This window comes from Astatotilapia calliptera, chromosome 5 (genome assembly GCF_964374335.1).
Source record: "Astatotilapia calliptera chromosome 5, fAstCal68.1, whole genome shotgun sequence".
NCBI classification, from domain to species: Eukaryota; Metazoa; Chordata; class Actinopteri; order Cichliformes; family Cichlidae; genus Astatotilapia; species Astatotilapia calliptera.
In genome coordinates, this window is record NC_137426.1 from 11,419,286 (window position 1) to 11,707,643 (window position 288,358).

At 41.9% G+C, this 288,358-nt stretch overlaps 4 protein-coding genes and 4 long non-coding RNA genes across 14 annotated transcripts; 3 read left to right on the forward strand and 5 right to left on the reverse strand.

Annotated features, from left to right (window-relative positions):
- Positions 1–9,390: 9,390 nt before the first annotated feature.
- LOC113022144 (uncharacterized) lies at positions 9,391–11,155 on the reverse strand. Its single transcript, XM_026167235.2, has one exon. It carries the CDS (start codon positions 10,688–10,690, stop codon positions 10,010–10,012), a length of 681 nt encoding a protein of 226 aa, XP_026023020.1. The 5' UTR covers positions 10,691–11,155; the 3' UTR covers positions 9,391–10,009.
- A 2,863-nt stretch (positions 11,156–14,018) lies between these two features.
- On the forward strand, positions 14,019–42,233 carry nisch (nischarin). Of its 4 annotated transcripts, XM_026167237.2 has the most exons (29): positions 14,019–14,599; positions 15,654–15,737; positions 16,239–16,421; positions 19,631–19,679; positions 20,260–20,423; positions 20,524–20,619; positions 22,340–22,435; positions 22,530–22,682; positions 23,489–23,557; positions 23,788–23,973; positions 24,739–24,867; positions 25,074–25,187; positions 27,379–27,571; positions 29,854–29,972; positions 30,317–30,411; positions 31,305–31,580; positions 31,863–32,158; positions 32,553–32,767; positions 32,967–33,379; positions 34,033–34,202; positions 34,306–34,369; positions 34,550–34,688; positions 34,910–35,060; positions 35,260–35,379; positions 36,224–36,418; positions 36,764–36,936; positions 37,366–37,556; positions 39,868–40,223; positions 41,198–42,233. In XM_026167237.2, the coding sequence occupies exons 1-28, from the start codon at positions 14,519–14,521 to the stop codon at positions 40,193–40,195; spliced, it is 4,542 nt and encodes a 1,513-aa protein (XP_026023022.2). In that variant the 5' UTR covers positions 14,019–14,518; the 3' UTR covers positions 40,196–40,223; positions 41,198–42,233. The 4 variants fall into 4 exon arrangements, with proteins under 4 accessions (XP_026023022.2, XP_026023021.2, XP_026023023.2 ...); XM_026167236.2 differs by having other exon boundaries at positions 39,868–42,233; XM_026167238.2 differs by having other exon boundaries at positions 36,224–36,385; positions 39,868–42,233.
- Positions 15,230–16,415, reverse strand: LOC145428667 (uncharacterized). The gene is made up of 2 exons (XR_013908984.1): positions 16,205–16,415; positions 15,230–15,412 (listed from the first exon to the last, which is right to left on the reverse strand). It is a non-coding gene; the product is annotated as an uncharacterized LOC145428667 (long non-coding RNA).
- LOC145428668 (uncharacterized) lies at positions 30,250–33,062 on the reverse strand. The gene is made up of 2 exons (XR_013908985.1): positions 32,923–33,062; positions 30,250–31,458 (listed from the first exon to the last, which is right to left on the reverse strand). It is a non-coding gene; the product is annotated as an uncharacterized LOC145428668 (long non-coding RNA).
- A 9,270-nt stretch (positions 42,234–51,503) lies between the features above and the next one.
- Positions 51,504–242,981, forward strand: stab1 (stabilin 1). Of its 4 annotated transcripts, XM_026167240.2 has the most exons (70): positions 51,504–52,077; positions 55,816–55,943; positions 56,344–56,459; positions 60,518–60,603; positions 62,127–62,196; positions 63,673–63,768; positions 64,591–64,704; positions 65,840–66,027; positions 66,134–66,270; positions 68,920–69,047; positions 69,367–69,443; positions 69,985–70,107; positions 76,610–76,741; positions 76,909–76,980; positions 80,013–80,126; positions 80,384–80,437; positions 82,911–82,991; positions 83,110–83,268; positions 84,383–84,445; positions 89,429–89,521; positions 89,864–89,950; positions 90,030–90,141; positions 91,513–91,699; positions 92,940–93,033; positions 93,797–93,955; positions 94,222–94,317; positions 95,800–95,895; positions 96,964–97,011; positions 97,648–97,781; positions 100,916–101,027; positions 101,457–101,534; positions 101,695–101,796; positions 101,921–102,022; positions 103,122–103,256; positions 105,127–105,255; positions 105,341–105,394; positions 105,677–105,790; positions 106,022–106,217; positions 108,819–108,914; positions 109,006–109,051; positions 116,432–116,511; positions 116,615–116,740; positions 129,277–129,350; positions 133,869–133,940; positions 135,290–135,409; positions 135,505–135,552; positions 136,376–136,456; positions 136,615–136,761; positions 139,231–139,365; positions 139,451–139,510; positions 146,940–147,116; positions 151,798–151,887; positions 154,884–155,030; positions 156,883–156,939; positions 157,014–157,173; positions 158,811–158,960; positions 161,579–161,683; positions 169,489–169,605; positions 171,912–172,044; positions 172,176–172,236; positions 189,677–189,821; positions 191,274–191,407; positions 192,965–193,130; positions 193,525–193,631; positions 203,584–203,703; positions 204,322–204,456; positions 205,950–206,054; positions 224,569–224,718; positions 225,116–225,220; positions 242,766–242,981. In XM_026167240.2, the coding sequence occupies exons 1-70, from the start codon at positions 52,021–52,023 to the stop codon at positions 242,823–242,825; spliced, it is 7,632 nt and encodes a 2,543-aa protein (XP_026023025.2). In that variant the 5' UTR covers positions 51,504–52,020; the 3' UTR covers positions 242,826–242,981. The 4 variants fall into 4 exon arrangements, with proteins under 4 accessions (XP_026023025.2, XP_080157306.1, XP_080157308.1 ...); XM_080301180.1 differs by lacking the exons at positions 203,584–203,703; positions 204,322–204,456; positions 205,950–206,054; ... (1 more) ...; positions 225,116–225,220; positions 242,766–242,981 and adding an exon at positions 193,815–193,992; XM_080301182.1 differs by lacking the exons at positions 51,504–52,077; positions 55,816–55,943; positions 56,344–56,459; ... (7 more) ...; positions 69,367–69,443; positions 69,985–70,107 and adding exons at positions 71,326–72,223; positions 72,446–72,492.
- Positions 59,085–59,490, reverse strand: LOC145428784 (uncharacterized). Its single transcript, XR_013909107.1, has 2 exons — positions 59,350–59,490; positions 59,085–59,259 (listed from the first exon to the last, which is right to left on the reverse strand). It is a non-coding gene; the product is annotated as an uncharacterized LOC145428784 (long non-coding RNA).
- On the reverse strand, positions 72,941–75,292 carry LOC113022147 (E3 ubiquitin-protein ligase TRIM35-like). Its single transcript, XM_026167244.2, has 2 exons — positions 75,171–75,292; positions 72,941–74,937 (listed from the first exon to the last, which is right to left on the reverse strand). Exons 1-2 carry the CDS (start codon positions 75,217–75,219, stop codon positions 73,499–73,501), a joined length of 1,488 nt encoding a protein of 495 aa, XP_026023029.1. The 5' UTR covers positions 75,220–75,292; the 3' UTR covers positions 72,941–73,498.
- Positions 242,982–254,418: 11,437 nt separating the features above from the next.
- Positions 254,419–254,819, forward strand: LOC145428672 (uncharacterized). Its single transcript, XR_013908986.1, has 2 exons — positions 254,419–254,545; positions 254,625–254,819. It is a non-coding gene; the product is annotated as an uncharacterized LOC145428672 (long non-coding RNA).
- The last annotated feature ends 33,539 nt before the right edge of the window (positions 254,820–288,358 follow it).

Sequence of the window (288,358 nt, forward strand, 5' to 3'; positions counted from 1 at the left end):
TAAACATTTCAAGTCACTGCAACCCTATTGACTACAGCTCGTCACTTTGATGAGCAACACAGTGAAAAATCACAATTTATAATTGCAATGATAGCAGTTTTACCTGACTTTTTAATATGGATTAATATCTTAACATTCACCAGGTCACTGGAAACTTGTTAGGATTAGTGTTGGATTGATTGTTGTTTGTTGCAGCCATCTGTGAAATAGACACGTTTTCAGAAACTAGGAGATGTGACCTTTCATAGGAAGTCTCATACACAAGTTTTTTCATTTGGGTGCTCCAAACATGGGTGGAGTCTAACCGTCTAAACTCTAACCCTACATGGGCTGCCGGTGATTTGACAATTACAGAGGTTAATGCTTAACAATAACTTTTCCCACCTCTCGGTGATTCTGCATAGACAAGTCATATCAATATGCATAATGTATTATTTCAGTTCATATCAAGTCAGTTTGATTTATATATCACCTCTAAAAAAAGGTGAGTGAAGAAGAAGTGTTATATAAGAAGCCCCCAGCAGCCTAAGCCTATTGCAGCATAACTAAGGGGGGGGGGGGTTCCGGGTCACCTGATCCAGCCCTAACTATATGCTTTATAAAAAAGGAAAGTCTTAAGCCTAATCTTAAAAGTAGAGATAGTGTCTGTCCCCCGAATCCAAACTGGAAGCTGGTTCCACAGAAGAGGGGCCTGAAAACTGAAGGCTCTCCCTCCCATTCTACTTTTAAATACTCCAGGAACAACAAGTAAGCCTGCTGTGTGAGAGCGAAGTGCTCTAATAGGGTGATATGGTACTACAAGGCCATTAAGATACGATGGGGCCTGATTATCTAAGACCTTATATGTGAGGAGCAGGATTTTAAATTCAATTACAACCATATTAATCAAAACTTTACTACTATGGTAAATGGCCTGTATTTGTATAGCGCTTTACTAGTCCCTAAGGACCCCAAAGCGCTTTACAGATCCAGTCACCCACCCATTCACACACACTGGTGATGGCAAGCTACATTGCAGCCACAGCCACCCTGGGGCGCACTGACAGAGGCGAGGCTGCCGGACACTGGCGCCACCAGGCCCTCTGACCACCACCAGTAGGCAACGGGTGAAGTGTCTTGCCCAAGGACACAACAACCGAGACTGTCCAAGCCGGGGCTCGAACCGGCAACCTTCCGATTACAAGGCGAACTCCCAACTCTTGAGCCACGATCGCCGATACTATTATTCAGACATTTACTTTTGCGCACGATGGTTATGCACATTCAGCAGGCCATGCACCAAAAATTTCCCTTTCTGCTGTCTGAGTTGTTGAAACTTGATTTGGCATTCACGTGAATGATCTTGTTTGGGAATTCCTTTTGTTCCAATTATTCCTGCCACCCAAGGAAAGCACCATTCCTTGAATCAACATCTTCATGACTGTTTCCATGAATATATAACTTTTTTCCCAGTATATACCATTTCACTTTGCAGTTCAAATTTGGAAACTAAAGCTTCTCTTTAAAAACACAAACTCACAACCTCGCTGGTAGTTTGGCATTGCTGTCAGGCAGTGTGTTTTTCTGTGTGCCGATTGGCTCTTGTGTGTGCACTCAGCAGGAAAGTCTCCACCTCCACAGCAGACAGCTGTACTTTTCCACTCCAAACTAAGGTTAACATCCAGCTCCATCCACTCCTCCTTCTTCTCCTCCCTCCTGAGATCCATCTATTCACAACACATACACCCCCTCCTCAACCACCCCCCACACAAACACATACACTGAGCTAATGGAGGTTTCTTCCAGGGCGTTTGGTATGAAAACCAACCGCAATGACTGAGGTTATTTTCTGATTGGTTAAAAGTTTTGGTAGAGGAAAAAAAAAGACAGCTCATTTTGTTTTTCTGGCAGAGGTTGTGAAACGTGACAGTGATTTCATCTTCAGCATTAGTATCAGTTTAAACCTCAGAGAAAAAACCTACAAAGATCACATTTTCCATCTGGATTTACCCTTTACCCTGTTTTTTTCAGAAAGTTTCAAAACAGCATTAGAGATCCTTGTTTTCTCTAATAGAGTGGTTTTAAATGTTGGCTATCAATCTTAGATTAGAAGGAGCTGAGAAAGCTGGACAAGAGTTAAACAACACAAAAGAAGTCCCAAAGAATAAACACGTCCTGTTGTATTACTGCAGGTTTTAGACTGTGTGTGAGTAAACCATGGTTGTGATAACATGGTGCCTTTTATAACAAGAGACTGATAATTATTATAAGTTCTGTTTTTTAAATTTGATAGTAGAGAGAGAGAAAAGAAACAAAAGGAAGCGAGAACGTGATGAATGCTTGTTTTTTTTTTTTTTAGTCTTTCTGTCCATGCAGTCAGAGGTGTCTCCAGGATTTTTTCAATAGGATGACATCAGGGAAACAATGACAAGGTGCTACCCCACATACAGCTTAGAAAGGAAGTGAGAAGACATTATTAACTAAGTGAAGTGCTTAGACCCTTCACTTACTGAAAGTCAGACGTTTTGGCATCAAAAGGTTCTGGATGCACATAAAGTAAGTAGGTAGTCATAATGCAGACAAGCATAAAGTACATTAGTATCATATTAGATCCTAATTATTGATTCATTAATATCAATTTCATATTACAACTGGAGATGATTTTAATTACTTTTACACTGCTGAGTAGCTTTATTGAAGTAACTAAAGCTTTAAAAATATGACGTAAGGAGTACAAAGTACAATATTTGGATCCAGAACATAGTGGAGAAGCAGGAGAAAGTAGAATAGCATACAAAGACCTAAATAAAGGACACTGAAGACTCTATTTTAACTTCTCTGGTTCTACTCATGGCGTTAAAAGAAAAATGATATTTTGGGGAAATCGTTAAGACTAAGACAGAGGAAAAAAAATACAACCTTGACACAGACAAAATGGTAAGAAAAGTTGCGGCGAAAAATGGTGTCCACTCTATTAATGTAATCAAGAGGACCAAAATGCAGTAAAGCCAGCCCAACGTTCTTTTAGGATAAGCTGTGTTTATTCTCAAGAATTGTTTTATATATTTTACATATGTGTACAAAATGTTGAGGAATGATATTCAGTGGCTTGCTGTTTTCTGGCTGTGACTTCTTACCATTTATGGTATGATACACTATTATAGTTATTATGAATTGTACTTTATACTTTATACACTTCATATATTTAGTATATATGTTTAGATGGGTGATTGTTCATTGTCACATGGACTGAAATATTGTGGTATGTTTACCTCTAAATCCTTATGGTTCAATTAAAAACTGCATCCACGTGACCCGACATGAACTGGCTCCAAACTTATTTTTGCACCAAACTTCACGTCTTAACTTTTACTTTAAAAAATTTCAGAAAACTGGACAATTTGAAGACAAAAGAAGTGTCAGGCCAAAAGAAACCAACGTATGTACAGAGGACGTCAGAGAGAGGTACAACACTGTCTACAGCCCTGTGAAACGCGGTTTGGAGCTGCATTTCAGCCACGGTTGTTGGGGATCATGTTGGAAAGCATGTTTTTGGCAACAGCTTCATTTTCCAGCATAAACTATTCCTGAAAATACTTAAAGAAATTCCAAAAAAGGCTGTTTTTCCTTTTCCATTTATGTTTGTAGATGTTTCAACAAATCTGTTTCAATAAATGAGGGGTAGCCCAAGACTTTTACCCAGTACTGCACATGTACTACCCATGTAGCTCTCACATTAATACACTCAACAAAAATATAAACGCAACACCTTTGTTACTGCTCCCATTCACCATGGGATGGACGTAGAGACCTAAAATTCACTCCAGATACACAATATAACCATCCCTCCCAAACAGTGGTCACAAATCAGTCCAAATGTGTGGTAGTGGGCACATCTGCCATATTGAGATAATCCATCCCACCTCACAGGTGTGCCACATCAGGATGCTGATCTGACATCATGAGTAGTGCACAGGTGTACCTCAGACTGCCCACAACAAAAGGCCACCCTGGAATGTGCAGTTTTTTGCACTAATGGGGGTCTGGGGACCCAGTACCGGTCAGTATCTGGTGTGACCACCATTTGCCTCATGCAGTGCAACACATCGTCGCATGGAGTCTATCAGATTGTCAATTGTGGCCTGTGGAATGTTGGTCCACTCCACTTCAATGGCTGTGCGAGGTTGTTGGATATTCGTGGGAACTGGTACACGCTGTCGTATACGCCGGTCAAGCACATCCCGAACATGCTCAATGGGTGACATGTCCGGTGAGTATGCTGGCCATGCAAGAACTGGGACATTCTCAGCTGCCATCTGCCCTGAACAATGTGAACCATGATTCATCCGTGAAGCGCACACCTCTCCAACGTGCCAGACGCCATCGAATGTGAGCATTTGCCCACACAAGTCTGTTACGGCGACGAGCTGGAGTCAGGTCAAGACCCCGATGAGGACGACGGGCATGCAGTTGAGCGTCCCTGAGACGGTTTCTGGCAGTTTGTGCAGAAATTGTTTGGTTGTGCAAACCAATTGTTCCAGCAGCTGTCTGGGTGGCTGGTCTCAGACGATCTTGGAGGTGAACCTGCTGGATGTGGAGGTCCTGGGCTGGTGTGGTTACACGAGGTCTGCGGTTGTGAGGCCGGTTGGATGTGCTGCCATATTCTCTGAAACGCCTGTGGAGACGGCTTATGGTTGAGAAATGAACATTCAATGCACGGGCGACAGATCTGGTTGACATTCCTGCTGTCAGCATGCCAATTGCACGCTCCCTCATTGCTTGTGGCATCTGTGGCATTTTGCTGTGAGACAAAACTGCACATTCCAGGGTGGCCTTTTGTTGTGGGCAGTCTGAGGTACACCTGTGCACTACTCATGATGTCAGATCAGCATCCTGATGTGGCACACCTGTGAGGTGGGATGGATTATCTCAATATAGCAGATGTGCCCACTACCACACATTTGGACTGATTTGTGACCACTGTTTGGGAGGGATGGTTATATTGTGTATCTGGAATGAATTTTAGGTCTCTACGTCCATCCCATGGGGAATGGGAGCAGTAACAAAGGTGTTGCATTTATATTTTTGTTGAGTGTACAACAGGGTGTAAAAGTAGAATTTATGGCAGAGCTGCTGCACTGTATTGCATTAGTCTGGAGTGCTGTTGTTAAATAACTATTTCATAAGGGACTGTTGTAATTGTCTGTGTAGATTCTCAGTCATCCAGATTGTGTTAGTCTTGACAGCTTGAAAAAAAGCAACTGGACTTCTAAGTATATGGCAGCATTAGGTACATTATAGAGTAGAAATATATCCCGAACTACAACTTTAACCTCTCATTTCCTTTTATTTCTACATTATACAGTAATTGCTTAGTACCAAAAGGCTCTAGATAATACTGAGTGAAAGAGTTTTAACATGTAGTCATTTAGGAAGCCGAAAATGTGGAAACAGCAGATTAATCCCAGTGGTTTTAAGGTGGATACTCTTACATGGTTTTGTATACCTCATCTAGTTCTGCTCTATTCAAATGCTTCATTTGCAGATTTGTTATATGATCATCACTGAGTCACTTGAACAATTGAGCACTATCCCCGACTCTTGTACAAATCTTCTTCATTCACACACAATGACATGATTCAGGACTATAAAAGAGAGAAGGGGATCATTCACAGTGTTAAACTTTATCCAGACACACAGCATGTAGCCTCTGCTATTTCAGGAATACCTGCAGGGCATGTGTGTTTATGTATGTAGGAGTGTCAGTGATCTTTCCAACCGTCGTTCATACTGTAACTCTGTCTGTACTTGTTGTTGGATGACTGCCCTTTCACCACAACAGTTCATGCTTCTCAATATCTGACAAGTGTTGTTGTCTGTTAAGTTCCACTATGAAACTTAAAACTGAGAACATTTTCAAACACGGTGTTTGCTTTTCTCAGCTAAAGAGCTGGTGCAGTTTGGCAGTAAAGCCCTGGCATTAGTGTCAAAGCAAGATAAGGTTTAATGAAAATTTGAGTTGAGAAATGAAGTGCGTCAGCAAGCGTTCTTACAAGTGTCGACAGATCCATGTGTTTGTACGTGTCAGCAGATTAGCATCGGTACAGCTAGCAGTAGAAGTGTTTGCAGCGTAATGATCTACTTTTTGTAATTTGCCACAGCACAACTTTCTGTGGCCTGTGTGTGTGTTTGTGTATGTGTGCGTTGGTGTGTAACTGTTCACATTTGCTTCCTGTTTGGCTATGTAAGCCAACCAATCAGAGTAAGCATTGCACAACAAGAAGTCATGTTAGGGTAAAAGTTGCTGCTGGCTGATAGCAACAGGAGCTGAAGGTACAATAGAGACATTACATTCAAAGCAGGCTGTGACCTTCCACTGTAACCCTGAGCAAGGCGCTGAACAACCTGTGTGCGATAAGATAAGCATGGTGCAAACACACATGCAAGTCGATTTGACTGCGTTTGTGCTCTTGGTTAACACAATCCCCAGTGTCAATTCTGTGCATGTCAGCTGATCTGCAGGTCAAAGGTCAGACTGAGATGGTTAAACTAAAAAAACTTCTAAATACTCGAAAACTTCCACTCTGTACATTTCAGGGAGCTTTTTAGTGACAGATGAGTCCTTCTGGAGCTGCAGAACAAAAATGGATTTCTCAGGGTAAATATGTCTTCATGTTAAATAATCTCGTCTTAAAACAAGTTCCTTTTTTTGTGTTTTGTTTATAGTTTTTAGAATCACGTGCGAACTGGAGCCTTTCCCAGCTGACACAGGGTGAGAGGTTGGATACACACTGGACACCCGCCAGTGTCTGTCTTTCATTAATCCATATTATGAAATCTGCAGCAAAACTCAAAAAGCTTTACGCAAAAGCCTCATTAAAATGGAACGATTCTACATTGGAAAAGTCAAGAAGATAAAATATACCATACAAAACATAACAGACTGAAAAAAATATCAACAAAAAAGGGCTTGGGGAGCCCTTTTTTTCAGGATGCAGAGGCTATTGCATATGTAAGCTTTAAGAACAATAATAAAAAGCCCTTGACCCCTCTCATAGCTCTGTTCTAGTCTGGCTGGGAATGGAAAGTTTGGTACTTTACAGTCTACAGCTTATAATGTTTTGTAATCTCTTGTGTTTCATCTTGAGGATCTGTCTCATAGGTCCTCAGATTGGAAATGTAGCAGCTTTACTATTAAATGCATTTATAATATAGCTTTATGTTGCTTATTCATTGCATATTTCTGAATCATCATCCTTTATGTATTTTTATGCACTCCTTTTCATCTTCAGTCAGAATGAATCCACGTTAGAGGAGGTTGAAAGTGGAGCTAATATAACTATTTGTCTTAAAAGACCCAAAGAAAAATAACTACATACTGAATAAGTTAAACAGGGGCCACAATTAGCCTTAAGTAGTCTTCACTATTCAGTTTAATAACTAATTAAATCCAGTTATGACACAGAAAAGGTAAGCACACAGCTAGGTTATCCCAGCTGGCACCTGATCTGCAGACATCACTGCATTCCCAAGTTCTCCAAACCATTGACGTAGGGAAGGTGACGAGTGACGAGACACCAGACCGGCTTCCCTGACATTTCAGAAGATAAGTATAGGTTCCAGAAAGCTGCATGCATAAACCAGGAGGTCATTTAATGTAGGAGAAAAGTCTTGTTCACGCAATCTGTGCCTCTATTCTTGAAATTAACAGCATAATAACATCTGTAATGTAATACATGTTAATGAGTGATTACTCATTAACATGTATTACATTACAGATGTTAATTTCAAGAATCACATTTTTAAGGATAAGACTCTTAAATGGAAATACTTGGTTGTAGATTCTGTCTCTTCCTGCTTCTCACTGAAAAACTTCAATATAATATCTGCCTACTCTCTATCTCATTTAAAATAAATAGACAAAAAAAAACAAGAAGTTGAAGCATTTGGACCTTTCTATTTTTATATGCTGTCTAGTGTATCGTGTTCACCTTTTCTGTAGTTGCTTCTCACTCTCTTTGAAGAGCAGAATATTGCTCTGTACAAATAAGAGTGAAGAATCTGCCTGCTCCTCGCAGTTTGACCTGTTACCATTATTAGTTTATGGCACAGAAAGAGGCTTATACTTTCCTGGCTGTGCTGTGTGGGTGTGACCAGCTCCCTTCACTTCAAATAATCCACTTTAACGGATCTATAAACAGGAACACGCCGATTCTCCCTCCTTCCCGCTTCATTCCTGGTCTGTAAAATTCAAAAGTGGCCTTTATATGGGAAATGTGAAAAGTAAATTTTGGTATGGACTTAAACAGCAATGTGCACACACGCTTTTAAAATCAGGATCTTTAATTTGGTTCCTATACACATCAGATCATTATGAAGACTAACTCTTGATAGAAAGAACCAGTTGAACTGACTCTACCAGCTGAGGTGGGGTCTGGTCAAAAAGGGACCTGATCTACAATTCTCTCAGGTCTGGGAGCAGCCTAACCCTAACCCCGAGGCAGGAGAGAGCAAAAAAGGTGAAGTAAAATTCAATAAATAAAGAATGCTGTGATCCAGGACCCGACACGTTCTGTGATGCCCCTCCCACTTCGATGTCCCCGGGGCCCCGTCTGTGTGTGCTTTCTTACTTTTAGTTGCGTCTCTCTCCAACAAACACAACACCCACCCAAACACACCCACCCAAATCAACATTCACCCTCACAGTGGAAGAAAACATGAATATAGTAATGTTGCTGTTTTCTTTTTCTCTTTTCCTGTGTCATCTACAAATTTCTGAGCATTATTGAAAAAATGTGCTGTCATTTAGTGACTTATTTTTCCTTTTGTATGGGGGTAAAAATAATCTGCAGAACTTAGATGTCCTGTTGCTCTGTGAACATTCAGAAAGTGCAATTGTTTGTTAGACAACATCTCTAAATGTGATTCTATCTACTGACTTCTGTCAACGTGGCAGATTTTATCTTCAACTCTTACATGCTGTCAAACTTTGGTTAGAAATTCATGTGTAATGCAATGAAAACGCATTTGAACTCTTGAAAACAAATGCTGGAGAGATGTGTGTGCATTTAGCACCTTGTTTTATGATGTGTTAATAAATTTGCCTGCAGCTGTATGTCACTGTTGCACTAAGAACTTGATTTTGGGGTATTTATACGGGATTTTATAATGTTTTCTTTAATTTGTGACAAATGTGTCTCATGTCCTGTTTAAATGGTTTGAATGCTTGTGATGCAGATTTCATGAATTTATTTCATTCACCAATCTCTCTTCCTCGCTCACACAGTCTCATGTGAACTCTTACAACAAATCTGACCATTTATTTTACAGGGTCTTATTCGAGCTGTCCTAATGACACAGTGACACACTGCCTCTACAGGCTCTTAGCATTCATAAAAACAATCAGCCCGCTTTATATTATTCAGATATTTATTGGGTTTTTGTTTTATTCTTTACAGCCAAATGCTTTTGTCACAGACAATGTTCATCAGCCAATCACCTCAAGCCTAATCCAGTCAGCTCGAAGCCGATTGGCTGTTTGGGTTCACTCCCACCATCCAGCCCATTTCCTTTTGTGTATAACAACAATAACAGAAAGGAAGCACTTTACAGCACCCAGACACACGGTACATAACCACACATTAACCAGTCAACAACAGGAAAAAAATAAACCGTCTTAACTCAATTTAAGACAGGAATCCGCAAAAGTTACGTTTTAAACCTGGAAGAATACCAGCGGAGTGAGACAATTTAACCTATTGTGAGTGCGGTTCTCAAAAATACAAAGAGGCAGTGCTTTGCAGGAATGATTGAAAAAAAAAATTACACTCAGTTTAAAAAAAAATAAGTTAATTTCTGCTGGAAACCAGTTGAATCATTCCATCCTGCAAGCAAATTCTCCAGATGTTAAGGCTGCCTGTCGTTAAAAAAGAAGAAGAAAGGAGACTTTTCTTTCTGTGAACATAAAGCAGGACAAACCTGAGCAGGTTCAGTCTTGGTGAAAACAAAATGTCCGCCTGAAAGTTTCCCTTCAGGGTGTCAGGATGTCATAGAACTCAACAAAGTCCTTCTGCATGAAATTCTGGCTCTGCATAAGGTCGTCTTCAGAGGGGAAATATTGCATGCTCTCCTCTTGGAGACGCAGACTGCTTTCATGCAGAAGCAAGCTGCCCTCGTGCATGCACAGAGGGTCCTCGTGCAGTACCACAAACGGTCCCGGAGGCGATGTTGAGCCGTATGGGTTGGGACTGTCCAAGAGGGCTCCTCTGGCATTCTCCAGGACGCCCAGGTATGAGTCCATGTCCGTCAGCTCCATGTCGCTGTCGGAGCTGCAGCCGCTATCGCTCCCCACTGAGTCACAGCGCATGTGCAGCATCTCGTACTTCTCATGCATCAAAAACTGGTTGGTGTTCTTGGGGGCCTGCATCCCCCTCACCCTCTTCCCCTTCACGTTGACGGGACGAAGGGACAGCGCCGGCTTCTGGTGGTGTCGGGGATGATGATGGTGGTGGTGATGTTGATGATGGTGATAGTGGTGGTGGTTGCGCCCTTTCGGCCACCCTCCTCTGCTCATCCTCCGCCCCTGCAGGCGCCCCCTGCAGCTCTTGGACCAGCCGTGCTTCTTGCGGCCGTCCCTCTGCAGAGCCTCGTTCCCGTCCTGCAGCAGCTTGGGGTGTTCGCAGATACTCCTGCACATCTTCTCTGAGAGCATTTCCTTGTTTCCTTTCCTTTCTTGATGTCGCCTCTCAGCTACACCTCCTTCACATCCTCCTCCTCACTCGGTTGCTCACTCAACAACAACAATGCGAGGATCGTTTCTCGATGTGTGGCTCAGATCACAAATGACCCTAGTCTACCTTTTGACTATTTTTTCACTTTTTTTCTTGACCTCTGGCTTCGGCTGGTGCATAGCCTCCTCTGCCTCCCCTTGCAGCAGCAGCTTGTCTGCTCGCTTGGCTCTCTGTAACGCCCTTCTCTGTCTCTCTAATGTCTCTTTTTTTCACCCCTTTCTGAAAGTGAAATCAGCTCCTTGCAGCTCTGATTAGTGAACTGAAGTGAGCGGGGTAATAGTTTTGAGAGTCGTCTCGCTGATTTTAAGGTGTTTTTTCTCTGAGTTAAGTCTGTAGCAACATCAAACTGAGCGCTTACCATCACTGACTGTGGAGCTGCCGTCTTCTCGGTGTTATTATAAGGAGCTGGAAGATTTCATTTGCGTAGAAGGAGGCGGGGGGAGATGTCATTTCACGCGTCTCCGTTTCCCATTTGAAACATTGTAATATGACATATGTTGTCGGTCATTTATTCTAAACCTCAATGTAAAGTACCTAAATACCGATATGAAGCTACTGTAGCTATGTTAAAAAGATGTGGTGTGACACACAGAAAGCATCCTCCCCGCCGAGTGATGGTTCAGTCCGCCTTAGTTTTGGCAGTTGAAATCTGATGCCCAGCTGCTGCTGCTGTTCCTTCTCCCCCGCCCCCTCCCCATGGAAAGACAGTGGTCACGTACAGCTACAACAATCGGAGCGGACTGGAGTAGTCACCGTAGCAGTCTGACAGCCGTTATTTACGGCCTTGTACATGGACCATGCCCACAACAGTTCAGAGTATCACAGCATTACCGAAAGATCCGTCCGAGGACAGCAGTTTTCTATATAAACCACTGTAATTAATGGTAGCGAATAACTTTGTACGTATTCATTTGTGCTCTAAAATGGCTTCCTCGAAGAGAGCACACCAGTCTCACCACTTCGGTTCAAACCAGAGGTGTCAAACTTGGGGCCGACTGGGCCAACTGGGTTTCATTAATTCCCACAATTTTTCAATAAAGTTAATTTATTATTTAATTCTAGATCTAGGGTAGAACTTGTCTGTCCTTTCTTTTCCTGGGATCTGAAAATGATTGTGGAAAAACTGAGGAACAGGCTTGTTTTTCTTAACATGCTCCAAGGTACTCATTATCAGTCTTGTAAATGGGTAACTTATTCAAAATAATTAAGGATAATCTATGCAAGCTAGTTAGACAGCCTGGTTTAGATTGACAGCTTTGAAGAGGTTAAATAACAACTTTTAAGGTGGTCATATACTCCAAGTGTTGCTTTGCTCTGCACTTTTAAAGTAGATAAAGTTATGCCATAAACCCCTGCTTAACTTTAAAGGCTTTGACTAGATTAAAATAAAATGCACTGAGTAGGAGATGCTCTGTATCTCTTTGTACATGTGTATAGTTACAATGAAAAGGCATTCGTCTTCTTTTTCTTCAAATTCTGCACAGACTTTTACTTGCTTTTTTCGATCAACTCACCTTTTTAAAATATTTAGCGTCAACATGAGGTTGAGGTTGAAATCTGTTATTTTATCGTAATATGTCAACAACTACTGCAGGATAGGGTTGAAGAGACATTTTAAAACACTTTTTAAACACAGGATATACTGTTCGAACTGCAAGAACCTTGGTAATAATTTGATATCCAGCGCCATCATCTGGTCCAACATGTTCAAACACAAGCAAAAGTAACGGGTGCAAATACACGTGCAAACGGAGCGTACAACGTGTACTCCCTCTACCAGTGTGTTTCTAGTACAGCAGTTTAGGCCTTTATTTAAATTTAGTGAAATGTCTAGTAAGAATAAAAAATATACATATCCTTATCTGAAGTCTTGCTCAAAAACAAAACAAAACTTCAAAACTGTATGTTTTTTGTTTTTAAATTAGTTTTCCTGGTTATTGTTACTTTTGGTGTCTTTGAGTGTGTGTATGTCCTTCTTCTGTTAATTGTCTTAAACAGATCATGTAACAGTGTAATTGCTAGCACTGCTGAATGAACACTTGTGTATTGTATATATTCCACATCTTGGGAATATTTGTGCAAATAATTAATAACAGATTGTGTTAAAATGCTGTTCCGGAAATGATGGCCTGTCTTCCTAGAAAATGAAGAAGGTAAGCAAGGTAAAGATTACTGTCATTGTGAGCATGCCAACCTGTGAAAGGGCTGCTAAGTGACGTTTTAGATTTGTCATCTAATCAGAAGAAGAAAGGATGGATTTCATCTTTAGTGTTGACTGAAAAAAATAAGGAGCCCTTTAGAGTTGAATTCCTTTTTCATTCATTTTTTCACCACAGGCTCTCCAGTTCAAAATATGTGTATTTAATTCAATTTTAGTCAACAAATCAAACACAATGGAGGACCACATCAAGCCTGCAAATATGCTACAGCACAGTGACCCCTTGTGACCGTTAAATGGAGTGGCTTAAAACCAACTAAGGAAATTAGGCTTATCTTTAATGTAAGCTGTAGCTTTAATGTAACCCATCCAAGAAAATAAATGGAGATGTGTAGCAGAGAGTGTAGCAGACTTTTTTTTAACAAGATTGTTTAACACACCCCAGAGCCGTAGAAACTACACAGGGATAAAGCTGCTGAGCCATACCATGAATACGTGGGGACGAGCTGTTTAAGCTAGGTTAGGTTAGAGTGACTAGAATGGACAGGATTAGAAATGAGTAGTGATGGGACGTTCTGTATCGAGGCTTCGGAGCGTGTGTCGAGTAATGGAGGGGGCGTTTCCGCGAAGCGCGTATCGAGGCTTGCTTCATTTATGGGAGGAGCTGAAAATGATGACGTCCGAAGCCTCGCTGCCCGGCTGTACCACGTGACTGGTTCATGAAGCGGTTCGAACTTTGCCGCAAATAATCATTTTCCATACTGCCAGCATAAATATACACAGTATACTGCCATCACTACAATATACATGTTTTACACACTCCTTTTGTTGTTGACATTTACAGGCTGTGTGCAAAATGCCACACTCTTCAAATTCATGCCAGCTATTATTTTTACGTCCAGTAGGTGTCCTGCTAGAGCAAATGAAGCTTCATGAAGCTTCGCGTTGGGGTGAACCAATTGGATGAAAAGCTCCAGTGCTTCATGGGGCTTCATCTGCCCATCACTAGAAATGAGTACCACAGAGGGACAGCTCAGGTTGAGCAGTTTGGAGATAAAGTTAGAGAGACGAGGCTGAGATTATGTGCAGAGGAGGGATAGTGAATATACTGGACAAAGGATGTTGAAGATGGAGCTGCAGGCATGTGGAAAACAGAAAGACTACAGAGGAGATTCATGTGAAGGAGCCCATGCCGACGGCTGGTGTGGCAGAGGAGGGTGATGGGGATAGGGTGTGTCAAATAATTCGCTGTGGGGAAACCTGAAGGGAGCAGCTGAAACACGAATCGGGGTGATCAGTTCACCAAACAAGGCGTGGCTATAGTAATGACACATGCTCATCTCCATATTTTAATATAACATCATTTATTTATTTATTTTCAAGAATCAAGAAAAGAAAAAAGCAAACTTTTTTTAAAGGTGACTGTAACTAAACAACTTTTAAATAAAGTTTTTTTTGTCAGCCAGTCACCTGCTTCGTTCAGCATCATAACAAACATGGCGGCAGGAGGCGGCTGACTGAAAAGGAACGCTATGCATCTTTAGCAACCGTTTTCCTCAGTAATAGATAATCTGCTCTCGTTGATCACAGCATGGAGCCTGTCCCGTTTACGGAGGAGGTTTCGGAGAGAAAAGTATCTGTTGTCGGCTCAGAGTTGGTGGAAAACTACACTGTAAGCTCCGCTCCGCTCTTTTTAGCTTAATACCAGTTAGCTTAGCTTGTAGCTCTCCCGGCTTCCAGGTCTATCGGAAAAACAGCGAGTAATATTTCTGAGTTCCCCAGACAGTGGGTGTGTTGTACTGGACTTAACATGGAGATGGATTCGGGCTTTATGTCTTTATTCTTCAGAGCATGGTAAAAGCAGCCGAAAGAGCAGCTCACAGGCTAACTGCTAACTGCTGCCTTAATTTTCACACACGGTTTCGGTTGGGTTACAGTGTTTCCTCTTGAATGTGTAAATCTGATAGTCTTTTACGGATTCAGTCATTTTCTGTTCCTTTCTTGTATGACAGTGTGCTGTGTGTTGTAACACTCTGTGCTATTTAATGTGGCTGATAACCCGATTTGCTCCTGTTGCCTCTTGTAAGTTAAATCCTTTCTCAAGACAGCAGGACAGAGAAAAAACATCAGATTTTGAATTGATTATTAATATAGGTCACTCAGCTTTAAAAACAAGTAATGTCACCACACGTTTTCATCTGAATGGAGCTTAATATGGGAGAGTGATTTGTTCACATAATATTTTTTTGCCATGTTTTTCTGAATTGAAGAGATGCTTTTAATCCACAAAGAGCCTGAATGCTTGAATTAAGTGTCAACTGTCCCCCTAGTTCAATACATTTTTATTTATTTTAGGTGTGATACATTTGACGATTTCTGGCATTTTTGTCTAGTGAGTCACCACATAGCCACCCTGACTGCATTTTAAATACAACAGCTGTACGTTGAAGTTCTTCCTTCAGGAAACATTTGGGTTCATCTGATCCTGGAAACAAGCAAACACGTATAAGTGTGCTGTGAATTTTCTGTTATTTGGTAAAATGTTTTAACGATTTCATGAATTTAAACCCACTTAAAATGTAATTGGTCAAGAATATTTTATTATAGTCTTGGTGATTTTCCTTTGGCAGAAATTCCAAACCTCTTTGGTGGAGATTAAAAATTTTTATATGCAGGAATCCTCTGCTGGGTCACAGATTTTAATATATGCTTCTCTGATGTTTCAGGTCTACATCATTGATGTGACGGATGGACAGCACAGGTGGACTGTGAAGCACCGCTATAGTGATTTCTACGACCTCCATGAGAAGGTAATAAAGTGGGCCAGTGAGCAGCCTTATGCCACCATCAACAGTTCAGTTTTTTAGTCTGAATTCTCTAGTAAACTACAGTCACAGGGCTAACACAGAGAGATGGACACATTCACACTTATGAGCAATTTAGAATCACCAGTTAACCTAACCCCTGATGGTGGATTAGATTCCAGGCTCTTCTTGCTGTGAGACAACAATGCTAACTACCTTTAGCACTTGTTGTAGTTTTTCTCTCTCCTTTTAATAGGACAATTTACTGTCTATAAATTGTGTTCATAAAAATATCTCTAACAATTTCCTCAAATTTTTTTATGCCAATTTCTCTCTTGTTTGAATGGCATTCTGATAAGTCTTATCAAATTACAATGATATAAAATGGAGAATAGCTACAACTTTTTATGCTCTCTGCACCTAGGAAACATTTGTTTCTTGGCTGCAGGATTGTTTTATTATGAAAATCAAACCTGGTTTTACTCCTGATGTTTGTTTCCGCTTAAGCTTACGGCAGAGAAAAAGGTTGATAGACGACTGCTTCCTCCTAAGAAGATCTTGGGAAAGAACTCAAAGAGTCTGGTGGAGCGGCGGCAAAAGGAGCTGGAGCTCTACCTGCAGACTCTTCTCCAGCAGTTTCCTCAAGCCACGCCCACACCGCTCACCAACTTCCTACATTTTCATCTCTATGTGAGTACAACCTATAAACAAGTGTGCAGTTCATGATTTAGAATAACCTCAGTTTGGAGTGGAGGTCTGTTAGGTCTTCACTACAGCAAAGAAAACGAGGTCAGAGAGTCATGCTGGTTGATAAGATCTAGATGTTCCCATTCATTTTAAATCTGTTAGACACTTTTGAGATAAAGACTTTGTGCAGACTAGTCAGGTTCTTCAGACAAAACCAGTCAAACACTTTTTTTCTTCCTATTTCAACATACGACTTCGTGTTGAAACAAAACGTTAACTGTTGACACAGCAAGACTGAACTATTGAACTATTTAGTTTTGTCCTGCTGTCTTGATTAATTGACCTTATTTTGTGTTAAATGTTTTGCACTTAAGTTTTCCAGCTTAGAGTTTTTTTCTTAAACAGAGAATCTACAAGCAGTAGCAGTAATATCTCATTTTTATTTTTAACCATAACATATTTACATCAGTTCATCTCTCAAATATGCTCCTGATTTTGAGAATTTCAAATTTATAGAGCCAAAGAATTACAGTATAATACCACAGTAAAACAGTTTTTTATCTCTCTTGAATGTAAAAGCATTCCCTTCGAACAATCAGCACAATTACAGCTATCGGTACGTATAAGCTTCAGTATAACATTATAGAAACAGGTTTCAAAACACTATCCTGAAGTGACATAAGCCCAAACACATGGCACCCACTCCTGAGAAAAAGTCTCTTCATTTAAGATTAACGTCAAAGCAGTTCATCACAGTAAACACAAGACACCATCCATCAGTTATAGGCCTGATTAAACAATCTACAACATCGTATTTAAAAAAGACTCATAATAACAGTATGTGAGGATGTAAATCATGTATAAAATATATATAAAGTTTAAAACATTATTAACAATTTAACCTCAATCGCAATAAATTACAGACAATGTTTCAAATAAAAAATACTGAGCCCTTTTGATGAACTTGAACTGAGTGTATTTTATTGGACTCTCCTAAATAATACAAAGAAATTATTTAGTAGCTTTTATGAAGGAAAGTCATGGTGAAGTGGACTATTCTTCCATTTAAGGGCTGCAAAACGTGCTGATAAAGTCTAAAAAATACATCATGTTTGTACGTGTCACAGTGTTTTGCACAATGAATGCTGTGTTTGTAAGAATTGATCACGTCATGAGTTTGGCTGCAACTTTCATCCCGAGCTCTGAGTCACTGTCAGTTTTACAGCCTTCTTACGGATGAAGACATTACCCTCGGTAATGTTCTAATCCCACAGCGTCATCCCAGCAAACAATACTGAATAACCATCTTTAACTGGTCTTTTCTCAACGTCTAGGCTTGGTTGAAAACTAATCCCAAAGTTCACTGTCACCTTGTTAGATTTGATAGCTAGCCTGTTTTATATTAGCCTTATACAGAGTTCAGCAAAACAAAGCCCTTAATTTAGCCAAGAGTGAAAACATCTAAAAAAAAACTGATCATGGATTTCTCACTCTGTGGCTCATTTCTCATCATACTGAGCTGACTGATTATACAGGTTAACATCAGGAGGCAGAGAGCTGATGGTTTTGTTAGGTTTGTCACAGTTTCACACGAGTTCATCATGCAACAAATTTAGATGTAGATAAAATCTCAATGCTACACGAATGGCCCAGTTGCCCATTGAAAGAAACCACTGGGGTCTCTGTAAGTGAGCTGGGCTGAACAGTTGATAAAACTGAATCCATGTATCAAGAATAACTATTATATTCTGTTTCTTTGTATTATATAATTTCTGTGACTTAATTTTCTTTGATAGATCAGTCTTGTATAACACACACAGTGGTTTGAGGCTTTGTGATGACAGAGACAGTGATCACATTATGGCGATAATGGATTAACAAAAAGAGGCCACTGTTTGAGAAGCCTGCACGGCAAAGCACACACAGGAAAACCTCTCATGTGACTTGAAGTGAACAGCATGTGACTGTAGCGGATAACTTTGTTTGGAATGATAGTGGGAATCTGTATCTTCTGTTTAATGTTCGGTTACATCAAAGTGTAATGTGTTTGAAAGGAAGACAGCTGACAGATCCAGGTGTCTGCAGGCAAACTTTTTTAAAACATGGTTGCAGGTTGATTTGTGTTAATGTTATTTGAAGTTTTTAAAAAAACTTTTGTGAAAGCATCAGTAAAGAAATGATGATCAGCCATAGTGATGGGAATCATAAACCGGTTGCATTTGCATGGCTCCAAGCTTTTTTTGTTTATAGATCATTGCTGGTGTATCTTTCTGTCATTTTGCATTGTTTAACAGTGACGTAAAACTCATATCAGTGGAGTTTTTGCATACCTCAGTCACATGCAAGCGTTTCACTTTGTGTTCAGACTCAGAAACTTCAAAGACCTTTTTTTCCCCACATAGAAAATAGATCAGGAATCAATATAGAGTGTGACCTATGATCTGCATCTGTGTCAACATTAGTATCAAGTCAATTTACAGTAGAAGAAACAGAATTAAAGAAATATTAGTAAAATACAAGGATGGTAGGGGAGAAGTTACAATAAAGACGGACTTTTAAGAAACTGAAAAACGTTGAAAGGTGATTAAAAGTGATTCAGTAATTCAGAATCTAAATGTAATATAATAAAAAGCTTGAATGTAAAATGGGCGTAGAAATATTTTCTATTTGCTGTTACTCACAGATGACGTCTAACAGATGTTAGAGAACCTGAGGAGTAGCAGCTCTACTCTGAGCCCTTCCCAAATGACTGGACTCCTCACCCTATGCTAAAAAAGAGCCGAGCCACCCTTCGGAGAAAGCCTGTTTCCACCGCTTGTATCCGTAATCTCATTCTTTCCCCTTAAAAAGAGCTAACAATGAAAGTGTTAACAAAAAGATCGGGCCTAGATTAACAGATTTAAGGTATTTGTCAACAAAAATGCTCCATCTGGTGGCAGATGGTGGCTAACATTTACAGTGCAACAATTTACCAGCACTGTGCATCAGTGACAGTGTTAACAATTAGAATAAACAACTACTATGTCTGGTAACAGACTAATGAAAATAGCGACGATTATATAAAATCTTATCTCAGGTGTTTCTTATTGTGTCATCGTCCAAACACGACCTAATGTTGTTAATTCAGTTAATTTGTAGGTGATGGCTCCATGTTCAAGTAATGACAACTGTTAGTTATTTTAAAGTTAATATAATTTGTTTTGCTCTTCCAGGAAATCAATGGCATCACTGCAGCACTGGCAGAGGAGTTGTTCCATAAAGGTAGGATAGCAGACACAGTGGACCTGCTTTAGAGGTCTTGTTAACATCTGATTTGTAAATAACCGTTTGAAGCTTCCTGCAAAGAAAATAACAAGTGTGTAGACCAAGGGTGTCTTACATGTGACATGTTAGGGTCCAAATAGGCAGACAGTGTATTTGCAGTGTGTGAAAATTGTATTGACCTCATTCATAATTCTATTTTTTTTTATTGAAAATGTTTGAATCATAAATATTGACTCCTGTGTGAGGATGCCACTGCAGGATTCCACTCAGCATTTATCGAAAGTTAAAACAATTTCTAGATTTCAATACGTAGTAAAGAGTAAAGTACAACTGTGTGTAGCTCCATAATACTCTAAAATTGTAATATACATGTAATAACTGTATACTCAAGCAAAATAAGATAATATATAAGATTTTTTTCTAAATGTTTAAAAAGATGGTTCATGTTGTTTATTATACATTTAAGTAATTGTGGAGCTCTTTTTTGTTATTGTTTGTTTTAAAATGAAAAGAATGAAAAGATGAATTTGACACACCTGGTTTGTACAGTGAGCAGTGTCACACTGTCTGTCTGTAGGTGAGCAGCTGCTGCAGGCCGGCGAGGTGTTTTCTCTCCGTCCTCTGCAGCTCTTCTCCGTCTCCCAGCAACTGCGGATGGCCAAACCAACCTGCTGCAATGGCGATGCCAAAACAGACCTGGGACACATCCTCGACTTCACCTGCAGGCTGCGATACCTCAAGGTTATACACCACTTATACACCAGAAATCCCTGTCATGTCGTTTCCCTCTGAGCATCAGAGGTGGTGAAGGCTCTCACTGGTTTTTGTCTTTGTTTCTCAGATTTCTGGTACCAGAGGTCCAGTAGGAACCAGTAATATTCAGGAGGCGAGTCTCCCCTTTGACCTGTCTGTTTTCAAATCCCTGCTGCAAATAGAGGTAACTGTCTCTCTGTCCATGAAATATGTTTTGTCTGTTTTTATGTACCGTATTTACCGCACTATAAGGCGCACGTAAAATCCTTAAATCTTCACAAAAATTGACAGTGCGCCTTATAATCTGGTACGCCTTATGTATGAATTTTGGTTTGTGCTTACTGACCTCGAACCGGTTTTATGTGGCACACTATGCTCAAAAATCTGTCAAAAAAAGATTTTTAGTGCCACTTTTTGGAGCATTACGGTTACCATTGCCAGGAGCCTCGCGGAGTAATACATACTGTGCTTCAACACAACATTACCGTGTTGTGTGTGTATAACGACTCCAAAATGGCACCCGCGAAGAGACACGCTTACGAAGCTGATTTTAAACTTCGAGCAATTAGTTATGCAGAAGAGAATGGAAATAGAGCAGCTGCCAGACAATTCGGCATTAATGAGTCCATGGTGCGCAAGTGGAGGAAGCAAAAAGATGACCTAAAACAAGTAAAGAAGACCAAAAGGAGTTTCCGAGGGAACAAGGCACGATGGCCGCAGTTAGAGGACAAAATTGAACAGTGGGTTATTGAACAGAGAACAGCAGGTAGAAGTGTCTCTACAGTCTCTATTCGACTCAAGGCAACAGCGGTAGCACGTGACATGCAGATCAACGACTTTCGAGGGGGACATTCTTGGTGCTTCCGTTTTATGAAAAGGCATAATCTCTCAATCCGCACAAGAACTACTGTCTCACAGCAACTGCCAAACGATTACAAAGAAAAGTTGGCCATTTTCCGCACGTACTGCCAGAATAAGATCACTGAAAAGAAGATCCGGCCAGAACACATCACTAACATGGACGAGGTCCCCCTCACCTTTGACATCCCCGTGAACCGTACTGTCGAGAAAACAGGGACCAGTACGGCATCTATACACACCACAGGGAACGAGAAGTCATCCTTCACTGTAGGTCTGGGCTGCCAAGCTAATGGCCAGAAACTACCACCCATGGTCATTTTCAAGAGGAAGACTTTGCCAAAAGAAAAGTTTCCGGCCGGCGTCATCGTCAAAGCTAACTCAGAGGGCTGGATGGACGAAGAGAAAATGAGCGAGTGGCTGAGGGAAGTTTATGTCAAGAGACCGGATGGCTTTTTCCACAAATCTCCGTCTCCGCCATTCACAGACACTGTAAGCAACAGATGAATAAAACTTGAATTTTATTCACTAAAATTGAAGCATACACTTCTTGGATAGACTCTATCTCACAACAAGCCATAGGGAATTTTGGGAATTTTGTTAAATTGATTCCAAAGGCACCAGCAGCAGAAACATTATTGTGAGGTCCAGTACGGGGACTCCAGTTAATGAAGACGAGGCTGGCAGAGCCTACGGCTGCCTATGAGTGGAGCTGATGCCTATAAATACCTGTTATTAGAGTCATTTGATGTCGAACTAAATTGTACTTTTTTACTTGGAAGATAAAAACTCATAAAAAGATAACAAACAAAATAATAACTTGTTTATTTGTTTCTTTGTGTCCACTGTGGAAAAAAAGCTCAGCTGTTGATCTGAATAATTTTATTTTAATCTGAATTTCACTTCAGAGTTCAAACAGAAAAAAGAATAGGAGATGCTGACGCAGTATCCCTTATCACTCTTTGAAGTTTATCCAAATGTAAATGATCAGTGGTAAGATAAGTCCTTCAGCTTTTAACAATGTTAAAAGCTGTGTCTGTCTTCAGATCACCGAGTGCAGCTCTCAGCAGATTCTTGGTTTGTCCTCTCTGAGGTCGAGCTTGGTGACGATGAGCATCCATCGCTCCACCGAATCTATGATGGTACATTTTAGATCAAATACAGTACATGAACAGTATTACTGTTGTGTGTTGCACTATACTGATACTGACGTGTTTCATTTATGTGACGCCTCAGTCTGTCCTCGTCCCAGAGGCGAGTGAGTTCTCGCAGTGGGAGCCTGAGGGGGTGGAGTCTGGGTGTCCGGTCACCGCTGTCATCCCCGTGTGGAGAAATCTCACCACGCTGGACATGAGTCACAACTGCATCAGTAGCATCGACAGCTCAGTGGTGAGACACACACCCGCCAAAACCTGCAACATCAGCAGCTTCACCCAGAGTTCAGTCAGTAATTATGTTTAAAAGCAGTTTTTGTTTGTTTTCCTCACAGTGAAATAATGGAAAAATACACCACATAACAGATAAAATGTTACATAATAACATTACCAGATGATACACATTGTAAGTTTTTGTCTGTTTAATTAAACAACATAATAATGTGAGATTTCTGCTGTAAGAAAAAATAGTTTTTTAAAAAACAAACAGAAAATTTCCACCCAGATATCGTAACACACTGATGGACAAAACCTAACACCAAACTACATAATGATGATTTTTTTTTTCACAGCTCTCCTCTGTTATTTTCAGTCACAGAAACAAGCTGTTGCAGTTACAGCTCCTGAGAATCAGCCTATTCATTTACGTCCCCCGTAATGGACATGACGTATTAAATAGAGAACATCTTGAGCTTTCCATTGATATCTGATGTGTTCGGGTGGCCTCTTTTAGCCCCAAAGAGACAGGAAATCACAAAAGGTTCAATGGGAAGATTGTATATTCCTCGGTTTTGCGTGTAAATTATTAAAGGGGACATATCATGCTTATTTCACCATCATATTTTTTCATTATTTAAAACAATCCTTGTTTATTTTGTAATGGGGAAGTTTTTCCCAGTTTTTTAATGCCGTTCCTTTCAAACCAACTTTCTGCTTATTAGCTGTCACTTGCAAACAGAAGGTTTAAGCAGCAGCTCTGTGATGCTTCTGTGCTCACAGCCAGAGCCCCGTATCCCCACACTGAGTTTATTTCTCTTGTAGAAACTGATGCCTAAGGTGGAGTTTCTGGATCTGAGCTACAACCAGCTGTCCTCAGTGGAAAACCTCCAGGTATGTGACAGAATGAAGAATGAGGACAGGTCATGCCTCATATGATCGTCTGCATAATTCTTGAAACATCCAAAAATATTTTTATAGTTGATAAAATGAACAACGTTGTTATTTTCAGGATGATTGGACAATTTCTATAGTCTTAAATGTCACTGCAGCAATGTAGTGGTGTTAAATGTGTGTTATTTTAAAAAAATGTGTAAACAAAAATGACCTCCTTGTGTTCACAGCACCTGTACAATCTGGTCCACGTGGATCTGTCCTATAACAACCTCCGGGTTCTGGAAGCAGCTCACACTCGTCTGGGGAACATCAAAACCTTGAACCTGGCTGGCAACCAGCTGGACCGACTGACCGGTCTCACCAAGCTCTATTCTCTGGTCAGCCTGGACTTAAGCCACAACCAACTGGCACAGGTAAGTACACCAAGGACACCCTGATGGCCATGTGGGAGAATACAAAAACATTTCTCTTTTCATGGTTTGTTGCAAGACGGCATATCTAACATTTCCTCCTCAGTTTTTTTTTTTTAACATTGCTGTGTAAAAATTGTATTAAAAAACTATAGAAAACAAAAAACATGTATATAAAAGATGTAAACGAGTATTGAAATGATTAAACCTGACATTTTATTCTACTTTACATAATATATAGGGCTTCTTCCTTCTCAGTTGGTATCCTTTTCTTGAAGAATTGCCTTAAGAAGTATAAACCTGCTGTACTTCCGAACAATAAGTCTGATCATAGCTTTAAAAAATAAATAAATAAAAAATCTTGATATTTACAAGAGTTCGTTAACACCTTGGTTTGTAAACGCCTCCAAAGATTTTATATGATTCCACTGTTTCACCCTTTTCTTAGCAACATTACTTATAAATTATAAAATACTATTTCATGCTTCAGTGTATAGAAATATTAATGGATAGATTTGCGGATAGATCATTTTACCAGAGCTGGATATGGGTTCAACTAAGAGGATTAAAAGTTCTGGAACTAGATCCAGGAATTAATGTAACGTAGAAATAATAAAAACTGAAAGACGTCCTCTTAATATTAAAAAACCCCCAAAAACATCATAAACGAAGTTCTGTCTGGACCAAAGATTTTGATTTAGGTGGGGTGTGCAGCCTTGGCTGAGGTTTGCAGCGTCATGTTTTCACCGTGTGTTTGTATTTTTCTAGTTGGAGGAAATCAGGAACATCGGCTCTCTGCCCTGTCTGGAGAAACTCAACCTGTCCAGTAACCCCATATGCATCATCCCAGACTACAGAACCAAAGTCCTGGCCCAGTTTGGGGATCGTGCAGCAGAGGTGTGCAACCAAAACCTACCACACAATATTATTCCTCCTATGCTATTACTGTTTTGGCAAACACAACTTTTTTTTCTCCAGTCCTTTCTGACTGCTCTTACAGTCAGAAAGGACACTTGCATCATCCACTTCACCACAGTGCTTGTCTTTCTGTTCTCCACGTTTTTATCTTTGTGTTAATCCTTTATTTCTTTCTATGTTTTTAGGTTTGCCTGGACTGTAATGCGACGACGGAAAAGGAGCTGGACACTGTGGAAGTGTTGAAAGCCATTCAGAAAGCCAAAGAAGCCAAAGATCGCATGAGCGGCAACGACAAGAAGGTAGACTCTGTCACCCTAAGGCCCACCGAAGGGCTTAGTGTCAGTTTGTGTAGTTAAACTAGCAGCATTCATGTAAGTTTGTGGTGAAACATGATAAAATTTTCACAGTACATATTATTATTGTCTAAAATTATTGAGTCTAAAACAATGAACAAATCTATGTTAGAAAGCTGAAAGCAGTTGCACACTGATCAGCCACAACATTAAAACTACCTGCTTATAATCATGTAGGTCCCTCCCACGCCCCCAAAACAATTCTGAGAAGTAATATCTGTATTTTTATTGATTTTGTGTTTATTAGTATTTTACATAACTGTATAAATCATGGGAAAAAGTAATATCATCACATGGGCATTACTGACATTTCCCTCATCATTACGAGGTTATTGTGACACTTGTTGTTCTGTCTGTATATGGGACCTCTGGGTTTGTCCTGTAGTGTCTGGCAGCAGATCCTTTGGGTCCGATGCATTGAGGGGTTGGGACCTGTGAGTCAGGCTTGCTCTTCCCCTTCCCTTTGACGGGGCGGTCACTTTACCTTAGGGGGTCGTGCCTGGACTGCAACAACATTTGAGTGTATCTCTGATTGTTATGAATGACTCAGAATTTCATTGTAACAAGGTAATTATCTTTACCTGTGGGTTTAATGTATGGCTGATTGGTGTACTTGAACACTGTGAGAGGAACCAAACTGATGTTGTGCACTGATGTCAGTCATATGTGACAGATTCTTGAAGTTATTATTGTAGGGTCTGCCTTACAATACAAAGCGCCTTGAGGCGACTGCTGTTGTGATTTGGTGCTGTATAAATAAAAAAAAATTGAAATTGAAGTCAGACTGTGCCTTTGTTAGTTGAACTGTGTCATCCTATCTTTTAGATAAATTAACCCCGAAACCTGCTGTAGTTGTTTCATAACTTTAACCTGATTGTAGCTCAATCAATAATCATGACGTGTACAAACCCACCAGTTAGATGTAACTAACATAGTTTTTCTGACATCGTATTATTTCCTAACGGCTGAAGCCTTGAAAGTTTAGCAGAGGTTTTATTAGGTATTAATGCTAATTATTCAGTGTAAGGCGCTGTGTAGTTTTCTTGGTAAATAAGGAATTGCAGTTGGACACCACCTTCATGCTAACATTTTCTGATTGAACACATATTGCACATCAGCAGCAGAATTATTCAAAATGCATCAAATATAAATAAATCGTTCAGTGTGGAGATAAAAACTAACACACTGCAACATAACTGATTTATGAGCTAAATCTGTGTTTAAGCAGCTTTTGCGTAGTGCATCAGGACATGTATGTATCACAGGAAGGAAGGTAACAAGTTTAACAAATTCAGGTCAGGTAAGGACTTTCTGAATGACTTAGGGTTGCTGTTTGGATATTTAGCCTCCAAAGTAGTCTTTACTCATAACGGCCTGCAAAGCTTCAAAGGTTTCTCACACAGGCTACAAACACTGACCAAACTTTAGCCAAATTACAGCTCGTTTATTATTCATGAAATACATGTAATAATAATAATAATGCATCTCGTCTCATTTAAACAAAGCCATAATAGAGTCCGGAGTATTTTACTAACACTAATTCTAAAACATGCAGTAGGCTTAGCAAAGGGTCATAACTGACTCTGTGTGCATGACTTGATATATGCCCTAAGTCCTCATACATGTATCTTGACACCACTTAAGAAATTTTTAAAATATTAAGCTGATTCCTGTTTAAATGACAATGTTTAAAAGTCATTGACTGGGAACCCAGATATTTTAATATCTCTTCACATTTACAAAGCCTGTCTATAGGAACAAAATAGCAAAAAAAAGAGAGGCACACAGAATATTCACTGTAGTTTGTTAACTGTTGAACCCTTGGAAGCCTAATAGGAATAACCCTTAAAACTCTTTATAGAAGAAAGAGTTAAAGCTACAAAACCTGTCAGTTGTTTAAACTATAGGCACACAGATTTAGCTCATTAACTTCACTGTTATACAGTGGCACCAGACTGCTACAGATAGTTTGGTTTTTTGTTTATATATCATCAGAGATTGTCTTTAGATCTTTAAAAAAAAAAAAAGGTCATTTGTTGCTCTGCAGCTGAAGGAGCTGCTGGTCGTAGAGTTGTGATGTGATATGTAGATGACTGCTGATCTCTGAAGGCTTCCCCCCTCTCTGTCCTCCCGTCAGATCAGTGAGGAGACCAGGCTTTCTGCTGCTGTACCTCCTCTCCTCTCCTCCTCCTCCCCCTCCCCTCTCCCGGCCTCCTCTCCTCTCCCATCCACCTGCTCTCCCTCTTCTGTCGCTCCTCCCGCTGCTGTCACATCCTCCTCCTCTTCCTCTTCTACCTCTTCGGCCCAGCAGGCTGCCTGCCCCAGCAAAGGTAATCATGTATGTATCAGGCTGTGCCATGCTGAGGGAGGGGATGTTTGTTTTTGTTTCTAATAAAGGACAACAGCCAGATGGTTCAATACTACTTCTAAATCATTTATAAATTGGGCGTTGATCAACAAACTAGTTAAGTTATTGTGAAATGAATACGTTTGAGTTGAGTTTTAGAAATTTCTTTTTACGGCATCCTTGAGTTTCCTACAAAGCAGATATGATGTTGAATCCATGCCTAAAAGCAATTGTTGCATTTTATTACAGTGTGTAAAATCTCACTGCTAGATCACTAGCAGATATCAGATTGCAGTCAACTGAATTCTGATTTAATGCCCCTCCTAATTAAAGTGCATAATCCTAGCTACGGTGGCTGTGATAGGACAAACATGCTTCAGTCAGTAAAGAGTTAAAAAATATAAAATGTAAAATGTACCTCATAATTGCCACGGCCGGTCAACCTTCTGCTGCTACCGTTTGTGTAAAAAAGAAATAAATAAATAAATAATTGAATATAAGTACAGTGGTCCCTCGCTATAACACGGTTCACCTTTCGCGGCCTCGCTGTTTCGCAGACTTTTTTGTGTGCAATTTTGCATGTTGTTTTTTTTTTTGTTTGTTTGTTTTTTTTTTTTTTACAGCGCATTGTGTTCTCCGTCCTGATTGGCTGTAGACCATTGTCAATCAATCTCGTGCCGTGTCTCCTGTCAATACAGGATGCGTCCAGCTTGTCAAATTTACACAAATCTTCGATCGCTAGCAGTGTGACTCTGAAGTGCTGTACTGTATGTTTGTAAGTTTTCTCCCCAACAAACACAACAATGTTGACGAAACGTCGTCACCTGCGGGTGCTTTTGGTTTCATTCTATAATACTGGACTTATTTTTCTACGAAGGTTTGAACTTTGAGAGTTTTTAAACAAGAGAGAATAGTGTGAAAATGTTGATGCCTGTCTGAGAAAAGTGTTTAAAGTGTGTAGTGAGGGGTTTTACAGCCTTAAAACATCTATAATAATTGAAAAAAATTAAACTTGGCTACTTTGCAGATTTCACCTATCGCGGGTTATTTTTAGAATGTAACTCCCGTGATAAACGAGGGACCACATACTAAATAAATCAGGAATAATAAAAAGACATGGGTGTGCAAAAATGTTTTCTGGTATTTTATGTTTTTACCCCTGAGTCACTTCAAAACTCAGGCTGCAGTTCACCTGTAGTGAGTGTAGGCTGTCCATCTGCTGTTTACCTCAGCTGACAATATGCCGGGTCTCCGCTACTTTTTACTCTTTAAGCTAAGTCAGATATAAGTGGATGAGTCAGTAAAGCTCATTTCTGTTGAGGATATCCTGAACTTTTCTGTCAGTCATGCGTCTCTAGCCACATACATAAAACGCGGCTAAGTGGAACAGTGATGAAACTGCACACAATGTAAAGCTCATAAACTGCTCTAACAGCTTTCTGTCCTCTGGTTTGGAGACGCTTTCTAAATAAAGACAAGTCTCTCTGAACCAAACTGTAAAGCCTTTCCTCCAGCTCAGACTTGGAAATTAACAGCTCTCATAACACTTAATTTTCACTCTTTTTAATTCTTAAATAAAATCTTGCTATATCTCACAACAAAAACCATTAAAAAAGCCTGATTCCAGACCTCTGAATTACTGCTGGTATCATCTGTTTCCATGTTACATCAGGAATGGAGGCATCATCTTCATTGAAGGGACAAATAAACAGCTGGTGGACATTATATGCATACATGCATACATATGTGTGTATATGTGTATATCTATCGATATCGATATAGATCAATAGATAGATAATATAGTGGTTATGAAGGAGGTGGAGTTCAATAGAATTTGACCATTATAACATGGGAGTCTATAAGGATTGACTCAGTTATGGAGCCAGCCTCATGTGGCTGTTAGAGAAACTGCAGTTTTTACAGTTTCTGGATTGGCTTCATTTTTCAGCCCCAGAGGTTATAGCTTGATAATACCACTGCTGACATTAATGTTTTGCTGTAGTTCCCGTGACACCTGTTCATTAACCACCTTTTTACAAGATGTGGACACTAATCTTTTAAAACTAAACATTTAAGCATGTTTGCTGATCCTTATTTATGGCTATTATTTTGTGGAATGTAATTCCATTTGTTACTAGAAGTTTATGTACTTAAATTTAAATGATTTATCTTTTAACCAAGATGTGATACCCTCAAACCAAGGGTATCACACCTGCCAATGATTTCACCCCCAGCATCGCTGATGTGTTTGCTGTCCTGTTTCAGATATGACGAACAGAGAAGAAGCCCCAGTTCCCCCCAGTGTTCCCCCTCCTGTGGATCCTACACCTCCCTCTGCAAGCTTTAGCACCAACACACACCTCCCGTCTGCTGACTCTGCACAGGTTAAACACACACAAGCATCGGAAATGGGAGGGGTCTGTTACCATCACACCAATAGGATATTAGTTAGAAGGGGAAGTGTTTGGTTAGATGGGAGGGGTAGTATTGGTTACTTAATTATAAATGATCTTAAATTACAAGTATTACTTTAAAATCTTCCTGATATGTTTGAGGGTTGCTGCTAATTTTAAAGAATGCAAACACATCAAAGGAACACAGTAAAATTCTTATGATATTATCACTTTGGACAGGTGAAAGCACAAGACTGCACGTGAGGTGTTCAGGTGGAGGTAGATCTTGTTTAGAGTCAGCTGATCTTTATTGTTGTGTGTCTTTGTGTTTTCAGATGCAACAGCCGGTTGTCAGTTTGTCTGAACACACTCACTCTGGGGCTTCTACAAGCATTACTACTGTTACTACTTCTACTTCTGCTACTGTATGGTCAGTATCAGATAATAGTGCTGTTACCATAACATTTAAAATTAAAATTGGCTTTTAACATCTAATATATACGGAGGTTATTGAGTTTCAGTGACAATAATTCAACAGCAGAAATGTGAGTGAATAAGTCTTTGTAAAAGTCTCACTATTCAACGACAGCAGTCTTGCCAATCTTGGTTTTCTGTTCATATTTGGATGTTCCTGTGTAAATGAGTTGGGATAGAAGCAAAGCTTTACATTAAAAAACAAACCAACAAAAATGTGCATCTATATATTCATTCACCAGTCAGGCCTGATTAAAATAATAAACTGAGAGGGGAAATAAGGCTATCCTCCAGTCTTACTTGTATAGTGCTTGAGATGACATTATTGGCTCAGTCCAGGGTGAGTGTCTCTGGCTCCTCCAATCAGAGCCGTGGACAAAATGCCACGCTGATTACACATACAATAAGAAAACGTAAAAAGCACACTTACCTACATTTTTACTATGATGATAATTACTTGAAATATGATTAGAGATATGTGGTTTTAAAGTGCTTTGAGTTCTCAAGGAGAGTAGAACCAGTCCATTCACCATTTAGATAGACCTGCCAACACACTCCTGAAGCCGTTGGGAATTGGGGATTGTAAATATGCTCCCTGAATTCATATTTCAGCAACAGCACAGTATTAAACAGGTTTGTGACCCGTGACTTGTGGGTAAGGGGTGTAACCATCATCCTCTTCTTGGTGATAAGAGTATTTTCAGTGAGCTTGTATTTATCTCACAGTTAACACATAAGCAGGATGAGCTAAACCAAGCTGTGGTAACAGTATTTATGAGCTGACATTTTTATCTTATATTAAACAAAAGCAATAAAAACACATCTGTTTCTCCTCTCTCCCCCCTCCAGTTGTGTCTGCTCCTCTTCCTCATCCAGACCCGTTGAGGCCAGTTGCTCCTCGTGCAGTGCTGCCTGGTGTCCTCTGCTTCCTTCTCACCTGCTTTCCCTTTCCTCCTCCAACAAGGACTTCATCACCCAGCTTACGCAGCATCTCAGCTCCACCCTAAGGCAGCAGAAGTTGAAGAAGGAGGGGGAAGAGAAGGAGCAGGAGAGGGAGGAAGAGAAGAGCTCTGAATCCAGAGAAGTTCAGTCTCATGTAGAGGGCACTGAAGTGGGCAGCCCCAGGTATTTAAACCAGATATATTCTGTTACTGAATTTGAGGATTCCAGAGATTCCCACTGAATCTGCAGAGTCAAGGGGTTTCTGAGATTCTAAAATTTCTTTACTGTGTGTGAAATCCTCTATAATTCATCAGATCAGTGTTATATTCCAGCTGTTTTTAAAAGTTATTAGAGAAATGATCCTTTGGATGCATATTTATAACAACAGACAGATCATTTTAGATAATCAACTTATAAACAAGACCTGAAGATGACTTTTAGCTCATTCTGTGTTTATCACTCCAGTCTAGGGTCCACTGATGGCTACTTTGAGATGAGTCTGGATGATTCTGTAGAGGAGCTGGTCGGCCCCTCCTTCATGTCGCTCCCTGCTCCTACTGCAAAGGAGCCTGGTGGCCATCAGGAGGAGCAGAGTGAGGAGAAACAGGAAGAGGTCCAAGTCCGCCGGGTTCTGTGGTGCTACTGTGTACAGGTGGAGGAGGAGGAGGTGAAGCAGAAGGTGGCATGCCTGGTGCTTGCGGACCAACTGTTGGGCCTGCTGTGCTCATCACATGATTTCACAAGGGCCAATCAGAACATGGGTAAGCACACAGTCTACATGCAGACTGGAGCAAACTTGGAAGCTGTTTTGTCATTTTTATCTCCATCTGAAGCACAAATTCGATTTAGAAGAAATCTAGTTAACTTCTACAACACTTCTGTTATAAATTAACTGAGACTAACTAGATTTTGATGTCACTGTTGGTTTCCAACCCGATCTGATGAGAAAGATATTAAAAAAAATCTCACAAGGTTTAATTTGCAAATTGTAAACACTGGATGGTTTGGCTTCTTAAATATAAGGATTTTTATTTTTTTATTATATGGCATATCTTTATGTGTTAAACCTTTGAGAGAACACTGCAAATGCATGATGTGTAGTGCTGTAATATTGAGTAAAATATTAAGATGTGTGTTTTGTTTTTCTGTCTGTAGACCAAGATCTGACTCTGCCTTTGGAGGAAGTGCTGTTCAGCCTCCAGGTGGACCTCCTGCTCCCGTACCCTCAGCTGTCACTCTCTTCCCAAGCTGAGCTCCCAGACTCCTGTCTTGCTTTTGGACTGCAAGAAAAACCAGCCCGTTGGTTCTACATCTTCTCTGAGGTTGAGGAGCTTCAGCATATTAGATCTGAGCTCACGGTGCTGCTTCAGGTCAGAGAGCGACACATAAGCCGCCTCAGTTTAATATTCAGATGCAGTCAGTGGTTTTGAATATTTGTATTTGTATTGCATTTTATCCATTTCAGATTCTTTGATTGCATTTTTAAAGATAAAAATAGAGCTGTGAGTTTATTTTATTAACTTACCATAAGTCATATTTAGAAACAGGAACATGCCTTCTTTCTTCCAGGTTGACCCAGAGCTCTCCAACACTTGTCAACTCCTTCCTCGCTCACTCATCAACTCCTGGGAGCTGGAGGAAAGTCAAGGGGCGCAGGGAGGCTATCCCGTCCTCTTCATGCCCTCCTCTTCGTCATCTGCCCTCAACACTAATCTCCTCCTTTCAGACATCTTATCTGAGGAGCCCAGCCTTCCCTCTCTGCTCTTCCTCACCCACCGACAACTGTGGGTGCTGAAGATGGACTTCAGAGAGCTGTCAGAAATAGAGAAGCCCAGTGCTGGCCTTCGTCATCTCTCCTCCTCCTTTTGTAGGCTAGTCCGTGTAGCCCTCGGCTCTGTGGTGCTTCACCCCAGAGAGAGAGATGCTCAGGTGGGGGACAAAGTCAGCAATACATCCTGCTCAGACCCACAACATCCCCAGAGGTAAAGATGGTGCGAGTGGATGGTGTAACTCTAGACTTGAACTCTGACATGTATGTTTATGTTCTAAATCGATAATTTCATTAGTTTATATAAAATTATTAGAACAAAGCAAAGAAATCTGAATATATTTCAGCACCTGAGGAAAAAAAGATGATGTGAAGTTCAGGGACAAGAAAAAGCTGTTATTATTAACCATTATGCGTGTTGGAACGTTTACATAAATGTATAAATGTATATAACTGGAATGTGTTGTTTTTAGTGTCATAAAACCACAACACAGCAATGATTTATTTAATAAAGAGTTTCTTTAAGCCAACTCTGACCTTATCTACAAAAAATATCTTTGTATTTGAAATGATGGCTACATTGATGGTTTTTATATTATGATTAATTGTGGTTATGCCGTGTCTAATCAGTAGATTGCTTTACAAATTAATCATATTCAACTTAGTGTGATTCCTCCAGATTTAAAATCATGAATCTCTACTATTTATTTATTCCATAACCTAATTTGAAACTCTTTAAGTTGAATCTTTTGTATAAATACTATAAATAAAAATAAACAGCAATAAACAAAACATTTTTTTCCTTGATTTTCTTTCTTTAAATCTGTGTGAATCTCTTTTTTTCCATCATCGTATTGTGTCCACTAGGAGGAGTCACACTGTGGAGCTGCTGCTGGGTGATCACAGGCTGCTGGTGTGCTTTCCTCTGGTCCAGAACAAGAGCTCCTTTCTGGGGTTGCTGAGCCAACGAAGGTCTGCTCTGGAGGGGCTGAAGGTGGTGGCCCTGCCCCGGCCCTCCAGGCTCTGTTCACAGCAAGGTGAGTTCTCACAAGGTGAAGACCAGACTCTATTTTTTTTCATTTTGTTTGACCTCTTCTGGTTTCTTTTCCAAGTATTACAGCTCTGTTGTTGTGTCCTCAGGTCGTTATAGATCCAGAGACCAGTGCTGTTGTACCAATACCAAGCAGTCACATGGCTCCAGCAGGTATAGCCTTTAAATATTAGCATCAAGCCTAGAGTAATAAAATTGTATTAAAGCGGAAAGTCTGCATTTCAACCACACCTTGATGTGGTTGACAGAGGAAAACCACAAAGAGCTGTGTCATTGTCCAGATATTTATGGACTGAAATGTTTTTCTTTTTGTTTTTTCCTTTTCTTTCACAGCTGGGACTCTTCCCGTCTTCACATGGAGGAGAACCAACCCTCTCCCCACCTCATTCCTGGTCTGTCACCGGGTCTGAAGCTCATGGCTGGACTGGGAGAGCAGCAGCTGCTCACCTACTTCCACAGATATATAGCACAGGTAAGAAACCCTTTTTTGAAGCATGTGCATTACAAGAAATCACTCTGAGTGATCACTTTGCTTGTAAACAGAGCTCAAATCAGAACACAGTAATTTTCTAATAACTCTAATAACTACTGTTTGCAGTGACTGTGTTAGATAAATAAACTTTAGGACAGGTCTTAAATCTTTATTCTATATTCTATGAATCATTTTTAAAATCTATATATCACTTATATCAGTCTGAGGCGGAGGAGGTGAGACAGGTGCTGTGGCTGTCTGTGATTCTCTACAAATCTCCTGAGACTGAACTCACCTGCTGTCTGCTACTCTCCACTGATTCAATCTACTTCCTGTTGGAGGATTCGGCCACTACATTGGGTCATCACTCAGGTAAAATTTACTCATGTGACTGGTCCCCGGTCAACGGGACGTTTATCCATCATTGTGTCGAGTCATTCCTGAAATTTCTTTTCTGAATTATTGTGCTTTTTGCAATTGTTTGAGTTATAAAATATGTCTCTGAGTGGTGTCCCTGAGATCATTTTTGTTAAATCTCGATTCCTTTTTTCTTTCTGTCTGTTTCTGTCAGTGTTGGACATATCAGACTCTGGAGATCCAGACACATGTCTGTGCTGCTGTATGTCCATCAGACTCTCTGATCTGCTTGCCGTCAACGTTGGGCTGTTTGATCAGTACTTCAGAGTCGTAGGTGGGTGCTTTTACCCCTGTTCTCTCATGACATTCCAACATTATATTTTTATTCTTGGACTCAACTAGATTAGCTTTGCTTTTTTACTCGTACTGTGAGCTGTGTGCCTGTCCTATTAGATTTATCTCCTCTTACTGAACGCGCAGCACTTTCTCATAAAATAGAAATTTATTTGTGGTGATAAGGCAAGAGGCGTGTGTGCACGTAAAGACAGGAAACTGCAATTTTTTTTAAAGGAAAATAATAAATAATACCATTTATTAAAACAAAAAGAACTGCCTAAAATACATTAACACCCACTTTGTTACAAGCAAACCTGAGTCACACATCCAGCAGCTGCACATCAGCTCCACCATCTGGGAGAGCGTCAGTAGTGCTTGTTCTGTTTTTGTATGTGTAGGGACACATTCCTATAGTCAACCTGCTGCAGAGTGATTAGGGCCAGCTGGTCAGTGGCGCCCAAACTTTGAAAATGATAGTGATGGGTTTTCCACCTATAAATAGGCGATTTATTACCGGTAGATTAAAATTAAATAATTGTGAAAAAAAAAAAAAAAGTGTTATGAGTTTCCAGGAATGAACTGCGATTTAACTTGGAAATTCTTGAGTATTTTCTTTTTTTTCAAAGAGTGATGAGGAAATAGTGGGGGGAAAAAGCAGTTTGAAGCCTGAACTTTTACATTTTGGGCCATATTTAATATGCACATCCATCTATGTATGTATATTTGTATGACAGAAAGTAAGGAAAGATGTGATGAGCCCCCTTTAAGAGTGAATTGCTTTTAAATAAATAAATAATGTCTGTATGATTTTCTTAGCTTTCCATCGATTCTCCCTCCTGTAGGTCACTCAGCAGATCATGTGGTGTGCTGTCTGAGCAGGGACAGCTATGGCACGAGCGTTTTCCTGCAGGAGCTGATGTCAGCTCTCAGTCTGCAGCAGCAGCTTCCTCCTCCAGAGCCATCCGATCAGGACTTCTACTCGCAGTTCACCAACACAAGCACGGGTAACTCGGGCAACGGTGCCATCTGTTGTCCTAGTAAGAGTGAATATATAATATTAAAGTATAAAACCCACATCTTCTTAACAGACAGCACTTCCTCTCTGTATGGATCTTGATTTTCTCTGACTTCTTAGACTTTTATATATCATGACACTGTGAAGGGACTTATTCTTGGTTGCTTCATAGATAACATCATAGTTCAATATATTCAGTAAAGATTACTCTTTATTGTACAAAATGAAGAACTCAAGAATGTTGAAAAACATCTATTTAAGTGTTTTTTTTTTTGTAATGTATTATTTTTGACCAAATATAAAATCTGTACAGACCACCAGTAAGCAATGATCATCGTAACAAATGTAAATATGTCTCCCCCTGCAGGTAAGATGCAGAACTACGAGCTGGTCCACAGCAGCAAGGTGAAGTTCATTTATCCCAGTGAGGAGGAGATGGGAGATTTGACCTTCATTGTAGCAGAGAGGAAGACTCCAGCAAGCGTGGCGTCCTCCTCCCCATGCTCCTTTAACGTCCTGCTGTACTTGCTGGTCTTCCAGGTAAGAACTTCTTCTTAGAGAAACGTTGCACACAGGAGCGGAAGCAGGATCTTCTCAGGCTAACTCAGTGTGCACATAATTGCAGCCACAATGAGCTTGTGAATATAAAAGGATCTATAAAAGAGAAGCAACGTTGGATGTTCATGTCGATAGAAACGTGACTTCCAGTTAATGTTCACACTCCTCTGTATCTGCTAAATGTGTGAATGGGCTACTGTGGTAATAATGACACTGTGAGCATTTTGGATGACAGTAATTTGGCCTCCAGTAACATTGTGATAAACTCTTAAAGCTGTTTGACTGTTGCTGAAAACTGATGTTCTAGATAAAGAATCAAATCCAGTCTTGTTTTTCTGGTTTTATAATTCCTGTTTTCAATTTCTGAGCTTCTTGGTTTTCTCTATTTTGATTATGATTATTTTCCACCAGGTCCAGATCCCCAGCAGTCCACCCAGCCAAGGCTCTGCACTCTCAGGCACCTCCTCTTCTGATTTAGGCTCTGCCCGGTCTCCAGTTCTCCAGCCCAGGACTCTGATCCTAACCAGCACCGATGTGTTCCTGCTGGATGAAGACTATGTCAGCTATCCACTGCCAGACTTCGCTAAAGAACCTCCATCCAGGTGAGAACAAAGAAATAAAACCTTTTCAAACAGCCTGTATACAGGGGTGTTATGATAGAGCAGAATTATGCATGACAACGACCTTAAAGTGGGGAGGAAAGTCCAACAGGTATTAGAAAATTAAAATCAATTCTGTGTTCTGTATCGCCCCTAAACTTGGTCTGAGTCACAAGTTTGCCGCAAGAAAAAAAAATCGTTGTTTGTCCTCGTCTGCAACAGAAAAAGAGGAAGAAGAGGAGACAGAGACCAGCTGAGATTGTACTGTGCAGACAGCTTAGTCTGAAATACTGAAGGAAAACACACAGCTCAAGTCTGTGCTCAATGAAGCCAAAGAGGAGAAGCATCAATTCAGAAACTGTCAAGAGGAACAGGAAACTGTAACATACTGGCTCTTTTTGATTGTTTAGGTTTCAGTCCGACAGTTCCTGCTGATCCCGATCCCACATTTTACTGGCCCTTTGTTGTTTTGGTTCTCTTTATTCTCACATATTCTTTTAAATATGTTTTACAGTCTGCACGCTCCATTTTAAGTTGTAAGTCCACCACCAGCATCACATTCCTGTTGTGTTCTGCACACCGTGGATAGAAGCCTCTTAGTTTCAGTAACCTCACATGTTTACTTTGATGTGAAAATAGACTATTCCCAGGCTCAGTACAGGGAGTGCAGAATTATTAGGCAAATGAGTATTTTGTCCACATCATCCTCTTCATGCATGTTGTCTTACTCCAAGCTGTATAGGCTCGAAAGCCTACTACCAATTAAGCATATTAGGTGATGTGCATCTCTGTAATGAGAAGGGGTGTGGTCTAATGACATCAACACCTTATATCAGGTGTGCATAATTATTAGGCAACTTCCTTTCCTTTGGCAAAATGGGTCAAAAGAAGGACTTGACAGGCTCAGAAAAGTCAAAAATAGTGAGATATCTTGCAGAGGGATGCAGCAGTCTCAAAATTGCAAAGCTTCTGAAGCGTGATCATCGAACAATCAAGCGTTTCATTCAAAATAGTCAACAGGGTCGCAAGAAGCGTGTGGAAAAACCAAGGCGCCAAATAACTGCCCATGAACTGAGAAAAGTCAAGCGTGCAGCTGCCAAGATGCCACTTGCCACCAGTTTGGCCATATTTCAGAGCTGCAACATCACTGGAGTGCCCAAAAGCACAAGGTGTGCAATACTCAGAGACATGGCCAAGGTAAGAAAGGCTGAAAGACGACCACCACTGAACAAGACACACAAGCTGAAACGTCAAGACTGGGCCAAGAAATATCTCAAGACTGATTTTTCTAAGGTTTTATGGACTGATGAAATGAGAGTGAGTCTTGATGGGCCAGATGGATGGGCCCGTGGCTGGATTGGTAAAGGGCAGAGAGCTCCAGTCCGACTCAGACGCCAGCAAGGTGGAGGTGGAGTACTGGTTTGGGCTGGTATCATCAAAGATGAGCTTGTGGGGCCTTTTCGAGTTGAGGATGGAGTCAAGCTCAACTCCCAGTCCTACTGCCAGTTTCTGGAAGACACCTTCTTCAAGCAGTGGTACAGGAAGAAGTCTGCATCCTTCAAGAAAAACATGATTTTCATGCAGGACAATGCTCCATCACACGCGTCCAAGTACTCCACAGCGTGGCTGGCAAGAAAGGGTATAAAAGAAGAAAAACTAATGACATGGCCTCCTTGTTCACCTGATCTGAACCCCATTGAGAACCTGTGGTCCATCATCAAATGTGAGATTTACAAGGAGGGAAAACAGTACACCTCTCTGAACAGTGTCTGGGAGGCTGTGGTTGCTGCTGCACGCAATGTTGATGGTGAACAGATCAAAACACTGACAGAAGCCATGGATGGCAGGCTTTTGAGTGTCCTTGCAAAGAAAGGTGGCTATATTGGTCGCTGATTTGTTTTTGTTTTGTTTTTGAATGTCAGAAATGTATATTTGTGAATGTGGAGATGTTATATTGGTTTCACTGGTAAAAATAAATAATTGAAATGGGTATATATTTGTTTTTTGTTAAGTTGCCTAATAATTATGCACAGTAATAGTCACCTGCACACACAGATATCCCCCTAAAATAGCTAAAACTAAAAACTACTTCCAGAAACATTCAGCTTTGATATTAATGAGTTTTTTGGGTTCATTGAGAACATGGTTGTTGTTCAATAATAAAATTATTCCTCAAAAATACAACTTGCCTAATAATTCTGCACTCCCTGTATACATTGGAAATGCATGTTTAAAGCACTAGTTAATGAGTTGTTTTTTTTCCTTAATAGAAATAAGTATAACTGGATGTTACTGACAGTTGCAATCTCTGCAGGGAGCGGTACCAGCTGCGTGAGGCCCGGAGGATCCGCGACCTGGACCGGGTGCTGCTGGGCTACCAGACGTACCCCCAGGCTCTGACTCTCGTGTTTGACGACCTGCCCGGCCCCGACCTCCTCTGCCACCTCACCATGGACCACTTTGCTGTCAGCTGCAATGAAGCTAATCCCAGAGGAGGTGTGGCCAGCAGGGGTGCAGAGGGCGAGGTGCAGTGGTGCATTTTTGTCCCGGGAGCCGACAGCAGAGAGAGGCTGATCTCGCTCCTCGCTCGACAGTGGGAGGTGCTGTGCAGCCGAGAGCTTCCTGTTGAGCTCACGGGCTGATTGGTTGACAGCGATGACAGACAAATAGGTGACTGCTCAGCTGCTGGTTGGTGGGTGGAGTCATCATGTGATTGGGTTCATTTACACATGGACTCAGGGTTTGATTGGTTTAATCTCAGTGTTGGGCCATGCGGAGGATGAACACAAAATGAAATTTCCTCCCTTTTTTGGTTAATAATTGACAGAAATTAATAATAACTGGGGTGGAGTCGTGGGTAAAAATATTGAGACTCACTGCACTAGATGACGAAAGCATTTCTGTGCTTTTTGGGGGGGGGGGGTTTCCTCAGCATTTCGGTTCTTTGAAGATGGAGGAACAGGCCACCAATCAAACACAGCTTAGTGAGACTTTATCCTGAGCTTAGACTTCTCACTATCAGTACAATTGCGGCCCAGTCAGATGACGGAGGGTGTCGACTCTGGTCAGAACACAAAAAGGGTACGTCATAATGGGCGAAAACCAGTGCTGTGACTTTGGTCCTTCCACTTCTTTGATGTTGACCAGTAGAAGCGCAGAATGCCACTAAGCTGTTTATAACTAAACATGATAGTGATGTTATCAGAGTTGTTTGGATTATTTTGGAGGACCCACGGCCTGAATCTGCTTTGCTCTCAACAGGTGTTTATACAGAAAGAGAGTAGAAGTAGTGACCAGAGACTGTGAAGCATCAGTGAAATTCAGCGACCTGTAGTGATGGGGTGCCAAATAGAAAAGGGTTATCAAGGCTAATGGAGAGCTATGTGAAGCAGAGCGGGGGGACAGAGTCACGCATAACACTTTGGTTGCTGTTGTCTGTTTACATTCTTTTCCAGGAAGTTTCTATATGGCGCCGCCTTCCTGTTGTTGTGAGAGATTAACATGATTGGTCATAGAGCAAAATGTCGACCGTTATGTCTCTCAGGCAAGAAAATGCAGGATTTTATGACCCTGCAATCGCCTAATCTGAGACGGTGACCACCGTAATTTGAAAAATCTGAGCCCAGCAATCATTCTTCTTACAGATTGGTGGGAATCTGGCTCCTTCCCCCTCAGTAGTGTCTGCACATCACTGGATTACAGTGACAGGAGACAGGAGAAGAGGCCCGTGACCTTGTACGAAGCCAAAATCCTGAGACTTTTTTTCTTTTTCTTTTTTTTTGGCACAACTTCTCCTTCTTGTAAAGTATCTAACCATGCATTGTATATTCTTTTTAAATTTTTTTAATTTTATATATATTTTTTTCTTTTTGGGGGGGTGGGACGGAGGGTTGTAGATGTTGCACACACAGACTGGATTTGCACAGCATTGGGCGCTGCAGAGGGTCCACGGGAGCTCCAATACTCCTAATTCAATATTATGTTCTGGTTCATCTTCTAAGACTCCGTCTTATCCAGACTCGGATCTGAAGGTGGATCACCTCCATTTGCTGGACATGTTTAGCCTAGCTTAGCACAAATACTGGAAGCAGAGGGAAAAGGCTAGCGTAGCTTTATCAAAACAGGAAAGAAAACATTTAAATAACTCCAAAGTTATTTGATTTACTTGCTTTTATTTACTGGCTTAAAAACCAAAAATAGCTTTTGTGTGTGTGTGTTCCTATTCCTTTGTGTGTTCAGCCTGACTGATGATAAGATCGGGGGGGTTTCATTTGAAATAGCACAAACACACAGCTGCTCGGCACAATCTTCTCTCTGAACATTTTATTTCTTGCACATTATAACTGATGAAGCAGTATTACTGAACTGTATAATGAAGCTTTTTAATAATATGATATTAATATAATTGTTGCTTTTGGACAGACGGATGTTTCCCATCCTGAAGCTTATTTTGTAAAAAGACACAAGGGTCCTGATATTATTATCATCATGAACTCTGAAATGTAGTATTATCATCGAGTGTTATTTTTAATATATTTTGCTTTGTGTTTTATGTAATTTGTTTTTCTTACAATACAAATGACACATAGGATGCTCTCCCACCCGTCACCACTGTTGTTTAACATTATTGGGCATTGTAAACGGGAAATACCACTGAATTAAAATGAAACTGAAAGCTTTCCCATGAAATATTAATTCCCATTTTGGCGGTTTGGTTCTTTGAAAAAATCAGCAGGATTTAACCACAGTCTGCAAACTTTTCAGCTGATGCAGCAATCTGACCGAAACCAAAGGAGGTCTGTTCACTCTGCGCTTCTGTGGAAAATGACTGACAAATGTCCGGCTCACCGGCAGCAAAAGAAATAAAAAGAACTGCGAGTGATGTGCTGATTACACTAGAAGTCAGTTACTCATTCTGTTAGCTCAGCAGAAGTAAAACTCATAAAGACTGAAAATTGCATGTTTTCCTTCACACCTCAGTCACCGTGAGGACTCCACTGTGCTTTTGTTCTTTACCTTTATATTGTGGTGACAGAAGATAAATAATTTGTTGTTGCAAAGTAGAAATATCCTTTTTTGTATTTGTGATATTCTAGTAGCCGATGAGCAGGTTGTCTGACAAGCCTTAAAACTCAGACTGCAAAATTTGATAAGCTGGCTTTAGTTAAATTAAAAATCTATTTGAGAAGGACAAGTTAGAGTTGATTAGGAGTTCTCTTTCATTTTAAGTTAAATGCCCTTTATCCATCCATCCATTCGCTTATCCTTTTCAGGGTCGCGGGGGGCGCTGGAGCCTATCCCAGCTGTCATAGGGCGAGAGGCAGGGTACACCCTGGACAGGTCGCCAGTCTGTCGCAGGGCTAACACATAGGGACTGACAACCATTCACACTCATATTCACACCTAGTGGCAATTTGGATTATCCAATTAACCTATCCCCACAAGCTGCATGTCTTTGGACGGTGGGAGGAAGCCGGAGTACCCGGAGAGAACCCACGCAAACACGGGGAGAACATGCAAACTCCACACAGAAAGACCCCGGCCTGATGGTGGGATTGAACTCAGGACCTTCTTGCTGTGCGGCAACAGTGCTAACCACCGTGCCACCGTGCTGCCCTAAATGCCCTTTATTTAAAAAAAAAAAAAGAAAAGAGGTAAAACACAATAAAATAATGTCTCCATAAATTGCTTTTTTGTCAGTATTTAAAATGTTAAAAGAAGCATTCCCCAACTCTGTGAATGGTATTCATGGCCGTTGATCAATTGTCAGTGATCAATGGTTGTTAATCAAGGGTCATAACAATTTGCATACCGGTATTAATGATCAAGAAACTGACCTCTCAGCCCACCAGTGGTGCTACTTTCAGTAATTATGCAAATTTATTGGTTGGGAAAACCTGCAGTCGGCTGAGACTGAAGAAGTCACTTGGATGTTTCTCCCACTGAAAACGCTGCGTCCAGATAGAACTCTGGTACCAGCCCTGAGCGATCAGTGCAGCGACTCATTGATCTCTACTGAAGCGCCGGTCATGGTGGCCAAATTGTAACCACATGCACACTCGAAACCTCATCACACATCCACAACAATTAAAATCTAAACACAGCAGAACTGAAGTAATAACCACAACATGATTACAGATTAGAAGCTAAATGTTTACAGTCCCGTGAGTCTTTGTGCTTAGTATCAATGTTTGTATTTTTGGCCATGTACTCCTCAATATGTGTGAAAAATCCAAATAGCTTAGTATCAGAAAGTTACATTTGAAAAGCAGAATATATATTGGGTTAAATGCACCAGTTTATGCTCAGTAAGAACATTGCTTGTATTTATAGTGTACAGGAAGTGAATACACCAGGGTGTGTCCAGGATGTTTTATAGTAAGTTTGCACAACAGTTCCATTAAACTGCTGCTTTAACGGATTGTCACATCCCTTTACGAAATCAGTATGCCATCGCCTGATGGAGCGACTTTTCTTCTGGTTCTAGTGAGAAATGGAAAGATATATTTTTTAGCGTTACTTATGTTCCCAGCTCACTTGTAACCCCTTTACCACCAACCTGGGACCAACCTGGCATCTTGACACTGATGACACCAAAGCTGAACTGAGTTTGCACTAGTGCTGGATCAATCTAACTATCGATAACAATGCTGGTATTGGTATCCGATCGATACTATTGCAACAGGATCGCTGCTTTATTTTTATCCTCTAAGTTCAGTATTTAGCTGAGCATAATGACCCTGAATTCTGTTAAATAACATGCACTATGAAAAATGTCTGAACCCTTTGCTCTTAGTCTTACGACTAAAATAAGACAAAAGTTGTAATTAAGCACCAGATTATTTCTTTTTTCTGGCTTAAATTAAAAAAGCAGTGTGGGGGTGGTGCTGCTGCATTTCCTCTACAGCTCAGTGGAAATGCACACCAGAACTCATCTGCATCATCAAGGGAATCCAAACATATTTGGGCCCCGTGGGATTATATATGATTTTCCTCTTGGCTCCAGACCGCTTATGCTCAGATCGAGCCTCCACAGCTCTGAGGCGATACGGATCATTTAGCGAGGGGGGGACTGCAGCCTTCGGGGCAGAGGAGGTCGCATAATCGGCCTAAAAACGTTTATTTTTTTGATTGATCTGAAGTTCATCCTCTTATGCCAAAAAGAAATTCTAAAATATTCAGAATTTCTATATCAGATAGTGTCCCTGGCTGTGTGACGGAGGCTTTCAAACAGGATTTATACCTTTATGTCTGGATATAACAGAGTGGTTTGGAATTTTACGGAAGCTAAACAAAAACCCCCTCAAAAACGTCTGCACGACTTCTGAGAATTTTCAAATGCAGGTTGTTGGTTGACTTTGATTCATGACCTCAGTATTTCTAATCTCCTGGTACCCGTCAGCAGTAAATCACTGTCACCACGTAGTGAGATTTTGATGACTTGGTGGTTTAGTGGCACGAAAAATACTGCCGACTTTCAACTCATTCAACTTCCTCTATTTCCTGTCTGTTGACGCTGCTCATCATGAAGATTGGCTGATTTCCTTTCTAGGGACACTTTAACAGGCCAAGGCCAGCGATACTGTACCAGGAAGTGCCTGATCAGCAAAGCTTGTTATCTGACCCATGCCTGTGCCTTCCAGCAGGTCAAAAGACCAATAGGAAAGAATTTAGACCCAATATTCTGCTTTCATGTAAAGAAATAAAACTAAAAAGAGCCATCATGACTTAATAAATGATTTTGGGGGAACAAAGGGTTAGTTGGGCAAGCACAGGAGAACTGTGCTATTACCTCTGCTGTTTGGAGCACCCTCTTTTAGTTATAATTTTAACGTTTTACATATCAGGACATAAAGAAATCATTTGTTCCTTTCCAAGTCTTAAAGTTAGATAAAATCAGATAATAACAACAGTGTTTCATCATTTATTTAACAGAAATTACCCAAAATAACCCGAATGAAGAAACAGTGTGTGAAAAACTAAGTAACCCTTAGTTTTGCTTAATAGAATTAAGTAGAAGTAGTTTTAACAGTTTGCTGGTCTGGAGCATTCAGGTGTGTCTTAACCCAACACCAAGGAGGGAAGACATCATTCATTCTTCAGTGAGAAACATTATTCACAAGAAAAAAGACATTCAAGACAGCCACCAGGAATAGATGTCCCAGAAAATTCATCTCAAGGTCAGACTGCGCAACACTCAGAGAAAGCAAAAAGCTCAGGAGCTACATATCAGGCTCTACAGGCCTCAGTTAGCATGCTAAACATTAAAGTTAATGACAGCACAGTTAGAAAGAGACTGGACAAGTGTGGCTTGTTTGGAAGGGTTGGCAGGAGAAAGCCTCTACTCTTTAAAAAACAGAACCATCACTCCCAAGCTTAGGTTTACAAAACTGCATCTGAATAAACCACAAAGACTTCTGGATCAGTGTCCTTTGTACACATGAGACCAAAGCAGAGATGTTTGGACGCCTGTCAGCATGGTGATGGAGGCGTGATGATTTCAGTTTATGAGTGTGGACCCTGAACTCTATTGTATACCAAAGTAGCATCAAAAGTTAGGTCATCTGTTAGTACAGAGAGTCCTGTGAAAGCTTTCTTTAAAGTTAGCTAACATTAATAGCTGAGCAACTAAAACCATGAACATTAAACATGAAATGTGGCAATTAAGACTTCTTGCTATGCGGCAGATGTACTGCTAACATTACCATTATCTGTTTACAGTTTGATTTGACTGAGTTCACAGTTTAGTTTGGTTTTGCATCCAAAACCAGCTGAGTCAACTCCTTTTTGTACATAATGGCACAGTGCCCCAATCTGACTTTGTGGCCAACATTTAACAGAATAAAGGCTGTTTTATGCTCCCACCAAAGGGAGGGAGCCTGTAACAATGTTGGTCTGTCTGTTAGCAAGCTAGCATCCAGTTTTCAAGATATCATGTTGAAAATTTTCCATGACGGTGGACACCAATAACAGCTCAAGCTGATTTAATTTTGGTGAAATTCAAAGTCAAGTTCACATCAAATCTGAAAATCAGTAAAAACTTTATATTACCCACCATTTTTATGGATCGTCTTCAAACTTCACAACAACATACTAGGCCTTGAGGGACATGAGTACCTTGGTTGGCTAAGCATTTGAACTTGAGCAACTAAGTTCAAATGCTAAAGTTCACCATGAGTACAATGATGCCATAATAGGCTGACGTCATCATACTGTAATAAAAATATCATGAAACGATGCTCTCTGCATCGATGCGTTCTTGTTTAAGAAAACAGGTGAATTTTCTCAGATCAGACAAAGATGATAATAACATGTGTAGAACGTCTCAAATCGTGAGCTCAGAAGCAAAGAATCAAACCTTCTCACATCAGCTGCACATTTTAAACTCGCATGAACTTGTGAACCACTTTTAACCTGGTACATGGAGCGCTGCGAGGTGTTCTGGATATTGCTGAATGCAGTTAAAGGCTTCTTTGACAAACAGCTGGAACAGAGAGGCATCAGGGAACACCAGAGGGATGTGACACTGATAGTAAATCCATTCTCGTTTCCTCTTATCTGTCATGCTTTTCTCATCTGCTTGGCTGTTTTCCGGCTGACTCAAGGCATTTTTCGTCTCAGGCCACTCTCCTTTTCTGTCTGATTCATGTTCGGATCACTGAAGAGTCCGCAGTGAATGGTGTTGTTAGCAGTAACTGTTCCCGATCTTTCTCATGTCTTTCATTGTTTTTTGTGTGCCTGTGTTTTTTTTTTTGCTCGTCTCTCATTTCCAGCTCACAGTGCTGATCGGAGGCATTTACTGAGGTTGAGGTCACTGGGACACAGGGACATCCGTGCCCCCCCCCCCCCCCCATAAATTGTGCCAAAGGTTTTGAAACAGTGAAAGTGCATTACTATTGCAGCTAGTGGGGCTATCAATCAAAAGGTGTCACAAGATCAACTTTTTTTTTTTTTTTACCTATTGTTGGCCCCTCATGAAATGCTTGTGCTCAGCTAATTTAGTTTAAACAATCTGTTTTGTAGCATCCCATTTTAATGTTATTAAGAACCTATTTAAATTTAAAAACATATTAAAAATAAACCAAATCTTGTAAAAGACTGTAAATTGATTCACTCCACTGACTCCCCCTGTTTCCTAACATGGACATTTTCAACCTTAATTCATTTTTTAATTAGTAAACATGAACATGGACCCAAGTCAGTACATATGAGACAGAACAGATGAAAGACTTCATTGTTACAAACACAAAGGTTGGACATTCATGCCCAAAAACATGAATCAGTCGATTAGAGGCTGAATATTTCTTGAACTCCCCAATAAAAGTGTTAATGTGATGCATTAAGACACATAAACAAATTTGGAGTAAATAATATATAAATCTATGCATGCAATGAAAACAGAATAACTCATAAAACCAGAAATCATATAACTATTGAACTCATTCAACTTCATTAGTGCCTAAATTTAAATTTCATTTAATATTTACTGTCCCTAATCATGGAGTTTTGAGTTTCCCGTTAATAAAATCTCTGACATTTAATTGTTAAAAGTTTACATTTTTTACACTAAGATGGAGTTTTCACCCTGCTTTCTTTCGAATGACCAACAGGCTGCAAACAAAGACTGTACGTGAAAAATGCTCATGGCCACCATGACATCACCCACAGTCTCAGCATTTTGTTTTCGTCTTAGCTTTTCAAATCCAGGTTTCAGGAGTGATCCGACCGTGACACTGTGGGTAAATCTTTAAGGCGACTCAGCCTTGCTTCCCTTCTTTATCCTTCTGATTGCTAATGGGAATCGCTGCACTGTACATGCTGCAAGCCGAGAACTCCGTGTCATATACAGTACGACGATGACCAAAATGCTCAGCTTGAAACTTTAATGGTAGACTAATGGGTACTGCCAAAGCGGCTGCGTTCATCTTTTATATACAGTCTATGGTTTTTACCAGGATACCAGATGAAACAGCAAAATAGTGCAACTTGTAAACATGAGGGAAACTTAAAAAGCTTCTGACTCGTGGTTAGATTCTTTTAGCCGTTTGGAACATCTGTCAGAATAAAGTCTGCCGCTGGAAAGTCAGTGAGCAAGGCAGTAAACTGTGGTAAAGCACTCGCTTCCTGCTATTGTTCTGTCTGACCCTTGACCCTGTCTCCAGTGACAGTCACCTTGCTGTGTCTGTTTATCGAGCCTGGCTGGATTAAAACAGGAAAGAAACACCGCTTTTGCATTTGTTCACGGTTGTCATTCGAAGCAGACGGGGAATTGTGTCAGCTCACGAGGAAATCCGTCCAAATCACACCGCTGCACTGGAACGAGCAGGAGGGGAAATCCGCTTGAAGCTCTGGGCTGGGAGAGGAGACGAATTCTCACAATCTCACTGCTGCTCTTCTGAGACACACCTCGTAGGATGAATATCATTAATCACCATCTATTACAAATATTTAGTAGCATTAGTTAGAGGTCATTCAAAACATTCTGCTTTAGAGAATTAAAAACAATATAACTGCATTTTAACACTGCAAGAGCACATATTTTAATGGAGAAAAGTCATTTTTGAGAGATCCCAGTGTGTCAGAGTAAATGAAGCACTGTCATATCCCATCTGAGATCTCAAACTATCAAAATATTTAGCCGATAACTTCAGGAGTACAGTAGTCAGTAGATACATCTGTGACTTTGCGCCCTAGTTCTGTTCTGTCCTTTGTACAACTTCAAATTACAACAGGAACAATTAGTCTACTCAGGGGCTTTTATTTTGAAATACAACTGCACTCTCTTTGCCGTTCCTCTGTCAGACTTCCTGACCGCAATGCAAATTTTGATTGGCCACCAGGGGGCGGTTGCTCTGGCTGCAAAAAGACTTCCGGTTGTATAGAAATCTATGGGAAAACGCCTCTTATCTCCCTCACTCTTTGACATCAGGAAACACGTTTGGGCTTGGTCACTTGGGTTCAGGTCATAGTAAATAAAACATCTCATTAATTTTTTTCTTTCCAGTTTAAGAGTCATAGAAGAGGATCTGCTCCAGGATATGCTTTCTTATTAATAATTTGTCTGTCACAGGTGGTCAGCCAATGAGCAGAGAGTTTACAGAGTCAGATCCACTCCTCGCTTGTCACATCTGATTGGTAAATAGAAAGATGGCAATGGTGAACACGCTCAGACTGAGGCATTATTAAGTGTCTGTGGAAGAGGTATTGATTCATGAAGCTTAAACACACCTGTCTTCACTCCAGTAAATAAACACACACTCACCACACAGAGAGTGCAGAGGAGAGAGAGCACAGGTCAGGTTGACCCAGAGTGTGAGTCACAGGCTGGCATGGCTGAAGATACAGAAAATAAGTAAAAATGCAGTTACTCTGCTGGTTAGTGCTGCATGGTCTGAGATGCAACATCAGGGTTTGTCCTGGGTCAAAACAGGCTTTTAGGGGCGACTACACAAGATGAGCCTGTGTTACCTGGAGTAACACAAGTCAGTGAATTTCCTTTTGCTGTGCTTGTCTGAAATCTGTTTTTTTAAATATAGTTTTATACATATTGCCACTAATATTGTTTTTATTTCATTGTTAATGATATGAATCTTAATTTCAGTTTAGTTTTAGTTATTTTACAGCGTGAATTAGATTTTTTTAATTTGTGGTTTGTTTTTTTTTATGTTTTTTAGGTTCTATTGATTTTTTTTTTTTAAGGTTCATTGAAAGTTTTAGTTTTTGTGTTTTTAACAGGTGTGTTTGTGGTATTTTTAGGGACAAGATTAAAGAAGTTTTGAGCAGACGTTACTACACTTCCTGTTACATATCCAAGTGAACAAATGAGCCAAAGTTTTATAAGCATTGCCGTGTTGACAAATCTGACCTCACTGACTGAAACTGAATACATTTCCTGCTTATTTTTTATTATTTCCTTAGTTATTTGTCTAAGCTGATAGTATCATTTCAGTTACTTTATAGAGTACTTTGTATGTTTATAAACAAGTTATTTTTAACACCTACTTTTAGTTTGTAGTTTCGTTTTAGTTAATGATAATAATAACCTTGGATAAGAGTATATTAGGATTTCACTATTTCAGTTTCAGTAACCGGAGATCAGACCACCAAGGCCTCACTGCAACCTACAACCCCTCCTGTGGGTGGAGGGTCCACAGACCTGGCTCCTAGGTGGGACCCCTGTCAGTGCAAAGTTATCTCTGCCATTAGGGTCTTATGAATCACACTTGGTCTCCCATATGGAAAAGAAATAGTAAAAACTTACAAAAGACTTGCATAAGATGTGGCCTACTTCATATAGTGAATCATGTAAGGCTTATATGAAAGTGGCCACTTTCTCATTACTTTCATATATTGTTTTAGTAAGTATCCAAAACATACAAGTTTCATTATATAATTTTTCAAGGGATCTTATATCTGTTTTCACTCTTGTATGCTTTTCATACAAGTTTCACACAAGACAGATACAAACTTTCTAAGATTTATATATATCTTTTCCACATGGTCTGGCTCGTCACTAAGAGCCATTTTGCCTTGGGAAAGGCAAATCCTCCGTAAAAACATACCCCCAGAGGATCTAGGGCACACAGTGGCAATTCACTTCCTCCAGCTCTTCCTGGGGAGAGGGGGTGACCAGGGAGAGGGATGTCTGGGTATGTCTGTGCAGACAGAAAATGGAAAAATGGAAAACTTCACTGCATACTGTCCAGCTTTTTGATATCTTTAACTAAAGTAAAGTTCTGTTTTGATGTTTATCTCATGGCTGTTTGTGAATCTGTGGTCTGAAGTCATCACAGTTGATTTCCATGGGTGTGTTTGTGTGCGACTATATTGCTCATTCTTTTGTGAATAAAACAAGTGTCTCTGCTGTTACTGGGGGAGTGGTAGGAGGTGATGACCTTCCTACTGGGAGGTTCCTATTCTACCACTTTGTGTGCTTTTTCCTCTTTCTTTCTCTTCCTAGATTAGGGAGGAAAGACGTGACACAAGTAGTTGCTGCAGCCTCTCTGCCTCGCTGCACGCTGAGCTCAGAGTTCATTCGTTTGCTGTTGTTTGTTGGTCATTTCCCACATAACAGCGTCCCAAGTGAGCCTGCTGTTAATTGTTGGTTGGATCAACCCTGTGTATTTTTTTGGATTTTTTTTTCACTACGTGCTTACATTTTTCCAGCGTTTCCACGTCTTTAAGCAGCAGGTTACTTCAGCTTTCCCAATCATTATCTGAGGAATACTTGGCTATTGTGTTCTAATCGTTTTGTTTTTCCTGCACAGAGGATGTTGCTATCTGTATTTTTTCCTGTAGTTAGTAGTTCAGGTTTTATTTGAAGTTCAGCGCTGACACGGGAGCGAGGAAACGAGTTTAGTTACAACTCTCTGGACATATTCTTATATTATTTTTAACTGATTTTTGTTTTGCTTACTGAGGAGGATTAGTAGGTTTGTTTTTGTATCTGGATGTGAGACTTTGAGCCATGCTGCTGCTGCTGCTGCTGCCACTGCTCTGCTTGCTACCTTCAGTGAAACAACAGGTAACACACCTCCAACTACACCACCACGCTGAGGTCATGTACCACCTACTGTCTTTGAATCATGGATGCAAATGTCAAAAATGTAACTGTATGGTTAACACCTCCCTCCATTACCCCTTTTTAAGATGTTTTTTAAAATTTATTTTAAAAACCTTTAATGAATCAGCACCACTGCACATATCTGAGCTTCTGACTCCATACACTCTCTCAAGGCCACTGAGGTCAGCTGAAAACCAGTGGAGATCGACTTTTTTTTTAGCTATTCGCCCCCAAACTGTGGGGTGATCTCCCTCCCCATGTTAGGATGGCCCCTCATTGCCTGTTTTAAAATCACATTTTAAAACTGATTTTTATTCCCTGGCTTTGAATTTAGAATGAGAGTGGTGTGTCCTTACCTTCTTGTTTATTTTTTTATTGATTTGTTGTGGCGTGTTTTGGCGCTTTGTACAGCACTCTTGTTTTTAAAGAGTGCTCTGTGAATAAAATTAGGTTGGATTGAATAAGTCTGAAGAAGCTTGAGCAAAATTTATGATGGAAACAATGAATAATTTTGAATCTGAAAATTGCAGAACACAGAAAAATGAACATTATGGATCACTGTAACATGCTTTTCTTTAAGTAGATGAGCTTAACAGTGAAATGTTTCCATGATGTAAATACTATGATTACATGCTTACTGCACTATTTGATCACAAATAAAACTCAATACAACTGTTTTGAAATTTAGTATCAGTTAGCATTCAATGCGTAATTGTTTTTTAATGACAATAAAGCAGTATATTAGTGTATTTCTATTACTTTATGCAGGCATGAGTAACTATACTTTCTCTAATTCAGTGTCACCACTGATGAACTTAACCTGCGACTGTCAGAGGTGTTAAAGCTTTGTTGTTGTGATATGAAAGTGAATTAAAAAAACAACCCAAACAGCTTAGCTGTAAACATAAACGACAAACATTAAACAGCTCAGTGTGACAAACTACGCATGGGACTGTGTATACAGTAAAGTCAATCATTTGCTACTGCAAACCTGGAACTTCCACATCATAGACATCTCTGCATGATACAAATGAGTAAAGCTGCAAATGAGACCCAGAGTTTTTTTTAAAACAGAGTTGCATCAGCTTAACAGGGCTAAACAATTTCAGAAACTCAAAATATTTAACCTTGAAGTTACAAAGTGAGGCCATTTGTCAGGTTGTGCTCTCCTACAACTTTTCTCAGATTTTTATAAGCACATGTTTTCTTAATATCACAGCCTTTGATTTTGTGGTAATTTTCCTTTAATAATCTCTACTTTGTAATGTTTTTGCTGAAAGATCTGGAGCAGCGAGTCGGGTTGATTCTTTATTGCGTAAAAGTGATTGCAAACAATAATTAATCACATTAAAAACAGTTTGGTATATCTGTCTGTACATAGAAACGGCTTTCCAACACAAACAAAGCTGTTAAAAAGGTATTATATATTTAGGTCCTAAACCAGCTTAGTAAGAAGTAATAGCGCTTTGGAAAGTTGGAAAGTTCATTATAATTAGATATTCCAAATATTAAAGGCATTGTATTTTCAAGTAGTTCATGAACTCAGACAAGATATCCTGAGTTTAAAGCTGCATGAGGCATAAATCTACAGACAAACAAACAAATAAAAACTGCAATTTGAACACGGAAAACTGCCCTCCAGCTCTCATCACTCTGTTTTAAGCCCTTAACAGCAGACAAGCATCTGCACCTGCTTCAGAAGCCAGGCTCTTTTCTGGCCTCATACAGGACTTAAACCCCATTCTGTTAAGTGTAGGCAGCTGCTTCATCCCTTGCAACGCCATTTTTTACTTCTGGTCTGGTCTGAAAAGCCTGTGATTGGTCAAAGTCTTCCATCACCAAACTAAATGTAAACAAAGAACAAAAAGCAGATACGAGGAAAACTGTGTTTTCTTACTACACACTGCAGAGTGTCTCTGCAGAAAGACCTGAGGAACATGCTGAAGGAGACGTATTTCTCTTGTTCTGGACATCTATGTTTTGTGCAAAATGTATCACTGCCACCGTGAAAAATACGTTTGATGTTAGTGGAACTTCATGCTTCTATTGCCACTGCTTCTTGCCACCACCAGACCACCTGAAAAGTGATAATGTAAATGATCACTGAATTCTATATAACTACCCCTATCTCATGTTGCCCAGCCAACATTATCAAATTTATTACTAAACCTCTAAAACCTCTAAACCTTTAAAATAAACATGTTGGGCAAGTGTAATTTAAACTGAGTCACTAGTTTTGCATTCATGCCAATAATGTTGTTGGATAAAACATCAGAGGGATTTTTACAGTTACTACAGTTCATTATGAGATTGTAAATAATACTGTGGCACTGTGTGCAGTTGTTGAAATATTTCATTTACACTTACACTTTTACATTTTTAAGATCCATTCCCAAACAGTCTCTCAGTTGTTTGTTTATAGAACGGATCCATTGAGCAATATCTGGCCGGTATTGAAGCAACAAAGGATGCATTGGTCTGACTTTTGGTTCCTCCTATGGGTTAAACACCCAAAAAAATGTCTCTGTGTTAAAGAGCCACATCCTGCAGACTCCATAACATTTAGTCCACTGTCTGTAAGTAAGAAAACTCTGCTGACGTTGCTGTATCATCACCAGGGCTGTTTTAATAACGTTCACAGTGCAGGCCATCAAACAGCAGACTGAATTTGTTGTGTGAAAATGATGAAGTGCTCCAGAACTTAACCAAACAGCAATTATGAGTTGGAGTCATACACAGTTTCAGTAATCGGAGGCAGAATGTACTTTCAAGTTTTTACTTCACTTAGATAAGTTAAAACATCCATTCACCACTACATGGTCTCCGCTTTTATCATGAATGTGCTGCAGAACAGGTCAGCTTCTGATCAGTAGGTTGGTGATTCAATTCCTGGTTGCTACAGTCTACTAAGGCATCCAAAATACTGAGATGCTTGTGCGTTCATTGCGTTGTTGGTCCCTCTGTGTTAGCCCTGTGTCAGATTGGTGACGGTAGCTGGGTTAGGTTCCAGCCCCCCCGCGACCCTGACATGGATAAGCAGAGATGGATGTATCAGTATAGAGAATAATCCCAGCTGTAGAGTTTGAGAGCCTTTGTCTAAATAAGTTTTAAAAAATTGGCAACCTTCTGCAACTTTAAAACATAGTTTTCTAAAAGAACTGCTGTTAATGTGAAAACTCTTATATATGTATGTAAGGGTTTGAGGTTATTGTAATTTGCTGGTATTTATTCCTTATTCTTTTTCTTTGCAGTCGTCATTGTCAGTTATTTCAGTAAAAACAAGATTAAATGATACCAGCACTCTATAATTTAATCAAACACACATCAAGTCTTAAAATGCATTTAAAGAATGCAGTTTGGTTTGCACTTCTTTTTTTTGCTGCTTTTTGTGTAAAAACGGGTTCTGTAATTACTACTGTTGTATTATTACTACTGTGATGATACAACTACTCTTACCATCGATCTTACCAACAGCTGTGGCACACCTGTTATTATCTTTATGCTACCTGTAGTAGTGATTGTTAGTTATAAATATCAGTTGTGGGAATATCAGAAGATGTCTTATCACAAATTGTTGCTCATTAAAAACAGAGATGTATTAGAATGCAATCTGCAGGGGTCTGTCCATATTAACAGTGATGTTGTGAAATGTGGACAGAGAGTGGTATAAGACTGTAAACAGCTCCTCTCCTTCCTCAGACTCCTCCTCCTGGTCGATGTGATATCCTGCAGAGGTTGGAGGTACAAACAGACTGCACTTCCTGTGCTGCTGCCATCACTGCGAGCTGCCCCCGCGGCTTCAGCAGCACTGGCATCACCAACTGCAGGTACAGGTCAAGCTTCATACCCACAGTTAACATGAAGTGAAGACTGGAACAGCTTACCTATAGCAATGCCTTTATGTGTGTTATGTTGTACACCTGTATGTCTTTTGCATATTGTATATTGTTTCATGTGACCCTCCTCTAGGATCACTGTTGTAAATGAACATTTCTGCCAAAATCTGACATGTTTACATCATTTTTATGCCAGTGTACCTTAACATGCACCTTCCCTGTTAAATAAATAACGACAGCAACATAATTCCACCTTTATTAATCATGCAAAGCTTAGATTCAAGGATAACTCATGAATGCTAACTGTGAGATTTGCAGTAGTAATTAGTAGCGCTGGCAGCAGTGGTATGATTAAGGCAGTTTGTTTACCTCGAGTCTCGCTGTGCTGCAGTTATGTGGTGAACATCGGCAGCAGGGAGCTGCAGCTGGAGGGATGTCAGCACATCTGTGTGAAGAACGTCATGCAGCCAAAGTGCTGCCAACAGCACTGGGGACCGCTGTGTCTCTGTAAGACACACACACACACACACACACGCACGCACGCACGCACGCACGCACACACACACACACACACACACACACACACACACAAAGTACATATGATGAACTATCATTTGTGCCATAATTTTGATCACATTTAAACCCAGACTTCCTGCTTTAGTCTGCAGCAGTGTTTAATGGATCGTACAACTTCTCCACAAAATGGATCAAATGAGCACCACCTACCTCAGTCAGAGACATTATCAGATGTGTAGGTGATCAAGATCTACAAATAATGTGCTGCAAATAAGAAAAAAGATGTTTTGAGTTTGTATGGCTGCTGCCTTGGCGAGGTTTCCTTGTAAAATAGATTTGATCTTTGTGGGACTTCCTGATTCAATAAAAGTAATAATAATAAAATTAAAGAGAGTAATGCAGAAAATTATTACTCTTATGAATTCATAACTTTGCACAAGTCTAAAAAGGAAACATCTAAACATTAAAGGTTATCCTGTGAACTGAACTCTGATACTGGTGAAGAACAGGTAGAAATAACTTTAATAACCAGCTTTAAATGATGCATTTAAACATAAATGATTTCAAAATACTGATTCATTTTCTAATCTGCGTTCTGGTTTATAGAGTCCAACAAAGACTGAGCAGCTGACTGATTGGTCGTTTGACTGATTGTTACTCTCCACCAATCACATAACGCTATGGTCCCAGTGTGTAATTTATCTGTTACAGGTAGAAAAAGATAAAGTCGTGAATGTGTTTTTCTGGAAAATTGAGTTGTATGTAAGCTGTACTGTGTTTGTACGAGAAGAACTAAGTGATAACGTCTGTTGTTTAGGACAATGTTTAACGGTCATCAACATAAAGGCACTTTTAGCTAGTTTTGAGATCTTCTGAGCAAAGCTAGCGTTAGTCCAGCTAATTAATGTGGGTTTGCCGTTTACTGCCCATATTTTACTGTGAAGCTGTTACCAGTGCACCATTAATGACAACGTATGTATCGCATTTCATTGTCTAGTAAGTAAACGTCATATATATTTATACTTGACAAAAATCTTAATCATCATAGAAGACAATGCCACAGATTATTTCGATTGTTATATTTGGCTCCCAAAAAATCAGCATGACTCTGTTGACACTGTTTCATATGCTTATATTTTGGTTTAAAGGATAAACTTATAGTTTTCCTCGTTATCTACCTCCTCTTTAATTTAGACTGCTCTTAACACTCCATTCCCGGAAATCTTTATTGATCGTTGGCTCTGTGTGATGTCAGGAAGAGCAGCTATAACTAATATAGTCAAGCCAGGTATGCACAGTGTTGCCAACTCCTCAGTATTGAAAAGTGATATTGGTTGTCCTAAAAGTCGCTAGAAGTCGCTAAATGACGTCATCTCCTAATTTGCATAATGTAATTGTAACCTACGTTGTTGAAGAGAGAAACAACATCGTGGAAGAGACATAAAGTGAGGAAAAAACGTCCTAAATGCATTTAGAGTTTATTTGGAACTACAAATTAAATTTCTTTTAGCAATTATTGGTTTTTTTTAATGTCACAATTCCAACCCTGCTCCTTTACCGGCAAAAGTGACCGGCAAATGTGTCGTCATAAATAAGTCTCCAATAACACCAGAAAAAGTTGCCAGATTTCTCGCTAGTCGCTTTTTAGAAAAAAAAGTCGCTAAGAGGGTCTGAAAACTCGCTAAATATAGTTGGCAACACTGGGTATGCACAGTTCTGTTTGTGAGCACAGAAGCTCCACCCACCTGTCAGTAAAAACATCTGTTTACGAAGAATTAAGTTTAATGGAGGAGGAGCTAAAACAGCTTGTGCATTAAGACCAATAGCTGTGAGTCATGCAAATGTGCTCCTGAGCCCGTAGGTGCACTTTATGGAAGGACTAGGGCTGCACATGCACCCAATTTTGTTAACACCATGGACGGATAACTGATGTTATCCCACCATAACCTGAGAGTGCTCCAAAGAGCTTCTTGTAATGTCAGCCGTGTTTGGCTTTCACAGTCTTTAAGTGCCCCCTTGAATGTTCATTGGGTTTGAGGTCAGGCGACTGTGGGGTGAAGGCCACGGCTGTCAGCAGTCCTTGGATTTCTTTGTCCTGGGAAAGCTTTGAGGTGGTTTTGTGCTCATTATCCTGCTCCAGTAAAAAACAAAAAAACAAAACCCAACAACAAACAAACCCCCAGAAAGTTTCAACCAGAGAGTGGACTGTGTCTCTGAAGGAACATGTCTCTGTTGCTTCTCTTTGGGTCAGTTGATTTGCTGGAGGTCATCTGCATATGTACAAGTAATCACTGTGAGTTAAACACCCAGGCTTCAGATACCTTATGGTCATCTCATGAACATATCAGTCCCACCCACTCACCTGCTGTGTTTATAAGGAAAACCCAATCCTAAGAAGGATTTTTGTAAATGGGGAGGAGCTAAGACATCATGTTTTAGACAGAGAATGAATCCATTAATAAAACGATAACATATGCTTTATTCACCCCAAGAGTTGGGAAATGATGCTGTCACAGCAGCCATATCATCATATCACTTACATAACTTAACTATCTGTCACGGTGCGGCATGGCACACCGTGGAAGGTGTGGGGAAAGGAGGACCCAGGCGCGGAGCTCAAAGTTCAAGCAGTGCGTTTATTTACAGAGTGGAACAAAAACAACAATAAATCCCCGTGTTCTCCCAGACTCCCGTGTCGTGTCTCTGCGTGAATAGTTCGTGTCTCTGTGCTCTCCGCTCCCGTGTCAGCACCCCCCGGTGCTCGCTGCTCTTCGTGCCTTCCACGCTCCTCCTGCGGGAAACAATAGACGCAGCCGTCAGGACACGAATAACCGCGGGCATACACTTACACACATTAACTCAATTCAATGGGACGACTAACGTGGAGTCTCAAGGAATGATCCCGCGTCGGTGGGAGCTCCAAGACTCTCTTAAGTAGCTCCCCCGACGAGGCCTGATCAGCAGCAGGTGTGTGGCTTCGGGTGTGGCCAGTCCCCTTGCAGGGCCACACCCTCCAGGCCTGACGCCGCCTATAAACAAGTGCTCAGCCACCCACACACACATATACACAAGCACAGGGAAGGGGGAGCAACACCAAAATACACAGCAATAATAATAATAATAATATAATACATGACTGCTCAGGGATCCTGGGTCGCCCAGTCCCAGGACCCTGACACTAACTTACATAAACACATCACCTGTTTGCTTGTTTATTGCAAATAATCAAAGTGCAGAAAGGTAAAAAACTTCAAAAAAATACAAAAATAAATAGCCTAATAAATAAACGTAAATTTGGATCTGGAAACAAGTGGATTTAGGATTACTCGGTGGAAGGGTAGAAGATGAAAATTCATACATTTATTATTTTTTATAGACATAATTAAAACATCCAGCAGAAATAAAAAAGGCCTTTCTCTTCTGCTCTATTAACTATCAGGTTTTTCTAAGCCTACTTCAACTGGTGATCAGATGATCAACAGAGATGAAGCATTTCCATCACGTCACCTGCTTGCTTGTTTAAATGTGGTTATGTCCTGTTGGCATTCCTAATTGAATAATAAGTTTGATTGTAGTAACACTTGGTGTGTAAGTTCACACAAGTAAGTACAACTCATCCACTTCTTGCACCGCCTTAATTCCCTCTTTGCTGAGGATAACAGTGTGTCTTCTGACATTTTCCATCTTTCACAGAGCTACTTAGTTATAAAGTTCTGCTGGAAACTTTTAAATATTCAGATACATTTTCAACTCATGAAAGCAGGACATTAGCTGGTGATGCATGGCTGTGTTATGTTTTTTTTTAAATCTCTGTGTAATTTGTGATTAAACACATTACTTTTCTCGCAGTCTGGCATGCCTGAAACCCACACTGCGCATAGTGCACAGCTTAGTCACAGATTACCTCTAAGATAGACATCATCAGGTTATCTTACACAGTTTGCCAAATGTTTATATGAATTCAAACTGGATAAATGTTCAATGCACAAATTGAATAAACAGCTCTGATTTTTTCTAATCACACATTCTCACTTGTTGTGTGTCTGCAGCCTGCCCCAGCTGGTCTGGGAAGACCTGCAACAATAATGGGGTCTGTCAGGATGGAGACCTGGGCAACGGAACCTGCATCTGTAATGTTGGTATCCCTTCTCTCTTTTTTATGTATTTATAGAGATGCTATTCATTATTAACTTTTATGTGAAAACCTGTCCTGGTTTCTTCTTTCTTTTCTTTTCTTTCCTGGTTTCAAGGAAGAAAAAAGTACTCATTATCTGTGTTTCCATCCCCAAAGTACCAAAAACTATTTCAGACCAAAGAACCATTGTCAGTGAGATAAACACTTGTTTCCACTGTAGTGAAACATCAGGCTACTGTTGTTTTTGCATGCATAACTTTATAAAAAATGTAGCAATCAAGTTACATCTGAGCATTGCATGTTGGCTGGTTCACATGCACTGTGACTGGGTGATTAATCCAGTTGGAATTTAAATTTAATTTCAGTTACAACTGATACATATTACCTTGACTGACTGAAGTCAAGGTAATATGTATCACTGGAAGCCAAAATTGCATCGAATCACAGGAACAATTTTGCAGCAAAATAATTTCAGGACTACTTTCAAAGGGGGAGAGGAGAGTTCTGTGAATTCTGTGAATTTAAACGGTAAGGCAGGCAGGTAGACAATCCGAATTTAAATCAAAGTCACAGGGAGAATGCAGCTGAGCCGCAGGAAAGACATCACATAGAGAGGTTCCTGGAAAAGGAGACAAGAGGAAGAGGGAGAGAGAGAAGAGGCTGTGCTAGAAGCATGGCATCATGCCAATGATTACTTTTTTGCATTCATTTTGGTATGAAGTTCTTGCTTTTTACTTTTTATGAATCTACTCCTCAGATTGTTTAAACTCGGAGAAGACAAGCATGTAGACTTCAGTTTTAAAACTCAACATGCTAGCAGAATCAAGATGAAGAGCAGAAGAACAAATTCAAAAGACATGAAGAAAAATGAAAGTCTGAAATACATCAAAGTTGCAGTGTATTCGGCCGGTTAAGTCCAGAGAAATTTCATATCAGAGAAAGAGAGACAGAGAGATACATATGAAGAGAGGGAGAGAAAACAACATGACTGATTAATCGGAGAAGTGTTGCCTTCTGATTATTGTACAGTTACTTTCTAATAAAGATCTTCGCACCTTTGTAAAGCATTTTCAGCTATAGAGCAGGCTGTGCTGTTTTGTTTGCACCATTTGTCACAAACACATGCAGCTCAGACGCACTGAAAGCTTAAAGTAAACTCGTTCTCTTAAATAGATTCCCACATGTAACTGTCTGTATAACTAATTTGAACCATCTTTGCAGTTGGTTATCATAGTGGAAATGCAAACAGTAACATGAAGGAACCTTTTAGCTCCATGACAATGGTTTCATCTTAATGTCCATTTACGTTTCTGATTCAGAGACAGTGGCTTTGGGTGGTTATTGTTTGGTCAGCAAAAGGAAATTTGACTGTATTTAGGTTTATTCTTACAAATATCGCATTTTTTGTGTTACATTGAGGAAGAAATGCTGGGGAAGTCCAGAGATTTCAAGTAATTGGTTGTTCTTGTTTTTTCTTGGTAATATTTCGAAATTTAAAAAAAAAAAAACTTCTTCCTTCTCAGGATGGTTTCACTGGCTTTGCCTGTCAGGAGTGTAAGAATCCAAATGCTTATGGAGAAAGGTGTGATAAAGGTTGGTACCCTCTTTACTTTCTGAGGCATAGTTTGCCCCAAATCATATTTACATAATTTTCCCCTGTACTGTTATACGTTTTATCTGCCTAGATCGTCTCAGTGTGACCTGTCTGGTGTTATGGTAAATGGCCTGTATTTGTATACCGCTTTACTTAGTCACTATGGACCCCAAAGCGCTTTACACTACATTCAGTCATCCACCCATTCACACACATTCACACACTGGTGATGGCAAGCTACATTGTAGCCACAGCTGCCTTGTCTTGCCCAAGGACACAACGACCGAGATTGTCCGAGCCGGGGCTTGACCGGCAACCGGCTTTTGATTACAAGAAGAACTCTTGAGCCACAATCAATGAGATTGTTGTTTTTTCTTCAATATAATGGAATTAAGTTGCACTCGCCTTGTGTTGGTCAAAATGCATAAAAACATTTAGAAAAACTTATCAGCAACTTTTCATCTGCATCCACCAACTGTGGACTCTGTATACTTCATCACCCATTGGTTCATATCACCCATTGGTTTGTCCTGTTCTAAAGCCTCAAGCTGAACATTTATATGTTTTGATGTAGATGTGGTAGAGAAGGGGTCACTCTGACACTAAAACAAAGGGATGCAGCATCCTCATGGCAGCAGCTTACCAGTCACAGTGTATGTCAAAAGTATCTCCTGCGTTTATCCTCCTTTATTACTGCAGTGAGGAGCATCCGTTAGAAAATGACAGCCATCTTGAGTTCAACAAGACTTGAAAGTAGGAGGTCCTTTCACATGCAAAGCGGCATGTGCTGCACTGACTGCTAGGCTAACTAAAATTAGCATTGCATCTGCTGCTGTCTGCATGCACTACACTTTTTGCAAATACTCGTGTATTTATGTGTACTTGTTACATCAAGTACGAGTAACAATTTTATAACTGGAAAAAGAAAAGGCCAAAAAAACATACTGAAAAGAGAAAAGGAGATGGTTAACAAAGTCAAAGAAAAACACTTCCGCTGTCAGTAGAACTAACTACTCCCTAGTAGCTCAAAAACAACACTAATCTCAGTCAGCACTCAATGCTGGTCACAACACCTGCTTCAGAGGAAAGCGGTGTCATTGTCATGTTGTATCTAACAGGCCCTAGAGAGCATAAAATCATCATTTTTCTTCACCTGGAAGCTAACATTGTGCCTCAACCAAAAGAAACGCATACTGACATCGAAGCCCAGCTGAGGGGGACATATATACATTGTCATCCAATCATGCTGTCTCAAGCATGTTTCTTGTGCATAGTGACACAGCTGGTGGAAGGAATGTGCATCCAACATGAAAGTGCTCATAATGAGTTTTTAATTTTATTAGATAAACAGGTCAGCTCAGTGAAATGTTTCTTCACATTAAAAGGAAATAAAGCAGAAAGTCAAACCTTCAAAGACTACTATGAAACTGTAAGAACATCTGAAATCTGCTTAAAAACTGCCTCTCTGTGTGCAGTGTGTGACTGTAAAAATGGAGTGTGTAATAAAGGTCCTGAAGGTGATGGAGAGTGTTTGTGTCAGCCACCATACACTGGGAAGAACTGTGACCAAGGTAAGATCATACCACAAAGAAATATACTGTATTAAATTAGCAGAAACATCACTCATTATTAATGTATATTACTGGGTTTCATTAGATGATACAGTTCATTTATTTTAGTTTCATCATCTCCATAGAATTAGACAAGCTGCGGAGCATGCTGTAGCTGTCTGCTGATAGATAGATATTTATCCCACAAGGGTAATTTTTTGTTACAGCAGCACAATAAAGAGCAACAATAGCACAGACAACAATAAACAACACATAACACAGATAAAATAAAAGTGCCACTGATGCCTGGTAAGGGCTTTATGAGATGGTGTAGGAATTTATATCTAAACAAAATTGATAAAAAAGAAAGCAAACTAAACATTAAAGTGGTATTTGTTAAAAACAGTAAAAGCAAGACTGGCATCGTGTAAGAGAGAAGTGTAAATTGCATTAATAAATAATTTGTACAGTATAAATCTAAGAAAAAAAAAGTTTCATTAGCAGATTGAAAATAACTTCTGTAACTGAAACAGATCTGCCTCAACCCAGACTGGTATTTAATATTTACTGCTAAGAGATAAAACAAAGAGATTGTTGCTGTGTTGTGAGCTCAAAGTAATAAACTGCATTAACTAACCCAACTTTATTTTGATCAAAGAATAAGAAAGATTTTAGAAACACAATAACGGATACATTTTCTGCAATTAAAAATACAAGTAGACTGAAAAGGACTTCTCAAATGTGGTTTGATACTCAGGTAATGATGTTTCCCTGCACTACCTGTTTGTTTTGTGTTAAACTGCTGCCTGCAGTGAGCTGCTGCCATGTTTGTGTTGTTGACAGAGAATCGGAGGTGCAACAATTGCAGCCCGTATTCATACTGTAAAGGAGAGGGAGACGCCGCCGTATGTGAATGTTTGCCTGGATACAGGAAGACGCCACAGAACAAATGCGCAAGTAAAAAATTATAATAATTTATTTTGTGAAAATTTTGAGTTTATGCTGCTGTTGTTACCAGAAGTGAGCGTGTGTATGGCCAAGTGAACATGTTAACTGTTTAAAGCCTTAACCATGAAATTATTGCCAGAAAATTCTCATTTCAACTGGAGTCTTCAATAAACCTTCTGGCAAATTAAAAGAAAAGAAAAAAAAATTAATTTGCATACAAGAGTTTTAATTGGTATATTGTCTTTGCTACGTCCAACCTTTTTATACAAAAAGAGAAAAAAACACACTGGGCTTTGCAAACTGGTGATGTCACACAGCCTATTTTAATCTTACATTGCAATGTACATATACAGTACATTGCTGATAACATGAGTTGTTCAATTAAACTAAAATAAAAATGGACTAAAAATCTCTCCTGTTCCCCTCAAAATCAGCAAATTATTAAATACAATAACTTCAGTGTTTTAAATGGAGCTGTTAAAATTTTCATGGCCCTGTTCCTAGTTGTAGACAATGAGGAGCATTTGAGGATTTTACAAATCCTCAAAGTAGGGCTTGAAGATGAGCCATGTATCAGCATGTAGGTACAAAAAAATTAGAATTTCATGTGTTTTAATTTGTTTTGACCGACCACCCATCTCACATGATAGGATCTTGTAAACTTAACCCAAAATGGACTTTCTGCTGTTTTAACCAAAAATCAGATCAAACATCTGGGTTGCCAGTGCTCGTTTCTGCTACTGCCGCAGTCTTACTGTTGAAACTATGATATTTCACATGACATTGATATTCAAAGTCATTTACAGAAATTAAAACTTCTGAAAATTGAAGTGTGTGCGACTTGAAGTGTGTGCAAAATTGACTGTCAACACGTGGCTATCGCCCATGTTTAAGATGTTAATAGGACTCAAAAAATGCTAAAAAATAGACTTAAGACTTAAAAAGCACAAAATGTTGACTCACACATTCACTCATACAAAATGTAATTTCTCATGGAATAATTACATATACTGAAGGTATTGCACAAAAGCCCCAGCTCATTCTGAGGGGGTCAGGTGGGGGGAGTGCATTGATTGTTTAAATGGAGTGACCCAGATAACATTATGAATTTAATCTGAAGGTTATTTATTCGTTTTCTGCTCAGGTGTTTGTTCACAGAGGGATTGTGACGTTAATGCCCAGTGCTCCTCTCGGGGGTTAAAGGTCAGCTGCGCATGTAAGCCCGGCTACCTGGGCGATGGCAAAATCTGTATACCTCAGAACCCTTGCTTAGATAACAACGGGGGCTGTCCCTTGAACTCCACAGTTTGTGTCTTCAAAGGAGCCAACAAGGTGAGGAGACCTGCCAAGAGTCAGGAAAAAGCTGTTTGCAACAAAATCCTGACATTTTGTTTAACTCCTCTCTCTCTCTCCATCTCTTTCTCTCTCTGGCTCTCAGTCCAGCTGTGCATGTATGTCCGGCATGTCGCCTATAGGTGGCAGCCCTGAGTCTGGCTGTCAGCTCGTCTCCGCCTGCTCGGTGGACACCTGTGACCCCACAGCTCGCTGTCAGACTGAACTGAATGGCGAACCCAGGTCAGACACACAAACTTTTCTCTACCATTATCTACAACTGGGAGGAGGACCAAAAATGTAGAGCCCAGTCTAAAATGTGACCACAGCCAGAAGAATTGGCTCCTTTTGACTTTGTTGTGACTAAAACCAGAACACCAACCAGAAAAAGATCCATTTCACTCCATGATGAAAGTAGAATAACAAAGTTATCCCAACGCATAAGTCCTGTAACACAATTTTAGGCAGAAAAAAAATAACACAGTCTAAATATTTATGTAATACATCTGGGAGATTTGTAGATCGTGCCAGATGTAATGACACCACAGTCGATACAAGCTGGTCTGTTACTGTCAGGATCCTAAAGTGGTGTGGCAGAATTTTGGATTTCGGTCCCCAACCTTTTTTTGCACCACAGACCGGTTTAATGTCAGACAATATTTTCACGGACCAGGCTTTAGGGTGTCAAGGATAAATATAACAAAAGAAAATCATACGACCAAGACAAAAACTGTGCTATTTGGTAAATATGATAATAAACGGAAATTCACTATGTATTTGTGTAACTTAATTAGCAGTGTCCTCCTGAAATGTGCCAATAACATTGAGAGTAACATCCTCCTCTCTGCCCTTTAATGCTCTCTGGTCGCTATGGTAAGCGTAAATATTTCTTTCAAAATAAGACACACAACTACAACATGGGAAAAGACTCAGGGAAACCGAGTTAACAATAAAAACCCTGAAAACCATAAATTTCACACCGAACCTCGACTCTTGCGGCCCGGTAACAAACGACTCACAGACCAGTCCTGGTCTGTGAGTCGTGGTCTTAGACTCTGGTCTAAGCCACGTTAAGCTTAGACCAGAGATTGAAGCCAGTCAAGACATGTTCAAATCCAACTTTTCCAGTTACCATATAACACTAGTACCTCGGCTTCAGATGTCTGCTACTACTGAGTTAAGATCCCGTAACAGTGTTAAATTAATAAACTGTAATCCTCACTGTGAGGATGAGGCATGGACCCATTGTTTTATGTTAGAGTTAAACTTTGCTTTCCTGACTTCTCTGCCTTCATGCCATCTTCTTTCTGGCTGGCTGCCCCTAAGAAACACAAAGTTTAAACTAGAGATGGACCGATCCGATATTACGTATCGGTATCGGTCTGACGTAAATTACTGGATCGGATATCGGAGAGAAATAAAAAATGTAATCCGATCCATTAAATATCAAAAAAGCACCTCACAAAACTTGCGACATGGCGTAACTCGGCCCATAACGAGTAGCACGTTGGAGCAGTGTGCTCACCTGATAGAGCGGCTGTGTGTATTTGTAGCCTCACTACCAAACCGGCATTTCATCTCCGAGGAAGTGATCCCAGAGAGAAGTAAAGCAAGTGTGTAAGTTCATCTTTGAACGTTTGTAAAGCATTCCCACGTTAAGCTTAACAACCGATATATGGAGCGACTGCCTCTTCTCTCTCCCTCCCTCTCCTGCTGGTACTTCAGTTGTGAAATTGCTTAGTGATCAGCTGATCGGCTTTTCTGTCGCGAGTCCGTCTCTCTTCTTTGTTTTTGGCCTACTTTGCGCCAGAAAGAGGAAATTAGCGGGTGAACAACAGCAGCAGGTTTAACCTTGATAAGCTGTTGTTAGAATTTATTTATTTATAGTCTGCAGTTCTGTTGAAGAAAGATGTTGAATCTATTTAATTATTCTTGAAAAATAATTTATTTCTGTGCAATTTTTTTCCAACCTGCATCAAATTAAAGTTGATTACGTCGATTAAGAATCATGAGGTGGGGGGTGGTTCCCTATTTTTTTTTTGCTGGGAATTTGCAACCCTATTAGTTAGGTTGCTTAATATTTCTGCTAAGTACACTTTAAAATACCAGAATAGGAAGAATGGAGTAGGTTTAAGTTTATTAGATTGATCAGTTTTGCTGAACTATGAAATATTTTGGGTGCAGTGTATTTTTTACATACAGGTATAACAGAATAGCTTTTGTGTTGTTGTTTATTTAAACTTGAGTATGAACTTATACAAAATGCAGCAAGATATAAAAAAACAGTTTTATTGATTAAAACACACTATATCGGATTCATATCGGTATCGGCAGATATCCAAATTTATGATATCAGTATCGGTATCGGACATAAAAAAGTGGTATCGTGCCATCTCTAGTTTAAACAACAAGTGCGCTGGGCTTCTGCGCTGAGCCGGAGGTGTGTGCCTGAGATGACCAAATAAATGACCAAAACCCTCTCAGAAAAAAAACAACCTGAAACTGAACATTTAGCTGATAAGGATTACTTGTCTACACACTGACCTCTTTATTTGAAATTGTGGTTATGTTTAATATGAATATTTAACATAAAGACAAAAGAAATACAAATTTAGTAGGTCTGTGTTTATATAAAGATAAAGATAAAGCTGTCCGAAACACTGCTTTGAGTCTTGAGTTAAAATCCGTCAAATGGGCAAACACAAAGCATCTCGATCATGTGTGCTGAACTTGATTAGATGTGATTTTAAACTGGAGCGTTACTTTCACTGAGAATGATTCGCTTCCTAAAAGTAACGATGGGAAAACCTGGAAAGATCAGATAGGTCAGGTCACAGTGTCAGTTGCGTCAGTTGGCTAAAGTGGCGCTCTCTTCCTGCCCCCTTCTCTCAGATGTGTTTGTGAAGTGGATCAGATCAGTGATGGTCGGCGTTGTTATGGTAACCTGATGGAGCGCGCCATGGAGCTGGACCGGAGCGGCAGCTGGAGAGGAAACTTTACTGGAGCCATTTCCATGTTTGGTAAAACTAACCAGCAAAAATACGCTCTGAGAAATACCCGCAGTACTTTATTGAACTATGGCGGGGTTTCCTGTTAAAACAAGAGATCATCACCTCAGAGTGTTTCAAGCTAACTGACAGGATATGACTTAAAGTGAGGCGTGGTGGTGATATCAGCTTTTTTTTAAAATAATAAAAACATGAGTCTGTGTCCCGATTATCCTGCAAGGTAATTTATATGAGACATGCTGTTTTTTGTACGTTCTTTGGTGTTGCTATTCTTTTACCGCACCTTTCCTTTGACCTTTGGGGTGTGTGTGTGTGTGTGTGTGTGTTTCAGAGGCAGGCTGTCCACGTCTGCTGAATCATAACGGACCCTTCACAGCTTTCATTCCCCTGCTGAAATCACCTCTGCCTGTAGGTCACCTGCTTGTCTGAATTTTATTTTAATGATCTCCTCCAGCACAGGAAGCTCCTGAGGGATGAAGCCATAGATTTGAAAAGCTTAATCCGCAACTTAAACAAATCTCTGGTGCTGCCTTCTTAGATCTGTGCAAAATTAGGAAAAAAAATAGTTCATGCATTTATTACTTCTAAGAAGAGATTAAATTTCTGCCATGTTAGCATCTCTTCATTGACTCAGTGATAAATGCAGTATAAATCCTTTTCCTCACACACAGTTACAAATTATCAGGCCCTTTCATATATTAAGGACCTCAGTACCATATTATCCCAGTAGAGCACTTTTCTCTGAGACTGCGGGCTTACTTGTTGTTGAGTTTCCAAAAGTAGAATGGGAGGTAGAGCCTTCATCTATCAGGCTCCCCTTCTGAGACTCACTCAGAGGCTGCTCACAGACTCACATGATCTCAAATGACATCTAGCATACCTAATAATTAGAAACTAACTGATCGATAAATACAAAAACCTGGTCTTCTAAACCAAAATATCTCTGCAGGACTTAAATCAGGAGACAGTATGTAAAAACCACCTGATCCTGGGTCAGTACCTCTACAGGGATCTGACTGGTCGAGACTTCAACCTGTACGGAGGATCCAAGCTGAGGACCAAAGAAAACAAGGTAACACTGCTTCTCCAGACTCCAGCTGCTGTTCAAGCTAGATAGTAAAGAAAAAATGAAAGGTGTAAGCCTGGTTCTTGCCTTTGGAAATTATTTTTGGTGGAGACATTTGTCAAAGCCAAGGAAGCAGCCACTGTTATTCACAAGCATAAGGTCAAAATTTCCTGGAGCTTTTAGTTCAGGTCCAGCGTGCTGTTGTCTGGAAACTCAACAGTCACGACAAGACTTTTTCCTAAAAATCAATCATTGCCTCCCACCTTACACAAACCCACACTGTATCAGAAAATTATTTTTGAAGGTTTGACATCACCTGGTGATGTGACCTTTGAAAGTTTACCCAAAATGCACCCAAATTAAGTTTTTCTGTTTTTTTCTGTTGCTCTCATAATCACATAGACATTAAAGTCCTGCAGATTTTCTGTTGAAACTATTTTATATCCATTAATGAGATTTTTTCTTTAAATTGGGACAAGTGGAGTGATGTTGCAGTGCTCAAATTTCTGTCCGTATAATATAACTAAGCAGGAGTACAGACTTTGACACACAATTCCAGTGATTTGAAGTAGGTGTGATTTTCACTTCAACTACAAAGTGAAACTATTAAGAATCTCTTTCATGGGTCAAGACAGGAGCCCAGCATATTCTTTATTTAACTGAAGTTTAATGCAGATTTCACACATAAGAGCCCCCGGCTCTCTTCTCTGGGACACAGCACAACCACCAGACTGCCAATGTCCAGTCTACATTAGTAAGTTAAAGTTGGTTACAAGGATACACCAGAAACAAAAAAGTTCTTTCAGCATGATTTTTATTCTTGCCACAATTAGAAAAAGCAATATGACAAAGAACTGGAACAAAGCAAAGTGCATGCTACAGAAAATCATTTCCCCTTGCATTAGTTTTGTTTGCATCCATGTGGTTAATATTACACAAACATTTAAGTGATGCAACTCTTCACTACCTCTATCAGCGGTTTTCATCACACAGACTCAAGATAGTGTGATAGTATCTACAAAACCATCACACACCATTGTGTTTAAAATCAGCACTTCTAACAGTGTTATCATCATCGTCTTCTGTCACCCGCCGCCTCAACAATTCTCTATCGTAACATGCTGGCATAACTCGCTGGTGATGGAGACTGGTTATTGAATGAAATTAGTTTTATTTACCAACTGAGTGTGTCCATTACGCTCAGTTATATACAATTCATATATCTTCAAATCACAACCCACACAGTTTATTAGATTTTTTTCATTATTAAACATCTTGTTAAATCAAACAAAACAGTCTGTTAAGTAACACATCATTAAATCACAGCAGAAATTATTTGACAGAAATTATGTTAGGTGAGATGTATAAGGATATTATCTTCAGAATTATGTGACACGTTCTTTTTTTCCAATAATTCTCTCATTTTGTGTCTCTTAATTATTCAACGTCTGAGTAATGGTGTTAAATAACTATATAAACAGATTATGTGGTTACAAGAACAGCAGACTGGTTACCATGACCCGTTTCCATGAGACTGTTGTGAAGACAACATTAATGGTTCCATAAATTAGATGAACATTTATAAGGCAGAAATAAATATTTGCTGTCCAGAGAGCACTACAGAACCAGAAGTTCTGTCTTCTGTGTTCTAGTACTTATGAAGCAGACAAACACACACTCCCACACACCTCAGACAAATTTAAAAGGTTAATCTCATGAGCATGTCTTTGGGCTGGCTGGGCACAAAGAGAAAACCCACACAGGGAAACGAGAACATGACAACTCCACATAGAAAGTTCTCAACCAACCAGCTGGTTCAAACCCAGAAACCTTGCTGTGAAGTGACAGCAAGGTTGTGGATTTAAACACAAACATTTAAAAACATTGTGAATTTAAAAATAAAAGCATTGTGTAACGCTGTAACTCAGGGTTTTCCCTTCACATTTTAAGTTTCTTTCCCAAGGCCAAAGTGAAGTCACGAGCATTGTGAAACATTATTTTGAGGACTGTATTTCATATACTCAAGCATCTTAGACATTCTTGTTCATGAAGTAGCCAGAAAAATACCCCACACATTTCTGTCACAGGCAGCGGGAGGTGACAGTGTGTAGAGCAGGGGTAGGCAACTCCAGGCCTCGAGTGCCGGTGTCCTGCAGGTTTTAGATCCCACCCTGGGTTAACACACCTGAATCAAATGATTAGTTCATTACCAGGCTTCTGGAGAACTTCAAGACATGCTGAGGAGTCATTTAGCCCTTTAAATCAGCTGTGATGGATCATGGACGCATCTAAAACCTCCAGGACACCGGCACTCGAGGCCTGGAGTTGCCTACCCCTGGTGTAGAGTGAATACTGGACCCAAATGCAGATCAAAAAATGGAGCGTAAAAAGGTAACTCGAATAATAAAAAAGCGAGCATGAGTAACATGTACATGAGTACAAAAAACACAGAAAAGCAGCGGTGTCCAAACCCAGGCCTTAAGGGCTGGTGTCCTACAGGTTTTAGATGTGTCCTTGATCCAAGACAGCTGATTTAAATGGCTAAATGACCTCCTCAACATGCTCTCCAGAGGCCTGGTTATGAACTAATCATTTGATTCAGGTGTGCAGACCCAGGATGACATCTAAAACCTGAGGGACACCGGCCCTCGAGGCCTGGAGTTGGCCAAGCCTGCGGTAAAGTGAACATGAACGAAAACTAAACTAAAACCTAAACTGGAAGAAACTAAACTACGACAACTGCAACGAAAGACATGAACACGATTCAGGGCAGGAGCATGCAAAAAGCGAGGAAAAAACAGGAACATGGAACGTGAGCATGACCTGAGCTGAATCATGAAATACCTTGGCGTGACATGACATCGTGAAAGTAACACAGACAACCCGACAAAGACTGAATGGAGGCTAATGAGGGAAGTGGGGAAACAGCTGACACAAAGGAACATAATGACACCACAGGGGAAGTAAAACAAAACACATTGAACATGGAGACAGCTGACTCTTCAAAATAAAACAGGAAACACTGAAAGACGTAAACATGAGACACAGGGTTGAAGACAAAAGGGGAATCTAATGAACAACGAACTATAACAGGGCAACTTAGGCGAAATAGAAATGAGACCATATTTCTACAAAACAACCATAAATCCTGACCTAAATGTTCCATTGTAGACTATCGAGTAGCTTTTGATTTTATGTATATTGAGGTACAAATAAAACCAATAAATATATGAGAGTACTTCATCACCATTGCAGCAGTCTTTTATATTCACCAGCTTGTACACTTGTCTAATATTTGCGCCGTTAATATTAAAGTTGCTCTACGTTCCTAAACAATTAACAAATTTTGTCTCACAGTTTTGTCATATTTCCCAACTTTATGATGATATGCATCACTCTAAGTGTTCTTTTCCACTGTCACAGTGACCTTCACTGGTAAAATCTTCACTGGCTGAGGATTCTCAGTGTAAATGTAAGGAAACAGGGTGTCAGAGAAGCTGTGTGTGAAGGTGTGCATGTGGGCATTAGTGTCGAGATCAGAGAACGACAACTTTCCTCTGTCAAAGTCCAGATGGACTCTGATCCTCCGCACTTCCTTCTTCACTGGTAGATCCTTCTCAGTGTCTGGTGATGAAAATGCTGAGAATTTACCATTAGAGAACAAAATTCTCCACAGTCCTGACTGAAGACGCCCACTGACCTGGGAGTACTCGCTCAACACGCCCAGTTCCCAGTCCTTGTTGTTTCCAACATCAACATCCCACTCATGTGTCCCTGAGTTGAAGCCTTTAGAGCCGAGAACAGAGCAGGAGAACTTGGTTCTCTCCGGGTTTTTGGGAAGTGGTTTCCGCTCTCCTGATTTCACGCTGCTCAGATTATCGAATACAACAAGTTCTGGGTCGGCAGTGTTTGGATCAAGAATCACAGGACTGTAGAAGACCTTCTCTTTCATTTTGTTCCAGACGTTGAAGGTCAGGTTGCCCAGGTGTTTGGCCACATCTATGAGCACTCCTGAAGCCAGCTCTGGATCTTGCAGCAGGGGGTGCTGCTGGGCTTTTTTAACTGCAGCCTTGTAGTTTTGCAGGAATGAGATGTCTTCAGCTTTGAGCTCCCTCTCTGTGGCTCTGATTGTGCTAGAAAGAGCTGCTATTTCTCTGCTCAGACTCTCAACCTTCTCCTTCATTATCTTAGACTTCTGCACCTCATCCTCCTTCAGGTTAGCAATCCTCACCTTCTCTTCATCGTGTAAAAACTGGTGAAGATTCTTAAACTGCTCCTTAATCTCCCCCTCTGTGCTTTGGGCTTGGACTTTGATGTGTTTCACTATTTGATCATAGCTTCCTTTAACATCTTCAAAGACCTGCAGTTTCTCCTTTAAGGGCTTCAGGGATTTCTGGAGCTCCTCTTTAAGATCCTGTGCAGCCTCATCGATGGGTCTGAATCTGTGGTTGCTATGCATTTTCGAGTCTCGACAGATCACACATATTGGCTGCTGGTGGTCCAGACAGAAGATTTTGAATTTCTCAGAGTGCAGACTGCAGAGTGACTCGGACCCTTCTGAAACTCTTCGGCCTCTCTCGCCTCTCTCGCCTCTCTCCGCTAAAAAGGCCTCGCACAGGTTCTTTAATGCCAAATTACGAGGGGGATCACTCTTTGAGGATCTTCTCTTGCAGCACGGACAATCGCATGTTTTCTTCCCACTCCACCATTTTTGGAGGCAGTCTTTGCAGAAGCTGTGGCTGCATGACAGAACAACAGGGTCTGTGAAGACTTCTTGGCAGACAGGACATAAGAAATCCTCTTCTGATCTGAGCGACATTTTGCCTGTGAATGAAGCTGAAAACACAGCAAAAAATAAAAGTGAAGTCAGTCAGTCCGGAAGATTCTCTGACAGTTGCTTTCACTTTCTGTCGCAGCTCTTTCAGATCATAAAGCAGAGCAAACTGCAGCAGTTGACAGGAATTGCAAGTATTCCTATTTTCCAGTTATCCCAGTGTTCACAGTGTTCCCTCACGGAGCTGTCTTCATTAGTTGGAAGTGATATTTTACGGTGTGATTAGAATCCTTACCGTCTGTCTCTGTTTCTCCTTTCAGGAAGACAAAAACAATAAGCTGCATTTCCTGCTTGACTGCATGGCTTCACACAGTGGGCGGAGCTTTCTCAAGACATGTCATGCGTGTCTATAACACTAGTTGTATGTTTGCTCAACAGTATTTCATGTATGGTATCAGAACAGATCGTTAACATGGTGAATTAAATGATAACTAGTCAGGAGTCACAAAATAGATTCAGAGACAGTTCTGTCACAGATCACCAGTTCTGCAGCATATAACATGAGCACTTATCTCTGGCAGTCAGATACAGAAGAGCTCAGGGCTCCTGCTTTATCTGCACGTCTGGGCTGTCTGTCCTTGGAAAGTGTGCCAAAGGTTGCAATGCTCTTAAAGGTGCACAAAGTATCCTAAGAGTCAAGTAAAGGTCTCATTCCTTCATTCATTCAATTTATAATGATGCAAGGTTAGAGTCGCTCATTTTTACATCTGTAACTCTGGGAAAAAACACTAAACCTTGAGAATCGATTTCCTCCAATTTACAAAGTGCTTTAACAGTACTCACGCCTGTTTTTTCCCCCATCACAGGCCCCCTAGATCCACAGGTCAAAGCTTTACTGGACTCTTGTTTATGAGTGGGCCGCTATCAGTCTGAAGCAACATACACAATAAATCTGTCAATTTAAAGATTGACAAACTAAGCTACCAGTTTATCTTGTCAATTTTTCTTTATTAAGCATCTTTGTAACTCCAGACAGAAGTGGATAGACGCAGGTGAACAGACTAATTTTCTCAGTGTTTAAGTCTGTTGAGCCAGTGATCTGATAATGGGATCTCATTGGCTTTTAACCTGCAAAGGGTTTCTTTCTGATTACAGCAGTAAAGAGTTGCAGCTGTCAAGTCTAGAACAGTGTTTCTTTCACTCCACCTGTGTTCAGGCTGTACAGCCTCATTTTCACTGCCGTTGCAGTATGAAGCTTTACACACAAAAGACACACCAGATAATTGGGCTAATTCTTACAATAGGTTTCTTTTTTGCACACATTCTCCCAGCTTTGTTTCACAGTGAGCACACATGTATTTTTAGCTGCAAAAACGGTCATGTTGTCCACCACTGTTGTCATGTCCCCCCCCCAACAATACTAGTAATTGTGTCATTGTTGCACCAATCTTAAAGGCTTCCTGTAATGTGTACAGGATGTGACTGGTGGAAACAGTTTACCAGAATGTATTTTTAATGCTTTATGCTGGCTACATTTAGCATCCTTTGTGCTACAATGACAGATGAAGCTGTGAAAAAAGTGTTAACTTTTTAAAAATATGGGATGTTGTATGTTTGTTGAGGGATAAATGTGTAGTCCATGTAAACCTGCTTGAACCTTGATTCTTGTTTCATAACATGCACAGGTTCTTTAAAGAAAGTCTTTTTTTTTTGGTTGTCTTACTCTTGTTTTAGAGGTTCATCTTGCTGGACAACCCCAGAAAACTGTACTCTGTCATCCAGCAAGACCTGCCAGCATCCAATGGGATCATTCACATCATAGACCAGCCCATCACACCCACCGACTCCTCCCCTCGTGATGAACAGGTAAGTAAATACACAAATGATGTAAAACTCCCTGAAAACACCAAAAAAAGAAACAGAAAAAAGCTTAAACAACAGCTGAGTGAAAAACATTAAAACACTGCAGTTATTTTTTTCCTTTACAGTACAGCACAATATGAAACTTAATGTCTTCTTCTTCTTGTGTTAAGTTTGCTGATTTGACAGTTGGAGAGATTCTGACTAAGGACGACAAGTACAACCGCTTCCTGTCTTTGGTTGATGTAAGTATTTGTGTGACTATGCACCCTCACGTTTGTCTCCTTCCTTTATTTGACCGCATGCTGAAATTGTTTTACTACAATAAAACAAATAACACTTACAATTTAAACATTTTAAACCACTTAAATGTATCATACAAACTGGATTTGCTGGGAGTTTATTCACAATTGTGCCACATTTAATGCCAAATCGTTTTATTTTATGCCTGTTGTGGGGATAAGTTCTAATTTCTTTGGATTTCTGGGTGGAAATATTAACAGAGTGAGCATGTATACACATGGTCTGCAAGTTTTTGATGTGTTTCTTTGAGCTGTTTATGTATTTAAAGTAAACATCTGCCATACTACCCTAAAGTAAATACTAGTGAGCTGCACTCTCAGAGTGCTTTTGTTTCTTTTTTCACTGTGTGAATTTTTTTCTTTTCCTTCCTCTCTGCCCTTAATTCCCTTTTAAGGGTTTTTAATGACATTCGTTTAACTCTGGACTCTGGCAGCCCTGCTGCACTCTTGTTGTTGGACAGCAGCCTTTGACACGGCTGATACCATGATATCCTGCTATCAAGGCTGAAATCACATGCTGGCCTAAAAGAGTCTGCCCTCCAGTGGTTTTGGTTTATCTTTCTGGAAGGACTTTTTATGACAACATAAATAGCCCCTCTTAATTATAGTGTACCTCAAGGCTCTCTTTTGGGTCCTGCCTTGTTTGCACTGTATATGTTGCCACTGGGGTCTATTTTCTCACGCTACAATCTTTCATTTCACTGTTTTGCTGATGACTTGCAGATCTATCTGCCTTTAAAAGCAGGGTCAGACTGACTTCAGCTATTATTACGCTGTCTTGATGACTCTAAATAGTGGATGTCTTTAAAAAATTTTAATTAAACGAAAACAAAACATACATTGTCATTTTTGGTAACTTCATTAATAATCACACTGAGCCTTCAGACCTGTGGCAGGTCACAGGCTTTGGAATAGTCTTCCTCTTAATATTAGATATGCACAAACATCTCCAAAAGTTGATTCTGTTCACCTGGACGTAGCGTTTTCAGTGGGAGATACGTTTTGTCACTCTTCCAAGTGACTTCTTCAGTCTCAGCTGACTGTAGAAAGACCATCTCTGAATCGAGGAGGGGGCCTAAGGGTACATCTTAAAATGCTGTGATTGCAGCCATTCCACAACTCTCTGTGAATTGTACTCATGGCCATTGATCAGTGGGCTTTGATCAATGGTTGTTGATCAATGGTCATTAGAATTTGCTTAATTATGATGAAGAAACTGACCTCCCAGCCCATTGTTCCTTCAGTGGGCTGGGAGGTCATTATGCAAATGTACTGTTTATAAGATTGGAGAAACCTGCAGTCAGCTGAGACTGAAGAAGTCACTCGGATGAGTGACGAAACGTTTCTCCCACAAAATGCTACGTCCAGATGAACAGAATCAACTTTTAGAGATTTACTTACCTGGATGAATGAGTCTGCATCAAGATCTGCACAAACACTTGAACATTTTAAACCGCTACTGAAGACACAATTTTATGGTCTGGCATTAAACACACTTTGACCTAAACATTTTGGTTTTAACACCCTTAGTTGTTATTGTTGTTTGAGTTGTTTTTATGATGTATTTCATCTGCTTATTTGTTTTTTCTATATTTTACTGCATCATTGTTTTTGCATTTTATTTATTTTAGTGGCATTTTACATTGTTAAGCACTTTGTGCAGCATGGACTGTTTGGAGATGTGCTTTATAAATAAAGCTGACCTTGACCTTGACTTTGATTGCTTCCACCTGTTGTAAACGGTATTTCTCATTAGTAGTCAGTTTTCTGTTTATATAGTCCTGTGTTTCATTTACTTGGAGAGGGTCCTTTTGCTTTTGTTTTAGATGATCTCTTTATGGTTTTTTTGTTCATTTCAGGTTGTTCTTTTTGTTTACATTAGGTCCTCCACACCACAGTTATGACACTTCTTTTCCTCATTCTTTAAAAAAAACACCAAGGTCACAGAAAGATTAGTAGTGGAAGTCCTTATGACACTGTTTATAAGAGGTTTAATTTCATTTAAACCCAATTTACAGTGCAGCCTAATACCACCAGCTTCATTCTTTTTTAACTTCTACTCCAGCAGCTCTGGCTTAACTCATAGCATCACATTTGATGTAAATGTCAACTTCCCTCAAGCTTTCCTCATTTTGTGGAAGATATTTTTTAATTTCATGAGGTGTCAGATATCATTGTGTAAGTGAGTGATAGGTCTTTTATTACAGAGCCATGCTGTAACTACCTGCAGAATCTGGTCTGGCATTCCTGCTGAAGAATGCATGACCTCGCTAAAAAGGATTCTGTGAAGTCCCCAGATTGTATTTTTTTTATTGCACTTTGGCGATTCCTTAATTTAAAGGCGCATTTAAGTAAAAAAAAAAAGATCATTTCATCATTTGACATGTTGTCCGTGCGCTCCTTAAATGTGTGGATTAAATTATTTTCAAATTTGTTATGTTTACACAGCTTCCCCACTTTAAGAAACGCAATTTTAAAATAACACATCAATTTTTTTATGTGTAGCATATCTAACACTGGCTATTGAGCAGTGCACTACAATTTATATTATGTAATGTATTCTACACAGACTATAAACTGATGAGAATTCAGATCATTTAGTTAGACATTTTCAGCTTCAGACTTTTGGGCTGTATGATGCACATACATATTCTATAACATAAGCATATTGAACCACTGTAATAAGGTTTTTGTTTCAAATCAGCCCACCTCTTAGTTTGAATCTCCAAGCATCTATTTTTGTATTTCCATAAAATGATGGTAAATGCCTGTAAAAACAACTTGTTTTGTTTGTGTGAAATCAAGGGTTTTCCCCCCAAAACATTTATATAACAATTTAAATGAAACTTCTCTGACTTGAACTCAGGGAGGCATGGCTTTGCAAGTGTTTAATTCTGTATTCTGTCTGGCACTGAGGCTTAAAGGAAATCTGTGCTAAATCCTCATTTGTTAATCAGATATGTGTTTTTCTGCAGAACTGTGGGGCGCCGCCACCGTTGCGGGGGCCAGGACCCCTCACTGTGTTCGTCCCCACCAACCAGGCTGTGGACCGAGCCCGAGATGGCAGCATCCTGTACATGCTGAATGATGTAAGACCTCAGGGAGTCACTTCTTATGACACTTTTCATCTCTTTATGATTAGTGCAGATAACACATGCTGAGTTTTTTTAATTATCAACAAATCAAATAAGAAGACCAAAGACTTTGTGACTCTGTCCCAAACTTAATGCTTACTGATAATATTCATCTTGAAGTAACCCAGATATGTTCAGTTTTGTTATTTTCTAAAGCACATTTGGTTCCTTCCATATTAGAGATTGTGCTTTTAATATATATTTTTTTCCAGGCCAAATATAAACTTCAGGAACTCCTCAGACACCACGTGTTTTCCCAGGCTGCGGTGAGCTCTTACCCTAACTCCCCAATCCTTCTGTCAGAGTCATTTATTTCACTTTCACTTGTTGCTTTTTCCTTTCTTTTTTCCTTTTACCCATTGGCGAACACAGATGAAAAAAGACTTAGCTCCACACTTTTATTCTTAGCTTTGCATTGCTCACGGTTCAAAATAGTCCTTATTTATCTTGTTCTGGGCCTTGGTGCCACCAAGAAACATGCATTTTTTTATTGGCCACCAGGCAGTGACACTTTCAGGTCACATCAGTAAAAACATGAAGCTAATTTTGCAAATTATATTTATTATTAGAGTCAGAAAGGAGGATTATCCAGGATAATCTCACTGATTGACAATGTGTCAGTCAAGCCAGTGTGGTGTAATTGACCAGTATTTCTGGAGCAGTAACACTTAAATGTCTGTTAAATTAGTTGCACACATCGTTAATGACTACGTCCCTCCATTCATACTGTCTGTTTGTAACAAAGACTCATTTCCTTAAATATATGGAAGCATAGGCCCTGTTAGCTCTCCCCCAGCAGATTGTCCGAGCAGCTGAGAAAACAGGCAGCAATTTTTCACACCAGCTTGTTAATCAACCAAAGACTTAGTTTTAATTAATTTGAAAGCCTGATTCTCAGCCTTGTACAACCTAACTGGAAAACTCAAAAACCTGTTTTATTTGATATCATCTATCATCCTGGGCCTTATTAGAGTTTCTGTCTGATTTCTGAGAGTGTTTATCTGACTCAGTTCTCAGCTCAGATAAAATAATTATTGGGGGTGATTTTATCATCCATGTAGATACTAAAAATGACAGCCTCAACATGGCATTTAATCTATTATTAGACTCAAATGGGTTCTTCCAAAACCCACCTACCACTTTCTACACACTCTAGACTATCACTGTAGCCAGATAACACACACCAATTAGTTAAACTTTTAATTTCTCAAAGACATAAAGACCTTGATGACCTAAATATTTCTGCTTCTAAATCAGATAAAAGTGAGGTTATTGTATACAGTGTTACGGCCCTAGCAGGGCCTCCTCCTGAAGGCGCCTGTGTGGACGTGTCCCACTACCTCTTCTGCCTGAGGTGCCACCTTTCCCTTTTGTGCAGCTGACTCTCGTCAGTAATTAAGGAGATTTAAGCCCAGGGAAAGGTGAGCTCTGGGCGAGAGTGCCATTAGTGTGGTTACAGCTGGTGAGCTGAGTGGTTTGCGGTGTTTGCAGCTAGTGAGCTGTGTTTTTGTGGTTTTCAGCTAGTGGGCTGCATGTCCGTGTTTGCAGCCGGTGAGCCGCACTCTTTGACTTACTTTGTACTTTATTGACTAACGTTTGAGTTTTGTTTGTTTCTTTAAATGGTGATAGCGGCTTGACCGTCTCTTTTAGTTAGTTTTAATAGAAACTTTAATAAAACTCTTTGATTTAACCATTTTGCCTCTATCTCCTTTTCCTGACCCGGACACTTTTTGTTACCCCCCCCCCCCAATCGCCTGGACCCTTTTAGGGGAACGTAACAACAGTCCAAAAAATTGTAGAAATCCGGTAGCCTATCTAGCCAGATGCTTACTCTGGATGGCATTACCATTATCTGTGAGGTATCTTGGAGTTGTTTTTGACCAAGATATTTTCCTGAATGCAAACAAATATATAGGACTACTTTCTCCCTTTTGTGCAATATCTCCAAAATTAGAAACATCATGTCTCAGAGTGATGCTGAAAAGCTAGCTTATGCCTTTATTGCTTCTAGGCTGGACTACTGTCATTTGTTATTATTGGGATGTCCTAAAAATTCCCAGAAAAACCTTCAGTTGATTCAAAATGCTGCAGCAAGAGTACTGACGGGGATTAGACAGAGAGAGAGCGTATTTCTCCTATATTGGCTTCTCTTCATTGGCTTCCTGTTAAATGTAGAATCAAATTCAAAATCCTGCTCCTCACATACAAGTTCTTGAATAATCAGGCTCCATCTTATCTTAATGACCTCGTAGTATCGTATCACCCCATTAGACCTCTTCACTCTCAGACTGCGGGCTTGTGATTCCCAGGGTATTTAAAAATAGAATAGGAGGCAGCTTTCAGGCCCCTCTTCTGTGGGACCAGCTTCCAGTTTGGATTCGGGTAACAGGTGGAAGAAGTGGCTTGGGTGAGGGAACTCTGAATAAGCGGTAGAAAATGGATGGGTGGATGTTCAATATGAGCGTCAACCACTGCAACAGAATAAGAATGAAAGGAAATAGAAAGGAAATAAAGAAAAGTCAGACATGTAACCTTTTAATTTTATCAGATGAGTTATTCAGATATTTTTTAATCACATTTCTGCTTCTAAAAGTGTAAACTCCTCACATTTATTGACCCATTCCTCAAGCACCGCAAGTTTAGCCACACTACTGATCAGGGCACTAAAAATATAAACGTCATTAGATATTCTTTGTTCACGGTTGAAAAATCACGGTTATGATTTTTTTCTGTCTCTAGCTGACAGTTGATGATCTGAGCACACTCTCTCGGATTCAGACGATGGCAAATCAGATGGTCAAAATCGCTGCATCTGAGGACGTAAGTATAGTTCATTGGTACTTAAAAATGCATGTCACAGTTTAATTTCTACCATATGTAGGACACACATTAGCAGATGACTTAAACACTAGCTGTCCTCTACTTCTCTGTCCTGCAGGGCGGGATCGTATTGGGTGAGAAGAGCATCCGTTTGATGAGCACCAACATCGTGGCATCCAATGGAATCATACATATGATTGACGGGCTGCTGTACCCGCCCTCCATCCTTCCCATCATGCCTCACCGCTGTGATGTTGTTGACAGCAAGATCACTGTGGTGAGAAAAGACACACACGCACGCACGCACGCACGCACGCACACACACACACACACACACAGTCTGAATCAGTTTAGTTCTGGGGGCGAGGGGTAATTAAAAAGGGTGTCAGTAGATTTTAAAGATGTTAGCACATGTGTTACAGCAACGCTTTCACTATCCATCAGTTTTTCTATATTGGTTCTTTCTTTCACACAGTGTAACTCCTAACCTTTTGCCTTGAGTCTGGTTGACAGTTTGCAGATGTAAATGAATATCAGAACTGAAATAGTTGGGGTCACTACTGCTGCATGTCATTGTTTTTTAAACTGCGATGAAGGAGAAACAACAATGGTCCTGACTTTGAAGAGCATTTTTGCCTGTTTTTTGGAGATGAAGCCATAATTGAAAAGATTCTCTCAATGACATTTTTGTCTGTTTATAATACTTTACATTAAATTTTTAATGGCAGGTCATCTCCTGTAGAAATGGAAATATCATAGAGCTGGGCGATATGACCTCAAACCAAAATCACAATTAACATTTGACCTTAATTTTGGTTAAAGAATAATCATGATTACACACTTGAATAAAGGAAGGCACACACATATACAATGAGGGAAAAAGTTATTCGATCCTCTGCTGAATTTATAAGTTTGATCAAGTTCAAAGAAATGAACAGTCTCAGGCTGGAGAGAGACAGTATATCAGCCAAAAGACATACAAAATACATAAAATAAAACCTATAAATAGATTTTTGTGTCACTTACTGGAGTAAGTATTTGATCCCCAAACAAAACATGACTTAGTGCTTGGTGGAGAAACCTTTGCAGTAAGACGTTTATTGTAGTTAATCACCAGGTTTGCACACCTCTCAGGAGAGTTTTTTATTATGTTGATTACAGTTTCTAAATGTGGGCTTTTATTCATTTCCTATTAATTTCCCAGCTCTAATCATAGCCTTTCTTTCAGCAGGTTTGCCGTTTTCAGTAGAGCAGGATTAACTCTTTTAGTGCATGTTTATGTGTTTGAATCAATGGATTAAAAAAAACAACAGGCAACAACAAAAAATCCAATCATGACACGTATTACCACCTCCCTCAAAAATTAAAGTTTAATTTTTGTGTGTTTTCAGGGTCCTTGTGTTCACTGCAGTTACCTCTCTGCGACCCAGTGTCCAGAAGGCAGCACCGAGCTGGTAAAATGCATTCTGTTCTCTTCTACTTTATATATTGTTATTACTCTACATCAAAGATAACCCTAGCTTTCAGGGGTCTGAAAAGTAAAGCGGATATCTATCTGCCTTAAACCTGCATTCTTCCTAATCTACTGCAGGGGGTGACTCATGCAGGGGTGACTCCTCTTGTTAAAAGAATGAAGTCTGGTTGTATAAAGTCTAAGGTGGTGGTTCTCAGTCTTTTTGTGGTGTGTCTCACATCCTGTAGTCATTGGTTATTTAATCATCTACAGTGAAAAGTGTCATATTGACACCTCTTGTTCATCATATCTGGCTTGATGTGTCAAAAACAGTGACGCTTTACACTACATTCAGTCATTCACCCATTCACACACACATTCACACACTGGCAATGGCAAGCTACTTTGTAGCCACAGCTGCTCTGGGGCGCACTGACAGAGCGAGGCTGCCAGCGCTAGCGGGCCCTCTGACCACCACCAGTAGGCAAACATGGGGTTAGTATCTTGCCCAAGGATATTTGGCATGTAGCCAGGAGGCAGCCTGGGATCGAACCACTGACCTTCTGAGTAGTGGCTGACCTGCTCTGCCACCTGAGCTACAGCCACTTTAAGTATGACTCAAGTGCTATTAAACAGAGCAAGGGATTTTTAACGCAGCTTTTTCCAAACATCCTAGTTTTATTTTAGATGCTTACATTATTTTACTTCACACAAGGAAAAAATTATTTCACAAAAACTACCAGGTTGAAAGTTATTACCCCCCTCCAATGCTAGTAGTCAGTTTTTGCTCAATAACAGTCTGCAGTTGCTGGTTTCATTCTTCTTTGGTGAATCGCTCAAGCTCCTCTTGATTTGATGGTCTTCTGGCATAGAGCTTCAGTTACCCCCCACAGATTTCAGTGGATTCAAGTCAAGGCTTTAACCCTTTAAAGCCTATCGTTTTGCGTAACTATGTTTAAATCCCTGTAGAACCGGAACCACGTAAGCTAGCGCAATAATCTTTATTTTTGCATATGAAACCGGAGTTGTACTTACATCTTATGCCATCAGCTTGTCCACACATAGCTTTGCAAAAGCTGCATAAAAAGCGCTTGCAGGAACAAAAACATAATATTCCAGAAATATACTTTGCCGATCTGATCAGCTGTTCATAACACTTCCCACATTGAAATCGATGTCAGCGCGAACGATGGCATGTCCGCCATTACCTGCCCGAAACCGAAAGTGACGTCATTTTCGCGGAAAATATAGTTTTTTACTTGTAGCCCTTAGAAGCATGTTTGACTTTATGCTTTTCTGAATAGTTTCTGTGATGCTTAGAACTCAAATTGCACTGCCGAAAATAGTTTATTTTGATGCACATGCTGTTTTCTTTGCAAATTTGCATCATAAGATTGTTTTTTGTTTTTTCTGCAGTATATAAAAATTGCTGTATCTCAAAAATAAAACTATGAAGACACTCAAAATAAATTTCCTGTTGTTGTAAACTATTTTTTGCAACTTTTTTGTATTTAAAGTTTTGAGTGATAAACCTCTTAAATTTCTCCAAGTAGAAATATATGTATAGAAAACCAAAAATGATTTTCAATTTTTTTGTAGTTTATTGCACTTTTTTTCAATTTATGTTGTTACTATGGACTTAATGCATGCATATTATTAAAATTTGGGCTATAACAGTTGTATTGATGTATAGTAACTTGAAATGCTCCCTAAAATGGCACTACAGCATGTAAAAATATAAAGTAAGCTCTAGCGGCCTTGGTTCTATGGTAGGTCTTAAAGGGTTAATGCTTGTCAATAACATTCACTGTGGTCATCTGGAGGTAAGCGACGATCCAGACCCAGTTTTGCTCGTGACTGCTTGAGATTTCACATATCCTTCTTTCTTCATGGTTTCTTCCACCTTGACAAGATTCCCAGTTCAAGACACTCTGAAGTGTCCCCCCAGCATAACACTCCCACCACTGTGTTTCACTGTGGGGATGGTGTTCTTTGTTTTGTACGCCTGTTCCTTCTTTCTCCAAACATAAGCAGCATCTCTGTGGCCAAAGAGTCCTAATTTTATCTCATCTGATCAAAGGACGCACTTTCAGCATGTATGCTTTTTCTCTAGGTTGTCCTTAGCATACTTCAGGCTGGTTTGAAGGTGTCTTTCCTGCAGGAGTGGAGTTTTTCTTAGTCTGCAACTTCACAGTCCATTCCTGTGCAGGGTCCAAGTGATCATCTTTTTTGAGACTACACTTCCTGACTTGACTAAGTCATTAATTTGTGTCTTGGCAGTTGTTTTGAATGTTAGGTTTATATTGTTGGATTGTCATTTATGCTTAGAAATGTATATATGCTTAGAGTTATATAATCAATTGCATATTGATAGGATGTCTGATCCTTAGCAATCTGCTAAGACTCTGTGTGCCTTCCAGAGTGTTCTGGCATACACACACATCCTAAGGTCACGAGAGAGGTCGTACCTTCTCTAACTGATTTATGGTATAGGAGGACACCTACTCTGTATCTGTTTTAGTATAAGAGCCTTTGTTTAGGTGGACTGCTGGACTCCTGGCACCAGCAGGTCTGGGGAGTCTTCAAAGGGTCACATTTTGTGCACACACACACACACACACACACACACACACACACACACACACACACACACACACACACACACACACACACACGTATACCTACACATACACACAGGCAGTACTCTTTGTTCACATGCATGCCTATGTAAGACGTCATATGTTAATGAATCTATACATATTCATGTAACTATGGCATTATTTTTGTGCCACTATTCTGAGCGCACGTAAAAAAACTTTGAGCACACGTAAAAAAAACGTGCAGGTGCAAGTGTTGCATTTTGAGGAGAAATTTATTTTGAGCGAAGAAAAGCTACATTTAAGTGAACAAAATTCATTGCTGCTGTAACAGCAGTCTGCCGAGGAAGGAGCGGCTAGCAGGTCCTGCGGGCATGTGGTGTGGAGGTTAGCCGGATAACTCGAAGCCAGTCAGTTAAATTAAACAACAGACCTTTATTCCTTGTCAGCAACATAAGACCATACAAGCCAGGTCTCCACGGCTCTACACTGTCCGTACATACATGTGCAGGGATTGGTAGTCGCTGCCGCCAGGCCGTTGCAATGGTGAGGTCTGTCTTGAGAGCAGAACACGAGCAGCATGTAATGGCTGCCACGCTATACTCACACACCCCCTAGGAGACTCCCCCCCTAGTGGTGCTATAAAACAATAAGGGTTGTTACATCGCGTGCAAAAAATGGAGTTTGAAATATCACTCTTTCTGGGTCACAAAATAAACTTTTAAGATATTTTCATGCGAGAATGGTGCTGTGTAAACTTCTAATATCTGCTCGATTCATCAAGACATCACATATTTGCATAAGTGCTCTAACGTTTTCGGAGATGCCTGTTACCCACCAGCTGACCGGGTGGTCACTCGGGTTAAACATAATATATAAGGCTGAACTGACACCACCAGGTATTATAGGAAAAACCATAAAGCCTTTGAACTAAAACAAACGCTGTTGTGACAGTGATGTACACTGTCTTGTTGGTATATATGCATGATTTGTATCACCTTAATGTTTCCCTCTCACCACATAACCAAACCGATATCATGACCAGCAGCTTTTACAGCTGTGGCTCCAGCAAACATCAGCTGATACTAGAAAGTAATATTAAATAAATTATAACAACAGCTTATCAAGCTTGAACATGCTGCTGTTGTTTAGCGCAACATCCGCTGGTTTCCTCTTTCTGGCGCAAAGTGGGCGATAAACAAACAAGGGAGACGATCAACTGATCATTGATCAGTTTCATGATTGAAGTAGAAATGGGAGAGGGAGGGAGAGAGAGAATGAGAGAAGAAGAGGCAGCTGTGCAGCAACGTAAAGACAGAATAACTCCAGCTTTGTGTCTTTTTTTCATTCTAGCTGAAGTACGGGATGAATCGCGTTCCTTTTCCCCTCAATACGGATGTATTGTAATTGGTCCAGCCCAGAGTTGATCATGACCAATTGGCTAATCCACCACCTTTCATTGTTTATACCATTACAAAAACAAACAAACAAACATAAAAGTGAAAAATCATCATTGCCCCACGGGGCAAATACCTGGTACGCCCAATGGCCAGTCCAGCTACGCGGTCAGCTGGTGGGTAACGGGCATCTCCGAAAACATTAGAGCACTTATGCAAATATGTGATGTCTTGATGAATCGAGCAGATATTAGAAGTTTACACAGCACCATTCTCGCATGAAAATATCTTAAAAATTTATTTTGTAACCCAGAAAGAGTAATATTTCAAACTCCGCCACTCTGTGTTGGGGCTCAAGAGTTGGGAGTTCGCCTACAATAGGCCTGTGCTACACAGGCCTATTGTAGCACAGGCCTATTGCCTATTGCCTATTGCCTATTATGTGGCAGTCTTTGAATTTGTTTAAGATTTATTATTGCAGTTCTTGACACTTGGAAAAATCTTTTGCATGATGCTTTCTAGATGAGAATCCTCAGTTTTAACTGGATTTTAAAAGCTTTGAGCACCACAAAGTTATAGCACAGCAGGGGCTTGTAAAAGAGCACTGGAGAAAACTTTGACAAAAACTTTAAAATTTCATATTGGGATTAATAATTTTATCCTCCGCAATAATTACTTTGTCTGGTTGCTTTTCTGCCTTGCAGTTTGCAGAGCTTATTGATTCGCTCTTCTGCTTTTGTGTTCACCTGATTCTGCCTAAAAAAATCAACCTGGTTTCAAGTGTTTGAAGTTCACAGAAACCATCAGTCGTGCCATGATTTGATGTTGAGAAACCCCTCTTTTCTTAGTTCTGATGCCATGCTTTTCACAGGGACACAATTTCGAATGCTCTGGGAATCTTTCCCAGCATCACTTTGGTCATTTTGCCAGCCAGTGCGGGTTTTTTTTATGTGAACTAGTAGCAAAAAATCTATGCTTCTGTCTATTCAGGGTAGTCATCTGAGCGACTGCGAGTACGTCACATCTCCTCTCAGGCCATCGCTCAGCAAAGGCTGCGCCAAATACTGCAACACCACCAAACAGGTGAAAGAGGAACTGGTGCTTTATTTTTAACTTGATGCAGCTGAGTTATTATAGGCAATCATTTTTACATTTGCTTTTGTTTTATGTAATTTGTGATTTTTGTTTTGTCCGATCAGTTTAATTCTGCTTAGTTTCCTGTGTTTTATTAGTTTTTCATTTTAATTATGTGTGATATTTATCAGGATGTTCACAGTTGCTGAGCTGGATTGTCGTCTTTTGTCACTTCCAATTCCCCAGTGGTGGATTAGTCCTTATTGAAACATATATTTAATACATTTGAAAACATTTATTGGTTTTGTTCTGTTGTGTGTGTGTGTGTGTGTGTGTGTGTGTGTTTCACAGGTAGCAAAGTGTTGTAAAGGTTTCTATGGTCCGGACTGTAAGCCCTGCATCGGAGGATTTCAGCATCCATGCTACGACAAAGGAACTGTAAGGAGGAACATTCAGGCAGCCTCGTCCCTCGGCTGATGTGTTTTAATTTTTAATTTTTTGCTTTGATTGCACACAGTGCTCTGATGGTATCCATGGTAATGGCTCATGTAGCTGTCAGGCAGGCTGGACGGGTATTGCCTGCCACATCTGCTCAGATCCAAACAAACATGGTGTGAACTGTGATGAAGGTAACGCCTCCTCTTAGCTGACAGCTTTTCACTATGTTCAATGAAATGTCCATTTCCAATTTGATGTATTTACATACAGAAATTATGTTTTTTAAATTTCGTTTGAGTTTTTTCTTTTAAGTTCAGTTTTGGTTCTGTTGGTTTTCAGAACGACTTTGCTTGTTTCATTTTGAGTTTATTGTTTATTTAATGTTTATTTTTTTCTGTAGTTCTTGTAAGTTTCTATATTGATTCTGGGTTTTTACCCCTCAGCCGTAAAAGGCTTATGGGGCATTATTGTCACCCTGCTGGGCGGGTGGATAGCATGGTCATGCACGTTTGGGAATGTGAGTTATTGTAAATGCTGTAAGTCGAGAACAAGGCAATGTAGGATTTTGAAATTTATACTGTAGGTCTGTCTACTAAAAATCTCAGATGTGTTCAAATTGCAGTGACCTCGAGTTCATGGGACCTTGAGGTCAAATTTTCTGAAAATCTTGTGATTCTCAATGAGGCAATGAAGGATTGTAAAATTTATACCATAGGTGTGTCTAATAGGAGGCTGAGGGATAACACTGGCAGCAGCCATTATTTTTATTTCCTAAAATCAGCATGAATTATGTATTATCCTGAGAATAAAATGGCCTTTGGTATTCTGAATTTTTTTATTGGTATTCAGAAAAGGTACTGCAATATCTTTCTTTTCTGAATACTAAGGGTCATTGAGTTGCAGACATGGCATCCTGTCTCAATAAATAAATTAAGCCTCCTGATGCTTGTTGAGTTGATAAATTTGAAGAAAGTAACAAAAGAACGAAGTATGAGCTCTACACAAGAGTGACTGAGCTCCTCAGCCTGTATATAAGCCCACAGACACCCTATGAAGGAAGCTCATTTCCTCTGCTTCTATCCTCAGTCCTATTCTTTTGGTGAGGTTAGGAATGTAGAACAACCAGTAAACTGGCCTTCATGCTGAGCCCTTTGTTCACCACAGCAGACCAGTACAAGGTCCACATCACTGCACCAATCCTGACATGAATGGCCTTCTTAGAATTTTATTGTCGATCCATCCAACAGTGGTTGAGGCCCTTTACCCAGAACCACATAAATCACACTAATTTATGGACCTGCTAGAAGAAATGAGGCCAAAAATATGATTAATCTTTGGAAATCATATTTACAAATGCTTCATTTTTACCCTTATATCAACATCCAGTGTCCTGTTTTCTGAGGCTTAACTGGATTAATATTATTATAATAACTATTTAGTGTGAAAAACCTCTGTATATGGAAATAAAGTACTGTACAGAGGGTAATGGAGGTGCATTTTGTTTAAAATTTCAAACTAACTGACTGAAAATTATGACATAATGTGTATGTGCTTGTCTTTAGATTGCCGCTGTGTTCACGGAACGTGCGATAACCGACCAGGCAGCGCTGGTGTGTGTCGGAGAGGTTCTTGTTTGGAGGGATTCTCCGGGGACCTGTGTGACAAGACGGCCATGCCGTGCAACGCAGACGGACTGCTGCAGCATTGTCACATCCACGCATACTGTAATCAGACAGGACTGGCTATTACGTAAGAAAATACTAATCATAAAACCATTACTATAACTTGATGCTGAGAGATCGTTTTGTGTTGAGTCACTTTTTAGGTGTTGTAAATTTTTAGACAGCAAAAACTTTCTTGTTCTTGCCGTGGCTCCTGAGGTCTGTTTTTGGACATTTAATTAGCATTCTGGAGCCATCCCCGCTCGCTTACTCCTCAATGTCTGAAACAAACTGCACAAAACTCTCTGTAATCGGATGTATCCTCAGTTCTTCTTTGGACTACGTTTTCGGATTAAGGTACTTGTGATAATCAAGGATTAAAGACTTTGTACAATACCTGCAATTTTTATGTTTCACTACTGGCCTGAAAAGGAGGATGCTCGATCAGATCTGGGTTTTTTTGTGAAGTAGGCCAAGTTTTCATCAGAAATGCTATTCTAGCTTGCTTGGCACTTGCGTTAGCATGACTGATCTTCTCGTGACAGATGGCATACTGTTGGCAGATGAAGCTATCAGACAGATAGACATTTGTGACAGTTTATTCATTGATACAGCTTTGTTGTGTTTGGCCCAGCATGAGAAAATTATCCTTTTTTTTTACCCCAGATCTCTCCATCCATCCATCTATCCACCAGCCCACCCTGTTGAGTCCTTTGTATCCACCTGCTCCCAGGACACCAAGTGTTCTTGTGCCAGCCAACAGACATAAACTCTTCCACATGTCCTGCATGTGGAGGAGTTATGGCTCTACTCTGAGCGCCCCCTGAATAACTTAGGGCCTCATCCTATCTCTAAGTGGAGGCTTATTTTTCTCAAAAATGAATGAATGAAAAAATGAAGTTTGAACAACTGCACACCCTGGGTTTTGTGATGAGGAAACGTATAGCATTTCTTGTTGTTTTTTTATGTATATATAAAAGCTAAGTTTTACTTTGAGTTTTATAATTAAAAAAAAAAAACAATCTAATGGGCGTTTAAGAAACTGCCCTGAAATTCATGTGGAAACGTTTAATCAAAAGCCATAATCAAGCCAAAATGTCTCTTCATCCATCATCTTATGATCAAATAACTGCCAAAGGTTTAAATGCTGGCGTGGTTAAAATGTTCTGGTTGTCCTGTACTGTTGTTTAAATAGATTTTTAGTAATTCCTTCAGCGATGTTCTGTGAAGAAATAAACAACAGGGATTTGTCACCTCTGTTATTGCATCACCTGTTGAGTTTGTTTAACTGTGTGTGTGTGTGTGTGTGTGTGTGTGTCTTACATAAGGTGTGTATGTAAGGATGGATATGAGGGTGACGGTCACTCCTGTACTGCCATCAACCCCTGTCTGAAGAGTAACCGAGGAGACTGCGACACCAATGTAAGATTATTTCTTTGTGTGTGTGTGTCTTCAAAGCAGTGATAGGATTTAGGACAGAACCCCCCCGGAGTCTAGACGCTGATGGTGGTGAAGGAAGAAGCCTGAGGCTGTGAAACGGGGCTCTGACTGAGGTGTCTGTGGGGTGGGGATTGGGAGGAGGAGGGTTGAACGAATGAGGGTCTGTAAGGGAGTACGACGGAGATTTGACACAAAAATGGAAGCTGATTGGCTCAAAGAATGTGGGCAAGAAGATAATTGGACTAGAGTAATGATGGCAATATTGAGATTGACAGTGTGGGAAATCTTTAGTGATGTAAAGAACAGAAAAGCAGCCGAACACCCAGGAAAGCAGACAGATGAGTGACTATAGAGCTTTCAAATTGAGTTTCATTTCAATAAAGCACACAAACCGATTTACTAATGTTTGCAACATTTCAACTTACTGCTTGTATATTTAATGAAGAAGAAAGAAAGAAGAAGAAAAAAGCATGTTTTATATTTCTTGATCGATACTGAAATGAACTGACTGAGCCTGTGTTTAAAAAATAGCTATTAACTAACAACTATGAAAGCTTTTTGGGGATTATGCTCACATACTGTTTTGTCACATTTTTTTTTTGTAAATCTGGCTTTATGTGTTGTTGTTCTGCTATATTTATTTAATGTGTGTGATTTTATTTAACTTTTCACCTTCAGTAATCATAAAGATAAGCTCATTCAGTGCAGTGTTCTTGTCTTTGTGACACATCCTCTTTCTCTGCAGGCTGAGTGTGTATATGCGGGTCCAGGTAATGCTTCATGTGTGTGTGCTGAGGGCTGGACGGGTGATGGCAGAGTGTGTGTGGAGATCAACAACTGTCTGCTGGAGAGTCGAGGAAGCTGCAGCACCAACGCGGACTGTAAACACATCGGACCCGGACAGGTCCGTGCTTAAAATTTGTGATAGGATAAACTTTGAACTATGTTCATTGTGAATTTTCAGCTCCATATTTTGATTCTTGTACTCCGGTATAGAAGCCCAGTATAAATCCTGGGCCAAAACTAACCAGAGATCACTTGTATATATGCTGACCACATTATGTAAAAGTTGCAAATATGAGAATTCACCATTGTATATGCAAAAATAACTGGTTATTAACCAGCTGTCAGGCTGTTCTGTTTCTCATCTGACTGTTTCTCCATCTGCAGAGTGACTGTGTTTGTAAAACTGGATACATGGGCAATGGAAAGGTGTGTGTCCTCATCAACTCCTGCCTAAAAAAGAACGGAGGCTGCCATGAGCTGGTATACACACACACACACACACACACACACACACACACACACACACACACACACACACATGAACACATATGCCAAGTAAGAATGACTAATAATAACCATAGATCACAATTTCCCAACTTTTGGGTTAAATAAAGCATGTTGGTTTCGAATGAGATTGTAGTGTTATGTGATCAGCAGCACAAACACCATGTAGAGTGTAGCTCCAGTTCAGTGAGTCAGGAGGTGAAGCCTAGCAGACACTTACAGCTACAGTTGTCCAAGTCAGCACACCTGTTAGTCAGAACCTCTAACTTTTAAGCCAAATATATAAGATGTATAGTTATTATTAATGGGGAAAATTAGTTATAGAGCCTGGTACCATTGTAACAGGCATTAAATAGTTTTAATGCTGTAAAGTTGGGTATTTTAACATAGGAGTCTGACGGGACTGGCTTTGTTTTGGAGCCAGCCTCAAGCTTCAATTTAAGCCTTGGAGGTTAGCACTCAATAATGATAATTGTAGCTTTTCTCATTGATGTGTTACACTAACTCTGCATTCAGAAAAATGTATCAACAGTGTAAATCCATTAAGTTTAAAGGTAAAGATTCAGTCCCATCAATTAGCATTTGTATATAACTACAGAGGAACTCTACTTGCAGGGCAAATAAGGTGCAATTAGGAAAAATATCTTAATGATGATCATTAAAACAAATTAGTTTGAAAAAATTAGGTAAAATAGCTAAAAGATTGTGAAACTTTTTTTATTAGCATAATGAGATTTGATCAGACATCAAGAAAGTATTTGAAGTCTTTGTCTGTTGGATGAATTTTATTAAATCTTTAGAGCTTGTGATTCTTTTCCCAACATGAAATTTTTTCCTTGTTTGGCATTTTGTATTGGGGATATGATGAGAGCAACCTTAGTGAGACCCATAGTCAGAGCAGCCACTTTCACCAGATGAATCAAATAATTACAGTTGATTCGAGGTCCTGATCTGTGTATGCTAACAAAGAAAGCATCCCTCTGTGTGTAGAAAAGCTGTTTATGGTCACACTTTGTAGAAAATAGTTCATACTTCTAGTCATTGAAGAGACCATAGTATTATTGCTTTTCTATTTTAGTTTAAATCTTTATCCCTTGAGAGCATAGTAGGCATAAACCTTGTTTCTCTTTTCTGCCCTGCTCGTAGAACAGAATTACTGGGTCTGCATCACAAGTTAGTGAGGGTGGTCTCTGCCTACGCTAGCAGCTGCTCTTGGAAAACCTGAAAACTATTCTAATGCTTGTCAAACCTCATCTTTATTGATGTCGGAACTTTTCATTATGTTTGGTACAGGCGATGTCATCGACTGTTATCTCAAAGGAAATTCTTGCATGTAAAACAAAAAATTAGTTTGTGAGTACTTTGTGATGCCACAGTATTAATGATTTAGATTAGCATCCTATAATTCTCTCTCTCTGTTTCTGTGTGTGTGTGTGTGTTTTGTTTTTTGTATGTCAGGCAAAGTGTGAGAAGACAGATGGTGGAGGTCACACCTGTACCTGTCCTGACGGCTACGCTGGAGACGGAAACATTTGCTACGGATCATTACTTGACGTAAATACTTAGCTCATTATGATTCATTGTGGTTATATAAGTTGAACTCATTCACTTTCATGGTGAGCCAAATCAGTTTCACTATGTTAAGTGAAAATAAAATGAAAGACAGTCAAAGTGTGGAACGAATATCTTTTTCATAATCTGGATTGAAGGCCGTTTATATTTATTTACTGCAGGTGCTTTAATTTCATTTCAACCATACAACATTTTTCAGGTTACACTCAGTTTTTATGCTTTAGAAAAAAAAAGCATACATGTGGCCAATATGTAGCCGGTCCTCAGGCTGCAAAAGAAAAGGAAAAAAATGTAAATTATTTATTAGTTTATTTATTGCAGAAAAAATAACTTTAACATGAGCACTCAGAGAACACGAGCAAGGATATAATAAAACTGTTTTATGATGTTTCTATTATAACAGGCTGGCATTAACCTGCTTATAAAACAAGCACTGATGTCTGACTTTTGACCTTTGACCTTGAAACCTTACATACTAAAATGTTGTATTTCATGATTTTTACTCATATGATTGTAGCACAATTGGCTGAGATCTTTAGCCTCTATATAAAAAAAATAAGATTTTAAGATGCATTCATGAGTTTTGCAAAGTTTATTGCATCATTGTGACATCATAGGGCATCTAATTGAAAAAACGTGTGTTGGATCGCCCTCTCCATGCTCTTTCATATGATATATGTTTTATATAAGTTTATATAGACTTATATGACTTATATAAGTCATATAAGTCAAATGTCTGGGCATGGGTTTAGTTCTTTTTTTTTAAATTAAGATGCCAGATTGCAGTTCTTTTTTTGCATTTCTGAACAGAAAAAAATGTTTTACTGGTTGAATGTTACGCTTGATAAATTTCTGACTCCTTAGAGAAGTCCAGTGTGTATATTTGGCTTCAGTTTGTTATTTGTCTCATAAATATCAATCTAGTTCTTACTTTTTAAAATGTTTTTAGACAAGATTTCTAAAATATTTCTGTTATTGTTTGTATTAATCAGACTTGATTCATTAACTGTAATTCATTACACAGTTATGTTTCTGTGGGTGTGTTTGCAGGAGCTGGAGATGAATGTAAAGATGTACAGTTTCTACCGGCTGACTCAGGTAAGTAAGAGGAAGACAAAGTACTCTATAGTTATTGAACTTCGTCAGTTTTCTCGGTTCAAAGTTAAACTACATTAAAGCCTTGATAGCTGGCGAGTTTCCTAATTTATTGACTGATGTTGAAAATAGGTAGAAATCTGGGATTTTCACCCCTTCTACAGCTGTTCTCCTGCAGCTCCCTCCTTTCTGTTTTGAGCCTCTCAGAAGACTGGTGTAGAGACTGACACATAAGCTAAAGACATTTACTGCTGTGCATTTTGGCCTGTTAAAAGAATATGTGTCAACTTAAACGCACACTGATTTTATAAAATATTCTACATTTCCACCTTCTGTAAAAATATGTTTTTGACAGAAAAGGGAAGCCTTTACAGAAATCGCTGTTTTGTCAACTGTGTGATGGTTTTCTCATCTATTGTTGTACATGGCACTGTAGTGGCAAAAGTGTTGTTAAAAGTTAAAAAATATGAATAAATTTACCAGCCAATGGAGTCAAGGCAGCCAAAACAATTAGACACCTACCCAGAATGAGTGTTACCTTTGACACAGGTGAAGCTTCTGTAGTTCCACCTGCTCATTGTTTTCATAAACTACTCTGCTCCAATGATAACTAAGCTGTATACGGTGTCATGTGATCAGCGTTTCAGTCATGCCTTTGAGGACCTGAATGGGAACTTAACTGTGTTGGTGCCTACTGGAGACGCTCTCAGGAACATGAGTACAGCTGACATCTTATTCTGGAACACCCGACACCACCTGCCTTACTTTCTGCGGTTAGTAAAGTCACACACACATTAAAACTGATCCTTGAGCTCAGACAAAGCATGCCAGTGCATGAAGTTTGTGTGACAGAATCAGTGTTTCTAACACAAAATAAAAATGGAGCCAGCTTAGCACAAAGTCTAACTAAGAAATTTAGTTTACTTTTCTGTTTGTAGACTTTTTAAAATATTGATTTTATATTGAATTTTAATCTTCTTTGTCCTTTTGTTTGGTTGTTATGTTTTATTTTTTTCTGTATTATATAGTAATATGCTTGTCTTTAAACTCTGTTATGTTTTAGTGCAATATAAAAATTAAAGTGATTTTTAAACCAGCTCACAGGAGTCTGCGGGGGTATTATGATAAGTTACAGAGAATCTCTGTGTATGATAAGATAAGATAAGATAACCTTTATTAGTCCCACACGTGGGAAATTTGTTTTGTCACAGCAGGAAGTGGACAGTGCAAAAGTTATGAGGCAAAAATTAGAATACAATAAGAATAAATACAGTACACAACTGTACAGAATAGAATAAAATAAAATACTATATACAGTAGAATAAAATAAAATAAATATACAATAAGATAAAAATAGAATACAAATACAAATACTATATACAACTGAGTAAAAATACAACGATGCCAGAAAGGATTATTGCACTTAGTATTATTGCATATGTATGGATGTGTGTGCTTGATCAGTTAGTCTTTATTATGGAGTCTGACAGCAGTGGGGAGGAAAGACCTGCGAAATCTCTCCGTCCCACACCGTGGGTGCCGCAGTCTCCCACTGAAGGAGCTGCTCAGTGCTGTCACAATCTGCTGCATGGGGGTGGGAGATGTTGTCCATCAGGGATGACAGCTTAGCCGCCGTTCTCCTGTCACTCACCACCTCCACTGGGTCCAGAGGGCATCCTAGAACAGAGCTGGCCCTTCGGATCACCCTGTTCAGTCTCTTCCTGTCCCCAGCAGAGATGCTGCCGCCCCAGCAAACCACGCCATAAAAGATAGCAGAAGCCACAACAGAGTCATAGAAGGTCTTCAGGAGTGGGCCCTCCACTCCAAACGACCTGAGACTCCTCATGGAAATGAGTATTTCCAGAGTTTTCTCCAGGCCATTGTAAATTTGATGAGATAGCTATAGACAGTGACTCATTTATCTAACACCACAATCTAGTTTAAGGTCTGTATGATCGTTTTCTTAATGAATCACAGAGATAGAATGATTTAAAGGGATACAGTATAATTCGCTTGAGATTTGGCAGATATGGGCAGCATGTGGCCAGAGGAAATCTTACTTTGCTTAAAAGGCGTCTCCTCTCCACATTAGCCTGGAGAATAAGAAGCCTGAGCTGTATTCTGCTTGTGCCCACATTTACATATTACCTGAATTGCTGACTATCACGCCTTAGGCATGTGCGATGTGCTTTTACCTTACCTTATCTTTTCACACTGCTTACAGCTGTTTGAGTTTATTAAATACTTGAATCCTCATATGATCCATAGGTGTGTCTCCAAAGACAGAGATCCATTTATGCATAAGACACAGCAGCAGTGACTGATAATTATTTAGTTATACCCAACACATACAGATAATCAGTCAGTAGCCAATAGTATTTCACAACAGGTGAGGCAGGTGAGCTGCCACAGAGAAGCACAGTTTAATGTTAATCTCTTGTTCTACAGATCGGTATGTAAAGTATTTGGGTATTATATCAGTATAGTGTTCATGGATATTTGCTATCGCTACGATCTCTGATCTTTGTATTTAAATGTATAGCATAATATTTATTAATTATATGAACCCCCAGCCCATCGCCCTCTTCCCCATTGTCCAACTGATATTGAAAGGTCAGTTGCCCAGATTAAGTGGTGCTGCATTTCACCTATAGCATTTCACCTATATTCATACCTAACTAAATGCAATCCTCCATAACCCAGCCAAAATTCTGGCTCCCACAGATTGGCTCTATGCCCATGTGGCAAAAATATTACAATCAATCAATTACAGAGATTCCTGATTTTAACTCCTTATCTGCCAAAGGAAGACAATATTGTAGACATGCACAAGGCTGGAATGGACTACAAGGCCATCAGCAAGAAGCTTGGTGTGAAGACGACAACTGAAAAATTATTCAGATATGATAGAAAATAGAAGAAAAATAGAAATGTGATTAGGAATCACCCTCAGTCTGGAGCTCCATGTAATATTTTGCCTAATGGGGTGAAGATGATCTTGAGAAATTAGGTGGATCAGCCTAAAACTATGTGGGAGGGGCTTGTTAATGATCTGAAGGCAGTAGCAACCACAGACACCAAGAACAGCAATGGTTACTCACTGTGCCATAACTGAGATCTTGCAGCACCCACAAGGTCACCCTGCTCAAAAAGGCACACGTACACGTCAGTCTTAAGTTTGTCAATGAACCTTTAAATGATTCAGAGAAGGTTTGAGACAAAGAGCTGTGGTCAGATTAAACCAAAATCAAATCAACCCGCTGTGTTTGAGGAAGAGAAATACTGAGGGTCACTCAAAGAATACCATCCCCACAGTTAAGCACATAAGTGGTAACATCATGCTTTGGGGCTGTTTTTCTGGTCAGGAGGGAGCTGAAGCTTTGTGTTGGCAAGCAGCATCCAAGAAACAAAAAGGATTTAGAATGTTTCTGTAATGAGGGGTGGGCCAAAGTCCTTGCTGAGATCTGTGCAAACCTGGTGACCAACTACAAGTTACCATTTGGCTTGCCAACAAAGGTTTCTTCGCCAAGTACTAAGTCATATTTTGCTTGGTGATGAATTACTTATTCCATTCAGTGACATGCGAGTTTCATGTACTCTGTGTTTTTTTCTTTTATATTTCTGGATTCTCTCTCTGTCTCAATTAAAATGAAACTACCAGGTCTTCTGTAATTGAGCAAACTTACAAATTCAGCAGGAGTTCAAATAAGCATTTCCCTCACTGATAGTTGTGTCAGTAAAGATGTTGGTGGTGCATCTGAAAGACTGTAAAAATTAAACATTTCTGTACTGTTTAAATTAGGAACTGCTGATCTGATAGATCACATGTCCTTTGCTGACAGGATCCTGGAGCGTGTTGTGTGTTTTAGAAAACTTTTCATTTATTTACTGCTCCCTTTGGTTGCAGGGCCCACGTGTTGAAGGGGATCTACTCTGTGGAAGATCTGGGCAGTATGGTGGGCAAAAGACTGCCAACCCTAAACCTACCCACTCAGTGGGAGATCAGCAACAGCAGTGGGGTAAGAGTGGGTCAGTTGTGTCTCACCACATAACTACACATTCTGGTGGGTTTACTCAGATTTTTTGTGTTCACAAGGTTTGCCTGATGTAGAAACTGCATGTGTACAAGGGTATTCATGTCACTACATTCATGTTAGATATAACTAGTTTCTATGGAAATGATTTGCATTTTATCCTCTTTAAACTGGCGCTTACAGACAAATGTGGTATACTTTAACAAAATTAGAGAGAAAAATCATTTCAATCATTCAATCAATTCAGTCAATCTTTCAATCAAAATCATTCTGTCATTTTAATTCTTTAATAGGAAAATCTATAAGAATAACTTTTCAGTCAGTACCATTATTGTTTTGGATCCATTTTATTGTACCTTACCTTTTGGGCTGTGTGTGTGTGTGTGTGTGTGTGTGTGTGCGCGCGTGTTTCAGGTCATCCAAATTGGAAAAGCATCCATCCTCACCCCCAACCTACCTGCGATCAATGGCTATCTCCACTTCATAGACAAGGTACACGTGAATCTTTACAGTGAAATGAAAAGAAATAAATACAGATTTTTTTCATGCAGAGCAAATAATGATGTGAATAAATAACATTATTAGCATATTAGTTTACTCTCTCCCCATCTACACATACAGAGCACCTTTCTCTCTGTCTGTCTGTTGTCAGATTCTGGCTCCGCCTCTCTCAGACTGCCCACCTGAGCCTCCCACACTTATGGGTTTCCTAAACTCCTCTTCCAACTTCACGCTTTTCAGAGAGTATGTTCTGGTAAGTCTGTCTGATCTCAGCATCATGTGATAAGATGTAATCCTTTTTTATTTTTAATCTTGTTTTATTCTTCTTCTTCTTATTATTATTACATTTAATTAACTTCCTGTGTGTTTTCTCTCAGATGTACAACCTGTCTTCAAATCTTACTGAGTCATTTACACTTCTGCTGCCAACAGATGAGGCTATAAGGCAGCATCTTAGCAGGACTAACACCTCCATCCTGGTAGGTCAATAATATAATTCAGTGGACAGCTGCTATTCTGCAAAACCTCCAAACACTTGTCAAGAAAATGGATACTTTAAAGGTTGTTTTATACAACCTTTAAAGTATTTATACATTTCCCATTTTTAAAAATAACTCAAATAATTCAGAAATGAGCTAAATCTATTAACAAAATGTGAAGGAGCAACCACTCTTAGTTTATGTCCAAAAACATTTATGTAACGATCATTAGGTGTTAGAATATCAGCTGAGTTTAAAACATCTGGGCTGTATATTTGTGTAACACCAGTTGCACAAAAGCCATTAACTGGTACAGCGGGTCAGTATAACTATTATTTAATTTCTTATTTACAAAAAAAGGCAAACCTTCTTGAGAAACTGAGGGAGGGTGAAAAAAAAATATTACAAATTAAATGGCAGCATAAGTGCAAAAATATTTCAATGCATCCACTGGTAAAACAGCACCTCCTGGTGGTGAACATTAACCCAAAATCTGCAGAGGGAAATTACAAAAAGTACCTTTAATATTATTTACGTATGTGAACTATGTGAAAACATTTATTGGCATCACAACATGTGGATTGTGCAACCTAAACGAATAAAGTGGTGAAATTCAGACTGACACACATTACGAACATCCACATCAAATAATAATTGAGCTGTTTCATATAACGCAAAATGAAGTGAGCATTCCCAGCAAACAATGGTACTAAGGTGGTTTGTTTGTACTGACCAAAATAATGAATCACCTTTTTGTGTCAGATATCTCCCTGTCAGGAGAGGAAGGAAATATCTGAAAGAGAATTGATGTCTATAAACCAGGCTATGTATTAATTTGGCACAGGATGTTTTTATGTTGGTCTGCTGTGTTTGAACTACAGTATCTTAAAGATGGGCTACTAAGAGCTTATCTTAGATACTTACATACTGTTTATAACAAAACTCTAATTTGTGTATAAAGTGAAATGTTTGTTGCATTAACAATTTTTTTGTAGTTGACCATCATGTCCACTCCTATTTTCTCTTCCTGCTGGTGAGATGATCCACTGCAACTCTTGTCTTTGGCTATAAATAAATCCTCTGTCTTCCATCTGTCCAGGACTCTGATGTGTTCAAGTACCATGTGATTCTTAATGAGCTGCTCTTCCCTGACCGCTTGCCTGATGGCACACTGAAAAGCACTCTGCTTGGAACTGAGTACCAGGTCCAGTTCCACTTGGACAACAACAACCAGGTAACAATAACTGCACTGACACCAGCCATGAAACTAGTGGTGGGTCATACAGCCTCACAATTATATCATTATATTCAAAGAAAATTTACAATAATGATATTTCTGACAACATAGAAGAAATACTGAGTAAGATCTTCTTAATACCTGCAGCTTCCAGGCAGCAGGATTTATAAGAGCTACTGTCATTTTTAAGAGACTTCTTAATTTGTAGAAACAGCAGCATGACACTGCAGTGGTAGTAACACAATAAACCAACTGTAAGGACAATAATGTCATGTAATAAAAACTGAAATAATTTTCTGCCTGGGTTGTTGTGTTGAGCTTTTTATCCAGCTCCATATAAAGCCCCATTTTTCTACCATTACCTCACAATTAATGAGTGCTAAAACGTAAACATCCAGAAGGCAAACTAGCAGATTTAAAAAAGGTAAGACGAGACATACAGTGACATAGGAAGAAAAGGCAGCAGGGAATGAGTGGCTCCGTAACCACGGGGAGAAAGACTCTGCTGATGTTGAAATTTGTGAAAATTGGAAAATGGAAATATAATAGAATGGAAAATAGAAAATATTCACCATAAAAATGGACATTCTCGCTAGTGAGGGCATCAGAGGGCATCGCTTGGTTGTAAAACTAAGTCCAATTGCATTGAGTTCTGTGGGAAAATGTACCTGCTGCTTTTTTGATCTGTTCAGTTAGTAAGTGTTTTCCTCATTAGTTTTTGGTCTCAGGTGTTAGTTTTAAGTCAAATTTAGTGCAGCATTATTTTCATTTTCTAAATTACGATCAAATTTAGAATAAAATAGACAGTATGGCGGAGTTTTCCTTCAGAATGTGCTGACCTTTTAATTGACAAGTAAAAAGTCAGTGTAATGATGGATTACACTGACTTTGAACTCCTGCTCAATAGTGATGTGCGATACCACTGATTTCCTTTCCGATCCGATACCAAGTAAAATTCAGGGTGGTATCGGCGATACTGATCCGATACCGATACTCTGTACAAAAACTTGTTTCATTGTATTTCATAATACAATATATAATTGTATTATGTAATTGTAATAATAACATAACCATATTGCTTCATAATGATTAGAGGACATCAGACAACTTGTTTTTATTGCTTAATCATGCAGAATAATCATATAGAAATAAAAAAAAAAAAACCCTGACGTTGTGAGCTATTTGAGCATGTTGCCTGCCTGCAGCACTAAAGGACTCTGCGAGAGACGTCTGTCTCGCCCTAGCAGCACCTGCCCCTCTCCTCCTCTTCATTTCGCCTCAACATAAGCTCATCATATTCTGTGATATGATTTACTCCGAGGTGTTTGACGAGGTCAGTGGTGTTGCCACAACACCTCACTGTCTTGCCACATATATCACAAACCGCATCTTGGCTGTTTGTGGAGGTAAAACAGGTCCACACACGTCCTGTTTGCGCTTAGCCATTGTTGTGAGTGTGCACGCCAGGGGCTGGGACACATTTATACAGCCGTATTTCACATATGACTATGAAAGGCGTAAGAGGAAGTAGTTCCTTCCAAATTAGACGATCCAAATTATATAGTTTCTTTCCACTGCGTTCATTTTAATGGAAAAACTACAAATTTACCCCAGAGCACTAAAATATCGATATTATAATATGAGAATCGATTCTAGAACATAAATTGCTGGTATCGGAAGAATAGATATTTCAGTATCGATCCGCACACCACTACTGCTCAACAACAGTATTTCCTGTAGTGCAGAAGCAGACCAAAGAACCACTGTCAACTGACTCCCTAAGCTAAGATGATCGTTATTTTTGTTTTGTGTAAAAGATTCATTGTAAAAAAAAGATTGGTGTGTTTCTTCTTCTCTTGAACTCCAGACAGTTGTGAATGACATTCCTCTTGACGGGAGCGTCACAGTAACCCAGAACGGAGTCATCATAACGCTCCCTCAGGTCCTCAAAGTCCGCCGCAACAGATGCAGCAAAATGACCTACCTGCAGGTCGAGGTAAGGATAGAGAGAAGGGATGGGATAGATGGATGTTTGTTTGTCAGAGTTACTCCAGCCTCTCTGTTCTCCTTTCTGTCTCCAGGGAAGATGTACAGACTGTGATGGACCACCCCGATGCATTTTCTTTCACAAACCAGTAAGAAAACTGTTATAGTTCGTGGGGTGGACATAATAACTGAAACTCAAGCTTTTCCAAAAGTAATTTTAACAGCTTTAAAAATGACCCCAAAATTAACGCATTCAGACTTTACAAAAGGGACCTGAAAGGGGGCAGGGTTGTAATTGTATGACGCGTGTCGCTGTTCTTAAAGTCATCGGGTTTTTCTGTTTAGTGTTTTTCAGCATTTCAGGCTCTTTTATTCACTTCTGCCTGTTTATGTTGATGATTCCTGATGTTGGTGTAATCTTTATGCTGCAGATCAAAAAACAGTTTCCAGCCAACATGCAACCCAACTGTAGGTACAGGAAGCGGGTCGGATCCAGGAGGAAGTCTGTGCTGGGCTGTGTCATCAAATGTCTCCGGACCACTATGGTCTGCTCAAACTTATTTCCATAAACATTATGGCTCTTTTCATAAGGGTCTGATGAAACCTGATAAATGCATAATAATCAGCTAGAAACACCCGTCATCACTGACACAACATTGTGTACATGTTTTAAATTCAATAATAATAATAATAATAATAATAATCATCAGCATCATCATCATCATCATCATAATCATAATAATAATGATGATGTCATGGATTTGTCTGCCCTGCAGGATCACTCCTGTTGCCCCGGTTACTATGGCCACGAGTGCTTCAAATGCCCCGGAGACGTCGGCAGCTGGTGCTCCAATCACGGGGAGTGTCATGATGGTAACCATGGCAATGGCGAGTGCCAGTGCTACGAGGGTTTCCATGGAACTGCGTGTGAGGACTGTGAGCCGGGGAGATACGGAGTTAACTGCTCCTCCAGTGAGCAACATGCAGACACACACACGCACAAACACAGACACACACACACACACACACACACAGAGTGAAGCATTTCCTGTCTGCCATATTTTATATTTGTCACAAGGGGGCGTTACCCGGTGACGGTGGAAAAACAGCTAAATAAATATTTAGGTGTATTGACTGTAGATGTGGAGAAGAGACAAACGAGACTCGACATGTCAAAATCAATGCTGTTTAACTATGTTTGCTAGATTTTCTACATCATCATTTTAGGGCTGTTTATAAAATCATTCAAGTGCTAACGGCATTCCTAGTCCCCAGCTTCTGATTATAACAAAAACTGAGCTTCTGAGACACAGTCTTACACAGCTAAAAAAAATCTATAATACTAACAGCCCTGTGAACAACAACAAAGGATCCATCCATCTTAGATCTCCCTCACCCACTCCTGTGCAAACCCTGACATGAGCTGTGAGATCGGGGGTCTCCTCCAGGTTGGACCTCCACCAAAGACCTCCGCTAGTAGCCATCAAGGAGGCATCCTAGTTAAATACCTGAACCACCTCGACTGGCTCCTTTCAATGTGAAGGAGTAAACAGCTCTGCCCTGAGCACCTTCATCTTCATGCCAATCTAGACAAATGGCATCAAGGGGAGAGCTCCAAGGAAAAACGCACTGCTGGCCAAAAAGAACATAAAGGATTGTTGCCAAATAAACATCTTGATGATCCCTAGGACTCTTGGGAAAATATTCTGTGGAGTGATGAGACCAAAGTGAAACTTTTTGCAAGGTTTGAGTCCTGTTACATCTGACTACAGTGATTTCTAATTGACATAATCTTGGCCAAGTCATTGTTTATGCAACACTTTGGACTACAATCATGTGACTTAAAAATATAGAAATTGGCAAAAGCTCATTGCTCAAAACTAGCACCACTGATAAACAATAGACTAGTGAGGCCGGTTTCTTGATCATTAACATGCAAATTGTCATGACCATTGATTATTGATCACTGATCAACAACAGTTGATCAATGGCCATGAGTACCATTCACAGAGAGTTGAGGAATGGCTGCAATCACAGCATTGTAAGATGGTGAAAGATGTACCCTTTGACCCCCTCCTCGATTCAGAGATGGTCTTTCCCTTTTCAAGTAAATGGCCTCTTTGACTCCCCGCTCAAACCAGCGTTCCTCCCTGTCCAAGATGTGTCACTATAAGAGTGTCCACTGGCCTGCAGGTGTAAATAGACTGCGGAGTCCTGGCCGGACGAGGTAGCTCTTCTGTGTTGTGCCATCCGTTCAGCCAGAGGCTGTTTGGTTTCCCTGATGTATATATTATGGCAATCCTCCTGGCACTTAACAGTGTACACTATATTACTCTGTTTGTGTCGGGGGACCCGATCCACGTGGATTTTTGGCGCAGCATATTTTGGGGTTTAAAAGCCGCAAAGATGCGGCGTTTAAAAAAAAAAAAAAAAAAAAAAAAGCATCTCAACTGTTCCGATACTCCAGACACATAAGGGATCACTACAGGTTTTTGCTTTTGCAGCAGTTGTCCTTCTCTCCTGAATGGGTTGGAGCTTTCTTTAAGCGCCTTCCCAGTTTTGATAAATGTCCAGCTGAGATAACCACATTTACTCAGGGCCTTCTTGATGTGATGTTCTTCTGTTTCCAGCCGTGCTGTCTGTGGAGATGGTGTTTGCTCTGTGTTGCATCCTGATGACACCAAGTTTGTGCTCCAATCAATAATGAGACCCAAACCTTAAATACTGATCCATATGCATAGGTATACAGTACACGTTAACTTTAAATGTCTCCTGATAGACTTACTGATGGAAATCTCACAGTCTCATTTTTCATATCTTCCCGAGTGAATTTGATGTGTTGGTCCACCGATTTACTGTGATCCGTGAATTGTGGTACGCCCTTAGATTTGATTTTCAAACCAGGTGTCATCCACAAACCTGAACCAATGACTTGGTGGTGTTCCAGGGTAGGATAGCAAAGCCCTCTTTTCCACTTCTTCCATGTACAAATTAGCCACAATGAGTGAAACTGGGGAACCCATGGCACACCCATGTTTCTGCCTGTAGCACTGACCTTTGTATGTGAAATATGTGGAATGAAGACACAGTTCCAAAAGCAAACACACTTGGTTGGTGCTGAGAGTGGTCCTGTTGCTGAGATTGGGGTCATCCTGTAACCTCTTACGAACAACCTCCACTGCTTCAGTGACTGAAACACAAGTGAAAAAAGTTTCTCCCACTGAAAACGTGATGTCCTGATGAACAGAAACAACTTTTTGTGATTTCCTTCGCTGGATGATTGAGCATGCATCAAGACATTCACCAGGCAAAGCTAGTAGGTGACAGGTTTGCCACAACTGAAAATCAAATGGTATTTTTTCTTGAAAAACTCATCCATACTGCAGGAGTAGCTGCAGGGGTTTGATGCTTTGATCAGGCAGCAAGGACAGAGAAAACCAGCTTCAAGTTTGCTAATAAATCTGTTATTAGCAAACCAAAATAATCTCATAAAGCTAACAGACCTGTGACTAACACTTCATTAACTAAATAAAGTCAAGGAGGGAGTTATGAGTTGTACTGTGTGTGTTGCAGAGTGTAATTGTGCCAACGGGAAGTGTGAGGATGGTCTGACAGGAAGTGGCAGGTGTGTGTGTTATAAAGGCTGGAAAGGAGCCTCCTGCTCTCTAGGTAAGACAAAGGAACAATTAAATTTTAACCACACATATTTTCTCTGACCTGTCATCACCTGAAACCTGTGTGTGTGTGTTATGTGTCTCAGAGATCAAAGATGACGCCTGTGGAGGTGTGTGTGACGAAAACGCCAAGTAAGTCAATGTGTCCTCAGTTGCTGTGTTTCATGATGGTAACAGCACAAGCACAAAAAACAACAAATATTATATTTACTGACCATAATATTCTTTTTGAACTCAGTGCTACCCAGTACAGTTAGGCTTAAATTTTAATTCTGCACACCTCATTAATAGTCAGGTTTTGATAACATGGTCCAAAAGGGGGTTAATATCCATTATAGGCATATTTGCAGATGCATATAGCCTTTAACCTGCCAGCTCTGCACTTTAAAGTCTGTGGGATGTCCAATTAAGCTCATGTGAGAGCACCACAGGTAACTGTCCAAACAGAGAATTCCCATCATAGTAACGGGAACGTGGATGAAGCTCTTTCTGCAGGCTCCATGTGAGAAAGCTGTGGGAAATTAGTGATAATATTATTATAATATTATTAGCTGCCTTTTCTCTGCTTGGGCCAGGCAAGTAAATGAATGTTGCTGGTTGATATTGGTGTTTAAGACACCTATATCAACCAGCAACCATGCTAGGTTGTTGGTTTTAAGAAAATAAGGGTTTGTTCTGAGTTTAACTAATCAGCATTGAACCTTGGCAGTTTTTCAGAGCTACTCACTTTTTACTCTTTACTCTACATCAGCAGTCCCCAACCCCCGGGCCTCGGACCGGTAGCGGTCCGTGAGTCGTTTGGTACCGGGCCGCAAGAGTTGAGGCTCAGGTGTGAAATCAGGGTTTTTATCGGTTTTTAGCGTTATTTTGTTATCGTTTTTATCGTTAACTCGGTTTTCCTGGGTCTTTTCACGTGTGTTATGAATAATTCTTCTTTTTTTGGTACCAGTACAACCTCCATTTTATGACTGCAAAGCAATAGCTATGGGCAGAATAAAAGACAGACGTATCTTCCAGGTGTAAAACGTGAATCCAAATTGCAATTGCTGGAAAACAGCATTATTTTTCATGGGCACCAGGGGGTGATACCTGTGGCTGCCAAAAGACTTGCAGTACTGTAGAAATCTATGGGAAAACTGCCCTCTGATCCCTCTTCTGAAAACTCTTTCCAGGCAAGTTTATGGGCTAAGTAGTGGTTTCAGATGATGTTGAATGAAAAATTTCATTGATTTTGTAAAATCATTCTAAGCTTTCACAGAGTCACCTATTTAGTATTTTTAATGATGTTCTAAAACCAAATGAGCTAGTGTGAAGAGTACAAAACCGGAGAAATATGAGCTCACTTACCACTTTAAGGAGTTATGAGTCTGGCAGCAGCATTTTGTTTCTCTTGGAGGTGTGAAAGAGATGATTTGTCTAAGACGATAAAGAGGGCAATGCATTAATGTCGGCATGATGACACAAATGCATGAAAATATTTCCCCAGTTCAGCTGAGTTAGATCGAAGTTTGGAGTTGTTCCTTAAAAGAAAGAAATAGAAATGTGAAATACATTTTTCATGTGAGTCAAAGGATAAAATATTACATCAAGACTACAAACACAGACTCAGCAGATGAGCAAAAACAAACAAGAGTCTGACTGATTCTGGAGGAACGATAGTCATGCATAAGTCTTCTCACTTATCTGTGGTAAGCAGTCACATAAGGTGGACAGTGTATTCAAAGTCAACTGTTGAGGCTGTAAAGACATACACAGCTGAATGTCATCAGCATAGAAATGATAAGAGATGTCAGAAAAATATCAAATGATGCCATCTAACAAAGAAGAATGTAAAAAGAAAAACATAACGGACCCTGAGTTGAGCTAACAAATGAGTGGAGTGAAAGGGTAAGAATTCTGCAGTTTGCATAATTAGAATCGAAACTAAAAAAATCTAAATTAGTTAGTGAGTGTGTCATTTCAGAGTCAGATCAACCCCTTGTTGCAATATCTGGTTTCCAAATGCCAAGATCTCATCTCAAAGCTTCAAAACAGGACTTCACAAACCTGTGGGTGACAGTGTTTTATACGTTCTGTGGCAATAAAACAACCCCCCCACTTCCCATTATTTGTCAACCATGAAAGAGAGTTTTCCAGGAAAATCCTCATGTTTCTTCCAACTTTGTCTTATTGATTTCAACAATGACATACAAAGTTAGCAACAGCTAAGTCAATCTTGATTTCAGAACAGTGGTATGTCCATTATACCCTCCAACCCCCCAACCCGAATTCTCCCCCTACCAGGTCCACACTAGACAAAACACCGCAGAGAACCAGTCTCTGCCCACACACACACAAAAAACAAAAAAAAAACAAAAAAAAAACAACATCTCAGGACCCATACACATAACAAGCATAACCCCCAAAAAACAACAACAACCACAACCACCCCCCCCCCCCCACCCCACAACCAAACAAACAAACAAAAACAAACAAAGCAAAAACAGAGAAAACAAAAGCAGAGAAAAGACCAAACAAAACAAAAGGAAAAACAAATCGATAAGGTATAAATAAGATTCAAAAAAAGACAAAACAAAAAAAAAACAAAAAAAACCCCATTATAATGTAGCTTCGCTCAGTTCACTTCAGACTCAGGAAGTAAAGTAATGGTGTCCACCAGCAAGAGAAATGATTTCCAGATTTTGTTAAATTCCCTAATAGAACCTTTTAGAGAGAATCTAAGTTTTTCCAACTTTAAGTTAAAGAGTACATCTCTCACCCAATGATCATGAGTTGGGGGGTGGGGAAGCTTCCACTTCAACAGAATAAGCCTCCGGGCCAGTAAAGTGGTAAAGGCTAGGGCCTGTTTGAGGGGACCAGATAAGTTCAAGTCGGGAGGAATGCCAAAAATTGCGGAGAGTGGGTTAGGAAGGACAGTCTGGCCATATGCTTGGCTAAGTGTGTCGAATATATTCCTCCAAAATGCACTCAGTTTCGAACAAGACCAAAACATGTGGACATGGTTGGCAGGCGATAGTCCGCATCTGCTACAGGCATCACTGATGGTTGGATAGATTTTAGATAATTTTGCGTTTGTATAGTGTACTTTATAGACCACCTTGCACTCAATCAAAGTATGACGAGCACAAATTGAGGACGAGTGAATCAATTTCAAAGCACAATCCCACTGCTGTTCTGGCAGGGTTGTCTGAAGCTCTTCCTCCCATCTCAGCTTAATATGAGAAATGGATTTGGGGACCAAAGCATCTAGTATTTTATACAAGGCTGATATCAGTCTGTTTTGATGAGGGTTCGTCTGCAGGATATCCAGATTTGTTTCTGGAGGCCGATTGGGAAAGTGAGGGAACTGCGTTTTTACAAAATTTCTAGCCTGAAGATAACGAAAAAAGTTGGAATTAGGCAGGTTGTATTTAGACGATAGGTCAGCAAAAGATAGAAAGGTGTCCTGACTGTACAAGTCCTTAACAGTCCTAAGTCCGTTATCTTTCCAACTGCTAAAGGCCGCATCAGTGTTTGAAGGTACAAAATTAAAATTTTTTGATAAAGGCGTTAGCAAAGACGGTCCAAGTAGCCCGAAGTATTTTCTGAACTATTGCCAAATAGTTACCGTTTCCTTAGCTATTGGATTATCCCCAACAAAGGTTGGAGAAAAAGGGAGTGGTGAGCTGAGTATTGATGATAATGAGTAACAGCTAGATGCAGTTTCCATTTGTACCCAGGCTGTTGCAAGGGGGTCGTTATGAACCCAATATAAAAGTTTTTGTATGTTAGCTGCCCAATAGTAGTGTCTAAAATTGGGCAGACCAAGACCACCGTCACTTTTAGTGGACTGAAGAATAGACTTGCGACTAGCTTGTTTCCCTCCCCATATGAAATGTGACAGAATCTTTTCTAACTTGTCAAAAAATGCCTTGGTAAGAAGAATCGGGACATGTTGAAAAAGATACAAGAATTTTGGGAGGACACTCATCTTTATCAGGTTAACTCTCCCTGCCACTGACAATGGTAGAGAAGTCCAACAGTCACAATCTTTCCCAACATTTTCTAGTAGGGATAGAAAATTCTCCCTCATCATTTTATGTATAGAAGAGGAAATAAAAACCCCCAAATATCTAAATCCAGTTTCTGTCCACTTAAAAGGCACTATTGAGTGGGGAAGAGCTCTGGCCAGGGAATTGAGGGGTTGCAACTCGCTTTTTTGATAATTGACCTTATATCCTGACAGTGTACCATATTGGTCCAGTATGTCAAAAAGCACCGGGAATGAGTTTAGAGGATCAGAAATGTATAGGAGCAAGTCATCTGCATAAAGGGAGAGTTTGTGAGTCACACCGAACCTTGTAATGCCTTTAAATCTATCCTCTGAACGCAGCCATATTGCAAGAGGCTCGATAGCAATGGCGAATAGGAGGGGTGAGAGAGGGCACCCTTGCCTAGTGCCTGTGTTGTCTTCGTATAGCTTTGAATAATTACACAGCATCCACTTGTGTTTCGCGAGCGTCTGCTTCAAACATTTTTATTGTTTATTGTTTCATTCACAAGTCAGTCTTCTTTTATAGAGGCATTCATGAGCCCTCTCAAATACAGCGCCCCCTACTGGCAAAACCCCATTGGCACATGAACACCCACACATCACCACAGTGCCCCTTTCAAGTGGAAAAGGCAAAGACAAGTTGTTGTTAGTACGAATACAGGTGGATGGCGAGGAATATAGTAGCTTAACCCAGAGAATAAAGTCAGCCCCTAAGCCAAACCTATCCATCACCTCATAGAGGAAGCTCCACTCGACGCGGTCGAAAGCTTTCTCCGCGTCAAGAGATACCACAACCTCTGGAATTGAGTTGCACGATGTATGGATAATATTCAAGAGGCGTCTTGAATTGTCATATGAGTGCCTGCCGGCCATAAATCCCGCCTGGTCAGAGGCGGAAAATCCTCATGTTTCAACCAGGAAATGTTCCCTCATGAACATACTACTGAGTGAATTAGTACATGAACATACTACTCAAGAACATACTACTGAGTCGATCAGATGCTGTTATATTTGTGTGGGTTTTTATTTGCAGCTTTTGAGTTTTAGAGCTTTGATCGGTATTGGTTGAAGTTTGCGTTCCTGTTTGATTTCGTTATTACTCCGTAGTTATTTTAAGCATCAGTTCCTATTCTAGTTCTTAGCTTAGTTATGATTTGAGTCTTTGGTGCTTCGCTGTCTGTTATTAAGTTAGTTAGTCCACTGTTTACAAGTTTTTTCAATTACTTTTATTTTCATCTCCTTCCCCTCCTGTTTCTGATCCGCATTTAGTCCCTAAGGTATATATATTCTGCATAGTCCAGTGTTTAACTTTGACTTTGCCAGATTGTTCACTAATGCTCCCTGTTGTGCTGCTTATGTTTCTCCTGTTTTCCAAGATCTCAGTGTTTAGTTAGATTTCTGCTTTGTGGTTTTGGTTCCCATTTTGCAGACTTTGTTTATTTCTGGACTGTGCATCAGCCAGTAAATGCGTTTTTAATTTTTGTTTAACTTTGTCCTGCATTAGGGTCCCTTCTGCGCCCACATCCTGACAGATGTATCGCAGCGTATTTTGGAAGCAGCTCTCTGTTCTCCGTCACTAAAAATATGCGCCACGTCTGTACAGATGGAACTTTCTGCTGCCAGTGTGATTTTTGTTTTTTGTTTCTTAATCTGGGTGAGATCGCCGACACATACCTGTGTGCATTCCTGACTTTAGGATCAACAGTGAGAATCGAAGGTAGAAGGAATAAGAAAGAGTTTATTGTTTGCAGTCAGGGAGTGGAGGTGGATGGAGGTGGAGGAGGATTACAGCAGGGGAGGGTTGAGGGAAGCTGGTGGGTGGGGAACTAGTGCTGAGTGGAGATGAAGGCAGGGGGTGAGATCATGTCTGGTTTGGCTGGCAGGCGCATGAGATGGGTAGCAGATTAGTTCGACTATCAGAATCAACACAAGAGTCAAATGCACAGAGTTCATGATGGTGAAGAACTTTCATCAAGCACCGGCTGAAATAACAACCTGGTGATGAGTGATGAAGAACCAGGCTTGATATGCTGCAGAGTTGATGAGCAGGTGTGCAGTGTGCTGATCAGCAATCAGGGCTCCGGGGGAGTGAGAGGAGGGCCGGGCTGCCAGACACATGAGGAATGCACCTGAGGCACTCTGTGACCTTGACACAAAAACAGGCAGGCCAAGCTGCAGTCCACAAAAGCTCTGTTATGGAAGCAGTGAAAAGAACTGCTCCTGACCCAAAGCAGCACCTCTTTTTTTTCAAAAATGCTGGAGGTTTTCTCATTGCTGCCAGTGAAGATGAAATTACATTTATTGATGATTTCACTGCTGACTGAAGTAGCTGGATGAAGGCAGAGATTTACCGGAGCTTCCTGTTTGCCAAATGCAGCAGGGGATACAGGAGGGCAAAGGATGGTCTAAATCTGTAATTTGATACAGGCAGTGGTCCCAAACGTTTTTTGCGCCACGGACCGGTTTATGTCCGACAAAATTTTCACAGACCGGCCTTTAAGGTGTTGGAGATAAATACAACAAAATAAAACCAGTACCGTTACCAAAAAGAAGATTTATCCGTAAAGAAAGACCCAGGGAAACAGAGTTTACGATAAAAACGATTTAAAAAAAATAATGATAAAAACTGATAAAAACCCTGAAAACCACAAGTTATACACCTGAGCTTCAACTCTCGCAGCCTGGTACCAAACGACTCACAGACCAGTGGCCTGTGGGTTTGGGACCAGTGGTTTTAAGGCACCATGTAGAAGTCCCTTAAACATGCATTCTTTCTAATGGCCAGGAGGGGGCGACCCCCTGAATGAAGGGGGTCACCCATAGAGACCATAAATCTCTATCGGCGTATCGGGCCCTTGGTTTATCAGTCGAATACATCCGTCATTGGTGATATCTGATTTTAAAATAATAAGATGTCATGCTTCAGAACTGGACAAGATAAAATCAGAAAGGCTCTGCTTGAAGGGCTGCATAAACATACACGGATCAGGCATAAGATAATGACCACCTTGCAGATAATTTTTTAGCATTAAAATACACAGACACTTCATTATTGGATTGCCCTAAATGTTAAAAACGTGTTTAAAAAAATCTGTAGAGATGTGCTTTTATTATATGATGGATGGGTTTTTGTAAGTTTGTTTGATGGGGCTAGTCTGTGAGATTGAGTCTATAGTGTTTTCATCGTGTGTTCATAGTAATGAAAGGACATGTGGTCCGTTGTAACAGTAGCTCACTGAGTGTTTTTAATCCTTTTTTGACAACAGTGGAGCACCACGGCAGTGAGATATGTGTTAGGCTAGAAATTCAATTCTGTGCTGGTAATAGGATCAATGATGCGAAGAAAACTACAGAATATAAACAGTAATGCAGGGCGCTGTTCACAAATATGATTTGTAATGATAGAAATTATTAGTCACAGCTCTCAGCTTCAGTAAAAATGTGAAACACATATTGAGCCGTTTGTTTTTCTGCTGCAGCTGCATAACAGGGCCACAGGGAACAGCTGCCGTCTGCGTGTGCACGGCTGGATATGAAGGAAACGGAACCTACTGCAAAGGCAAACACACACACACACACACACACACACACACACACAGCGTCATTAAACCTGTCTTTTAGTGTGATTACGCTCTCCTCATCTTTCTCTTTCTGTCTCTCAGAGCTGGATTTGTGCAGCCGGTCTAACGGCGGATGCTCAGAGTTTGCCGTCTGTACCAAAGTGGCAGCGGGAATGAGGACCTGTACCTGTAAACAGGGGTACACTGGAGATGGGGTCATCTGCCTCGGTATGTGGTCCTAAACCCTAACCTGGACCTCTATAAATCCACCAAGACCAAGAGGTTTTGTAGATCAAAGTTCTTAGACATTATTGGAAATGCTGAAGTCGCCTTCAAGTAATGATTTCAGACAGAAGAAGAATCAATAAAGGTCCTAAACTTTTTTCCTCTGTTTTTTGGCCAATGTCAGTACTGGCTAGTAGTGAAGGTTTTATCTGTATATGTTTTTAAAAAGGAAAATCTGTGGGTAGTACAGACACTTACAGTTAAAAATACTCCCAGTAAAACAGAATTGAAAAACACAAGTATATAATGGATAATAGATTTAACTATTTCATGTAATTGCCTTTGCACACATGATGCAATACAAGCATAGGCAAGGTCTAAGTTGTTACAGTTTTCCTATACGATTACACTATTTATTTATTTCAAACAACGATGACAAAATCAACCACCAGAACAAAGAAAATCTCAGTAAATTCATCACATGTCAATCCATGTTCTCAAACACTGACTCCAGGAAAAATACAGCACGGCTAAAAACTGCATCAGTAAACAGCTGTATCACAGTCCTGGGTTCTTGCCAAGTTATTTTTGTGGCTTCTTTCATTCACATTTTCCTGTTATGTTTCCATGACTCTCATTTTCACTTCCTGTTAAGTGTTGTTATTTCCTTTTCCTCGGATGTAGCATTAATGATATTTTGACAGCCTGTGTTTGTCTTGTCAGCTCTCCCTCTTCTGCCGTGCTTTCAAACCTTTGCTGTTTAGTCCGTTTAAATTGAACCCGGGTTCATTTTCACACCTGGTTTTGATCGTTGCTGCAGAGGTAAACACAGTAATGGCAGGTACAGGGGCTCCTCTCTGTAGAGAGTCTCATTATCTGACATGAGACCCTCTATGGTGGTGTCTGCAAACTTCACAAAGGTATTTGAACAGTGAATGACACTACAGTCATGTGAGAGCTGGGCTGAGCACACAGTGGCTGATGTACAGTCCCTTATTCTCATCACCTGAGGCCTACCGGTGAGAAAGTCCTTGATTCAGGAGCACATCGAAGTGGACAACACCATGTTGTGAAGCTTCAGTGGTAGTTTATCCAGGATTACTGTATTAAAGGCAGCTGAAGTCAACGATGCTATTCGTTGACTTCAGCTGCAGGTGACGCCAGGCTGTGTGCTATTGAGACTGTATCCTCTGTGCATTGGTTCCCTGTATAGGTGAACTGATGGCTCTCAATACCAGCAGGGATGATGTCCTTGAAGTGCTGCATAATTACTGAGGTCAGTGCAACAGTGCAGTAATCACATTGCAGGTGGCAGCTGACTTTTTAGACACAGAGGCAATAATGAAAGATTTGGGGCAGACAGCAACCTGATGTGACAGGTTGAAACTGTCTGAAACCCCCCCGGAGAAACTACAGATTGGTCAGCAAATTTCACACTTCACAGTCTGATCTGACACCCTGTCCGGTCTTGCAGCCTTGCTGGTGTTGGTTTTCCTCAGTGTAGAGCTCACCTGAAGAGGCTATTACTGCTCCTCTAGCTCAGAAAGGTAGATCGTCTCTCTGCTGCCAGTTTTCTGTTTCAAAGCGTGCACAAAAATGGTTCAGGGTGTCAGGGCGACACCTTCCATACATGCGGACATAGTACATTGATTACTCATGTTTAGTACACCGTGTTGGGTCTGCACCTCAGCAGGCCCGCTACTTCAGAAAGCAAGAAAGAACAGTGATCGATCGATTTTCACATGCTATAGCAAGGGGAACAACAGCACTCTGTCCTCGGTCTCAAACGACTCCGACCCCAACCCCCGCTTGCAGCCTTTTTATTCTGTGACACACAGTTTACACAAACACCCATTGTAAAACCCCCTTATGGTCACAAAAGGTTAAAACACTGCGTCTGTGTGTTTATGCATGTGTGAGCGTGTGTGTGTGTGGGGGGGGGGGGGGGGGGGGGTGACTTCCTGCTGACAAATCAAATCAAATCAAAATTTATTTATATAGCACATTTTTAAAGACCAAAGTACACCAAAGTGCTTTCCAGTAAAATCATGATACAGATAAAAATCACAATATAAAATATAAATTACAGATATAAATAAAATATAAAATAATTACATAATCTAAATGCAAAGCCAGATGTAAATTACCCTAATTTGCCTTGAATGCCAGGTTAAACAAATACGTTTTTAAACGTGATTTAAAAGACTGAATGGAATCTGATGCGCGAATATGAAGAGGAAGAGTATTCCATAACCTGGGTGAAGCAACGGCAAAGGCACGGTCTCCTCTGGTCTTCAGCCGAGACCTAGGTTGCACTAAGAGCAGTTGGCCCAATGATCTTAGTGCTCTCTGAGGGCTATACAGACAGAGGAGATCATCTAGGTAGTCAGGTGCCATATTGTTTAGAATTTTGTAAGTAAACAATAAAATTTTAAAATCAATTCGGTATTTAATAGGAAGCCAGTTTAAATTTGCCAGAACAGGGGTGATAGAATCGTACTTTCTAGTGCCGGTCAAGAGACGTGCTGCGGCATTTTGGACCAGCTGCAAACGCTGAAGAAGAGAAGATTGTAGGCCCAAGTAGAGAGAATTACAATAATCCAGTCTTGAAGCGATGAAGGCATGAATGAGTTTCTCCAGATCTTTGTGTGGTATGTAAGGTTTAGCCTTAGAAATTAGGCGTAGTTGGTGAAAGCTGGTTTTTACCACAGTAGAGACCTGTTTATCTAGTTTGAAGGAACTATCCATGAAAACTCCAAGATTCCTAACAGCATCAGTGAGGTGGTTAGCAACAGGCCCGAATGTGCCAGTCAGTTGTCCCAGAGGCATATTTCTATCAAAAACAATAATTTCTGTCTTCTTTTCATTTAAAGTAAGAAAGTTACGTGATAACCAGTCTTTGACATCGCTCAGACAATCAAACAGAGGATGTAGTGAAGATGAAACATCCCCAGTCAGGTGGAGGTAGATTTGAATATCATCAGCATAGCAGTGAAAAAAGACATTATGTTTTTCAAAAATGGAGCCCAAGGGCAGCATATACAGAGAAAACAACACAGGACCCAATACCGAGCCCTGGGGCACACCACAGCGAAAACGGGCAGAAGAAGAGGAATATTTTCCCATCATGACAGAGAACAACCTCTCAGAGAAATATGATTTAAACCAAGATAGAACATTTCCTTTAAGGCCTACTACTTGTTCCAATCTTGCCAAAAGGATATCATGGTCAACCGTATCAAAGGCTGAAGTCAAATCCAATAGAACTAAGACCGCAGAGCGCCCAGAGTCGGCGATTAGAAGAAGGTCATTGAAGACTCTTAGTAGGGCAGTTTCGGTGCTGTGACGCGGTCTAAATCCAGACTGGAATTTATCACTTATACCGTTTCTCTCTAAGTGGGTCTGTAGTTGTTGAAGCACTATTTTCTCTAAAACTTTTGACATGAAGGGGAGTTTAGAAATCGGCCTGTAATTTGCTAGAGTGTTACGATCAAGGCTACTTTTCTTGATAACAGGTTGCATGACTGCATGTTTAAAGACAGTTGGAACATAGCCAGATGACAGTGATGAGTTCATTAAAAATAAGATACAGGTCCCGATTGTATTCAATGCATCTTTAATGATACGAGAAGGAATAATGTCATGCAGAAAATTTGAGCTTCTCAGGTTATTAATTATTTACTTTAAAGTCGAGAATGACACAGGTTCAAACTGTTGAAAAACCGTTGAACATTCAGAAACTGGGGCTTGATTTACTACCGGAGAATGTGGGGCCCTTAACACTGAGATTTTATCTATAAAATAATTTAGAAATTTTTCGCAGAGGGCCAGGGAGGCACCCATCGAAACATCAGAGCAGGGATTAACCACTGAGTTAAAGATTTTGAACAGAACTCGAGGATTGTGACTATTAGTCGCAATAATGTTTGACAAAAAAGAAGTTTTTGCCATTTTGGCAGCCTTCTGAAATTTAGACCGGCTCATATGCAGGATGTCAAGGTACACCTGAAGTTGATCTTTTTTCCATCTCCTCTCAGCTCAACGACATTCACGTCTAAGAGCGAGGGTGGATTCATTTAGCCAAAGTTGGCGAGAAGTTTTACGGCATTTAGTCTTTACTGGAGCCACAGTGTCCAAAATAGAAGAACATGTAGAAATAAAAGAGTTGACTACGCCATCAACCGAGAGAGGTGCATTACTGATGTCATCATAACAGAAAGACTTAGCAAAGGCCGCAGAGAAAAGGGCAACAGCCTCAGAATTAATCAGACGCGATAGGTTCAGTGGACCCTCAGAGTTCAGTTCCATATTGCATAACTGAACATCAAACATAACTGGGAAATGGTCCGAAATCCCAGCATCATTAATGTCCGTGATGCAAATATCCAGTCCATACGACAATACCAAGTCCAGCATATGCCCTTTAGTGTGGGTTGATTTTCTCACCCACTGAGTGATATTAAAAGAGTCAATAAGAGCAAGAAAGTCCTTAGCCAATAGGTCCTCCTCACAGCATATATGAATGTTAAAATCACCACAAATAAGAACACGATCATAATTTAAAAAGATAAATCCTAAAAGATCAGCAAATTCACGGATAAAATCCTTGTTGCGCTTCGGAGGTCAATACACCACTGCACAGAAGATCCGGGGGGAACCGGACAGCTCCAGTAGTTGTACTTCGAAGCTGGAATGCGAGGCAGGAGGCAGAGAATTTATAAGATAACATATAATAACAGAATAATCTCACATTATGTATTTTTTGAGTGGAAGGTTTTTGTCAGGGGTTGACATTTGTAAAAGCACAGTAAGAGAGAAATGAGACACTGGCAGACCGACTCAGAGTTTCAAAGACGTGCGCACGGGTGAGAGTCTCTGAGCAGACTAACACACCGAGCACCGTTTACTCGCTTTATTTATAAGGCAAAATGGGTTACATAGTACTTCCTCTTTCAACTGAAGAGGGGAGAGCTCAGGCATTGTCTTAGCTATCTAACTTCTGCACACAAACTGAAAAACAACGACACAGCAGTATTCATGCTTATCTGACATCGCAGACACTGAAGTAAAGAATGCATGTATATATCCTGTCTTTGTCAAACATCCCACACACTTAAGCAAGGAATACATTGTGTTCTTTTCAACAGTAAGCTTTACCGTGTGAAAATATATAAACACTTGATTATAAGGCATACTTGTTTCTACTTGATTATACTTTAATGATTTAACTAAAATAAAAATTCTCTTAACATTCCCTCCTGATGTTAATATATTTCACATGTTTTACTCAATGCATAGTCACTTGTTAGTCACATTTTCAACTTGCACGTCATTCAGTGAAATAATTAAACAACAAGCTTGTCAAGATTGTCATAGAGATTTTCTTCTCTCTCTCTCACACTCAGCATATCATACTGACGATAGGGATCCTCCATAACTGACTGAGCCAAGACATGGTTTCCTAACATACGCTTGAACATGTTTATCATTATGCTTCTCAGACATGGGATAATACAAGCAATGAAAAGGCAAAATAGTAACATCACACTGAAAAGGGCCAACAGGCCTTTAATCAGTAGAGATTTCCAAGAGCCGCTCAGTTGTTTCAAAACATTCAAAGCATTTGTCATGTTTAATGAATGGATGTTATCAGGTATGTAGGTACGCAGAGACCACCTTTCTCTGCGAGAATGATGTCTAAAGCCACTCGGTGCTGCATGACAGTGATGCGAATTGCATCAATTTCTTCATTCTGTCCTTGATTAATGCGGGTTGAAGCATTTAAAAATAATCCAAAACGATAGTCCAGGGTTTCTATCTGTAGTGCGTGTTTCCCTACTCCTATCCATGGAAACAAAGCGTGTATTACCTTCTGGCTCTTGGTCCAGAGTTTGAAGTCATCTGGTACATCAGAACCAAGATATGGATCATGGGGCTTGAGGCCTGTGTTACGTTTAGCTCTGGTGTTGCTGTTCACTGACATCTTAAAGGTGTGGTCAGATACCAGAACAGGGGCACAGAGTCCGGTGCTGTTTGGTGGCAGCATGAAATAGACTTTCAGGCCACACGCCCAAGCTGCGCCCTGTACCCAGTATGTACCTGTTGATGAGCCGATGCCATCCCAATCTGGTGCCGCCAGGATCATGGAGCAGTTTCGGTTTTGTCCTAATTTCTTCAGACCCTGGGGCGTACCTGTTTGTCCGGTTGCTCCTGTGAAGTTAAAGCACACTGGGTGTTGTATGTCAGGTGGCAAAACAACTGAGAATGATTTCAGTTTTCTATGGCTGACGTTTATATGCACCCAGTAGGCTTCATTGCAGGTGTAGTTTATATTTGGGTACTGGTGGGTGCAGTTTGTTATGTTGTAGATTAAAGACTTTACAATCTGTGGGACTATATATTGTGTAGTGTTGTGGCATGTGTTGCTGTTTTGGTCCTTTATGGATCCACCTATCACCATCACAGGTTTTCCTGGTGTTGAGCAGGTCCCGGTAATGGCTTTGTCATATATGCAGAGTGCTTCAGCCTTGGTTGGGGGTTTTCCATACACTGTGGCATGGAGTGCTGTCGTGGGCATATGTGAGCAGACATAGCAGTTTGCGGCATTGTCTTCTCTGTGCACTCTGTCATGGACATACCGGTACCATGCATTGTTCAGCCACGGGTGGTTGTGTTCTTTGTCTATCTCCTTCAGGTGCGAGTTGTCGTGGGTCCACCTCTTAGGTCGGAGAATAATTGGTACTGTCTTGTGGGTTCCACTGGGCATCAACCAAAAGAGTGTCGTCATCAGGAGGATAGCCATTAGACAGAATATGTAGCACATGAGTAGTTTTCGTTTGATGTCACAAGCGCCCAAGCACAACAGCTTTGGGGCTGGAACTGGTGCTAGCATTGATTCTGAAGCTGGTTCTTCTTCTGGATTTATCAGGTTGTTTTCCTCAGTCATCTTGTTGAGATTTTATTCAGGCGTCCCTGGTGTTATTATTGGTTCTGCTCTTCGGTGGGATAGGTCAGTCTGATCTTCAGGGCGACCAGGCACACCCGAGCTCCCACGTGAGTAGCACTGCCGAGGAAGCACAGGGCGGGAAACCCGTTCAGCCCTGTCCTCCAGCAGGGGTTCACGTAAGAGTCAGGGGAACCGGCGTCTTATTGTGGTGCAAACACTTTCTTCACGTGGGATTGATGAATCCACGAAACTCGTTCGGCTATCTTACACGCTGTGGGTGTGGTAAGTAGCACCTGGAAGGGACCTTCCCACTTTGGAGCACTCCAGTTTTTCCGCTGGAGGACTTTAATCAGAATCCAATCACCGGGGTTCAACCTGCAAGAAACTGAAGAAAAGTCACTCGGCAGTTGATTGCTTAATCTCACTTCTTTATTCTCAAATAGTTTTGTCATCCATTCTGCCATTGTTGTTTCTGCAATAGATTTATTAATTGGCTCACTCATTATGGGGAGTGGAAAATGTCTGCCATGTACGATTTCAAATGGCGTTAGACCACCTGTTCCTTGAGTTATTCTCATCCATAATTTAACCAAGCTTAGACATTCAGGCCAAGGTTTTTTAGTCTCTTCCATACATTTCCTCAACCTTTGTTTAATTGTGCCGTTAGTTCTCTCGACTAATCCTGCACTTTGTGGATGATAAGAACAGTGATGTTTTATGCTGAAGCCTAAAGCTTCAGAAACTTTACTTATTACTTCATTTACAAAATGTGTGCCATTGTCTGATCTTATCAGAGATGGAATACCGTACGTTGGAATAAAATGATTACATAGACATTTTGCTACTGATATTGCATCTGCTTTTTTCACTGGGTATATTTCTGGCCACTTGGAAAATACATCAATTATCACAAGTGCATATTTGGAGGATTGTGATTCATTTAATTCTATGAAATCCATGTGGACAGTGTGAAATGGATGCGGTGGTATAGGGAAATGCCCTCGCTTTGGACGTAGATTTCCCTGTGCGTTGTGTCTTTGGCAAATTATACATGTTCTGATAAACTCTTGTGCTGAACTTTCAAAATTTTTTGTATAGAATTGTTTATTAAGAATATTAATCATCCCTCCTGATGACACATGAGTTTTCCCATGTGTCACTAAAGCAGCAGTTCTATGCAAAGATTTTGGAAGCACTGGTTTGCCATTACACATCATGAGGTTGTCTTTTAATTCTGCTCCATCTTTCACCCAAGATTTTTGTTCACTCAGCGATGCTGTTTTCTGTGCATCTGCTAGTATTTCTAAAGGTATTAGATCTATGGTTTCTGTTGTTAAAACATCAATTTGTTTTTCTGCAGCTGCTTTTGCTGCTTTGTCAGCAAAGTTATTTCCTCTCGTAATTTCTGTGTCATCCTTTTGATGAGCTGCACATTTGCATAGTGCTAATTCTTTTGGCAACGTTATTACTTCTAATAGCTTTTTTAGAAGGTTTGCATGTTGAACTGTGTTGCCTGAGGAAGTTGTCATTCCTCTGTTATGCCATATTTTAGCGAAATGATGAACTGCTGAATAGACATATTGACTGTCTGTGTAAACATTAACACTTTGACCCTTATACAAAGTACATGCTCTGATGACTGCGGTTAGTTCTGCGCTTTGAGCAGAGTTTGAGGAGCTGAGAGCTTTTGCTTCTATCACTTTATCAACAGTTGTGACCGCATAACCCACACAATTTCTACCGTGAATGTCTTTTGACGCTGAGCCGTCCACAAAAACATTACTGAAACTGCTCTGGGGGGAGCTGTATATATCAGTGCGAGGTTTTGTATCTTCCTCTAATTTTTGAATGCAACAGTGTTGTTCTCCGTCCAGAGAAATCGGCAAAAGTGTACTTGGGTTTAGCTGGCCACACTTCTCTATTTTTATGTGTGATTGTGTAAGTAGAATCCCCACATAAGAAAGTTGTCTTGCATGCGTGAGGAAAGAGAGGTTCGCTTGGAGCAAAATAGAGGTCACTGCATGTGGGACTTTGATGATCAATTTATGTCCTAGAACAATGTCTGCACATTTTTTAACTGCCTCTGCTGCTGCTGCGCATGCCTGAACACAGGTAGGTAATCCAGCAGCTACAGAGTCAAGTTTGCATGAGTAGAAAGCTAATGGACGTTGTTTTTCTCCAAAAGCTTGAGTTAAGACTGCTTTCATATACCCTCCTGCACCATCAACATGGAGAACGAAAGGTTTTCCATAGTCTGGTAATGCTAAGACGGTACATGTCTGCAGTGCTATTTTCAAATCAACGAAAGCTTTTTCTGCTTCTGGAGTCCATTGTACTTTGTCTTTTTTACTGCTAGTGGTGTATTACACGTGGCTTTATTAGTTTTCACGAGAATACCTGCTTTCTGCATGTCTGCAATTACTGGCCTAATTCTTTCCTTTGCTTCTGCACTCAAAGGATATTGTGGTTTCACAGGCCTTCTGGCCCTTATGCTGACCTAACTATCAGAGTGTCATTAGAGAATTTCATTTTCACTTGAGGCAATTTTAGATACCTTCTAGTTTTTCAAAGAATTCACACATCTTACATATTTCAAACTTTGAAGTTTTTTGTTTTGTATATATATTATTTCCTAAACTTTGCATTGTTCATAGCTCACAGTTCTAAAACTGGGCATTTGTAAATCATATGTCTAATCACTATGTGTCACCATAATCCACAAGTATTGGCACAAATTTGTTTCCAAACTAACAAAATAATCAAACAAAACAAAAACGTACATGAGTCAGGATACAAAGAGACAAAGAAAAATGCTGCCAGAAACAAAGCAGAAGTGTGAGGGGAAACTGAGCTCACAGACAGCTGTATGTGTTCGCTTTTAACAGCATGCAGCCTCTGCTCTAAAAAAAAGAACCAATAAAAATAAAAGAAAATGTGTAACATGCTTATCAACTTAGCGGTGTCCACACATTTAATTCAGCTTCATAATCCTGTAGGTTTAGTTATTATCTACAGGGTTTGGCTTATTAGTTGTTATTATAGATGTGCTCTGTATCTCAGTAATATTTATCTAGGATAAATGACAGGTTTTCAAGCAGGTTAAGTGCCTCTATGCACCTAATTGGTTTAGATATTGCTTTTATTTTCTTCATCTCATATGTCATTATACTGAGTTTGAGCAAACCTTTAAGCTTGATGCAGACTTCTTCATAACAATTGTCCATCTCACATCATACTGGCTAAGATACTTCTTGTCAATATTAATATTATATTTTTATTAATTATTATCATCTTTTTCTCTCTATATAATAACAATAGTGTATTACAATATTTTATTAGTGTATATCACTATATTATTACTGAGCCAATTTAATAGTTAGGATCATCTTACTCGGCAAACAGATAATTTATAGTTCATCCAATCTGTACAAGATTTGCTTTTTTCTCTTAACAGGTTTGTGCCTACTTTTAGACTGGTCTTCTGTTTGCCTCATCTCAGATCCAACCTTCAGATTATTATATTTTATTTTGTATCCATCAGGGACCGTGAGTGAGCTGCAGTCTCACTCACCCTCCAGGATGGAAACATTTATCTTTTCACACACTTTCCTTGGCTGAACAATGACACAGCCTTAATCTACCTTATGCATCTCTCTTTTTTATAGAAAAGGTCTTCATATGAATGATTTCCTTTTATTTATTTCATACAATCTGGGCATGATGGGTCATAAATGCACTGATTTTTGCAGCCACGGCCACTATCTCTATGTGACATAAAAAGGGGATCGGTTAGATGCTGTTTTGTCACATGTCCTGAGGCTGATTTCACAATTATAGTGTTTTTTGAGAATGTTACATTTGGGACTTCTACAGTTAAGACAGTTCTACAAGCTCCTGTGTCTCAAAACATTTTTAACGGCACACCTTTCACATATATTACAACTGCTGGTTTGGCTTTTGACTTTTTTCCACATATAACTCTTTTTGCAAAGCGGTTTTTAAAGCATTTATTGAATCAGGGGTGCATTTGCCTTGCCAAGCTGGACAATATATTTTATGTGGATTTCTCCACCTTTTTGCACTGACTATTCCTGCATTTGAACAGTTTTTTCTAACCACTCTTCGTCTGCTGTTAATTTTACTTTAGTTTTAGAGTTACCCATTTTGAACTAATTACGTCAGAACTGTGACACCTTCTTTGGCATGAAAAAGTGAGAATGGGTTTTCGATAACAGCCTTCTACTCTCCCACTAATTGAGAGAGCGGTTATCAATTTTACGTGATGAAGCACAACCCTTTTTTCCACCTTTACCAATACGTGAGTGTACACAGGAAAACAGTTTGAGAAGTGGTTTGACCGCGTATTGGGTCGTAAAAACAACTCACTCCTCACAAACAAAGCGCGTTTCTATGATTTTTATTGAGATTTTCCGTAGGCCTATTTATTTGTGTAACACCTTCACCTTCAGCCACTCTTCTTGAGTGACCGGAAACCTGTTCCGTTACAGCCACTCCCAGAGCGACCGGAACTTTTAATAGCGATTTTTCTAGAATTTCGCTCTTGCCTGTCGTCTTCCTAGTCCCGCATGGACACTGAGATCTGTCGGCGTACCTAGGTTTACACACTACTTAAAGGAAAATCTCAATATCAACGTATTTTAGCGCTTGGTGGAATGCGTGTCATGTTCACCTCTACTGTGGCGCTGCGTTTTTGGATCCGGTGCTCATCGGGTCCTGGAGTCGTGAAGGCCGAACGCTGACCGGAGATCGAATTCACGTGTCCGGGTTTTTCGTTTTACTGATCAGATTTCTTCCAGCGCAGGCGTCACGACGTCAGGATCCGATGGAGACCGTCTATGGAAAACTAGACGTTAAAAATAACAGTCAGTTATCCGGCTCGGAGGACCAATTAAATGTCAGGGGTTGACATTTGTAAAAGCACAGTAAGAGAGAAATGAGACACTGGCAGACCGACTCAGAGTTTCAAAGACATGCGCACGGGTGAGAGTCTCTGAGCAGACTAACACACCGAGCACCGTTTACTCGCTTTATTTATAAGGCAAAATGGGTTACATAGTACTTCCTCTTTCAACTGAAGAGGGGAGAGCTCAGGCATTGTCTTAGCTATCTAACTTCTGCACACAAACTGAAAAACAACGACACAGCAGTATTCATGCTTATCTGACATCGCAGACACTGAAGTAAAGAATGCATGTATATATCCTGTCTTTGTCAAACATCCCACACACTTAAGCAAGGAATACATTGTGTTCTTTTCAACAGTAAGCTTTACCGTGTGAAAATATATAAACACTTGATTATAAGGCATACTTGTTTCTACTTGATTATACTTTAATGATTTAACTAAAATAAAAATTCTCTTAACAGTTTTATATGATTTTTTTGATCCAGTGGAAAACAGTTCACCTGTATTCCCTGCTATTTTTTGTACCTTGTACCTGACCGATGAAGTGAAAACAAAAAAACTATGTTTTCAAATCATCGGTCCTCATTCAGCATGTATTTTGCATATCTCAGAAAAAAGCAAGGTGATGTAATAAATGTTTGTGTCCATCCTTTGGTTTCTTCGCAGAGATTGACGGCTGTCTGATCAACAATGGAGGCTGCCACAAGAATGCGGAGTGCATCAGAGCAGGACCCAACATTGTAAGACATCACTGTTCTGCATTAAAACATCAGACCCCAGTAACACTGAGCTAACTTTGTACCTGAGGCCCTTAATAAACCTCTCTTAATTATTTCTTTGCCATTTTTATACTTATATAGCTTTTTCTTAACAGACTGACAGTGACAAAATAATAAATACATGGCACAAAACTAATATTTTTTCCATAAATTAGTAAAAAGTTTTAAATTTTATAATTCTGTATTATTTGTCCATTGTTTTTGAATGTTATTTTTAGTGTCCTGAATTCTATCAGTTATATTTTTGTGCTTTTATTGTTAATATTAATCCATTTAATTAATTGAATTAATTAATTTAGTTAATTCATTTGGCATATGAAGTTACTAAAAAGCAGAATAATCTAGATTCATAGTGAAGTTAAAATTAATTGATAAGAAACAACATGAAAGAAGTCATACAAGATCTAACAATCACTTTTTTTTACAAACAAAAAATAACTGAAAAACTAACAACCAAAATGATAGAACAATAAAAATTATTAAAATTCATGTCCCACACTGCCTCTGTTCAAGATTTTAATTTTAAGCTTTTAATAATACAAGATGGATTACAAAGAATGAACACATGTCAGCCTGTTATAAGAAAACAATAGAGGAAGGACCCTGGGAACCAGCTGCCCAGATGGCCATTGGTTTCTGGCTTCTGCCTTAAACCAATATTGGCAAGGTCAATGAACTGAAACAGAAAACAAGACTGCAGGTAACTCCCAACTCGGCTAATAGTTGATAGAGAAGACTGAAACAAGCAGAAAAACAAGTGGAGTGAATGAGAGAGTGAGACGGAGAGAGCCCATCACCGTGCTCTGCTTTCTCTGGCTTTAAACAAGTGCAGGTGATCCTCCAGCAGCCAATCAGCAGTGGAGATGAGTCAGAGTGCAGGTGAAACAAATGAGGATAAATAATCAAGCGGAAAGAAAGACATTTAACTACAAACACACAATATAGGTATTGAATTAAAAGACTCTAATTAAGGGGTACTAGCACTTATATTCTGTCATGTATATACAGGTGGACGTGCATATTAAACCTGACCAAGTGGCAAATTCCGCTAAACCACAGGTTTTGTTTTAAAGATAAATGCAGCCAGTGTGTTGGTTTTGGACTCTGGCTGTGTTGGTTCTTTTGAGCCAGAAGTGACTTTATTTGGATGTAAGGATTGATTTGATTCAAGTACAACACACAGATACAGATATTTCTAATAAGGGCCAATAACAGACTAATAAAGTACCAGAATTTAACTTAGAGCAAGGCTTAATGCTAGTGTGATGATTTCCTGACAGCAATTGGCCACAGTTCTTGTCAATTAAAGTAGCCACACCCATAAGAGCATTTAGTTTAGCATTTTAAAATGAGTCGCTTTTGGAGGCAGCCTCAAGTGGCCATTACAGGAACTGCATATCCACTTAGGTCCATGTGATGTCGAGGAGATAAGATATCCTTAATATGTTACTTGCGACATACAGAATATCATTTTCTCATTTTTTTGTAGTAAAAACTTTTACATAGTAAAACCTGCAGAAAAAAGTGAACAAAAAGCAGCAGTTTTATTGATGGGAGAATCTTCTGTAGACATAAACTCACAAAAAACTACCTAAAATCTTGAACATGAAAACTAGGAACCAAACACTGGGAAACTAGAAACATAGAGAGACTTACAATACGACGGTGGTATAATACGACAAAGGGCAAAGGAAAACACAGGGCTTAAATACACAAGGGAGTAACGAGGAAATGGGAAACACAGCTGGGACTAATTAGACATAATGATACAAAGGGAAGCAAAACTAGATATGCTGCACACAGGACCAGGATTATCAAAATAAAACAGGAAGCACAGGACAGGTGCAGACAATGACTTCCAGTGTTGGGTAAGTTACTTTAAATTAGTAACTTAGTTACATTATTAGTTACTTCTATCAAAAGTAACTCAGTTACTTCAAGTTACTCGTTACTTTCAGAGTAACGAGTTACTAGCGAAAGTAACTTTGGTTTTACTCAAAATTCTCTTGTTAATGTGTTGCTTCCGTAACTGGATACCCAGCAAGAGTACCAGTCTTCTAGCTTGCTTACTTGCCACAAGTGCACTGTGCCACCTACCAATAGAAAGGAAAAAATAATGTGCATATTTCCACAAGAGAAATCCCACGCCTGGACTGTCGTTGACCGCCGCCATGATTCTAGCCTACGTCACAGCGTCATGTGCGCTTTTTACATCCAACACGAAAACTGCAGTTGTGGTGCTTTCGATTGTACTCGGAAACTTGGAAATTCTGCCTACCGAATAAGAAGATGTAGGTAATACCTGTTATGGAAATGTTAAAAATAACCTGCAACACACCCAGTGAGTTTGATTTGAAGTGGGTTTAATAAACGCATTGCAATGTGGAGAGAGCATCCTAGTGAAACACCAGGACCATCTCTGAATTGTGGCCACCTCCCTTACATCTTATACACAGAGACACAGACAAAGAACATTCCTCAAACTCTTACATGTTGGCCCCTCTCACGGGGGGGCTATACTGCCTCCCGCACAGAGAGAATTATGACCTTGTTTTCTGCTTAGCCTTCACCTAAGGATTTACATCCCTGATAAGCAGAAGGAGCCTCACTATCTGTTTAATGTCTCCCATTACAATGGCCTCACTGTGTTAACTTTCCACATGCATGTAAAGTAGTGGCAGGAGTGCTCTTACTATGGTAAAGTGAGAAAGTGATATTACTATAACTAATGTGATATAATTAAATATGCAATTAATAAATGAGAAAAGAAATCTGCCACCACATACCAGACTGCAGATGAGCTGCATACAGGGCTGGACTGGGACAAAAAAATCGACCTGGGCATTTTGACTAGAGCCCGCCATTATAGGAAAAATCATAAAGCCTTTGAATGAAAACAAACGCTATTGTGACAGTGATGTTCACTGTTTTGATGGTATATATGCATCAATCTATCAATTGTTGTAAGATTCAGATAATTAATTTTTTTAAAAGCGAGACATTTTAAATGAGAATAAGAATGAAAAGTATTTCTTTTTGCCCCCCTCTCCCTGTTAATGCCCTACCTGGCCCCCTGGCAACACTTTGCTAGACCCGCCCCTGCACAGTTACCAGCTGCCAGCTACTTAGAAAAGGATCCTGGTGTTATTTGTCTCTCAGAAACAGTTCATAACTTCCCTTCAACTCATTCATGTCACCTAAAAGGTAAACCTGTTTCTCCATCACCTGTTCAGCTCTGATGATTCAGTAAGGACATCTCCTGGTCTCATCTTCATGTTTCCCTCTCACCAGATATACAAACCAATATCATGACCAGCAGCTTTTACAGCTGTGGCTCCAGCAAACATCAGCTGATACTAGAAATTAATAAGTAAATCAATTCTAACAACAGCTGATCAAGCTTAAACGTGCTGCTGTTGTTTAGCGCGACATCCGCCGGTTTCCTCTTTCTGGCGCGATGTGGGCGATACACAAACAAGAGAGAAAAGCCGATCAGCGGATCAATGATCAGTTTCATGATTGAAGTAGAAACATGTGAGGGATGGGGAGAGAATGAGAGAAGAAGAGGCAGAAAAACTCCAGCTTTGTGTCTTTTCCATTCTAGCTGAAGAACGGGACAAACTGCATTCCTTTTCACCTCAATATGAAACGCGTGATATTTTCTCTGAATACGAGACGATTCCGTTTTTTAGGGGATGGTTGGCATCATCATAATTAACCTTATGAAAAAAATAAAGTTTAACATCATCATAGCACCCGCTCAGCCATATACAAACTCAGTCATGCTAGCTAGCACGCAGTACGAAAAAGTCAGCACAACGAAAATAAACTCCACCTAAACTTGGTTTATATCTGACCCAGATAGACTGCAGGTCATAACTTCTTACCTGAAGTTCAGTTCACCTGACACTCGGACCGGCGGCCGCCTCGGGGCTCTCCTCCTGCCTCCCCTCCTGCCTCCCCTTTCTCTCATCCACCTGCTGGCCTCCACCACTTGCTAATGCTACTAAATCTGTGGAAGCTCCGTGATAGCCACCACACGAAGTAACAAATAACGAGCCTATCTAAATCCCAGTAACGGTTAATGCTTTCCTGATTTTGGCATAATAACTAGTTACCGTGCTCGTTACCACAATAATAACGTAGTTACTGTAATGCGTTACTTAATAACGTGTTAGTCCCTACGCTGATGACTTCAGACAAACAAGACTTTACAAGGGGACACAGCTGACAGGGGAGACAGAGGCAACATGGAGACGAGTGACTCGATGTGGAACATGGGGAAGACAAAGTGACAGGAACCTAAATTCTAGGAACTAAGAATGTAACACAAGCACTACACAATGAAGAGAAGCAAAACCATGAATAACCATAATCAAAGAATTCACCAACAAACACAAAACCTTGGGTCACAGACCCAGTACCATGACAGTTTTAGTGACTTACTGTTTCCTCTTTCTGCTTTGGTTTCATCTTCAGACCTCCTGCAACTGTAAGCTGGGCTTCCAAGGATCGGGGAGATACTGTTTGCCTGTGAATCCCTGCAGAAATGTATGTGTGTGCTTTATTCTGCTCTGTAGCAAAATACTGACACTTGTTTTAAATGTTTTAAATGCCTGAAGGTGATATGGGAACAGATACTTATTTTATGTGAGCGGTAGATAATCTTTTCATGTTTTAAGGCAATAAGTCGTTAATTTGGCTGCTGAATACGAAAGTACTCAGCACACCTGGGTGCTGCAGGGGAGCTGCATGGCCTGGTTTCTTCAGTCAGTTAAATACCTGTAGTCATTATGCAGCAGTAGGGATTTATATTGCATTTGCAGTCTCTAATTATGAGGGTAGAATATACATAGCTCTGCACTCGGCTCACACAGCTGGGTATCTTCATAAATTATTGAAATCTCCTGAAAGGAGACATTAAGCTCTTCCTCTCAGATTCCAGGTTATTAGAGTGAGACTTGAGTGGTCGTCATCAGGAACCTTAATCGACATAATTTAACAGATTTTTCTAGGAAATTTCCAAATATTATCCAAATATTTCAGATGCCATCTAAATAATTCTGTGGCAACAGAAGCATTATTACAGCAGTCCTGTCCATGTGTCTTAGCAGGGATAATATGTTGACAGACACATTCCTATGCAAGCTATTTAATTATCTCCAAATACCTGTTTAAATTTATGTGTTTTTGCAGAGAAGAGTGAGTAATTAAAAAAAGGTTGATTTTTAATTTTGCTCCTCTGCACTGATTTATCTGTAGAGATTAGTTTGAGGACAGAGTTTCAGTATGTCCTGAAAGACAATGCTAAAAAAAAAACCTAAAGCAACACTTTTTAATGGGAGTGTGGCGTTAAACTTCTGGGATATTGATCTGGTTAGTTAAGTGGCACATGAGCTGTTCGGCAAACAGAACTAGCTTGATAAATTTCATTTCCATCAAATGATTTTGAATCCTGTCAACAAATGTTCATCACCTACAGCACGATCCGTTTTACGGAAGGGTTTCCAGGAGAAAGCCTTTTCTCTCTAAAAGGAACATGGCAGCACAGCTTATGTTTGTAAAGCTGCATGTGAACAACCAACCATTAGTCAGATCAGTCGACTGTGAGCTGCTCCATACACCAAAGTATCCTAGAGTCAAATGTAAGGCCATCTGTCCATCAGCTGAAGCTTGGCTGAAACTGGGTCATGCAGAAAGACAATGGTCCCAAGCACAGCAGCAAATCTACAACAGAATGACTGACATAACAAAGACTCAAAGTGCTGCAGTGATCCAGTCAAAGTCCTGACCTCCTGATGCTGTGACCTGATGCCATGTTTAATCCTAACAAAACTAGAAATTAAAACCCTTGTTTTGTGGCATTCCTGTTAAAAGACTCATGCTGTGTTTGTGTGCAGAACAACGGTGAATGTAGCAGGAACGCTCGCTGTGAGTACATGGGCATGGGGCAGAGGAACTGCACCTGCCACAGAGGCTATATAGGTGATGGCATTAATTGCCGGGGAAGCACCAACTCTGTAAGTCACATGACCTTCAACTTCCTGCTTTCCTTTGAGCGCCCGCTCCTCCCCACTCCTCTCCCCCTAACATCGCACTGTTTTCTGCTTTACAGGAAGTGTCCAGTCAGAAAGAGAACGCCTTCTTTCGTCAAATGATGATGGTGAGCCTCTGCCAGACACTGAAAATAAAACTTCACCATTTATAAAGTGAAGTTTGACTTTCAAAGAGTGCACACGATTAAATTCAGGCAATTAAGATAGAAAAAGTCCAGATATAATTAGATGCCTTTTATTTTACCTCGAAGAAAGAATTTGCATATATTTTATTGATTTTACAGACTGCCTCCTCTATTAATGAAGTAATGAGTGTCTAAGCTGATTACCTTTGTGGTCAGAAACAAAAACTGTTATGCCTGTGATCTAGAAATTAATCACAGAGCGCCAAGGTGAAGGATGTCTCAGTTTCTAAAAGGAGGCCAGAGAGGAGAGGGGGCTGCAGGAGGAGCTGTAATCCAGACTGCACAGGTGTTTTTACCTTCAGCCTGTGATACAGTTCAGATGTCACATCAAATTGACATCCAAGGCAAGGATGTCTCATTTCGATAAACACCTGATGCCTTGACTCCTCTCTCCTCGTGACTCTTCCTCACTTCCTCCACTTGCATGTGTGGTGGGAGGGCTAAGATGCGAGGAGAGGAATCGAGGAGGAGGAATTTAGGAAATGAGAAAATGGACATTGGGTCAAAAATAGAAATGAAAATAAAACCAGGCACCAAAACTCAGTATCACTGTGAGACCTTAACTTATTATTCATCCTTGATTTTATACACATATTTTATAAATTTGTTGCACTGACACTGTGTGGGAAAATAGCTGGAAAAAAAATTAAAGTAAAAAAACAAACAAACTCCTGGACTTGCTTTGGGATGAATACTTTTGAGCCATCTGATTCTCATCCATCGACACTGTTTTTGTGCTTCTTAGATGTCAGGCATTTCAGGTCTTTATGGTGATGGACCATACACTGTCTTCGTCCCGGTAGAGGAAAACAACAACATCTCCATTGTGAGTGCAGCAGCTGCTGCTTTTTCGTGTGACATTAACGTCTCCAGTCTCACCTTAAATGTGTGCCACCCTACCCTAGCTGTATCACTTTAGCATGTGGCATTTATTGTTTTTGCTTTACAGGACTGACTTGTGTGTCTGTGTGTATGTGTGTCTAGGTTAATGTTTGGAAGCAGAACGGTCATATTGAGGATCTGGTTCGTTCCCACATCGTTTCCTGTGAGATTCTGACCTCGAATGACTTCAAAACCACTGAGCGTGCTGTCTCAGTATCAGGACACACATTGCACTTCAGCCTGATAGGGGTAATGCACATACACAGATTATTAACTCCTCAGTAGAACAGAAATGTAGCTTCACAGATATGGATTTAAATGTGTAAAACAAACATTAAGAACTATTTAATTTTTCTCAAGTCACACTTGACTTTTTCTCACTCCAACCACTTTATGCCTTATTAATCCCTGGAGCACAGCAGCTGTACTCAGCTTTATAAAGGAGCAGTCACAGCATCATTTGAAAATGTAAAATTATTGAGCAAAATCCATCCATCCGTTTTCTGCCACTTACAGTGGCTTGCAAAAGTTTTTGGCCCCTTTGAACTTTTCCACATTTTGTCACATCGCAGCCACAAACATGAATCAATTTTATTGGAATTCCACGTGAAAGACCAACACAAAGTGGTGTACACGTGAGAAGTGGAATGAAAATCATACATGATTCCAAACATTTTTTACAAATAAATAACTGAAAAGTGGGGTGTGCGTAATTATTCAGCCCCTTGAGTCAATACTTTGTAGAACCACCTTTTGCTGCAATTACAGCTGCCAGTCTTTTAGGGTCTGTCTCTACCAGCTTTGCACATCTACAGACTGAAATCTTTGCAAAACAGCTCCAGCTCAGTCAGATTAGATGGACAGCGTTTGTGAACAGCAGTTTTCAGATCTTGCCACAGATTCTCGATTGGATTTAGATCTGGACTTTGACTGGGCCATTCTAACACATGGATATGTTTTGTTTTAAACCATTCCATTGTTGCCCTGGCTTCATGTTTAGGGTCGTTGTCCTACTGGAAGGTGAACCTCCGCCCCAGTCTCAAGTCTTTTGCAGACTCCAAGAGGTTTTCTTCCAAGGTTGCCCTGTATTTGGCTCCATCCATCTTCCCATCAACTCTGACCAGCTTCCCTGTCCCTGCTGAAGAGAAGCACCCCCAGAGCATGATGCTGCCACCACCATATTTGACAGTGGGGATGGTGTGTTCAGAGTGATGTGCAGTGTTAGTTTTCCGCCACACACAGCGTTTTGCATTTTGGCCAAAAAGTTCCACTTTGGTCTCATCTGACCAGAGCACCTTCTTCCACGTGTTTGCTGTGTCCCCCACATGGCTTGTGGCAAACTGCAAACTTCTTATGGTTTTCTGTTAACAATGGCTTTCTTCTTGCCACTCTTCCATAAAGGCCAACTTTGTGCAGTGCACGACTAATAGTTGTCCTATGGACAGATTCCCCCACCTGAGCTGTAGATCTCTGCAGCTCGTCCAGAGTCGCCATGCGCCTCTTGGCTGCATTTCTGATCAGCACTCTCCTTGTTCGGCCTGTGAGACACCAACCAGCGTCTGCACAGTCAGAACATTCTTGTCATAGTTTTTAAATCATGCCAGAGATGATGTGAATATGTCTGAGTGAGGATGAATGAAATGCAGCTGTCACTGAAAATGAACTAAATCTCATCTGTGAATCCAGGCAGCAGAAAGTCTGACACCAGTTTTTTGCTGTTTACAAACTTTTAAAAAGTAATAAATAAATAAATATTAGAGAGAAAGCTTTCTAAATGTTAATCCATGATATGTCTTGATATGCCAGACCCTGATTACCGGGAATGCTTTGATATATATTTTTTCTTTACCTGCATTTTTACCAGGTTTTGCCAGGTGAATTAATACATTTATTAAAAGATTTAACATTTGTTAGAAATCCAGCGTTATCATCTATTAAAGAAAATTGGCTGAATATTGTGTCTATTGCTAAATAAAATGTACTCAAGTGAAATTACTCTTTCATCCACTCATATTTTTGTAAACATAAATGAAATAGCCCACACTGGCACACATTCATATTTCCTGGTCCACTGGATGAAATTGAAGGCTCTGCTCCTTATTTACTGGTTGAGCGCCACTTATGATGGCTTTTTTCATGACCCATGCACGAGCTTCACTCAGGGTAAGTTGATTAAAACTGCTATGGGAACAAAAACTCAGATTTTCCTACCACAGAGATCAGTGTTAGTTTGTTTGTAAACCTGGGATTGTTTAAATAGTCAGTTTTTCTTAGAAAGATTCCTCACTGAGTGAAAAGACCTGGAATTATTAGTGTAGTGCCCCTAATAATAGTGTCTGGTCAGATTAAAAAAATACTAAGGAGAGTTGCTTCAGTGCTTCCTTTATTACCTCCTTCATCTTATTGATGTTTTCCATAAAAGTCCAAGAAACGTGATTAGGGAAAAACAAGGGATGGGATTTTTTGACTGGGGCCCTGGTTTCTGGAATAGGGCGCTGATCCTAGGTTACACCATTCACGGTTAGCATCCTTAAAAAACCCTTAATTTTAAATGTTAAAGTTATAAAATATTGAGGTGAATCTAAAGCTCCCAAGAAATCAGCCCATTTGATTTTACTTTAATGAGTTACCCTTCATTTTTAATGATTTTTCTTGAATTTAACTAGGAAGTACCTTTGGGAAGTCATCAGGAAATAAACAGTCTCTCTCCCCCTGCAGGATTCGATCTTCATCAACAACAGGTCGAGGATCGTGAAGAGCGATTACACCACATTTAATGGAATCATTCACCACATCGACTTGATGCTGACACCTTACGCTCTGGAGGAGAAACCGCCGATTAATCCCAAAATGGTGCGTTGGGTTTGGTTACAGTTATTTAATGAATAATCTTTACTGGAAGCAGATAGTGATATCTCTCTTTCTCTCTTTGTGTTAGATGAACTTAACCACAGCAGCTTCAGTTTATGGCTACAGCAGCTTCTACCAACTCATAGAGGTAAGGGAAACAAAACCCTGCATCTACTGATTTGAGAGGGACTACTTCAATTTCTGCAACCCTCTTTCATTAACTCCCATCTGCTTGTCTACACATCCTCTTCAGAAAAATCCTGCTTGCCATTAGGTCGTAATTTGAGCCAAATCTGATCATTTTATTAGTTCAGAACATTTCATGTGGTTAGCTCCTTCACTTCAGAAGTCATCAGGGATCAATGTTAAAAAAAATTGAGCCACCTCTGCATACTTCAGTGGGCTGTAACTAAGAAAATATTAATAGTATGAAAGCATCATTAAGGTAAAGTTGGTTATTCGAGGCTAGTGTGACTCTGGGCAATTTTTCTCGGATTGACCTCATTATTATTAACAGCTCATTCCTCTGCACTCTGAGCCTCTCTCCAAAGCACTAACGAGAAAACACTGCAGCACTAAACACACTAGGATGTTTAGTGCTAGGACACAAGACTCCACACACAACTCTTATTTGGAAAGATGGGCGATGTAATATCCTTAACTGACAGTAAACATAGACTTACCACAGTTTTAAAATACTCTGTTTAAAGTCCTGTATTCAAGGTTTTACTTCAGTAGCACTACAGTAGCTTTGCCAGGCAGATGTAGTTTAAAAGCAGAAGGTTAATTGTCATGCATACACACTGAGAAGTGTGAAGCATGGTGGCATTATCCTGGGATTATTTCTCTGCTGGCCATGGTTTGGTATATTCACCTGCAGTGACATATCAAAAGTTGTACTTTAATCTTCAAGTGGTTAAAGCTCATATTTTTGATTGTAAAAATATCTCGTACCACAATTTCGTGAAAAGTTGTGTGGGTATCCTTGATTATTGTGTTGGCTTTGGTTCAGGAGGTAGAGTCTACTAATTGAAAGGTTTGTGCTTTGATCCTTGGCTTTTCTTGTCTGAGGTGTCCTTGATCACAATACTGAACCCCAAGTTGCCCCGATGCTTTCAAAGTGCTTAAAATTGTTTAGGCTCAGCTGGAGCAGAAAGGCGAACCTGTATCTATTCCCGTAATGTAAACTGTAATGGAGTCATAAACTCTGTTGTTTTAGGCTTAAATAGCTTGGTTGCTTGAGGGTTAATTATCATTTAATATCAACAAAAATCCAAAATTAAATTGTAACAAATAGCTCACATGTGGAGGAAGCCTTGGTGCGTTTAGTTTCCAGACAGGGGACATGTGCACTGCTAAACACCCCCCCCCCCCCCCCCCCAAACATTAAGGAAACACTCAATCAGCACAGTTTAAAACAAAGTAATTTAAAACTTCAGGGGATGTCAATCTGTCCAGTTAGGAAGGCTAAACCATTGTGAATCCATTTCATCTGCTTCTTACTTTGACGAAATGAAAATGACAACAGGTGCACAAACGCAAAACTGGAGGAAAAAATCAGTCAGGCGGGATAAGGAGAGAGCCTTGGTCTGTGGCCACTACCTGCTAAGCCATTATATACTATATATATATATATAATGTTCTTCCTCTACCCCCCCCCATTTTTGCACATGTCGAGGAGCGTGTCAGGTTACATTTCACTGTGTGTTATACTTGTATAACTATGCATGTGACAAATAAAGAACCTTGAAACTTGAATTCTCTTTTTGGAGGTTGTGTTGTTGTTGCTGTGCACCTGTTGTCTGCTTCATTTGCACCAAAGCAGCTCCATGGATTCGCAGTGGTTTATGCCTGCTGACTGCACACTTTGATATCCCTGACGTTTAACTGACTTTGTGTTAAACTGTGATGATCGAGTGTTCCCTTCCTTTTTGAGCCATGTAAGGCCAGTGTCAGCAAGTCCGACCAGGTCCATTTGATTCCACGTGATGTACAGTGGGGGAAATAATTATATGATCTCCTTCTCTGAATTTGTATGTTTGTTCACTTACAAAGAAATGAACAGCCTCTCATTTTTTATGACAGTAAAATACATATTTGAGCCTATACAACCCAGTCAGAACTCTGGCTGCCACAGATGGGCTGTGTAGTTGGTCACCAGGTTCACACACATCTCAGGAGGGATTTTTGCCCACTCTTCTTCACAGAAACTCCATCCGTTTGGTTGCTGGTTGGCAACTTGAAGCTTCAGCCCCCTTCACAGATTTGCCACTCTTTTGTTGCTTTGGCAGTATATTTTAGGTCATTGTCGTGCTGAAAGACTGGTCCATGGTCAATCTTAAGCTTAAGCTTGGTGTTCTTTGGTTGATACTCAGCATTTCTCTTTGTCCAGAGTTGATGGGTGGAGTTGATTCCAAAAAGCTCAATTTTGGTTTAATCTGACATCACTTTCTCTCAAGCCTTCTCTGAGTCATTTAGATGTTCAGGAACAAACTTCATACGGGTCTGTACGTGTGCCTTCTTGAGCATAGGAACTCTGCAGGTGCTGAAAGATTTCAATAAATGATGGCGTGGTGTGTTAGCAGTCATGTTTTTGGTGACTGTGGTACCAACTGCCTTCAGATAATTAAAAAACTCCTTGTACCTGATGTCCTTTGACAGCTCCTTGGTCTTCTCCAGTGGTGGACAGGTTGGCTTGGAAGAAATTGATTCTGTGGACAGTCGTGCTTTCTACAATGAAATTTTATTTATAAAGCGCTAAATCAACAGTTTCTTCAAGGTACTTCATATTGTAAGATAAAGACCCTACGAGAAGAATACAGAGAAAACCCCAGCATCGAAAATATTATTAATAAATGATCAGACAAAAGAGGCTTTTCAGGGAATAAATGTTCAGTTTATATGGCATATGTCAGAACAAGATCCGGAGTGTGATTAAAGTGGTGGGTGGGCTCATTTACATTTTAAGAGAAGCCGATTGAGTCTAATAATAGATTGAATGCTATGTTGATGCTGTCATTTTGAGCATCTACATGGATGTTTTATTCACCCACAATAATTATTTTATCTGAACTGACCGTTAAATCAGATAAAAACAATAGATAACTACAAATAAAACTGTATTTGAGTTTTCCAGTTAGGTTGTACAAGGCTAAGAATCAGGCTTTCAGATATATTAAAACTCTGTCTTGGTCTGGGTCATAAATATAACTCATTGAGATCAGGACTATTTCTAATTCTTTAATTGACTGATTGATTGTAATCTTTGCAGGCACACAGCCTGTGGTAGTAGGGGCTCAAATACCTATTTCACTCAGTGACATCCAAATCAATTTATAGCTCTTATGTAACATGTGGGGGGAGTTTTTCTGGGTTTTTTTTTTTTTTTTTGGTGTTTTAGCAACACGAATACAATAATTACAAGTATCCCACATATAATTATGTACCAGCATGTCACAGAAAAAAGCTCTTCAGCTGGGCCTATAAATCATTATTTTCACCATGGTACTAAAACCATTAACAACCCCAAATATATATTTATAAAACAGACTGGGAGAAGTCTGTACAGACCTTAGATTTACAGTAAATTAATCAAGATATAGTAAAACTCCTTCATGGACACACACACTGCTTCACCCTCTCCAGGTACGTGTTTCAATGTTAGCGGCCTTTCCTGCAGACACGGGGAGTTTCCACACCTAATCAGATGGAGAAGCGTCCTTCCACATCCCCCCAGAGTCCCATAAAATCTACAAACCTGCATAACATAATAATAACAAGGTGCTCCCGATCACAATAACTCACGGTTGTTACTGTAGTGCACTGACGTTTATCACCAAAAGTGGAACATCCATGTCAGTCGCTGCAAGTTATCTCAGTGGTGCTGGCAGCTTTTTTAAATCCATGTATCTTTTTATCTTTTTATACAACAACAAAAAAAAAAAACGCCAGCAGATTTATCTTAAAATTTTCTAATTGATGAATGTGTTTGAAATGCATTTTTGGTCATGGCCAATAACTGGGGTTAACATTACTACATGTGGGTCACTGCTTCGCTTTAGCCGTGATGGATTCTCGATACTTTGCGTCATAGCAAGAAAATAGGCAACTTTGAAATTAGCAAATGGAAAAATCAGTTCTTTTTTAGGCTTTTGAAATGAAAATATGCTCCTGGTTTCATAATGTGGCCCTTGAACCCCGGAGGCTGCCATTTGTGACTTCTGCTTTATCTACTGCCAGTTTTGTGCCTCATACAGCTGTTTATGACACATGAATGTTGAATTTAGAAGACATAATGTTGGTTTTGGCTTCTCTTTACTCTTGAAGATGGGAGCTCAGATATATGTGAGACTTTCAGGAACAGGGCTTTACAATAAATGTGTCAGCCAGACGAGAGGCAGCCTTCTGAAACTGCGTATAGGCTGATGTTTTTACACAACGTTAAAATTAACAGCAGGAACTCAAACCACTTAACAATGTTTTGAGTTATCTGTGCTTTGGAACCTGGAAAAGGGATCCAGCAGGGAAAAAATACTCTCACATTCACTTTGGAAAAGTGACTGATGTTTCACACCAGAGACTGAAATCGTTAACAGGATAGGATGCCCCCTAAAAAATAAAATAACTGTCGTTAAAGAGAGTATTATACTTTACACCGTGTATGTAGACCTGAATGCACTGCATTAAGTTCTGTCAGCTAATGGTGAGATATGAGATGAGTTCAATTTAAAAAGTAAATAACAAAAGGTTAATAACAAAGTAATTTTTACCCTTCAGGTTTAAAAGACTGATGGGTCAGGGTACCACGCTGCCTGGCAAGTTTATGAATACGATAACTCAAAAACAAGGTGACGTAGGAGTTTGAAATCTAGGGGTAGCACTGGCAGTATGCCAGTTTATTTTTCTTTTTATAATAAATATTTCATGAATCCCAAATCAAAAGCCTAGTTAAGTTATATCATATTAACATTACAATTTAAAAAATGTGCAGCTATTAAAATTTACATTCTTCTAAATATATTTTTCAGTAAACATTTTAAACAACCACCTACAGTACCTTCAGGGACCACCAGGGGGCCACACTATGGGAAAAATTATATTTATCGTGAAAGTACAAAATGGCTTCCTTCTGACCTTGACTGCTGTGTTTTTCACAGTAGGAATTGTATATGTCACAAAAGCTTGCATATAGTTAGTATATAGAAAGTATTTATGTTAACAAGACTGAAATAGGGAAATAGCCACATGTTCAGTTCAGAGACTGCATAGATACCAGTGCTTTTGTTCTCGCTGCAGCAAAGTAAAAAAAAAAAAAAAAAAAAGGAAGGCATTTTATGTTTATCCTGTGTTTAAGTGTCACAGTGTGAGCTGGTAACGCTCTGCAGTAGGCTCCTGCCCAGTTTAACCCCAGGCTATAAGGAGACAAAAACTAAACAGAATGAATTCACACTCAAAAACAGATCCTGTGCAGATTGTTCTTTGTTGATAGTGGAGTATTTTATGACAAAGAGTCTTAAATATTTTTCCTACATCATACTGAATTGTATTCAAATGCTTAACACCTGGATTAACAATCTGATTCTGTAGTTTTTAGCTCATCTAGCCAAAGGACTGAGCTTATGGCATGAAAAGCCATCCATGTGTCCATTTATCCACCACAGTAACACTGTAATCTTTACCTCACAGTGTAAAGAGCCTCGAGGCAGCTGTTGTTATGACTGATGCTATATAAATAAGCCTGAACTGAACTCAACTGAACTGTAGACGACCTTCTCCGACGAGATTATTTGTCAGAATTTTGTGAAACTTCCACACAGAGATTACCTTATCTCATATGTACTTTTTGCACAATGCTCAGTCTTTTGCACAACCTACTGTCATTGTTGCACTTTTCTGTGGCATTGTTGTGTCTGCACTGTCTTGAGTCTGTACTGTTCTGTTCTGTCTGGTGTTGCACTGCCTCCAAGACCATAGCACCATGGTCTTGGAGGAACGTTGTCTCGTTTCACTGTATACTGTACCACTGCACATGGCTGGAATAACAATAAAGCCACTTGACTTGAAATTACATGATAGATTGAAACATCACTTTGCCATAAATGTTCTACGATCTTAATGTTTGTGAAAGTGGAGGGAGTGTTCTTCCTATTGATCGACTCCAAGATTAGAACCTCGAAATCGTCCTATCACTGTTAATATTGTCAGCAATGTGCTTAATGCTATGACCTGCTGATGCAATCACATATGTTCATGTTTTTGTGGTCATGGTTAGTTTCTTGACGTTCTTCTTCCTTTGGCTTTGCAATCACCACAGTGATTTGCCAACATCTCATCCTATCCCTACAATCTTCCTCCGTCACACCAACCCTCTGTATGTCCTCCTTCACTCCATGAACCTTCTTTGTGGTCTTCTTGTCTTCCTGCTTGGCAGCTCCTCTTGAACATCTTTGTCCTTGAGATGAGACTCTTTTGCCATAACAGGAAAATACATGGGTAGAGGTACCTTTAGACTCTATCGCAAAAAGGTTGATTCTGTTTATCTGGACGTAGCGTTTTCAGTGGGAGAAACGTTTTGTCACTCAACCAAGTGAGATTTACAGCGTCAGCTTACTGCAGGTCTCCTCAACCTTATAAACAGCACATTTCCATAATGACTAACACTAGCACCACTGATGAACAATGGGCTGTGAGGTCAGTTTCATTGTCGTTAATATGCAAATTGTCATGAATATTGATTAGCGACCACTGCTCAATAACCATGAGTACCATTTTACAGAGAGTTGGAGAATGGTTGCAATCACAGCGTTGTAAGATGGTGAAAGATGTACCCTTGGGCCCTGTCCTCGATTCAGAGATGATCTTTCCCCTTTAAATGGCCTCCTTGACTCCCCGCTCAAACCAGCATTCCTCCCTGTCGAGGATACAAACATCCTCATCATTGTTAACCAGTGGTGCTATAATTCAATGGGCCAAAAAAGACCTAAAAGTGTCTTTTTTGGCCCATTGAAATTTGAGGCAATGTATGAACATGAATATTTCAAAACTTATTAAAGATAAAGGCTGCTGTTTTTATCATCATCATCATCAAGAATGAAGAGCTAAAATTTTATCAAGAACAATGATAGACCATTGAAAATTTCAGGCTTTATCGTTAATAGTTGTTGAGATATTCTTGTTCAAACACTGTTTCCAATTTTAGTGTGTGGAAAAAGGCCTGAAGGTGGGTCGACGAATCATTTTTTAAAAAGCATTTCATATTTCACAGCTATTTTTGTAAATATTCATATTTTGTACCATAACATTTTTATTGAAATCAAAGACTGTCAAACAGAAAACTTTGTTGATTAGAGACAGAATTACTCATGATAGACCTCCGCTGTGCAGCCCAGTATCACTGTACAACAGATTACACAGCAGATATGGCTTTCATAAAGGAAAAGATTAAGTTAAGTTCGATTTGTTCTAACATTTATCATAACATTTGTATCTAGTAAAATTAATTTCAAGTGTTTCTAAAATGTCAAAAAAAAAATCAATGTGCAAGACTCACTGTTAAGTGCTTTTATCACTTTTTGCAGATTGCAGGCCTCCTCCCTACACTCAATATGGCTGTCCACCAACCATTCACCGTGTTTTGGCCCACAAACAAGGCCATGGAGTCCTTGCCACCTGAAAGGCAGCTCTGGCTCATCCACCCTTTACACCGGGACCGGCTGGCTGCCACCTTAAAGGCTCACATCATTCGCAACTCAAAGGTAGGAGGAGAATGACTGGATGAATAACGAAGTGTTCTTTTGGATAGAGCCGATTACGAATGGCAAAAAGAGATGTGTAGGGTTATAATCCAATTCAATATTATTTATACAATGCCAAATCACAACTGCCGCCTCAAGGCGCTTTTATATTGTAAGGTAGACCTAGAGCTGGGCGATATAAGATTTTTTCATATCACGATGTTTTTTTCATTTCTGGCGATAACGATATCTATCACGATATAAGCCAAATAACTATATTTGTAAGATTTAAATGTGCCGTTGCTCACAAGTAAAATGTGAAATAATCAGCAGCTTGTTTTGATTTAAATATTTATTTCCCATAATAAGTTCAACAGGGTAGATGCACTTAAGGAACATGAGACTTTTTCAGATAAATAAAGGCAAATATTGCAAACTACACAAAAGGCAGCCGCTAAAGCGTTTAAGTTTCAAAATAGAACAAACGAAACAGACTAAATTGTCAATTCCACTTAGAAACAAAATATTAATTCTAAAAATAAATCTTAGTTTGTTTTACAGAAGAACAGACAAAACTGACTAACTTTTGTCAATATCAAATAAACTGAGAACTAAAAGGAAATTCTCAATCTCTCCTTGTTGTATAGCTGAGCTTTTCAAACAGTTTTAACAGTTACTTTAGTCTGACAAAAGCCGAATGACGAATTAGCGCTTCCAGTCAGAGATTGCGCATTCACCGCTTCATTGTATTTCCAGACTTGCTTTCGGCACATTTATAGTGCGCGCTGCTCTGTTTTTTGTCAGACTTGAAATAGCCGAAATACCTTCACACTACAGAACTTCTATGGCTCCTCCGTTCGACAATCTCTCCGGCATTGGAACCATCATCTGTTTTCTCTTCGGTAACCTTCGGTCACGCTTGGTTGATTTTTCTCTAGTCGGCACACTCATTTCCTCCATTACCCGGGCGGCATGGCGGCTGGCTGCTTCCCAAAACAAATACACATGTGCGGCTTGGCACTTGTGCTGTACGTAACAAGTCACGTGACGTGGCGCTGTGGATGTGATTGGTTTGGCTCTGCGCTACTTAATTTGGATCGGCTGTTGTTCTTTTTTTTTTTTAAAGAGGACAAGAGAGACGAGGCCTATCGCAATAGTTTAACTTTTCTATCGAGGAAAAGTTATTTTGCAATACATATTGTTATCGTTCTATCGCCCAGCTCTAGGTAGACCCCTACAATAATACAACATAGAAAACCCCAAAAACCATACGACCCCCTTTGTAAGCACTTTGGCGATAGTGGGAAGGAAAACTCCCATTTAACTGGAAGAAACGTCCTCTAGAACCAGGCTCAGGGAGAGGCAGCTCATCTCTGTGCTTGTCCTGCTAGCGTTCGATACTGTTGACCATAATATTCTATTAGAAAGATTAGAGCACGCTGTAGGTATTACAGTTACTGCGCTGCAGTAGTTTGAATTTTATCTGTCTAATAGACTCCAGTTTGTTCATGTAAATGGAGATTCTTCTTCAAAAGTTGAGGGTTCAGTGTTAGGATCAATTCTGTTTACATTATACATGCTTCCCTTAGGCAGTATCATTAGAAGGCATAGCATACATTTTCACTGCTGTGCAGATGACACACAACTTTATCTATCAGAATCAGAATCAGAATCAGAATACTTTATTGATCCCTGGGGGAAATTATTTTTTGTTACAGTGCTCCATTTTAAACCAACATTAAGACAAGACAGACAATACACTAACTAAGAATAGTACAATATATACATATATATACATACATACATACATAAGTCACTTATAAATAAATATTTGGAAAAGAAACATGTGTAGTTGTAGCAGCAAACAGTGTGTTAAGTGGATGCGTTGTACAGGGAGATGGCCACAGGCAGGAATGATTTCCTGTGTCGTTCAGTGGTGCTTTTCGGTAATCTCAGTCTCTCACTGAACGAGCTCCTGTGACTGACCAACATGTCATGGAGTGGGTGGGAGGTGTTATCCAACATTGTCTTTATCTTGGACAGCATCCGCCTCTCCAACACCACCTTGAGGGAGTCCAGCTCCATCCCCACAACATTGCTGGCCTTACGGATCAGTTTATTAAGTCTGTTGGCATCTGCGACCCTCAGCCTGCTCCCCCAGCATGCAACAGCATAGAGGATCGCACTGGCCACCACAGACTCATAGAAAATCCTCAGCATTTTCTTGCAGATGTTGAAGGACCTCAGTCGCCTCAAAAAATAGAGACGACTCTGGCCCTTCCTGTAAAGTGCTGTGGTGTTTTTAGCCCAGTCCAGTTTATTGTCAATGTGTACTCCAAGGTATTTATAGTCCTCCACAATGTCAACACTGACCCCCTGGATTGAAACAGGGGTCAAGTGTTTCCTGGTCTTCCTGAAGTCCACGATCAGTTCCTTGGTCTTTGCCACGTTGAGCTGCAGATGATTCTGCTCACACCACGTGACAAAGGAGTCGACCACAGCCCGGTACTCTGTCTCATCATCCCTGCTGATGCATCCAACCACCGCAGAGTCATCAGAAAACTTCTGAAGATGGCAGGTCTCTGTGCAGTGGCTGAAGTCTGTGGTGTAGAGGGTGAAGAGGAAGGGGGAGAGGACAGTCCCCTGTGGTGCCCCTGTGTTGCTAATCACCTTGTCAGACACACACTGTGGGAGACGTACATATTGTGGTCTTCCTGTCAGGTAATCAACAATCCAGGACACCAGAGAAGCATCCACCTGCATCGCTGCTAACTTATCACCCAGGAGGGTCGGCCTGATGGTGTTGAAAGCACTGGAAAAGTCAAAAAACATGACCCTCACAGTGCTCGCCGGCTGGTCCAGATGGGTGTAGACACGATTGAGCAGGTAGATGATGGCGTCCTCTGTTCCGAGACGAGGCTGATAAGCGAACTGAAGGGGATCCAGATGTGGTCTTACTATGGGTCGCAGCTGGTCCAGGATGAGCCTTTCCAGGGTCTTCATGATGTGGGAGGTCAGTGCCACGGGCCTGTAATCCTGGGGGCCACTGGGACGAGGCGTCTTTGGTACAGGGACGAGGCATGATGTCTTCCACATCACCGGGACCCTCTGCAGACTCAGACTCAGCATAAACAGTTTATGAAAGACTCCACACAGCTGGGGGGCACAGGCCTTGAGGACAAGGGGACTCACTCCGTCTGGTCCAGCAGACTTGCCTGAGTGAAGTCTCCTCATTTGCATCTCAACCTGGTATTGAGTGAAGGTGATGGGTGGGGGAGGGGTGTCAGGAATCTCACAGGAGGCAACATGTGAAGAGAGAGGCTGGCACAGTGGTGTGGCTCTGGATTCCAGGCTGACTGCAGGTGAGGTTGTGGGGGTGGGAGCAGACACTGTGGTGTCGAATCTATTGAAAAACAGATTCAACTCGTCGGCTCTATTCTCACCTCCCTCAGCTCCCCTGCTGTTGGTTGGCCTGAATCCAGTGATGGTCTTCATGCCCCTCCACACCTCTCTCATGCTGTTCTGCTGGAGTTTCCACTCCAGCTTCCTCCTGTAATTGTCCTTAGCCTCTCTGATCTTGTCCTTTAGTAACACCTGGACCTTCCTCACCTCCTCTTTGTTGCCCCCTCTGAAAGCCCTCTTCTTGTTGTTGAGGAGGGCTTTGATGTCCTTAGTCACCCACGGCTTGTTATTTGGGTAACAATGAACAGTCTGAGCTGGAACAATGGAGTCGGTGCAGAAAGTTATGTAGTCTGTGATACACTCAGTAAGCCCATTGATGTCCTCGGCGTGAGGCTCACAGAGTGTTTCCCAGTCGGTCACCTCGAAACAGCCCTGTAGTTCCGCTATTGCCTCCTCTGACCACCTCCTAACAGTCCTGGTGGTCACAGGTTCCCTCCTCACAATTGGCACATAGCGGGGGGGTGAGGTGAATCAGGTTATGATCTGACTTACCAAGTGGGGGGAGGGAGGAGGAGCTGTATGCATCCTTGACGTTAGCATACAGTAAGTCTAAAGTTTTCTCTCCCCTGGTGGGACAGTCCACATATTGTTTGAATGTTGGTAGTGTATTGTCCAGTGATACATGGTTGAAGTCACCCGAGATCACAATAAAGGCACTCGGGTGCTGAGTCTGTAGCCGAGCTATGGCAGAGTGGATAGTGTCACATGCAGCTGTGGGGTTAGCAGAGGGGGGAACATAAACAGCCACCAAGATGACGTGAGAGAATTCCCTGGGTAAATAATACGGCCTGAGTCCAACAGCACACAGTTCAGTGTCCGGGCAACAAATCCTTTCTTTGATTGTTATGTTGGCAGGGTTACACCACCGGTTGTTAACTAAAACAGCAAGCCCACCTCCTTTACGCTTACCGCTAGCGATGCTGTCCCTGTCCGCCCGAACAGTGTGGAAGCCTTCCACGGAAGCCAGATAACACACACCATTTAGTTAAACTGCAGAAATGTCTTAAAGACATGAAGAAAATCTCTGTAGATGTGGATGTGAACATGAGCCCTGAATTGGCTAAGCCAAGAAAATGAATGAATTGCATTAATAAAGTAATAACATTCTCTTGATCTGCTTTTAGGGTTTGTATCAAAAGATGTTTAAGCACATATTTAATCAGAATCATTGACAATATTAAAGTTTTTCTAAACCTTTTCCTTTGAAGCATTATGCCTGTGTGTGTGTGTGTGTGTGTAGGTGACAAATGTTGGACTGCCGACTAAATTTTCATCCTTCCGCACGATGCATGGATCCACCATCAAGTTCAGCTGTGACCGGAGCCTGGTGGTGAGGAAACACACACACATAAACCAAATGAGTGGCCATTACTTCTTCCACTCCTGGCAGTTAATTGTTGCTATATTAACTAGTGTTGCTACATGGTGAAAGCACTGTTCCCACAGGTTGGTTGATCAAACCTAGGACCTCTCCTGGGATTTGTTTCCTATAACTGACTAAAAATGTGCCTGGGTGGTGTGGCTCAGCATCTAGACATTGTTGGCTACAGGGGGAGCACCTTCTCTGCAACACTCAGTCTTTACGACCTCATGGCATGCAAGCGGGTCTGCTGAGGTTATCCACCTGAGGTGCTCCATGTGCCCCTGCTTGGGTCTTACCCATGACAGTGTGTGTGCTCTGTGGCCTTGGGCCTAGTCTGTGCATCGCCACTGGCTGGATGACCGTACATGCTCTCTCTGCCTCTACCCCAAAGCAAGTCCACCCCCAGCGGGTTCCTACAAGTACTGACTAATGAGCGTCAGAGTTCTCATGGAGGAACTCCTGCCTAGAAAACCTTACTCTTTTCAAAACTTTGTCTCTGAATGTGGAAACCTCAAAAACTCTGATATGACTCTTATTGGTGGTTCACTCAATTCATGCATCAATGAAGAATGCAATTGGTTGCAAGAACTAATGTGGGGGTGGCTATAGCTGAGGAGGTAGTGCAGGTCATCTACCATTTGGAAAGTTGGTCGTTTGCTCCCTTTCTGATCCAGTTTGCGTGCCAAGGTATCCTTGGGCAAAATGCATTCATCAGAGTATGAATGTGCGTGAATGTTAGCTAGAAAAGGATTGAATGAATGCATGTGTGAAAGGGTGAATAAGATATGTTTTATAAAACACTTTCAGTGCTCAGATAAAATAGAAAAGTGCTATATAAGAACATGTTACCATTTTACACAGACAGGAAAGTCAAAGCTTAGCCCACAGATAATTTTAATGTCTGTCATAAGTAGGTACTACAAGGGCCTAGTTACTGTGTGGTTGGCACATGTTATAAACAGACCCGTGAGTGAATTACTTTTATCAACTGATTGATCATGCAGTGATTTTACAGGTCTGTAAACACGAGATGTCTGCAAAAGTATTACCTCACCCATTCAAATAATTGAATTCAAGTGTTCTGCTCACTGTCATCAAATCAAATCAAAATTTATTTCTATAGCACATATTAGAAACAACAAAGTTGACCATAGTGCTTCAGAGTCAGACAGAGTAAAAGCATGAGACAATTAAAACAAAACAACAAGAAAAAACAGGGCAGGAAACAATCGGTGACAACACAAGCCAGATAATAGCCAACTAGTTAGAATCTAAGTAAAAAAAAATAGGTTTTAAGACAAGATTTAAAAGACTGGATAGACTCGGAGGTATGAATATGAGCAGGGAGGTTATTCCAGAGTCTAGGCGCTACGGTTGCAAAGGCCCGGTCACCTCTGGACTTCAGTCGAGACCTAGGTCATGTTAGGAGCATCTTATTTGAAGATCTTAGTGCTCTATTTGGATTGTACAAATGGAGGAGTTTGGAAAGATAGCTGGACGCTAAATTATTTAGAATTTAAAAGTAAACAAAAGAATTTTAAAATCTATAGGAAATTTAACAGGGAGCTAAAATTGGAGTGATGTGATCATAGATTCTAGTACCTGTTAAGAGACGTGCAGCTGCATTTTGAACTAACTGAAGCCGGTAAAGAGAAGAGTGTTGGAGGCCCAAGTAGAGGGAGTCGTAGTAGTCCAGTCTGGATGTGATGAATGCGTGGATACGTTTCTCCTTAAAGGAAGGAACGGCTTTGCTTTAGATATCTGACGCAACTGGTAAAAGCTGTTTTTTTTACCCCAGTGGAGACCTGTTTCTCTGATTTAAAAGAGCTATCCAAGAACACTCCGAGGTTTCTTACAGTGAACGAGAGATGGCTAGCAAGAGGACCACAGGTGTATAAAATCAAGCACATAGGCATGCAGACTGCTTCTACAAAGATTTGTGAATTCAGGAGCTCAGTGAATTCCAGCTTTGTACCTGATGCTGAGGCACATAGTGCACAGAAGCCCCCAACTTTCTGTAGAGTCAGTTGCTACAGACCTCTGAATGTGACCTTCAGTTTAGATCAGAACATTACAGAATGGGTTTCTATAGCCAAGCAGCTGCATTCAAGTCTTACATCAATGAGTGCAATGCAAAGTGTGGATGTAGTAGTGTAAAGTACACCACCACTGGACTCTAGAAGTGACGAATTGCGTATAGCCCCAAGTTCTGGTTGACAATAAAGGGAGTAACTGAATCGCACCTCTCCGTCTGGCGCTCCAATAAAGGAGTCTGGGTTTGGCACTGCACTGTGCCAAGTGTAAAGTTTGGTGGATGTGGTTTATGATGTGGGGTTGTTTTTCAGAAGTTGGGCTCAGCCCCTTTGTTCCGGTGAAGGGAACTCGTAATGCTTCAGCATATCTAAACATTTTGAACAATTTCATGCTCCCAACTTTGTGGTAACAATTTGGGGAACGCTCCTTCCTGTTCCAAGATGACTGCACACCAGTCAACATGCAAGAGCCATAAAGACATGGATGGCAAGTTTGGTGTGGAAGAACTTGACTGGCCTCCACAGAGTCCTGACCTTAGCTTGACAGAACACCTTTGGGATGAATTAAACTGGAAACTGCGAGCTAGGATTTCTTGTCCAACATCAGTGTCTGACCTCACTAATCCACTTCTGGAAGAATGGTCAAAAATTCCTATAAACACATGCTCTTAAACCTTGTGGAAAGCATTCCCAGAAGAGTTGAAGCTGTTATAGCTGCACAGGGTGGGTTGAGATCATATTAAACCCGAGCGAATACTTTTGGTTATATAGTGTATTGTGAATATTCACAAAACTCCTGCTGTTTGTTTTTACACCACCAACAAAATGATCATAACATCACTCTGTTGTCTCTACTGAATGGTTTCCATTTTAGTCTACTCTGTTATTGCTTAGTAGTTGTATTTTTTTAAAATGTGTGTCTGTTTTTAGGGTTCAGTAGTAATAAATGAAAATGAGGCCAAGGTAGTGGACCGCTACCTGAACTTCCAGAATGGCGTGGCCTATGGCATCGACCAGCTGCTGGAACCTGCTGGCCTCGGGGCATTCTGTGACACCATCGAGAACAGAACCACTTACGTGAGTAACACTAACAATGCTACCACTTCAACACCAGTACCGCCACTGGGGGAGTCATTTTTACTGTGTGCCCCAACAGCATTAGTAAATGCAGTGATGTAATTTACTAAAGAAATTATGTTGTTTATTTTCATCTGATTTTCAAAATTATAATCAAAAGGTTCTCAAAATAAAAAAAGAAATCTGTTTATTGGGTTCGTTAGTTTTGATTTAGACTGATTAGACAAGGCTAGGGAAAGTGTTTGTTACTGCAGGTAAAAAATTAAGCTAAACATAACAAATGGAAATGCTTATGTAAATGGTGAAACTTAACCCAAATTTAGAATGAATACAATAAATTAAGTATTATTTATATAGTATAGCTCCAAGTTCTGGTTCAGAGTAAGTAAGCAGGTAAGCAAGTCTCAGTTTCAGCTGTGTAGAGAAGACTTTGAACCACGGGTTTGACAGGTTGCAGCAAGAAAGCTATTGCTAAGACATCAGAATAAGACAAAGAGGCTTGTCTGGGCCATGAAACACTGCCATCGGACCACTGAAGACTGAAAAAAAAGTTTTATGGACTGATGAATCATATTTTGAAATCTTCAGTTCATCATACAGGATCTTTGTATGCCGTCAGGTAGGCGAAAGGATGGTTCCACATCGTGTGGCATCAACTGTCAAACATCGACAAGGAAGTGTGGTTGTCTGGGGCTGTTTGTGCTGGAGTCAGGGTCCATGATTTCTTTTTAAACTCAAATTGCTTATTTTACTATGCTTTCATTTCAGTGTGCAATGTGAAATTAAACTGCATAATCTTTAATAAAAAAATGGAATAAAAAATAGTTCTAAAATTTTTGACCAGTAGTGTATGCACAGAAAAGGAACCGAGACATATAGCAGATTAGATAAAAGTTGAAATTATCCTTTAATTAAAACAGATTATCTTTGATCATAGGATTTATTTTAAAATTTAGGAAGCTAAATTGTTTATTAGCTTCTTCTTGTGTAGAGTAGGAATAGATCATACAATTGCCTCTGACCTTTAGCAACCAAGCTAACAACTAAGCTAAGCTTTGTTTCACTAAATTGTTGGGATTGAATAATGTGTAATTCCCAGGATGAGCGCCAGGTGAATAAACACCTGTCATGCGAAGGCTGTGTGCAGGCAGGAGTGGTGGTAAGGGGGACCCAAAGTACAGACTCCGGAGACAAACGTGAACTCAAAAAAAAACAGCTGTAATGCTGAACTCAAAGTAACAAACTTCAAAATTACAAAGAATGCATGCAGGCAGGCCACAAAGCATGAATGAGGGTAGATCGCAACACGGACAGATGAAAACACAGGGCTTATATACACAGAGGGAGCAATCAGGGAATGAGAGACAGGAGGGAAACACAGCTGGACAAATCAGGGCTGATGAGACAAAGGAAGCAAAACCAGACGCATTAACATGAGACACGGATTTTTAAAGTAAAACAGGAAACACAGACTGAACTTACAGACGCACAAGCAGGCACTGCAACAGAGGGAACAGAGACGTGGGACCAGGGCAGACACAGACACTGACTGGACACAGAATAGAGGGAGTAAGGAAACCAAAACTTCAGAACTAAATAATCACACACCAAGAAGAACTGGGGAAAAATAGAAATGCAAAACAGAAACCAAAACTTTCACAATAAACTAAGATGACAGCACAAATAAAAGGTACAAAACTAAAACCACTGGGTCAGCGACCCAGATATCCTAACAACACCAGAAAACTACAAAGGCTCTCACATTAGCATGTGCCCTGGTGGATTAAGTAGGGCTTTAACCCTGTTATCTCATGACAAATAATCATTATCTCACTTGTCTTAAATATTTCAGGGGCGCTGTGGAAGCTGCATCTTCACCCCGTCCTGTCCCTTCAAACACTATGACACGGTAAGGTCTGCTAAAGCATGTGAGCATTAGCTGCAAAGACTGTGGAGATAAATATCATTTCTGTATTCTTCCAGGGAAAGACGGAGCGCTGTTTGAACTTGCGCTCCAGGTATCGCTACTCATACTTGTATGATGACCTGGATCGTTTCAGCAGATATGGCTGTAGGAGAGTTTGTAGCTTTCCAGGCTGGGTACAGAAGTGCTGCAAAAACCACTTCGGGCGAGACTGTCAAGGTAAGAGGGGAAGGGATGGAGGCACTTATGTGAGGAATTGTGCTTTTGTTTGTACAGAGATGTTCTTGGTTTTTGCAGCTTGTTTAAAGACTGAGTTACAAATTCTGAAAGTCACAGGCTTTAGTTTGGAAGTTGTTGAGTTTGTGTAGTTTTTATTGAAAGCATGTTTTCTCAAAGATATCAGTCACGCTTCTGGTTGACTAGATATTACTGATGCTTACTTAGTTTAATGTCCAAGTGAGAAAAATGTGGACTTACGGTCTTTCTAAACTGCTGTGAAAAAGTATTTGTCCCCTTCCTGATTTCACACTGCCATGTTTCAGATCAGGAATCAGATTTTAATATTAGACAAAGATAATAATAAGATACCAATACACGAGCAGAGATAAGAGATGGACACATGACAACTCACATCTACTGGACATGACACAAGACCACATCCATCCTTGGATGAACAATGCCTGATACAGATACGTGTTTAACACAACCAACCATATATGGGAAACACACTGTAACATGTGCACCAATTCTGATCTCTGATCACACTTTCAGAATGGCTTGTGTAAAGTGCACATAAACATCAACATCCTCATCCAGGAAGAAGCGCTCAGTCAAGAGACTGTTGATCGGCGTTGGAGTTTCCCTGGTTTTATTTTGCTTTTTCTTTATTTGTGTTATCCCTTGTTTAAAAGCTGTAATTTCACAGATGATAGCGACATCACTCACAGCATATGCAGATGTACCACAAACCGATGAGGATCATGAAGACTTCTTTTCCCATTTGTTAGATGAAGATGAAGTGCAACTAATGATGTAGTAACTGAAAATGTGAAAGACAAGTAGTTACTTACTGATAACATGTACATTTCATTTCGTGATAAAAAGGAGGGAATGTCAGAAGAAAATTGTACCTAGTGTGATCAGCTACATGAAATGTGCTCAATTTATGGATCACTAAGCAATCCACATGTCTACGTGACTTTTCACATAAACTCTTGTGTGATAAACTTATTTAGCAACTAACAGCTTCCTCTATGTTAAGAACATACAGACTTAGAAAAGGGGAACCTCAGCTCTGAGTTCCTAGAATAACTTTGTTATCTTTGTACACACATGTGACAAGCTTGCATAAATAAAGAACGCAGACAGTGACAGAGCGCGAGTCCATGAGTGCCTCCTGCGAGGACGAGCGCTCTGTGACTGCCTTCGCGAGTAAAGACGACTGCAGTGTTTGTGTTTTCTAACTCAGGTGTCTTAGCTGAAGAACTGTGGGGCGATTCTTCGAAATCCCCTGTCACCAGATTATATTTAACTTGTGTTATCTACACGTGACAAATGTAAAAAGCTAGGAAATCAAGGAGGGGGTAAATACTTTTTCACAGCACTGCAAGCCGTCTTGGTAATGCCTATGGGCAGTTGTTTTGAAGCCCCTGGAGTAAAACCTTTTTTCAGAGGTCACAGGGACATGAAAGCTGGGTAAGGCTGGTTGTGCCACCATGTTTACCTTTGCAGAATTCTCCCACAGACTTCCGTCTCTGTCAGGTCCCACTGAGCAAAGTTAATAAAGACTGGAAGAGAGTTTCTTTTTTTCTTTGTTTCCATGCTATGTTTTGACCCTTTTCTTCTGTCTGTTGCAGTTTGTTCAGGTGGTTTGGAGGCCCCTTGTGGCAAACATGGCGACTGCAACGACGGTAATCTCGGTACTGGAACATGTAGATGCCACACCGGATTCAGAGGGGAATCCTGCGAACTGTGTGTCGCTGGGTTCTATGGCCCTAACTGCACAGGTAAAATGCTTTTTAGTTTTTATCATCGCTCAGTGGAAAAACAAAGAGAGTGCACCTAAGGTCTGCTCTCCAACAGCTCTCCAGAAGTGGCTGTTGGAGAGACCAAACAGCCACTTCATAAATGCATGGCACAACATAGAAGAACCCCTCAATGGGACAAGACTCAGCGGTTCATCTGCATCTAAAGGACAAAGGTCACTCTTTCGAGGATGCCAATGTTCACAGGTGGTTTGAAAGAGGAGTGAAAGAAGCCATCGATGTCACCATCTTTGAACAGAGGCGGTGGCTTATGACACCAACTGTCTGCCATCTATTATCCAATTTTTAAATCCCCTCCCAGACGCCTTAACGCCCACTCACATCCTGGGCCATCTGACCTCTGACCTTTCTAGAAATAAGACGAGTAGATAATCAAAAACAATCACAAGCAACATCCATAAGTGAAGACTGACTCTGGAATGGAGGAATTCTCACTTCACAGCTTCCTCCTCCATCCTCACACCTTTTCCTCACAACTCTCCCACTTGACTGGGATGAGCTGAGGAAGGGAGGAGACATGTGAGTGTAATGAAAAGCAGCACTTGAGGCAGCAGCTCTCTACCACCTGCAGGGGGCAGTGCATAGAAATGCAAAATCTCAATCATAAATTTGGTGCACGATTTTGGTATTAAAAAAAAACAAAATGTAAAAATAAGAGGAGGGTGCGTTTCAGCCCTTTGATGTATTCACCATGGCTGCGTTGTGACCCTTTAATACGCTGTGGCGAAAGAAAGTAGCAAATCTGGCATCAGCAGACAGTCTCACCCCATCAGCTCTCCAGTCTGTCACCATGGCAACACTCCACACTCACCATCACACAGCTGGGTGTGTTTCCAGCTCAGGACAAACCTGCCAGCTGTCTTCGCTTAGAGCCAAACCACCAGAGCAGATTTTTTTGTTTTTCTTTAAATGTGGATACGAATGCTCATCTTTGCCTGTTTGAGTTTAACAGTCTTTATTAAATCCAACTCAGTGTTTCTCCACAGAGGAACACAGGTGTGTCCTCGCTTTGGAGGAGACAGCAGAGGTGTCAGTTAGAGCTGGAGTCGATTTGAAACTCTTCGTCACAGCAGGAACAAAACACGTCGCCATGGTTGCTCAATTCATCCAGAGCAGATTGAGGTCTGCAAAGAGCACTCTGCAGCTTTAGTTAAAGTGAAGCTGTTGCATAACAGCTCTTATAAAAAACAATGAAACTTTTGATGAAAAAAACAGCATTTATGTAATATTTAATTAACCCATGATTATTAAGTCGTGTGTTACAGAAATTAAAATATTAGTATTATTAACAATAATAATAATAATACTAATAATTATATCTGACAGATGTCTCTCAGCTTGAAAGATGATATATTGTATTAAAGATGGTGACAACATGAAGCTTTCCTGTCTCTGTTCTTGTGGCAGCAGAGCTGAATCAGTCTTTTGGGGAAGATGCTCCGCTGCCTCCTAGTAAGCAGTGCAGAGGGTGGCCAGGATTATCCATTATGGATAACAGCTGGTGCAGTGACCTTCTCTTACCAGCTCTGATGTTTCTCACAGCTGACTGATAGAAAATGTCCATTATGTTTCTGCACATGTTGAAGAACCTGCTCACCCCTTCTTGTATACATCCTTCCAGTTTAGTCTGTTTTTCATGTGGATGCTCGGCTACTTGTACTCCTCCACCACATCGGCATCCTGTCCCAGGATAGACATGGGCCATGTAGCCATCCTTGATGGTAAATGGCCTTTATTTGTATAGCGCTTTACTTAGTCCCTATGGACCCCAAAGTGCTTTACACTACATTCAGTCATCCACCCATTCACACACTGGTGATGGCAAGCTACACTGTAACCACCAAATCTGACAGAGCTATGCCATTCTAACATACTGAAGACTGGCTGTCAGGTAGTCAGTAATCCATGAGATGGTGGACGTGTTCACTGATATTTTCAGGAGCTTCTCGCTCAGAAGCAGCAGCTGAATCATTTCAAATTTACTTGATAAATCATAGAAAGTATCCTCACTATGCAGCTGTTACTCTCCAGATTGGGAGTAGGTTCTCTGCAGCATGGAGATGATTGAATCATCCACTCCCAGATTTGGTTGGTGTACAAACTGCAGAGGATCAATAGATGTTTCCACCTGTGGTCTCAGGTGAGCCAAAACTGGTGTTTCCAGTACCTTCTTCACATGCGACGTGAGAACAGCTGGTCGATAATTGTTAAGCTCTGATGGTGTCAGCTTCTCTGGTAGAAAGGATGTTATCTATAACGCTGATTTGTTCTCCTCTGTCAGACTCGGGCTGCAAATGTGACTCAGGTTCACAGACAGCTCACCACCATAGATCCTTGGAGCATAAATAAAATCAAAAGCATAATATTAAAATAAGAAATATGACAAAAAATTAGATTTATGCTGTGTGATTTATGAAGTGGACCTTATCTGCTTTTCATTTTTTATATTTTAAAAATAATGTTGCTCATATAAAACATAATCCAGATGTGAGCCCAAAGCTCAGGCTTCAGGCTGCTCTAAATGCTCATTTCACAGTTTTTTTCTACTCTTCAAGTCAAGTCTTGTTTGTCTCTCTCAGCCTGTTCCTGCAGGAACCAGGGAAGGTGCAATGATGGCATTGGAGGATCTGGACAGTGTATCTGCAAGCCGGGCTGGGAGGGCAATCGCTGCCAGAACAAAATAGGTGAGATTTCTTCTTGAATGCACAAAGATATGAGACCCTGATCGGGTTTTAATGGTCAACAAAGCTCATGAAAAGAGCCACTGGTTGGTACTGAGGTTGTAAAAATTCTAAAACATCTACAAATGTATGATTTTTGTTTATTATTTCTTAAATAAAGCTCACAATTTTTTTAAACAGATGGATACCTTGGTAACCATTAAGGCATGGTTAAATTATCCCTAAACCAAGCCCGTGGTCATTTTAAACCTTAACCAAGTTATTATAAAACAATGAATCTGAGGTGCTTTCTTTTATTTTGTCATGTATACTGTTACAGTGGTGAATATTTACTTTAAATAAGGTCGGAGTTGCAAATAATGAGGTGAGTGTCTGTAATACCTACTGTATGAGCAGACTATCTTCATGGCTTTGTACACAGGTCGGGCATAACATTATGACCACTGACAGATAAAATGAATAACACTTATTATCTCTTCATCATGGCACCTGTTAGTGGGTGGACTATATTCGGGATAAAGTGCACATTTTGTCCTCACAGTTGATCTGTTAGAAGCAGGAAAAATGGAGTCGACTGCATCAGAGCAGCTCTTATTGGGTGTTCCTGGTCTGCAGTGGTGAAACAGTTACAGGGTCATGGGCAGCCAAGACTCACTGATGGGAAGTGAAGGCTGACCTGTGTTTTCTGATCCAACAGATGCTACTGTAACCTATCCTGCAGAAAAAGTTTGTTCTGGTTCTGATAGAAAGATATCAGGATAAACAGTTCATCACAGTTTGTTGCACATTGGGCTGCAGACCAGTCAGGATGCCCTTGGTGACCCCAGTCCACCACCAAAAGCACCAACAATGGACATGAGAGCATCAGACCTGGACCACAGAGCAATGAAAGAAGGTGCCTTGGCCTGATGAATCACACACTATGGACTGTGGGACAAAGTTAAGCCTCTGGAGGCAGTGTAATGCTTTGGGCAATGTTCTGCTGGGAATCCTTAGGTCTTGCCCTTCATGTGGATGCTACTTTGTTAGGTCCCACCTACCTAAGCACTGCTGCAGACCATGTAGACCCTTTCATGGAAACAGTAAATGGTTCAGTAGGATAATGTGCGCTGCCTGCCTGAGGAGCAGAGCAACGAGTTTGAGGTGTTGATTGCCTGTAATTTCCCAGATCTCTCTGATAACCATAGCACACTCTCAGGGGTCCAAGTCTTGATGGGTCAGAGCCAATGTTCCCTCTAATTTTTAATGTATCTGAGCGAACACACAAACTCCCTGAGCGATCCCTTGGACCACTGTGAGCGACATCAGACGTGTGTACTGTGGTTACGCCGGCATCCAATCCAGCCAAGTTACATGGTTTATTAAAATAATTAAATTACAGCATTTACATTTATGTTAGACTACTTTTAATCAACTGCTTTAGCCCACTTACAATGAAAATTAAAAAAAAAAATCTAGTCATTGACCTGTGTAGTATGTTAACACTATTTGAAGTAAAAATAACTTGAACTCCAATTTTGAGAACACAACTTTCTTTCTTTTTTAATTTTTTTTATAAAGCTCTGATATGTATTATGAGTCTGTGGTCTGGGAGAGAGTCCTGTAACTCTGTCTGCAAACTACAGTATATAATGGCCAATGTTGGGCAATTAATTATATAGTTCTTCAAAAAAGTAACTCAGTTTGGGAAACAACAAAGTTTTTTGCAGCTATTTCTTTTAAATGCAGCCAAGGCATTTTTAAATAAACATTTCAAACTATTTACAGAACAATCAGCTGTTCTGCATCAAATCTGACGACACACAAATTATTTGTGCCACTCCAAAAAACAATTTCTGTCCACTATGAGATAAAGGAGAACAACAGCCTGATACCTGCAGGCCTGACAACAGGAGATGTGTCACTCCTATAACATTCAGCAGTCGACTCATTGTTCTGACACACACAACAAAACTATTGACTACACTACACACTAACTACACATGATTTGCGCTACATGTCTCAAATCTCTCACGTCTCAAAACACTCCTAAAACTTACCCCCGTTTCTTAACAACTAGATGCCACGTTGCCATATCATTTTTTGATTGGTCGACATGGTACTTTTTTGGACGAATAGGAAAGGGACAGGGGGGTGGGGTTTGTTTTTGCTCACAGGCGGAGAGTGATTTCGAGCTTTTTTTCCTTATAAAACGCCGTTTTTACAGTTTCTTCCCGCAGTAAATATAAACAACGACAGTATTCAGGAAGAAAAACAAACATTGCAGATATTTTTATGATAACTCTGGTTTTACGTGGCCTATCAGCACAATTTAAAAACTGTTATAAAGTCCACACTTTTTCCGTGAATTGTTCCGTCTGTCCTGCTCACATCTCCAGTGGTTGTACACGTTGTCATTAACGTGGCTTCACTCCACATCAGCCACGCTGCTTTGCCAGCTCAAACACCGGTGTCGGCACATAAGGACGCTGTCATAGCCTGTTAACGACGTTGATTGGCTGCGTATATACACATTATTGGCTGAACTATGGGATAAGGTGTTCTAATCCCATATGGGAGCAGCCAGTCACTCACTGACTAACACTGCAAAACAGAATTGTTAAAGTATTAATTTTAATTTCAATTCAGGTTAGTTTTTTTGTGTGCAAAGCAGATTTTCTGTGCGCAGAGACCGTGCCAGCAGTGCGCAATTGCGCACGTGCCGCAGCTTAGAGGGAACATGGGTCAGGGCTGTTTTGGCAGCAAAAGAAAAAGGTCATAAGGTTATGCCTCATCAGTGTATGTTGTCATTTAGGGGGGAAATTGTCCCTAATGTCTTATCTCAGAAGCTCCACCCATCTGCTATAACTATTCTCCACCTTAAAGAGACAAGCTTTCCCAGATGAATGTGCCTGATCCCATCTGCCGGTGGATCACTGACTTCCTGACGGACAGGAAGCAGCATGTGAGGCTGGGAAAGAATGTCTCGGACTCCCGGACCATCAGCACCGGCTCCCCTCAGGGCTGTGTTCTTTCTCCTCTGCTCTTCTCCCTGTACACCAACTGCTGCACCTCCACCCACCAGTCTGTCAAGCTAATCAAGTTTGCAGATGACACCACCGTTATTGGACTCATCTCGGACGGGGATGAGTCTGCCTACAGGAGGGAGGTTGAACGTCTGGTGTCCTGGTGCAGCCACAACAACCTGGTGCTGAATGCCCAGAAGACAGTGGAGATTATTGTGGACTTCAGGAAGCACACAGCCCCACTCCCCCCCATCATCCTGACTGACACCCCCATCACCTCTGTGGACTCATTCCGCTTCCTGGGTACCACCATCACCCAGGACCTGAAGTGGGAGCCCACCATCACCTCCGTCATCAAGAAAGCCCAGCAGAGGATGTACTTCCTGAGGCAGCTGAAGAAATTCAACCTGCCAACACGGACGATGATGCCAGGGCTCTAGACTAACTTTTTGACATGGGCGCACCGGTACGCCTAACTTTAAAAATTTAGGCGCACTCAAATTTTTCAACCGCATCGCTTAACACCGCAGTTTTACATGTGCACTTTCTTTGGGGGGGGGAAGTCCATACAGACAATATTAATTTCTAAATTATTAACTAACAAACTTGTGCTTAAAGTGCTTTGTCAATATTGTAGAAAATGTTAAAAACTTAATCATCATCTTGGCCTCCTCTGACGACCTGTTTGCTGCTGTCTGCTGCTGAAAGGCCGTGGGGAGAGGGGACACTTGGGCAGTGCATTTACTGCAGCATATAATGTGTTTTCTGGATACACTGTGCTTTTTCAGCATTCAAATATTGATGGCACCGTGTCAGAGCACTGGCTATGAATTTCAGACAGATCAGGCCTTAACTTAACAAAAAAGTTATCAATAGTTCTTTTCATCTTTTCTTATTACCCACAGCTACAGTACATCCACTTCTCTCAGGCCTAGGCTGCTCACTAGGGCTGAGTATCATCACTGATTTCTTTAATCCATTCAATTCCGGTTCTCAAAGTCCTGATTTGATTCAATTTAGCCTCAGACAGTCAGAAATATTATAATTCTGATCATTTATCAGTACTGATACACATGAGACTTCATCAGAATTGTGAAAATCACAGCAGATGCCTTTGTGTGAAAGTAACTGAGAATAAAACACAGGAAAACATGAAGGAGATTTTCCTGGTCTGGCTTTTTATAGCAGATAACCTTAAAAATATTCTGTAATTTTGCATAATTTTAAGAAATTTAAATTTCTTCAGTATTGAACAGCAGAAATTAGGCTTTCTTGTCCGAGGTCATTTAAGTGAAAAAAGAAAAAGCGCTGTAAACAACGCTAGACTGGTGGGTAATAAGCGAATGAATAATGCAGAAAACAGATTTGAGACGGGAAACTGTTCCTGAAGTACAGAGAGAGAGAGAGCTGTGCAGGAAGTGTGATTTTTATCGTGGTGGAAGCAAAACAGCAAAAGTCAGAGGGAATTCATGACGACATTGATCAAATGTGAAGCGCAGTTTGCTGCTTCTTTTGCTGTTGGCTCGGTGAATTTTGGTTGGAGAGAGGCAAAACCTGCAGCTCAGAATCAGCGCAAAAAGACGTAAACACAGCGCGGACCCGAAGAATCGCTAAGCTCCGACAGCGTGTCCGTGTTCAGGCCGTCGGGTGAGAAAGCCGAGAAAGACGAAGCTGATTCTGATGTGTTGGGTCCGCTCCGTGTTTAGGTCTTTGTGTGGAATCCGTTAATGAATTGATATCGCTTTATTCAAGCTACTCACCTCTCTCTTCCACCTGCACTTTCAACTGGACCACGGCCAATCAGAGAGGTCCCGCCCCTGACTATCTCTGATTGGTTTAGTCCACGATAGGGGCATAATGTGTGTCTGTTGTTGACCACACGGAGAGTTACAGAGATTTTTTTTTTGTTACCGGAACAGTTGGTCGCACCTGTGCGACCAAATATTTATTTTTAGTCGCACCACTGAAAAATTTGGTCGCATTTGCGACCAAATTGGTCGCACTCTAGAGCCCTGGATGCAGTTCTACACTGCAATCATCGAGTCCATCCTCACCTCCTCCATCACCGTGTGGTACGCTGGAGCCACTATCAGGGACAAACAGAGACTGCAGCGTGTTGTGCGCTCTGCTGAGAAGGTGATTGGCTGCAGACTCCCATCTTTGCAGGACCTGTACACCTCCAGGACATTGCGGCATGCAGCTCGGATCTCAGCTGACCCTTCTCACCCTGGACACAGTCTGTTTGACCTGCTCCCCTCAGGCAGGAGGCTCCGGTCCATTCGCACCAGAACCTCTCGCCATAAGAACAGTTTCTTCCCCTCTGCTGTTGGACACATGAACAATAACCGTATGACTGTCCCCGCCACTAACACATGACCCTACGCTGTGTTCACTGCATCATTCCATGTTTGGCACTGATCACCATCTGCACTCATGTATATATCTTTCAACGTAGCACTCTTAATTCTTATTCTCATGTATATATCTCATGCATAGCTCATGCACATATCTTTCTACGTAGCACTTTTAATTCTTATCCCTACTTTTATTTTTTCATGTCTATTTAAGTGCTATTTATGACACTATGTTTGCACTGAAGCACCGCAGCAATTTCCTAATGTTGTAAACCTGCTCAACATTTGGCAATAAACCCCATTCTGATTCTGATTCTGATTCTAAAGGGCTTGTTAAACTAATAAAAACAACTTAGGGCTATCCTCAACATTTTAACCAGTTTTTCTCTGTTCCAGCCAAACAGTGATGAGATACGATGAAAACCACATCTGAGTGACTCATTTTAGTTTCAGTTAGGTTTTTGGCTTTTAACAGTTAAGAAGATAATGAGATACAGCAATGACTTGTTGCTTTTATCTTTGCTACAAAGCTCTTCTGGTCTGTTCTGTCTTGTGTTATAAAACGAGCACAGCCCTTTCATTTACAGCCAAAACTCATTCGCTGTTTAGATCGTCTTGAGCCAGACTTTCATCAGTAAGATTTATAAAGAGGAGCTTAAAGTCATGATGTGAAACGATCATGAACAGCTGCAGCTTCCTTTGTCTCCAGATCCCTCAGCATCTACTACCTGGTCCACTTTTGGCAGTGTGTGCTTGAGATGTAATTTAATTTTTAGCTTCGGCTCTCTTTCAGTAGCTTCTGTACTCGTCTCTGGAGATATGCGAGCCCGTTGCCAACTGCACCTCTTTTTGTCCTTGTCCAAACCTCCACCTCACAACGGAGAGGCTGCAGGTCAGCAGGGACCAGTGGTTCTTCCTGTGAGACTACCTTTATGGTCAAAAACACCGCCAACCTCCTCCTGTTTTTTGTTTTCAATGTATTTATCGTTAATTTAGATGCAAAGACAGTTTAATAAATGCATGATGTTTGAGTGCATGGATAATCATGTTAAATAATCTATTTCAGTATTTGATCAACATAATTCCAACCATGTTTTTTTTTTTTACTTAAGACTGCCCATTAAAAAACACAGAAAACCCCTAAAATTTGGGTGCAGTTCGTTTCCAGTGTTGCTACTGCTTTTAGATCACTACATGGAAATCATGGTATGACTACTTGGATGTAATTTGCTGCAATTTCACCAAAGTCCTTGAACGTCACCAACTTTCAAGGAGAGGAATTACCCCAGTGATGAGAGTCGGCTCTCCAGCGACAACCCAGAGTCCAGAGAGGAGTTTTCAGTGGAGGAGTCAAAGTTTCCAAGTCGAAAAGCAGTGCATCAGGCCGGGAGTGTGAACAAGAATATGAGTGTCATTTGTTTTCTTTTTTTTTCTGTAACACCTGAGGCATCTGAAGAACATTCGCTGGAAACTACCTGAAACTTGATGTTGTGCCATCATGCCAGGAGATGATGGCAACACAGTCTTCACTCAGATTAAGACCTACTTTGGATTTGGATCCCTGAGACCTTGTCTTCTTGCTCATAACGAAATTCAAATTTAAGAGACCACAGTGTAGGAAGTCCAAGTGCAAATGGTCTATGCAAACAAAACGAGGATTCTGGATCCATGTTGAATGCTTTTGTTTTCTGAAAGTTTCTAGGTTGGATTCACAAAAACATTCCTTAAATAAACCTGTGAGTTTTATCTTAAAGCCCTGTTTACTCTTGTTAGCTAAGCCCTATTTACCACATAAAGAACTTGAAAAACTTATCCATGCCTTCATCACTCCTCATTGGACTATTGTAACTCTCTTTACCTGGGCCTCCTCTTAATCGGCACTAGAAAGCATGAGCTCATCACCCCATCCTCGCTAACCTACACTGGCTTCCCGTCAAATATCGCATTGATTTCAAAATCCTTCTGCTCACTTTTAAAATTCTAAATAACCTGGCCCCTAGCTACTTAACTGATCGCCTCTATCCGTACAACCCAAAGAGAGCACTAAGATCCTCCAGCCAACTGCTCCTAATGCAACCAAGGTCTCGTTTAAAAACCAGAGGTGACCGTGCATTTGCCATCGCTGCCCCTAGACTCTGGAATAATCTCCCAGTCGAAATCCGTACTTCGGAATCAATTCAATCATTCAAATCCCGTTTAAAAACACACTTGTTTAACTTAGCTTTTGAAACAAATTAGTTTGACCTTCATTCGGCCTGCCTTACACCATGTAAATGCAATTTTAAGTATAATTGTACTATTTGTTCTTTGTTCTGCCCGCACTGCGGTTTTATTGTGAAGCACTTTGATGTACACTAGTCTTTTAAATGTGCTATATAAATAAACTTTGACTTGACTGGATTTGACTTGTTATCTTCTACTGAGATAATTCCCCCGTCTGCCTTTCTAGGCTCAATCCCAGAGGAGTGCCGGCAGTGCCACGCTCAGGCTGACTGTGTGCTAGGTGCTGGTTGTCTGTGTAAACCGGGATTCCAGGGGAATGGCACCTTCTGCACTCCAGAGCCACGTGAGTGTTGTCCATTGTTTAAAAACACACATCATCCTAACGGTGGTCATGCAATAATAGATTTAGAAGAGATTAGAGTGCTTTGTAGTCACAGAAGTAAGAGGAAGCTCTGGTAAGTTTTGATCATCCGGGTCCAGCTGTGGTTCCAATAAGTAACTCGTTGAGATGAAGAAAATTCACCTTGAAGGTGAAAAACCACCTCTGAGATTTGCATGCAACTATAGGCTACAAGGCTGAAATGCAGCGGTCCAGGTTCAACTCTGACCCATGGTGTGTCTTCCCTTGCCCGCTGTCCCCTGACTTTCCTGTCTTCACTGCTTTCTATCCACGGTTAAGAAAAATAATCCGTAAATCTAATATTAATAATGCAAAAATACACTTTAATATGTACAATATGCTTGAACCAGGTTCCCCCCCTTTTTTTTGTTTCAGTTCTGCTTTTATTCAAATTCAACAAGGTGCTGAAACATTGCTCAGAGATTTTAGTCCATGTTGACATGATGCCATCAGACAGTGTAGTTTCAGACTGCTGTGGGACTTCATGCGTTAGACTGAGCGTTCCCCCTCCATGAAACTTTTTCCACTCCCAACATGTAGATCTACAACTGCTACATGTCATTAGAATCCTTTAAACCATCACTGCAGGCTTATTCCAGGGGCTTGTTCGATTGTCAGGGTTTTCTCCTGAACACTGTAGGGTCTTTACTTCATAAAGTCCCTTTAGGCAACTGTTGATGCCAGTTTCCTAAAGGTACTTGGGGTAAATAAACCTGCATTTCATTGAATTTTTCAGGTCTTAATACCACTTGGTTGTAATTTACGAGTGACTGCAGTGTTTAAATCACAAGGATGATCAGATACTACACCAAAAAGTGTAGCATATGATCACCTAACAACCACTCATCAACAGGGATCGGTCGAGATTGGTGGTTGTGTCACATCCACTGTTGTTTCTGCTACACTCTGACAATGTTTTACTTTTTCTAATACAACCCGAAACAGCATGACATCATCAGCGTCATACAACATAAACAGCAGCCATTCCACAGTTCCTTTTTTATTTTATTAACTCTGTCTACTTCCACCCTTGATTCTAGTTCCCACAAGTTTTCTTGCACACCAGCTACTCACCTCTGTAAATGTATTCCCCAGTTTCCCTTTATTTCGTATTAGATTGTGTTGAATTCTTCCCAGTCAGCTGTTCTAACTTTCTGTTAGTATTCTTGATATATTGTTTTGTTTCCTTCTAGTCCTAGGTTTCTTCTTTGTGTATCCCCTTGTTCCTCTTGTGTTTTGTTTCTTTAATTAGCTGACCTCAGTCTGGATCAATAATCTTGATTTTTAACTGTTACCCTGCTGCGTCCTGTGCTTGGATCGTCTCTTCTGAGCTGGTACAGTAAACACTTGGTGCATTTAAATGGCTTCAGTGAATTAAGTTTGAAGGCTCCAATGATAGTAATTTATCTCTGATTAAAAGATAACAGAACCAGGAATGTGTTGGTGGAGAAGAGACAAAGTATATTCACCTGTTAGTCTTTGATGGCTGATTTGTAACTTATTAACCCTGGCATTGCAGTACAAGAGGCCAGTTCAGCCCTTAGATTAGAGGAAGATTAGCCTCCCTGGCAGTGAACCAGGGGGTCTAATTAAATCAGTTTAATTAGCTTGCCCAACATTTGAGCATATGCAAGTGATAAGCGTCCATGTGATTCATTACAATACTGGTCAACACTTGATTAACCTTACAATCCAGAGTTTTTCAGCATACAAAAAAGAAAATGGTGGTGTGCCCCGCCCCACCCCAACCAGGTTTTGGCCTCCCTTCTAATCAAAATAACAAAGATTGTAAAAAATCAATTGTTTCAGTAATTTTTTAAAAGCATAAACATTTTTTTTTTTTGGCCCTACTGTTGCCATAATCCCTTTTCATTTATAGTTTTTATCCCTTATTATTTTCTTTGACTACAGTAACCTGTCATTCTTTCTGTAAATGTTCTTGTTGTGCACATTAGCAGACTGGCAGAATTAATCAAACTGTTTTTGGAGCATTTTAAGAAAGAGCTCTGTGACAGTTTGTTTTTCTTAAAATATTTTCATCCTTCTAGTTTTTCAGTATCAGATTTGTTTTCTCTCCTCAGTGGCACTCCTGTTCTGATTGATAATTTGGTTGCTGTAGAAAAGCATCAAAACAGTTCACATTTGTTTCAGGCTCCAGATGTTGTACATGTGGCGAGCTGATGCTTACCTTAAACTGAGCCAGCATTTATAATGAATCAGATGACAGTTTTATTAAAAACACTCTGCAGCTCCAGACCTTTGCTCCGAGTACAACGGCGGCTGCCATGTGAATGCGGACTGCAACCAGACGGGACTCGTCGTCAACTGCACCTGCCGCAGTGATTACCAGGGAGATGGCTACTCCTGCAGTCCCATTAACAGGTCGGTGTGGCCTTTCATCTTTGTCTTAAATACGTTTTTTTTTCTGGCTTCCTTGTTGCCTTCATTAAATCAACGTGAGGTGTTTACTTTTGGGGACGTGACATCAGGCTGTTTTTCTGTCTGCTCTCCAGATGTACTGAAGAGCCAAATGGTGGCTGCAGCGACTTTGCCTCCTGCAAGTTCACTGGTCCAGTGAGTAAATGTTTTTCATCTTTATCCAGTAAAATCTGCAGCAGTGCAGCAAACGTCAGCAAAGAAGTGAATAAAATTTCATTTTTTTTCTTTTCAAGTTGTTTAGAGTTTAATTAAATTAAATCTGATTATACTAAATATACAGGAAATGCATCATATGCTAGTTCAGACTGAGAGTGGGATATAGAGCAGAAGTAGTAAATATTGAAATTGTCAGATGTCATCTATATGAGAAAAAGCCAAACTATAAAAAATGCATCATTTGTGTGCATTCATTTTGTTGAGTGGAGCTGAATTAAATTGATTAAATTAATTGACTTAAAAAAACTGAAAACTGGGAATTACATTAGGAGATAGAATTTAATTAAGTCTTATTAAGTTTCATATCTCAAGTTGATCATCTTTACCTGGTTATTATAGCTGTTTCAAAGACTCCCAACTGAAATAAATGACAAGCACTTCATTAAATGGGAGGAATTACTATGGCTGCACATTTGGCAGTCGGCATAACCAAGAACAGGATTTCCAGCTATTATACTGGAAAAGCGCAAAGGAGAACTTGCTTAAATCAAAGCACAAATCTTAAAACCCGTTCTCTGTTCGCCGTCTGGGGTAGTGGGCCGGGAGGAGGAAATGGCCCTCTGGTCGGGGTCTGGGCTGGTGGGTTTCCCTACTGCTGCAGGTCCAGGTGGTCCCCCAACTCCGCTGGTGCATTGGTGGTTCTCTGTGTCTGGGGCTGGGTGCTCAAATGCGTAGTGGATCATTCCCGACAGCAGCTTGGCTGAGCCGGGCCCCCTTGGCTTTGTTGGGCTGTTTCTGGGGGTGGGGAGCCCTCAGGTCTATTTGGCCCGGGGCTCAGCTCACACAGGTGTACAAACAGGTACTCACAGACACACATTATGTGTCATGTATCATTAATACTGTGTGCTGCTCAGTAGCATTTAATATTTATTATTTACCGCTATTTATGCATATGTTGGTTGTTGCCGTGGTTTCCATGCTGTGTTGTTTTTTGCTTGTTTTTTTCAGCAGATTTTCAGTGTTTTTTCTCTCTCTCTTCCCTGTTTTTCTCTCCCTCTCCTTTTGCCTACTTTCTCACCAACTTCTCTTTCTTTCTTTATTTCCGTCTTTTGCATTCTGATTGTAATAACTCATAAAATTTAAAAACCTAATAAAAATCAAAATAAATATGAGTATCAAGTGGACCAGTATAGCAAAAGCCGTAATGGTAGACTTTGGAAAATAAATCTGCTGGGCATTTAGTTTGGCCTTCAGACAACAACCCTGATTGCTACACTTCCAGACAGGACAGGCAATATATATGTGTATATTACAGCACAATTAAGTGCTCTATTGGTGCAACCTAAACTGAAATTAAAGATCTTATTTGTGGGGTTATTCCAATTCAAGCACTGCTGGGTGCTGATGCAGAACTTAATCGATTTGGATAACATTTTTTAAAAACATGGCTAAGTACACTGCTAAAAAAATTTACTAAAACTTTTTAATCATAGTATAGCATCATATCATTTAAACTTCATAAACTTCTTCTATTGTTCTTCTCAGCTAAGTACCAGAGGGGGTTGTTAATCACTTTCAGCTGCTTTGGTGTTAATGAAATCAACAACAGATTCACTAGAGGGACAACGGTGAGACAATCCTCAGGTTTTATAGGTGTGGGCCACAGGCGTATTTTTCTGTCCATGTCTTTTCGGACATATACGTTTTGCATGTAGCTAGGGTTCGTGTCACTACTACTACCATGAGCAATATTGGCATTTGTCATAGAATACCAGAATTGGCAGCTCCACCAGTGGTGCCCTGTGCTTTTCACGGATGAGAGCAGGTTCACCCTGAGCACATGTGACAGATGTGAAAGGGTCTGGAGAAGCTGTGAAGCTGAGAAGATTGTAATGCTGCCTGTAGCATCTTTCAGCATCAGAATTAGAATACTTTAAAATGGCCTGCATTTGTATAGCGCTTTACTTGGTCCCTAAGGACCCCAAAGCACTTTACATGTTCAGTCATCCACCCATTCACACACACACACACACACACACACACATTCACACACTGGTGATGGCAAGCTACATTGAAGCCACAGCTGCCCTGGGGCGCACTGACAGAGGCGAGGCTGCCAGACACTGGTGCCACCGGGCCCTCTGACCACCACCAATGTGGTAAATACTTTATTAATCCCTGAGGAAATTATGCAGTTACACTTGCTTCAAGACAGTAAGAACAGTAACTAACTTAGCTAAATTAAATAATACAATATATTACAACGTTTCAAAATATAACAAAATATAACAAATTAGCTCAATTAAATATTGCAGTATATAAGACAAAATTCATATATGTGGCTAAAATTGTTGTTACGGTTTGGAGGAGGACTCAAGCGCAGGACTCCGGGCTCAGATGCACACAAGAAAGATTTATTTACAATTCACCAGGTGTATATACAAGAAGGTGCGGGGGGGGGGGGGGGGGGGGGGGGGGGGGGGGGGGGGGAGTGCTATGTACAGCTGCGTGAGGGAAAAGGAGCTCAAGGGAAGTCCAGGGGAAAAGCATGCGTTCTTCAGGTCATCCACACACACGATCACTGGCTGCCACTAGGGAATCACACGGGGGGAAAATCCAGGGAGCTCTGTAGACAGGGAGACGGGGTTAAATACAACGCACAAAGGAAACACACTTAACTCGACTTGCAGTAGCTTCACTAACGCGTGGTAGACAATGATCCAGCGATGAACAGCAGTCACCTCCTGGCTTAAATGCTGATCATCTTAATGAGACCCAGGTGTCTCATCTCCTGAGGGCATGAACCCACAGTGAGTTCCGCCCCGGCGACAGAGAAGAGGAGAGAGAGAGGAAGAGAGAGAGAAACAGAGCGTGCTGATCAGCGTGCAGCTGATCTGCCTGGCCGTGACAATTGTACTGTAAACTGTTGAACTTTGTCATTTTGTTATTTCTCTCTAGAGGATGTGCAGATATTAAGGATGTGTGTACTGTGCATTAGATAGAGGAGTTGTACCACCACAGGCACAGGAATGATTTCCTGCATTGTGCAGTGGTGCATTTGGGTAATCTCGGTCTCTCACTGAACATCAGTGTTGGGCAAGTTGCTTTGAAAAAGTAATTAGTTATAGTTCAACAACAAAACTATCGACTACACTACACACTAACTAAACAAGACAACACACTAACTACACACTCCAAACACGCTAAACATCACAAATCTCTCATATCTCAAAACTCTCCCTCTCTTTTGCTCTCTCACCGTCAGACGTTAAAAGGCCTCTGAAAATAGAGATGACTCTGGCCCTTCCTGTAAAGTGCAGTGGTATTTTTAATCCAGTCCAGTTTATTGTCAATGTGTTCTCCAAAGTATTTATAGTGCTCCCCAATGTCCACATTGATCCCCTGGATTGAAACAGGGGTCAAAGGTTTCCTGGTCCCCCTAAAGTCAACAATCAATACTTTGGTCTTTATCACACTGAACTGCAGAGGATTCTGCTCACACCATGTGACAAAGGAGTCCACCACAGCGCAGTACTCTGTCTCATCACCCTCACTGATGCATCCAACCACTGCAGAGTCATTAGAAAACGTCTGAAAATGGCAGGTCTCTGTGAAGTGGCTGAAGTCTGTGGTGTAGAGGGTGAAGAGGAAATGACAGCCCCTCATGTTCCCACTGTGTTGCTGATCACCTTATCAGACACATAATTTTGAAAATGCACATATTGTGGTCTTCCTATCACCTAACTAACAATCCTCAACAGTCCTCAACTCAGAGGAGATGCTGGTAACTGAACTGAAGGGGATCCTGGTGTGGCCTGACTATAAGTTGAATGAGGATGGTGGTGAAGAATGAGTCTTTCCAGTGTCTTCATGATGTGGGAAGTCAGCACTACAGGTCTGTAATCCTGGGGGCCACCGGGACGTGGCATCTTTGGTACAGGAACGAGGAATGACGTCTTCCATAGTACTGGAATCCTCTGCAGACTCAGACTCATCATAAACAGTTTATGAAAGACTCCACAAAACTGGGGGGTACAGGTCTTTAGGACACAGAGACTGGACCCCACCTGGTCATGCAGACTTGCGTGAGTGGAGTCTTTATGCCACTCCACATATCTCTTCATGCTATTCTATTGGAGTTTCCACTCTAGCTTTCTCCTATAATTGTCCATAGCCTCTCCCCTTCAATAATGCCTGAACCATTCTCACCTACTCTCTATTGCCCTGAAGGTCCTCTTTTTGTCATTGAGGAGGGCTTTGATGTCCTTAGTCACCCATGGCTTATTTGCATTAGATAAGATAAGAGATAAGATAAGACTACTGATCCCACGGCGAGGAAATTTGTGCTTTACCACAGCTCAGGTACAGATAGCAGTAGAACACAAAGAGCATACCAAAAATATAAAGAAATACAAAATAAATGAATAATAAATAAATATTAATAATAATAAAAAAACAATATATAATACAATATATACAACAGTAGCTGAGGTTCTACGTACATGCATATGTTACAGGCCTTCGATGGGGTCTGTTTTTAAACTGTTTTTTAACAGAAAAGCAGAGACAGGAGACATCAGTTGCGTTTGGTCTGCAGGCTCTTCCTCGTCTGATTTATTAACAGAGTTTAACAACGTCCTTTTCTTTTCATTTAGATGCACACATTTCTCTTTTAACAACACAAACATTCAATTAGGTCCATAGCTCAAACCCTTTTGGTTACCTTGCACTCTCGCAAGAATAAACCTACAAAATAATCATTGTATATGAGTGTCCTTTACAGTAAATCTGTAACCAATTCTACTGCATTTCAGCATCAAAAACATTTCTTTTTTTTTCTTTTTTTTCTTTTTTTTTTTATTATTTATTATATTTTATTTTCAGATGTTACAGACGGGACAGACATGAGTGAGAGATAGGAAAGGGAGAAAGAAAGAGGAAGGAAAGGAAAAACAGAAGGGGAGAGGGACAGTGAGAAAGGGGGGGAGAAAAAAAAATAAAAATCTCCTGGATCACCTGTTGAGAGAAGAATAGAAAACAAGCAAAAAAAGACAAAAAAAAAAAACAAAGCAACATACTAAACACAACACCGTCGCATTAATCTAGCTAGGTGTAAACAGCAGTAAATACTAAATATTCAATGTTGTTGTGCAGCACGCAGGACAGATGTGCTTCGAAGTAGCAGCCAAGAAAGGTGTAATTTGGGTCTACGAGCAGTGAACACCCGTGTGCATACCTGTGTGGATCAGCGCGCTTGTATTCCAAAGGTTTCTCCATGTAACGATCTGCTAGGGAGTGTGGGGGGGCCACAGCCCCGTCCTCCAGGGTGTGAAGCAGGTATGGAGGAGATCAAAACTCCAGACATCCAGAGGCCCCCAGAACACAAGAGACCATGGAAGACCAACAGAGGGGCAGCCGCGCCACTGTTCCAGTAAGAGCTGAGGAGAGTCCCAGATGAGGGTTCACTCAGCAGCCGCGGAGCAGAAGCCAGGGGGAGTTGCAGTGACGCGCCCGTGAGCTCCGCCGGCCGCCAGCTGTGCCTGAGTGACCGAGCCCCAGGCCGAGAGGCCGGGGGCACCCCACCCCCGAAGGGGCCCGAGCGAGCCCCAGGCTCCAGGCCCCGATAAGCGGCCGCCAAGGAGTGAGCCGGTGTGTACCTGGACGCCCACCCCCAGACACAAAGAACCACCAACGCACCGACACCTGAGGGAGTCCGCCACTGGCAGGGGAAGTGGTGGTAGGTGGAGATAGGCCTCCAAACCTTGGAGGGCCTGAGGTGTCCCCAGAGAGGTGGCGTCTGATACCCAACCTGACATATAGACACAGACATACAGGCACACACAGACACAAACATCCATTCCCCCCCTCATGCTCTCATATGCACTCACTCCACACTCAACCAACGTGGAGACAGACATAAAGAGACGCTGTACACATGATCACACTCCCCAAGCGTACTCTACAAACCAGGTCTAGGTACCCTTGCTCCTGGAGGGGGGAACTGCACCCAGACCCAGGTGGTGTTACCCTTTTCCCTGCGGTGGGGAGAGGCAGACCACCCCGACTCCGTAGCAGCAGGGAGGCCCCACACTCCAGACCGCAGTCGGACGGCCAACTCCACCTAGCCCTCCCGCTCCAGCAGGCCGCAGAGAATGGGGGTGGGAGAAGACTCCAAACCTCCCTCCACCCGCTCATTGTAGTGTTGATGCATGTGTGTTCTAAGGTGCAATTAAAACCCAGGAGGGCATGGAGCTACCTGCATCAAAAACATTTCTGTGCAGCACCACTAACACTGCAATTAACCCGCTTATATACGGTGGCCCCTAGAGACAAAGCACATGCAAACTCCAAAACACTTGCAAACTCCAAAACACATGCAAACCCCAAAACACTTGCAAATTCCAAAACACAACGGAAAGTGCTCCAGGACGCTAGGGGCAGTGTTGAGCTTCTGTTACCTAGTAACTACACAAGCCAGGAAGTACCAATGACCGGATTTGGGGTCTGCAGCCTTAAAGGCCGCATTTTAAGGCCGATTACGTCACAGCGATACGACCAAGGCTGCTCGAAATACGGCCCTCAAATGCGTCCTTAATTTCCCTGAATTTTAAGGATGGGTCGGCATAGCCTTCATGGCCCAACATATCCCAGACTTCATAGCGCGGCGGTGGTGTGGATAATTTGACCGCAGCACACCTGCACCAGGGTAAACCTCCGCCTACCCAGTCCTGCTTTACAGGTGAAAATAGAGCAAAAGGACCACTGAGTCTTTGACTTTATTTATTTTCTGCTGTGTTTTACTTGCATCTATTTGAAAGACTGAGTGTAAACACAAAAAATATTTTATTTTATGTGCTGGAATGTGCAGAAAATAGGTTTAAATAATAAACAAATCTCTTCCAGTCAGAGAATGTTGCATATAATAAATTTTTTGCTTGATGCATAAAGTTAAAAGATTAAAACTAATAAAACAAGTTAAAAAAAGAGGTTTTTCCATTTGATTACATTTTGTATGATGGATTATGCAGAAAAAGTAGAATTGGGCTGAAAGTTCTATCGCTTTATCACCTCTTCAGGTTGTAAATCGTGTTTTTAAAAAGTAACTAAGTAATTAATTACTTTTGAAAATAAGTAATCAGTAAAGTAACAGGAATCTACAAAGATTTAAGATGGCGGCGCGCACAGACGCAGCGGCCCGGAGCTCCTACACTTTTGCACTTTTGGTGGTACTGTGTATTATTTCACACAGTCTGGGGTTACTTCAATACAACAGAGATGATCTACTACAACTAAGCCGTGGAGATCTTCAACTAACATCCGAGTATCTCATCCCCCCGGAGATTGTTAAGCAACCCCCGGGGCTACCCGCAACAGCAAGCCGCAGGAGGAGACGTTGCGAGCGGAGGCAGAAGAGAGGCAAGCGGGGAGGCCTGTGGGCACGGCTAAAGACTAGTCCGTTTAAACCACCACTCCCGATCATATTCCTCTCCAACGCCCGTTCAATCCGTTACAAACTGGATGAAATACGACTGCAGATCGCCACTCGACGGACTTTTAATAACTGTTCGTGCATGATTTTCACTGAAACCTGGCTGGACAGCGCCATTCCCGATGCGGCTATCGATCTAGCAGGCCGCACCGCCTATCGAGCCGACAGGTCTGCGGACTCGGGTAAGAAGACTGGCGGGGGGCTGTGCATCTATATTAACAACCTTTGGTGCACGAACGTCACGGTAACGGAAAAACTGTGCAGTACAGAGGTAGAACTGTTGGTGTTAAAGTGCCGTCCATTCTATCTCCCTCGGGAATTTTCTGCCGTTTACATCTGCGCTGTTTACATTCCACCAGATGCTAATGCTAAGCTAGCGTTAGCACAATTGAGCAGCAGCATCAATAACAGCCTGGTAGCACACCCGGACAGTGTCTTTATTGCGGCTGGGGATTTTAACCACGCGGACCTGAAATCTGTACTTCACAATTTCCACCGTAATGTGAAGTGTGCTACCAGAGGAGATAGAACGTTGGACCAGGTGTACGCCAACATGGCGAATGCGTACAGAGCCCAGGCTTATCCCCACCTGGGTCTGTCAGACCATCTCTCCCTTCTGCTACACCCAATATACACACAAAAGATCAAGAGCACTGGGATTACAACCAAAACCGTGAGAACATGGCCGCAGGACGCTATTCCGATGCTTCAGGACTGTTTCCACTGCAGAGACAGGGATGTATTCAAGGTGCAGGACACTGACAATCGTGTCGCATTGGACAGTTACACCTCCACTGTCTTGGACTACATCTGTTTCTGTGTGGACAATGTAACAACTTGGAAACGATTCCGTGTGTTCCCTAATAATCCACCCTGGATGACACATGGAGTTCAACAACTTATTCGAACAAGGAACAACGCTTTCAAATCCGGGGACCAGGAGGCATACAGTGCTGCCAGGGCCAACCTGAGAAGAGGCATCAAGACTGCCAAGCAGCAGCACAGGAGGCGTATCGAGGCCAGGTTTGAGAACAACACAAACCCAAGGCAGGTCTGGGAGGGCATCAGGGCTATCACGGACTACAAAAGAAGAACACCATCACCCTCAGCCGACAGTTCTACTCTGGCTGAGGATCTAAATCTCTTTTATGCCCGTTTTGACAGGGAGAACACCGACCCTGTCCTGTCCCCTCTCCCCTCAACCGACCCTGCTCCGGTCCTGAGCACTCATGAGCTGAGGCGTGTGTTCCGGAGCATTAACACCAGGAAGGCGGCCGGGCCGGATGGAGTGCTGGGCCGGGTGCTAAAAGACTGTGCTGCGGACCTGGCGGACGTCTTCACCTCTATATATAACACCTCGTTGTCCTGTTCACTGGTACCATCCTGTTTCAAAGCAGCAACCATCGTTCCCATCCCAAAACAGTCAAATGTCACATGTCTGAACGATTTCAGACCTGTGGCACTCACCCCCATTCCCGCCAAATGCCTGGAGAGACTGGTCATTAAACACATCAGAGCTGCTTTTCCACCATCCCTGGACTCGCACCAGTTTGCATACAGGGAGAACCGGTCAACCGAGGATGCGATCGCCACAGTGCTGCACACATTACTGAAGCACTTGGAACACAGGAACACCTATGCACGGCTCCTCTTTGTAGACTACAGCTCGGCTTTTAATACCATCCGGCCATACAAACTCCGTCCCAAACTCCACCAACTGGGACTTAACTCCTCTCTGTGCAACTGGATTGTGGACTTCCTCACTAACCGTAGACAGAGTGTCAGAGTGGGTAAGAACACCTCTTCCACCCTTGTGGTCAACACCGGTGCCCCTCAGGGGTGTGTTCTGAGCCCTCTGCTATACACTCTCTTCACCCATGACTGTATTTCCTCCTGCGCGTCCAATCTCATTGTTAAGTTTGCAGATGACACTACAGTGCTCGGACTTATATCCAACAATGATGAGACAAACTATAGGACAGAGGTGCAACAACTAGAGTCATGGTGCCACGACAATAACTTGGTCTTAAACACCAAAAAGACCAAGGAGATCATTGTAGATTTCCGGAAGAGGGGCCATAACAACCATCTGCCTCTCTTCATTGGCAGTGAGGCGGTGGAGAGGGTGAGCAGTTTTAAATTCTTGGGGGTAACTGTGACCGAGGACCTGTCCTGGGGCAACCATATCACCTCAGTTGTACGGAAGGCCCAACAGCGCCTCTACTACCTGAGGAGACTGCGGAGCGCACACATTCCCAGATCTCTGATGTTGAACTTCTACAACTGTGCCATCAGCAGCGTTCTGACGTATGGATTTCTAGTGTGGTTCCCCAGCTGCACCAAGGCCGATCAGCAAGCACTCCAGCGGGTGGTGAAAGAAGCTGGCAGAATTATTGGAACAAGTCTGCCAGAGATCAGTAATATCTTCCCCACTCGCTGTCTGAGGAGGGTGCACAGTATCCTGCGGGACCAACATCACCCTGCGCGCCACCTTTTCCATCTGCTGCCCTCAGGGAGAAGGTACAGGTCTATACAGGCCAGAACATCCAGACTGGCCAACAGCCTGTATCCACAGGCTGTGAGGCTCCTGAACTCTCTGCCCCCCTCTCACGGACAATAACCATATCCAACTTCTTAATAGCAATGAACTGGTCTGCATTGGTGCATCATATCTTTATTCTCTTCCCCCTCCTGCCCCCCCCCCCCCCCTCTTTCTTAAATAGATAACTATCATATCTGATATATCTCACAGTACAATAATATTGAATGGGTTGCATTGTTGTATTTTGTCATGTTTCTCAGGTCTTTGTCTGAATTTCTACGAACATTATTGCTAAGGATTGTCTTATTGCATTGGAGTCACACTGGGTTAAATATGTACACTTGGGTTTTAAGGGGTATTTATTATTTTCTTCTTTTTTTTGGGTTGTATGGAAGCCCCAAACGCAATTTCATTGTTCTTGACAATGACAATAAATAAATAAATACTAAATACTAAATACTAAATTACTTTTTGGGGGAAGTAATCAGTAATTAGTTACTGATTACTTTTTTCAAGTAACTTGACCAACACTGATCATATATCCACAAACACAACCAGCTGAAAGTCAGTGATGCTGCTCAGTTTGCAGTCCTGAATATCACGGCACAAGCAGGATTCACTGCACTGTTAATGTTAGCTATGTTATATTGCTGCCTCTGTTCGGTGGTGTCGAGCCAAACAGACTTTAACGTGTTTGAACGAGCTGACGGTTCACTCGTTAAGCTGAAAGAAAGATGCTTTAATCACAGGAGTCACACATGTGTCCACTGTACCATCTGGGAACTCTTCTTGTTTCGTAATAACACAAACACTAAATCCTCCTTCTTTTGTGCTGTTTTGTAGCAATGTATACACCTGAGACCGAGTATGAGTTCACTGTCTCAATGTCTTCTTCCTAGATGTTCACCAGTGTTATAGGAGGTGACTTCTTCCTGAAGTCTATGACCATCTGATGCGTCTTGATAGCGTTGATTTGGAGAGCGTTGGTCTCACCAGCTGACAAAGTCACTGATGACCCCTCTATATTCCTGATTGTTTTCATCTGATATGCATCCAATGATGGCTGTGGTCTGTTGGTTAGGTAGTCGATGGTCCATGCAGTCAGCTGTTTGCCCACTCCGGCTTCCTCCAGCTTCCGTCTCAGTAGTGCAGGCTGGATGGTGTTGAAAGCACTGGAGAAGTCAAAAAACATCATCCTCACAATGCTCCCTGCCTGCTCTAGGTAAGAGAGGGATCAGTGCTACTGACAGCATTATCCAACCCGATTCCAGACCAGTAAGCTAACTGCAGGGGGTCCAGGCTGGCTCTGTTGTGGGTAGATGTGTGGATGGGGGTGAAGCAGGGTGGTGGTGTGAGGAGAGCTCAGGTAACAATGACATTCCACCAGGAGAGGGGCAGGACAGCATTTGGAGGGGGGTTGATGGAACCTGGGGGGTGGGAGAGGTGATAAGGTCAAGAGCCAAATCTGTTGAAAAACAGATTCAATTCATTGGCCCACCCCCGGTCAGCAGACACTGTGGCTCCTCCATTGTCCTTGAAGTCTCTCTTGGAGAGTACAAAAGGATCCTCGTGTCCTTGTCTCCATGATTGAAAGCCCTCTTCTTCTCGTTCACAGGGCCTTCAGTTGTGGGGTCACCGGTTTATTGTTTGAGAAACACTGTACCTTCTTGCTAGGCACAGTGTTGTCAAAACAGAAGTTGATGTAGTTGGTGATGCAGTGGTTGAGGCCATCAATGTCCTCATCGTGAGGCTTGCAGAGTTCTGCCAGTCTGTGCATTCAAAACAGTCTCTCAGCATCTCACTGCATTCCTTGGATCACACCCTTATCACCTTCTTCGTTGGGAGTTTCCTCTTCACCATGGGAGTGTAAATGGGTTGAAGAATGACCAGGTTGTGGTGTGTGTGGCTAAGCGGGGGGAAGGGTGATGTGCTGTGGGTGATGTGCTGTAAGCCTGCTTTGTGTTGGCAAACATGGTTCAGGGTTTTTCTGTCCCTTCTATGGCAGGCAACATACTGCGACAAGTTAGGGAGAGTGGCAGATAGTGAGGCGTGATCGAAGTCTCCAGAGATAATAATGAGGGATTGCAGATGTGCCATCCCACGGTTGTGGGGTGACCGTGGCTCAGGGGGTTGGGAAGCGTATCTGTAACCGGAAGGTCGCCGGTTCAATCCCCGGCCTCTCTGTCCTGTGTCCTTGGGCAAGACACTTTACCCTACCGCCTACTGGTGTTGGCCAGAGGGGCCGATGGCGCGATATGGCAGCCTCACTTCTGTCAGTCTGTCCCAGGGCAGCTGTGGCTACAACCGTAGCTTGCCTCCACCACCACCAGTGTGTGAATGCGAGAGTGAATGAGTAGTGGCATTGTAAAACGCTTTGGGTGCCTTGAAAAGCGCTATATAAATCCAATCCATTATTATTATCATTATTATCTGTAGCTGAGAGACCGTGGAGTGAATGTACTCACAGGTTGCCATAGCGTTGGCCGAGTGCGGAATGTAAACAGTCAGCACAATAACGTGAAAAATCCCTGGCCAGGTGGTATGGCCGAACGCTAACCGCTAACAGGAAATAATTTCCCCTAGGGATCAATAAAGTATTCTGATTCTTTGGTACAGCGCTGTTCCTTCACAGTGATGTGTCCCGGGTTACATCATCTCTCATTGATCTTCATTGCTAGTCCCCCACCTCCCCTCTTACCACTCTCCACTGCGCTCCACTCCGCTCTAACCAGTTGTAAGCCATCCAGAGTTACGACGGGGTCCAGTGTGTGGTCTGTGAGCCATGTCTCAGTGAACAGCAGGAGGCTGCTCTCCTGGTACTCCCACTGCAGTCTGGTTAGCGCCATTAGCGCTTCCATCTTGTTGGGTAAAGATCTTACGTTACCCATGAGAATGGATGGAATGTTCAGTTTGTACAATGGATAGTCTTAGCTGAGACAATGGAGTTGGTGCAGAAGGTTATGTAGTCAGTGATACACTCAGTAAGCCCATTGATGTCCTGACCACGAGGCTCACAGTGTCTCCCAGTCTGTGAATCTCAAAACATGAATCAGGTTATGATCTGACCTACCCAATCGGGGGAGGGAGGAGGAACTGGATAGCCCTTTTTCCATGAATACCTACTCAGATCAACTCGCTACAACTCGACTCGGATCAACTGGTTTTCCATTCAAATCCAGTACTACCTAGCCTGCATGGTTGTTGTCATAGCAGTGTGTCCAAGTGTCCCGTGAAGTAATTAACATGAACGTTACAAAAAAGGTGGGTGTCTGGACAAGAATATACCTGCTGCTCGGACTGTGGCTTTTCACCAGACTTGAGCACCATGGCATTATTTTTGTAGCCATTTCCGTCATTGACATGTTTCAAAAATGGCGGTTTTAATTTTTGTGAACAAGACGCTCTCATGGCTCATCGCATGACACTACTGACCAGCCAATTGGTGATATGCAGTCTGACGATGCCACATCGGATTGCTTGGAACCTCGAGAAAGTAGGTACTAAAAAAGTACATCTTACTGTTGGGTTTATCTAGGCACAAACCTCACTGGAACACAAGCCCAAACTGCACAACAAATCAAGACTCTTTTGTCTTTTGTCTTTTTGGCTTGCAAGGGAAGTCAGTCAAGGCCAAGTAATGCTCCCTTCACCTGTCCTTTAGCCAACTTCAACTGATTCCTTCACTACAGCCCTTTTTATTGTCAGCAAGCAATCATTCATGAATATGCAATTACAAATACATGTGACATTCTTAAGCAGGCATATCTGAACAACATCAGTGTCTGTACAGGGAGTGCAGAATTATTAGGCAAATGGGTATTTTGTCCACATCATCCTCTTCATGCATGTTGTCTTACTCCAAGCTGTATAGGCTCGAAAGCCTACTACCAATTAAGCATATTAGGTGATGTTCATCTCTGTAATGAGAAGGGGTGTGGTCTAATGACATCAACACCCTATATCAGGTGTGCATAATTATTAGGCAACGTCCTTTCCTTTGGCAAAATGGGTCAAAAGAAGGACTTGACAGGCCCAGAAAAGTCAAAAAAAGTGAGATATCTTGCAGAGGGATGCAGCAGTCTCAAAATTGCAAAGCTTCTGAAGCGTGATCATCGAACAATCAAGCGTTTCATTCAAAATAGTCAACAGGGTCGCAAGAAGCGTGTGGAAAAACCAAGGCGCAAAATAACTGCCCATGAACTGAGAAAAGTCAAGCGTGCAGCTGCCAAGATGCCACTTGCCACCAGTTTGGCCATATTTCAGAGCTGCAACATCACTGGAGTGCCCAAAAGCACAAGGTGTGCAATACTCAGAGACATGGCCAAGGTAAGAAAGGCTGAAAGACGACCACCACTGAACAAGACACACAAGCTGAAACGTCAAGACTGGGCCAAGAAATGTCTCAAGACTGGTTTTTCTAAGGTTTTATGGACTGATGAAATGAGAGTGAGTCTTGATGGGCCAGATGGATGGGCCCGTGGCTGGATTGGTAAAGGGCAGAGAGCTCCAGTCCGACTCAGACGCCAGCAAGGTGGAGGTGGAGTACTGGTTTGGGCTGGTATCATCAAAGATGAGCTTGTGGGGCCTTTTCGGGTTGAGGATGGAGTCAAGCTCAACTCCCAGTCCTATTGCCAGTTTCTGGAAGACACCTTCTTCAAGCAGTGGTACAGGAAGAAGTCTGCATCCTTCAAGAAAAACATGATTTTCATGCAGGACAATGCTCCATCACACGCGTCCAAGTACTCCACAGCGTGGCTGGCAAGAAAGGGTATAAAAGAAGAAAAACTAATGACATGGCCTCCTTGTTCACCTGATCTGAACCCCATTGAGAACCTGTGGTCCATCATCAAATGTGAGATTTACAAGAAGGGAAAACAGTACACCTCTCTGAACAGTGTCTGGGAGGCTGTGGTTGCTGCTGCACGCAATGTTGATGGTGAACAGATCAAAACACTGACAGAATCCATGGATGGCAGGCTTTTGAGTGTCCTTGCAAAGAAAGGTGGCTATATTGGTCGCTGATTTGTTTTTGTTTTGTTTTTGAATGTCAGAAATGTATATTTGTGAATGTGGAGATGTTATATTGGTTTCACTGGTAAAAATAAATAATTGAAATGGGTATATATTTGTTTTTTGTTAAGTTGCCTAATAATTATGCACAGTAATAGTCACCTGCACACACAGATATCCCCCTAAAATAGCTAAAACTAAAAACAAACTAAAAACTACTTCCAAAAACATTCAGCTTTGATATTAATGAGTTTTTTGGGTTCATTGAGAACATGGTTGTTGTTCAATAATAAAATTATTCCTCAAAAATACAACTTGCCTAATAATTCTGCACTCCCTGTATTCTGTGGGTGTGTGTTTACAGCTATACTATACATAGACATACAACCTTTCAATGAACTAAAACTGTGTGTATGAGGCATGCAGAAAAGCAGAACTAAGTGTCTTGCTAAATGATAAGAACAGGAACTTGCAATAGGTCATGTCTCAGACGAACATTTAAAAGTGTGAAGTTTTGCACTTTTAAGAAACACAACAATCTAGTTCCTAAAGCTATAATGGAAATTATAACGCCGAGGCTGCTTCCTCTCATCTCATGGTACACAAGTGCACACAGAATCTTATCAGACCAAATAAGGATATCCTTTTTATCAGCATACAAATGATTATATGTTCCTAAGCACAAATGACAATATAAAAAATATCAATTCCAACACTTACCAGGTACTATGACCTAATGGAAAATCATGAAAACCGTGGTGAACCATACAGAGTCGATCTGAGAAGCTACTAATGAAACGGGCTTATGTGTGCTTGATTATAAACCGTAGGTCTAAAATTCTCTCCCCTCAGGTGGGACAGACCACATACTGTGTGAAAGTTGACAATGTAGCGTCTAAGGTGACATGTTGAAGTCACCCGAGATAGCAATGAAGGCACATGGAGCTGTGGGGTTAGCAGGGGGAGGAACATGGACTGCCAACAAGCTCACATGGATAGATTCCCTGGGCAAATAATATGACCTGAGTTCAACAGCATAAAGTTCAGTGTCTGGGCAATAAATCCACTCTTTGATTGTAGGTAAGCAAGTACACCACCGGTTGTTTAAAAAAAAAAGGCAAACCCCCTCCTTTCTGCTTACCTCTGTCTGTCGGCCTGAACGGTGTGGAACCCTTCCACAGATGTGTTCTCATCGGGAATATCCTGGTGCATCCATGATTCAATTAAGTTTAACACCTGAGGTTCCCTTTGACTCCAAGCTATCACTGTTAGCTCATCCATCTTGTTTGCTACCATGACTGGTTTGGTGGTGGGTCAGTAATAGAGAGGCATAGACCTATGAAAGCCAGGCAACAGCACCCTGACTGCCATTAGATATTGAGATGCAATCCTTGGACTCATTGTCAGACCCTACGATGGTGGAGTGATTCCTGGGCTCCTTAGGTACACAACAATGCCTGGCCTCATGTGGCAGGAGTATACAGGCAGTTCATGGAGGATGAAGAAATTGATACCATTAATTGCCCCCCAAGCTCACCTGACCTAAATAGCACAACTAATCCAGTACAACACCTGGGAAAATTTGTTAAATCCATCCCACACCTCACACTCTTCAGGAGCTCAGTGATGCCCTGGTCCAGAGGAGGAGATACCCCAGCACACCATCCATTTCCTCATTAGGAGCATGCCCCAATGTTGTCCAGCTTGGATAAAAACATGGATGCATGAATTCATTTTTCAGTCAAGAGATGCTATCGGATTTTAAAACATGGAACACTGAAATCAAAGTCATTTTAAGTGCATATTCAGCAGCTTCTGGGTGGTACCTGGGACTCTGTCAGATAAAAGTGTTATAAAAATTAATGGTTATGGGATTTGATAAGTGTTTGATTATGTGTCTCTGAATAAAGTACAAATATGATTTAAATAAATTTCCCCAAAAGCAGTTACAGAAATGCATCTCACCTCAAAGCCTCAAATGTTATTATTTTACTGCACATACACAAAATTACACAACTTTATAGCTTTGCTCAAGGTTAAATCCAAAGTGACTGCACAATCCAATCCCATGCTATTTCACATTATGGATACAGTAAATTAAAGAATACACAGTCTTCATCTTTATTATATAATCATGAGTAGAACTATAAGCTCACCAACACATAGTTCGAAACTGTTGCACAAAATCATGTTTGGTTTCCCAGTTGTTCCCAAGCTGCTGACTGGTTTTTTGGAGCTGGGGCGGGACAAGCAGCATCTTTGCCATTACTGTTATTAATGGTTTTTTGAGTTACGTGTCTCCCTCTAAAAATATCCCTGAATATGAACATAACATGACATCCTCCTGTAAGCTGATCACTCTAATCTGGTTCTTCTAGAATGAACGGGAGTGCGAGTGCTTGCCGGGGTATGTAGGTAATGGAGTCCAGTGTTTGGAGAAGATGGTGCCCCCTGTTGACCGCTGCTTGGAAGACAATGGAGGCTGTGACCCTGTGGCGATCTGCAAGGACCTGCATTACCACGGTAAGACATGTGAATGCAGTGAAGCCATGAACTGCAGTGTAGCCACGTGTCACATCTGCTGAGTGGGAGCCATGTTGGCTCCCAGTCCTACTCTATTGCAGTTTCCATGGTAATCAGACTGATTCTAAAGCAGATGACCTTTGTAGCATCTATGTTTCCATGGTGACATTATGGCTAGCATTGTTTATTATAAAGGACTTCCATTTGTTTATTTATTTGTTTTTCTGGGGCTGGTAAACAAATGTCAGCTCTGAGTTGAGCTCATTAGGATTTGGAGCTCGTTAAGGCTTGTTAAACATGGAGCTCATTAAAGGCTCAAAGGCTGTTATTACTTCCAACCTGATCTTCATTAATCAGGGTATACAGATAATTAGGAATTCACCATAAATGATCTGTTCAGAGTTACCCTTTTAATGAAGTTTGTGGGATATAAGCACCTGCCACCCAACCAGAGAAAAGGATTTTCTTCCAAAAATCAAATGTATGCATTTTTTCAGGTCTGTAGTGAAATAAGCTGTAGAGAAATCTGCCCTCATGTCTCTTTCCAGAAATCATGACCTATTTTTTTAAACAAAAATCCTCAAACCTTGAAAAATCCATTTTTCCCCCCACTGTCCACATCCATAGATTGCAAATTTAAAAAACAAAAGAAAACATTACAGTCCAGATGAGGGGGATGTTGCTGACCTTGAAATCTTGCTGCTCTGAGTTCAGAATGATAGCCATTGCCATGCTTGTGAAACACAGTTCATACTAAAAATGACGTCAAACCTGCTGGAGTACAATACATTTTAATGTTGGTTCGGCTCGTCACACAGCTCCTAATCAGGCACTCAGAACATGGCGGCATTGTAGTCATTCTCTGTAAGTTGTTACAAGGCTATGTTCATGTCACAGTTCCCACGAACAAAAAAAATCAATCACAAGCACCCGTAACTGCACGAAAGCCAGCAAAAAAGCACTGCAGGTCATGAAACAGCAGAAATCATTGTTGGTACAAGGAGCTGAAGTTGTTAGAGCTGTTGTATCGTTCACTTTGTGAAAAAGACTAAGCATTCCAAAAAGATAATACACACACTGGACACCATTTGTTTAAGCTTGTGAGGTGAGATTTTACTCTGTTTGCACAGTGGCAGTAAAGGTGTTGATGAGCTATTTCTGTCATTTGAACTTCTTGTCACAGGAACATAAACAAGTTTTTTGTAGAAAAAAAAATAGTCCCCGAGGTTATGTAACATTTAATTGATTCGTGCTTTACTCATCAGAACTTAAACACCAAGTAATTACATCATATTAAAAGAAAAGCAGATGTTTCTACTGAATCTGGGGTTGAATGTCTCTTGGATTTGTTCAGCATCGGATCAAATCGTGTTTTTCACTCGTAGAGTTCATATTTGTTGTACAGAATGGTGCAGAAATCTGAGGGAAGTTAACGTGATTGTCGTGCTTCAGAAAACAGAGCCGGAGTCTTCCACCTGCGCTCTCCAAAGGGGAGGTACCAGATGAACTTCAGTCAGGCCGACGCCGAGTGCAAGGCTGAGGGCGCCACATTGGCTACCATTAAACAGATGGGAGACGCACAGCAGGTAAACCTACCTACTGAAAGGGTTTACATAAAGATATCAACAGGTCGATGCACCTGAGTCAAATATGTGGTATACCTATGAGAAAAAAGGAAAATGAAATAAAAGTTTGTGAACCTGCACCAGCAGGGTTTTTCTACAGATTCTGTCTTCATTATAAAGACACACCCCCTTCACGGTCAGTTAGGCTGACGGGGAAGCATTCAACAGTTTTCAAGAAAAGCAGCAAAGCAGCCAACTCAAACCTTTGTTAGTGAAAGAGTACTTGAAAACAAAAATGTCACGTCCTTTTCGGCGCTCTCAAACTCATTGAGTAGCATGCCACATTTTTCAGGAGCTCTGCAGGTACTACAGTTTTTTAACACTAAATGACACACTAAAAATCACCTGCACGGCCAATAGAAAAGCTTCTTCACTTCAGCTGTATTAGAACCTGAACTGTGAGCAGTGCATGGTAACTGTGAGACGTTATCAGATGGCAAATGTTGTCCATGGCTGTGGTCAGATAATCTGTTTTATTTTAAAAGGCCCCTAACTGAGTGAAGTGACCAGGAAGTATCTGCCATAATGGTAGTTGTTGAATTCTTCAGATATTCAGAAAAGATGGTTCAAACGGGAAGAAGATAATGATGCTGCACAGTTCAAAGTGACACACTAGGAAAAAGAAACTTTGTACCTTTGTGGGACTTTATGCAACTTATGAAGTTGCTGCTTTGTGTGATTTATTTAAATGTTAAGAATAAATAAAGATAAAACTGAATTAAAGGTTCAGTATACTTCAACCTTGCATTAGTTGTGTGTTGATTGTAAGCATTGCTGTGTTTCCAGCCTTTAGGATTATTAATAACTTGGCATCAGTCACAGAAAACATTAACAAACGCTGGAGTTACAATGATCATCTCTCTAGCAGGAAGAGAAAATACGAGCTGACAATTTGACATGTCAGCTAAAGCCAGAGTGACTGTCTGTGGGTTTTGTGGTATTATTAACTGCTGTTCTGAATATTGCTAAGCTGGAGTCTTGGACTTCTGCATTTGGATCTTTACTCCCACATTTCCTGACAGTGACATCGTATCATTTCATTTAATAAGCTGCCTTTGCCTTTTTCTTTCTAATTTCAGCTTTGAAAAGATACTTTTTTTTTTTACCATTTGTGTGAAATAACATGGTCAGGACACATGGGGTGTTAAGATGTGCCTTTTGTAGTTCACCTTCAGGATGTTGTAGTTTTAACGCAGCACACTCATGCCAGCAACAAGTCCAAGTCCTCCTTCACACTTTCACTCGACCTCATGACAGTTTCCATCATGGTAAAGTGGAGGAGGGAACTTTCTGGATTTTTACCCCACAAGCCAAGGTGCCCTTTAACTGATTCCCAGACAGCAGGAGGAACGTTAGATTAATCACAAGCTTAAAAACACACGCAGGATGTGAGTTTTCAGTTTTCTTGTGATATTTAAGATATTACCAGTCACTTCAGGAGATTTTAGTTTAGTTTTAGTTCAAGGCAGAAATGTAAATCAAGCTTTATCTCAAGACTTTTTTCCCTGGCCCTGACAGCTCGGGATGCATCTGTGTGTGGCTGGCTGGCTGGACGGGGGGAAGGCGGGATACCCGACCCGCTACCCCTCGGTCATGTGTGGAGACAACCACGTGGGTCTCGTATTGTACAAAGAACCCATGGACCAGAGCAGCAAGTATGACGCCTACTGCTACAGGCTCAGAGGTGAATCTGTGTGTGTGTGTGTGTGTGTGTGTGTGTGTGTGTGTGTGTGTGTGTGTGTGTGTGTGTGTGTGTGTGTGTGTGTGTGTGTGTGTGTGGACAGAAGCAGGTCCTCCCTGATCTGTACTCCCACTTTAATGTGTTGTTTACTTTGCATTGGACTTTAATGCTGTTGCTCTGTGAGCCATGCTATCTTCAATGATTCATAAAACAGCGAATAATGAGGTAAAAAGCATAAAGCACAACCGCGGAAAACAGTCATTCTGAGTCCTAGGCTGGAGTGTGTTAACCTTGAGTCACAGCATTGGCTCATGTACATGCTTAACTCAAGGTGAACATACTGAGCTGATTGAATGTTCAGCTCACAGTTTGTAAAAAACGATTTTTGTGTGTGCAGATGTCTCATGTGCGTGCCCTCCTGATTACGTTGGAAATGGAGATTTCTGTAACGGCGTCCTGACCAGCGTCCTTGCAACGTACAGCAACATCTCCATCTTTTACAAGGTGAGTGTTTTGGGTTGAGGAGACGAACGCTCTCTCTGGTTTGAAGATTAGGCTTCAAAACGTCTGATAAAGTTGGATCACTGACCCAGACGCTTCTCTTAGTTATAGCTTTAGCTGTCTGTTCAGGCTGTTGGAGTCTCTCTCTATTCCTCTTCTCTCCTCTTTGCTCCATCCGTCCCACAGCTGCTACCCATTAGATGCCTGTCCCTCCCTGAGCCTGCTTCTTCTGGAGGTCTCTACATGTTAAAGAAAAATGAAGGAAAGACATGGCTTATAATTTGCTAACAAAAATTCATACTGAGAGTAATACTGCATTATTGAAGCAATATTGAAAGTATTTATTCAGTACTTAACCATGATGCCCAGCTCACAGCATCTGTTAAAAGTTTCTAGTAAACTATTAACCAGCTAGCTAGACTCACAAACCAGAATCATGAATAAAAACACTATTTTCTGTTGACTAATGTCACCTTAGCTGATGTTTATCGCCCAAAAAGGAGCTCCATAGATCAAATTTTTTAGGGTCTTAAAGCTTTTGTTATGATTTCCCTCCTCTTTATGACAAATATAAGCACCTAAAATGTTAATGTAGCCACTGTTAATTGTGCGTTAGCACCTTTTTAACAATCAGGGTCTCAAAATCTATCATTGAAACTGGCTCAGTTTTGTAGTTGTAAGCTGCTGCTGTCTGTATTGGCCCAATACTATTGGGGCTCCACGTGGAAAAGAGCAGCCAGAGTAACTGCAAACATTGATTGTGAGTCTTCACAAAGATGGAAAACGACACAGGAAGATGGCGCCTAAACTAAAATCAGTGGAGGCACGGCAGCAGGAGTAATCAGGAGGTACAGAACGAGCCGAAGTGCCTCTAATCAGAGCCCCAGGAGTGGCCCTGCTAAAATGACTCCACTAACAGCGTGCTACTCGATCAGTCTGCAGCTGAAAAACACACGGGCCGCTGCTTCAGACCTGGCAGCCATCGCTGGAAAGCAGAGTTTCTGTGACAACTCAGTGCCCACTGTCATTCAGTAATGAAGACAGAAAAAAACTTTCAGCACATTTCAAAGAGACCAAAGTGAGTCACCAGTCAACTGTCTCAAGCTGCGTTGCCGGCATGATTAAATCTTTTTCATTTCTATTTTTAAAGGATTTCAGGGTCAATAAAAACTAATCTGAATTCATCATTTAATGATATCTATAGAGCTTTAATAGATCTATAGACATCAAAGGGAACAGCTAATAAGTCAAGGCTCAGTTTAAACACATAAAAAAAAGCCATGTGAGAGGAAATATGTTCAGCTCAGTTATGAAAAATTAAAGTTGGTTGAAAATTGTGTGTTTTGTGTCACAGAAGGAAAAAACTTCAGCTGTGTTTCTCTGATGAGGGAGAGGGACCCAAATCTAACATTTTCATATTTTAAACACTAAGTTTAGAAACTCTAACTTTAACCCTGTAACACTAAGTGTTTTTGGCACCTCAGAAGTGTTATTGCTTTAACATTAACGTTACTATATGTCTTTGTTTAAGATAAACTTTAAAATTGATAAATTGTTTCAATTGTCAGAAAGTTCAATGAACACAGTTTTCCAGTCAAAAGAAAAAAAAATTCTGGCAATTTTTTCATGGTTTAGGTTTTACTGGATTAAATCAAATACATTTAATTGTCAGGTAACATTTTGTCCTTATTTATTTACTTATTTTTTAACCTTTCGTTTTTGCTTTCCCATCTTTTGAATTTCAACCAGCTACCCCCAGTACAGTTTATACAATATATGCAAGAGCTTAGATGGAAAAAGGGAGGAGTCTCTCCCAGCTCTAACTGCTCCCTCTGAAGGCATGCTTGCCAGTCAAACCTGTTATCAGCAGCTCTTCCCTAATCTGTGTACTTGGTAACTAAACTTGGTCCCAAAGGATCTGTTAATTTTTTAGGCTAGAGTCACTTGTAAGACCCTTTGAGGGATGTTAATAATGTGTAATAATACACAGGTTTTCACCTTTACAAGGTAGACGTTTTTAATGCAGGATATTCATCTGATATTCATCAAATCATCTTGAATGTATAATCTGAAACATCAAAAATGAGCAGAGAAAAAGCCTAAAAATATAAACCCAATTTGTGAGTCCACAGTTGATCCCTCTGCTGTCTCTGCCGAAATTCCCAACTGTGAAATCTTAGATCTGATCTTCTGTTCTGCTAATCTCACAGGAGACAAAGAGAAGAACAACTCCTCTCTCTCCTCCCTCACTTTGATGACCATATCATACAACTATGACATTTATCACTGTATTTTAACTCATCCCATTTTGCTTTTCTCTTTCTCTCTCTCTCTCTGACCTTGTGCATACATGATTCAAAGCAACACTAAAACCACATTTTCTTATCTTCTGTGTTGTACTTTAACATGATCTATCATGAACTCCATAAAACATGAATATATTTTCCTTCATGTCTCATTCAGTTTATGCTATTTTACTTCAACAGGATTTATCATCAGCTCAATCTCACAACTATCCATTTCATCATTTCATTACTTCTTTTATTAAATCATACATGTTAAAGTCAGACATTCTCTGAATATTTGCTTAGTTATTCTGACAAATCACTAAAGGCTGTTTCTCCTTCGGACAAGATCTGGGCTTTGCAATGTTTACACTCTTCATTGGCACAAAAAAATCACAGCACAGAAGTGCACACACACACACATCACAGTAAGAGGTTAGGACTCAGGTATTAGAAACATTTAATTCTAATGATTATATTCTCATTTAACTATTTGTGATTATAATATAAGGAAATCTGTATCATTTTAATGTTCTGAGATGTCTCTTTGTCTATGGACAAAGAGGAAATTACTTCATGCTGAAACTCACCTGGATAAGATCCAGGCACCTTTCAAAATAAAAATAAACACACATTAAATTCTTGTTCATTGTTCATCATAAATTCTTTCACTTAAACTTACCGTTGTGAATATTTTCCTAACGAGTCAAATAAAAAACATTTCGTAGTTTTCTAAAGGACTGTGAGATTTTAAGAAAACAGATGTGTCACCTGCTGAAGATAATGAGCTCTGGAAGAAGTCCAGTTAATGAGAAGAGAAGGCAGCTGCTTCCAGCTGAACAACACAGAGGCTCAGTGTCCACTGATCTACCTCAAAAAAAGATGTAGGAGGATTCAGTTCAGGAATGTGGCGCTCCACAAAGCTACAGATCTCCTCCGGTCTTGTAATTACAGAGAAACTGTCAAAAGTTAAAGCTTAGGACATATTTATAAAGTTTTTATATATATATTTATTCTATTTTGCTTAAAGCTGGTTTCTGCTGACAACACAAAACCTGACCATGGCCTTTTCTACTCTTCTGGCTTCCTGTCAGTTTCAAGTCTTGTCATCTCTTCAGCCCCATGCGCCCTTTAACCTTTTCATCAACAAGGAATTCGTCTTTTTCTGTTTAAAACACAAGTGGGAATGTGGCGTCTTCTGGCAGAACATTTATAACACAAAGGATCAAGAGCCTCCAGGGGCTAATGAATGTAACTTTCATGCCCATTTCCATAGCAATGTTGTATTAGATTCGTTTTCAAGTCTCAATAATACCAAGATTCAGTTCAATTCAACTTTATTTATATAGCAGCAGTTCACAACAACAGCTTTATACTGTAAGGTAAAGATCCAGTCATAGGACCTGGCGTCCACATATGTGGACATCACATTTTGGGTTATTTAGACCAAAATACTCAATTTTGCTCTACAAGCACCTGATATCCACTTACAAGGACATTATACTGCTACTGTTCTATCAAAATTTTAAACGAATATCCTCATACGTGGTTCTCATTTTACTTAGAAACAAAATTAAGTAAAAAAAAAAAAATCTGGCAATTCTTTGTTTTTACATTCATCAGGTCCCAATCAGCCCAAATATCAAAGAGAAATAAAAAATGCATGCTGTGGAAGAGTTCGGGTCTTAGGAGGTTAAAGAAAAAATACAATAATCACACAAACCCTTTGAAAGCAGTGCTTGGCAATAGTGGGAACGAACGTTTAACAGGAAGAGGCCTCCAGCAGAACCAAGTTCAGGAGGGAGCAGCCAATTAAGGGTCACATGATCCAGTCCTAACTATAAGCTTCATCAGAAAGGAAAGTTTTAAGCCTAATCTTAAAGCAGGCAAGCCTAATAGCTGAAAACTCTGCCTCCTATTCTGCTGTACAGAACCACAGCTAAGCCTTTTGATTCATTTAAAAAAAACAAACTTTTCAGTTGGAACTATAAAACATTAGGTAAATGGAGTTAGCCCCAGAGATTTCTGAATGATTCACCCCAGGAAAACCTACTATTTTTCAGAGTTCACTACACTATTTGTAAACTAGTTAACTCTGAGCATGTCACTTTTATGACGTATAATTTATGCAGTTATCTGCTTATACTTTTTAAGAGTTCATAGAATATGACTGGTTACATTTTACCAATTTTTGTTTTATATGTTTAAAAACAAATATATATGAGGAAAGAGAGACGGTGGTGAGGTGTGCAGTAGGGTGAAATGGGGTCAAGGTGGTGGTGGGATTACATGGGGGATCAGCTCTGAGAGCCGTAATGGACAATATGACAGATGAAGTCAGGCAGGAGTCTCCTGGGACTATAATGTTTGCAGACGACACTGTGATCTGTAGTCAGAGTAGGGAGCAGGTAGAAACCCTGGAGCGGTGGAGGGAGAGGAATCAGTCAGTAGAAGGAAGACAGAATACATGTGTGTGAATTAGTGGGAGACAGGGGTAGCAGTGAAGCTGCAAGGAGTTGAAGGTAGATCAGTTTAAACACAAGGTTGACCATCTAAAACAGTGTATAAGAGAGGCATTGTGGAGACGAGTGTCAGGAGTGATTTGTGACAGAATGGGAAGGCCTGCAAGATGGTAGTGCGATCTGCTGTGATGTATGGTCTGGAGACAAACATACATCACAGCACTGACAAAACGACAAGAGGTCCAGGACCCCCTGTCTGGAGGCAGAGCTGAAGATGCTAAGGTGCTAAGATTTTCATTCAGAGTGACGAGAATGGACAAGATTAGAAACAGTCTTGTCCATTCTCGTGGACAAGATGTGGAGGAGGATGTGGTTGGTGGTGAGGATACTAGAGATAGGGTGAGATGGAGGCAGATGATCCGCCAAAAGAAGGACAACGACCAGGACAGCTCTCTCTGTCCTGGTCATTGTGTCCTTGGGCAAGACACTTTACCCTACTGCCTACTGGTGATGGCCAGAGGGGCCGATGGCGCGATATGGCAGCCTCGCTTCTGTCAGTCTTGTCATGGCCGAGGCCGCCTCAACAGAGAAAGGACTCAAATGCTGGACGCCGAACAGCACGTAAGTAGTTTTAGAGACAACCTTTATTTTCTCAGTAAGTGTTCATAAACAGGAAACTGGAATGTGCGTTTAACAAGTGCAAAATGCCACAACTAAACCAAAGGGGTTTTAAGCAGCCTGGGCTAAGTAAGCAATCTGGTGTTGGTCAGTGGAAATAGCAGTTCCGGGGATTGGGCTGGAGGCAGAGTCAAACTGGGTCCGGGGTTAGGTTCAGAGTCACTGTAAATAGAGTACAGACGTTCAGGTATGGTTCAGGAGGAATATGGGCAAGCTGTTCGTTCTGAATTTTCCTTAGCACTGCGTACTTGCCGCGGGTGGTCTGTAGTGGCGTGGAGGGGTGGGTGGTCCGGGTGAGTGGTCTGAAATTCCTGGTGTTGAGGCAGGGAGGCAGGCAGGTGAGTCGGGTGAACAGCCCGTGGGACTGTCAGGTGGTCCAGCGTCCGGATTGGAGCTCTTTGGCGGAGATTTGTGTCTGGCAACTTGGTGTGTGGCTGTCAGAGAAACACACAATGAGTCAAGGTAGTTTACAAAGCGTGTGCGAAATCACAGTGGTGGCCTGCACTAACTAGGGTTAGCTGAGAATCTGGCGAAGAGAGGTTGAGTGCGCTGGCCTTATGAGTCCCCGGCTTAATTACCCACAGGTGTGAGCAATCAGCAGAATACTGAGGCCCCTCCCAGGGGTGGAGATACCGACTCGGAGGGAGACACCCTGGCACACACCCGGACGATGACAAGTCTGCCCCAGGGCAGCTGTGGCTACAACTGTAGCTTGCCTCCACTAGTGTGTGAATGTGAGAGAGAATGAATAGTGGAATTGTAGAGCGCTTTGGGTGCCTAGAAAAGCGCTATATAAATGCAATCCATTATTATTATTATCCATTTTCTGCTCTTGCTCTTGACGAAGGCGGTCGCACTTTTCTCCTCTCCTCCTCCTCCTCTCCCTTAGCTTCCCTGCTTAGCCTCTTATGTCCTTGTCTAGTCTCGTGTTTTTTGTATTACTTTTCCCTGGAACACTCTCTCACAGTCTGTTCTCTAAAACCTAAAAGAGGAATTATGGATTGGATCAACTGGTCCCTAAATGCAATTGACACCCCTTTCTCAACAAGAAGTCTGGGCTTGGGTGAGCCTGAGTGCTGAAGATATCTACCTATTCGGAACCATGGTAACAGGGTTCTGGCTGATCGGAGCTGGCTTGGCCCTGACTTATCGAAGAATTAAGAAAGCGGAACCGGCTGTTCAAACCCCCACAAGGCTGCCCGCTGGGATTGAAACGATGGGAGAGGCGTGAGTTTCTCAAAATGGGCTCATTGAGTGCAGCACGTATAAGATCTTGGAAAGGCTACGGCTGCTGTGAATACTCAGAATAAGATCTCTGACTGCAGACTGGATACATCTCGGAAGGGCTCGCTCGGAATAACATCTCTGAGCGGAAATTGGATGACATCTCGGGGAGGCACACTGCCGTGAGTTCTCAGAATCGGCTCCTTGAGCACAAGAAATGACAACATCACAGAACGCAAGTATGGCAAAGCTCGCGGCTCTCCAACGGGAGATTGAGAGACCAGAGTTGGACTGTAGAACTGCTTTGAAATTCATATGAGCTGTTCGCACTAAAGTAAAAACCACCATCACTTATGCGGATACCCCTTTGGCGCCAGCTGCGGTCTCAAGGCTGGAGCTGAACAACAACACCCTGATAACGACTGTGTTTAGATTGTTCCTTCCCATTCCATGCAGGCCACCTGGGTTGGCTGGAAGACTGTTTACTTAGCCTAGCAGGGCGAAGGACACTGTCTCAGCTGAACTCTGGACACGCACACACATACATATACACTGATATGCACACACTCATCCCCCGTCCCTTTCCAAATGCCTTCGATGCTTATTCCCTTCCGATGCTGACGGTGGATCAAGGAGACCAGCGCACGCAGGCCCGGATGTACTGTCTAATTCGGCTGTCTCTCACCCTTTACCCACCCCTGTTGCTTGTCATGTGTTTCTTTGGTGTTGTTACGGCCCTAGCTTGGTCTAGGCGTATGATTCTCGCTTTGGGTGCGAGAGGTCCGGGATATTTGAAAAGGGAGTTCTGCGTTGGATTTGGTTTTTTGATTATCTCGCTTTGTCACCTTTTGGAGATCCATAACTTCCCAGTTAAGGTAGGTGAGTGTCCAGCTGAGCTTTAAGTTCCTCCTTCGGGCACTCTTTTGTTATTTTGCCTTTGTTGTTTTTGGAGTAATCCTGGGTGGGGATTAATTCTCTGTCGGGGGTAGGCAATTCAGGGCTCCGGTCGCTGAAGTTCTGCCTTTAAAGTTGCCTCGAGCCCAGCACGCTCCGGAAGATAGGTAGGGCAAGGTTGTCGTGTTTAGGAACTGGGTAAGTTGTTTTTGTTAAGGTGGGTGTGGCGAGAGGTAAGTTGGTCAGCCAAAGTACATTGTGTAGTTGTCTGTTAATTGTCTTGATTAGGTTGTGTTTTCCTAACCCTTCACCATCCCCAAAATGGTTGACACAGCTGCTAGTGTACAGGTGTCTAGGGGCTCGTTTGTGAGCAATAACATTCACCTGGTTCCAGACTTCTGTGAATCCGGTGTTCACAGCTTTTTCAGTGTGTTCGAACGCCTGGCAACTGCACTGCAGTGGCCTCAAGATGTGTGGGGGGTGATGTTGCTGTGTCGGTTGACAGGTAAGGCTCAAGCAGCGTGTTCTGGTCTGTCTAGGCAGGACGGCCTGGTTTATGGAAAGATCAAAAGTGCCGTCCTCCAAGCCTATGAACTGGTACCTGAGGCCTATAGGCAGCATTTTCGAGGGTTGGACTTAGCGCAGGGACAGTCCTATCTTGACTTCGCCAGGGAGAAGGCGAGGCTCTTTGATAGGTGGTGTGCGGCAAGCCAGGTTAATGATGTGGGGTCCATACGTGAGCTTATGCTGGTGGAGGATTTTAAAAACTCTGTTCCTAAGTCTGTGGCCCTTTATTTAAGTGAACAGAGGGCTACAACTCTACAGCAAGCTGCCACCCTGGCAGATGAGTTTAGGCTGACTCACAAAGCAAGTGCTGTAGGACAGGATATCCCTCTGCACTATAGCGCATCCTGGACAGGTGAGAGTGGGCCAGCTAAGAAGGAAAACGCAGTTATGGTGTTAAGACCTAGGCCCAAACTGTGTTTTTTCTGTCACAAGCCTGGCCATGTGGTTGCCAATTGTGTCAAACTGGCACTCAAACAGAAAGCCCACTCAACACAAAAGGGGCCTGTTTTGCGAAAAGTCAGTCGTGGTTCTCAAATTGACAAGGTTGCCAGGCCTAGTAAAAGGCTACATTTGGAGCATAATTGCTCAGTAGTGTCATGTAGTCGGGGTAAGAGGTCAACTAACCCTGAGCTGCCGTTGGTTGACAATTTCCCAGGTCCTCAAAATGACCTGCAGGGGGACAGACTGTGTATAAAACCACCAGTAAGACCCGCAACCCTGGCTAACAAACATGCCTGTACCGGTGACTTGAGGAATCGTCTGCAAAGTGTTTCAGTAAGGCCCACTAGCTGCCTGCTGGGTTCTCCACATGTGATGGTCCAAAGCCCTGGCTATCACATGGGACACTGTTTCGAGGGTCTGGGGCCACTCTCGGTCAATGTTGTGAACCCACTGAGATGGGGTTGGCAGCTTCCGCAGGAAATGCCTAACCGTTGCTATGGGGTTTGGTAGGTGGAAAGCCTGCAATTTGATGATGTGACGGTTACGGACTTGATTAGTAGTTTTGGTTATCATAATCATGTGACAAACCACGGGTTTGTATTTATGGGAGGGGGTGTTACGGCCCTAGCTGGGCCTCCTCCTGAAGGTGCCTGTGTGGGCGTGTCCCACCACCTCTTCTGCCTGAGGTGCCACCTTACCCTCCTGTACAGCTGACTCCCATCAGCAATTAAAGGTATTTAAGCCCAGAGCAGGGTGAGCTCTGGGCCAGAGTGCCATTTGTGTGGGTACAGCTAGTGAGCTGAGTGTTTTGCGGTGTTTCCGGCTAGTGAGCTGTGTTTTGTGGTTTTCAGCTAGTGAGCTGTGTTTTCCTTTTGACATTTTGCATTACTGACCAACGCCTGAGTTTTGTTTGTGTTACTTTTATGGTGATAGCGGCTTGTCCGTCTCTTTTAGTTTAATTACTTCAATAAAACTGTTTTATTTAATTGTTTCGCCTCTTGACTCCTTTTTCTGACCCGGCCACTTTTGTTACTTCCCCCTCCCCGCCTAGACCCCCCAGGGGAACGTAACAGGTGTATTAAGAGTTTTTTCATGTGCTATGTGCAGAGGTGTTTTTTTTCTGTTCTCAAACTGATCTCCCTGTTGGAGCTCAGTCTGGGGGGAGTTATTTTTTCCTCCTTATCTTTCCTCATGTGGTGCATTTTCCATTGTTATACCTCTCTGACCTGTCTTCCCCACGTGATGCTTTGTGTAATGTATGTATGGTCGGAGGGTAAGATGGCGCCGCCATTGCGTGCAATAGGTCGGCAGCCTTATGAAATTTCCCCTTGTGGGACTAATAAAGGTATATCAAATCAAATCAAATTATAAATTGAAAAAAGTCACTGTCCTTTCTCTTTGCAGATGTTGTTGGAGTACAGCGGCACGTCCTCAGAGGGCAGTCAACTTGTCAAGTTTCTTTCTCACAGGAAGGCTGAAGTCACGCTGTTTGTCCCTCATAACACCGGCTTTGCTCCAAATCAGGTGAAATAAATAACACAACGCTTCAGTAAATGCTTATCATTTCTTAGATTAATTAGGGCTGTCAAATATAAGCAACTTAGAATTTTTTTTTTATGCTAAACCTTTACAGTTAATATATATAACTGTAATAAGTAAGTATTAATCTAGTAAAGTAACATAAATAAAAAAGCTTTCCACAACAAATAAAAATCCAGACAGGGAAACTAGTACGAAAATTAATAAAAATATAAGCGTCCCACAGCTTGAGCCCCGTAGACCTCCATCACACAGTGACTACAAACTAGTTAAACACACTAGTGATTCATATTATTCTTTTTTAAGGTAGATTAGGTTTAGATATATTTAGCCTACATTCCTGAATGAAATTTAGAAAATGCCATTTTCTCTTTAACCAATTTAATTTGTGAAACTTTGAGAGTAGTATTTGAAAGCATTTGTTTTATTCACCATGTTTAAAGTTAAAACCATACGGAAATTAAAAGCATTTGTTGCCATATTCATATTAATATAAATGATTGAGAGAATCAACTTTTAATTGTTTCTTATAAAATGTATTAAATGGCAGTGCGTTGTGACACAGCTGTCAGTGAACTCAGTTTCTGTTTTGTTTGTGTATAGTCTTTGTCTGGAAGAGACCTGGAGTATCACATCTCAGCCAATCGGAGCAGATGGCCATTTAAGGAGCTGAATCATCAGACGGTCATCACATCGAGGCTCGGGTTCAACCTCACTGTTACTCAGGGCAACAATGAGGTCAGAGGACACACACACACACACACACACACACACACACACACACACACACACACACACACACACACACACACACAGAGTTCCTCCAGTTTTAGTTGACAAAATATAATTTTGCTGACAAAAATTATTGATAAACTAAATTAACACTGGTTTAATATCAACATGGTGAAAATCCAATACAAAATATGAAAAAATAGCATCACTACTGTTGAAAAGTAATCAGATATAATTACTGAGAGAAAGAGCTGATGAGAGTACCTGTAAGTTACAAAAATGAAATACCTTTGTATTTATTTTGCAGATTGGCTATATTGTACATTTTGTACATATTGTATATTGTACATTTACATCATTGTAGTATTAAGTTTAATACGTTACAGTCTAAGCAGCATTTAGATATATGTATGATCAGTTATGTACTTTTTCAAACAACTTACTGTTACATATCCCTGTTCCTTTTGTTTTGGCACAAGAAAAAAAAATCACAAACACAGCTGGAGTGTTTTTGTCTCCTTCTGACAGCTTGAAACCAAACTGCATTTGTGGATCGTATCCAGAGGTTTATGTTCACTCAGGTCAGCCAGCGAGATGGAGGCTGGCTGTGGAAGCGGAAGTGTTCGTGTCATTTTGTGTTGGGAGTGATAATAAGTCTTTGAAAGCTTTGCTTTGCATTTTGAAGTGCGGCCAAGTAAGCACAGCTCCACAAACTCTGGTGGTGTGCCAGACGTGTTGTGGTAGAGAATAATGCTGATGTTATAGCTCCGTAACCACAGCTGCTTTTGGCACTGTGCTTGTTCATTCTTACTCTCACTGGAATGAACAAGCTTGCTACTGCTGCTTATGTGATGGAGGAGATGCTACAAAGTTCACTATGCAACGAGATAAAGTCAACACACTGAGGGAACATGGTGTGTTTTATTTTTGGTGACAAAGGTACTTAAACAACTTACCTTTTTCACAAACTAACATTACAAATTACTTCTTAATTGCAAAATGTGGTGAATTACTTGAACTCGTTGCGTAGTGAGTTTATCTCCTCCAGTACCTAACCAGCTTGTTAATTTCCCTCTGGGTGGAAGCTTAACTAGAAGGTAGCCTGCTAGCATATTGGTGGTTCATCACAGTCTGGAGTAGAGATTATTAGCATATCAGACACTTATATAAAGGCCGTTTTCTCCACCATCACTTTAGCTGTCACTGCCCTGCTCATTGAAGACTGGAGACATTCTACAATGCAGGCCTCGTAGTTGGCGTGTTAGTTTGTTTAAGCAGTTTGCTTTACATAATTTCCTCAAGGATTAATAAAGTATTCCATATGATATATAAATACCCCCCCCCCCCCCCCCACACACACACACACACACACTGTCTCAATTATTATACCATGCCATTTTTTGTATGCATCATCTCAAAAGCACTGACATTCTTATAGCTAAGCAAATGAACTTAAAATGTACTGCCATGTTTATTGTGGTTGATTTTCGATCCCTCAGAGCTCTAAACTAGTGAATGAGCGGTTGCTGCTGGAGTGGGACATTCCTGCCATAAACGGGATCATCCACATCATTGAGGCCCCGCTGACAGCACCTCCCCCACCGGTGAGTAAGGATGATTTAATGCAGAACAGCTGACGCCTGCAGCATCAGCTGCTCAGCACGCCTGCACACTTGTGAACGGGCATGTGTCACATGTTCACATGACTTCAGCTTTCCACACAATGCCAAAAAATCTGCTTCGTTAACTATCGTATGGTGAAAATGGAAAGCTCATATTTAAGGTTGCTAACTTGTCTTCTCAAACTAAACCCACACAGGGAACTGTATACAGCGAGAGCTGTGTATGATGGAAAGTAAGGAGTAAGCAAGGATTAATAAGTCATCAGCTTTTGTTTAATTAAACTAAACAAAAATATACATATAAACGTATTTCCTTCACAACATTAAAACTGAATTAACTACTAGATGAAAATCAGGTGCCAAATTAAAAACTTTAATCACAAAGCCTTTTTAAGGAGGCAATTAAAAAATTCCCTTTTGGTTGTCAGGACAAAAGTCTATGCCACTTTGGATTTTTCCTTCGGCTTTTGAAAATACTTCAAAGGATTCACACGTTGGCTGATGTGATCTTTTATGACTTAATTACAGAGTGTGTGAATGACTTTCAAGTTAGGCCATGTCCACACTAATACGTTTTCGTTTGAAAATGCATCTTTTTCTCTCCATTTTGGCCTTCCGTCAGCGAAAACTGAGACCTTTTGAAAACAATGACACATTTTAGTCATGTGATGCAGTCAAGTGACCAATTAAACTAAGATAGCGGAGGGCATTATACAGCAGTTGTTTTGTTTGCTCTGAATTTTGACAGCCCTATTAAAGATTAATATCAGTCTGTACATGCTCCACATAGCTTTTCTTCTAATTCTTTAATTCTCACTCGCTTTTGCAACTTTGTACTTTTGTGTTACTCGCAGCAATAACTCCACCTCATTGTTAGTCCATTTAAAAAACTCGGTGGTTTCCTCGACATTTTGCCGCAACGTTTCAAAGAGCTGGAAAGTAAATAAACAGCAGACAGAAATGAGGCAGTTTGAATCGTCTTGCGTCTCATGCATGCGCAGTACTGGAACATAAGCGTTTGCGGCTTTTTCAATGTGGATGAACAACAATGTGAAAACGATAGTGTGGACGCAGAGTGTTTTCAGACGTATACACCTATTTCAAATTTATCAGGGCTGGTGTAGACGTAGCCTCAGTGACTTTCAAGATCACCATGAAATGCACCAGGGCAGGGTCAGAAACCTCCTAAAATGGGGATGATGGATGTAAAAAAATTTTCTCTCAAAGCTTTGAGGAGCCACAGCTCAGGAGCTCGTGAGCAGCATGCCAAGGGTTGCTGTCCTCTGTGCTAGGCGTTAAATACCTGAGACAGTTTTCCTTTCAGAAAATTAAGCACAACTGTTTTAAGTTGGGGTGCTGTGCAGTTGATGGAATAAGTGTGAGTTGGTGGTAGCATCGTTAAAATCTTAGCTTAAACATGCTAAGATTGTTTAGGTCTTAGAACTGAAAATATCATTCATCTAGGCAGCACGGTGGCACAGTGGTTAGCACTGTTGCCGCACAGCAAGAAGGTCCTCAGTTCAATTCCACCATCATGCCGGGGTCTTTCTGTGTGGAGTTTGCATGTTCTCCCCGTGTTTGCGTGGGTTCCCTCCAGGTACTCCGGCTTCCTCCCACCGTCCAAAGACATGCAGCTTTTGGGGATAGGTTAACTGGATAATCCAAATTGCCACTAGGAGTGAATGTGAGTGTGAATGGTTGTCTGTCCCTATGTGTTAGCCCTGCGACAGACTGGCGACCTGTCCAGGGGTTACCCCGCCTTTCGCCCTATGACAGCTGGGATAGGCTCCAGCGCCCCCCGTGACCCTGAAAAGGATAAGCGGAAGCGAATGGATGGATGGAGATTTTGGACGAGGTTAAATTACACTTCGTCCCTCTCGTGTGTGTGTGTGGTATGTGTGGAATGAAGTTCGGGTCCTTTCCCAGAGGTCTGAGAGTTTGAGGGTTCAGGTATATTGACTTTTCCTGGGACTGCGCTCTTCATGGAAAGAGACCTCTGATGCTGGGCTGACGCCACTCTTCCAAACTACTAATGCTCCTATTACCACTTGGTACCACTTTACCTTCCACATCTGCTCCAGTTGTTCCTTCAGCCTCTTCTTTATTTTCTTGTGCTCCTTCCCTTAAGTTGCTGTCCACTTCAGTCTTCTGCTCCTCATTAACCATCACTATGTCTGGTCAGCTGCTTGTCTGCCTGGAACTTGAATTCCTACAGGACCTTATCCATGTTATTGTCAACCATCTTTAGTGGTGGTGCGGAAGTTGAGGACTTGTGTGGTACAGATGTTTCTGTACACTCTACCAGCCAAATCATTGTGCCTCTCACTGTACATGGACTCCTTCAACATCCTTTATTTAGTTTATCCACTGTCACTGTCCTGCACATGTCAAAATTGTCTCGACACTCATATGTAATCTTATTCATCCTAGTTCTTGCAATGAAAATCTTACCATCTTCAGCTCCTCCACCTCCAGCTTGGCCTCCTGTCTTTTTCACTACCATGTTGTAAACCCTCCCTTTTACTATTGCAGCCTGAGGTGGCCATATTAAGGGTTCAGTGCTAGGACGAATTCTATTTATATTATACATGCTTCCCTTGGGCAGTATCATTAGAAGACATAGCACACATTTTCACTGCTATGCAGATGACACCCAGCTCTATCTGTCCATGAAGCCAGGTAACACACACCAATTAGTTAAACTGCAGGAATGTCTTAAAGACATAAAGACCTGGATGGCCGCTAACTTTCTGCTTCTTAATTCAGATCAAACTGAGGTTATTGTACTCGGCCCTGAAAATCGTAGAAATATGGTATCTAAGCAGATTCTTACTCTGGATGGCATTACCTTGGCCTCCAGTAACGCTGTGAGGAACCTTGGAGTCATTTTTGACCAGGATATGTCCTACTGGAGGCTTCTTCCTGTTAAAAGGGAGTTTTTCCTTCCCACTGTCGCCAAAGTGCTTGCTCATAGGGGGTCATATGATTATTGGGTTTTTCTCTGTATCTATTATTGTACGATCTACTGTACAATATAAAGCGCCTTGAGGCGACTTTTGTTGTGATTTGGCGCTATATAAATAAAATTTAATTGAATTAAGGATATCCTACTGTTTAATGTGAGCATTGGTCATGATAACAGTATATATATATGAAATTACAGGGAAGCTCAATAGGCCCAGTTTAACAGCAGAAGTGCTAAATCCTCCTGCTCTCAGAGTGTAAAGAAACATTTTGCTGCACAGAAGAAACAGTTTTTCTCTCTATTGCTTGTTAAAAGTGAGATGAGGCGCTTGCTGTATCGGGAAGAGCTGCAGTTCTAACCATAGCCACCAGGAGGCACCACCACAACCTCCCCCTCTGTTGTGCAGCGCCTCCTGATAGGCTGCCGTGTGTTGTTGCTGGGGGGGTAGTGGCAGAGAGCAGATGGCTGTGTTTAGTTTCTTGGAACAGGTTCCAGGAAATGAAGATTCAATCTGCTGCATTTTCTGTCAGTTAACATCAGAGCTCTGATCAATATTCATGATGTGGGACTCAAATCATGACGACTAGGTCACAATAGAATCATTTGATGGAACCTCTGGCAAAATAACAGCTATTTAATCACCCAAAATCCACAGTGCTCAGTTTAAATCCACTTCTCCACATACTGACTGTGGGCCAAGGTGGTTTCACACTCTCTCATCTCAGATCTTTCGCATGTGCTCAACTTTGACAGTGAAAAAAATGGAACAGATTAATGTCAACCTATTAGGCAAATTTCCAGTTCCATAGTTTGATTCTTGGGCTTTACAAGAGTAACTGTGATTTCAGTTCAAAATAATCCTCATTTATCTTACACTGGGCCTTGGTGCAGCCGATCAGTTTGTCCTCTGTCTGAAGCAAGTTGGTTTAGCTCTTCTCCCTTTATGGTAACATTGTTCTGAATTGCTGGAGGCAAAACAAGGAGACAATAGGGAGACAGAATGCACACGAAAACAAAGGCAGACACAGGAAATATGGCAGAAAGCAAGAACGTAGAAATACAAGGAAGGAACTACAGGAAAAACAAGACACACGGCTGAGAAAGGGGAGTGAATATGTTCTTTTCAAAATCCATATTCCTGCTCTTGGGCTTTAATAGAGTATCTTGGGATGATTTAGAGTTAAAATTTTTATTCATCTTATGGTGAGTCTTAGTGGAGCCCTTCAGTTCACAGTCTGTCTAAAACAAGGTGTTTCAGCTTGTCTCTTCTTCTTGCTCTCTGCTCCCTTTAAGGGTCAACACAGCAGATCACATGCCTCCCTTTGACCTTATCCCTAACATGCTCCTCTGTCATACCAGCTCTCTGCAACATCTCCCCTTATTTTATGGTATTATTATTATTATTATTATTATTATTATTATTATTATTATTATTATTATTATTATTATTATGTGTATTAAAACCACAATATGGATATTTATTTTTTTTATTTTTTTTATATTGCGATTATTGTCTTAGTCCTCATGTATCATATTCTGGGTGTTGATATGGCGCCCTGGTGCTGCTGAAAGAACCTGTTTTTACTTTAAGTCAACTTTCTTCTGAATGGCTGGTTTGGACAGCAGGTGGGTGGGGCTTCTGTTATCCCCTTCCTTTGACATAATGCATATCCCAGAGTAAACAAAAGATCAGTATAGATCCATTGAAGCCTGAGCTTTTGGCTCACACAGATCTCATTATTTGAAACTTTTGCCACCTTAAACACTTGAAATGAAGGCAGTTGGACTTCTTTTTGGTTAACCTCTCATATGAGATGTTTCTTCACTTTTAAAACAACTAATGGAGAGTCTCAAGTTTTAAGCCCTTTTGTTTTGCCTCACTATAATCATGTGAGCTGTTAATGGTGACGTGAGTCACTGTGTGAATCCGTTATGAGACATCGACTCATGTGAGTTGTGAACATCCAGTGTTAGGGTCATTATCATTACTCAACAAAAAGTAATGTATTACTCAGTACTCATTACTTTTCTTAAAATAATACAGTTTGTTAATTACTCCCTGGAGAGAGTAATTCGTTACATTATTTCTTTGTCTAATTTCTAAAATGATCTGAAATGTATTGTCTCATAATCAACACCACAAAGCAAAGTTGAAAATGAGCCCAAAGAGACTTCAAAGCGATCACCACAGTGATTCTACTGTAGAAACATGAACAGTTAGAAAGCAGAGACTGCAACCTGACTGTTCATCAGTTACCTGTTGAAGGCTGGCTGTGCTCGGATCCACATACTCTCGGCTTTAATATCACTCTGCTTTTGGTTAATTTTGCATTAGCATGCTGTCTGTGCAGATGTTTGCAAAAAGGCAAAGCTGCCTTATTTTTGTCCTGGACGCAGTTTGCATTTCACCATCACGCCATGTCTTTTTGTGGAAAAAATTAATACAAGTAGTGTCCATATCTTCACTCCCGAAAAGGCGCTCTACCATTTGTGTCCTGCATGCAATCAAATCAGCTGATTGTAACACGAGTGCACAAAAAGAAAAAAATGTTTTTTGAATGTAGGTGCAGTGTAGGTGACTGATTGCTGGTGTCATAGGCTACCACCTTTGTTCAGTGATGATCTCCAAGGGTAAAATAGAAGACATAGTACCTGTGAATAGTGCTAATATAAACCTGTACAGTCTAAGAATGGCAGCTGAAAAAAGATACCGGCTTAAGTAACAAGAAGCAGGTTCAGTACGTCATCACTTAGCTAACAAGTTGTGGTCCAACCTGTTTCTCCCAACTAATGAGCAGCTGCAGCTTTTGTCAACTCATTATCTGGAATTATGCACAAATTTTAAATGTGATTCAGATATTCCACACTAAGAAATACAGGTGAGCTTGAGTTTTATGCCTGCCATTTTCAGGAGTTCAGGTAGAGAAAGGTTCTATTTTTTTAATTCTACATGATGAGAGCTAGCTGTGCAAAAGAAGGGCTGAGTCAAGTCATACATTAAAAAAAAATTTTTTTTTAAAGGCACAATTTGTGTGTATGTATATGTATATGCATGTACAGGGAGTGCAGAATTATTAGGCAAGTTGTATTTTTGAGGAATAATTTTATTATTGAACAACAACCATGTTCTCAATGAACCCAAAAAACTCATTAATATCAAAGCTGAATGTTTTTGGAAGTAGTTTTTAGTTTGTTTTTAGTTTTAGCTATTTTAGGGGGATATCTGTGTGTGCAGGTGACTATTACTGTGCATAATTATTAGGCAACTTAGCAAAAAACAAATATATACCCATTTCAATTATTTATCTTTACCAGTGAAACCAATATAACATCTCCACATTCACAAATATACATTTCTGACATTCAAAAACAAAACAAAAACAAATCAGCGACCAATATAGCCACCTTTCACACTCAAAAGCCTGCCATCCATGGATTCTGTCAGTGTTTTGATCTGTTCACCATCAACATGATGGAGCATTGTCCTGCATGAAAATCATGTTTTTCTTGAAGGATGCAGACTTCTTCCTGTACCACTGCTTGAAGAAGGTGTCTTCCAGAAACTGGCAGTAGGACTGGGAGTTGAGCTTGACTCCATCCTCAACCCAAAAAGGCCCCACAAGCTCATCTTTGATGATACCAGCCCAAACCAGTACTCCACCTCCACCTTGCTGGCGTCTGAGTCGGACTGGAGCTCTCTGCCCTTTACCAATCCAGCCACGGGCCCATCCATCTGGCCCATCAAGACTCACTCTCATTTCATCAGTCCATAAAACCTTAGAAAAACCAGTCTTGAGATATTTCTTGGCCCAGTCTTGACGTTTCAGCTTGTGTGTCTTGTTCAGTGGTGGTCGTCTTTCAGCCTTTCTTACCTTGGCCATGTCTCTGAGTATTGCACACCTTGTGCTTTTGGGCACTCCAGTGATGTTGCAGCTCTGAAATATGGCCAAACTGGTGGCAAGTGGCATCTTGGCAGCTGCACGCTTGACTTTTCTCAGTTCATGGGCAGTTATTTTGCGCCTTGGTTTTTCCACACGCTTCTTGCGACCCTGTTGACTATTTTGACTGAAACGCTTGATTGTTCGATGATCACGCTTCAGAAGCTTTGCAATTTTGAGACTGCTGTCAAGTCCTTCTTTTGACCCATTTTGCCAAAGGAAAGGAAGTTGCCTAATAATTATGCACACCTGATATAGGGTGTTGATGTCATTAGACCACACCCCTTCTCATTACAGAGATGCACATCACCTAATATGCTTAATTGGTAGTAGGCTTTCGAGCCTATACAGCTTGGAGTAAGACAACATGCATGAAGAGGATGATGTGGACAAAATACTCATTTGCCTAATAATTCTGCACTCCCTGTATATATATGTGTATATATGTGTGTATATATGTATATATGACTAGTGGGTACACCCGTTTGTTTATTTTTGATTACTTGTTTATTTCGGTTTATTTGTGTTCTCATGGGTTGTTTTATCTTATGTTCCTTATTAAATAATAAAAAAAAATTTAAAAAAAAAAAGGCACAATTTAATTAATTTGAGGCAGTAAATTATTCAAATGTGTTTTTAAAGGTTTAAAACCATCACTGCCTGCTGGCATAAACACTGCTGCAGCTGCAGATTCCTAAATATCTGCTGAATAGAACACATTTTTATTTTAAGCATATTCCCAAGTGTAAGAGTAGAGACACTGTGGAGCCTCAGGGATTAACCGAAAACAGGCTGTTTTTTATGGTCTCCTCCTCTGAGCATGGTCAGGTTATCGTACATCTACAGAAGTTCGCTGAATTCTCAGAAACACTAGAAACCATCAGGCATTTACTGAAGTCTGAATCACAGCTTTGAGTCAGGCAAAAACAACTAACCACACTCAAGTGCAGCAGATCAGTGTCAAATATCATAAATTGACTTTTATTCTAGAGACTTTTTTCTGCCAGAGCTACAAATCCTGATCACAAGGAGATTCACATTATTAAAATTGTGAAAAAACTCAGAATAAACAATCTGCAAGTTAGTCGATATATTTTTCAAAAAAATATGTCTTGAAAAGTATTTAATATATGAAGCTGAAATGTCACAGAATTCATACAGTGGGGCAAAAAAGTATTTAGTCAGCCACCGATTGTGCAAGTTCCCCCACCTAAAATGATGACAGAGGTCAGTAATTTGCACCAGAGGTACACTTCAACTGTGAGAGACAGAATGTGAAAAAAAAATCCATGAATCCACATGGTAGGATTTGTAAAGAATTTATTCGTAAATCAGGGTGGAAAATAAGTATTTGGTCAATAACAAAAATACAACTCAATACTTTGTAACATAACCTTTGTTGGCAATAACAGAGGTCAAACGTTTACTATAGGTCTTTACCAGGTTTGCACACACAGTAGCTGGTATTTTGGCCCATTCCTCCATGCAGATCTTCTCGAGAGCAGTGATGTTTTGAGGCTGTCGCCGAGCAACATGGACTTTCAACTCCCGCCACAGATTTTCTATGGGGTTGAGGTCTGGAGACTGGCTAGGCCACTCCAGGACTTTCAAATGCTTCTTACGGAGCCACTCCTTTGTTGCCCGGGCGGTGTGTTTTGGATCATTGTCATGTTGGAAGACCCAGCCTCGTTTCATCTTCAAAGTTCTCACTGATGGAAGGAGGTTTTGGCTCAAAATCTCACGATACATGGCCCCATTCATTCTGTCCTTAACACGGATCAGTCGTCCTGTCCCCTTGGCAGGAAAACAGCCCCATAGCATGATGTTTCCACCTCCATGCTTCACAGTAGGTATGGTGTTCTTGGGATGCAACTCAGTATTCTTCTTCCTCCAAACACGACGAGTTGAGTTTATACCAAAAAGTTCTACTTTGGTTTCATCTGACCACATGACATTCTCCCAATCCTCTGCTGTATCATCCATGTGCTCTCTGGCAAACTTCAGACGGGCCTGGACATGCACTGGCTTCAGCAGCGGAACACGTCTGGCACTGCGGGATTTGATTCCCTGCCGTTGTAGTGTGTTACTGATGGTGACCTTTGTTACTTTGGTCCCAGCTCTCTGCAGGTCATTCACCAGGTCCCCCCGTGTGGTTCTGGGAGCTTTGCTCACCGTTCTCATGATCATTTTGACCCCACGGGATGAGATCTTGCGTGGAGCCCCAGATCGAGGGAGATTATCAGTGGTCTTGTATGTCTTCCATTTTCTGATGATTGCTCCCACAGTTGATTTTTTCACACCAAGCTGCTTGCCTATTGTAGATTCACTCTTCCCAGTCTGGTGCAGGTCTACAATACTTTTCCTGGTGTCCTTCGAGAGCTCTTTGGTCTTGGCCATGGCGGAGTTTGGAGTCTGACTGTTTGAGGCTGTGGACAGGTGTCTTTTATACAGATGATGAGTTCAAACAGGTGCCATTCATACAGGTAACGAGTGGGGGACAGAAAAGCTTCTTACAGAAGACGTTACAGGTCTGTGAGAGCCAGAGATTTTCCATGTTTGAGGTGACCAAATACTTATTTTCCACCCTAATTTACGAATAAATTCTTTACAAATCCTACCATGTGAATTCATGGATTTTTTTTTCACATTCTGTCTCTCACAGTTGAAGTGTACCTCTGGTGCAAATTACTGACCTCTGTCATCATTTTAGGTGGGGGAACTTGCACAATCGGTGGCTGACTAAATACTTTTTTGCCCCACTGTATATGTTAAAATTTTGGACCATAAAATTTTTAAACTGGAGTTGGACAAGTAGAAAATGTTCTGCAAATTAGATTATTTGAGATGGAACGACCCGGTGGAAAGCATTAATTAAGATAGAACTCTACTTTGTACATTATGAATAAGCTGGTATCTTTAGCTGCTGAAGCAGATTATAAAGTAGTGGAACTAGCAATAACGTTTGCAAGCAAGAAGTGAAGCGGGCTAGGATTAACTCATCTGGCAGTCCTTTGTTTTTACTGGTAACAGACTTTGTAAAGTTGGAAGAATAATAACAGATTCAAGCTTTAAGCAGATAAAATGAAATGTCAAAATGAAGCTCCAGCCACATTTTTTATTAAAACAAGCTGTTTTCTGGGGTGGACAAACAGTGTGCAGGGGCCATCTAAAAAGTGCAAAATTCAAAAATGAAGATTCTTCAATTCTACATTTCCCTGGTGTAGTTTAGTTACCTAAATCCCTTGACACATCACTGGTTTCCTGTTAATTATACTATGAACGTTAGTTTTCACCCTTCACACTAAAAAACACTCCCACCCCTCAAGAATAAATAAAGTAAAATAAAACCCAGTTTTGCTAACACCAGGTCGAGATCAGTGCAGCAGAAGCTAATGTTTTATGACGTTTGGAATCAAACTCTGAACACAGGATCCTACTGTTCTTTTATCAGCTTCTCCCTTTGGGGTGCGCCCAAAAAGACTTTACAACTGCTGACACCTGCCAAGCTGGTTTCTGTAACTTGGCGCACAAAGCACGGCCAGTTTGCAGGTGTTCTTTACCATCACTTCAATGATCTATCGCTCCGGAAGCTTAGAGATTATTAGATGAGAGTGATGGAGATGCTGCAACAGTATTGACGCTGTTTTGTTTTTACTTTTGGACACTTATTCTGCATTAGAAGGCTGCAATGAGTCCAGTGTGCTTAAATTATCAGTATAAATGATTATGGCACTTGTCATGTGTGGCAACCAATGCAGTAGCCATAAACAAGGCTTAATGTTGTGTAACCCAGTTGAGCTGGGTTATTTTCTCCCAGTTCAGCCTCTGCATGACATAATATTTCTTTAATGTTGCAGATTATGCAAAAATTGATTGAAGAAAAAGGTAATAAAGGGACTAGATCTGATGATATTTTAAATAATAGGGTTCTTTCAGACTATTATGTGCTAACAGCATTAGGTATTTTTTAAGCAGAGCCCTCACTGTCCTCTACAGAGAGATAAATTAGGGGTTGTCTGAATCCTTAATGTTGTTCGACTAACAGGTATTTAAGTCTTTATATGGTAAGTCTATTAGAATCAAAGTGTTTGGTTATCCCAGTTTGACCTGTAGCAGTTTCTGATGTTTGTTGTGATGTGCAATGCTGCCATAGCAGAAATCAGTGCATGGTGAACGATGGCTGTCCAGAGTAACAGCGTGAACTCTGATAAATCTTCTCATGTTCACAGTCTTAATAGACTCTCTGGCATTTAGTGGAAATACATCAGACAGATACCACAACATGATGGTTAGATCTGGACAGATTTGCTACTCTCTCTACAGTTATTTTAATACCTGCTGAGTCATCTTAATTTGTCCTTAATAAAGGATAAATGGCTGGACTGTGTGTTCTTGTTTTTTTTGCTTGTTTGTTTGTTACTCTTCATTTATTTACACTCTTTCCTCTTCGCCCCTATTCACCTTTTCCCCATCCCGAAAGTTTTCTTGTCTTTATTTAGCTATGTTTTTCCTTCCTTCCTTGTTTTAGTATACGCTTCACATTGTATATCTTTTGTTTTACTTCCTGTCTTTGTCTTCTTACCTCACTGCTTCCCTGATTTTTCTGCACTGTTTATAAATGTGTATTTATAGTCCTGTCTCTCAGTATCTGTCCTTGTTATTCCATCTGTGCTTTCTTAATTTTGTTGAAATTACATATTAAAAACCTTTTTCTTTCTGTAACCATGCCTCCAGTATGCAGACTTTGGGTGCCACTTTTTCCTTAGTCTTCACGTAGGTGACCCCAAATCAGTCCCTGCTCCGGGAGAACCATGGGACCCAACCAGAACATGAGGCTGTCCCAAGTGTGGTTCAATTTCTTACTCTTAAAACCCCCAAATTAGTTTCCAGAATATACAGAATGCTTTATAAAACAGATGAATCAATGTCACTTCCTATTGCAAAATGGGAAGCGGATTTATCAGTTAACTTAGACCAAAACTTCTGGTCTCAGATTTGCTTAAAAACCTTTCATCTAATTAGAAATCCCAGTCTTCAATTAATTCAATACATAATATTACATAGAGTGCACTATACAGGTCATCGGATCTTCAAGATGGGCTTTACGTCTACCAACAACTGCTCACACTGTCAAACCAATACACCGGACAATTATATCCACGCTCTTTGGTTCTGTCCACCAGTTCAGAAGTTTTGGCGCGAGATATGTGAAGACTTATCAAAGTATCTGAAATATAACATTCCAACTTCCCCTTTAGTGTGTTTGTTGGGCAGCTTAGATAATGTCACTACAGAAAAGAATATAGCCCATATGGTTTTCACTGCCCTATGCATAGCCAAGAAAACTGTCCTCATGAACGGGAAAAATAAAAATAATCTTGTCACGGTTCGGCATGGTGCTCTATGTACAAGCAGTGCGTTTATTTACAGTGATGGAACTGATACACAACAATAATACATCCCCGTGTGCTCCCGACTTCCACTCCGTGTCTTCTCCCCGTGTTTGTGCCCATGTGTCTGCTCCCTCGTGCCAGTGCACTCTGTCTGCTGCCCTCTCATCCAGCAATCCTTCCTGGGAAAATAGAGGCAGTAGTTAGTACCCTCAGTTCACTTGGTAAGCTCACACTCACAAACAGACCAGCTGGAGAACTGATGGGAAGTCTCACGAAATGATCCCGCGTTGGTGGGAGCTCCAAGACTCTCTTAAGTAGCTCCCCCGACGAGGCCTGATCAGCAGCAGGTGTGTGGCTTCGGGTGTGGCCAGTCCGCCAGCAGGGCCACACCCACCAGGCCTGAAGGCGCCCGCAGAAACACACACACACACACACACACACACACACACACACACACACACACACACACACACACACACACACACATATACAAGCAGGGATAACGAGGGACAGCAATACAAAATATATATTATAATATTAGTCCATAACTGCTCAGGGATCATGGGTCGCTCAGACCCAGGACCCTGACAAATCTTAATTCTAACCAATATAGAAATTATCTATTAGATTAAATTAGTCTTGATACAGCCTCTGCCACCACATCAGATCAATTACTCTGGGCTCCTTTGATCAGCTCCATCACCTAGTGGGGGTGGGGGGGGGGGTCATAGTTTGGTTTGCTGTCGTGATTGGTGTGGGGGTAGGGACAGGCTTAGGGTGTCGGGGGGTTCCCCAGGAGCATCTTCCTTGGAGGGCTCAACCCGGGGTAGCGGTGATGGCCTATTAAGGGCTCTTTTGGCTCTTAGGTGACGGTTTCCTCGTGGCTGCGTGCAGCGGGGCTAGGGAGGGTCTGTGCTGACGGACGTGGGTTACTGACCTGGTAGCCTGGCTGCCCCTGGGTGGGTCCGGGACGGGCGTGAGGTTCTGGGGGCGCTCCGTCTCTGGGCTGGGGCCCTGGCCGGGCCTCGGGGGCTTGGGTCCTGGTTGGTGTGTTGCCGGGGTTGTGGGCGGGTGGGTGTATGGGGGCCCAGTCCTGGCGCAGGGTGCTGCCGGTGCATCGAGTCACCTGGGGGGCTCTTCAACTGGTGGGGGAGGTTGGGGGAGGGGGAGCTCTCCTCTCTTCAGGAACTCACTCTGCAGGAGGGGGAGATACAGGAGAGGTGGAGGAAGATCTCAGCCTGGGCGTCTATTGTAGTCGGGAAGATGAGTGGATGACTGGGTGGGTGCAGTTTTTCTCTGTGGTGGGGTCAGGTGGGCTGTCCCGGGCTCTGTGGGGCCGGGGCTTAGAGTACGCTTGGGGAGTGTGATTGTGTGTACAGTGTCTCTCTATGTCTGTCTCCACGTTGGTTGAGTGTTGAGTAATTGCATATGAGAGCATTAGGGTGGGAATGGATGTTTGTATCTGTGTGTACCTGTTTGTCTGTGTCCATATGTCAGGTCGGGTATCACACGCCACCTCTCTGGGGACATCTCAGGTCCTCTAAGGTATGGAGGCCTATCTCCCCCCCCCACTTCCCCTGCCAGTGGCGGACTCCCTCAGACATCGGTGCGTTGGTGGTTCTTTGTGTCCGGAGATGGGCGTCCAGGTACACACCGGCTCACTCCTTGGTGGCTGCTTATCGGGGCCTGGAGCCTGGGGCTCGCTCGGGCCACTTCGGGGGTGGGGTGCCCTCGGCCTCTCGGCCTGGGGCTCGCTCACTCTGGCACAGCTGGCTGCCAGGGGAGCTCACGGGCACGTCACTGCAACCCCCCCGGCTTCTGCTCCGCGGCTGCTGAGTGACCCCTCATCTGGGACTCTCGTCAGCTCTTTCTGGGATAGTGGCACAGCTGCCCCTCTGTTAGTCTTCCTTGGTCTCTTGTGTTCTCCTCCATACCTGCTTCATGCCCTGGTGGACGGGGCTGTGGCTTCCCACACCCTCTAGAAGATCATTACATGAAGGAACCTTTTAAAAACAAGCGCATTCATGCTCACAGGTGTACACACGGGTGCTCACACACACAAACTACACCCTTTTTGGCTCCTACCTCAAAGCACACTGTGCGCTGTCGATATTACGTGCTGCACAATAATGTTTAATATTTAGTATTTACTGTTATTTTTCCATATATCATTGTGATTAGGGCTGCTCGATTATGGCAAAAATGATAATCACGATTATTTTCACTGAAATTGAGATCTCGATTATTTGACGATATTTATTTAACCCTTTAAGACCTACTATAGAACCAAGTCCACCAGAGCTTATATTATTTTTTTACATGTTGTAGTGCCATTTGTGGGAGCATTTCAAGTTGCTATACATCAATACAACTGTTATAGCCCATATTTTAATAATATGTATGCATTAAGTCCATAGTAATTACATAAATTGCAAAAAAGTGCAATAAACTACAAAAAAAATTGAAAATCGCTTTTGTTTTGTTTACATATATTTCTACTTGGAGAAATTTAAGAGGCTTATCCCTCAAAACTTTAAATACAATAAAGTTGCAAAAAATAGTTTCCCACCACAGGAAATTTATTTTGAGTGTCTTCATAGTTTTATTTTGGAGATACAGCAATTTTTATATACTGCAGGAAAAACAAAAAACAATCCTATGATGCAAATTTGCAAAGAAAACAGCAGGTGCATCATTTCACTGTGGGAAGTGTTACGAACAGCTGATATGAACGGCAAAGCGTGTTTCTGGAATATTATGTTTTTGTTCCTGCAAGCGCTTTTTATGCAGTTTTTGCAAAGCTATATGTGGAACGAAACCATGACCAAGGACAAGCTGATGGCATAAGATGTAAGTACAACTCCTCCGGTTTCATATGCAAAACAAATTATTGCGCTAGCTTACACGGTTCAGGTTCTACAGGGATTTAAAAATAGTTACGCAAAACGGAGCGTGCTGCTCTGACCGGCTTTAAAGGGTTAACAATGACTTTAAAAAATAATATAAAATAGTGTGCAACACCACTGAAGTTTTTTTTTTTTAACTCTCTTTTCAACCAACAGCAGTCACTCTCTCCTCTCCAAATAACTTCTGCTTAGCTTTCCGAGCTTCCCTCGGGTCCTCTTAATCAGCGGTCTCCAACCTTTTTTGCGCCACGGACCGGTTTATGCCCGACAATATTTTCACGGACCGGCCTTTAAGGTGTCGCGGATAAATGAGGGAGGGGCTAATAATCGGCTCAGTCATTTTTAATGATCGTTGAAAGCCCAGATCGTAATCGTGATTAAAATTCGATTAATTGAGCAGCCCTAATTGTGATGTTGTTTATTCTATTGCTCTCGTCTTCTTCTGCTTGTTTTCTTTTTTCTTTCTCAACAGGTGATCCAGGGGATTGATATATGTATTTTTTGTCTGCTTATTTTGTTGGTTTTTGTTTTTTGCCCTTTATCCCCGTCCCTCTTCTCCGCTGTTTTTCTTTCCCTCTTTATTTCTCCCCTTTCTTTTCCTCATTCAAGTCTGTCCCGTATCTAGCAAGTGAAAATAAAAAATAAAATAAACAATAAAATGTGAATCAAATAGACCATTACGGCAAGGCTGGGATGGTCCATTTGGTAAAGTAAATCCGTTGGGCATCTTTCTTCGCCTTTAGACAATAATTCTGATGGCAAAAGAGCCAAACGGGACAGGCAAAAAAAACCAAAAAAAAAAAAACCATGAGGCTTTCCCAGTAGCCTGTATCACCACTTTGTGGTGATGGAGGATGTACTCAGTTTACTTCCCACAATATGGTATCTGTTTTAGCTGTCACATCATGTTCTAGCTCAAGTTAGTAAGCCTTTAGTATAGAAGATGTGTTGAGGAAACTCAATGAGAAAAACCACTGCCTTGGAACATTTCTCAGAGATACTAGGTCTGCATTGGAGCGGAGGGTCGGGTCAACAAAGATAGAGGGGGTTTTGGATAAAGGTGCCTCTCTACCAACAGCTCCATTTGTGGCATTCAGAGGAAGCTAAGGGATATCCCCACTGTTTGACAGGAAGTTTCCCAAGATGGGATGCTTCTTGCTGTATGGTTTGACTTTTCTTATCACCATTATCTCTTCAAGTAGCTCAGAGAAAACAGGCAACAAATGCTTAGCCATCTTCTATTATTACTTCTGTGTTACTTAGATGTAACACATTATTATTTTTCAGTGCTTCTGATATTTATTTAGACTCTCTTTTCAATTGATCTTTCTGAATTAAGTTCAAATAATTACTTCTTTCAAATCATCAATCTGTCTATTAGACCCCATTCCTAGAAGACTGCTCAAAGAAGTCCTACCATTAAGTAATGCTTCGATCTTAAATATGATCAATCTATCTCTATTAAAATGTTAGAAACCACAGGCCTTTAAGGTGGCAGTAATTAAATCATTACTTAAAGAGCCATTACTTGGCCCAACAGTCTTGTCTAGTTACAAGACAATCTGAAACTTTCCTATATCTCAAAAATTCTTTAAAAAGTAGTTGCAAAACAGCTAACAGATTATCTGCAGAGGAACTGCTTATTTGAAGAGTTTCAGTCAGGCTTCAGAGCTCATCACAGCACAGAAACAGCTTTACTGAAGGTTACAAATGATCTTCTTATGGCCTCTGATAGTGGACTCATGTCTGTTCTTGTTCTGCATTTTACTAAAAAGATTTGAACCTACCTCAGGTATTAAATGTACTTTGCAGCAGTGGTTACTTCTATTTAATAGACTCCAGTTTATTTAAGTAAATGGGGAGTCTTCTTCACATACTAAGGTTAATTATACAGTCCAACAGACTTCATTGGTATGCAGATGATACCTTCTTTTATCTGCCAGATGACGCACAGGAATGTCTTCAAGACATAAAGTCCTCGATAGCCTCTAATTTCCTGCTTCTAAATTCAGATAAAACTGAGGTTAATTTAGTCAGCCCTAAAAATCTTAGAAATATAGTATCTAACCAGATACTGAGTAAATGAGGTGATTCTCCAGGGTTATGTTGCAATAGACCTAGATTGGCTTCCCAGTGTTTCTTCTTCACTATTTACTCTTTGTGTGTTTATACACCACTCTCCATTTGATTATTAGTTGTTATTAATGTCTGGCTCTCTTCTGCAGTATGCCTTTTATTGTGTCTTCCTCCTTCCTCTCGTCACCCCCTCCGTAAGCCTGGTTCTGCTGGAGGTTTCTTTGGTTAAAAAGGAAGTTTTTCCTTTTCATTATTGCCAAGTGCTTGTTCATCGGGGGTTCTCTGAATGTTGAGGTTTTCTCTGTATTATTGTGGGGTCTTTACCTTACAACATAATGCACATTGAGTTAACTGCTGTCGTGATTTGACACTACATAAATAAAACTGAATTTAATCAAAAAATTACAAGCAGGGATTCAAAGAAATCATTATTATATACTCGCAACAAACAAGGTTACAAAAACAAAGAGGTGCACAGCCGGCTGAAACAACACTAAAACGATGCTTGTGCCAGTGGATGTGACATTTTCTTTTGTTGTACATTGCCGTTTGCTAAGGTGAGAAAGCTAGCAAAATGGGCCACAAGAGTTTAGGCGGTTTGTTAACAAGTTACTGAAAATGTTGTTGCCAATTTTCAGATAATTAACTTCTCAGTGGGTTATGTTTTAGTGTTTGCTCATCTCTTATCTCCAGCATGAGTTGCTCAGGAGAAGAGGTTACCAATGTGGAATTGCCAATGAGAATAAGCGGAAGAGACAGATGGTTGGATGGATTGATGGATGGTCCTAAAAGCTTGGGTTTTAATATGATGTCACTTTGCTAACAGGTGTTGCTCTACTGGAGAACACCAGAAAGGACTACACAGATATTTCCAGATAACTAATTTAAGTTGAAACCAGCAATACACAGACACTGAAAAGCTCTAATGTATGGGGACCTATTCAACAACTTCAGTGTGAACCAACATAGTGTTTGTGTAATGAGTCAATGTGCGACCTTCACAATAACTGAAATCCTTGTGCTTTAATCCATCAATTAAATTTTTTATCATCCTCTGGGAAAATGAAGCTGGTCATGATGACCCAGCAGAATCACGTCACCATGGCAACAGTGGAGCAAAGTGTTGTCATAGTGATTAGAGCTAAACAGAAGTGTGTGTGGTGAGGATTAGATGGTTTTATTTTACTGATGCTTGTCTTTTCCTCACGTCCTCTGCAGAGCTACCATGACACTTCCCTAGGCCACGCCCACTCAAGCACAACAGTGACGGCCATCTTGGTGACGTTGATGTTGGTGTGTGCACTGGCTGCACTCGGCTGCTATGTCTTCAAACACAAGACTGATGCCTTCCGCTTCCACTACTTCAGAGTGAGACACACACACACAATGCTCCTTGTTGTCCTGGTTACAGTATTTTTATTTTTTTACATTTTTGCCTCATTAGCTGCATGCGATTCATAGATTATTTCCCCACCAGAATTACTTATAACTAAGTCCCTCTAGAGCTATGTCTTCCCACTTGATTTGGTAACACCTCTGGGCAGTTATTTTGAAGCTCCAGTTTAAATGAATGGGGAGTCAAAATAAATTTAACTGGGTCATAAAAACAATGCATGAATGGAAACTTAAGTTAAATATGCTAAAAAAGCACTTACAAGGTTTTGATGAGCTAATAAAGTTTTTTTCCCTTCAAGACATACTTAAGCTGTGAATTGTTATCAGTTTTATCTTGGATTAATACTGAGTCATCTTTTCTCTGTCACAGAATGAGGATGAGGATGGTGCAACAGGAGGTAGGCCCAAACCCACACTGGTCTCCATCCCCAACCCTCTCTACGTCAGCTCTAGAGCCTTAGCTGAGCCATTTGAGGTAAGTCTTAGGTACTTTATCTTAAACAGAGATCCAACAAATTTCTGTGTTTCTGAGTGTTTCTCAGATAGCTGTGTGCACAGGTTTTGTTCTTAGAGCAGGCGACCCATATGCCAAGAGGCCCAAGTTCCAATCTGCATTCGGTCCATTTCCTGCAGGTCTTCCTCTTGGCCTTTTTTCCAGCTTTCTTGTCTGTTCTCTGCTGTCCTACGAAAATAAAGGCTACAAAAAAGCACCAAAAGAATCTAGAGTGACCCTGCATGACTTGGAGGTCAAAATAATTTATATCTGTCTTACACTGGTTCTTGGTGCAGCCCCTCAGGTCATCCTCGGTTTGACTGTTTTAGCTCTTTCCCCTTTTTTTCAATATGACATCAGAAACCACAGAGAGATACAGAGACAAGACTAAAATTAACAGGACATAAGAGGAGAGTAACTGAGACAAGAAAGTTACAACAGGAGTTCCGGAATAATACATGAAATGTGAACCTAACAACCTAAAGATATTTAACAGAACTTCAAAACTCGGACACAGCAGAACTCTAAGCCACAGACTCGGAACCATGACAGGACTAGCCCGCTGTATCATTTTTTCACACTGAATTTGGGGTGGCTGTGAATTTAGCCCTCTGTAGGTTGATCATTTTCATTTCCATCAAACAGTGTAGCATCTTTCTGTTCCTATCACATTACCCAGTCCATATATGTAGGTAACCATAGATAAAGATTAGAGATGGCACGATACCACTTTTTTATGTCCGATACCGATACCGATATCATAAATTTGGATATCTGCCGATACGATATGAATCCGATATAGTGTTTTTTAAATCAACAAAACTGTTTTTTTAAATATCTTGCTGCATTTTGTATAAGTTCATACTCAAGTTTAAAACAAGAACTACACTAAAGCTATTCTGTTATACCTGTATGCAAAAGAGAATATTTCATAGTTCAGCAATACTGATCAATCTAATAAACTTAAACCTACACCATCCTCCCTATTCTGGTATTTTAAAGAGTACTTAGCATAAATATTAAGCAACCTAACTAATAGGGTTCCAACTCCCAGCAACAACAAAAATAAATAAATAAAAAATAGGGAACCACCCCTCACGCGCCACCTCATGATGCTTAATCGACGTAATCAACCTTAATTTGATGCAGTGTGAAAAAAAATACACAGAAATCAATTATTTTTCAAGAAATATTAAATAGATTCAACATCTTTCTTCAACAAAATTGCAGACTGCACAGATGGTACCTTCCCAAAGGAAAAAGTACTATAGCTTACTAGGGTATATTAGACTTAATAGTTACTATATACAGTAATGGACTTCTATTCATTTTGCATCAAATTAAAACTTTGGGTGTAAGATTCGGATAATTATTTATTAAAAGCTAGACATTTTAAATGAGAATAAGAAAGAAAAGTATGTCTTTGTGCCCCCTTTTCCCTGTTAATGCCCTATTGGCCCCCCTGGCTAAACTTTGCTAGATCGGCCCCTGCACAGTTACCAGCGTCAGCTACGTAGAAAAAGATCCTCGAGTAGAAAGTAATATTAAATAAATTCTAACAACAGCTTATCAAGCTTAAACGTGCTGCTGTTGTTCAGCCGCTGGTTTCCTCTTTCTGGTGCAAAGTGGGCCAAAAGCAAACAAGAGACACGGACTCACGACAGAAAAGCCGATCAGCTGATCGTTAAGCAGTTTCATGATCGAAGTAGCAGCAAGAAGAGGCAGTCGCTTGTTAAGCTTAACGCAGGAATGCTTTACAAACATTCAGAGATGGACTTACACACTTGCTTTACTTCTCTCGGGGATAACTTTGTCGGAGATGAAATGCCGGGTTGCTAGCGAAGCTCCAAATGCTATCCAGACCACCACAGGTCCCGCATGCCACAGCCGCTCTATCACGTGATGCATACTGCTCCGACGTGCTAACGTTCTGAGGTGAGTTAGGCCAGTTGCAAGTTTTGTGAGGTGCTTTCGTGATATTTAATGGATCGGATTACATTTTTTATTTTTCTTCGATATCCGATCCAGTAATTTAGGTCAGTATCGGACCGATCGGTCCATCTCTAATAAAGATACATGATTTTATTCTTTTCATTGCGATCTGATGTGTTTTCAAAGTGTTCCTTTAGTTTTTCTGAGCACTGTGTTGTGGTGGACTGCGGCTGCCATACGTTTGCAAATGGCTGGACGACATAGTTAAACAATGCTGCGCTCACTATTTGGCACCAAGATACAAATCTTTCATATTTTACAACACCAGTTAGCTGCTTGCAGCTCACTGATCTGGCGCTATTGTGCATTGCAGAAAATGAACGGTTGTCTCACTGAAATATAAAGCCTCATCCAGCAATAACCTGCAAAAAGGCTGCTAATGTTAGCCTCACACAGCAGACTAATCTGGGACTGTGTGCATATGTTTATAAATTTGACTAATGTTTAAAATAATGATTTTAACGGTTTTCATATTTAAGCTTTTTCATTAGTTTATCGTCTAGTTTGACTGTTTAGTTCCTTAAGATTAGTCGACTAGTCTGCATTTTAGAAAATATTGGGACCTTCAGTAGAATGAGGTTTATGAACACACACCGAATCTGAAAGCATGACCGTTTACTCCCCCCCCTCCCCCGGATGGGTTTTCCCCATGTTTACACCCTTTCAGTTCACACAGGGAGTTTTCCACCATCCATCATGCCACACATACAGGTACAGCTGACATCCTAAGCAGACTCACAAATCCTCATATTAGACAGCCTTCTTCAACATCTCCCCTGTTTCCTGGGATGTGCAGCCTCTTGCCTGCCTCTTCTCAGAGATAAGAGGCCTGACTCCATGTGTCTGTGTGCACTTGAGGGAAAGGTGGGAGGTTTTAACCAAAATAAGTTTTAGGCCCTACAGCTGCAGCTGGCAGAGGAAGAGGAGGGTGATGGGAGATTTAATGTTGCACTCTATTACTGTAGCCTGTAGTAACACATAAATATACAGTGCCAGCTGAACAAAAGAGGAGCATCATGGAATTATATTTGTGTCAAAAGTGGCGCACGAGAGAAAATGATTTCACAAGAAATTAAATAATTTCATAGGCGCAGGTATTCATGGCCACTCACTCAATTAAATTCCTCACACGTAAATTCAACAACCTGCTCACATACACCCCGGTAACCAAACGCTCAAAGAAGTCAGATTTTAATCCAACATGCAATACCATCTAGAAATAATCTGACTGGCAGCAACTTTATTTTTTAAGCACGACAATGATCCCAAACACACTTAAAATGCAGTAAAAGCATACCTGGATTGAAAAAACACACAATGGAGCACTATCAGTCATGGATTGGACTCTCCAGAGCTCAGAGCTTAACACTATTAAAGCATAATGGGATCATCTTGACACAACAAAAGAACAAAAGGCAGCCAGCATCCACAGACGAACATCGGTGCAGACACACTGCTGTACCTCAGCATTCTGCTGCAGGGCTACCGCACATCTCTCAACCTCACTGCTGCACAGCTTCTAATTTCTAGCACCGCTGAGTAAAATAAACATCAGCTGCTCATCCGCTGTTACTAATTAATGATTAGTCTGTGTGTTACTTCATAGCAATCCAAGACTGTACTGATCTCAATCTTCATGTCCTCTCTGAGTTATTAAAACTGACAGTAAGGGTGAAAAGAAAGATTTTAATATCTAGATTATGATGTGCACTCCTTAGGGAAGCACTGAAGGCACACCCTTCATTATGCCATTACGCCCAAAGAAAAAAGAAGCACTGCTACCTGTTCACGGTAGAAACTCTCCATGGTGTCATGGGAAGGGATAGTGTTTATTGACAGTCCGAATGGCCCAGGGGATGGAGCTGTTTGTGAGTCTGGAGGTGTGGGATTGACTAGGGATGGGTATCGTTTAGGTTTTATCCGATACCAGTACCAAACCGGTACTTTTGAAATGGTGCCGGTGCTTAAAGAATGGAGAACACAAAATTGGTCCAAAAACCTCTCATGTTCAGCTGTTTTTTTGTAAAAAGATAACAATATTGGCCTTTTCTGCAGCTATAGGGGATTTATGGTATCACTCTTGGCTGGAAGCAGTGCTTAAACAATGGACAAAAAACACAAACTTTGTCCAAAAACCTCTCATGTTTAGCTGTTTTTCACTTTTTCTTTGGTCATTTTAGCCTTTTTGGCCAGGGTGAAGGGAGTATCTGCCATCAAACAAGAAGACAGCTGCATGTAACTACGACGGTGTTTGCTAGTTCACCTTACGTGCATTAATTTAATAACGTGGTTAGCCTACTCAACGTACATTACACACGAACAACATTAAGCTACTGACACAGAGAAGAACGGCTGCTACTGCCATCATCATCCATCATCGTTTCTGCTACACTGGCAGGGCTAGGGGCCAGGACTCTACTCTTCGGGTTTTTGGGGGATGTTGCTAACTCAGGGTCATATAACAGGCAACCCACGCGCAGTAGATGTGCACGATGTGAGGTCTCGCAGCAAGCTATCAAATACGGCGCATTTCTCGGCTTTTAACAAAATGCTATACGTCGCCAGGTGTTTCATCAGATTCGAGGAGTTACCTCCTGTGAAGTACAGCCAGACTTTTGACCGCTTCACTTTGGGCATTTTTAATCTGTAGCTCTGCTCTAAAAGAACGTACGTACCTGGGCCCGCCTACTATGCTCGCAAAGGTAAAATGATTGGCTGGAATCCAAAGTGCATGACATCTCAGGAAAAAAAAAAGCACCGAAATGTATGCTGCTTTTTGGTCTGGTTACTACCGTTTATGTCAGAGCCAGTACCCATCCCTAGGACTGACCAGAGGTGCCAACCAGAGGGCAGCAGATCAAACAGGTGGTGAGCGGGGTGCAAGGGGTCACCTATGATGGCTCTGGTTTTCCTGAGACAGGAGGATCTGGCGATGGCAGAGGGCAGCCAATGATTTTTTTGGGTGGTGTTAGTTACACACTGCACAGCTGTCCTCTTCTCAGTAGTGGCTCCAGCATACTCAACACCAAGGCAGTAGGAGAGTATGCTCTCCACTGAGGAGCTGTAGAAGGCCACCAGCAGCTTCTGGTCAAGGTTATTCTTTAGGAAAAGGAGGAAGTGCAGCTGCCGTTGATCCTTTTTTACCAGGACATTGGTGTTGTGGATCCAGGTGAAATTGGAAGAGGTGTGGGTGCCCAGAAACCTGAAGTTGGAGACAGATTCCACCCATTGTCCATTTTTAATGAGAGGGGAGTGGACCTGTCTGTGCCTCCTGAAGTCTATTATGAGTTCTTCTGTTTTACGGACATTAAGCTTCAGGTTGTTTTCTGAGCAACAGTGGGACAAGTTCTCTACTTCCGCCCTGTATGCTGTCTCATCTCCATCAGAGATGAGTCTAACCACGGTGGTGCTGAGAACAAAGCCCTGTGGGGATCCGGTGCTGAGTGACAGTCAGGGGGGAGGTAGGTAGTCTTTGATCCAGGAGCAAGTGACGGGGGGTTCTGAAGGTGGTCCAGTTTGGTGGTGAGGATGTCTGAGATTATGGTGTTGATTGCTGAGCTGTAGTCCACAAAGAGCATCCTCATGTAGTTCTTCCTGTTCTCCAGATGGCTCAGCGCTCTGTGAAGGGTGATGGCATCCTCTGTGGACTGTGTGTGGGGGAGGGGTGGTCTGAAACCGAACAAAGAAGGCTTTGAGGTTAGCCCCTGACAGCAAGTTTGAACCTGCTGTCGGGGGTTGGAGGGTTCTGGCCTTTGTAGTTGGTGAGAGTTCTCCACATCTGGCGGGGGTTGTTATCAGTGAGGAAGCCTCCCCATCCTGTATGCCTCATTTGCCTGTTTGATGCCCCTCCTCAGGTTGGCTCTGGCAGTGTTGTACAGAGAACAGTCCCTCAGCCTGAAGGCAGAGTTATGAGTTCTGATCAGAGCCTGTACTTCACTTATCATCCAAAGTTTTCGGTTAGGAAAACCACGGATGGTTTTGGTTACTGTTACATTCTCTACACAGCACTTAATGTAGAAAAGGACTGACTGAGTGAAGGTCTCCAGATCCTGGTGTTTCATGTTTTACAACTCTGTCAGATCAAAACAGCCCTGTATTCAGAGAAGCTCATCATCTGGCCAGTTTTTAATGACCCGGGTGTTTGGAGTGAGCTGTTTCCTGAGGGGGGTGTGGGCAGGAATGAGGAGCAGAGAAGAGATGGTCAGATTGTCCTAGGTGGGGGAGGGGTGTTACCCTGTAGGCCTGTTTGATGTTGCTGTACACATGGTCCAGTGTCCTGATCCCCCTGGTACAGTTACAGTTAACATGTTGGAAGAATTTAGGGAATACAGACTTCAGAGATACCTTGTTAAAGTCCCAGCAACAATATCGACGCCCTCCGAGGCTCTGTCTGCTGTTTACTGATGATAAGTTGAAGGTGGTTGGGTGCTGAGCTAACATTAGCATTGGGGGACATGTAAATGTACTATGGCTACCGTTAGCTTGCGAGGTAGATCAAAGTGCCTGCCCTGAATAGACATGGCCTCTAAGCAGTGACCATCTGTAATTCTACTGTTACGGCACCAATCCTGAAGCAGATAAGCACAGAGCCTGCTGGCCCTTCCCTAACCAGATCTTTGTTGCGGTCCTGGCGGTGTAATGTCTGGCCCAGTAACTCTACCAAGACATCGGGGAAATCTGGATGGAGCCAGGATTCAGTTACAATCAGTAGACAACACTCCCGGACAAAGCGGTTAAATAAATCTCTAATTATAGCCCCTCCATTTTATTTGTGAGGGATCTGGCATTGGTGAGGAAGACGATTGGAAGCAAGGATTTGTGTTGTTCTTCTCGCAGCTGGATAGAGCAGCAGCACAAAAACCTCTAATGATCCCTGTTGTTCCCTAACAGAAAGAAAACAAATGGCAAATATCTAAACCGTGTTCTTAAATAATAAACAAGAGAAAAGATTATTACCAAAAAGAGTCTTCTCACTCCTATTTAACTACTGCCAGGTGCTCAATTCGTATGGATAAATATTTACAATTTCCTCTAAGCTAACAACCAAAATGTTGATGTGAAAAATAAAAATCAGCTCTCCAGATTCAGTTACTGGCTTGTATTCAGGCTTTGAACACACTCGATGCTACTGGCGGCCGGCTGGCTCTTAGTTGGGTGCAGAGACGAGGAGAGGGACGAGGTGGCTGTCAGCTGGAGGTTAGGAGGCTGCTGTCCATCCAGTAATTTAATCTGCATCCAGTCTTTGTGATGAGCTAGCTTAGGGGGTTGAGGCCTAAGAAGAGCAGTGTGGACTTGCTTGTCTCAGTGATAATAATAGTGTTGATGGAGAGTAATTTTATCTTTATATCTTGCAACATCGAGTCTAGGCACAATCTTCATCCTCGGCTCAGTGGCTGCAGTGATTGCAGGTGGTTGGGCATCATATAATTCAGTTACACTGACATCTTGTAACAGGGTCACCTCATTATATCCGTACTCATTGTGTCTATACTGATCTTCAGCTTCAGTAGTAGCTTTCCTTTATTGATATCGTAGCACAGAGCTACCAAGTGCTTGTTGATCATTGTTGATGTTGGTCTGCTGCTCATTAATATAACCTCTCTTAGTGGGTTGGCTGGCATATTAGAATTCAATTAATTCCATGTTCTGAGTCCTTGCTTTGTTCCTGTAGGCTGCTTGTCAGTATGTCAGTATTTGCAAACTGCTGATGATCTCTCTCTGAGGGTGTTTGCAGTCTGTCCAAGTCAGACTGCAATTGTTTCAGAAAGGTTGCCTCCTATCAGGCGACCTGTGCAATCGTGGGCGTGACTGTGCAACACCCTCAAGCTCTGGGCAACCATGTAGTCATCGCAAGTTGTAGTCAGTCACAGAATGGGAAAGAAAATTCAATACAATCATCAGGCACTACCAATATATTTATTCATTGTTTATTTGTGGATGCAAGGAGGTTGAGGTCCTATTTTTACTCATGACTGAGGCATTAGCTTGCTCTGAATTAGAAGGAAGCTTTGTCAAGCTGAGTGTGTCCAACACTTGAAGTTTTTAGTTGGTTCAGCTGATTTAATGTATATTATTTTAGGATGGTGTTGCGTGAGATGAGCCCTCTTGTTTATTCCCACAGTATATTTATAATCAGTATGTCCTCTCTTCTCCACAGTAGACATGGACCACTGGGATGTTTACAAGACTGATTCAATTGCGTTTTGTTATGTTTGTACAGTGCTAAGATTTTTTTGAGTCTCGTATTATCCATAAAACTCTGTAACAGATGCCATGGCGTCTCCAGGCTATTTCACACCTGTCACACGTGCTCAGTGTGAAGCTGCTCTCATCTGTGAAGAGAACAGGGTGCCAGTGGCGGCCCTGCCAGTTCTGGTGTACTCAGGTGAATGCAAATGGTGCAGCAGGATGCTAGTCTGTGAGCACAGATCTCACTAAGGGAGTCAGGCCCTAATGCCATGCTCATGGAGCCTGTTTCGGAGGTGTTGGTCAAAAACATGCACACGAGTAGGGCTGTAGGGCACAAAGGAGCAGATACTGGTCATATTGCAGGTTTGAGGCCCTTCTATGGCCCTTTCGAGCTATCATCATGTAACAGTCTCTCTCCTGGTATCTTCACACTTTTGAGGCTTTACTGGAAAACACAGCAAATGGCACAGCAACCGTTTTGCAATAGCGCATATGGATGTTTTATCCTACAGGAGCTGGAATAGCTGTGAAACCCGAATGGGATGCAGGTATCATCTCATGTTACACGCAGTGCTAAGGACACTAGAAGGCAAAATGAGAGGAAAATCAGTCAGCAGAGATAAGGAGAGAACAATGGTCTGTGACCACCACCTGCTAAACCGTTCCTTTTGTGGGATTTGGCTTGTTTTTGCCTCTCCGGTGCACCTGCTGTCACTTTCATTTGCACCAAAGCACCTAAAATAGATTCGTAATGGTTTGTGTTTCTAACTGGCCTGATCAATATCCCTCAGGTTTAACTGAGTTTGTGTTATGCTGTGATAAAGGATTGTTCCCTTAATATTTTTGAGTGTGTATTTCTATAGAATATTTATCATTATGTAAATATACATAAGATAAAAATATAGAGAGAGTATATATTTATTGATACTTTAATATTTTTATTCATAATATCAGAACTTTCAGGAGAAAAGGAGAAAGGTCAGACCACCGTTTGCCACTTCTCTGTATTTGGAAGGCATGTCGATTTTAAATAAAAGGGGGGAAAAAAGCTTGTGTTTAAATGGCAGCTCACAAATTAAATTAAATGCCACACAGAACATGTGGACAATATCCCTGGACAATATCAGTATAGTTACTGATACTTGTTTAATTGTTCAGGATAAAAGCAAGCGTGTGTTCATCCTGCTTGAGAAATAACTCAGAGAATGGGCGATCATGGCTCAAGAGTTGGCCGTTCATCTTGTAATCAGAAGGTTGCCGTTTCGAGCCCCAGCTTGGACAGTCTTGGTTGTTGTGTGCTTGGGCAAGACACTTCACCTACCGCCTGCTGGTGATGGCCAGAGGGGGCCGATGCTCATGTTACCTGCATCGGGGCCGATGGCGCGATATGGCAGCCTTGCTTCTGTCAGTCTGCCCCAGGGCAGCTGTGGCTACAACTGTAGCTTGCCTCCACCAGTGTGTGAGTGTGAGAGTGAATGAATAGTGGAATTGTAAAGCGCTTTGAGGTCTCAAAAAGCGCTATATAAATTCAATCCGTCATTATTAGAATGTCCATGTGTTCACTAAAAAGTAGATTATCTAAACGTGTTTATGCTGTCGGAGTTCTTGTGAAGGACACTTAGTTCTCTTCACTTTGCAGCTTACACATTCCTTCTCTATCAGAGGAGCTTCAGCTTGTTTTCAGCTGTGTGACCTCCAGAATCACATTAATGCCTGAGACCACAATCAGCCTTCAAGGTCACACTGACATTTAAAAAAAAAGTTTGCTGAGGGTTAGATCAGAAGATTAGAAACAGTGTCATGTCTCAGTTAAATGTTATGGTGTAAGACTATACAGACAGCAACAGAGTAGCTTAGCATTGGTCATAGCCACAGATAATCTCCAACTAAAGAAAAAAATCTCATGTCAGTTAATTAACAGGATCACATTTGGTGTCATCATCATTTGGGCATCCAGTTAGAATATATAACATAGAATATATAACATTTTCTTTTCTTTTAAATAATCATTTAAAATAAACAGGGGTACGAGGAGAAGTTTAAAAAAGCTCACTGACCAGCCGCTGGCTCTGGATAGTTTCATTGTGAAAGAAAGCACCTGCTACCATCCACCACTGGCTTGTTTTACACAGCAGGTGTAAATATATTAAAGCTTTATCTACTCATTATTCTGCAAATTTCAATTATTAAGTTAAAATATGAAACTACCGAATTATTATGCGTGAAGCAAGGAGCATATGAAATATCTAAATTCAAATTAATAGAAATAAATTTGCTGTTTTAGTTGCCCAGTGAGTCTGATCTGCAATCCCAGGGACCCAATGTGGAAGAAATGTTATGTTAGACTCCACTTTGTTTTTTAGGCACCTCTCATTTCTTTATATTTTGATTTAAATGAGCCAGACCTTTATTAATATGAGCTGAGCAATAGTTCTCCAGGTTTTCTGGAGGCCTTTCAGAGTTCTTCTTTGGACATTGGCTGCTTTTTTACTCATTTTCAGTCCAGTCCTTGTACTTGACCACTTGTTTTTTTGTGTGTTGAACCAATTTACACTGACCTATAAATCATTCAAGCAGTGCAAAAGCGCCTAACTGAAGGGATGAATCAGTATTGTCTATATGTCTATACGTAACAGACAACTTAGCAAAGAACCAATTTTAAATTTTAAATTAGCACTTAATTGGTTGGCCTCCCCAGAGCCCAGACCTCAATGTTATTGAAGCAGTGTGGGATCATCTTGACAGAGAAAGAAACAAAAGGCAGCCAAGAACATCCTTCAAGAAGCCTGGAGAACTAGTCCTGAAGACTAACTAAACAAATTACAAGAAAGCTTGCATAAGATGTTAAATAATAAAGGTGGTCATAGCAAATATTGACTTCAAACTCATTATAGTTGTACAAAATCTGTTTGTGCCTTGTGTACCGTATTTACATTCATGTTTGTACATGTTTGAAGCGTTTCACTCATTTCCTATTTTACCAGCAAAGTTTTAAAACATGGGGGTCGGTCCACACTCTTGCACAGTGCTGTAATTAAAAATACTTGTTAATTAAATGTTTTTACACAATTCCTGTCTGTGCTCTACACCCTCTCCATACACACTTTCTCTCCATTTGTGCATTCATGTGGAAGTTCTGCCACATTGAGTGCATAGCAACTGCCATTATATTATGAAGCCCTCCAACAGACTTAACTAAGCACACTCAATCAAGGTGTGGCACCCATTTGTGTCATTACACTTCCAGACTTTGTGTGATTATTTCAGGAGTTTGGGTTTAATGAAATGAAGCATGTTTGAGATTTATTTCACATTTTTGTTGTAAAGGTTAATTTAAAAAAGGAAAAGAGTGTCCCAAGTGACTCCATATAGATTCATAATTTCCTGAGTGGCAGGGTGAAATTGGGCAGAGTCTTCTGGGCAGCATTTTCTCGTTCTCTCACACATTACACACAGCAGGAGATAATTCACATCAGCCTCACTCTCATTGCTGTAAATAGTGTGTGGGGCTTAAGGGGTGTGGGGCACACAGTCCCACTGTTCTGGGCATTAGCTTTCTCGTATCCACCAAAATCAGGCAAGTTCTAGAAAAGGTAAAGGAGTGGAAGGGGTGGGGTGTTCAGGTGAGGGAGACTATCCTTTGCGGTGGATGTAGACCTTGGTTGCCATGGTGCTCTGGGGTGCTGTGCTTACGGTCCCAGATCTGCCTCCCCCGCCCTGCGATGGGGTGTGGGTTTACCAAGCCAGATGCTTAACTGGCTTTCTCATTCCGGTCTTAAGTATCATGACAGCACACACACACACACCCCTCAAACAACATATCACTCACACATATAGAATCTGACACACCCAGCATATCACTCCCAACGTGGGCAAGTCGGGGCAGGTCTTCCTACACCCATTTCCTGCACCCTACCCAGGGTGGGTCTCGACTGTTGGTTCATGGTGGCGGTGGTGGTTCTGGTGGTTGTTGGGCAGTTTCTTGCATCTGGAGCCCTGTTCTCAGTTCATGGCAGCATTGTCGGTGTCTGGTACTATGGGGCTGTTGCCCTTTGGCCTTGAGGGCTCCATCTCTGGCCTCCCTCCTCCTTCTGCTGGGAGGGGCACACAGTTGTCATCGAGACATGTGACCTGGGGTTTTCAGTACTCTAGGGGTCTCCGGGGTGTTTCTCTGTCTGCTTCTGGCTCCTGGGGGCATTATTGTAATTTCTCACTGTCATTGTCAATACACACACATGTAGATTGCTGGTTTGTGTATCCATGTTTTTGTTTTTTCAGGTGTGATTTGGGGGTTTTTTTTGTATGTGTTGTGTGTTTTCCACGTGTGCTCTGTCCTCTTATTCTTATGTTTTCCCCTGTGTTCTCCCTCCTTCTTTACTCCTTTTCTTTCGCCTTGTCACCTTTGGCATTCCCATATTACCAATGCACTCGTGAATAATAATAGAAATAAGTAAAGAAGTAAAAAGTAGAAAAAGAAAGCCACAAACAAGAGGATCCTATAGAGAGTCTATAGAGCTCATCTTGGAAAAGCAAATGTTTTTGGCACAACAGTCACATTCTGATTATAACTGTAAAAGCTGCCATACAAGACAGGCTTAAAAAAACATAAATGAACAAAGATAATTTTAGAATATTACTTTTAATGTAAATATGTGGTTTGCTGCAGTCAGCTGTCAGATTTATTGCTGTAGGTGAAATGTGTTAATTATTAAAAAGCTTCAAAGCTCAGAAGGGGCAATGATTTATTAAGTTTAATAGTAAAAGGCAGAGGTGGGACCAAGTCATTGTTTTGCAAGTCTCAAGTAAGTCTCAAGTCTTTATCCTCAAGTCTCAAGTCAAGTCTCAAGTAATGTCAGGCAAGTCAGAGTCGAGTCTCAAGTCACTGGTGTAAAAGTCCGAGTCAAGTCACAAGTCTGAAACTTTGAATTTCAAGTCCTTTCGAGTCTTTAAAAAAAAAACAACGAAAAAATAATGTTGCAGTTATATGCTAAATGTAAATATTAGACCATGTAATTTTAAATCTGTGTTTTTCTCAACACATGACAAAATAGTGAACTTAGAAAATATACACAAATTGTGAAATTGCACCTCTTTAAAATGCAGCTCAATTAAACCTAGCTCCAAGAATAGTTTTCACCGACAGTTCTGAGATAAGCTGCATGTTATTCTTGGATGCGCTTGTAGGACCGGCTTTAAAATCGCATGACAAAAATATCATACACATTAAAAAAAACTGTATCACCAACGTAGCCTGGACAACATTTGCTAGTTAGATGAAGTCAGCTATCTCATTGTAGCATATTTATATGCATATTTATAATCATACGGTTCTTGGAGTGAGTGCATACACTCATGAAGTTTAGTAACTTCAGGTCACTGCAACAAGCCCAGGTACAGTTTACCGACGGATGGGTACAGGACCTTGAAATGCACCGTGTAGAAAGTAAAGACCATCGTACGTATCATAAGTTTACCAGTCTCACAAATCGTCGTCATAAATACACATTCCTTAACCGTTTATTAATAGGACCTTTGAGCTCAACGGTAATTAATTAGCAGTGGAAATAATTTCTGGTACCCATCACAGAAATGTAGCAGTGACAATAATATTGTATGCTGTAATCGTACTGGGCAATTAGTGATACAAAAAACCTGTTTTCTCCTGTGAATAAAAGTATATGTTTTTGTCAATGTACCATAATAACAGAAGCGAAACGCAATGTTGTGTCAGGACAATTCACTATTTATGCACAATAAATAAAGGAGCATAGCGCGACCATTTCTGTTCTGCGCCAGACTTGCTTGTAACCTATATCACTAATTATGTTATGAAAATGACGTATTAACTACTAAAAAACACTGACCTTCGTGTAAATGCTTGGAGCAGACTAACCTGTGAGCTGGAGGGTTCTGGGACGTTATATTTGATCTTTGAATGGCTGCAATCCAGGCCATCCGTCGCGTCTTTGTTACTTCGGAAACATGTCTTGAACAATTTCTCTTCAACGACGTAATCCGATAACAACCGATCTCTTTACCCGTCGGCTTCCCGTGGCTGTCATGCGACCGGCTATTGCAGTTAATAATACAACGGCTTCTTGCCATTTTTGTGTTTCTTTTTATCGCTGTGTGACTGATTTTAATTGAAAGCCTGCGTGCGCTAGTACCGCTTGCCACGAGTTCCCAGAATCCTTTGCGGTTCTACCCGTGAATGACGTCACATTTTCAATCTCTATATAATATGCATGTTAAATTTTATATTTGGGGTAAAATATCAAGTCTTTTCAAGTAAACCGGTTCAAGTCCAATTCAAGTCCCAAGTCATTGGTGTAAAAGTCCAAGTCAAGTCACAAGTCTTAGAACATTTTTTCAAGTCAAGTCTAAAGTCATAAAATTAATGACTCGAGTCCAAGTCATGTGACTCGAGTCCACACCTCTGGTAAAAGGATCTTTTATGGGAAATGACGAAACACCTCAGTGTAAATATGCAACCATGTGAAGTTATTGATTGTTCTGAGTTTTCAGTCCTGACTTGAAACAAAAACATTTCTTCTCAAACTTCATCTGAAACCATACACGGTATTATTTTATCAAATTCAAATTCACAAGTTGGCAAATTAAACTACCCCCCCTCCCCAAAATAAATAAATATAATTTGCCCAGTATCCCCTTTGACATCATCTTCCACAGCATGTCCCGACAGCTTCCAGCATGGTGGTTATATGTAGCAGTCTTGTTCTGACAATTTTCACTGTGCACTCAACGATTTCACCATAAACCTGGTGTGGTGCCTAAATCCAACCAAGCTGTAGTTGGTGCTTTATGTGCGACTAGAGGGGTTTGGTATGATAAAGGTTCCACACAGCCAGACTTTTCTCTCTACTAGCTGGTTCATCAAAACCTAACATTCCAGTTATCATCAATCAATCTTTATTTATAAAGCACTTTTCATACAGAAAAAATGTAGCACAAAGTGCTTTACATAGTTAAAAGCAGCCCACCCCACCCTCCAACTCACTCCCCCACACTCTCAATACACATATATCCCCCCACCCCCACCCACACACACATACACACACGCGCACACTTAAAGAGTAAAAATTGGGCTGGGCTCGCATGAGCCAAGTGAGGAAACATTATAACAGAGAGCCGTCTGCACCGGGAGCCGGTCACAGACCGCAGCCTCCGGGCTGGGCACACAGCCGAAGGGAGGCAAAGGAGCCCCCCAACCAGGCTGAGAGGACCCCAGAGACCCAGCAGCCACGGTCAATAACAGCCCCGGTGCAGAGAGCGCCCTCCGAGGAAACACTGGAGATATGACGCAATACGATGTATACAGGGTAAAATGATAAAATAAATAAGAACAGGATACAATATAAATATAAATATAAATAGAGTAAGAAGATTAAAAAATGAATAAGAATAAAATCAAGAAATATTAGGTAAATCCTAAATTAATAATAGAATAACAGGATAGAATAAATAAGCATAAAAAATAAATAAACGCTAAGTAAAAGCTAAATTAAAAAGGTGGGTCTTGAGCCTGTTCTTAAAAACATGTACGTTCTCTGCGGCCCTGAGCTCCTCCGGCAGGCTGTTCCACAGACGAGGACCATACCACTGAAAAGCTGCCTCTCCGTGAGTATGTGTCCTGACTTTAGGGACAATCAAAAGGCCAGTACCAGAGGACCTCAGGGTCCGCGAGGGTTCGTATGGTAAAAGCAGATCTGAGAGATAAGAAGGCCCAAGACCATTAAGACATTTAAAAACCAATAAAAGAACTTTAAAATCGATCCTGAAACACACGGGGAGCCAGTGCAGCGATTCTAAAACCGGTGTAATGTGGGCCCCGCCCTCTGGTCTTCGTCAGCACACGAGCTGCCGAGTTTTGCAAGAGTTGTAAAGTTGAAATATTCTTCTTAGGAAGACCAGAGAGCAGGGCATTACAGTAATCAATGTGACTGGTAATAAAAGCATGCATCAGCATCTCCGTGTTGGCCCGAGAGAGAATAGGGCGGACTCTGGCTATATTTTTTAGATGATAAAATCCAATTTTGGTTACATGTTTAACATGTGGGATAAAACCAAGCTCAGAGTCAAAAATAACACCCAGGTTTTTCACTTGTAGCGAAGGACATAGTGAAAATGCCTCTAATTTAGACAAGAGTTTCTCTCTCTGAGCCTCAGGACCGACAATTAAAACTTCAGTTTTGTCCTGGTTAAGCTGTAAAAAGTTTTCTGCCATCCAAGATCTTATATCCAAGATACAGTTAAAAAGGGCATCCATTGGTCTGGTGTCATCAGGAGACACGGAGATGTACAGCTGCGTATCATCAGCGTAACTGTGGAAGTTCACTCCATGCCTCCTGATGACACTGCCGAGAGGCAACATATACAAATTAAAAAGTACAGGGCCTAGAACCGACCCTTGAGGCACACCACGTGTCATTTTATGGATCTTAGAGGAGCATGTATCCATACTCACCATAAAAGATCTGTCAGAGAGATAGGAAGTGAACCAGTTGTGTTGATGATGACAGTGGTTATCACCTTTCACTGTTAAGCTTCTGTGCCAGGCTCCATGTGTGCGCATATAAAAATGGGTATTTTGTGGATCATGTGACTCATGAATTGATCCTGAGTCAATGTTGACGATATAATGCCAATGAAAAATCTGGAAAGAATAGTAAAATATAACAGTAAAGTACAACACTCTTGCAAATAAGACAAGAGATTAATGCTGCAGAAAAATGTTAATCTTTGAATTTAGCACATATAACAAACATTTCAATTTAAGTTAATTATTTTATTTTGTTCACTGTAAAGCTGTTGTTTGTTTATAAGGTGACAGCTGCACATTAGAGTTCTATAAGTTTAAACTGGACACATTTAAACATTAAAGTTAATAAAGGAGACATGGAAACTGCTTCAATTTCACCGCATCACCAAATTAATACATGAAATTACAGATCCATGATAATGGATAATGATAATGCTTCATTTAGTGGTTTTAGTAAAGTGCGACTTAATAAGAGGCACATCTTTGGTGGAGCCAGAATTTATAATATAGTCTTAAAACATTCAGAAAAAAATTAAATTGAAAGGAATCAGCAGGATTTGAACCAGGGTCTCCTTACTGCTAATCTTGCAATGTGTGCAACCACCAGCCATACAACCTTCTAGCAGATATCTTTGCACATCTGTGCAGCTGCAGTAACCACAGCCAGAGCATCTGCTCTTCCATGACCCTCCAGCAGATTACAATAAAAAAAAATCTGTCCTGTTCACCACAACTTTCTACACTTTGTGGTTTACCTGTTCTAAACATCTTCTCTCTTTCCTGCAGGACACCAATCAGGAGGTGGAGCCAGAAGAACCGCCAAATATTCTCGACCTGGGCCATTAAAACCAGCTGACCCAGTATAACTGGAGCTGGCTGTTAACAAACCACAATAACTCAGTGACTTCATCTTGCTTTAGAAATTTCCACACAGTTTAACTGTAATCAATTATGGAATAAAAGTTTACTAAACCCAAATCCTCTCTGGGTAAAAAACCTCAGTCCGTGTTTTTATTGTGTTAAATAATTGTTCAAAAAAGTGTCGTTCCTCTAACAGCCACTAAAGGCTGGCTCCAAAGGTGAGTCAGTCCCTACAGAGTCCCATGTTCAACACAGTTACACCTGGTTTTGGATAGTTTCTCCCTTAGTAAAAAAATCTCAGGTGAATCTTATCCATTTTCATTTGGTAAGGCTTAATGTAAGGGGCATGACTGTTCTGGCTAATAGGTGGTGAAACTATGGAGAACAGTTAATATTTTTGTAGGATAGCCATTAATTCAGGATACTGCGTTTGGCTGCGTTTGGATAGTGACAGCCAGGAGATTTCCAGGAAAAACAGAAGTTGGTAGATATGACCTATCATTGTGTTTGTGCTGCTGGTGCCTTAAGAAGCATTTTAAATAGATTATCTGATGAATATTGTGGACTTCTGTGTGATACAGTTGATCAAAGTTTGAGATTCTGTGAGTCAATTTCTGATATTGCATTAGTCTATTCCTTACCTCTAACTGAACCTAACCCACACAGTTTATATGGCTGGTGAGTGTTAGCTAGCTTAATACTCTACTTTCTTGTCTAAATACGGTCACTTCTGGCTCAAAATACCAAAAATAACTCTTCAAATTGTGAAGTCCCTCATCTCTCCCTGTAAAGGAACTGAATTCTTACAGATAATATTTCCTGTGAACAGGCAGTCAGTCTCATCAGGAATGTGCCAGACCAACTTTGGTTCTTTTACCTCTGCACATCAGAAAAACTAGTCAGTTAAATATATTGTCGGAAAAGCACACAACCCTACCCAGACCACAAAGGGCATAAAATATAGATATAGCCAATGTGGCATTGTCGAATGATTAGTGAAGTCCCATTATGAAGTCTTAGACTGAGTGATTTCACTGTTGCTAATTGCTAACATTATGCATTATTATTGATAGCCTGTGTCTCTTGTGTCTTCAATTCAATTCGATTTTATTTATATAGCGCCAAATCACAACAAAAGTCGCCTCAAGGCGCTTCATAGATACAGAGAAAAACCCAACAATCATATGACCCCCTATGAACAAGCACTTTGGCGACAGTGGGAAGGAAAAACTCCCTTTTAACAGGAAGAAACCTCCGGCAGAACCAGGCTCTGGGAGGGGCGGCCATCTGCTGCGACCGGTTGGGGTGACAGAAGGAAGACAGGATAAAAGACATGCTGTGGAAGAGAGACAGAGGTTAATAACAGATATGATTCAATGCAGAGAGGTCTATTAATACATAGTGAGTGTGTTTAGTTTTTCTTCCCCTCTGTCTTGTTAGTTTGATTCTGTTCACTTGTGTCTTATTTTCCTCAGCTGTTCTCTCTAGCTGTGTCCCAAAACGTAGGCTGCATCCTTCAGAGGCCGCATTTGAAGGCCGATTACGTCACAGCCAGGCGACGAAGGCTGTCCCAATTTGTCGACTCCTTTAAATGCGGCCGACAAATGCGTCCTTCATTTCCACGAATTTGAAGGATTGGTCGGGTGTGTCCTTCGTGGCCCACCATATCCCAAAATTAATAACGCGGCCCAGCCAATTCCAATTTCCAACAATGGTGCTAGCTACTAAGTTTTAATATTACCCTTATTAATCTTTCTGGGTCACAAAATAAACTTTTAACCTATTTTCAGGCGAGAAAGTAGCTGTGTAAACTTCAAATATCTGCTTGGTTAATCAAAACACTACATATTTTCAAAAGCGCTCCAACGTTTTCGGAGACGTCTGTTACCCACTCGCTCGATATCTAACCGGGGGTTCAATGGTCACTCGAGCTGGCGAGAGCAGCAGACTCCCGGCTTCATCGTTTTCAGACCCCCGCCGTCTTTCGCTATTCAGGTTAAACACGATATATAAGTCACTCGGATAACTTAAAAATGTTATTGTTTGGCTTTTTTCAGTGTTTTATTTGTTCCGGAGTAAATCGGTTTGGCTGAGATCAAAGTTATTAGATTAGATTAAATAAAACTTTATTAATCCATCAGGTGGGTTCCTCCGGGATTTTCACACAGCTGAATAAACGTCAAACAGAAAACTGATTAAACAGAAATGTGAGACGGTCGAGAATTTATGCCAGTGTCCTGTTATATTTTAGATAGCAAGGAGCAGATGGCTGAGTTTGTTAAACTCCACCGAGACAGCGCAAATCTGATGGCTAGACCGTCCCATTTCACAGCCTCGTACTTCCGGCCTTCTCGAAGGATGTGGCCTACGTTTTGCGACTGACTGACTCCCTGATTACCTCATGTGTGTATTTAAGTTCTTGGAGTTTCTTAGTTCTTTGCCTGGTTTTCCTGTTGGGTACTGGTTGTCTTGTGGCTCTCTGCCATAGGTTGGAGTTTTGAACCTCAGTTTTCATCTACATGGGGGTTTGCTGCTGTTTAAATAAAGGTCAGTTTTCTTTTCATCAAGTTTGTTTTAAGTCTGCATCTTGGGTCCATTTCCCTTTTAATAATGACAAAAAAATATGTAGTTGGCTCCTCCTGTGTATTCCTCCTCTCTAATAATGAGAAGAAAGTGGAAAATTTAGTTACCAGAAAGATTTTATTCAAAATGGTTTCTGTCAGTGCAGAGAGCCGGCTGTACAAAGTGGTTGATTCAAAGCCTGAAGTCTCATCTTCTACTGCTCACTTCTACAGTGAGCCACACTTTTGCACTGTTTGACCTGCTCCTTCTTCACCATGAAAACACACAGACAGCAGTTTAATTTTGCCTAAAAGTAGACTGTAAAATTTAGTTTAATCTGCTGCTCAAAATAGCCCAAAACAATGCTGTCCTCTTTCAGTTTGATAAAGTCCACGGTGCCAATTTAGATTTACCTCAAAAATAAGGACATCATCCTTTAGTGTCAAACATACTGTACTGCCTCAGGGAGCAGCTGCATTTCCACAAACACCCAAAATGTCCACCATCATTTAAAATAACAACCTGAAGGAGGACATTAAAGTTCCTCAATCTTCCCATCTGCTGCCGTTTTGGTCATGAATCATTGATGGTGGTGCATGTCTGCAGTGAGGCACTAGTGCTGAATCTGCAATAAAACAGCTGCAGTGATGTAACACACAGAATGGAGGAAATAACTGCATGCTCATCTGACAGCAGCAATGACACCGACTGCATGAACCTCACAATACAGCGTCACCAAGGGTTTCAAAACAAAGGGAAAACTGCTAATCTTTAGCATAATGACTGGGATACTCAAATTACTATCCTTTAGCACTGAAAACTAAAAGCAGAAACTGTTAGCCTTTCGCATAAAGACTGGAAATAGATGTAAACTGCTAGCCAAAGCATAAAATCAGGGAAATGGAAACAGCTAGCCTTTAGCACAGAAGACTAGAAGGAGAAATGAAACTGCTAGCCTTTAGCATAATACTCTATCTTCATTTGTAAAATGTTTCTAGGTGCCTAATTTTCAGAGATCTGTGTTCCTGCTGGTCTTACAACTCACCTCTCCAGCTCTTAGCTGACCAGGTAGTTGAAACTCATGATACCTGGCGAGAACAACATAATTTACAAAACACTGCTGGCTTTTGCAGCTCAGTGGAAGTTAACCACGAGATATATTTCACTTTAATGATTTCCAATGGTTAAGGATCAATTTATTTCAGTGTTTTATTTTTTCCTGAGCAAGTAAGTTTAACTAAGTTAAGCTTAATATATGGACAGTTTTATTTAGCTCTCATAGAATAGCTTTCTGTATATTTGGAAATTAATATTTCACTCATCTTTGTTCCCTGATGTAGAAATGTGCTATACTTGTTTTAAAATTAACATTAAAGTATTTTAGTTCAGGTGGAAATTGCAAGCTTTATCACTAGGAGCAGAGATACCTGGACCAACATGTTGATGCTATACATGGAGATCCTCCAGAAATTATCAAAATATGTTTTTAATATTTATTCAACTCTATTATAAACACCAGCTGTCTGTTAAGTTTTGGGAATCTACAGAATAAAAATAAAGTAATTCTGACATCTGACCTGTTTTTTGTTTTGTTTTGTTTAATACGCAGCATAAGCTGTGTGCGCATGTATATGTGCTTTATTCAAAGACAGTTTATGTTTCAGTCATGTAGTGACGATTGGTGCTCAACTTAATGAACTTAATGTTAGACATTATAAAACAGATCATATACATCTCTGATAGTTAGAAATCAGCTAATATTGGCCATGAAGACTAAAGGGAGGTAGGTGTTTTTTAGATCTAAAGACAACTTTTATATTTTTGTATGTCTTGGCGCATGCTCAACCATCCAGGTAAGGATATCACGAAAAGTTGATTCTGTTCATCTGAACATAGCGTTTCAGTGGGAGAAATATTTCGTTATCATCCAAGTGACTTCTTCAGTCTGAGCTCCCCAACCTTATAAACAGTATCTTTGCACAATGTCTGATACTAGCACCACTCATGAACAATGGGCTGAGGGGGTCAGTTTTTTGATCATTAATATTCTAATTGTCATGACTATTGATCAACCATTTGTCAGTAGCCATTGATCAAAAACCATGGCCATGAGTACCATTCACGGAGAGGATTGGCTGCAATGACAGCATTGTAAGATGGTGAAAGATATTCCCTTAGGTCCCGTCCTCGATTTAGAATAGAATAGAATAGAATAGAACAGCCCTATATTTTCATTGTACAGTTTTATCTGCTTAGCCAGAGGTTGTTTAGTTTCCCCCAATGTAAAAATCACAGCAATTCTCCTGGCACTTAACAGCGTATGGTATATTACTCTGTTACGGTGGACCAATTTATAAATAATAGATAATAAAGTGGTCCACCCCAAGGATCCAGTCTCCAGGCAATATAAATAAAAATAGTAATATAATGTACGCTGTTGAGTGCCAGGAGGATTGCCGTGATTTATACGTTAGGAAACCAAACAACCTCTGGCTAAGCGGTTGGCACAACACAGAAGAGTTAATTCGTCCAGCCAGGACTCCACAGTCAATTTACACCTACAGGCCAGTGGACACTCTTTCAATGATGAGGATGTACACATCTTGGACAGGGAGGAACGCTGGTTTGAGTGGGGAGTCAAGGAGGCCATTTACGTGAAAAGGGAACAACAATCCCTGAATCAAATAGGGAGCCTAAGGGTACATCTTTCACTATCTTACAATGCTGCCATTCTGCAGCCATTCTTCAACTCTCTGTGAATGGTACTCATGACCATTGATCAACGGTCTTTGATCAGTAGTTGTTGATCAATGGTTGCTGATCAATCGTCATGGCAATTTGCATATTAATGATCAAGAAACTAACTTCACAATGCAAATATACTGTTTAGAAGGTTGGGGAAGCCTGCAGTCGCTTGGTTGAGTGACGGAATGTTTCTCCCAATGAAAATGTTATGCTCAGATGAACAGAATCAACTTTCTGAGATATTTTTGTTTGTTGTTCTTTAAGAAATCGAGTAATTAGATGTATCATGGGCAATTTCTGTTGTAATTATTAATCAGTGAAATTACAGGGGAATGGCAATAAAAACAAACTACAGCTGAGCTGAGCTGTGATGTCATTTTGTGCACTGTCAATTGTAGAATGATTGCGCTTCATCCTCCCATCCTCAGAAAGTCCAGATTCCCGTGTGAACTTGCTAAGTAAGTCAAGTAAATGTCATGATTAGCTGAGGTTTAAATCTTCATTAAATCCAGTTAACTGAAAACATGAATAAAACAATTAAGTGAGCCAAAGCTTAAGTTTAAGAAATAGCAACAAGATTTTTCTGACAAATGACAGGTCTGTGGGTGGTGGGTTTGTGATTGATTAATCTGTAATCTCAAATATAACCTTTTCTGGGGCCAGTTAAAAATGCAGGAAAAGTTACCATGGTGATAGTTAGGAATTAAACCATCTTTGTAAATCAAAAAATAACAAACAAATTAAACCTCAACATACCTCTCTGAGACCCAAATCATGCTTTGTGGTACAAGTATCTGGCAGCAGAACCAGTGGAGGCATCAACATTACAATCCATTTTAAAGATCCGTGGATCAATCCCAGGAGGAGAAACAAATCCCTTGGGTGTTGTGTTAATATGGTGCAAAAAACTTCCAAATCAAATATTGGGTGTTCCTTGCTGCTCCCTGCAGGGACTTCTTGTGAATAAGTGAGTAACCAAAACTAGTACTCTGTCATACTGACATTTTTTTATTGTCTAAACAAGCCAGTCTTATTTTGTTGGCTTTCAATTCATTTCTTTGCTGCCAGAACTGATGTTTCCATCAAAACCGGCCTCATTCAGGCTGCATTTGAAGTTATGTGTCTTTCATTGGATGTCAAATGTGTTCTTTTTCCCCACTTCTGGTTTTCCTCCCGGCTGTCTAAACAGACAAACTGTGTTGTGTTTACACAGCAGGTTTGTGTGTGTGTGTGTGTGTGTGTGTGTGTGTGTGTGTGTGTGTGTGTGTGTGTGTGTGTGTGTGTGTGTGTGTGTGTGTCTCAAAGCAGCCATGTTGTTAATGAGAGGAACTGGTGTGGCTTTTCATCCTCAGCTGTGTTTGAATCTCCTCACAGGAGAAGAAGGTGGTTGTTATTCTGCTGCATCAACTGGCTCGCTCTGAAACATCTCAAAAGCTTCCTCTCTCTGTAGACCTTCACCTTAAATAGCTTCGCTGCTGCAGACATTCAAGACAAAAAAACAAGGCTGACCTCCTCCTGTTGTCAGACAGCAGAAGGAGGCTTGACGCTGCAGAGGGCACTGCATACAGGTTAAACAAAGCAGAGTAATTACACATTCGAGTCGTACTGAGAATTGTGTATCTCTGACGAGGTAACCTTTCCAAAATGGAGAGCGAACAGTTGTGGAGGTGACTGTTCCCGGCTGTTTCTCCGCCTGCTCAGCTCCCTTCCCCCCAGCACACAAAGAGCTGAGCTGCAGTGCTGGCTGCAGAGCAGAACAGCTTGGAAATGGTTTCGCCTGAAAAGAGTCACTGTGGGGGGATAAAGGAGGAGGAGGGGGCTGAGTGAAGACCAGAAACCCTGACCTCTACTGCTGCGGGCAGGCAGGCTGTTTGCCGCCACTGCAGAGCTCATTTAAAACAGGCAATGTCGGCTCACGTCCGACATCCTTTCTGATAAAACATCCTGATCACACCTGATGTTCAGCCGAGGTAACGCTCAGTCAGACCGAGGAGCTCAAAGTAACAGCTGGTTTCTGTTCACGTGGAACAAGGAGCTCGTTTCTAAATTATTACGAGTTGGTGTCTCTCATCCCTGAAGCTTGCAGGCATCAACCATGTGATTATACTCAACTCAGTTCTTTTCTCAAATTGACACAACTCCAGCTTTCATACATCACTTCTTTTATTCACCCCTTCAGAGTCTCCAAAGTCTAGAAGATTGTGAAGCCCTAACCCTTTGTTCCCCCTCGACTAGTAAACCTTTCTCAGTTTCATGAGCTGCTTGGCCGTCACTTCTATCAGTCAGATACTGAACCTCACCCAACTTCTCTGCATTGCTAAAGGACAGTAAATTATGATTATGGTAATCACAATTATTTTGTTCCATATTGAGATGCGATCACATCTACATAAATTCTTAATGAAGCTTCTTTCAGCTGCGCCTGTAAATCCATCAAAAAAAAAGAAAAAAAAGGGATTGTTCACTTGTTAGGCAAATACGTAAACCATTCATGCAACACACATCCCCATCTCCACCTCACTCAAGTCACTCAGAGCTCCATCCAAGTCTTCATCTTTGGCACTTCTTACTTTTACTAGCTGAATTTTTCCTCTCATTTAAAAGACTAATTTAGTAGCCAAGAACATCCCAGGTGAAATAATCCGAACATATGGCTACACTGGAATGTCACAGAACGTAATGATCGAATTTTTAAATCTGGAAAGACTCATAAAGACCTTGGAGCATATAGAGGTGAAAATCAGAGCGCAAACACTTTATGGTGCTGGGTTTGTATCCGCTCATGCAAGACTTGTTACATGCGCAGAGCTTCAACTGTGGCATCCACAGGACAAGACTCAGCAGTCCATCTGCATCTTAAGGATAAAGGACACTCTTTCGAGGATGCCAATGTCCACATTTTGGACAGAGAGGACAGATGGTTTGAAAGAGGAGTGAAAGAAGCCATCTATGTCCACTGTGAGCGACCATCTTTGAACAGAGGCGGTGGTTTACGACACCAACTGTCTGCCATCTATAATCCAGTTTTGAGTTCCCTCCCCAGACACCTTAACGCCCACTCACATCCTGGGCCATCTGACCTCAGGAATTTGCATGATAAGGTGAGGCCAGGTTTCACAATAAGCTCACCCGAAACCCTGGCTGACTGGGACCCACCCCAGTTTCACAACTTGGCTCAGGCAATTAGAGGATCATCCCCCCACAGAGGGTCCTTTTGTCCCTCTGTGGGGGGATACTCCCCCTAGGTTTAAATCTGGGACTCTCCACCATTTGACCTTAGAACTGAAGACGCTTCTTGGATGAGAGGTGAAACGTCTTCAAGCAACTTAAAGAAGTCCAGACGCTTTTCTTTGCAAGCTCCTTTGACAGCTCATAGTATATTTTCCAAAAGCTAAAACAGTGTTGTCATTTACAATTTGCTTCAGATACTTAGGATGTCAAACAAGTACCAAACAAAACAACAGATTCCCCACATAGCAGGCAGGTCTGGCCCGGATCTGGTATCAAGCCAGCACTGCTGGTTGACTTCTGGCATGATAAGATATATGGCATCCAGATATGGGCCAGGCAATGGCAATGTCTATGTGATGGCATGCCATATCTGGCTCGATTGTGGTTTGGTTTATGTGGCCCAGGCCCAAAGAAATCAGGTCTGGGCTGGATCTGGCATCAAGCTGGCACTTCAAATTCAAATTCAAATTTTATTTGTCACGTACACAGTCATACACAGTACGATATGTAGTGAAATGCTTGGACAACTGCTCGTGACCTAAAGAAAACAAAAAAGGAAAAGGCTATGAATAAGATAGGAAATAAATATGAAAAATTAAAAAGGGTAAATTTAACTAGGAAGGAATAAAATATAAATTAAGGTTAAAAATGAAATAACTGTACAACACAAATTAGAATGAAGGGTAATTTAACTGGGAGAATAAGATAAAATATATAAATTAAAGTTGAAAATAAAATAACTGTACAACAAAATACACAATATAGAACTATATAAGAATGTATGAAGAAATATAAATAAATATATACACAATAACAGCAGCGTGATTTAAGTAATGAAGTGAAAACAATGTCCAGAATGTCCAGTGTGTGTAAGAACTGTATGTGTGGGTCAGTACTGTGTGGTGGTGTGATTGAGAGACCGTATCGCCTGCGGGAAGAAGCTCCTCCTCAGTCTCTCTGTGTTGGTCTTCAGGGAGCGGAATCGCTTTCCTGACCTCAACAGAGAGAACAGTCCGTTGTTGGGATGGCTGAGGTCCTTCACGATCTTCCTGGCCTTGGTCCAGCACCGCCTGCTGTAGATTGAGTGCAGGTCAGGGAGCTCGGAGCGGATGGTGCGCTCAGCTGACCGCACAACCCTCTGTAGAGCTCGTCTGTCCTGCATGGTGCTGTTCCCGAACCAGGTTAAGATGTTTCCCGTCAGGATGCTCTCTATGGTGCAGGAGTAAAAGTTCCTGAGCACCTTGGAGGGCAGTTGGAAGTCTCTCAAGCTTCTGAGGTGGTAGAGACGCTGACGGGCCTTTTTCACCACGGTGTTGATGTGACAGGACCATGACAGGTCCTGCGTGATGTGAACTCCGAGGTATTTGAAGCTGTCCACTCTCTCCACTGGGCACTCGTTGATGACAGGGGTCTGGTAGTTTCTCTCCTGCTTAGTGCTGAAGTCCACTATCAGCTCCTTTGTCTTACTGACGTTTAGAAGGAGGTTGTTCCTCTGGCACCAGTTCTCCAGATTCCTAATCTCCTTCAGGTAGGCCGTCTCGTTGTTATCAGAGATCAGGCCCACCACTTCTGACTGACCAGTGTTATAGCAGAGTGTATGTCAACTAGATGTGCGCCATGTCTGGCAATGATGGCACTATTTATGTTCCTGTTTTCTTATTTTAGTTAGAAGACCCAAATGCCATGTTGCAATACTATACTGCTATGGTAGCCAATGTTTCAAATGCAGGTTTGACAGGTTTGTGAATGTACACTTTATCCAAAACCTAGTGACGGTTTACTCATCTTTGCCAGTGGGTGGCTGTAGCTCAGGAGGTAGAGCAGGTCACCCACTGATCAGAAGGTTAGTGGTTCGATCCCTGGCTCCTCCAGTCTGCATGTCAAGAATGCGTATGAATGTAGTTAGGAAGCACTCAATTTAGAGAAATTGTGTGATTATGTATAATGTACTTTGAGTAATCTGGAAGAATAGAAAAGAGTGAGTCCGTTCACTCTCTGAACAGAGTTTTGTCATGTCACTTTTGCACTATTGTGTTCTGGCACATGTTGTTATTACATGGCTTGATTAAGGTACACATTAGGCTGATATATGGGCCAGCACAGAGCCAGCGGTGTGTCTGCAACTGGCCCATGGCTGCCCACAGCTTACACATGGCCCACATACCGCAAAGAATGATGGCCCTTTGGTGGCCCAGATCAGGTTTGCCAGAGGTAATCCACACATGGGCCAGCACAGGACCACCAGTGTGTCTGCAACTGGCCTTGTGCTGGCCCATGTGTGGGCCACCTCTAGCAAACCTGATCTCGGCCACCAAAGGGCTGTCATTCTTTGCGGTATGTGGGCCATGCGTAAGCAGATTGTGTGGGCCAGATAAGGACCATACTAATTTTGCTATGTGGGTCCAGTTCAGAAGATGCCAGATCACTGACACCACACTGCGTGTGTAACTACAAGACATTCAAGAGATTCCTTAACCAGATAAACCCTGCAAAGGGAACCTGTTAAACTATCTCTACATTTTTTCCTGGGACTTCAGAGCAGGTTTGCATAAATGGGAGTTAAAAGTGATGGTTATCTATCATATACTGGGTCTTGGTATATATGGTCTTCTCATTAGTTTGTTACCTCTTGAAGTTCAGCATCTGGCTGCTGGGCTGGGATCAGCATTTACTCTATTTTATAGACTAGCTTAGTGGTAGCATGCTGTCTGGCTAGCTTAGCTTCTGCATGGACAACTTGCTTGGAAAGAGCTAAAGTTGTGTGTAATTTTCATCCAGCTGATGGACTGGTGAGCTTAATGCCAGTCTGCCTGCAATTTACAAGAAACACGCCTCCTCCTGAAGACCTGATGGGTCATTCTGCTTGATATCAAGGTCACATTTTTGTTTTCCATCCACCTTCTTCCTCTTATTTTTATCTCTGGTACACAAACCCAAACATTTGTGTATACTACACCTGTCATGACCCTGTGCCTTCTCGGCTGACTCTGTATGGCTACAAGTGTTTTTGTTGTGCTGCATCTCTCTCTCTCCCCTGCACTGCGCTCTACCGGGGCGGAGTCATGACGGCTCCAGCCCCTGGCTCGAACACCTGCAAGCAATCATATCACTCACTTCTTAAGGCGGCTGCTGAGAGTGCTTCCTCGCTGGATTATTGTGTAACACTCGTCAGTGTCATCACTTATCTGAGCCTTTTTCTGAGTTTCTGTCGTGCCACTACTTACCTGCCTTTCCTCTCTGTGCCAGGATTCTCGCCAGCCTGAGGACCGCCGTTGGTGAGCTAAAGCCGGAGTCCGAGCTACCTGAGCTTCAGTGGATTTTGTACATAGCCCTCTTCTTCCCGTGCCTGTGCTTCCCGGAGACCCTCTTCCTGTGCCCCCTCACCTGTATATATTCGCACCTGGTGTCTGTGTGTGTAAATAAAACGTGAACTTTAGTGACGGTCTGACTCCGAGTCCCTCCTGAGCCTGACAGAATAATCCAGCCCTCGCTATGGACTCAGCAGACCCAGCCGCAGCAGCGACAGCCCCCATGTCTCTGGAGGAGCTTCTGCACCGACACGAACAAATGCTAGTACGGCTCAGCGGAGACGTGGCATCTCTAACTCAGGCCTTCGCCCAACGGATTCCACTGGCCGACGATCAGCCTCCTGCGGCTCCTCCCCAGGTAACACACGCTCCTGCCGTCACTGCAGCAGCCACAGCTACTCAGGCTGCTAGCGCGGTAGCTTCAGTAGCCTCCCCGGTTTCGCTGGATAAGCTTTTACCTTCACCTGAGGCTTTTTCTGGGGAGATGGGAAAATGTGCGGGATTTTTGTTGCAGTGTTCCATGCAGTTTCAATTACTGCCTCATGTTTTTGTTTCTGACGGGGTAAAGATCGCTTACGTCACCCAGCTCCTACGTGATCGAGCCCTGGCCTGGGCGCAGGCCCAGCTACAGGCTTGCCCCGGAATGTCTTATGATGACTTCCTGTCTCGCTTCAAGTCGGTGTTTGATAAAGGCTCTAGTACGGAGGCTGCTGGCTATCGTTTGATTAATCTGAAGCAAGGTAGGCGAAGCATGGCTGACTTTTCTGTCGATTTCTGGACTCTAGCTGCACAGACCAAATGGGGACCTGAGGCCCTGAAGACCACTCTGTTAAATAATATCCGCGAAGAGCTCAAGGATGAGATAATGATGCGGGAGCTTCCTGCTTCTCTAAATGCTTTGATGTCCCTGTGTATTCAGGTGGATGATCGCCTGCGGGCGCGCCAGAGCTCACGAAGACAGCAGTTTCGCGAGCCCCTGGCTTTTCGGGAGCCCCAACCCGATGCACGGGAGGCTAGAGCTTTTGGAACCGAGGAGGAGGTACCTATGCAGCTGGGACGTTCTCGACTCACCCCTGCGGAGCGACAACGCCGGTTTTCCGCGGGTGAGTGTTTGTATTGCGGTCGCAAGGGGCATTACATCTCTGCCTGCCCGGCGCTGGCAAAAGGAGGCGCCCGCCAGTAATTGAGAGGGTACTGGTGGGCGACCTGTCCAGCAACAAGCCTCTTCCCCGTCTCTTGCTGCCTGCTAAACTCACCCTCCGGTCGTTGTCCCATTCCCTCTCTGTGTTAATTGACTCTGGTGCAGAACAGAATTTCATTGATGCGTCGCTAGTCTCCAAGCTCAGCATTGGCACAAGACCACTGCCTCATCCTCTCCGCGTGTCCGCCCTGTCTGGTCACCGGTTGCCTGACATAACGCACGTCACCCTACCTGTCACACTCACTCTCTCCGGTAACCACGTTGAGAACGTTTGTTTCTGTGTGTTTAAGGCTCCAGTAACCCCGCTTGTACTAGGTTATCCATGGCTTTCACAACACAACCCACACATCGACTGGAGGAAGGAGCAAGTTATGGGGTGGGGTGTGGGCTGCCACATGACCTGCCTTCGGGCCGCCACGCCATCTGCTCCCTCTCCCCCCCCCGGGAAGCCTTCAAAGTCACCAGAGCTGTCTTCGGTTCCTTCCGTCTATCATGACCTTGCAGCAGTTTTTAGTAAGGATGAGGCGGGTTCGCTTCCACCACACCGGCCCTATGACTGTGCCATTGATCTTCTCCCTGGGGCGCCTCTCCCCTCTGGCCGCCTCTACAGCCTCACACAGCCCGAAAGGGAAACCATGGAGAGATACGTCAACGACTCTCTGGCTGCTGGGTTAATTCGCCCGTCATCCTCCCCCGTGGGGGCAGGTTTCTTCTTTGTTGCAAATAAAGACAAGACGCTCCGGCCATGTATTGATTACCGCGGCCTCAACAAGATCACAGTAAAGAACAAGTACCCTCTTCCCCTCCTTAATTCTGCTTTCGAACTACTCCAGGGGGCCACGGTGTTCAGCAAACTGGACCTGCGAAACGCTTACCACCTGGTGAGGATCCGGGAGGGAGATGAGTGGAAGACCGCTTTCAACACTCATATCGGACACTATGAGTATCTCGTCATGCCCTTTGGCTTAACCAATGCGCCCGCGGTCTTCCAGGCCCTTGTTAACGATGTTCTGAGGGATTTTATTAATCGATGTGCTTTTGTGTACCTTGATGATATTCTCATTTTCTCTAAGTCCCAGGCGGAGCACGAGAGTCACGTGAGGCAGGTCCTGCAGCGCCTCCTGGAGAACCGGTTGTTCGTGAAAGCGGAGAAATGTGAATTTCACGTTGACACGGTGGCCTTCCTTGGCTATATCATCTCTCAGGGGGATCTCAAACCTGACCCCGAGAAGGTCCGGGCCGTGGTGGACTGGCCTCAACCGCCGAACCGCCAGCAACTCCGACGGTTCCTAGGATTCGCCAACTTCCACCGACGCTTCATAAAGGACTACAGTAAGATCGCCTCACCTCTCACTGCGCTTACCTCTCCCAAAGTTCCTTTTCAGTGGGACCTCTCTGCTCAGGAGGCCTTTTCCCTACTAAAGGAGAAGTTCACTACCGCCCCCATCCTCCGTCAGCCCAACCTCAGGCAACCGTTCGTGGTGGAGGTGGATGCTTCGGACTCTGGAGTGGGAGCAGTTCTGTCTCAACGATTTGAAGGTACGCTCCATCCCTGTGCATTCTTTTCTCGTCGTCTCTCACCCGCAGAACAGAACTACGGCATCGGTGATCGGGAGCTGCTAGCGGTCAAACTGGCCCTGGAGGAGTGGAGGCACTGGCTTGAGGGCGCGGAACACCCGTTCATCGTGTGGACCGACCATAAGAACCTTGAGTACATCCGGTCCGCCAAACGCCTAAATTCACGACAAGCCAGGTGGGCCCTCTTCTTCACAAGATTCAATTTCTCCATCACTTACAGACCAGGGTCGCGCAACGTGAAGCCCGATGCACTCTCCCGTCAGTTTTCCAGTACGGAAGGAGACTCCGATCCAGAACCGATTCTTCCAGCTACCTGTGTTATTGGAGCTGTCACATGGGAGATCGAAGCTCTCGTGCGCGAGGCCCAGGATATTGACCCCGACCCGGGGACGGGCCCCCCTGGTCGGTTGTTTGTCCCTGCTGCTGTCCGACCTCAGGTACTCCACTGGGGCCACACTGCCCGGTTCACCTGTCATCCAGGAGCCCGCCGCACCATCACCTTCCTCCAGCGGTTTTTCTGGTGGCCCACCTTGGACAAGGACGCCAGGGAGTACGTTATGGCGTGCGCCACGTGTGCCCGGAACAAACGTCCCAACCGACCACCCGCCGGGCTTCTTCAACCACTCCCCACGCCAGGACGGCCATGGTCTCACATAGCGCTGGACTTCGTTACGGGGCTCCCACCGTCATCCGGTAACACCACCATCCTCACTATTGTTGACCGTTTTTCTAAGTCAGCTCATTTCATCGCCCTCCCCAAGCTCCCTACAGCCCTGGAGACCGCCCAGCTGCTCACCACCCACGTCTTCCGGCTTCATGGCATTCCGATGGACATCGTTTCCGACCGGGGACCCCAATTTACCTCTCGGGTTTGGAAGGAGTTCTGCATGCAGATCGGCGCCGCGGTCAGTCTCTCTTCGGGCTTCCACCCTCAGAGCAATGGACAGGCCGAGCGTACCAACCAAGAGCTCGAAGCGGCACTCCGCTGTGTCGTCTCTCTCAACCAGGCCACTTGGAGCGAGCAGCTCCCCTGGATTGAGTACGCCCACAACTGCCTGACCTCTTCAGCCACTGGACTGTCGCCGTTCGAAGCCTCATTGGGCTACCAACCTCCCCTGTTCCCGGCCGTAGAGGGTGAGCATGCCGTCCCATCAGTACAACATCATTTCCGCAGGTGCCGCCGGGCCTGGCGATCCACCCGAGCCGCTCTGCTGCGGACGGCGGAGCGCAATAAAGAGATCGCTGACCGCCACCGGATCCCTGCGCCTGCCTATACAGTTGGGCAACAGGTATGGCTCTCCTCACGCTTTGTTCCCCTTCGTGCAGAGTCGAAGAAACTTTCCCCGGCCTTCATCGGTCCGTTCGAGATTGAGGCCCTGGTCAATCCGGTATCCGTCCGTCTGAAGCTGCCTCGCAATATAAGTATCCATAATGTTTTCCATGTCTCCCAGGTCAAGCCCGTGCTCTCCAGCCCGTTGTGCCCTCCTTCCGGGCCCCCTCCGCCCGCCCGGCTCGTGGATGGGCAGGAAGTGTTTAACATCACCCGCGTTATGGACTCTCGGCGGCGGGGGCGGGGCGTCCAGTACCTGGTGGACTGGGAGGGCTACGGGCCAGAGGAACGTTCCTGGGTGCCCCGGTTGGCGGTTCTGGCTCCTGGTCTGCTCCGCGAGTTTCACCGGCGGCATCCGGGTAAGCCGGGTGGGTCGCCGAGGGGCTCCCGTTGAGGGGGGGGTACTGTCATGACCCTGTGCCTTCTCGGCTGACTCTGTATGGCTACAAGTGTTTTTGTTGTGCTGCATCTCTCTCTCTCCCCTGCACTGCGCTCTACCGGGGCGGAGTCATGACGGCTCCAGCCCCTGGCTCGAACACCTGCAAGCAATCATATCACTCACTTCTTAAGGCGGCTGCTGAGAGTGCTTCCTCGCTGGATTATTGTGTAACACTCGTCAGTGTCATCACTTATCTGAGCCTTTTTCTGAGTTTCTGTCGTGCCACTACTTACCTGCCTTTCCTCTCTGTGCCAGGATTCTCGCCAGCCTGAGGACCGCCGTTGGTGAGCTAAAGCCGGAGTCCGAGCTACCTGAGCTTCAGTGGATTTTGTACATAGCCCTCTTCTTCCCGTGCCTGTGCTTCCCGGAGACCCTCTTCCTGTGCCCCCTCACCTGTATATATTCGCACCTGGTGTCTGTGTGTGTAAATAAAACGTGAACTTTAGTGACGGTCTGACTCCGAGTCCCTCCTGAGCCTGACAGAATAATCCAGCCCTCGCTATGGACTCAGCAGACCCAGCCGCAGCAGCGACAGCCCCCATGTCTCTGGAGGAGCTTCTGCACCGACACGAACAAATGCTAGTACGGCTCAGCGGAGACGTGGCATCTCTAACTCAGGCCTTCGCCCAACGGATTCCACTGGCCGACGATCAGCCTCCTGCGGCTCCTCCCCAGGTAACACACGCTCCTGCCGTCACTGCAGCAGCCACAGCTACTCAGGCTGCTAGCGCGGTAGCTTCAGTAGCCTCCCCGGTTTCGCTGGATAAGCTTTTACCTTCACCTGAGGCTTTTTCTGGGGAGATGGGAAAATGTGCGGGATTTTTGTTGCAGTGTTCCATGCAGTTTCAATTACTGCCTCATGTTTTTGTTTCTGACGGGGTAAAGATCGCTTACGTCACCCAGCTCCTACGTGATCGAGCCCTGGCCTGGGCGCAGGCCCAGCTACAGGCTTGCCCCGGAATGTCTTATGATGACTTCCTGTCTCGCTTCAAGTCGGTGTTTGATAAAGGCTCTAGTACGGAGGCTGCTGGCTATCGTTTGATTAATCTGAAGCAAGGTAGGCGAAGCATGGCTGACTTTTCTGTCGATTTCTGGACTCTAGCTGCACAGACCAAATGGGGACCTGAGGCCCTGAAGACCACTCTGTTAAATAATATCCGCGAAGAGCTCAAGGATGAGATAATGATGCGGGAGCTTCCTGCTTCTCTAAATGCTTTGATGTCCCTGTGTATTCAGGTGGATGATCGCCTGCGGGTGCGCCAGAGCTCACGAAGACAGCAGTTTCGCGAGCCCCTGGCTTTTCGGGAGCCCCAACCCGACGCACGGGAGGCTAGAGCTTTTGGAACCGAGGAGGAGGTACCTATGCAGCTGGGACGTTCTCGACTCACCCCTGCGGAGCGACAACGCCGGTTTTCCGCGGGTGAGTGTTTGTATTGCGGTCGCAAGGGGCATTACATCTCTGCCTGCCCGGCGCTGGCAAAAGGAGGCGCCCGCCAGTAATTGAGAGGGTACTGGTGGGCGACCTGTCCAGCAACAAGCCTCTTCCCCGTCTCTTGCTGCCTGCTAAACTCACCCTCCGGTCGTTGTCCCATTCCCTCTCTGTGTTAATTGACTCTGGTGCAGAACAGAATTTCATTGATGCGTCGCTAGTCTCCAAGCTCAGCATTGGCACACGACCACTGCCTCATCCTCTCCGCGTGTCCGCCCTGTCTGGTCACCGGTTGCCTGACATAACGCACGTCACCCTACCTGTCACACTCACTCTCTCCGGTAACCACGTTGAGAACGTTTGTTTCTGTGTGTTTAAGGCTCCAGTAACCCCGCTTGTACTAGGTTATCCATGGCTTTCACAACACAACCCACACATCGACTGGAGGAAGGAGCAAGTTATGGGGTGGTGTGTGGGCTGCCACATGACCTGCCTTCGGGCCGCCACGCCATCTGCTCCCTCTCCCCCCCCCCAGGAAGCCTTCAAAGTCACCAGAGCTGTCTTCGGTTCCTTCCGTCTATCATGACCTTGCAGCAGTTTTTAGTAAGGATGAGGCGGGTTCGCTTCCACCACACCGGCCCTATGACTGTGCCATTGATCTTCTCCCTGGGGCGCCTCTCCCCTCTGGCCGCCTCTACAGCCTCACACAGCCCGAAAGGGAAACCATGGAGAGATACGTCAACGACTCTCTGGCTGCTGGGTTAATTCGCCCGTCATCCTCCCCCGTGGGGGCAGGTTTCTTCTTTGTTGCAAAGAAAGACAAGACGCTCCGGCCATGTATTGATTACCGCGGCCTCAACAAGATCACAGTAAAGAACAAGTACCCTCTTCCCCTCCTTAATTCTGCTTTCGAACTACTCCAGGGGGCCACGGTGTTCAGCAAACTGGACCTGCGAAACGCTTACCACCTGGTGAGGATCCGGGAGGGAGATGAGTGGAAGACCGCTTTCAACACTCATATCGGACACTATGAGTATCTCGTCATGCCCTTTGGCTTAACCAATGCGCCCGCGGTCTTCCAGGCCCTTGTTAACGATGTTCTGAGGGATTTTATTAATCGATGTGCTTTTGTGTACCTTGATGATATTCTCATTTTCTCTAAGTCCCAGGCGGAGCACGAGAGTCACGTGAGGCAGGTCCTGCAGCGCCTCCTGGAGAACCGGTTGTTCGTGAAAGCGGAGAAATGTGAATTTCACGTTGACACGGTGGCCTTCCTTGGCTATATCATCTCTCAGGGGGATCTCAAACCTGACCCCGAGAAGGTCCGGGCCGTGGTGGACTGGCCTCAACCGCCGAACCGCCAGCAACTCCGACGGTTCCTAGGATTCGCCAACTTCCACCGACGCTTCATAAAGGACTACAGTAAGATCGCCTCACCTCTCACTGCGCTTACCTCTCCCAAAGTTCCTTTTCAGTGGGACCTCTCTGCTCAGGAGGCCTTTTCCCTACTAAAGGAGAAGTTCACTACCGCCCCCATCCTCCGTCAGCCCAACCTCAGGCAACCGTTCGTGGTGGAGGTGGATGCTTCGGACTCTGGAGTGGGAGCAGTTCTGTCTCAACGATTTGAAGGTACGCTCCATCCCTGTGCATTCTTTTCTCGTCGTCTCTCACCCGCAGAACAGAACTACGGCATCGGTGATCGGGAGCTGCTAGCGGTCAAACTGGCCCTGGAGGAGTGGAGGCACTGGCTTGAGGGCGCGGAACACCCGTTCATCGTGTGGACCGACCATAAGAACCTTGAGTACATCCGGTCCGCCAAACGCCTAAATTCACGACAAGCCAGGTGGGCCCTCTTCTTCACAAGATTCAATTTCTCCATCACTTACAGACCAGGGTCGCGCAACGTGAAGCCCGATGCACTCTCCCGTCAGTTTTCCAGTACGGAAGGAGACTCCGATCCAGAACCGATTCTTCCAGCTACCTGTGTTATTGGAGCTGTCACATGGGAGATCGAAGCTCTCGTGCGCGAGGCCCAGGATACTGACCCCGACCCGGGGACGGGCCCCCCTGGTCGGTTGTTTGTCCCTGCTGCTGTCCGACCTCAGGTACTCCACTGGGGCCACACTGCCCGGTTCACCTGTCATCCAGGAGCCCGCCGCACCATCACCTTCCTCCAGCGGTTTTTCTGGTGGCCCACCTTGGACAAGGACGCCAGGGAGTACGTTATGGCGTGCGCCACGTGTGCCCGGAACAAACGTCCCAACCGACCACCCGCCGGGCTTCTTCAACCACTCCCCACGCCAGGACGGCCATGGTCTCACATAGCGCTGGACTTCGTTACGGGGCTCCCACCGTCATCCGGTAACACCACCATCCTCACTATTGTTGACCGTTTTTCTAAGTCAGCTCATTTCATCGCCCTCCCCAAGCTCCCTACAGCCCTGGAGACCGCCCAGCTGCTCACCACCCACGTCTTCCGGCTTCATGGCATTCCGATGGACATCGTTTCCGACCGGGGACCCCAATTTACCTCTCGGGTTTGGAAGGAGTTCTGCATGCAGATCGGCGCCGCGGTCAGTCTCTCTTCGGGCTTCCACCCTCAGAGCAATGGACAGGCCGAGCGTACCAACCAAGAGCTCGAAGCGGCACTCCGCTGTGTCGTCTCTCTCAACCAGGCCACTTGGAGCGAGCAGCTCCCCTGGATTGAGTACGCCCACAACTGCCTGACCTCTTCAGCCACTGGACTGTCGCCGTTCGAAGCCTCATTGGGCTACCAACCTCCCCTGTTCCCAGCCGTAGAGGGTGAGCATGCCGTCCCATCAGTACAACATCATTTCCGCAGGTGCCGCCGGGCCTGGCGATCCACCCGAGCCGCTCTGCTGCGGACGGCGGAGCGCAATAAAGAGATCGCTGACCGCCACCGGATCCCTGCGCCTGCCTATACAGTTGGGCAACAGGTATGGCTCTCCTCACGCTTTGTTCCCCTTCGTGCAGAGTCGAAGAAACTTTCCCCGGCCTTCATCGGTCCGTTCGAGATTGAGGCCCTGGTCAATCCGGTATCCGTCCGTCTGAAGCTGCCTCGCAATATAAGTATCCATAATGTTTTCCATGTCTCCCAGGTCAAGCCCGTGCTCTCCAGCCCGTTGTGCCCTCCTTCCGGGCCCCCTCCGCCCGCCCGGCTCGTGGATGGGCAGGAAGTGTTTAACATCACCCGCGTTATGGACTCTCGGCGGCGGGGGCGGGGCGTCCAGTACCTGGTGGACTGGGAGGGCTACGGGCCAGAGGAACGTTCCTGGGTGCCCCGGTTGGCGGTTCTGGCTCCTGGTCTGCTCCGCGAGTTTCACCGGCGGCATCCGGGTAAGCCGGGTGGGTCGCCGAGGGGCTCCCGTTGAGGGGGGGGTACTGTCATGACCCTGTGCCTTCTCGGCTGACTCTGTATGGCTACAAGTGTTTTTGTTGTGCTGCATCTCTCTCTCTCCCCTGCACTGCGCTCTACCGGGGCGGAGTCATGACGGCTCCAGCCCCTGGCTCGAACACCTGCAAGCAATCATATCACTCACTTCTTAAGGCGGCTGCTGAGAGTGCTTCCTCGCTGGATTATTGTGTAACACTCGTCAGTGTCATCACTTATCTGAGCCTTTTTCTGAGTTTCTGTCGTGCCACTACTTACCTGCCTTTCCTCTCTGTGCCAGGATTCTCGCCAGCCTGAGGACCGCCGTTGGTGAGCTAAAGCCGGAGTCCGAGCTACCTGAGCTTCAGTGGATTTTGTACATAGCCCTCTTCTTCCCGTGCCTGTGCTTCCCGGAGACCCTCTTCCTGTGCCCCCTCACCTGTATATATTCGCACCTGGTGTCTGTGTGTGTAAATAAAACGTGAACTTTAGTGACGGTCTGACTCCGAGTCCTTCCTGAGCCTGACAACACCTATAGGTAGTGCTGTAAAAAGGCCACATTTTTGCAGTTTTCTTAAAGGTCATGGTTTGATAGTATATTAGTCACACGTAAAGCTTTGCAAACCCATGTTTTCATGCTGTTTATTGTCCCATAAGGGACCATGTCAGGAATATGCAAAAGAATCAGTAATGTTGGTGACTCATTATTGTCAGCTTAGCATCAGCTGCAGAGAACACAAAAACCATAAAAAGCAAAAGAGATTGTTAAATACAATTTTAAACCCTCCATTGCAGTCATTGTCTACGATAACTGATCTCAAACTGCTTTTACCCTTTTTAGTTGCTAGTTTGTGACGTCTGGTACTAAATAAACAGAAGTTCTGGTAAACTCATCAAATAGCATGAAAATTTGAGTTTGGGACAAAAGCATAAACACAGATTTGAGTTTTTCCCAATAACTCAACTGTTACAGCTCATCCACTCTGTTGGTGTAGTTTTTTAATCCTGTAGCTGGGGGAGTCACTGAGAGGAAACTACACCCTGGGTGATGGCGCAGTGTTTTTATTGTTGCACAGCTGCTATGAGATTCAGAGAGATTGCTGCTGACATCATCTATCTGCTGTAGTTGGAGCAGGTGGGGGGTGAGATACCAGAGCTAAAGATGGAAAACACACAGGGTGACATTTCAGAGGGCATTTCAAACACTTTGAGTACAACACAGTTATGTTCACTAATAAGGTAAATACTGATTGTCTCATGATTTCATGATCTTAATTTAGCACTGAATGGGGGGGGGGGCTACAGATGGAAAAGGTACCACTGATTTTCTGCACAAGAATGACCTTCCTTCAGAAATGGTCTTCCAAAACCCCATTTGGAGATTGCAAAACATATAAGCGAGTGTAGCTGAGCCTTGATGGCAGAGTGAAAATGTTGGGCTGACATTAGGATATATTTTTGCAAGTTTATCATTTAAATAGTGTAAAGGATGCAGTAATAATAAAGGATTGCATTTTTATAGCACTTTTCGAGACCCTCAAAGCACTTTACAATTCCACTATTCATTCACTCTCACATTCACACACTGGTGGAGACAAGCTACAGTTGTAGCCACAGCTGCCCTGGGGCAGACTGACAGAAGCGAGGCTGTCATATCGCACCATCGGCCCCTCTGGCTATCAACAGTAGATGAAGTGTCTTGCCCAAGGACACAACAACCGAGACTGTCCGAGCCAGGGCTCGAACCGGCAACCTTCCGATTACAAGATGAACTGCCAACTCTTGAGCCACGATCACCCTCATGCTATGTTAAATTGCATCAGGCACTGTTTGAAACAAAAGGAGGAAGAATGAGTACATTCTACTCAGTGTTGCCAAAACCCTGGGGGGGTTCAGTGTTTAGATACAAGAAGTATTTGTTTTACCCCTTGAGGGCAGATAATACTGAGTCTTAGTTTACAATCTAGATATATTGCCTTTTCTGTAGAGTATAAAGCAACTGTCGTGAGTTCTCAGAATCAGCTCCTTGAGCACAAGAAATGACAACATCACAGAACGCAAGTATGGCGAAGCTCGCGGCTCTGCAACGGGAGATTGAGAGACCAGAGTTGGACTGTAGAACTGCTTTGAAATTCATATGAGCTGTTCGCACTAAAGTAAAAACCACCATCACTTCATGCGGATACCCCTTTGGCGCCAGCTGCGGTCTCAAGGCTGGAGCTGAACAACAACACCCTGATAACGACTGTGTTTAGTCTGTTCCTTCCCATTCCATGCAAGGCCACCTGGGTTGGCTGGAAGACTGTTTACTTAGCCTAGCAGGGCGAAGGACACTGTCTCAGCTGAACTCTGGACACGCACACACATACATATACACTGATATGCACACACTCATCCCCCGTCCCTATTCCAAAAGCCTTCGATGCTTATTCCCTTCCGATGCTGACGGTGGATCAAGGAGACCAGCGCACGCAGGCCCGGATGTACTGTCTAATTCGGCTGTCTCTCACCCTTTACCCACCCCTGTTGCTTGTCATGTGTTTCTTTGGTGTATTAAGAGTTTTTTCATGTGCTATGTGCAGAGGTGTTTTTTTTCTGTTCTCAAACTGATCTCCCCGTTGGAGCTCAGTCTGGGGGGAGTTATTTTTTCCTCCTTATCTTTCCTCATGTGGTGCATTTTCCATTGTTATAGCTCTCTGACCTGTCTTCCCCATGTGATGTTTTGTGTAATGTATGTATGGTCGGAGGGTAAGATGGCGCCGCCATTGCGTGCAATAGGTCGGCAGCCTTATGAAATTTCCCCTTGTGGGACTAATAAAGGTATATCAATTCAATTCAAGAATATGGTCAATAGCATAATTGGCTGGCAGATATGGAAACCTGAAATGCTTAAAGAAAAGGGATTTTGGAATATTATGACTTTTCTCTACTGCCTCAAATGAATTGAGTGATCATTTTTGTGCCATTTTGAAAGACTATGTCTGTTTGGGATGGCTGAAAGAGGTTATTGTTTACCAGAGGAGAAAATTAGCACAATTGATTAATGTTGTTGGAATAAAGAAAATATTTTACTGCTACATATGGCTTTCATCATTATCATTGCATTAAAACGTTCATTAAAATCAGAATCAGAATCAGAATCAGAAAGGGTTTTATTGCCAAATGTTGAGCAGGTTTACAACATTAGGAAATTGCTGCGGTGCTTCAGTGCAAACATACTGTCATAAATTACGCTTAAATAGACATAAAAATATAAAAATAAGAATAAGAATTAAAAGTGCTAAGTGGATAGATATATACATGATATATACATGAGTGCAGGTGGTGATCAGTGCCAATCATGGAATGATGCAGTGAACACAGCGTAGGGTCATGTGTTAGTAGCGGGAACAGTCATATGGTTATTGTTCATGTGTCCGACAGCAGAGGGGAAGAAACTGTTCTTATGGCGAGAGGTTCTGGTGCGAATGGACCGGAGCCTCCTGCCTGAGGGGAGCAGGTCAAACAGACTGTGTCCAGGGTGAGAAGGGTCAGCTGAGATCCGAGCTGCACGCCACAGTGTCCTGGAGGTGTACAGGTCCTGCAGAGATGGGAGTCTGCAGCCAATCACCTTCTCAGCAGAGCGCACAACACGCTGCAGTCTCTGTTTGTCCCTGATAGTGGCTCCAGCGTACCACACGGTGATGGAGGAGGTGAGGATGGACTCGATGATTGCAGTGTAGAATTGCATCATCGTCCGTGTTGGCAGGTTGAATTTCTTCAGCTGCCTCAGGAAGTACATCCTCTGCTGGGCTTTCTTAATGACGGAAGTGATGGTGGGCTCCCACTTCAGGTCCTGGGTGATGGTGGTACCCAGGAAGCGGAACGAGTCCACAGAGGTGATGGGGGTGTCAGTCAGGATGATGGGGGGGAGTGGAGCTGTGTGCTTCCTGAAGTCCACAATAATCTCCACTGTCTTCTGGGCATTCAGCACCAGGTTGTTGTGGCTGCACCAGGACACCAGACGTTCAACCTCCCTCCTGTAGGCAGACTCATCCCCGTCCGAGATGAGTCCGATAACGGTGGTGTCATCTGCAAACTTGATTAGCTTGACAGACTGGTGGGTGGAGGTGCAGCAGTTGGTGTACAGGGAGAAGAGCAGAGGAGAAAGAACACAGCCCTGAGGGGAGCCGGTGCTGATGGTCCGGGAGTCCGAGACATTCTTTCCCAGCCTCACATGTTGCTTCCTGTCCGTCAGGAAGTCAGTGATCCACCGGCAGATGGGATCAGGCACATTCTTCTGGGAAAGCTTGCCTCGGAGATGGTCTGGAAGGATGGTGTTGAAGGCAGAGCTGAAGTCCACAAACAGGATCCTGGCGTAGGTTCCTGGGGAGTCCAGATGCTGCAGGATGAAGTGTAGGGCCATGTTGATGGCGTCGTCTACAGACCTGTTGGCTCTGTATGCAAACTGCAGGGGGTCCAGGAGGGGGGCCGTGAGGGTCTTGAGATGGGATAGAACTAGGCGCTCAAATGACTTCATGACCACAGATGTCAGAGCCACGGGTCTGTAGTCATTTAGTCCAGTGATCCTAGGTTTCTTGGGGACAGGGATTATGGTAGAGGACTTGAAGCAGGCAGGCACATGACATGCCTGCAGTGAGGAGTTGAAAATGCCAGAAAACACTGGGGCCAGCTCGTTTGCACAGTGTCTGAGGGTGGGAGGAGACACACTGTCTGGGCCGGGAGCTTTCCGAGCATTCAGGTTCTTAAACTGCTTCCTCACATCTGCTTCATGAATATGAAGAGTTGTGGTCGGAGGAGGTGGTGTGAAATCCTCTTTTGTGTGGGGTGAGGAGGGGGGTGTTGCAGGTGAAGTGATTGAAGGTGGTGATGGCTCTATGGAGGGGGGAGAGGTGGGGGAATTAGTGTCCAAAGTGCCTCTATTGTTGGGGCCGTTGGAGGTGTGAAGGCTACTGGCGTTAGATTAAAATTTTTATTAAAGGTGCGGCTATAATCATTTTATACACACATTACAGATTGTGCTCATGAAGAGTTGATGCTCAGTCTATTTAAAGGTCGTAAGCTTCGTTTGGCTTTCCCCAGCCTCACATTTTGTTTGATGTCCATCAGGAAGTCAGTGATCCACTGACAGATGGAATCAGGCACATTCATCTGGGAAAGTTTGCCTTGGAGAAGGTCTGGAAAGATGGTGTTGAAGGCAGAGCTGAGGTCCACAAACAGGACCCTGGCGTAAGTTCCCGCAGAGTCCAGATGCTGAAGTGTAGTGAAGTGTAGGGCCACATTGATAGCATCGTCTACAGACTTTTTGGCTCTGTATGCAAACTACAGGGGGTCCAGGAGGGGGGCCATGAGGGTCTTGGGATAGGAGAGAACCAGGTACTCAAAACACTTCATGACCACAGATGTCAGAGCCACAGGTCTGTAGTCATTTAGTCCAGTGATCCTTGGCTTCTTGGGGACAGGACTATGTTGAAGGACTTGAAGCAGGCAGGCACATGACATGCCTGCAGAAAGGAATTGAAAATGCCAGAAAACACTGGGGCCAGCCAGGCTCAGGCTACGACCACACTAATGCGTTTTAGTTTGAAAACGCATCTTTTTCTCTCCGTTTTGGCCTCCCATCCACACTGAGACGGCGTTTTCGCTCATGGAAAACGCAGCGTTTTCGCTCATGGAAAACGCAGCGTTTTCAAAACGCTGTCGAAAAGGCATACATTTGAAAATGGTGCTTTCGCGTCACAGTGTGGACAGCAAAAACTGAGACTTTTTGAAAACTATGACACATTTTAGTCATGTGATGCAGTCAAGTGACCAATTAAACTAAGATAGCGTAGGGCATTATGCAGCAGTTGTTTTGTTTGCTCTCAATTTTGACAGCCTTATTAAAGATAAATATCAGTCTGTACATGTTTCAGATAGCTTCCTTCAAATTCTTCAATTCTCACTCACTTTTGCAACTTTGTACTTTTGTGTTACTCGCAGCAACAACTCCACCTCATTGTTAGTCCATTTAAAAAACTCAGTGCTTTTCCTCGACATTTTGCCGCAAAAGAGCCGGTAAGTTGATAAACAGCAGACAGAAATGAGGCAGGTCGAATCTTCTTGCGTTTCACGCATGTGCAGTACTGAGAAAAACAAAGCCCCAGACAAAGACAATAAAAACCTGGCCTGAAGGAGCCCTTTCTCAACTGCAGGACTGCTTCTCAACAACTGTATGGGATTTATTCTCCAGCCACAACCTCCAGGAGTACACGGACACTGTACTCTCGTACATCAGGAACTGTGTTGACAATGTCACCATCAACAAAAGGGTCAGGGTGTTTCCAGATCAAAAACCCTGGATGAATAGCGAAGTGCAATCCCTCCTAAAAAGCCGCAACACTGCCTTCAAGTCAAATCAAATCAAATCAAATCACTTTTATTGTCACATCACATGTGCAGGTACATTGGTACAGCACATGCGAGTGAAATTCTTGTGTCCGAGCTTCACAAGCAACAGAGTTGTGCAAAATACAATAACATAAACAGGCAAAATATACGAATGGCTAAATCTGAAACTAATAAATATATATGTACAATATATAATAGTATATGCAAAAAAAAAAAATTTCTGGATGTGTATACTAAATGTTTTTCTACGTGTGTGTGTGTGTGTATACACATATTTTACAAATTAAATAGAGTCAATAAATAAAATATATAAAAATATACAGAGTTGAGACATGTCCAAAACAGTGGCATTACTGTACAGTATGGAGTGCATAATGTTGAAGTTCCAGTAGTGGAGGTGAGGTGTCTATGACGTGTTCAGCAGTCTGATGGCCTGATGGAAAAAGCTGTCTCTCAGTCTGCTGGTACGGGACCGGATGCTGCAGAACCTCCTTCCTGATGGAAGTAGTCTGAACAGTTTATGGCTGGGGTGACTGGAGTCCTTGATGATCCTCCCCGCTTTCCTCAGGCACCACTTCCTGTAGATGTCTTGGAGGGAGGGAAGCTCACCTCCAATTATCCGTTCAGAGCACCGCACTACTCTCTGGAGAGCTTTGCTGTTGTAGGCGGTGCTGTTGCCATACCAGGTGGTGATGCATCCAGTGAGGATGCTCTCAATGGCACAGTGATAGAAGGTCCTGAGGATGCGAGGGCTCATGCCAAATCTTTTCAGTCTCCTGAGAAAGAAGAGGCGCTGCTGCGCCTTCTTCACTGTTTTGTTTGTGTGTACTGACCACGTAAGCCAGATGTACACCAAGGAACCGGAAGCTGCTCACTCTCTCCACAGCAGCGCCGTTGATGGTGATGGGGGTGTGTACTTCTCTGCACCTCCGGAAGTCCACTATCAACTCCTTTGTCTTTGCGACGTTGAGGGTGAGATGGTTGTCTTGACACCAGTGGGTCAGGGCGCTGACCTCCTCCCTGTAAGCTGTCTCATCACTGTTGGTGATAAGACCCACCACTGTAGTGTCGTCCGCAAACTTCACAATGATGTTGGAGTTGTTAGTGGCCGTGCAGTTGTAGGTGTAGAGTGAGTACAGGAGAGGGCTCAGTACACACCCCTGTGGAGCACCAGTGTTCAGTGTGATGGGGGATGAGGTGATGCTGCCCAGTCTGACCACTTGGCGTCTGTCAGACAGGAAGCTAAGGATCCAGCTGCAGAGGGAGCTACTCAGTCCTAGATCCTGCAGTTTCCTGTCCAGCTTCGAGGGAACGATGGTATTGAATGCTGAGCTGTAATCTACAAACAGCATTCTCACATACGTGTCTCTCTTCTCCAGGTGTGACAGGGCAGTATGTAGTGTCAGGGCTATGGCATCATCAGTGGACCTGTTGTGGCGGTATGCGAACTGTAGAGGGTCCAGTGAGTCGGGTAGTGCAGAGCAGATGAAGTCCCTGACCAGCTTCTCGAAGCATTTGCTCACGATGGGGGTCAGGGCTACAGGTCGCCAGTCGTTCAATGAGGAGATGGTGGAGGATTTGGGTACAGGGACGATGGTGGCCATTTTGAAGCAGGCTGGGACTACAGACAGAGAGAGGGAAAGGTTGAAGATGTGTGTGAACACTCCAGCCAGCTGAGCCGCGCATGACTTGAGGACGCGGCCGGGAATCCCGTCCGGACCTGTAGCTTTGCGTCAGGGGACAGGGCTGCGTATAGGGCGGCCAGGGCAGACCTGAGTAGAGGCATCAGGAAAGCTAAGGCTGCCTATAGGAGGAGGATTGAAGATCACTTTGCTGACAACGACCCCAGAAAAATGTGGCAGGGGATCAATCACATTACCAACTACAGAAGCAATAACCAGGCGACATCTAGGACTGATGCCTCACTGGCTGAGGATCTAAACCGTTTCTTCGCCCGCTTTGAGACGACCAGGCCCCCAGCTGCCACACCACTTCCACCCGCCCCCAGCACTGGCACACTAACACTCAGGGAGCATCAAGTGAGGTGTGTTCTAAGGTCAGTGAATCCCAGGAAGGCGGCAGGTCCTGATGGAATACATGGAAAGGTTCTCAGAGCATGTGCTGACGAACTGACCGGAGTCTTCACTAAAATCTTCAACCTTTCCTTGTCATCAAACACCGTCCCGTCCTGCCTCAAAACCTCCACCATCATCCCCATCGCCAAGAAGACAGCTGTGGCCAGCCCAAATGACTACAGGCCTGTTGCACTTACGCCTGTAGTGATGAAGTGCTTTGAGAGACTGGTCTGTCAGCACATCAGGGCCGGTCTGCCTCCCACTCTGGACCCCCACCAATTTGCCTACAGGACAAATCGTTCCACCGAGGACGCTATCACCATAGCGCTCCACACTGCGCTGAGTCACCTGGAGCACCGAGGAAGCTATGTGAGAATGCTCTTTCTGGACTTCAGCTCAGCATTCAATCATATCATCCCAGAGATCCTGGTCCAGAAACTGTCTCACCTGGGACTCTCCACCCCCATCTGCCTCTGGATCAAGGACTTCCTGACAAATAGACCACAGTCTGTCAGACTCAGCCCCCACCGGTCCAGCACCATCACACTCAGCACCGGGTCTCCACAAGGATGTGTTTTGCGTCCCCTCCTGTTTACGCTCTACACATCCGACTGCTCCCCTACCCATCTCTCAAACACCATCATAAAGTTCGCGGATGACACCACAGTGGTTGGACTCATCTCAAGGGGGGATGAGTCGGACTACAGAGATGAGGTCAACAGACTGACTGAGTGGTGTTCAGTTAACAACCTCCAACTGAACACCACGAAAACTAAAGAACTTATCTTGGACTTCAGGAAGGGCAGAGCAGACCCGGCCCCACTTTACATTCACGGGAACTGTGTGGAGAGGGTACGCTCCATGAGGTTTCTGGGCATGCAGATCTCCGATGACCTCTCCTGGACTGCAAATACTACGGCGGTGGTTAAAAAGGCCCAGCAGCGACTCCACTTTCTGAGAGTGCTCAGGAGGAACAACCTGGAGGAGAGGCTGCTGGTGACATTTTACAGAGCCACCATAGAGAGCATCCTAACGTACGGCATAACAACATGGTATGCAGGGTGCTCATCGGCGGACAGGAAAGTACTGCAGAGGATCATCAACACAGCCCAGAAGATCACTGGCTGCTCTCTGCCCAGCCTGGAGGTCACTGCAAACTCTCGGTACCTCAGCAGAGCTGGCAATATCATCAAGGACTACTCTCACCCCAGCAACCAACTGTTTGAACTATTACCGTCAGGCCGACGGTACAGGTCACATAAAACCAGGACAAACAGATTCAGGGATAGCTTCTTTCCCAGAGCTATCACCGTAGTAATTGTCATTATATTATGCTGCTATTCATACTGTCATTATATTAATGCTGCTATCCTGTATATATTGTATATATTGTACATACTATTGTTTGAGTACTTACGATTGTTTTTTTGTACTTTTTATATTTTATTTATATTTATTATTGAAACTTGCACCAAGGGAGTGGCACTCCAATTTCGTTGTACTCTGTACAATGACAATAAAGGCTATTCTATTCTATACTGGAACATAGGCGTTTTCGGCCGTTTCAATGTGGATGCACAACTCTGTGAAAACGACTGAAAACGCTAGTGTGGACGCAGAGCATCTTCAGACGAAAACGCTGTTTTCAAATCTATCTAGACCAGTGTTGCCAACTTAGCGACTTTGTCGCTATATTTAGCGAGTTTTAAGACCCCCTTAGCAACTTTTTTTCTAAAAAGCGACTAGCGACAAATCTGACGACTTTTTCTGGCGTTATTGGAGACTTATTTATCACGACTTTTTGACGTGAAAGCGGCCGGTTTTACTCTCAACAAGCAGTGGGTGCTGCCGTGGGCACCTCGCCCGTTCCAAAGCGCTCACGGGCGGAGGATAGTCCTCCCCCAGCTGCTATCAGGGCAGAAGATTTTCACACCTATGCGTCTGAACTGCAAATGAATCGCGCATGAGCGAAGCCGCTGCTCCCGCACTGACTGTAACGCAGTCAGTTCTTCTTTTACTGTTATGCTGTTTTGTGGATCACGAGGTTTAAAACTACTTATAAACACACACACACACAAAGTAACTCCACCAGAGTGCCTGTTTCGGGTCACTTTTGCCGGTCCAAGCCCGGATAAAGGAGCAGGGTTGGAATTGTAGTTCTAAATTTAGAGGATCATCATTTAGCCTGGAGAAATAGTTTGCTGCTTTATAAGAAAGCCCTCCGCAAAGCCAGAACATCTTACTATTCGTCACTGATTGAAGAAAATAAGAACAACCCCAGGTTTCTCTTCAGCACTGTAGCCAGGCTGACAAACAGTCAGAGCTCTGTTGAGCCAACCATCCCTTTAACGTTAACTAGTAATGACTTCATGAACTTCTTCACAAATAAAATTTTTATCATTAGAGAAAAAATGACCAATAATCATCCCACAGATGTAATATTATCTACAGCTACTCTTAGTACCATTGATGTTAAGTTAGACTCTTTTTCTCCAATTGATCTTTCTGAGTTAACTTCAATAATTACTTCCTCCAAACCATCAACGTGTCTTTTAGACCCCATTCCTACAAAACTGCTCAAAGAAGTCCTGCCATTAATTAATTCTTCGATCTTAAATATGATCAACCTATCTCTAATAATCGGCTATGTAACACATGCCTTCAAGCTGGCTGTAGTTAAACCTTTACTCAAAAAGCCATCTCTAGACCCAGCAGTCTTACTGTAGCTAATTACAGGCCAATCTCCAACTTTCCTTTCATATCAAAAATCCTTGAAAGAGTAGTTGTCAAACAGCTAACAGATCATCTGCAGAGGAATGGTTTATTTGAAGAGTTTCAGTCAGGTTTCAGAGTTCATCACAGCACAGAAACAGCTTTAGTGAAGGTTACAAATGATCTTCTTATGGCCTCTGACAGTGGACTCATCTCTGTGCTTGTCCTGCTAGACCTTAGTGCAGCATTCGATACTGTTGACCATAATATCCTATTAGAGCGATTAGAACATGCTGTAGGTATTACAGGTACTGCACTGCAGTGGTTTGTATCATATCTATCTAATAGACTCCAGTTTGTGCATGTAAATGGAGAGTCCTCTTCACACACTGAGGTTAATTATGGAGTTCCACAGGGTTCAGTGCTAGGACCAATTCTGTTTACATTATACATGCTTCCCTTAGGCAGCATCATTAGAAGACATAGCATACATTTTCACTGCTATGCAGATGACACCCAGCTCTATCTGTCCATGAAGCCAGATAACACACACCAATTAGTTAAACTGCAGGAACGTCTTAAAGACATAAAGACCTGGATGGCTGCTAACTTTCTGCTTCTTAATTCAAATCAAACTGAGGTTATTGTACTCGGCCCTGAAAATCTTAGAAATATGGTATCTAAGCAGATTCTTAGTCTGGATGGCATTACCTTGGCCTCCAGTAACGCTGTGAGGAACCTTGGAGTCATTTTTGACCAGGATATGTCCTTCAACGCACATATTAAACAAATATGTAAGACTGCTTTCTTCCATTTGCGCAACATCTCTAAAATTAGAAATATCCTGTTTCAGAGTGACGCTGAAAAACTAATTCATGCATTTATTACTTCCAGGCTGGACTACTGTAATTCATTATTATCAGGATGTCCAAAAAACTCACTGAAAAACCTTCAAGTAATCCAAAATGCTGCAGCAAGAGTACTGACTGGGACTAGAAAGAGAGAGCATATTTTCAGTTTTCAGGCCCCTCTTCTGTGGAACCAGCTTCCAGTTTGGATTCGGGAGACAGACACAATCTCTACTTTTAAGATTAGGTTTAAAACTTTCCTTTATGCTAAAGCATATAGTTAGGGCTGGACCAGGTGACCCTGAATCCTCCCTTAGTTATGCTGCAATAGACGTAGGCTGCCGGGGGATTCCCATGATGCATTGAGTTTTTCCTTTCCAGTCACCTTTCTCACTCAGTATGAGTTAATAGACCTCTCTGCATTGAATCATATCTGTTATTAACCTCTGTCTCTCTTCCACAGCATGTCTTTTACCCGTTTTCCTTCTCTCACCCTAACCGGTCACAGCAGATGGCCGCCCCTCCCTGAGCCTGGTTGTGCCGGAGGTTTCTTCTTGTTAAAAGGGAGTTTTTCCTTCCCACTGTCACCAAAGTGCTTGCTCATAGGGGGTCATATGATTGTTGGGTTTTTCTCTGTATCTATGAAGCGCCTTGAGGCGACTTTCGTTGTGATTTGGCGCTATATAAATAAAATTGAATTGAATTGAATTAAATAAATTCTAAATGCATTTAGGACGTTTTTTACTCACTTTATGTCTCTTCCACGATGTTATTTCTCTCTCCAACAACGTAGGTTACAATTATATTAGTATGACCAATTATGCAAATTAGACGATGACATCATTTAGCCACTTCTAGCGACTTTTAGGACAGCCAATAGCGATTTTCCTTACTGAGGAGTTGGCAACACTGATCTAGGCTAGTGTGGATGTAGCCTGAGAGTGGCAGGGGGACACACTGTCTGGGTCGGGAGCTTTCCGAGCATTCAGGCTGGTGTGAGATCCTGTGTGTGTGGGATGAGGTGGGGGGTGCTGTAGGTGAAGTCTTTGATGGTGGTGATGGCTCTGTGGTGGGGGAGTGGGGGAGGTGTGGGAATGAGTGTCCAAAGTGTCTCTACTGTTGGGGCTGGGGGAGGTGTGAAGACTGCTTGATGGCTCATCAAAACGGCAATAAAAGTCGTTGAAGGTGTTGTCCAAGACCAAGCCGTGAGTGGAGGGGGGTTTTAGACTTGCAGTTGGTGATCTTCCTAAAACTTTTCCACACAGAGGCCGAGTTGTTCTCTGAGGCTACGTCCACACTAATGCGTTTGTGCGTTTTCGTTTTCTCTCCAGTTTGACCTCTCGTCCACACTGAGACGGCGCTTTCCTCAAGGAAAAATGCAGCCCCGTTCTCTGCGGCCTGCTGGAGCAGGGGGGGGCCAGGAGGAGAAGTTAGCCGTCCAACTGGGGTCTGGAATGTGGGGCCTCCCTGCTGCTGCGGAGTCGGGGCGGTCTGCTTCTCCCCACCCCAGGGAAAAGGGTAACACCACCTGGGTCTGGGTGCAGTTTCCCCCTCCAGGGGCAAGGGTACCTAGACCCAGGGCTTAGAGTATGCTTGGGGAGTGTGATTGTGTGTACAGTGTCTCTCTATGTCTGTCTCCACGTTGGGTGAGTGTTGAGTAATTGCATATGAAAGCATGAGGGTGGGAATGGATGTTTGTATCTGTGTGTGCCTGTTTGTCTGTGTCCATATGCAGTGTTGGGGAGTAACGGAATACATGTACCGCCGTTACGTATTTAAAATACAAAATATGAGTAGCTGTATTCCGTTACAGTTACCGTTTAAAAAGGTGGTATTCAGAATACAGTTACTTTGTTGAAATAAATGGATTACACTGCGGTACTTTCCCGTTTCATTTTGTCGCGGGTCAGGACTGTTTGGGTTTTGTTTGACAGCTACGTTCTGTTGTTCCAGGCGGTTACGGTTGCCATTGTTACAGGGCGACGCTCTCTCTCTCTCTCTGCGACTGTGTGTTTCCTGGGTGAGAGAGCGCCTTTTCGTTGTTGTTGTTGTTGTGCTAAGCTAACAGGCAGAATGCTACAAGCATAGCTCTAAAGAATGTAGCATCATGGGCAGTGTAGTCCGTGTTGCAGGGAGAATGGACTGCCATACACGTTATGGGTCTGTGAGCACGAGGAGGGAGAAAAAGGGGAGTGGAAAAGTACGAGCTGTCATCGAGCAAAAACGGGAGCTGGAAACATGTAAATATAATAATAACCACTTCAGCCAAGAAGAGTGCCTGACGAGCCCAGTTGTAAGTAAGCTATTAAGACTCGACTGTACACCGTGTTCGTGTTTTCCTCCGAAAACAATAAGTTCCATTGGAGCAGCCTTTCAACGCCTCTCTCTGTCTCTTGCAATAAAAGTTGACCCACACAACAAAGTAAAGCTATTTTTCGGCTACGAGCCGACAGGGACCCCGCCGTATTAGTCAGAGGTCCCTTTACTACAGTTCGGAGTCGCGGACCTTCAGTAATAGTAATAAATCACACAGCAATAGTACATTCACGTTGTTGTAAAAAGCATGATAATATATTAAGTAATCTAAAGTATTCAGAATACGTTACTGTCATTGAGTAACGTAACGGAATACGTTACAGAATACATTTTGGGGCATGTATTCTGTATTCTGGATAATGGAATACATTTTAAAAGTAACCTTCCCAACACTGTCCATATGTCAGGTCGGGTATCAGACGCCACCTCTCTGGGGACATCCCAGGTCCTTCATGGTATGGAGGCCTATCTCCCCCACCACTTCCCCTACCAGTGGCAGACGCCCTCAGACATCGGTGCATTGGTGGTTCTTTGGGTCCGGGGATGGGCGTCCAGGTACACACCAGCTCACTCCCGGTTGTTTTGATTGCTCTCAATTTTGACTGCCCTAAAGAAGATGAATATCAGTTTGTATATCCTCCAGATAGCTTTTCTTCAAATTCTTTAATTCTCACTCGCTTTTGCGCATGCGCAGGACTGGAACGTAAGCGTTTTCATCCGTTTCAGTGTGGACGCACGACTCTGTGAAAATGACCGAAAACGCTAGTGTGGACGCGGAGCGTTTTCAGATGAAAACACTGTTTTCAAATCTATCCGGGCTAGTGTGGACGTAGCCTGAGATCTGCTGCTGAATCTTCTCAGAGTGCTGGTGTTTGGCAATGTCCACTTATTTTCCGAACCTGTACTTGGCCTCTTTGTAGCAGTCCCTGTCTCCGCTACTGAACGGCTTCTGTCTTTTCTAGCCACAGCTGTTTGAGTTTAGGAGTAAACTAGGGTTTGTCATTATCATAACTCACCCTGGTGCTTGATGGCACAATGCTGTCCTCGCACAAGTGAATATAAGTAGGGGCTGGGTATCGTCACTAATTTCCAGAATCGATTCGATTCTGATTCACAAGGTCCTGAATCGATATGATTCGATTTGAATCGGTGAAATTTTGCCTCAGACAGTCAGAAATATTATAATTCTGATCGCTTATCAGTACATATCTATATTTTTATATCTATAAAAAGAAACCTGACACTTGTGAGACTTTATCAAAGGTGTAAGCATCACAGCAGATTCCTTTGTGTCAAAGTAACTGAGGATAAAACAGAAAAACATGAAGGTGGTTTTCCTGGTCTGGGTTTTTATAACAGATGACCTTAAAAATATTGTGCAGTCAAAAATGAAGTGAAGCAGAGCAAAGTTACAGAGGTTTGACTAGAGACACAGCTAAGCATTTTGCAATTTTGCATAATTTTAAAAAGTTTAATGAGGAAATGAGGCTTTCTTATTGGAAGTAAGTAAAAAAAACAAAAAGAAAACAGCAGCTGACACCGTAGACTGGTGGGTAATAAGTAGGGGTGTGTTTTGATTATCGATTTAGAGAGAGAGAGAGAGCTCTACATGAAGTGTGATTTTATCGTGGTGGAAGCAAAACGGCAAAAGTAAGAGGAAATTTGTGACGATGTTTACGTGAAGCGAAATGTGAAGCATAGATTGCATTGTCTTTGACTGCTGGTTCAGTCAATATTGTTTGGAGAGAGATAAAACCTGCAGCTTCAGAATCTAGCGCAAAAATGACGTAAACACAAAGCGCCATCCGTGTACCTGCTCTCATTTACTGTTTTAGCTGTTTGGTGGTTGTAGAAATTTTGTGAGGTTTAACCTGAGATTCTGGCGTTTCAGGAAAAATAAATTTATATTTAAAAATAGATTCAGGATTTTAATGAATCAATATCACGTTATCCAAGCCAGAATCGATTTTAATTGATAAATCAATTATCAAAACCCAAAAGCAACTGTTCTTTTCTTGCCTTCTTCCCAGCTACATGAGAGTGAGCCAACTCTCTTGCAAGCTCCACCAGGAAGTCCACCCGTCTTTCCTTCGTCCCGGTGCATGCTTGATACAGCACATGTGCATTCAGTGCTGCCATGTCAATCATGTTGTGAAACACGGCAACTGGCCAGCGCCGTGTTCCTCTGCAGACAGTGTACTCCCGAACCATCTGGTCCATCACATCCATGCCACACTTTGTTTTGTTGTAAAGGGTGACAGTGTTTGGCTTCCTTTTGGTAGTGTTGGGAAGCTGGTAGTGTTGGGAAGAAGGCAAGAAAAGAACAGTTGCTTTGGACACAACCCTCCACACCTAGCCCTGGAAAAAGAGCCATGTGTCAGGTCAAACACAAATGCAAGAACAATCATGCCACTGTGCGATGTGTTCACTGCTACAGATTAGAGATGGACCGATCCGATATTACGTATCGGTATCGGTCCGATACTGACCTAAATTACTGGATCGGATATCGGAGAAAAATAAAAAATGTAATCGATCCATTAAATATCACGAAAGCACCTCAAAAAACTTGCAACACGCCGTAACTCACCTCAGAACGTTAGCACGTCGGAGCAGTATGCATCACGTGATAGAGCGGCTGTGGCATGCGGGACCTGTGGTGGTCTGGATAGCATGTGGAGCTTCGCTAGCAACCCGGCATTTCATCTCCGACAAAGTTATCCCAAGAGAAGTAAAGCAAGTTTGTAAGTCCATCTCTGAATGTTTGTAAAGCATTCCTGCGTTAAGCTTAACAAGCGACTGCCTCTTCTTGCTGCTACTTCGATCATGAAACTGCTTAACGATCAGCTGATCGGCTTTTCTGTCGTGAGTCCGTGTCTCTTGTTTGCTTTTGGCCCACTTTGCACCAGAAAGAGGAAACCAGCGGCTGAACAACAGCAGCACGTTTAAGCTGGATCAGCTGTTGTTAGAATTTATTTAATATTACTTTCTACACCAGGATCTTTTTCTACGTAGCTGACGCTGGTAACTGTGCAGGGGCGGATCTAGCAAAGTTTAGCCAGGGGGGCCGATAGGGCATTAACAGGGAAAAGGGGGCACAAAGACATACTTTTCTTTCTTATTCTCATTTAAAATGTCTAGCTTTTAATAAATAATTATCTGACACCCAAAGTTTTAATTTGATGCAAAATGAATAGAAGTTCATTACTGTATATAGTGACTATTAAGTCTAATATATATACCCTAGTAAGCTATAGTACTTTTTCCTTTGGGAAGGTACCATCTGTGCAGTCTGCAATTTTGTTGAAGAAAGCTGTTGAATCTATTTAATATTTCTTGAAAAATAATTGATTTCTGTGCATTTTTTTTCACACTGCATCAAATTAAGGTTGATTACGTCGATTAAGCATCATGAGGTGGAGCGTGAGGGGTGGGTCCCTATTTTTTATTTATTTATTTTTGTTGTTGCTGGGAGTTGGAACCCTATTAGTTAGGTTGCTTAATATTTATGCTAAGTACTCTTTAAAATACCAGAATAGGGAGGATGGTGTAGGTTTAAGTTTATTAGATTGATCAGTATTGCTGAACTATGAAATATATTTTTTTGCATACAGGTATAACAGAATAGCTTTAGTGTAGTTGTTGTTTTAAACTTGAGTATGAACTTATACAAAATGCAGCAAGATATTTAAAAAACAGTTTTGTTGATTAAAAAACACTATATCGGATTCATATCGGTATCGGCAGATATCCATATTTATGATATCGGTATCGGTATCGGACATAAAAAAAGTGGTATCGTGCCATCTCTACTACAGATACACATGTGGTAAATGCAGACTACAGATACCATGGCAGTGCCAGGATTGTGAGTGATTGCTGAAAATGTTGAAATGTACTCACTCACTTTTTATTATTATTTGTAAATATGTGTACAAATGGTTGGTTTTTTGTACTGTTTTTATCAATAAATCTCAGCAACAAAGGACATACACCCATGTGTGTTGATTTCTCTCTAAGATGGCAAACTGAAACACTCCAAGTTTCCTTGTGGCTCAGGAAACTAACCACTCCAAGTTGGTGACTTTTGGAGATTTATTTCCCTGGATGATTGAGAATGCATCAAGACGAACACAAAAGGAAGTTCACAGCTTTTAGCAGCTCCCCCACCCCCTCATTCACACACCCCCACTCCCCTCCAGAATTCTCAGGTAACAACCTAATTTACATATGAATGACTAGCCAATTTAGCTTCCACTTGGCTGAAGCTAAAGCCTAGCTAAACACCTACCAGCCATTTGGCTGGAAGGCGGGTTTTAAAGGTAGAAAAGCCAAATGGCTGCTCTCGGGGGACTCTAGATATAAGAGGTGACAGTGTCCGTAAACTCCTCCAAGCAGCCCTCAATGTGTCCCAGTCTGTAGATTCGTGCAAAGCTCCTCCACAGTCATACTAACAAATTTATGTAAAACGTTTTATAAAAAAGTTAATTCAGGAAGGCATACACAGTAATTGTACTGGCTGTGGTGAAGAGGGAGTTGAGACAATAGGCAGAAGAATACAATTTATCAGTAAGTAAACAGCATTACTATTGTCCAGATGTATGAGGGTTGCTATTGTGGTATCCTGTCAACCTGTTTGCCTTGTATGCAAACTGGTATTGTATGGAATGACAGCCTTGATGTGTTTAATACTTTTTCCTTTTTCCCTGTGTCATTTCTCATTGTTACACATAATTTATGGGCTTCTATGGTTTGATTTCTTTGCATATATGGATTCCATAAATTGTCTAAAGAGCTTGAAAAGCATCTGGACCTCTTTAAGTTTCTTGAAGACGTTTCACCTCTCATCCAAGAAGTTTCTTCAATTCCAAGAGCAATTGGTGGAGAGTCCCAGAGCGTCCCTAAGAGGGTCGTGGACCTCTGTTGATCCTCTGCCTAAACTAACGCCAAAGTGTGAAAACGGATGTGGGCACAATCAGACAAGGTTTCAGGTGAACCCATTGTGAGCCCTTGCCCCACCCTATTATATGTGACTTACTGGGATCAAATGACCCCAGGCGTGAGTAGGCATTAAGGTGTCTGGGAAGGGATTTCACAACTGGATTATAGATGGCAGACAGTTGGTGTCATAAGCCACCATCTCTGTTCAAGGATGGTTGTTCACAGTGGACATAGATTCTTTCACTCCTTTTTTTTAAACCAACAGTCTTCTTGGTCCAAAATGTGAATATTTGCTCACTCTTTCGAGGATGCCATTGTCCTTTTGATGCATATGTACACCTGAGTCTTGACCTATCGAGATCGCTTTTCTATGTTGTGCCATGCATTTATGAAGTGTTTGGTCTAACCAATGTAGACGTCTAAGCATTACTTGCTGCACTGTACAGCATAAACTAAGCTGTTAAGTTTGTGATTGAGAGTTTTGTATTTAGGATGATCCAGTTTTTTGTCTATGGTTGGGTCTGAGGTACAATGGGATGTCATGCTTGGAAAAGACTCTCCTGAGTTTCTCTGATAAACCTACTACACAAGGGATGACAATTGTTCCGTTTGTCCTTCGGATTCTTCCCAGTTGGTGTCTGACCTTCTTTTCTGTGTTTCTTTGCTGATTTGATGAAGAGTACAAAATTTGTTAATAGAATCTGGTGTGAATTTTTCATCAATAGCAACTTTAAAAATGTGTTTACTTAGAAAATGGGTGACATGTTCAGTCCTAAACTTCATTTAAAACCCAATGAAAGTGCAATTGAGCATTGGGTATTTTTTTCTGATTTTGGTATTGAGTATAAAATATGGACATAGTTACTCCGATGAGTTTAAGATGAGCAATTTGAGTGTTTCAATCCTGCATTATTTCAAATGGTGAAGGGAAGCAGCTGTATGGTGTAAACCAACCCAACTGTTCAGGTTGGGTAGTTAAAAATTTGCAACCAGCCACACTCAGTCCAACAGCCTGTGATTGCTGACATTCTTACTGTGTTTGCAGCACGAATACGTCAATCAACTACTAACCCTAATGCTCAGATAATCTTTGACCCAAGGAAGGAAAGTAAACAAAGATGGGTGTGGCTGAAATATTCCAGTTGAGACTTTAAGGCACAATGTCACAAAACAATGGGGTACATCACTGAGGACAAAAGTAACTTGGATCATTTTCCTTTCAAACGGTCAAAACCTGAATTTACATATTTGAATAGAGCAAGCTTTTCATATCTCATTAACCTATATAAGCGAAAATTTTCTTCAAACAAATCTTTAGTTTAAAAGGTGTTTTGATTAGGTGGCTTGTTTATTTAGATGGAAGAACAAATTCTGTCTGTTAGTTTTTGATAAGATTATGTGGTTTTTTTCTGTTTTGTTTTTTTAAACAGTGTTATCTTCAGTCTGTTTTAAAAACAGTAGGAGTCCATTGATCACTTTACCTGCTGTTTCAAAGCAGCTCACAGCATTGAAATCTGTGATTGTTCCCGAGGAGTGGAGACTTCATCCTCTGGGAGTCTGAGAAATCGGATGCTACTCCACGTGTAAGCCCCCATGGAGTTCATGCTTTGTGCTTTCTGTTGGGCCCTGAAAAAGGTAAAAACCCACCCATATGCCTTATTGATCAGCTCCTTTCTAAAAAAGAAAAATCTTTTATAGTTTTACTAATTTTCCTGTGGGTGTGTGTAGTTACATTGGCCAAGTTTAATATGAGCATAGACCAAAGTTTAATTAATAGTTTTTGTGACCATTCTTCCAGAAGTACATTTGTGAGGTCAGACACTGATGCTGTATGAGAAGGCCTGTCTCACAGTTTCTGCTCTAATTCATCCCAAAGGTCTGGTGAGGTCAGGAAAGTTCTTCCACACCAAACTCACTCATCCTTATCTTTATGGGCCTTGCTTTGTGCACTGGTGCGCTGTCATGTTGAAACTGGAAGGGGCTGTCCCCAAACTGGGAGCATGAAATTGTCCAAAATGTCTCGGTATGCTCAAGCATTAAGAATTCCTTTCACTTTACTACTACTGTAAAACAACCCCATACCATAAATTCACTCCACTAAACTTTACATTAGGACAATACAGTTAACAAGTACTTTTCTCCTGCCAACTGCCAAACCCAGATGGAAAAACATGATTTGTCATTCCAGATAACACATTTCCTCTGCTGTACAATCTAAAGCGCTCTACAGACTGGGTTAGACCTCTTGATCTAATCTGAAGGCCACATGAAGTTGATCCACTCTGTGGTTTTACATGGCCTACCATTTCGTGGCTAAATTGCTTTATTCTCAATCACTTCCACTTTGTTCTTACACCACTATTGGTTGACAGTGGAGCATTTAGTAGTGAGGACATTTCACAACTGGACATGCTGCACAGGTGGCAGTCTATCTCAGTACCATGCTGAAATTCATTGAGCTCTTGAGAGCAACCCATTCTTTCACAGATGTTTGCAGATGTACTCTGCATACTAGGTGCTTGATACACTTGTGCTGATGGAAGTGGTTGGAACACTTGAATTTAATGATTTGGATGCATGAGCGAATATTTTTGCCAAGGTACTGTACATTTAACCTTAATAATCATATCTATTCTTGCTTGCAAGAGATGGTCAAACTGGATCCCAATGGTACATGAAAACAATGTCAACATCCATCCATCTATAAACCATCCATCTTATTTCGATTATCGGGCCAAGTCGTGGGGGCAGCAGCCTAAGCAGAGATCCCCAGACCTCCCTCTCCCCAGCCACCTCCAGCTTGTCCAGGGGAACACCAAGGCGTTCCTAAGCTAGCCGAGACATACAATCTTTCTAGTGTGTCCTGGGTCTACACTGGGACCTCCTCTTGGTGGGACATGCCCGGAACACCTCACTCAGGTGGCAGCCAGAAGGCATCATTATCAAATGGTCAAACCACCTCAACTGGCTCCTTTCAATGTGGAATAGCAGAGGCTCTAATTCTGAGCCCCACCCAGATGGGCAAACTTCTCATCCTATATCTCTAAGGGAGAGGCCAGCCACCCCTCAGAGGAAGCTCATTTCTGCTGCTTGTATCCACAATCTCATTCTTTCGGTCACTACCCATAGCTCGTGACCATAGGTGAGGGTGGGAACGTAGATCAACCAGTGAACTGAGAGCTTCACTTTTACACTCAGCTCTATCTTCACCACGACAGACCGGTACAGCGTCTGCATCATTGCAGCCATTGCAGCTGCAACACCAATCTGTCTGTTGATCTCCTGCTCCCTCAGTCACTCATGAAACAGACCCTGACATACCTAAATTCCTCCACTTGGGGCAGGAATTAGTCCTTGACCGGAGTGGGCACTCCACCGTTTTCTGGCTGGGGACCATGGACTCAGATTTGGAGGTGCTGATTCTCATTCCTACCGTTTCACACTCAGCTGCAAACCGCTCTAGTGTGAGCTGGAGGCCATCACCCGATGAATCCTGATATGAAGCTTTTCTCACATCATCTGAGAAAAGCAGAGATGAGATTTTGAGATCACCCAAGACTGAGCCAAGTGGCGCAAGAAATTCTGTCTATAAGAATTACAAACAGAATTGGTGACAAAGGGCAGCCCTGGTGGAGCCCATCCGCATTGGTTGTTTAAGGATCAAATGGTCCGTAGCAATGGGTAAAACACCCCATACTCCCAAAGCACCTCCCACAGGACACTCTGAGGGACACGGTCAAAAGCCTTCTCTAAATCCACAAAACACATATAGACTGGTTGGGCAAACTTCCATGCATCCTCAAGTATCCTTGAGAAGATAAAGAGCTGGTCCAGTGTTCCAGAACCAAGACAAAAACTGCATTGTTCTTCCTGTATCAGAGGTTCGACTAACAGACGGACACTCCTTTCCAGCACCCTGGTATAGACTTTCCCAGGGAGGCTGAGGAGTGTGATCCCCCTATAGTTGGAACACACCCTCCGGCCCCTTTTCTTAAAGATGGGAATCACCACCCCGGTCTACCAGTCCAGAGGTACCGCCCCTGATCTCCACACAACATTGTAGAGATGTGTCAACCAAAACAGCCCTATAACAGCAGTGTCAGCATGGCCCCTCCCAAGAACCCTCAATTTCTACATGTATTTAAAATTAAGAGGTGGTCACCAGCACCAGAGATGAGGTTGAATAAACAGACCATCCTCTGGACGCTGTTTAGTATGCTCACCCCAAGACCCTATATGTATCCCTGTACACGCAGAGCTTGGTCCATATTGCCATTAATGACCGACCCATTTCCGGTGGGTGTTTTACTCCACCATGGTTGTCCTTTGTCACCAGTTCTGCTCAGAATATTTATGGAAATTTTCCAGATGTAGCCAGATTGCAGATTTTTTTTTTTGCTTTGGTGGCCTCATGGTGTTGTGTTTGCTTTTTGCAATGATCTGTTTCTGTTGGCTTCAGGTGGTGACAACAATTTTGAGGCAGAATTTCAAGCGGTGGGAAAGAAAATTGGCACCTCCAATTCAAGGCCATCATTATTGGCCAGAAAAGGTGAAGAGCCCACTTGAGATCAGGGAGGCGCTGCTTCCCCAGATGACGAGTTCTGAGTATTTGGAGGTTTTGATTATGAATGAAGGAAAAGTGAAGCAGGAGACTGAGCTATCACTTTTACAACAGTTCTGTACAGAATTTTCTTTACTCTGACGCTGCATTAATGTTTAGGTGAAGCTGTCGATTTACCAGCCAGTCAGTATTTCCACCTTCCTCCTATCCTGACTGCAAGTTCTAGTTACTGACCAAATGAATGAGATAGCATAAATTACTTTCCTCTAAAAATCTACCTGGCTCTTAATTAGAGATAGTGTAAGGAGCTTGATCATGCTGGAGAGAGATTCCCTCAGCTGGGAAGGCCTCAATATCCTTGAGGTGATGGCTGAGGAGAGCGATGTCTGAGCTTGTCTGCTTAAGACCGCTGCACCCACAACTTGACCCCACATAAGCAGCAGAAAAATGGAAAAATTCAT

Coding starts and splice junctions, on each gene's coding strand:
- LOC113022147 (XM_026167244.2), bottom strand. CDS start 75,219: ATGCAGCTTATTGTTTTTGTCTTCCTGAAAGGAGAAACAGAGACAGAC. Junction 74,938..75,170: donor AGGAGAAACAGAGACAGACG/GTAAGGATTCTA, acceptor CTGTGTTTTCAG/CTTCATTCACAGGCAAAATG.
- LOC113022144 (XM_026167235.2), bottom strand. CDS start 10,690: ATGCTCTCAGAGAAGATGTGCAGGAGTATCTGCGAACACCCCAAGCTG.
- stab1 (XM_026167240.2), top strand. CDS start 52,021: ATGCTGCTGCTGCTGCTGCTGCCACTGCTCTGCTTGCTACCTTCAGTG. Junction 66,028..66,133: donor TCTTCAAAGGAGCCAACAAG/GTGAGGAGACCT, acceptor TCTGGCTCTCAG/TCCAGCTGTGCATGTATGTC. Junction 97,012..97,647: donor GTTTCTACCGGCTGACTCAG/GTAAGTAAGAGG, acceptor TCATGTGATCAG/CGTTTCAGTCATGCCTTTGA.
- nisch (XM_026167236.2), top strand. CDS start 14,519: ATGGAGCCTGTCCCGTTTACGGAGGAGGTTTCGGAGAGAAAAGTATCT. Junction 22,436..22,529: donor GCTCCACCGAATCTATGATG/GTACATTTTAGA, acceptor GTGACGCCTCAG/TCTGTCCTCGTCCCAGAGGC. Junction 37,557..39,867: donor GCTAAAGAACCTCCATCCAG/GTGAGAACAAAG, acceptor CAATCTCTGCAG/GGAGCGGTACCAGCTGCGTG.